This window comes from Bufo bufo, chromosome 9 (assembly GCF_905171765.1).
Source record: "Bufo bufo chromosome 9, aBufBuf1.1, whole genome shotgun sequence".
Classification (NCBI taxonomy): Eukaryota; Metazoa; Chordata; class Amphibia; order Anura; family Bufonidae; genus Bufo; species Bufo bufo.
Window position 1 is genome coordinate 104,403,542 of NC_053397.1, and position 288,358 is coordinate 104,691,899.

Here is a 288,358-nt window from a genome sequence, read left to right on the forward strand (position 1 = left end):
ACTTGAATAACTCCATGCGATATTCGTGAGCCACTGAATACTTGTTACAGTGACCCTCGAAGATATCACATGAAGTAAACGGATCTACACTGGGATCATATTTTGGGATCTCCTTGCAGATCCGTAACAGGAAGTTTATCCTTTCCATACTGGAATGGTTAGGATAAAAATCTTCCTGTCTTTCCGGACGCGTTGGCGGATTGGAAGTGGTAAATGGCCAACCACTTTCCTCTCTCCAATCGTTGCCCTGTTCCTGGGATCGGTTGCTACTATTCTCCCTGGGTGTGTGGGTGAAATGTATCGTCCGTTCCACCCGTCCCCTAGTGTCTACTGTATCGGATGTTTGATCCGTGGAAGATCTTGGCGCTGTCGCCGCTATCTCCCCCTGTGCCATTTCCGAAACACAAACCTGTTTCGTGGGCACCATACTGTTAGCACCAGGCCGTGACAGATTCGAGATGACCTGCTGCAAATCCGCAATGGTTTGCGTTTTTGCAGTCAGGTCCTCTCGAAGTTGAACAATCATGTTATCCATAGATACCGTATTGTTCCTGAACTGGTTTATCTCAGTGTACAGTCTGAGCAGTTCCTTATCCATGTCAGAGTAGAAACTCTCCTTGTCCGAGAGTCTAGACTCTAACACGCAAATTTCCCTGCCCCTCTCGACCGTACACTGGGATTTCTCTTGTAGTTGTGTTTGTAATGTGTGTAACTGTTTAATGTTCTCAACACAACAATTGCAGTGGAAGTTTGCAGTGTTGGAAACTTCCTCTGCCTTTGACGTGCTGTTAAGTGTTTCCAGATGTTCCGGCTTCCAAATGATATCCTCAAAGGTGTGAACCAATTTGGCTAACATTTGGAGCCGTTTTTTGGTTTTTTTAAACATGCTGCGATTAATGCAGAGTTTGTCATGAGCGTATGCCTGGTCCAATAAGGTGGACCATAGCAGCTCAGTGGATTTGTACGTGGTGGGGATGATGGGGTTGTATGTGCTATGTTTGCTGAGGTGTTGCAGTGTGGCGAAGTTCATACTTACTTTTTGACGAGAGGCCATCTTCATTGGTGTCGTTGTTGGTTGTGCTGTTTTGCTGCGTGGAGGAGGTCCTTCAATATTCGGAACGCCTTCTCCCGACCAGCCAGACGACTTCTGTTCGACTTCAATGACGATGGTTCTCTCTTCAGTGGTGTAGGTGATGACTTCTCCCCAGTGGGCGTGTAAGGGAATCAGAAAATATTAATACGGAAAAATCAGAAAATATTATAGATTCTCTGCTGTAGAGATTGCTCTGTGTCTGGTTCTGATTGAACAAACCGCTTTACCTGTACGAACTATCAGGCAATGGACGCTCAGAATCCACTGACCGCGTCCCTCCTGTCTGACTAGTTTACAGCGTAAGCGATTCTCCTCACCAAACCAAAACCCAGAAAACAAACTCTTAGCAGTGGGCCTGGCTCGCCAATGTAAAGGGGGAATATTAATCACCAATATTTATGTAAATATCGGTAATTAATATTCATAAATAGGAGGAGTCAGCTATTGATAACTCCGCCTATTTATGCCTTTATATAACAATAACAATATTTTCACTATGCCTTACACTGATCACTACACTAGCTGCATGCGCCTTACTAACTATTGCCAATAACTACACGTTACACAGATAGATACAAATATAACAGTATTTATTAACAATACACTGCGCAATACACTAACAATACAGCACTAATTATACAGTACTCAACTACACTACACGTTCCCAATTCCACCCATAAACTAACTATACGATACACACATTCAATATTAACAGCCCACCCACCTAGTACTATAAACTGTCCCTATGGGGTAGACGAAGGTTGACGGTGGTCTTACACGGGTGTAAGCCGACCTCAAAGCATTAAAGGGTTATTAGGGGTATATAGGATTACCAGGGGAGGATAGGGTTACCAGGGGAGTATACCCGGGGAGTATAGGGTTACCAGGGGAGTATAGGATTACCAGGGGAGTATAGGATTACCAGGGGAGGATAGGATTACCAGGGGAGGATAGGATTACCAGGGGAGGTTAGGATTACCAGGGGAGGTTAGGATTACCAGGGGAGGATAGGGTTACCAGGGGAGGATAGGGTTACCAGGGGAGTATAGTAGTGGGGTATATATATAGTAGTAGTGGGATATATATATACAGTGGTAGGGGGTATATAGGGAGAGAGTGTCGTAATAGGGGGGTATATAGTGGTGAGAGTGGTATGGTGTATATAGGGAGAGAGAGTAGTGGGGTATATAGTGGGGTATATATAGTAATAGGGGGGTATATAGTGGTGAGAGTGGTAGGGGGTATATAGCGAGTGGTATGGTGTATATAGGGAGAGAGAGTAGTGGGGTATATAGTGGGGTATATATAGTAATAGGGGGGTATATAGTGGTGAGAGTGGTAGGGGGTATATAGGGAGAGAGAGTAGTGGGGTATATTGCAGGGGGGTCCGGAGGGGAATGCAGGGGGGTCCGGAGGGTATATGGATACTTAGGATTGATGCTCGTTGGTCCAGGGGTCGCTCGTTCGTCTAAGGGGGATCTCCTTCAGCGGCGGGGGGGCGGCACGGCTCTTCTACCCCAGTGCTGGGTCCGTGGGATATTTATATCCCACGGCCCGCACTGCCGCACCGCCCACAGGGTGGCGCGCGCGCGCACGCGCGCACACCACTATTGGAGACACGTGGGCCGGCGCAGTGAGATGATGTCACTGCGCCGGCCCGTGCGTCTCCTGAACGAGCGCATCGGGGCTGCGCTTTCATACCAACAGGCGGGGGAAGCCTTTGATCTCCCGCCTGTGGTATTTAGCATTCCGGCCAGCGAGATGTTAATTTCGCTGCCGGAATGCGCATAATAGAAGAAGGGGAGAAACCTCCTCTCCTTCTATCATGCATAATTGTCTCCAGCGGCGCTGGTGACAATTATATCAAAGGGCTCAGATTCTGTGGAATCTGAGTCCTTTGAAGTTATCAGGATGACCAGACCTTAGTCTGGTCATTCTGATACAATCAACCAGATTGCATCTGTGTGAATGCTTGGGGGACATTCACACCGATGCATCTGGTTTCAGATGTATGGAGGGGGGGGGGGATATCATATAATATATATCTATATATGTGTATGGATGCATGGGGCACATCCATACACATGTATACACCAACATAGGGGACAAATACACACACATCAGGGGGCATAAGGGGCCCAGTTATATACATGTATACATATCCTAATATGTATACACATGTATACAAGGGGCCACTGCCCTATACATATTATAAAGGGGGATTATGGAAATACATATACATATATATATATAGAAAAGGGGGCCACAGTATATATGCTAAGGGTGCATATATTTCCCACAGGGGCCACCATGAGTCCCTGTGGGCACCCATGGGCAAACGCGCACAGATGCTTGGCACATCTGTGCACATCATCCCAGGATGCGGTAGTACATGTATGCATATATACCATACATGGCCGCACGTGATTGCATGCATGTATGGGTATATATGCATACGTCTCAACCCTTCCTCAACATGGGTCATGTAAGTTTTGCAAATATATCAACAAGAGTAAATCCTTCACTGGAAGTACATCTAACAAAACTTACTACATCAGACCGTTCATCAACTGCAAATCAGCAGGGGTGATATATTTACTGACGTGCATCTGTGGCATTAAATATATCAGTAAAACGATACGCAAATTTAGGTGGTGCATTGGGTAACATATCTCTGATATCACCAAATTGAATGATACCCCGATTGCCCGCCATGTCGCGGACTTTCATGATGCCAGGGTGGCTTCTGTCAAATATCAGGGCATTGAATTGATAAAGATGTCACCTAGAGGAGGGGATGTCGATCGTACCCTGTTACAAAGGGAGTCCCAGTGGATTTTCAGATTAAATGAGAAACCCACTGGTCTTAACGATGCCATCTCGTATACTTCCTTTATATAACACTTTGTCATCTTGCTTTGAGCTACTCGTTTTAGTCATAGGTATGGCCCCCAATTATGTGCTTGACATTTTATGCCATCCCTTTTGTCACTTATGTATACTGATGTTTCTCTCCAACAGATGCATGTTGTTTTTTTGCTAATCACTAGCGTCACTGGTTCTACCATTGTGTTATTTAATATGTTAATTCCAGTGTTTCATGGCAGCCAGTATATTCCCCTCTATAGATTTACAGCGCTGTTGCGTTTCCCCAAGGCATACCTCGTTTCCCCTGCTGATCAGCTGACCGGCGTTGTCAAAGCCGTGCCTCCCATCGGGTTCGCTGATTCAGCAGAGGCATGCCTGCGGGGTGGGGTGTCTGCCCTTTAAATCACACCACATGGGTACCGTGGTTCACACCAGAGCCACACAACATGCCAGCTCTCAACCTAGAGAGTGTGCGGCTTAGGCAGGCTTTAGCGGTTGGTGCTTTAGTTCATGCTCCTGAGGAAGTGCGCCCACATATGCACAGAAACGCGTCGAGCCTCTTACAGTAGTCACTGGGGCCAGTTTTCCGCAGCTGTCTGGCTGTGAATGAGCCATATCAGTATTGTGAGTAGAGTGTATTTTACTGTCCCCAGCGTAGCACTCACTACTAACTGTTCTCAGTGGATGGCAAAGTGGCCATCCTCTGGGTTACCTTGGAACATCCAGTTGTCAGACTCTGATGTAGCCCAGCACTGGATACTGTGCCTTGATTCAGGGGTATTATCTCATTGGGCGCTTTATATAGTGGCACAATATACAGTAGTCGCCACTTACTTGCCTCATGTGATTTATACCCCTGTTTTTTTGGGTCTATATCAATTAGAGGACTGTGGTCACCTGACTGGAACTCAAATTAATGGTATTTAGCGCTACACTATTGCTACACCCATCCAGCCTGTGTGAGGCACACGTTTCCTCTATTTAACCCTTCAGTCAGCCTAATTCACACCATGTTTTTAGGTCACACATCCTTTTTGTATGTTTTTAACATATATCATTAATAAAACTTTATTATTTTGATTTTTCAACATCCTTTAAATTATTTGCTTTTTGCAACAGGTATATCACACCAGTTGCAATTAGTTATTCCAATAGCGTTTGTCCCTCTATATAGCTGCAGTATCGCATACAAATGCACTATAATATACTTTCTATGTTAAAAAGTATATTATATATATATCACACGCCTCAGTATATCACACCTATCGATAGCACACTTATATCAGTCCTTAACCCCTTAACGCAAACCACCGTGCATGAACGGCGGGGGGGATGCATTGCCAGAATGCATTCCGCCAGACATGCACAGAGTGCTGATCGGGCGGGCACCGGAGCGGTGAACGCCCTATCAGTGCAGGGGTCCGGCAGTCCCTGGTAGTCAGGCCCCTGCTGTATCCGCTGGCATCGCTGTAAAAGACGATGCCGGTGGATTTACCCCTTCTGTGCCACGGTCCGCGCTGACTGTGACATGGAAGTTGTTTCTGGCGGGTGAGTGAGCGCATCGAGTCCCCGCGCTGCTGTGGCGGGGACCCGATGCATGACAAGGCAGCCCGATGCCGTACAGAGGCTGCCCAATGCACAGCATCGGGACCTGCCTTCTACGGGTGCTGAGGAGATCCAGCCTCGGGCTGGGTCTCCTAGGCAACCTGTTAGTGTATGACTCAGTGTCATACACTAGCAGGCAATGCATTTCAATACAGATGTATTGTAATGCATTGCAGAGGGGATCAGACCCCCAAAAGTTGAAGTCCCAGAGTGGGACCGAAATAAAGTTTTAAAAAAAAGTTTTAAAAAGTGCTTTGAATAAAAAAAATTTGTTTCAAGTTAAAAAAAGAAAAAAACACCCCTTTCCCCTGATTTGATAATAAAAATAGAAAAAGAAAAGAAAAAATGCACATATTAGGTATCGCTGCATCCGTAACGACCGGCTCAATAAATATATCACACGATCCACCCTGTCCGATAGACACCATAAAAAATTAAAATTTAAAACTGTGTAAAAAAAAAAGAAGCAATTTTTGTCACCTTACATCACTAAGGCTACTTTCACACTAGCGTTCGGGGCTCCGCTTGTGAGTTCTGTTTGAAGGGGCTCACAAGCGGCCCCGAACGGATCCGTCCAGCCCTAATGCATTCTGAATGGATGCGGATCCGCTCAGAATGCATCAGTCTGGCTCCGTTTGTCCTCCGCTCCGCTCAGCAGGCGGACACCTGAACGCAGCTTGCAGCGTTCAGGTGTCCGCCTGGCCGTGCGGAGGCAAACGGATCCGTCCAGACTTACAATGGAAGTCAATGGGGACGGATCTGTTTGAAGTTGACACAGTATGGCTCAATTTTTAAACGGATCCGTCTCCCATTGACTTTCAATGTAAAGTCAAAACGGTTCTGTTTGCATTATCATGAACAAAAAAAAAAAAAAAAAAAAAATATTTTTTTTTAATTTTTTTTTGTTCATGGTAATGCAAACGGATCCGTTCTGAACGGATCTAAACGTTTGCATTAAAGGTGCGAATCCGTCTGGGCACATACAAGACCGATCCGACCTAAACGCAGGTGTGAAAGTAGCCTAAAAGTGCAACACCAAGCGACCAAAAAGGCGTATGCCCCCAAAAATAGTACCAATCTAACGTTCACTTCATCCCTTCAAAAAATGAGCCCCTACATAGGACAATTGCCCAAAAATAAAAAAAAGATGGCTCTGACTATGGAGACACTAAAACATGATTGTTTTGGTTTAAAAAATGCTTTTATTGTGTTAAATGTAAAAAAAATATATATATATGCATATTACCTTTCGCCGTGTCCATAACAACCTGCTCTATAACAATATCACATGACCTAACCCCTCAGGTGAACACCGTAAAAAAAAAAAAAAAAAGGTGTTCAAAAAAGTCATTTTTTTGTCACCTTACATTACAAAAAGTGTAATAGCAAGCGATCAAAAAGTCATATGCACCCCCAAATTGTACCAGTCATCTCATCCCGCAAAAATTATACCCTACCTAAGAGAATCGCCCAAAAAATGAAAAAACTATGGCTCTCAGACTATGGTGACCCTAAAACATGATTTTTTTTTGTTTCAAAAATGATATTAGTGTATAAAACTTAAATAAATAAAAAAAAATGTATAAATATTAGGTATCTCCGCATCTGTAACAACCTTCTCTATAAAAATATCACATGATTTAACCCCTCTGGTGAACACCGTAAAAAAAAAAATTACGAACGATGTCAAAAAGCCATTTTGTCACCTTACATCACAAAAAGTGTAATAGCAAGCGATCAAAAAGTCATATGCACCCCAAAATTGTACCAATCAAACTGTCATCTCATACTGAAAAAAATGACACCCTACATAAGACAGTCGCCCAAAAAATAAAAAAATCATGGCTTTCAGAATATGGAGACACTAAAAAATTATTTTTTTCAAAAATGCTTTATTATGTAAAACTGATACAAACAACCAAATTTGGTATTGTTGCGTCCATAACAACCTGCTTTATAAAAATAGCTCATGATCTAACCATGTGGCTCTCCTGAGGTGGATATCCCTAATATGATGGGTATGTGATAATACTATGTACTACTGCAAGGTTTAAGTTATTAGTGGTGTGATTGTTTATAGATTTGATATACATTACTCCAGTCTTGGCTCTTAATATATTGTTCCCCAACATATATACTTGGGTTATTTTGGTAGTCTTATTGTTATGCTATTGGTGGCCACTTTTTGACATGGAGATATAACTGATAATAGGCACTTGCACTTTAGTCCTGCTGGGTGTTTCATAAGTGTATATATGCATACATGTCAATTGTGGACATAGGTGTATGTACAGTATTGGGCTAGTTTATATGACTTTTTTATCATTTATGTTTTTTCCTCCACATGTATACCTTGTAATACCTCCTCAGGTGTAGTCCACTTTTTTATCTGATGTATCATGTTCTCTACCAGGAACGCTCAGAGGAGGTGACCGCCTGCCCTGCATCATCGATGGTTTGAAGAATCTCCCTGCACTACAGCAGCATCGAGCAGCCATCCATCGGGACAGGTATTAGTTATTATTTTCTACGTTACACTTTTCTCTATCCCAGCGCTGGTACCGCAATTATCTTTATACACATATGCATGTTTTTTTGGATCCGGGCAGCCGTCATCCTCCAGGTATCTAGCAGCGGCTCTGTGTACTAATTGTTCACAGAGACAGGAAAGTGATTTATTGATAGCGCAGGAACAACCACTTTATTCACAAAGTATATATATATATATATACACTGAACAAAAATATAAATGCAACACTTTCGGTTTTGCTCCCATTTTGCATGAGCTGAACTCAAAGGTCTGAAACATTTCCTACATACATAAAAGACCCATTACTCTCAAATATTGTTCACAAATCTGTCGAAATCTGTGTTAGTGAGCACTTCTCTTTTGCCGAGATAATCCATCCCACCTCACAGGTTTGGCATATCATGGTGCTGATTAGACAGCATGAATATTGTACAGGTGTGCCTTAGACTGCCCACAATAAAAGACCACTCTGAAATGCTTCCAGGAATTGTGTACAGATCCTTGCAATATGGGGCCGTGCATTATCATGCTGCAACATGAAGTGATGGTCGTGGGTGAATAGCACAATGGGACTCAGGATCTTGTCACGGTATCTCTGTGCATTCAAAATGCCATCAAAATACACCTGTGTTCGTTGTCCATAACATAAGCCTGCCCATACCAAAACCCCACCGCTCCCATGGGTCACTCGATCCACAACGTTGATGTCAGCAAACAGCTCACCCACACGGCGCCACACAGGCTGTCTGCCATCTGCCCTGAACAGTGAAAAGCGGGACTCATCCGTGAACAGAACGCCTCTCCAATGTGCCAGACACCATTTAATGTGAGCATTTGCCCACTCAAGTCGGTTGCGACGACGAAACTGCAGTCAGGTCCAGACCCCGACAAGCATGCAGATGAGCTTCCGAGAGACGGTTTCTGACAGCTTGTGCAGAAATTCTTTGGTTATGCAAACTGATTGTGGCTGCAGCTGTCCGGATGGCTGGTCTCAGACGATCATGGAGGTGAACATGCTGAATGTGTAGGTCCTGGGCTGGTGTGGTTACATGTGCTCTGCTGTTGTGAGGCCGGTTGGATGTACTGCCAAATTCTCTGAAACACCTTTGGAGACGGCTTATGGTAGAGAAATGAAAAATCATTGCACGGGCAACAGCTCTCGTAGACATTCCTGCAGTCAGCATGCTAATTGCACGCTCCCTCAAAGGTAACGACATCTGTGGCATTGTGCTGTGTGATCAAACTGCAGATTTCAGAGTGGTCTTTTATTGTGGGTAGTCTAATGCACACCTGTGCCATAATGATGCTGTCTAATCAGCACCTTGATATGCCACACCTGTGAGGTAGGATGAATTATCTTGGCAAAGGAGAAGTGATCACTAACACAGATTTAGACAGATTTGTGAACAATATTTGAGAGTAATGGGTCTTTTGTTTATGTAGAAAATGCTTCAGATCTTTGAGTTCAGTTCATGCAAAATGTGAGAAAAACCGAAAGTGTTGTGTTTATATTTTTGTTCAGTGTATTTTGATGTTAAACCTGTTTAGTCTCAGTTCATTTTCTGTATAGGTGTATTTATGTACACTGAGTGGGTTTTTTACTTTAGGGTCTTATCTTACATAGGGCCTAAGTACAGTATGTAGCGGAGAGCGGATATTCCACAGCGAATCTCCACTTAAGATCCCAGTGAGGTTCAGGAACAAGTATTATAAATCCATAGAGTAGTAATTCCAGCAGGCAAAATAGTCCAATAATAATCCAACAGCAATCCCAATGACTGGACGACACACAGCATCAGGAGCAGAACTAACTTTATTTAGACACAGCACACCTACTTTGAACTCCCCAACAGCCTCATTTGCATACAATAGGGCACATAGAAGATTATGGTACAAGGAAGGGTGGGGCCAGACAATAGCAAGGGCTGATGGGAGATGGAGGAGGGACAGAAAAGCAATGCATTTAACATAGTAAACATTGCAGTTTACAATACATAGCAATACAATTAACCGAATGCCGTTTTACAGGAATTAAACAGGACAGGCTAAATACAATCTGCTACACTGCTCCCCCTTGCCTACAAGCCGGCATACACAGTCTGATCCAGCACGGATCGGCTTGGGGATGTCCGGGGTTGCTCACGGATAATTTCTCCAAATCAGTTTGTCTCGACAACCCGTCAGCGTTTCCATTTTGTTTGCCCGGGCGGTACTGAATATTAAAGTCAAAAGGCTGCAGCGCCAAACTCCAGCGCAGCAGCCAGGCATTGTCCCCAGCCACCCGGTTCAGCCATACTAACGGGTTGTGATCCGTGAGCAGGGAAAAAGCCTGTCCATATAAATACGGCTGTAACTTCTTTAGGGCCCACACCACAGCCAGGCATTCCTTCTCGATGGCGGCGTAGCTTACTTCTCTGGGTAATAGTTTGCGACTGATGTAAGCCACGGGATGTTCTCCGCCATCGGCCCCAACTTAGCTCAGCACTGCCCCCAATTCAAACATAGAAGCGTCTGTGTGAACAAGAAAACGTTTAGTTGGATTGGGAGCTGCCAAGACAGGGCAATTAATAAGTGCATTTTTCAGATGTTGGAAGGCCTGCTCACACTCCGGGGTCCAGGTTACTTGGCGGGGAAGGTTCTTACGGGTCAGGTCAGTAAGGGGTTTGGCCAGGGCGCTATAATTGTGGACAAACTTTCTGTAATATCCTGCTGTCCCTAGAAATGCCAACACCTGAGTCTTAGTCCTAGGGGTAGGCCATTGGGCTACAGCCTCTACTTTGGCTGGTTCTGGCTTCTGTTTCCCACAACCCACTCGATGGCCCAGGTACTGTACCTTGGCCATTCCTATACTGCATTTGGCCAGTTTCAACGTCAAACCGGCCTCCCTAATCCTGTCTAGAACCGCTCCTATATGGGTCAAGTGCTCCTGCCAGGTATTGCTAAAAATTGCAATATCGTCGAGGTAGGCACAGGTGTAGTCCTGGAACCCATCTAGAAGTCGGTCCACCATCCGCTGGAACGTAGCCGGAGCGTTTTTCATCCCAAATGGCATAACCTTAAAGTGGTATAGGCCGAATGGGGTGACAAAGGCTGACTTAGGGATGGGGTCCGGAGCCAGGGGTATCTGCCAGTACCCCTTACACAGATCAATAGTAGTGAGGTATTGGCCTCTGGCCATCCGGTCTAGCAGTTCATCTATCCTGGGCATCGGATAAGCGTCTGATACAGTTTTTTCATTCAACCTCCGGTAGTCTACACAGAAGCGGGTCGTACCATCCCACTTCGGTACGAGGACTACCAGAGATGCCCAGGGGCTGTCTGAGGGCTCAATCACCCCCAGCTGGAGCATCTCGTCGATCTCCTTACGCATATTCTCTCGCACCGCTTCAGGGATGCGGTACGGGGTCTGGTTTCTACTCTGTGAGTGGCCAGAGGAGTGTACCCAGGCACATTGGAGAAAGTCTCCTGCTTCTCTCTTAGCAGCTGTTGTACCTCGGTACGTTCCTGTGGGCTCAGCCGGTCCCCCAGTACCACTTCTCCTAAATCCCCAGACAGCTGACCTTCCCCCAGTAGATCCGGCAGGGGAAGACTGTCAAACTCTTCAGAGCTGGGTGCACAAATAGCGGTCACCTCCTCTGAGCGTTCCTGGTAGGGCTTCATCATGTTCACATGGAGCATGCGTCGCCCTCCGGTCCCTGCGCAGGGGCCAATTATATAAGTGGTGTCACATCTCTGTTCCACCACTTTATAAGGGCCTTGCCAGGCGGCCTGTAACTTATGTCGGACAGGTTTCAAAATTAAAACTTTCTGCCCAACCTGGAAGTCTGAGCCGCCCGGAGGTTTTCCTTTACCGTCTTGGTTAGAGCTTCCAAGCGATCTCGGAGCGCCAACACATATGGTACAATGGGGGTGCCGTCTGCGCTCCTGTCTCCCTCCCAATGCTCCCTAATTAAGTCCAGTGGTCCCCTTACTCTCCTCCCGAACAACAATTCGAATGGGGAGAATCCTGTGGATTCCTGCGGCACCTCCCGGTAAGCAAAGAGGAGGTGAGGCAGGAATCGTTCCCAGTCTCGGTGGGTCTCAGCAAAGGTTCGGAGCATTTGTTTTAAGGTGCCATTGAATCGCTCGCAGAGCCCATTGGTCTGAGGATGGTAGGGGGCACTGATTATAGGTCTGATTTTGCTGGGTGCTGGGTGACCTGTGCAGTGAATTGAGTACCCTGATCCGAGATGATCTCCCTGGGTAACCCCATCCGGGAGAAAATCTGCATCAGGGCCTCTGCCACGGTTTCTGCGTGGATGTTTGTCAAGGCTACGGCCTCTGGGTAGCGGGTGGCGTAATCCACCACCGTCAAAATATACCTCTTGCCAGAGGGGCTAGGTTTCCGGAGGGGACCTGCTATATCTACGGCTATTATATGGAACGGTTCCTCTATTATAGGTAGCGGGTGTAACTTTGCTTTCCGCCGGTACCCCCTCTTCCCTACTCTCTGGCACGTATCGCAGGTGCTGCAATATTTGCATACTTCCTGGCTAATTCCTGGCCAAAAGAAACTTTGGGTCAGCCGATATCTAGTACGACTGACCCCCAAATGTCCGGATAACGGAATATCGTGCGCTATCCGGAGCAGTTCGGCTCGGTACCTCTGTGGTACAACTAGCTGTCTCATAATGATCGGGTCTGACCCAGCTACCTGCTTGTCTGACTCCCTGTACAATAGCTGCCTATCCCATACAAATCTTTCCCCCTCCGCCCCCGGTTGGTCAGAGGTGACTTTGTCTCTATATACCTGTAGAGTAGGGTCAGTGATCACCTCTGCCGCAAATTCGTCAGGAGGGGCCCAAGGGACACAGTCTAGGGAAGGGAAAGGTTGTCTTACCTGGACCTCCGGCAGTGTGTTGTAGCCCTGGGTGCGGGCCTGTTGCCTGGTGACCACTGGATGTGCTTCCTCAGTGGTTGTGGTTTGCGGCTCAAACGCAGATGTGAGCTTTCCCAGGTCATTTCCCAGTATCACCTCTGCGGGTAATTGGGGCATCAACCCCACCTCCACAGTCCCTGACCCCGCACCCCAATGCAAATGAACCCTTGCTGTATTCAGCCGATATATGGCTCCCCCAGCAACCCTGACAGCCACAGTCCTATTGGTTTTAGCTTTGTCCGCGACCAAGTGGCTTTGGACCAAGGTTATGGTTGCTCCCAAATCTCTGAGTCCCTGCATAGGTTTCCCCTCCAGGTATACTGTTTGCCTGTGGTGCTGCCGATTATCCGCCTGTGCTTGTAGTGGGTTGGCTTCGTGGAGTACTTCCCACTGTTCTATAGTGGTGACTGGAACTGCAGAGCCATAAGCGGTGGGTGTCTCCTCCTGATAGTGGTGTGCTGCTGCTCTCGGTGTCACAGCCAGACAGTTGAGAAGCTCTGACAGGAGCCTTTCAGATCCTCCTCCTTGAATTTCTTTGTTTTGGTTTAGTTCCTCATCTCGTTAGTCTATCTCAGCTGTCATGCTGTTGGACTGATTGCTGCCCTTTAAGTTCCTCCCCAGAATGCAGTAGTGTGCGGCTTATACAACTTCCTGGAGTGTGTGTGCATGCTGTTCCTTGTTCCCAGTCCACAGTCCCCAGTCGTCTGCAAGATAAGTTCTGTTTATGTATTTATGATTTTCTGTTTTCTGGATCCAGGTGACCCTGACTCCCTCCGTGTCTGTGTAGGGAGCTGGTGGTCGTGTCCCCTCACTATTGTAGGGTCTTCAGGTGTAAGATAGTCGAGGTACGTGGATATGCGCCCATCCACCTTTGGGGTGGTCGCATAGGCTGAGCAATAAGGGAGAGCGGCAGGTCTCTTGCAGGGGTCTCCCCTTTTGTTCCTTAGTTGTGGATCCAGTGAGTCATTGTTAATATTATTGTCTTGTTTCCTGTACACCATCCGTGACATTATAAGCCGCCAAAACCGTCTCAAGCATGGATCCGGTTTCACTTTTGGCTGAGCGCTTCCAGGGTCTTTCATTGGAGGTAGCTGATCTCCGTAAGACTTTTTCTCAGTTTCAAGTGACCGGTTCAGCTTCGTTCATGGAGTTTGTTCTGAGCATAAGATCTCGCTCCCGGATACGTTCTCCGGGGGTAGTGAGAATTTTGTGCGTTTTAGAGAGGCTTGCAAACTCCATTTTCGCCTTCTTCCCCATTCCTCTGGTGATGAAAAACGGAGGGTGGGGATCATTATATCGCTGCTCAGGGGTAACGCTCAATCCTGGGCCTTTTCGCTGCCGGAGGGGGCACGGCCCCTCCGTTCAGTGGATGAATTCTTTTTAGCCCTGGGTCAGATATATGATGATCCGGATCGTATTGCTCTGGCTGAGTCTAGACTACGTCTGTTATGCCAGGGTAAACAATCCGCAGAGATATACTGCTCAGAATTTCGGAGATGGGCAGCTGATACTGGTTGGAATGATGCTGCACTCCGAAGTCAATTTTGCCATGGTCTTTCAGAGGGATTGAAAGATGCATTTGCCTTTCATGAGAGACCTACCTCCTTGGATTCTGCTATGTCTCAGGCCGTTCGTATTGACAGGCGTCTTAGAGAGAGAGGAGAGATCTCTCCTTCCTGTCATACTCAGTCCCGGGACAGTGCAGCGGTCTCTTTCTGTGCGCAGGGGTCTCAGTCGCTGTCAGCCCCTTCTGAGCAGGAGCCCATGCAGCTGGGGTTGATTGCCTCTGACAATAGAAGATTCAGCCCGTATGGGAGGGTTTGTTTTTGTTGTGGAGGTATAAATCATTTGGCAAATGTTTGTCCCTCTAGGAGATTGAGGCAGTTTTCTGGGAGTAATAAAGAAATAAAAAGGAAAAAATCTTTTAAAAATGTTCCGTCTGTTACTATTGGCAGGGTTGAGGCGGAAATTGAAGGTTTTCCGTTTGCTTGTAGTTCCCGTTTTGTCCTGCCTGCTAGGGTGGCGCTAGAGAGCAAAAGCATTTTTTGTGAGATTTTTGTGGATAGTGGAGCAGCTGTCAATCTCATTGATAATCAATTTGCAATAACTCATGGTTTCCAGGTATGCACTTTGGGAAAGGATATTCCTGTTTTTGCTATTGATTCCGCTCCACTTTCTCAGAAATCATTAAAGGGCATAGTTCACAATATCCGTTTAATTGTCAGTGATGCTCATGTTGAGGATGTGTCATGTTTCATCCCTAGCGGTTTGCCTACTCCTCTAGTGTTGGGGCTACCCTGGCTCACTAAACATAACCCCACCATTGATTGGCAAGCGAGGCAAATAAATGGTTGGAGTGACTTTTGCAGAGAGAATTGCCTCATGACATCTGTTTCTGAGGTTTCTACTAAGACTGTACCACCTTTCCTCTTTGAATTTTCGGATGTCTTCTCTGAGAGTGGAGTTCAGGATTTGCCCCCGCACAGGGAGTACGATTGCCCTATTAATCTCATCCCAGGCGCCAAGCTGCCTAAATCTCGTTTATACAATCTTTCCCAACCTGAGAGGGTCGCTATGCGTGCTTATATCTCTGAGAGTCTGAGAAAAGGACACATACGACCCTCGAAGTCACCTGTTGCCGCTGGTTTTTTCTTTGTTAAGAAAAAAGATGGTTCTTTAAGACCTTGTCTGGATTTCAGGGAGCTGAACAGTATCACTATTCGTGACCCTTATCCGCTTCCTCTGATCCCGGACCTGTTTAACCAGGTTGTTAGGGCTAAAGTCTTTTTCAAATTAGACCAAAGAGGGGCATACAACCTGGTCAGGGTCAGAGAAGGAGACGAATGGAAGACGGCTTTCAATACCCCTGAGGGCCATTTTGAGAATTTGGTTATGCCTTTTGGTTTGATGAATGCCCCAGCCATTTTTCAGCATTTCGTGAACAGCATTTTTTATCATTTAATGGGAAAATTTGTATTAGTGTATTTGGATGACATTTTGATTTTTTTCTCCTGATTTCAAGACTCATAAGGAACATTTACGTCAGGTCTTGCTCATCCTGCGGGAGAATAAATTATACGCGAAACTGGAAAAATGTGTGTTTGCGGTTCCAGAAATTCAATTTCTGGGGTTTCTTGTCTCCGCTTCTGGTTTTCGCATGGACCCCGAGAAGGTCCGCGCTGTGCTTGAGTGGGAGCTTCCTGAGAATCAGAAGGCGCTGATGCGTTTTTTGGGCTTTGCCAATTATTACAGGAAATTTATTTTGAATTATTCCTCTGTTGTTAAACCACTCACTGATATGACCAGAAAGGGGGTAGATTTTTCTTCCTGGTCGGTAGAGGCGCGTAAGGCCTTTTCTAATATCAAGGAGAGTTTTGCTTCCGCTCCCATCCTGGTACAACCTGATATTTCGTTACCCTTCATAGTTGAGGTTGATGCTTCTGAGGTAGGGGTGGGTGCGGTCTTGTCTCAGGGTTCCTCTCCTGCCAAATGGCAACCGTGTGCCTTTTTCTCAAAGAAACTCTCCTCCGCAGAGAGAAATTATGATGTGGGAAATAGGGAATTGTTGGCCATCAAGTTGGCTTTTGAAGAATGGCGCCATTGGCTAGAGGGAGCCAGACACCCTATTACTGTGTTTACTGACCATAAAAATCTGGCCTACTTGGAGTCAGCCAAGCGTCTGAACCCGAGACAGGCCAGATGGTCTTTGTTCTTTTCAAGGTTTAATTTTGTTGTCACGTTCCGCCCTGGGGTTAAGAATGTGAAGGCAGATGCCCTGTCACGTTGTTTTCGGGAATTTTGAAGACCCGGGTCCCATTTTGGCTGAAGGTGTGGTGGTCTCTGCTCTTTTTCCTGAATTGGAGGCAGAGGTGCAGGCAGCCCAGTCAGAGGCTCCTGATCTTTGTCCTCCTGGGAGGTTGTTTGTGCCTCTCGTTTTGAGACACAAGATTTTTAAGGAACACCACGATACGGTCCTTGCTGGGCACCCGGGGGCAAGAGCCACACTGGATCTCATCGCTCGGAGATTCTGGTGGCCTGCGCTTCGTAAGTCGGTTGAGGGTTTTGTGGCAGCTTGCGAGACTTGCGCTCGTGCCAAAGTCCCTCATTCACGGCCATCAGGTCCTCTCCTTCCCTTACCCATTCCTTCCCGTCCTTGGACACATCTGTCCATGGACTTCATAACGGACTTGCCTCGTTCCTCGGGGAAGACTGTGATTCTGGTGGTGGTGGACCGTTTTAGAAAAATGGTGCATTTCATCCCTTTTCCTGGTTTGCCCAATGCTAAGACGCTGGCGCAGGCATTTATTGACCACATTGTCAAATTGCATGGTATTCCTTCAGACATAGTCTCTGATAGGGGCACGCAGTTTGTTTCCAGATTCTAGAAGGCTTTCTGTTCTCGCTTGGGGGTTCGGTTGTCATTCTCTTCTGCTTTCCACCCGCAGTCGAATGGCCAGACAGAACGCGTCAATCAGAATCTGGAGACATATCTGCGCTGTTTTGTGGCGGAGAATCAGGAGGATTGGTGTTCTTTTTTGTCCCTTGCTGAGTTTGCTTTAAATAACCGTCGTCAGGAGTCCTCTGATAAGTCACCATTTTTTGGTGCATATGGGTTTCATCCGCAGTTTGGGACTTTCTCGGGAGAGGGGTCTTCTGGTTTACCTGATGAGGACAGATTCTCCTCGTCTTTGTCATCTATTTGGCAAAAGATTCAGGATAATCTAAAGAGCATGAGTGAGAGATATAAGCGTGTGGCAGATAAGAGACGTGTGCCTGGTCCGGACCTGAATGTTGGTGATCTGGTGTGGTTGTCTACCAAGAATATCAGATTGAAGGTTCCCTCCTGGAAGTTGGGTCCTAGGTTTATTGGGCCTTACAAGATCCTGTCTGTCATCAATCCTGTTGCCTACCGTCTTGATCTTCCTCAGACTTGGAAGATCCATAATGTTTTTCATAAGTCCTTATTGAAACCTTATGTTCAACCTATTGTGCCCTCGCTTTTGCCTCCTCCTCCGATTGTGGTTGATGGAAATCTTGAATTTCAGGTCTCTAGGATTGTGGATTCTCGTCTTGTCCGCGGTTCCCTCCAGTACCTCGTTCATTGGGAGGGTTATGGTCCTGAGGAGAGGATGTGGGTCCCAGTGACGGACATTAAGGCCTCTCGTCTCATCAGGGCTTTCCATAGGTCCCATCCTGAGAAGGTGGGCTCTGAGTGTCCGGAGTCCACTCGTAGAGGGAGGGGTACTGTCACAGCCAGACAGTTGAGAAGCTCTGACAGGAGCCTTTCAGATCCTCCTCCTTGAATTTCTTTGTTTTGGTTTAGTTCCTCATCTCGTTAGTCTATCTCAGCTGTCATACTGTTGGACTGATTGCTGCCCTTTAAGTTCCTCCCCAGAATGCAGTAGTGTGCGGCTTATACAACTTCCTGGAGTGTGTGTGCATGCTGTTCCTTGTTCCCAGTCCACAGTCGTCTGCAAGATAAGTTCTGTTTATGTATTTATGATTTTCTGTTTTCTGGATCCAGGTGACCCTGACTCCCTCCGTGTCTGTGTAGGGAGCCGGTGGTCGTGTCCCCTCACTATTGTAGGGTCTTCAGGTGTAAGATAGTCGAGGTACGTGGATATGCGCCCATCCACCTTTGGGGTGGTCGCATAGGCTGAGCAATAAGGGAGAGCGGCAGGTCTCTTGCAGGGGTCTCCCCTTTTGTTCCTTAGTTGTGGATCCAGTGAGTCATTGTTTATATTATTGTCTTGTTTCCTGTACACCATCCGTGACACTCGGTGGTGGTGGTGGTCCTGGTCGGATCCAGGTGGATCAGTCTCTAAGCTGTGGGCATTCCAGCTTGTAGTGTCCCCACCTCTGGCACTGGTGACATTGCACAGAGGAGGGTGGGCGAAACCTCGGTTGAGCTGCTGTAGGAGATGGTGGGGGTAGTGGTCTCAGTAGTGTGTTGGTGCTAGCTGAAAATTGGTTTCCCCCTAGAGGTCGCACAGCTGGTTTAACACCCACAAGCTTGTGCTGCCTGCGGGCATCCATATAGTCATCGGCCTTTTTAGCTGCTTCTGTGATAGACGTGGGCTTACGGTCTCTCACCCATTCCTGCAGGTCTGCGGGTATCCCATCATAGAACTGTTCTAGTAGCAGCATTTGTAATAGGTCCTCCATGGACCGTGCCTGGTTCGCCTGTACCCATCCGAGGGCTGCCCTTTGTAAACAGCAAGCCCATTCTGCATGCGAGTCTTTTTCTGCCTTTTTCAATTCCCTGAACCGTCTCTGGTGTCATAGCATATCGGGCCAGGATAACCTCTTTGACACGGCTGTAATTCCTAATTTCTGTATCTGGTATCGTATGGTAGGCTTCAGCTGCCCTCCCAGTTAACCGTCCTGCTAAGATGGTACCCAATCTTCCATATGTATTTTATGTAACGTGCATAGTCTTTCAAAGTCTTGGAGGAATGCATCTATATCTTCCTCCGCTTCTACATACATTTTAAATGCCTGGTATGGAATTTTTGGCTTACCCTCTTGCACCATAGACACTGCTGGGCTTGGTGTTTGTGGTCTCCTTTGCCGCGTTATAAATTCTTAAACCTCTGTCATTGTCTTGGAGATAATTTCCACTGGTGGATTCTCCCCATAAAATGACAATCTGAATTGGAGCTGCCTTTGGAACTCTGCTTGCTCTGTTCCGTCTGTCTCGTCCCTCTGTGCAGTGACTGAATCATCCTCTGTTCGGATTTCTGCCATTATTTCAGAGATAAGTGTTGCCTTTGTTTTGTTGCTGGCTAAAATACCTCTTGCTTCCAGAAGATCTTTAAGTGTGGATCGTTTTAAAGTGGAGTAATCAATCTCCATTAATCCTTGTTCCTCTGTGAGTCTGGATCCCAGCGCTGCCAATCAATGTAACGGAGAGCGGATATTCCACAGCGAATCTCCACTTAAGATCCCAGAGAGGCACAGGAACAAGTATTATAAATCCATAGAGTAGTAATTCCAGCAGGCAAAATAGTCCAATAATGATCCAACAGCAATCCCAATGACTGGACGACACACAGCATCAGGAGCAGAACTAACTTTATTTAGACACAGCACACCTACTTTAAAGGGAACCTGTCACCGGGATTTTGTTTATAGAGCTGAGGACATGGGTTGCTAGATGGCCGCTAGCACATCCGCTATACCCAGTCCCCATAGCTCTGTGTGCTTTTATTGTGTAAAAAAAACTGATTTGATACATATGTTTTACAGGAATTAAACAGGACAGGCTAAATACAATCCGATACACAGTATTTGTAGGTATATGCGAACTTTGTATCTTGTAACCTGTGTATATTAATTTGCCTTAGTTTTAGTTGCATCTCTTGTGCTGCAAAGGAAGAATTTACTTTTGATGCCTCAGCTTCTGAGAGCAGCCATTTCTTTTATTGAGGACTTGCTAGAGTGGCATGCTTGTGACCTCATCCTCAGGGCCGGGCCGACACAGAGGCTGGGGAGGCTCCAGCCTCAGGGCGCAGGCCAGCTCCCCAGCCTCTGGGCGGCCGTCGCTACTGCTGCCGTGAATGCCGGGCTGCCGGCCGCGCTGCCTGGAGGACGGAGGGAGTAGTGAGCACTGCACTGACTTACGTGCTCCCTCCCCGCTCCGCCTCCTGGCTCGGCTGCTCCGCTGCTCTGGTCTCTGCTGTCTGCTCAGTCGACACTTACTGGCTGCGTACAGCGCGCGCACTTTGACCTGACGCACTGTACGCAGTCAGGTCACATGTGCGCGGCGCCCTCTGGAGACCAGGAGCAGCGCAGGCCGGGCAGCAGCAGCTGGGCAGCATTGCCCATTGGCATGTTATAACCTGGCACCATCAGCTGGGCAGCATTGCCCACTCTGTAATCTGAAAAAGTGATGACTATCATCAGGCTGGCATTGGCATGTTATAACCTGGCACCATCAGCTGGGCAGCATTGCCCACTCTGTAATCTGAGAAAGTGATGACTATCATCAGGCTGGCATTGGCATGTTATAACCTGGCACCATCAGCTGGGCAGCATTGCCCACTCTGTAATCTGAGAAAGTGATGACTGTCATCAGGCTGGCATTGGCATGATATAACCTGGCACCATCAGCTGGGCAGCATTGCCCACTCTGTAATCTGAGAAAGTGATGACTGTCAACAGGCTGGCAATGGCATGTCATAACCTGGCACCATCAGCTGGGCAGCATTGCCCACTCTGTAATCTGAGAAAGTGATGACTGTCGTCAGGCTGGCATTGGCATGTTATAACCTGGCACCATCAGCTCGGCAGCATTGCCCACTCTGTAATCTGAGAAAGTGATGACTGTCATCAGGCTGGCAATGGCATGTCATAACCTGGCACCATCAGCTGGGCAGCATTGCCCACTCTGTAATCTGAGAAAGTGATGACTGTCATCAGGCTGGCATTGGCATGTTATAACCTGGCACCATCAGCTGGGCAGCATTGCCCACTCTGTAATCTGAGAAAGTGATGACAGTCATCAGGCTGGCATTGGCATGTTATAACCTGGCACCATCAGCTGGGCAGCATTGCCCACTCTGTAATCTGAGAAAGTGATGACTGTCATCAGGCTGGCATTGGCATGTTATAACCTGGCACCATCAGCTGGGCAGCATTGCCCACTCTGTAATCTGAGAAAGTGATGACAGTCATCAGGCTGGCATTGGCATGTTATAACCTGGCACCATCAGCTGGGCAGCATTGCCCACTCTGTAATCTGAGAAAGTGATGGCTCTAAATATAATGCTGGGAATGGATGCCATCATTACAGTAACTGTATGCTCTGACTGTGTATTACTTCTCAGTGCACTGCCCAGTTTATTCTCAGTGCTGCTTCCTTTGACATTGGCATATGGCTAGGATATGTTGGCGCCGGCCACTCATACTACACTGTCATCAGGCTGGCATGTTATAACCTGGCACCATCAGCTGGGCAGCATTGTCCACTCTGTAATCTGAGAAAGTGATGGCTCTAAATAATTTAGAGCCATCACTTTCTCAGATTACAGAGTGGGCAATGCTGCCCAGCTGATGGTGCCAGGTTATAACATGCCAATGCCAGTCTGATGACAGTGTAGTACACTGTCATCAGGCTGGTATTGGCATGTTATAACCTGGCACCATCAGCATGGCAGCATTGCCCACTCTGTAATCTGAGAAAGTGATTGCTCTAAATATAATGCTGGGAATGGATGCCATCATTACAGTAACTGTATGCTCTGTAACTGTGTATTACTTCTCAGTGCCCAGTTTATTCTCAGTGCTGCTTCCTTTGACATTGGCATATGGCTAGGATATGTCGGCCATGACTGTGATAAGACAATCATTTACAAAAAAAGGTGATTTACAGTGTAAATCTGTGGTCGTCGATGACGCTTGCCTGACTGGCTGAGTACAGCGCGCACTTTGACCTAACGCGCTGTACGCAGTCAGGTCACATGTGCGCCCTCTGGAGACCAGGAGCAGCGCGGGCAGCAGCAGGCAGCAGCACAGCACTGTGTCACGACCCAGCCCAGGCCCCAGCAGGGATAGAGCAGTGTTATCCACAGATCCCCCCATAACAGTGTGTCATCCACATATTCCCTTATAACAGTGTGTCATCCACAGATTCCCTCATAACAGTGTGTCATCCACAGGTCCCCCATAACAGTGTGTGTCATCCACATGCAGCACGCCAGACCTGCAGGGTATAGCGACAGTGAGGTCACGGTATAGGCAATCGAGGGTTACTCACTTTTCTGAGGAGAACCCTGGGCAGGCATGCGGCAGTGAATGGAGAGGCAGACACTAGTTCCTCTGGGGCACACTCTGTAGATAGGGACCAGGCCTGATGGTGTGTGAGGTGCCCTGGATGTTGTAGGTGTTTTGAGTGCCTTAGGTAAGGTCCCTTTAAGATTCGTGACGCCAGTGCCTGTAACGGGGGCACACCGATTTGTAGGAGGATTAAGTAGAGTACGCAGTTGGTAAACCAAACGTTGCTTTACTTGGTGGAACAGTCCAACTTTTTACATACAGTTGCAGTGGTATATAATGCAGTCCTTTATCATACAAAATGCACAGCAGGTTTACTTCACAGCAGGTTTCAATCTTGCAAGATACTTGGAGGGCAAACAGTTAATGCTTTGCAGTGCAATGCTGCTCTATCCCCACAGCTATTCTAGCTGGCTGGATCCCAAGGCCTGGATGCCTAAGTGCTGGCTTAAATCCTTGGTATAAAAATCCTTCCTCCAGTATTGGCACTTGCTTAAGGTAACAATACCTTCTTTTCCTAGCTGTCTTCAGTGCTGGCTTTTAAAGGTGGCTGCAGGTTTCTCCCAGGAGGTGCTCTCCTACTACTGGGGTATCTCATCTGTGTTATCCTTAGCCTCAGGAGCTTAAGGTTGAATAAGTGACTCCTCTAGTCCTCTGAAATACACTAACTCTCCCCTGTCTGGGCCTACCTATATATACTTAGCGCTCTCTAGCTCCCTCTAACGTCTAGGAGGCTAAACTACACCCTAACAGGCCTGACACCCAGATAACACAGGGAAATGCATAATTCAACATTACAGTAATGCAAAAGACAATGTTAACCTTGTGTAGCGCCCACCTTTACCTAGTGGGACACTACATACCCCCACGCTATGACGTTGCCCGTCCTCGGCAGAACATGGAGGGGTCCGCCCATCTGGAAGCGGCAGCCTGAAAGACAAATGAAGAACATGCATACACAGCAATCACCACATTAACAATATAAAAAATGACAAACAGTGTCACTGAAAGGAGTGGTGAAAAGGGGCGTCGTTCTCTGCTCTCAGGATAATGTAAGGGAACAGGGGCGCTGACCTGGTGCAGCGTATCAATAATACCAGGATTAGTCCATAATAAGCAAATTGTCCATAATGAACACTAGTAGTCCATAGAAACATGTAAAACGTCAAATAACAATTCTTGGAGGCTCAAAGCATATAAATGAGTCCGTACCCAGGTTCCTTTCTTATTTATAGCAAGTGTTTCAAAGACAGCAGTGGCGAAGGTATAGGATCACAGAGGTTTTGCATACAGTGGAGTCCATCTCTGGGCACGTTTCTTTAAAGTAGCAATATCTCAGAGGCTCATGTGCATTTGAGTCTATCCCTGGGCGCATTTCCTTGGACTTAGGTTCAGTGGCGACTCTAGGAACAATATATAGGGGGGGCACAAAGATACCACAGTCAAAAATGGGGGGGCAAAAACAAAATAAGTATATATAAATAAGATTACAAAATACGAGAGAATTGCGGTATGCAGGGATACATTTATAATAAAACAATTTACTTACAAAAGAAGCTATTCAGTCGTCTGCTGTGCCGTCCTCTGCTTGCTTCTGCGGATTCTTTCCCCTTCTTTCTGTCTCTCGTCAGTGCGCAGGCGTTCTGTTATGGTGGATCTGTGGAAGACACACTGTTATGGGGGCATCTGTGGATGACACTTATTATGCCTCTCATTAGCCCCCATATGCCTCTCATCATTAGCCCCCATATGCCTCTCATCATTAGCCCCCATTTGCCTCTCATTAGCCCCCATATGCCTCTCATCATTAGCCCCCATATGCCTCATCATTAGCCCCCATATGCCTCATCATTAGCCCCCATATGCCTCATCATTAGCCCCCATATGCCTCATCATTAGCCCCCATATGCCTCATCATTAGCCCCTATATGCTGCCTCTCATCATTAGCCCCCATATGCTGCCTCTCATCATTAGCCCCCATATGCCTCATCATTAGCCCCATATGCCTCTCATCATTAGCCCCCATATGCCTCATCATTAGCCCCATATGCCTCTCATCATTAGCCCCCATATGCCTCATCATTAGCCCCATATGCCTCTCATCATTAGCCCCCATATTCCTCTCATCATTAGCCCCCATATGCCTCTCATCATTAGCCCCCATATGCCTCTCATCATTAGCCCCCATATGCCTCTCATCATTAGCCCCCATATGCCTCTCATCATTAGCCCCCATATGCCTCATCATTAGCCCCCATATGCCTCTCATCATTAGCCCCCATATGCCTCATCATTAGCCCCCATATGCCTCATCATTAGCCCCCATATGCCTCTCATCATTAGCCCCCATTTGCCTCTCATCATTAGCCCCCATATGCCTCTCATCATTAGCCCCCATATGCCTCATCATTAGCCCCCCTATGCCTCTCATCATTAGCCCCCATTTGCCTCTCATCATTAGCCCCCATATGCCTCTCATCATTAGCCCCCATATGCCTCTCATCATTAGCCCCCAGATGCCTCTCATTAGCCCCCATATGCCTCATCATTAGCCCCCATATGCCTCATCATTAGCCCCCATATGCCTCATCATTAGCCCCATATGCCTCTCATCATTAGCCCCCATATGCCTCATCATTAGCCCCCATATGCCTCATCATTAGCCCCCATATGCCTCTCATCATCAGCCCCCATATGCTGCCTCTCATCATTAGCCCCCATATGCCTCTCATCATTAGCCCCCATATGCCTCTCATCATTAGCCCCCATATGCCTCATCATTAGCCCCCATATGCCTCTCATCATTAGCCCCCATATGCCTCTCATCATTAGCCCCCATATGCCTCTCATCATTAGCCCCCATTTGCCTCTCATCATTAGCCCCCATATGCCTCTCATCATTAGCCCCCATATGCCTCTCATCATTAGCCCCCATATGCCTCTCATCATTAGCCCCCATATGCTTCTTATCATTAGCCCCCTTATGCCCCCAGCAGCCACATTATATATATAAAAAAACACTTACCTCTCCTGCTCCTGGACGCCGCCTGCCTCTCCTCAGTCGACTGTGCTCTGAACTGGCACGCACAGCGTGAGGTCACAGAGCGCCCTCACGCTGTGCGCAGCCCTGCACAGCCGACAGCCGAGGACCAGGAAGTGGTAAGTACAGAGCGTTCACCACTTCCTGGTCCCTCGGTTCTAATGAGCGCTTCCATAATGGAAGCGCTTAGTAGTATTCACCTGGGGGAATCAGCGGGGGGGCAACCGGGGGGGCTAAGAACAACATAGGGGGGGGCGATTGCCCCCCCTCGCCCCCCCCCTAGCGACGCCACTACTTAGGTTGCATAATAAAAGTCACAGCACAATAAAATAATCCACATTATTCACAATGGCGTATAAAAATAAGTGCTGCAAGATCCCTTAATCAACCTGAAAAGGGGGTTAAAAAGGGTTAGAGGTGCAAACAAAAATGAGCACAACTTGGCTTGCAGAATACTTGAGGCAGGCAGGAGGTCCTGTAAACAATATGATGTCCAGCAGTATTGATCCCTTTAAAACAGGGGTGGGGAACCTCCGGCCCGAGGGCCGTATGCGGCCCACGGTATCATTTCATGTGGCCCCCGGCCCCCTGCCAGAACATAATGTGAAAATGCTTATGACCCCTTCCATTATGGAAGCGGTCATTAGCATACGGGAGGCACAGGAAGGTGAGAACAGCACTGCACTGGCTGTCCTCACCTTCCCTGGTCTTCTTTCAGCCCCACACTGTGTCCTGACACATCCAGTGTCAGGACGCAGTGCACGTAGACGTGCACTATGACCTGACGCTGTGCGGTGTGAGGTGACAATATAGTGCGGCAGGAAGAAGAACAGGGAGGGTAAGTGAATCTGCCAAGAGGCAGCGCCGTACGGAGCTGGAGAGGTAAGTTTATTTGTTTATCTTAAATACAGTATCTGATCTGATGTCTGATTGGGGCTGATCTGAGGCTAAAGGAGGGTGGGGAGGGTCTGATGGGGGTCTGATCTGAGGCTTGGGAGGGTCTGATCTGAGGCTGGGGGTGTCTGATCTGAGGCTGGGGTTTGATAGGGGTCTGATCTGAGACTAGGGGGCTGATGGGGGCTGATCTGAGGCTGGGGAGGGTCTGATGGGGGCTGATCTGAGGCTAGGGAGGGTATTATGAAGGTCTGATCTGAGGCTGGGGGGTCTTATAGGGGCTGATCTGACCCTGGGGGGTCTGATGGGGGCTGATCTGAGGCTGGGCGTCTGATCCGGGTCTGGTCTGAGGCTGGGGGTCTGATGGGAGTCTGATCTGAAGCTAGGAAGGGTCTGATTGGGGTCTAATCTGAGGCTTAGAGGTCTGATGGGAGTCTGATCTGAGGCTGATGTAGGCCTGGGGGGTCTGATAGGAGGCTGATTTCAGGCTGATGGAGGTGGGGGCAGATATTTTGCTGAGAAAGGGACAAAGGCAGGGACAGTTGCGAAGAAAGAGGCAGGGAGAGTAAAAGCTGGGTGAACCCCTCTCTGGACCCCCTGGGTTTAGCTTCCTGCCATTAATGTCAAATAAGTAACATTCTGAACTTAAAAATTAGACTGCTATGTGTGGTCAATATGGCGCCTGTATTGTATGTAATATACTGTATATATATAGTGCAGGCGCTATTTTGTGCTGCAAAAATACAGCCCTCTAGATTATTTTAATTGAAGTGCAATTTCTGTAACTTATCCCTAAGTCAATTATATGTTTGACCAAATACAGCAGTAAAAATTTTTTATTGAGAATTTTGTATGGCCCCCGAATGATGTTACAAATATCCAAATGGCCCTTGGCAGCAAAATGGTTCCCCACCGCTGCTTTAAAACATAACTTTTACTGATCAATTTATAAAATAATACCACCGTAGTGGTTCACCAGTGAACAATGATAGGACGAACAACAATAATCAAAAATACAAAATGCTTCTGGGAGCCCGCCGTGGATACACCTATGAAGTGGTGAGTAAACACAAGGCAGCTAGGGGGAGCAGTGGGTGAAACTATACTATCCCTACGCTCACCCTGGCTAAGACCTCAGCCCAGGGACGTCCCCTGATGGTGGAGACTCCCTGTCCTCGTTCCTGGGCTGACTGCTCTGCGTTTACCCTCCTCTCCAACAATAACAAAATATGCTCCCCAGAAAGCTGACGGGTGTAGTTATGCGTCCCTGGTACCTACATACCCTCAGGGACACCGATAGATAAAGACCAGATCAATTTGCAGGTGATTTGGATAAATATCACCTATATAAGTGAGGGACCAAGCACAGGGGCATCATAACGGTGCGTTCCCAGGCTGGTTTACTCACCACTTCATAGGTGTATCCACGGCGGGCTCCCAGAAGCATTTTGTATTTTTGATTATTGTTGTTTCTCCTATCATTGTTCACTGGTGAACCACTACGATGGTATTATTTTATAAATTGATCAGTAAAAGTTATGTTTTAAAGGGATCAATACTGCTGGACATTATACTGATTTTGTGATCCTTCTTCATTGATTCATATTGATTTAGCTGGACATTTTTTTTTTTACCTGTAAACAATATGGCCTTGCTGCACTTGGTATATCAGTGGGCGACACTACCACTGAGCCGTGGGTAACTGGCAGCAGCAACAGAGGACCAAAACAAAGAACTCCTGTCCTGGAAGGGTTAAATCCTCAGCAATAAGGTCCCTTGGCAAATCAGGAAAACAAATCAATGGCCTAGCAGGCCAATTCACAGGGGCATGTCATATCCACTTGGCATCACAGTGGTGCTCAATGGCTCTGCTTGCAGATGGGGCCTGTAGTAAGCGTCAACAGGTGGATGTGCCCACAACACAGTATTGGGGGGCAGCTGCAGCATGAAAGGACCCCCAATTGGTATGGGCCCCATAGGCCTAGGGGTGATCACAGTTGGGGACCGCATCGGTCCAGGCGTAACAATCGTGGGCTGCATTGGCCTAGGTACCGCTGTTGTAAGCGGTTCTGTGGGTTCAGCAATAACCGACTCTACGCGGCGGGATACAGTGTAAGAGGGTCTCCTTGGGGGCCTCAACGCAGCCGCAGACACAGCAGGTGGCCGGCTGGTAGGGACAGGTACTCTCACCTCAGACCCGGAGACGTCCGAGTCCTTAAGTCCACTTTCCTTCTGGTTAGGTGGAGTCTGGATCCTGGCGGAGGCAATCTGGCGCAGCTCACATAACTGCTTCTCCAGCCGCACGATCTAGTCGTCCAGGCTTTCGGATTCGGGATCGCTGTCCTCCGATGTCGCCGCCGGCACTTGTAAAGTAGAGGACGCATCCTGCGCAGCCGCTGCAGATTCAGGTGAGGCGTCCGCTCTCTTTCCTTTTCGGATGTTGTCCAGGGCAGCATGTAATCTTTCCACATCTTCTAATTCTCGGATGGTCTTTTCTCTGCGAGGCAGCTCAGGTGAGGGCCACGGACTCGCCCATTTTTCCAACACGCTCGATCCTTCTCTGGAGAGCGACAGGGCGGCACACATTAATTCAGTCAAGACCTCCCACTGCTCCGGGAGGCCGCCCCCCGGGTACCCCAACATGGGGAGGCGGAGTCTATTTCAGCAGACATGTAAATTTCCAGACAGGGCGGTGGCGCGGACATATAGCCTTTCCCGCACTTTTCGGCAGAAGGCGCCAATTTTTACCGCCAATTTAGTATGAAGATGACGCAGCAAATAAATCCAGTCAGGTTAAGCGGTCATCTTTGAGCAAAATCTCTGTCGATTCACTGACAGCAAGCAGTGGCTTTACAACAGCAAAACAGTCCATAAAAACACAGTTTCACACCGCAAATTAGCACAGTTCTTTGGCCCAGCAATTTTTCAATAAAGCAATAGGGCTTAGTCACTTTAAGGCATATAATAGCACACAGTTTTTATATCCGCAATGGCGCAGGAATGATCGTATCCTGTTCGTGACGCCAATTTATGCAGCATGCCAGACCTGCAGGGTATAGCAACAGTGAGGTCACGGTATGGGCAATCGAGGGTTACTCACTTTTCTGAGGAGAACCCTGGGCAGGCATGCGGCAGTGAATGGAGAGGCAGACACTAGTTCCTCTGGGGCACACTCTGTAGATAGGGACCAGGCCTGATGGTGTGTGGGGTGCCCTGGATGTTGTAGGTGTTTTGAGTGCCTTAGGTAAGGTCCCTTTAAGATTCGTGACGCCAGTGCCTGTAACGGGGGCACACCGATTTGTAGGAGGATTAAGTAGAGTACGCAGTTGGTAAACCAAACGTTGCTTTACTTGGTGGAACAGTCCAACTTTTTACATACAGTTGCAGTGGTATATAATGCAGTCCTTTATCATACAAAATGCACAGCAGGTTTACTTCACAGCAGGTTTCAATCTTGCAAGATACTTGGAGGGCAAACAGTTAATGCTTTGCAGTGCAATGCTGCTCTATCCCCACAGCTATTCTAGCTGGCTGGATCCCAAGGCCTGGATGCCTAAGTGCTGGCTTAAATCCTTGGTATAAAAATCCTTCCTCCAGTATTGGCACTTGCTTAAGGTTACAATACCTTCTTTTCCTAGCTGTCTTCAGTGCTGGCTTTTAAAGGTGGCTGCAGGTTTCTCCCAGGAGGTGCTCTCCTACTACTGGGGTATCTCATCTGTGTTATCCTTAGCCTCAGGAGCTTCAGGTTGAATAAGTGACTCCTCTAGTCCTCTGGAATACACTAACTCTCCCCTGTCTGGGCCTACCTATATATACTTAGGGCTCTCTAGCTCCCTCTAACGTCTAGGAGGCTAAACTACACCCTAACAGGCCTGACACCCAGATAACACAGTTAAATGCATAATTCAACATTACAGTAATGCAAAAGACAATGTTAACCTTGTGTAGCGCCCACCTTTACCTAGTGGGACACTACACACAGATCCCTCATAACAGTGTCTCATTCACAGACCCCCCATTAGTTCAAAACCCACCCAAAGCATCTTTTGGTTAAAAAAAATGTTTTTTCTTATTTTCCTCTTCAAAAACCTAGGTGCGTCTTATGGGCAGGTGCGTCATACAGGGCGAAAAATACAGTAATATTATTTCCTGTTAGATTCTATGCGGCCAGCGACGCAGACTCTGCCAGGTCCGCATTTGCACCGGCCGCTGCCGTTGTGCTGGTATAATTACGCAATGCTATGGGGCTGGTATGTAATTTCTTCCAGGGCTGGTTTTCATCCCCAGTCTGGCCCTGCACGGAGCCGCCTATCTTTGGGAGCACTCGGGCTCCCAATGCCTTCCACAGCGACAGATTCTTAAGGGGGTGACAGCACTAGAACCAGGAGACGCTATAAGTAGGGATGAGCGAACCCGAACTGTATATTTTGGGGTGTCCGTGACACGGACCCGAACCCGAACATTTTCGTAAAAGTCCGGGTTCGGTGTTCGGCGCTTTCTTGGCGCTTTTTGAAAGGCTGCAAAGCAGCCAATCAACAAGCGTCATACTACTTGCCCCAAGAGGCCATCACAGCCATGCCTACTATTGGCATGTGATTGGCCAGTGAAGCATGTTACCCAGCCTCTATTTAAGCTGGAGTCACGTAGCGCCACACGTCACTCTGCTCTGATCAGTGTAGGGAGAGGATGCAGCTGCTGCTGTTAGGGCGAGATTAGGCAGGGATTAATTTACTGAAGTGATCGATATACAGCTGTGTATCATACAACCTCTGCTATTCAATTGCTCACTGTTTTAAGGCTGCCCAGAGTGTTTTTCAGTCACTTTTTTCTGGGGTGATCGGCGGCCATTTTGTGTCTTGTGGTGCACCAGCACAAGCTGCCACCAAGTCCATTTTTAACCATCAATAGTGTGTTGTTTTTTTTGCTATATCCTACATCAGGGGCTTGGCTGTGCTTGCTATTTTATTGAGGGGTAAAATATAATTGCCAAAATAGCAGTACCCTAAATCTGGTGTTTCAGCTGTGGCTAGCCAATTGTAATACTGTCTGCTGTCTGCCGAAGCACAGTTTTTGTTCTGGGTTGAATACAATTCCCAACTTAGCAATTCCCTAAATTAGTGGTTTCTGCTCTATCAGGCCAAGTTTAAATCTATCCATAAAAGGGTATATTAGATTGAAGGTGCGGATAGGGTCATCCTCAATAACTTCACATGCTACCGTGCATTTCCAAGTCTAATTCTGTCCGTAAAAGGGATACCTGTCATCCAGCGCCTAAATACTAGGCCTACAATTTATATTCAGCTAAATCTGTTGTTACTGCTGTGGCTGGTCAATCTATTTAGTGTCTGCCAAAGCACAGTTTTTGTTCTGGGTTGAAATACAATTCCCAACTTAGCAATTCCCTAAATTAGTGGTTTCTGCTCTATCAGGTCAAGTTTAAATTGATCCATAAACGGGTATATTAGATTGAAGGTGCGGATAGGGTCATCCTCAATAACTTCACATGCTACCGTGCATTTCCAAGTCTAATTCTGTCCGTAAAAGGGATACCTGTCATCCAGCGCCTAAATACTAGGCCTACAATTTATATTCAGCTAAATCTGTCATTACTGCTGTGCCTGTATTAGTGTAATACGTACCGTATTACACTAATACAGGCACAGCAGTAACGACAGATTTAGCTAAATAAATAGCCAGATAGTGTTAGGTGACTGTAAAAAAAGGCCTGAATTTGAATTCAATACATTGGGCCAAATAATTTTTTTCTTATTGTGGTGAACGGTAACAATGAGGAAAACATCTAGTAAGGGACGCGGACGCGGACATGGTCGTGGTGGTGTTAGTGGACCCTCTGGTGCTGGGAGAGGACGTTGAATAAGGAGCTTCAGGTTGAATAAGTGACTCCTCTAGTCCTCTGGAATACACTAACTCTCCCCTGTCTGGGCCTACCTATATATACTTAGGGCTCTCTAGCTCCCTCTAACGTCTAGGAGGCTAAACTACACCCTAACAGGCCTGACACCCAGATAACACAGTTAAATGCATAATTCAACATTACAGTAATGCAAAAGACAATGTTAACCTTGTGTAGCGCCCACCTTTACCTAGTGGGACACTACACACAGATCCCTCATAACAGTGTCTCATTCACAGACCCCCCCATTAGTTCAAAACCCACCCAAAGCATCTTTTGGTTAAAAAAAATGTTTTTTCTTATTTTCCTCTTCAAAAACCTAGGTGCGTCTTATGGGCAGGTGCGTCATACAGGGCGAAAAATACAGTAATATTATTTCCTGTTAGATTCTATGCGGCCAGCGACGCAGACTCTGCCAGGTCCGCATTTGCACCGGCCGCTGCCGTTGTGCTGGTATAATTACGCAATGCTATGGGGCTGGTATGTAATTTCTTCCAGGGCTGGTTTTCATCCCCAGTCTGGCCCTGCACGGAGCCGCCTATCTTTGGGAGCACTCGGGCTCCCAATGCCTTCCACAGCGACAGATTCTTAAGGGGGTGACAGCACTAGAACCAGGAGACGCTATAAGTAAGGATGAGCGAACCCGAACTGTATATTTTGGGGTGTCCGTGACACGGACCCGAACCCGAACATTTTCGTAAAAGTCCGGGTTCGGTGTTCGGCGCTTTCTTGGCGCTTTTTGAAAGGCTGCAAAGCAGCCAATCAACAAGCGTCATACTACTTGCCCCAAGAGGCCATCACAGCCATGCCTACTATTGGCATGTGATTGGCCAGTGAAGCATGTTACCCAGCCTCTATTTAAGCTGGAGTCACGTAGCGCCACACGTCACTCTGCTCTGATCAGTGTAGGGAGAGGATGCAGCTGCTGCTGTTAGGGCGAGATTAGGCAGGGATTAATTTACTGAAGTGATCGATATACAGCTGTGTATCATACAACCTCTGCTATTCAATTGCTCACTGTTTTAAGGCTGCCCAGAGTGTTTTTCAGTCACTTTTTTCTGGGGTGATCGGCGGCCATTTTGTGTCTTGTGGTGCACCAGCACAAGCTGCCACCAAGTCCATTTTTAACCATCAATAGTGTGTTGTTTTTTTTGCTATATCCTACATCAGGGGCTTGGCTGTGCTTGCTATTTTATTGAGGGGTAAAATATAATTGCCAAAATAGCAGTACCCTAAATCTGGTGTTTCAGCTGTGGCTAGCCAATTGTAATACTGTCTGCTGTCTGCCGAAGCACAGTTTTTGTTCTGGGTTGAATACAATTCCCAACTTAGCAATTCCCTAAATTAGTGGTTTCTGCTCTATCAGGCCAAGTTTAAATCTATCCATAAAAGGGTATATTAGATTGAAGGTGCGGATAGGGTCATCCTCAATAACTTCACATGCTACCGTGCATTTCCAAGTCTAATTCTGTCCGTAAAAGGGATACCTGTCATCCAGCGCCTAAATACTAGGCCTACAATTTATATTCAGCTAAATCTGTTGTTACTGCTGTGGCTGGTCAATCTATTTAGTGTCTGCCAAAGCACAGTTTTTGTTCTGGGTTGAAATACAATTCCCAACTTAGCAATTCCCTAAATTAGTGGTTTCTGCTCTATCAGGTCAAGTTTAAATTGATCCATAAACGGGTATATTAGATTGAAGGTGCGGATAGGGTCATCCTCAATAACTTCACATGCTACCGTGCATTTCCAAGTCTAATTCTGTCCGTAAAAGGGATACCTGTCATCCAGCGCCTAAATACTAGGCCTACAATTTATATTCAGCTAAATCTGTCATTACTGCTGTGCCTGTATTAGTGTAATACGTACCGTATTACACTAATACAGGCACAGCAGTAACGACAGATTTAGCTGAATATAAATTGTAGGCCTGAATTTGAATTCAATACATTGGGCCAAATAATTTTTTTCTTATTGTGGTGAACGGTAACAATGAGGAAAACATCTAGTAAGGGACGCGGACGCGGACATGGTCGTGGTGGTGTTAGTGGACCCTCTGGTGCTGGGAGAGGACGTTGAATAAGGAGCTTCAGGTTGAATAAGTGACTCCTCTAGTCCTCTGGAATACACTAACTCTCCCCTGTCTGGGCCTACCTATATATACTTAGGGCTCTCTAGCTCCCTCTAACGTCTAGGAGGCTAAACTACACCCTAACAGGCCTGACACCCAGATAACACAGTTAAATGCATAATTCAACATTACAGTAATGCAAAAGACAATGTTAACCTTGTGTAGCGCCCACCTTTACCTAGTGGGACACTACACACAGATCCCTCATAACAGTGTCTCATTCACAGACCCCCCATTAGTTCAAAACCCACCCAAAGCATCTTTTGGTTAAAAAAAATGTTTTTTCTTATTTTCCTCTTCAAAAACCTAGGTGCGTCTTATGGGCAGGTGCGTCATACAGGGCGAAAAATACAGTAATATTATTTCCTGTTAGATTCTATGCGGCCAGCGACGCAGACTCTGCCAGGTCCGCATTTGCACCGGCCGCTGCCGTTGTGCTGGTATAATTACGCAATGCTATGGGGCTGGTATGTAATTTCTTCCAGGGCTGGTTTTCATCCCCAGTCTGGCCCTGCACGGAGCCGCCTATCTTTGGGAGCACTCGGGCTCCCAATGCCTTCCACAGCGACAGATTCTTAAGGGGGTGACAGCACTAGAACCAGGAGACGCTATAAGTAGGGATGAGCGAACCCGAACTGTATATTTTGGGGTGTCCGTGACACGGACCCGAACCCGAACATTTTCGTAAAAGTCCGGGTTCGGTGTTCGGCGCTTTCTTGGCGCTTTTTGAAAGGCTGCAAAGCAGCCAATCAACAAGCGTCATACTACTTGCCCCAAGAGGCCATCACAGCCATGCCTACTATTGGCATGTGATTGGCCAGTGAAGCATGTTACCCAGCCTCTATTTAAGCTGGAGTCACGTAGCGCCACACGTCACTCTGCTCTGATCAGTGTAGGGAGAGGATGCAGCTGCTGCTGTTAGGGCGAGATTAGGCAGGGATTAATTTACTGAAGTGATCGATATACAGCTGTGTATCATACAACCTCTGCTATTCAATTGCTCACTGTTTTAAGGCTGCCCAGAGTGTTTTTCAGTCACTTTTTTCTGGGGTGATCGGCGGCCATTTTGTGTCTTGTGGTGCACCAGCACAAGCTGCCACCAAGTCCATTTTTAACCATCAATAGTGTGTTGTTTTTTTTGCTATATCCTACATCAGGGGCTTGGCTGTGCTTGCTATTTTATTGAGGGGTAAAATATAATTGCCAAAATAGCAGTACCCTAAATCTGGTGTTTCAGCTGTGGCTAGCCAATTGTAATACTGTCTGCTGTCTGCCGAAGCACAGTTTTTGTTCTGGGTTGAATACAATTCCCAACTTAGCAATTCCCTAAATTAGTGGTTTCTGCTCTATCAGGCCAAGTTTAAATCTATCCATAAAAGGGTATATTAGATTGAAGGTGCGGATAGGGTCATCCTCAATAACTTCACATGCTACCGTGCATTTCCAAGTCTAATTCTGTCCGTAAAAGGGATACCTGTCATCCAGCGCCTAAATACTAGGCCTACAATTTATATTCAGCTAAATCTGTTGTTACTGCTGTGGCTGGTCAATCTATTTAGTGTCTGCCAAAGCACAGTTTTTGTTCTGGGTTGAAATACAATTCCCAACTTAGCAATTCCCTAAATTAGTGGTTTCTGCTCTATCAGGTCAAGTTTAAATTGATCCATAAACGGGTATATTAGATTGAAGGTGCGGATAGGGTCATCCTCAATAACTTCACATGCTACCGTGCATTTCCAAGTCTAATTCTGTCCGTAAAAGGGATACCTGTCATCCAGCGCCTAAATACTAGGCCTACAATTTATATTCAGCTAAATCTGTCATTACTGCTGTGCCTGTATTAGTGTAATACGTACCGTATTACACTAATACAGGCACAGCAGTAACGACAGATTTAGCTAAATAAATAGCCAGATAGTGTTAGGTGACTGTAAAAAAAGGCCTGAATTTGAATTCAATACATTGGGCCAAATAATTTTTTTCTTATTGTGGTGAACGGTAACAATGAGGAAAACATCTAGTAAGGGACGCGGACGCGGACATGGTCGTGGTGGTGTTAGTGGACCCTCTGGTGCTGGGAGAGGACGTGGCCGTTCTGCCACAGCCACACGTCCTAGTGAACCAACTACCTCAGGTCCCAGTAGCCACCAGAATTTACAGCGATATTTGGTGGGGCCCAATGCCGTTCTAAGGATGGTAAGGCCTGAGCAGGTACAGGCATTAGTCAATTGGGTGGCCGACAGTGGATCCAGCACGTTCACATTATCTCCCACCCAGTCTTCTGCAGAAAGCGCACAGATGGCGCCTGAAAACCAAGCCCATTAGTCTGTCACATCACCCCCATGCATATCAGGGAAACTGTCTGAGCCTCAAGTTATGCAGCAGTCTCTTATGCTGTTTGAAGACTCTGCTGCCAGGGTTTCCCAAGGGCATCCACCTAGCCCTTCCCCAGGGGTGGAAGAGATAAAATGCACTAACGCACAACCACTTATGTTTCCTGATGAGGACATGGGAATACCACCTCAGCACGTCTCTGATGATGACGAAACACAGGTGCCAACTGCTGCGTCTTTCTGCAGTGTGCAGACTGAACAGGAGGTCAGGGAGGAAGACTGGGTGGAAGACGATGCAGGGGACGATGAGGTCCTAGACCCCACATGGAATGAAGGTCGTGCCCCTGACTTTCAGAATTCGGAGGAAGAGGCAGTGGTGAGACCGAGACAACAGCGTAGCAAAAGAGGGAGCAGTGGGCAAAAGCAGAACACCCGCCGCCAAGAGAGTCCGTCTGCTACTGGCCACCTCCATCTGGGACCGAGCACCCCAAAGGCAGCTTCAAGGAGTTCCCTGGCGTGGCAGTTCTTCAAACAATGTGCTGACGACAAGACCCGAGTGGTTTGCACGCTGTGCCATCAGAGCCTGAAGCGAGGCATTAACGTTCTGAACCTTAGCACAACCTGCATGACCAGGCACCTGCATGCAAAGCATGAACTGCAGTGGAGTAAACACCTTAAAAACAAGGAACTCACTCAGGCTCCCCCTGCTACTAGGGATGAGCGAACCCGAACTGTATAGTTCGGGTTCGTACCGAATTTTGGGGTGTCCGTGACACGGATCCGAACCCGAACATTTTCGTAAAAGTCCGGGTTCGGGTTCGGTGTTCGGCGCTTTCTTGGCGCTTTTTGAAAGGCTGCAAAGCAGCCAATCAACAAGCGTCATACTACTTGCCCCAAGAGGCCATCACAGCCTTGCCTACTATTGGCATGGCTGTGATTGGCCAGTGCAGCATGTGACCCAGCCTCTATATAAGCTTGGGTCACGTTGCGCTGCACGTCACTCTGCTGATTCAAGCATAGGGAGAGGTTGCAGCTGCGACGTTAAGGCGAGATTAGGCAGATTAACTCCTCCAAAAGACTTCATTCTGTGATCGATCTGCAGCTGTGGATCATTGAAGTGAAAATACCGACTTGCTCACTTTTTTGAGGCTGCCCAGAGCGTTTTTAGATCACTTTTTTTCTGGGGTGATCGGCGGCCATTTTGTGACTTATGGTGCGCCAGCACAAGCTATCACCAAGTGTATTTAACCATCAATAGTGTGGTTATTTTGTGCTATATCCTACATCAGCTGCAGGCTGAGCCTATGTCACCGAAGTGCATTTAACCATCAACAGTCTGGTTATTTTTTGGCCATATACTACATCAGCTGCAGGCTGAGCCTGTGTCACCGAAGTGCATTTAACCATCAACAGTCTGGTTATTTTTTGGCCATATACTACATCTGGTGCAGGCTGAGCCTGTGTCACCCAAGTGCATTAAACCATCAATAGTGTGGTTATTTTTTGGCCATATACTACATCAGGGGCAAGTTGAGCCTGTCACCCAGCGCCTAAAAAATAGACCTGACATTTCTATTCAACCAAATCTGTACTGTTTTAGCTGGTCAAGTTATTTGTAGTAACCGTAAAAGCAGACTTTTTGTTCTGGGTTCAAAAACTATTCCCAAATTTGCCATTCTCAAAATAACTAGTTTCTGGTATATGAGGCCTACTTGAAATCTATCCCAAAAAGGATATCTTACATTGAAGGTGCTGATAGTGTCATTCAGAAAAACCTAAGACACACGCTACCGTGCTGATAGAAGTCTGATTCTGTGATTAAACCTATACCTGTCACATAGCGCAAAAAAAAAAACAGGCCTGACATTTCTATTCAACCAAATCTGTACTGTTTTAGCTGGTCAAGTTATTTGTAGTGACCGTAAAAGCAGACTTTTTGTTCTGGGTTGAAAAACTATTCCCAAATTTGCCATTCTCAAAATAACTAGTTTCTGATATATGAGGCCTACTTGAAATCTATCCCAAAAAGGATATCTTACATTGAAGGTACTGATAGTGTCATTCAGAAAAACCTAAGACACACGCTACCGTGCAGATAGAAGTCTGATTCTGTGATTAAACCTATACCTGTCACACAGCGCAAAAAAAAACAGGCCTGACATTTCTATTCAACCAAATCTGTACTGTTTTAGCTGGTCAAGTTATTTGTAGTGACCGTAAAAGCAGACTTTTTGTTCTGGGTTGAAAAACTATTCCCAAATTTGCCATTCTCAAAATAACTAGTTTCTGGTATATGAGGCCTACTTGAAATCTATCCCAAAAAGGATATCTTACATTGAAGGTGCTGATAGTGTCATTCAGAAAAACCTAAGACACACGCTACCGTGCAGATAGAAGTCTGATTCTGTGATTAAACCTATACCTGTCACACAGCGCAAAAAAAAACAGGCCTGACATTTCTATTCAACCAAATCTGTACTGTTTTAGCTGGTCAAGTTATTTGTAGTGACCGTAAAAGCAGACTTTTTGTTCTGGGTTGAAAAACTATTCCCAAATTTGCCATTCTCAAAAATAACTAGTTTCTGGTATATAAGGCCTACTTGAAATCTATCCCAAAAAGGATATCTTACATTGAAGGTGCTGATAGTGTCATTCAGAAAAACCTAAGACACACGCTACCGTGCAGATAGAAGTCTAATTCTGTGATTAAACCTATACCTGTCACATAGCGCAAACAAAAAACAGGCCTGACATTTCTATTCAACCAAATCTGTACTGTTTTAGCTGGTCAAGTTATTTGTAGTGACCGTAAAAGCAGACTTTTTGTTCAGGGTTGAAAAACTATTCCCAAATTTGCCATTCTCAAAAAAAACTAGTTTCTGGTATATGAGGCCTACTTGAAATCCATCCCAAAAAGGATATCTTACATTGAAGGTGCTGATAGTGTCATTCAGAAAAACCTAAGACACACGCTAGCGTGCAGATAGAAGTCTAATTCTGTGATTAAACCTATACCTGTCACATAGCGCAAAAAAAAAACAGGCCTGACATTTCTATTCAACCAAATCTGTACTGTTTTAGCTGGTCAAGTTATTTGTAGTGACCGTAAAAGCACATTTTTTGTTCTGGGTTGAAAAACTATTTCCAAATTTGCCATTCTCAAAATTGTGGTGAACGGGAACAATGAGGAAAACATCTAATAAGGGACGCGGACGTGGACATGGTCGTGGTGGTGTTAGTGGACCCTCTGGTGCTGGGAGAGGACGTGGCCGTTCTGCCACAGCCACACGTCCTAGTGAACCAACTACCTCAGGTCCCAGTAGCCAGCAGAATTTACAGTGATATTTGGTGGGGCCCAATGCCGTTCTAAGGATGGTAAGGCCTGAGCAGGTACAGGCATTAGTCAATTGGGTGGCCGACAGTGGATCCAGCACGTTCACATTATCTCCCACCCAGTCTTCTGCAGAAAGCGCACAGATGGCGCATGAAAACCAAGCCCATCGGTCTGTCACATCACCCCCATGCATATCAGGGAAACTGTCTGAGCCTCAAGTTATGCAGCAGTCTCTTATGCTGTTTGAAGACTCTGCTGCCAGGGTTTCCCAAGGGCATCCACCTAGCCCTTCCCCAGGGGTGGAAGAGATAGAATGCACTAACGCACAACCACTTATATTTCCTGATGATGAGGACATGGGAATACCACCTCAGCACATCTCTGATGATGACGAAACACAGGTGCCAACTGCTGCGTCTTTCTGCAGTGTGCAGACTGAACAGGAGGTCAGGGATCAAGACTGGGTGGAAGACGATGCAGGGGACGATGAGGTCCTAGACCCCACATGGAATGAAGGTCGTGCCACTGACTTTCACAGTTCGGAGGAAGAGGCAGTGGTGAGACCGAGCCAACAGCGTAGCAAAAGAGGGAGCAGTGGGCAAAATCAGAACACCCGCCGCCAAGAGACTAAGCCTGCTACTGACCGCCGCCATCTGGGACCGAGCACCCCAAAGGCAGCTTCAAGGAGTTCCCTGGCATGGCACTTCTTCAAACAATGTGCTGACGACAAGACCCGAGTGGTTTGCACGCTGTGCCATCAGAGCCTGAAGCGAGGCATTAACGTTCTGAACCTTAGCACAACCTGCATGACCAGGCACCTGCATGCAAAGCATGAACTGCAGTGGAGTAAACACCTTAAAAACAAGTAAGTCACTCAGGCTCCCCCTGCTACCTCTTCTGTTGCTGCCGCCTCGGCCTCTTCTGCTGCTGCTGCCGCCACCTCGGCCTCTTCCTCCGCCTCTGGAGGAACGTTGGCACCTGCCGCCCAGCAAACATGGGATGTACCACCAACACCACCACCTGCGTCACCAAGCATCTCAACCATGTCACACGGCAGCGTTCAGCTCTCCATCTCACAAACATTTGAGAGAAAGCGTAAATTCCCACCTAGCCACCCTCGATCCCTGGCCCTGAATGCCAGCATTTCTAAACTACTGGCCTATGAAATGCTGTCATTTAGGCTGGTGGACACAGACAGCTTCAAACAGCTCATGTCGCTTGCTGTCCCACAGTATGTTGTTCCCAGCCGGCACTACTTCTCCAAGAGAGCCGTGCCTTCCCTGCACAACCAAGTGTCCGATAAAATCAAGTGTGCACTGCGCAACGCCATCTGTGGCAAGGTCCACCTAACCACAGATACGTGGACCAGTAAGCACGGCCAGGGACGCTATATCTCCCTAACTGCACACTGGGTAAATGTAGTGGCGGCTGGGCCCCAGGCGGAGAGCTGTTTGGCGCACGTCCTTCCGCCGCCAAGGATCGCAGGGCAACATTCTTTGCCTCCTGTCTCCTCCTCCTCCTACTCAGCTTCCTCCTCCTCTTCTTCCACCTGCTTATCCAGTCAGCCACACACCTTCACCACCAACTTCAGCACAGCCCGGGGTAAACGTCAGCAGGCCGTTCTGAAACTCATATGTTTGGAGGACAGGCCCCACACCGCACAGGAGTTGTGGGGGGGTATAGAACAACAGATCGACGAGTGGTTGCTGCCGGTGAGCCTCAAGCCCGGCCTGGTGGTGTGCGATAATGGGCGAAATCTCGTTGCAGCTCTGGGACTAGCCGGTTTGACGCACATCCCTTGCCTGGCGCATGTGCTGAATTTGGTGGTGCAGAAGTTCATTCGCAACTACCCCGACATGTCAGAGCTGCTGCATAAAGTGCGGGCCGTCTGTTCGCGCTTCCGGCGTTCACACCCTGCCGTTGCTCGCCTGTCTGCGCTACAGCGTAACTTCGGCTTTCCCGCTCACCGCCTCATATGCGACGTACCCACCAGGTGGAACTTCACCTTGCATATGCTGGACAGACTGTGCGAGCAGCAGCAGGCCATAGTGGAGTTTCAGCTGCAGCACGCACGGGTCAGTCGCACTGCGGATCAGCCCCACTTCACCACCAATGACTGGGCCTCCATGCGAGACCTGTGTGCCCTGTTGCGCTGTTTCGAGTACTCCACCAACATGGCCAGTGGCGATGACGCCATTATCAGCGTTACAATACCACTTCTATGTCTCCTTGAGAAAACACTTAGGGCGATGATGGAAGAGGAGGTGGCCCAGGAGGAAGAGGAGGAAGAGGGGTCATTTTTAGCACTTTCAGGCCAGTCTCTTCGAAGTGACTCAGAGGGAGGTTTTTTGCAACACCAGAGGCCAGGTACAAATGTGGCCAGACAGGGCCCACTACTGGAGGACGAGGAGGACGAGGATGAGGAGGAGGTGGAGGAGGATGAGGATGAAGCATGTTCACAGCGGGGTGGCACCCAAAGCAGCTCGAGCCCATCACTGGTGCGTGGCTGGGGGGAAACACAGGACGATGACGATACGCCTCCCACAGAGGACAGCTTGTCCTTACCTCTGGGCAGCCTGGCACACATGAGCGACTACATGCTGCAGTGCCAACGACAGCAGAGTTGCCCACATTTTAACGTGTGCGGACTACTGGGTTGCCACCCTGCTGGATCCCCGGTACAAAGACAATGTGCCCACCTTACTTCCTACACTGGAGCGTGATAGGAAGATGCGCGAGTACAAGCGCACGTTGGTAGACACGCTACTGAGAGCATTCCCAAATGTCACAGGGGAACCAGTGGAAGCCCAAGGCGAAGGCAGAGGAGGAACAAGAGGTCGCCAACGCAGCTGTGTCACGGCCAGCTCCTCTGAGGGCAGGGTTAGCATGGCAGAGATGTGGAAAAGTTTTGTCACCACGCCACAGCTAACTGCACCACCACCTGATACGGAACGTGTTAGCAGGAGGCAACATTTCACTAACATGGTGGAACAGTACCTGTGCACACCCCTCCACGTACTGACTGATGGTTCGGCCTCATTCAACTTCTGGGTCTCCAAATTGTCCACGTGGCAAGAGCTAGCCTTTTATGCCTTGGAGGTGCTGGCCTGCCCGGCGGCCAGCGTTTTGTCTGAACGTGTATTCAGCACAGCAGGGGGCGTCATTACAGACAAACGCAGCCGCCTGTCTACAGCCAATGTGGACAAGCTGACGTTCATAAAAATGAACCAGGCATGGATCCCACAGGACCTGTCCATCCCTTGTGCAGATTGGATATTAACTACCTCCCCTTCAATACTATTTTTAATTTCATTTTACCATTATATTGCGGGGCAACCCAAAGTTGAATGAACCTCTCCTCTGTCTGGGTGCCGGGGCCTAAATGTGTGACAGTGGCCTGTTCCAGTGGTGGGTGACGTAAAGCCTGATTCTCTGCTATGACATGAAGACTTATTCTGTGCTGACATGAAGCCAGATTCTCTGTTACGCGACCTCTCTCCTCTGCCTGGGTGCCTGGGCCTAAATATGTGACAGTGGCCTGTTCCAGTGGTGGGTGACGTGAAGCCAGATTCTCTGCTATGACATGAAGACAGATTCTGTGCTGACATAAGGCCAGATTCTCTGTTACGGGACCTCTCTCCTCTGCCTGGGTGCCTGGGCCTAAATGTGTGACAGTGGCCTGTTTCAGTGGTGGGTGACGTGAAGCCTGATTCTCTGCTATGACATGAAGACAGATTCTGTGCTGACATAAGGCCAGATTCTCTGTTACGGGACCTCTCTCCTCTGCCTGGGTGCCTGGGCCTAAATATGTGACAGTGGCCTGTTCCAGTGGTGGGTGACGTGAAGCCTGATTCTCTGCAATGACATGCAGACAGATTCTGCGCTGACATAAGGCCAGATTCTCTGTTACGGGACCTCTCTCCTCTGCCTGGGTGACTGGGCCTAAATGTGTGACAGTGGCCTGTTCCAGTGGTGGGTGACGTGAAGCCTGATTCTCTGCTATGACATGAAGACAGATTCTGCGCTGACATAAGGCCAGATTCTATGTTATGGGACCTCTCTCCTCTGCCTGGGTGCCTGGGCCTAAATGTGTGACAGTGGCCTGTTCCAGTGGTGGGTGACGTGAAGCCTGATTCTCTGCTATGACATGAAGACAGATTATGCGCTGACATAAGGCCAGATTCTCTGTTACGGGACCTCTCTCCTCTGTCTGTGTGCCTGGGCCTAAATATGTGACAGTGGCCTGTTCCAGTGGTGGGTGACGTGAAGCCTGATTCTCTGCTATGACATGAAGACAGATTCTGTGCTGACATAAGGCCAGATTCTCTGTTACGGGACCTCTCTCCTCTGCCTGGGTGACTGGGCCTAAATGTGTGACAGTGGCCTGTTCCAGTGGTGGGTGACGTGAAGCCTGATTCTCTGCTATGACATGAAGACAGATTCTGCGCTGACATAAGGCCAGATTCTATGTTATGGGACCTCTCTCCTCTGCCTGGGTGCCTGTGCCTAAATGTGTGACAGTGGCCTGTTCCAGTGGTGGGTGACGTGAAACCTGATTCTCTGCTATGACATGAAGACAGATTATGCGCTGACATAAGGCCAGATTCTCTGTTACGGGACCTCTCTCCTCTGCCTGGGTGCCTGGGCCTAAATATGTGACAGTGGCCTGTTCCAGTGGTGGGTGACGTGAAGCCTGATTCTCTGCTATGACATGAAGACAGATTCTGCGCTGACATAAGGCCAGATTCTCTGTTACGGGACCTCTCTCCTCTGCCTGGGTGCCTGGGCCTAAATGTGTGACAATGGCTTGTTCCAGTGGTGGCTGACGTGAAGCCTGATTCTCTGCTATGACATGAAGACAGATTCTGCGCTGACATAAGGCCAGATTCTCTGTTACGGGACCTCTCTCCTCTGCCTGGGTGCCTGGACCTAAATATGTGACAGTGGCCTGTTCCAGTGGTGGGTGACGTGAAGCCTGATTCTCTGCTATGACATGAAGACAGATTCTGCGCTGACATAAGGCCAGATTCTCTGTTACGGGACCTCTCTCCTCTGCCTGGGTGCCTGGGCCTAAATGTGTGACAGTGGCCTGTTCCAGTGGTGGGTGACGTGAAGCCTGATTCTCTGCTATGACATGAAGACAGATTCTGTGCTGACATAAGGCCAGATTCTCTGTTACGGGTCCTCTCTCCTCTGCCTGGGTGCCTAAGCCTAAATATGTGACAGTGGCCTGTTCCAGTGGTGGGTGACGTGAAGCCTGATTCTCTGCTATGACATGAAGACAGATTCTGCGCTGACATAAGGCCAGATTCTCTGTTACGGGACCTCTCTCCTCTGCCTGGGTGCCTGGGCCTAAATATGTGACAGTGGCCTGTTCCAGTGGTGGGTGACGTGAAGCCTGATTCTCTGCTATGACATGAAGACAGATTCTGTGCTGACATAAGGCCAGATTCTCTGTTACAGGACCTCTCTCCTCTGCCTGGGTGCCTGGGCCTAAATGTGTGACAGTGGCCTGTTCCAGTGGTGGGTGACGTGAAGCCTGATTCTCTGCAATGACATCCAGACAGATTCTGCGCTGACATAAGGCCAGATTCTCTGTTATGGGACCTCTCTCCTCTGCCTGGGTGCCTGGGCCTAAATATGTGACAGTGGCCTGTTCCAGTGGTGGGTGACGTGAAGCCTGATTCTCTGCTATGACATGAAGACAGATTCTGCGCTGACATAAGGCCAGAATCTCTGTTACGGGACCTCTCTCCTCTGCCTGGGTGCCTGGGCCTAAATGTGTGACAGTGGCCTGTTCCAGTGGTGGGTGACGTGAAGCCTGATTCTCTGCTATGACATGAAGACAGATTATGCGCTGACATAAGGCCAGATTCTCTGTTACGGGACCTCTCTCCTCTGCCTGGGTGCCTGGGCCTAAATGTGTGACAGTGGCCTGTTCCAGTGGTGGGTGACGTGAAGCCTGATTCTCTGCAATGACATGCAGACAGATTCTGCGCTGACATAAGGCCAGATTCTCTGTTACGGGACCTCTCTCCTCTGCCTGGGTGCCTGGGCCTAAATATGTGACAGTGGCCTGTTCCAGTGGTGGGTGACGTGAAGCCTGATTCTCTGCTATGACATGAAGACAGATTCTGCGCTGACATAAGGCCAGATTCTCTGTTACGGGACCTCTCTCCTCTGCCTGGGTGCCTGGGCCTAAATATGTGACAGTGGCCTGTTCCAGTGGTGGGTGACGTGAAGCCTGATTCTCTGCTATGACATGAAGACAGATTCTGTGCTGACATAAGGCCAGATTCTCTGTTACGGGACCTCTCTCCTCTGCCTGGGTGCCTGGGCCTAAATATGTGACAGTGGCCTGTTCCAGTGGTGGGTGACGTGAAGCCTGATTCTCTGCAATGACATGCAGACAGATTCTGCGCTGACATAAGGCCAGATTCTCTGTTACGGGACCTCTCTCCTCTGCCTGGGTGCCTGGGCCTAAATGTGTGACAGTGGCTTGTTCCAGTGGTGGGTGACGTGAAGCCTGATTCTCTGCTATGACATGAAGACAGATTCTGCGCTGACATAAGGCCAGATTCTCTGTTACGGGACCTCTCTCCTCTGCCTGGGTGCCTGGGCCTAAATGTGTGACAGTGGCCTGTTCCAGTGGTGGGTGACGTGAAGCCTGATTCTCTGCTATGACATGAACACAGATTATGCGCTGACATAAGGCCAGATTCTCTGTTACGGGACCTCTCTCCTCTGCCTGGGTGCCTGGGCCTAAATGTGTGACAGTGGCCTGTTCCAGTGGTGGGTGACGTGAAGCCTGATTCTCTGCTATGACATGAAGACAGATTCTGTGCTGACATAAGGCCAGATTCTCTGTTACGGGACCTCTCTCCTCTGCCTGGGTGCCTAGGCCTAAATATGTGACAGTGGCCTGTTCCAGTGGTGGGTGACGTGAAGCCTGATTCTCTGCTATGACGACATTAAGACAGATTCTGTGCTGACATAAGGCCAGATTCTCTGTTACAGGACCTCTCTCCTCTGTCTGGGTGCCGAGGCCTAAATGTGTGACAGTGGCCTGTTCCAGTGGTGGGTGACGTGAAGCTTGATTCTCTGCTATGACATAAAGACAGATTCTGCGCTGACATAAGGCCAGATTCTCTGTTACGGGACCGCTCTCCTCTGTCTGGGTGCCGGGGCCTAAATGTGTGACAGTGGCCTGTTCCAGTGGTGGGTGACGTGAAGCCTGATTCTCTGCTATGACATGAAGACTGATTCTGCGCTGACATGAAGCCAGATTCTCTGCTATGGCATGAAGAGACTGATTCTCTGCTGACATGAAGCCAGATTCTTTGCTATGGCATGAAGAGACTGATTCTCTGCTGACGTGAAGCCAGATTCTCTGCTTTGGGACCTCTGTCCAATTGATATTGGTTCATTTTTATTTTTTTAATTTTAATTTTAATTCATTTCCCTATCCACATTTGTTTGCAGGGGATTTACCTACATGTTGCTGCCTTTTGCAGCCCTCTAGCTCTTTCCTGGGCTGTTTTACAGCCTTTTTAGTGCCCAAAAGTTCGGGTCCCCATTGACTTCAATGGGGTTCGGGTTCGGGACGAAGTTTGGGTCGGGTTCGGATCCCGAACCCGAACATTTCCGGGAAGTTCGGCCGAACTTCTCGAACCCGAACATCCAGGTGTTCGCTCAACTCTAGTTTTAAAGTTATCAGCACTTAAAGTGACACTGGTCAGATTTGCAAAAAATGGTCAAGTCCTTTAAGGTGAAATAGGGCTGAGTCCTTAAGGGGTTAATTCAACAGCAGACTTTACCACCTCACCACCTCAACTTTCATATGAATGGGTTTAGTGAAAATCCTTCATTTTGCAACCAAAATCCCGAATGTGCATTCCACCATCCTTTAAGCCCTGGTCAAGCTTTAGTTGAATGTGCACTTTTTAAAATTTAATCCGTGGCTGAAATATGGTTTCAGAAGATTTCCACACATTTGGAAGGCCTCATCAGCAACCAACACAAACGGCATGGGTGGGGCATCTGTACCTGGCAGTGGTTGAGGCGGAGGAAAAAAAAATTGTCTGTTATATAGACTGCGGCCCATATAAGAATTTTAAAAAAACATTGAATCGGTGCGTCCATAGGCCCCTACGTCGACGGCAGTGGCGTAGCTAGAAATGACTGGGCCCCACAGCAAATTTTTGAATGGGGCCCCCCTCCTCCAGTAATTTTTTCGCAACCCCTTCCTTTCATGCCGCCCCCATTCCTGTGGCTAGTAAAGATCGTTCTTTCAGACCAGGCCCGGCTGCTGTTCCTTCCGTTTTCTACACTGTCTACACTGTCACTGTATATAATTTCATTGTGTAATACTGTTGAGGGGGCCCTGACAAAATCTTTTAGTCCTCCTCCTCCTGGATGGGCCCCTTCTGGGTCAGGGGCCCCAAAGCAGCCGCTTCCCCTGCTTCCCCTATAGTTACGCCCCTGGTCGACAGCAACAAAACTATATTGGGCATCAGCGATGGCCATTAGGTTGATAGAGAAAAATTTCTTGTAGTTGAAAAACTCGGATCCGATGCCTTGGGGCTCGATAATCCTAATATGTTTCCCGTCTACTGCACCGATGCAGTTGGAAAACTGACAAACCTCCCAATTTCTGTCTCAATTTTGGCGAGTTGGATGTGGGATAAATTCATCATGCAGTTGTTCCCACAAAACACGGCATGTCTCCTTCACAATAATGAAAACTGTTATATCACAAGCCGAAAATTGAAAATGGAGTGATGTGAACCTTTTGCCAGTTGCCAGAAATCTAAAAAAAAATAATAAATATATAGGGTAAATACTAGTAAAATACTTTTCAAAAAAATACAATACAAGGTACATCAATTGTACGCAATTCTTTGGGACCTTATGGCCATTCATTTGTCCTGCTGTAATTTTCTCAACCAAACAAATTTTTGGGAAAATGCAATGATAGAACGGACTCTCCATGGCGAACAATATTGCTCACAGTGCTTTCAACATCGGTAATGGCCAATATATGGGTAAAATAGTGACCATACAAGATGTTGAAGTCACAGTTAACAATACTAATGCAGAGCCTTATTGGAATGCGCAATTCTGCACTTTGTACAGTGATGCTTGAAAAAATTAGATTTCGGTTCTGAAAGATTTATGGTATCACCTTAAAACCATAAAAATCAACCTTAAAAACATTATACTAAAAATAAAGTTAACAATATATAATAATATTTTTTATTTATTTACCTTATGGTCAGCATTAGTTGTTCTGCTGGGGAAACACTGCGGCGGAAAGTGGTGTCCTGTCTTTGGATGTGAGGTGACACCTGTTCTAAGAGATCATTAAAACTTTCGTAAGTAATTAAAAAACTTTTCTGGATAATCCCTCAAGTCAGGAAACAGAGTTTCAAAAGCTCCCCTTCTTATTCTTGCAGAGGTTATTGCATGCACCCAATAGCGACGCTAACGACGCAGTTTGGCTCTAAGACGTCTTCTCCAGCGGGAAACAAGGATTAGAGCCTGAAATCCAAAACGAATATGGTCCGGCATCATCTTTGCAATCTTCAGAGGGAGTATCTGAGGGGTAAGTGACCTTCGCTTGTCTTTTATAGCCACTGTACTATTTGCATAAGTAATTGAATCTTTTTGATCTTTGAAAATTTGAATACCAGATCCGTCTTTCCGTTTGAAACCGGATGATTACGGATGCGACTGATCCGGTATTTCGACTGATCCGGCAGACTGATCCGGCAAAAACGGTGTATGAAAATATGTACCGTAACATGCATTTTGCCGGATCTGGCAGGCAGTTCCAGCGATGGAACTGCTTGCTGGATCACTCTGCCGCAAGTGTGAAAGTAGCCATAGAAGTTTAGAAGCAAATCTTGAAATTTATTAGAAAATTTCCAAACCCCACTTTTTAAGGACCAGTTCAGGTCTGAAGTCACTTTGTGAGGCTTACATAATAGAAACCACCCTTGAATAAAAACTACATCCCTCAAGGTATTCAAAACAGATTTTACAAACTTTGGTAACCCTTTAGGTGTTCCACAAGAATTAAAGTAAAATGTAGATAGAATTTCACTTTTTGGCAGATTTTCCATTTTAATCCATTTTTTCCAGAACAAAGCAAGGATTAACAGCCAAACAAAACTCAATATTTATTGCCCTGATTCTGTAGTTTACAGAAACACCCCATATGTGGTCGTAAACTGCTGTATAAGCACATGGCAGCGCGCAGAAGGAAAGGAACGCCATATGATTTTTGGAATGCAGATTTCACTAGTTATAATTTTAAGTTGCCATGTCACATTTGAAGACCCCCTGATGCACCCCTAGAGTAGAGGCTCCAAAAAAGTGACCCCATTTTGGAAACTACAGGATAAGGTGGCAGTTTTATTGGTACTATTTTAGGATACATATGATTTTTGGTTGATCTATATTACACTTTTTGTGAAGCAAGGTAACAAAAAATAGCTTTTTTGGCATTGTTTTTATTTTTTGTTATTTACAATGTTCATCTGACAGATTAGATCATGTGGTATTTTTTATAGAGCAGGTTGCTACGGACACGACCATACCAAATATGCCAACTTTTTTTGGTTGTTTGTTTCAGTTTTACATAAAGCGTTTTTTAGTGTCTCCATATTCTGAAACCCATATTTTTTTTTATTTTTTGGCGACTGTCTTATATAGGGGCTCATTTTTTTGGTGTGAGATGACGGTTTGATTGGTACTATTTTAGGTTTTAGGATTTTTTTTGTGATGTTAGGTGAAAAAAAAAGGCTTTTTAAACAAAAAAATGTTTTAGGCCTCTTTCAGACGACAGTATGGCTTTTTCAGTGTTTTGCAGTCTGTTTTTCACGGATCTATTGTTCCGTTTTTTGTTTCCATTGTGTCTCCGTTGTGTTTCCGTTTCCGTTCCGTATGTCAGCAAAAACCTACCCGTATGGTTTCAATATACGATCCGTTTTTTACGGATCCAAAATGGAAGAAAAAAAAATTGACATTATCATTTTGGACACATCCCTTTTTTCACTACCCCTATTTAACTTGGTCATGTGATAGTTGTGACTCCGTTTTATGCAGCTACTTGCAGCATTGAGAGCGTACTTGGAATCCTGTGTTTGGCAAACATTGGTTTCTGGCTACAATTTTCTGTTGCATCATGGCTGAGGAGGAACTGGTTCTCTTTTGCTGGCTGATTTCTCAGAAACACGGACATCAGCCTACTATGGTGCACGTGGAACCGAGGAGGAGGCATTGGGTTCATCCAATTCTCTGTCAGCGGAGCAGGAAGGGTCATTTCCACACGATGTACATGGATCTGCAACAGCATCCTGAGAAATTCATGGGTCGTATGTCTGTGAACAGCTTTGACTTGTTGTTAGCGTCTCTACGCCATGGCCTCACATACCAGGACACAAATATGAGGCGCTACATTTCTCCGGAGGAACCGCTCGTCACGTTGAGGTATATACTGTATATTTAGCATTATTTATATATTTATGTGATAGTGTAGATGCAATGTGATAATGTGCATATAACGATAAATGTAAAATGTGGGGCGTTAGTAGTTACAGTATATGTGTGTTGCATTACGTTTTTTTTATTGTGTCTTTCAGATTTTTGGCAACTGGGAATTTATTTTCATCTCTGCATTATGAGTTCCTGCTGGGAGTCTCAACGATTTCTCGGATAGTTAGTTAAACCAGTGATTTGATTTGGCAACGACTCCGGGAAGCGGTGATGCCAGAGCCCAAGGCGGAGGATTGGATCCGAATTGCTGAGGGTTTTTTATGTTAATGCATATTTTCCTAACTGTATTGGGGCACTGGATGGCAAACACATACGTGTTAAGAAGCCGCCTCACTCAGGGTCCCGGTATTTCAATTATAAACAGTATTTTTCTGTCGTCCTTATGTCCTTGGCTGACAGTACTTACAAGTTTATAATTGTGTTTATAATTGATATTGGGGCCTATGGGAGCACTGCAGATGCGCGCATTTTCAGTACTTCTAGAATATGTGAGAGACTTCGAGCCAACCAGCTTGCCCTCCCAGAGCCCAGATTGCTGCCAGGTTCTGCGGGACCACTGGCTCCATTTGTTATTGTGGCTGATGAAGGCTTTTCTTTGACACCACATGTCATGCGCAGGGCTGGCCTTAGGTGTTCAAGCGCCCTGTGCGAGCTAATCTTGTGGCATCCCCCCCCCCCCCCCCCCCGTTCACCTAAACATACACAATAATGCAGATAATTTAAGTGCAAGTGAAAACAAGTACAATCATACCCAGTGTCACCCATAGCCATTCTCCTGCCCCCCTTAATCATACCCTGTCACCTTTACCCAGTCCCCTGCCCTTCTTAATCATACCCAGTGTCACCCTTACCCAGTCCCCTGCCCCCTCAATTAGACTCTGCCCCCCTTAATCATACCCAGTGTCACCCATAGCCAGTCCCCTGCCCCCCTTAATCATACCCTGTCACTTTTACCCAGTCCCCTGCCCCCCTTAATCATACCCAGTGTCAACCAAAGCCAGTCCCCTGCCCCTTAGTCAAACTCAGTGTCACCGTTATCCAGTCCCCTGCCCCCTTAATCATACCCAGTGTCTGTCCCCCTTATCCAGTCCCCTGCCCCCCTTAATTAGACCCTGCCCCCATTTAATGAAAGATATTTTGTAAAAAAAAAAGAAAAAAAAAACAATAAGAACAGGTACTCACTATTTGAAGTCTTCTGCTCCCTCCCTGTCTGCAGAGCACCGTCCGCCGCCCTCACACATTGAGCGGATCCTTCAGCTGCTCTCTGTGAAGGCGCAGCACTTGGACGCTGCACCTGCGCCCCTAAGCTCCTCCTCCACGCTCCGGAACCTGACCTGGCAGCTGCAGCGGCTCAGCTCGCCAGGCTCGCCTCACACAATCTCGGGCTGGCCTGCTGTAAGAGACCGACTACGAGCTGTGTCGGCCGCCGGGCGCCCCTGTTGCCATGGCGCCCTCTGCGGCCGCACAGCTCGCACACCCCAAAGGCCGGCCCTGGTCATGCGGCCCTTCCCCAAACGCAACCTGGATGACAGCAGACATATATTTAACTATCTAGTAGAGCCTGTCGGTATATTGAATGTGCGTTTGGAATACTCTCACACAAGTGGAGAGTATTACTGTCATCCATACAGATGTCGCCGTACAATGCCACCCTGGTTATTAAAGCATGTGTGATCCTGCATAACTTTGTCAGGATTCATGATGCTCCGTCAGAAATTGATGATGTTGCACTTGGTACTTCTTCTTCATCTGGAGGGTTGGACAAGACCCTACATGGACGACCTGGAACAGCAGGGTTTGCAGTTCGGGCCCTCTATGAGTAATATTTTTCAAGTTCTGAGGGTGCATTGCCATGGCAGATAGACGTAGTTCATGGCAGACTATGAAGTGTCTGGACTTAGTATTTGTTGTATTCTAGTGATTTTTAAAAAAAAAAAATTTGCGGGGGGGGGTTATATGTAGATAGTGTAGGGACTCACAAGACAAAGAGGACCCTTGACGTGGGCTTGTGGGCTGGGGTTAAAATGTAGCCCTATAAAAAATAAATATCTATGTTGTCAATCATGTTCAATGATAACATGTTAGTGATGATATAATTTAGTTTTTGGACTACAATACCCTCTAATACCTCTTAAATAAGTAATGTAATAGGTTTGTAGATGAATGTGAGCATGAGGCGCACATGTGCGGCACGCTCCCATTCAACTTCTATGGAAGAAGAGGGGATTAGCGCTTGGTGGTGGACGGTGCCCAGGAATTCTGGGTTCCTCCAGCCACAGCGCTCCCCGCTCCATTCTCGATATAGGTGCGGGTCCTATCAGACAATGGGGGCATATCCTTGCAATATTCCCCCGTTGTCTAAGGCCTCTTTCACACTTGCGTTGTTGGGATCCGGCATGCACTTCCGTTGCCGGAGGTGCCTGCCGGATCCGTAACAACGCAAGTGTACTGAAAGCATTTGAAGACGGAACCGTCTTCCAAATGCTTTCAGTGTTACTATGGCACCCAGGACGCTATTAAAGTCCTGGTTGCCATAGTAGGAGCGGGGAGCAGGGGAGCGGTATACTTACAGTCCGTGCGGCTCCCCGGGCGCTCCAGAATGACGTCAGAGCGCCCCATGCGCATGGATGACGTGATCCATGTGATCACGTGATCCATGCGCTTGGGGCGCCCTGACGTCACTCTGGAGCGCCCGGGGAGCCGCACGGACGGTAAGTATGCTGCTCCCCTGCTCCCCGCTACACTTACCATGGCTGTCAGGACTTTAGCGTCCCGGCAGCCATGGTAACTATTCAGAAAAAGCTAAACGTCGGGTCCGGCAATGCGCCGAAACGACGTTTAGCTTAAGGCCGGATCCGGATCAATGCCTTTCAATGGGCATTGATCCCGGATCCGGCCTTGCGGCAAGTCTTCAGGATTTTTGGCCGGAGCAAAAAGCGCAGCATGCTGCGGTATTTTCTCCGGCCAAAAAACGTTCCGTACCGGAACTGAAGACATCCTGATGCATCCTGAACGGATTACTCTCCATTCAGAATGCATTAGGATAATCCTGATCAGTATTCTTCCGGCATAGAGTCCCGACGACGGAACTCTATGCCGGAAGACAATAACGCAAGTGTGAAAGAGCCCTAAGATGGGAATACCCCTTTAATGCATTACTTTGTAGGATGTTCTAAATCCTACTAAAATCAAAGCCGGAAGCTAGGTTTTATTTTCTTGTAGAGTATAAATTATAAACATTTAAAAAAAAGTATACTCACGTCCTCACATCCAGTACTGGTCTCAAGAAGTTGAGTTGGCGGATGTATATATATGGCTTCTTCTGGCGGCCACCCTCGCCACTATGTCCTATTGCCCGCATGCGTTCCTGCTGGTACTGATCTCGGCAGGACTGCCAGCGGGTCTTCACATGTTGGACTGTAGAAATATGACATAACAACCTTTCAATAGGATTATATACATACACAATGATAACTGCACATGGAAAACCCCCCAAAAAATAAACAATATTAGCAATGATTTTGATTATAAAGGGCTTAACGCAAAAGTCAGTAGCTACCATTTTTTAAGTATAGGACATTAATAAAAATACTTTTTATAATATATGTTGTTTCAATATATTTCGCAATAATCTTGTTACCGACATTTTTACATAATGTCATACAGTTATTGTCTCCATGTTTAAAATAAAACCATACAATCCATCTACAGTGACCACGCTTGCACAGTACGGGTACATTAGCTGATTTATCCAAGCTATTGTGTTCCCAGCCAAATGATAGGGTGGCACGTTTTCACAATACTATCCAAGCATGTGCACTACTGATGGATAGCAGGGTTGTTGTAACCATGGAAACGTGACAGGAATTTAAATGTTTATCGTTTACATACAGGAACAAAATATATGCAGATATACTGCTGTTTAGAATCTACAACTCAAAGCATGTCCAGACATAATGAAGCTACCTGCCTACAGCAGGGCATGATGGAAATTATACCATCACTACAGCAGGACATACTACAGTGGTCAAGGCTGCTGTCATGAATCAGTAAGTGACCAGTAATAAGCCTTTAAAATCCATACAGAAAAAAAGGTTGCTTTATTTAAAAAACGGTGATTGAATCAATCATTTATATGTACTTTTTATGGTGCATTAAAATATATCTTTTGTCCACAAAAAAATATTCAAAATACCGCATACAAGGATGGTGCTAAAAACATTGTTAAAATTAATACATACTATTTAAAAGGAATACACATATGCATGGGTTAGCTTACCTAATTTGCGGTGTTTTGCGGAATTGGCCTTCTCCCACTCTCGGGCCAGCATCTCCTGTGTCACCTCATCCCAGCCACACTCCTTAAATGTTTTGTCGTGGTAGCTATCCGAGCGTGTGTCCCATAGCTGGAGACGCTCTTGGATCAAAGAGATAAGTTTCTCCACATTCATCTTCTTGGTTTGCAGCCAAGCCAGACAGGTTGGAACTGGTTTCAGCACCTGCCCATGTGCTCAGCCAAAGTTTGGCAACAAGAAACACATGGGAAATACACTGCGTGCAGAATTATTAGGCAAATGAGTACTTTGACCACATCATCCTCTTTATGCATGTTGTCTTACTCCAAGCTGTATAGGCTCGAAAGCCTACTACCAATTAAGCATATTAGGTGATGTGCATCTCTGTAATGAGAAGGGGTGTGGTCTAATGACATCAACACCCTATATTAGGTGTGCATAATTATTAGGCAACCTCCTTTCCTTTGGCAAAATGGGTCAAAAGAAGGACTTGACAGGCTCAGAAAAGTCAAAAATAGTGAGATATATTGCAGAGGGATGCAGCACTCTTAAAATTGCAAAGCTTCTGAAGCGTGATCATCGAACAATCAAGCGTTTCATTCAAAATAGTCAACAGGGTCGCAAGAAGCGTGTGGAAAAACCAAGGCGCAAAATAACTGCCCATGAACTGAGAAAAGTCAAGCGTGCAGCTGCCAAGATGCCACTTGCCACCAGTTTGGCCATATTTCAGAGCTGCAACATCACTGGAGTGCCCAAAAGCACAAGGTGTGCAATACTCAGAGACATGGCCAAGGTAAGAAAGGCTGAAAGACGACCACCACTGAACAAGACACACAAGCTGAAACGTCAAGACTGGGCCAAGAAATATCTCAAGACTGATTTTTCTAAGGTTTTATGGACTGATGAAATGAGAGTGAGTCTTGATGGGCCAGATGGATGGGCCCGTGGCTGGATTGGTAAAGGGCAGAGAGCTCCAGTCCGACTCAGACGCCAGCAAGGTGGAGGTGGAGTACTGGTTTGGGCTGGTATAATCAAAGATGAGCTTGTGGGGCCTTTTCGGGTTGAGGATGGAGTCAAGCTCAACTCCCAGTCCTACTGCCAATTTCTGGAAGACACCTTCTACAGGAAGAAGTCTGCATCCTTCAAGAAAAACATGATTTTCATGCAGGACAATGCTCCATCACACGCGTCCAAGTACTCCACAGCGTGGCTGGCAAGAAAGGGTATAAAAGAAGAAAATCTAATGACATGGCCTCCTTGTTCACCTGATCTGAACCCCATTGAGAACCTGTGGTCCATCATCAAATGTGAGATTTACAAGGAGGGAAAACAGTACACCTCTCTGAACAGTGTCTGTGATGCTGTGGTTGCTGCTGCACGCAATGTTGATGGTGAACAGATCAAAACACTGACAGAATCCATGGATGGCAGGCTTTTGAGTGTCCTTGCAAAGAAAGGTGGCTATATTGGTCACTGATTTGTTTTTGTTTTGTTTTTGAATGTCAGAAATGTATATTTGTGAATGTTGAGATGTTATATTGGTTTCACTGGTAAAAATAAATAATTGAAATGGGTATATATTTGTTTTTTGTTAAGTTGCCTAATAATTATGCACAGTAATAGTCACCTGCACACACAGATATCCCCCTAAAATAGCTAAAACTAAAAACAAACTAAAAACTACTTCCAAAAATATTCAGCTTTGATATTAATGAGTTTTTTGGGTTCATTGAGAACATGGTTGTTGTTCAATAATAAAATTAATCCTCAAAAATACAACTTGCCTAATAATTCTGCACTCCCTGTAGTTAAGAAGTTGAACCGGCACTCAGAACAATTGGAGATCACGTGGAATAGTGTAAAATGAATTTATTATTGTCATAAAATATATATCTCTACGTCAAACATGTATACATTAAATAAAATAAAATTCACCAGAGATTATAAAAATATATAAAAATATATAAAAAAGGGAGTATGGATATATCCAAGACCTGAATTTTGCAATAATATGAAAACGTCGTATCCAAGGTTCGCTATGTCAAAAAAGCTGCATCCGTTTCCTCCCCATGGGGATGGTTCTCGTGGATCACAGCTAATGTGGTAGAGCGAGATCCTACCTTGGATGACGTATACACCGATGTATTTTAAATTGCGATACTCATTATACTAGCAGGTGATATACATAGTATAAATTCAACACGTTCAAATCCCATGAAGAAACACATGGGCACAGTAGGCTGGGCCTAGCATTTGTAAATGATGGATCCACAAAAAATGGATGACATACGGATGCGTTCCGTATGCATTCGGGTTTTTTTGCGGACCCATTGACTTGAATGGAGCCACGGAACGTGATTTGCGGCCAAATATAGGACATGTTCTATCTTTGCACGGAACGGAAATACAGAAACGGAATGCATAATGAGTACATTCCGTTTTTTTTGCTATTTTTTGGGCGATTGTCTTAGGTAGGGTCTCATTTTTTGCAGGATGAGATTATGTTTGATTGGTATGATTTTGGGGTGCGTATGACTTTTTGATAGCATGGTATTAAACTTTTTGTGCTGTAAGGTTACAAAAATTTTTTTTTTTGACACCGTTTGTTTTTATATATATTTTTTTTACGGTGTTCATCTGAGGGGTTAGGTCATGTGATATTTTTTATAGAGCAGGTCGTTACGGACGTGGCAATACCTAAATAAATGTAAAAAAGTATACATATTAAGTTGTACACAATAATATAATTTTTGAAACAAAAATAAATAAATCATGTTTTAGTGTCTCCCTAGTCTGAGAGCCATAGTTTTTTAATTTTTTGGGCGATTGTCTTAGGTAGGGTATCATTTTTGCGGAATGAGATGACGGTTTGATTGCCACTATTTTTGGGTGCATATGACTTTTTGATCTCTTGCTATTACACTTTTTGTGATGTAAGGTGACAAAAAATGCCTTTTTGACAACATTTGTTTTTATTAGATTTTTTTTACGGTGTTCACCTGAGGGGTTAGGTCATGTGATATTTTTATAGAGCAGGTTGTTACGGACGTGGCAATACCTAATATGTATACTTTTTAAAATTTATTTAAGTTGTACACAATAATATCATTTAAAAAAAAGAAAAAATCATGTTTTAGTGTCTCCATAGTCTGAGCCAAAGTTTTTTTATTTTTTGGGCAATTGTCTTAGGGAGGATATCAATTTTGCAGGATGAGATGATGGTTTGATTAGCACTATTTTGGGGTGCATATGACTTTTTGATCGCTTGCTATTATACTTTTTGTGATGTAAGGTGACCAAAAATTGCTTTTTACGGTGTTCACCTCAGGGGTTAGGTCATGTGATATTTTTATAGAGCCGGTCGATACGGATGCGGTGATACCTAATATGTCTACTTTTCTTTTTTCCCTATTTTTTACAATTCTTTTTTACTTTATTTTGGGAAAAGGTCACTTTTTTTTGGTAAAACTTTATTTTTTTAACTTCTTTTTTCATTTTATTTTTTGTCCCACTCTGGGACTTCAACTTTTGGGGGTCTGATCCCTTTTACAATGCATTACAATACTTATGTATTGGTTGTAAGTGTATTACACACTGTAATACACTTACAGCTTCCTGCCCGTGAGATCTCACAGGCTGCCACGGAAGGCAGCCACGATGCGTAAGGAAGGCATCGGGCTGCCTTAACTGCCATCGGGTCCCCGTTGCAGCAGCGCAGGGACCCGATAGCCACCCCGCACCTGGCAGGATCCCGTACGTGCCGCGGTCAGCGCTGACCGCGGCAGTGCGAGGGTTAATGCGCCAGCATCTGTGCTTTCACCGCTGCTGCACACAGCAGGGGTCCGGCTATCAGTGACTGCCAGACCCCTGCCGCTGAGCGGGAAGTCGCAGCTCCTGCACCCACCCGATCAGCCTGCCTTACATATAAGGCGCTGGTCCTTAAGTCACGTCCACCAGCACCATACATGTACGGCATGGGTCCTTAACCACCTCCGGACCGCCTAACGCAGGATCGCGTTCCGGAGGTGGCAGCCCTGCGCACAGTCACGCATATACGCGTCATCTCGCGAGACGCGAGACTTCCTGTGAACGCGCGCACACAGGCGCGCGCGCTCACAGGAACGGAAGGTAAGAGAGTTGATCTCCAGCCTGCCAGCGGCGATCGTTCGCTGGCAGGCTGGAGATGTGTTTTTTTTAACCCCTAACAGGTATATTAGACGCTGTTTTGATAACAGCGTCTAATATACCTGCTACCTGGTCCTCTGGTGGTCCCCTTTGTTTGGATCGACCACCAGAGGACACAGGTAGCTCAGTAAAGTAGCACCAAGCACCACTACACTACACTACACCCCCCCCCCCCGTCACTTATTAACCCCTTATTAGCCCCTGATCACCCCTAATCACCCCTGATCACCCCATATAGACTCCCTGATCACCCCCCTGTCATTGATTACCCCCCTGTCATTGATCAACCCCCTGTAAAGCTCCATTCAGACGTCCGCATGATTTTTACGGATCCACTGATAGATGGATCGGATCCGCAAAACGCATCCGGACGTCTGAATGAAGCCTTACAGGGGCATGATCAATGACTGTGGTGATCACCCCATATAGACTCCCTGATCACCCCCCTGTCATTGATTACCCCCCTGTAAAGCTCCATTCAGACGTCCGCATGATTTTTACGGATCCACTGATAGATGGATCGGATCCGCAAAACGCATCCGGACGTCTGAATGAAGCCTTACAGGGGCATGATCAATGACTGTGGTGATCACCCCATATAGACTCCCTGATCACCCCCCTGTAAAGCTCCATTCAGATGTCCGCATGATTTTTACGGATGCACTGATAGATGGATCTGATCCGCAAAACGCATCCGGACGTCTGAATGAAGCCTTACAGGGGCATGATCAATGACTGTGGTGATCACCCCATATAGACTCCCTGATCACCCCCCTGTCATTGATCACCCCCCTGTAAAGCTCCATTCAGATGTCCGCATGATTTTTACGGATGCACTGATAGATGGATCGGATCCGCAAAACGCATACGGACGTCTGAATGAAGCCTTACAGGGGCGTGATCAATGACTGTGGTTATCACCCCATATAGACTCCCTGATCACCCCCCTGTCATTGATCACCCACCTGTCATTGATCACCCCCCTGTAAAGCTCCATTCAGACGTCCGCATGATTTTTACGGATGCACTGATAGATGGATCGGATCCGCAAAACGCATCCGGACGTCTGAATGAAGCCTTACAGGGGCATGATCAATGACTGTGGTGATCACCCCATATAGACTCCCTGATCACCCCCCTGTCATTGATTACCCCCCTGTCATTGATTACCCCCCTGTCATTGATTACCCCCCTGTAAAGCTCCATTCAGATGTCCGCATGATTTTTACGGATGCACTGATAGATGGATCGGATCCGCAAAACGCATCCGGACGTCTGAATGAAGCCTTACACGGGCGTGATCAATGACTGTGGTTATCACCCCATATAGACTCCCTGATCACCCCCCTGTCATTGATCACCCCCCTGTCATTGATCAACCCCCCTGTCATTGATCAACCCCCCTGTCATTGATCAACCCCCCTGTCATTGATCACCCCCCTGTAAGGCTCCATTCAGATTTTTTTGTTGGCCCAAGTTAGCGGAATTTTTTTTTTTTTTTCTTACAAAGTCTCATATTCCACTAACTTGTGTCAAAAAATAAAATCTCACATGAACTCACCATACCCCTCACGGAATCCAAATGCGTAAAATTTTTTAGACATTTATATTCCAGACTTCTTCTCACGCTTTAGGGCCCCTAGAATGCCAGGGCAGTATAAATACCCCACATGTGACCCCATTTCGGAAAGAAGACACCCCCAGGTATTCCGTGAGGGGCATATTGAGTCCATGAAAGATTGAAATTTTTGTCCCAAGTTAGCGGAACGGGAGACTTTGTGAGAAAAAAATTAAAAATATCAATTTCCGCTAACTTGTGCCAAAAAAAAAAAAATTCTATGAACTCGCCATGCCCCTCATTGAATACCTTGGGGTGTCTTCTTTCCAAAATGGGGTCACATGTGGGGTATTTATACTGCCCTGGCATTCTAGGGGCCCCAAAGCGTGAGAAGAAGTCTGGTATCCAAATGTCTAAAAATGCCCTCCTAAAAGGAATTTGGGCACCTTTGCGCATCTAGGCTGCAAAAAAGTGTCACACATCTGGTATCGCCGTACTCAGGAGAAGTTGGGGAATGTGTTTTGGGGTGTCATTTTACATATACCCATGCTGGGTGAGAGAAATATCTTGGTCAAATGCCAACTTTGTATAAAAAAATGGGAAAAGTTGTCTTTTGCCAAGATATTTTTCTCACCCAGCATGGGTATATGTAAAATGACACCCCAAAACACATTCCCCAACTTCTCCTGAATACGGCGATACCACATGTGTGACACTTTTTTGCAGCCTAGGTGGGCAAAGGGGCCCATATTCCAAAGAGCACCTTTAGGATTTCACAGGTCATTTACCTACTTACCACACATTAGGGCCCCTGGAAAATGCCAGGGCAGTATAACTACCCCACAAGTGACCCCATTTTGGAAATAAGACACCCCAAGGTATTCCGTGAGGGGCATGGCGAGTTCCTAGAATTTTTTATTTTTTGTCACAAGTTAGTGGAAAATGCTTATTTTTTTTTTTTATTTTTTTTTCATACAAAGTCTCATATTCCACTAACTTGTGACAAAAAATAAAAAGTTCCATGAACTCACTATGCCCATCAGCGAATACCTTGGGGTCTCTTCTTTCCAAAATGGGGTCACTTGTGGGGTAGTTATACTGCCCTGGCATTCTAGGGGCCCAAATGTGTGGTAAGGAGTTTGAAATCAAATTCTGTAAAAAATGACCTGTGAAATCCGAAAGGTGCTCTTTTGAATATGGGCCCCTTTGCCCACCTAGGCTGCAAAAAAGTGTCACACATCTGGTATCTCCGTAATCGGGAGAAGTTGGGGAATGTGTTTTGGGGTGTCATTTTACATATACCCATGCTGGGTGAGAGAAATATCTTGGCAAAAGACAACTTTTCCCATTTTTTTATACAAAGTTGGCATTTGACCAAGATATTTATCTCACCCAGCATGGGTATATGTAAAAAGACACCCCAAAACACATTCCTCAACTTCTCCTGAATACAGAGATACCAGATGTGTGACACTTTTTTGCAGCCTAGGTGGGCAAAGGGGCCCACATTCCAAAGAGCACCTTTCGGATTTCACAGGTCATTTACCTACTTACCACACATTTGGGCCCCTAGAATGCCAGGGAAGTATAACTACCCCACAAGTGACCCCATTTTGGAAAGAAGAGACCCCAAGGTATTCGCTGATGGGCATAGTGAGTTCATGGAAGTTTTTATTTTTTGTCACAAGTTTGTGGAATATGAGACTTTGTATGAAAAAAAAAAAAAAAAAAAAAATCATCATTTTCCACTAACTTGTGACAAAAAATAAAAAATTCTAGGAACTCGCCATGCCCCTCACGGAATACCTTGGGGTGTCTTCTTTCCAAAATGGGGTCACTTGTGGGGTAGTTATACTGCCCTGGTATTCTAGGGGCCCAAATGTGTGGTAAGGAGTTTGAAATCAAATTCAGGAAAAAATGAGGAGTGAAATCCGAAAGGTGCTCTTTGGAATATGGGCCCCTTTGCCCACCTAGGCTGCAAAAAAGTGTCACACATCTGGTATCCCTGTACTCAGGAGAAGTTGAGGAATGTGTTTTGGGGTGTCTTTTTACATATACCCATGCTGGGTGAGATAAATATCTTGGTCAAATGACAACTTTGTATAAAAAAATGGGAAAAGTTGTCTTTTGCCAAGATATTTCTCTCACCCAGCATGGGTATATATAAAATGACACCCCAAAACACATTCCCCACCTTCTCCTGAGTACGGAGATACCAGATGTGTGACACTTTTTTGCAGCCTAGGTGGGCAAAGGGGCCCATATTCCAAAGAGCACCTTTCGGATTTCACAGGTCATTTTTTACAGAATTTGATTTCAAACTCCTTACCACACATTTGGGCCCCTAGAATGCCAGGGCAGTATAACTACCCCACAAGTGACCCCATTTTGGAAAGAAGAGACCCCAAGGTATTCGCTGATGGGCATAGTGAGTTCATAGAACTTTTTATTTTTTGTCACAAGTTAGTGGAATATGAGACTTTGTAAGAAAAAAAAAAAAAAAAAATCATCATTTTCCGCTAACTTGTGACAAAAAATAAAAAGTTCTATGAACTCACTATGCCCATCAGCGAATACCTTAGGGTGTGTACTTTCAGAAATGGGGTCATTTGTGGGGTGTTTGTACTGTCTGGGCATTGTAGAACCTCAGGAAACATGACAGGTGCTCAGAAAGTCAGAGCTGCTTCAAAAAGCGGAAATTCACATTTTTGTACCATAGTTTGTAAACGCAATAACTTTTACCCAAACCATTTTTTTTTACCCAAACATTTTTGTTTTATCAAAGACATGTAGAACTATAAATTTAGAGCAAAATTTCTATATGGATGTCGTTTTTTTTTGCAAAATTTTACAACTGAAAGTGAAAAATGTCATTTTGTTGCAAAAAAATCGTTAAATTTCGATTAATAACAAAAAAGTAAAAATGTCAGCAGCAATGAAATACCACCAAATGAAAGCTCTATTAGTGAGAAGAAAAGGAGGTAAAATTCATTTGGGTGGTAAGTTGCATGACCGAGCAATAAACGGTGAAAGTAGTGTAGGTCAGAAGTGTAAAAAGTGGCCTGGTCTTTCAGGGTGTTTAAGCCATGGGGGCTGAGGTGGTTAAGGGGTTTATGGTTCTTAAAAAAAAATAATTATCTGTATCAAGGCTCAGCCCTGTGTAATTACAGCTTAAAGGGGTTGTCCCATGAAAAATATTCTACAGTTTTTAAACCAGCTCCTGGATCTGAATACTTAATGTACTTGTATAGCGCCACCTGCTGTTTGTTTTTTCTTATTATTTCTTTGTCCGGCTCACTGAGAAGGCCGCATATGCTCAGTTTCATCTTTCAACTGCCTCTTGAGCTGTAAAAGGGAGAGAGATGCAGCAGAATGGACACACGCCCTTAGCTGCAGCAGAAAAGACACTTCCCATGGCCTGTCAGCTTGATATACCGTAAATCTAGCAGAACAATGAATGTGGAGATCTCTGGATCCATGAGAGGTACATGGCTGGTTCCAACTTTGTTAGAAAATAAATATGTGTATCACAAAACCACAACTGAAAGACAATACATTTAAAAAGTGCCTGTATTTATACCCTTTTAACCCGTATAAATAACAGTATGTTTAGTATGAACATAAAAATGGTATTGCAGTCATAGTCATATATTGTCATAGACACAGGTGTGTTTATTTTGCTGTAAACTCTCCCAACACTGGATCAGTTCACTGGGCTCAAATTGGTGAGAAGTGACTATTTGGTTGTACAGGCAATGAGAATATGAAACTTTCCAGTGGTTGAAATCAGAATCCTTAGGTGGGGGTACAGGTGAAATCCCCAGTTTGTCTAGACAAACCCCAACAAATACATCTTCTAAGTGAAGCAATTTGATAGTTGCAGACACTTTCAAAATCTTCTCTGCCAGGTCTCCAGAGAACACATAGCCAGTTCCTGAGCAAAACACAGGATATTGTTCACCTGGGTACAGTGTCGGTGACATGTACCATTTACTCTTTGTATCACGATTGGGCAAATAGCCTTTCATTAAATAACCTGTGAAGTAGTTTCTGCGAGGTGGTTGATCGGGTAGTAGCAGTTTAGTGATTAAATACTCTGTATTAACAAACATGTCACTATCTGTCTTCATTACATAAGGAATTTGTGGACAGTATGTTGCTACCCATTTCAAGCCCATCAAGGTTTTCAGCACTAGGTTGCTGTAGGTGTCCTTATAATCCTGCTGTATGATGTCATGATACTTTTGACTTTCATCCACAAGCGATTGTTCTGTTTCATTAGCAGATGCAGTATCTTTCCCTATTAAGAATAATCTCAGGGTTCGAACACCAGGAATAAGGTCTACCTTTCCCCATGTTTGCCTGATGGCTTGACGAGCTTCACTCTGCCATGTTTGTACTGCTATTAGCAGAACAAGAAAAGGACGGTTCTCCTGGCATTTATTGGGTTCATTAATAATATACTTGAAGTGGTACATGCCAGGAAACATATTGGCAGGTTCTAAAGCCTGTTCTGATATTTCAAGGGTCTCTCCTTGTCCTGAATCTTTTTTTTCACCTTTCAGGTAACGATTATCAAACCTCTTTGGAAGCCACCTATAATTGTTCACAGTCAACATGATGAAAAAGAATGCCACAATCATAAATCCTGTCACAGTGTAATAGAACACTAAGCGTATAATGTTCAGCTTCATCCATGAACAGCAGAAGTATTGTTTTCTCAGAAACATGATGGAATTGTCAAGTATTTCTTTCCAGTTTCACAGCAATATCTTTATGTTTGGAAACCCATACTGTAAATCAAAAAGAAAAAGAAAAGTTGAGTATTAAATATGCAGATAATTTCCAGATAGCTTTTACCTGCATGCAAAATATGTTTTTCCCATTAGGCTTTAAGTATTTTTAAATATTGCAAGATGACAAAACACATCCATTCTATTGAACATTGCATTTCTACAGCTATAGGCACATCTTCAATCTCATGAGCAAGGTCTGGCAATGTCAAGGAGCCTGGGCAATTAAACACATTGTAATAATGATTATTATTTACCAAAGACCACTACCTTTCTGAACTGGTTAAGGACCCAACTAGAGGAACAGCCATACTGGACTTAGTACTAACCAATAGACCTGATAGAAGAACAGATGTGCAAGAGACACCTGGGAAATAGTGACTATAAAATAATAACCTTCCAATTGTCATTCAAAAGAGTGTTTCTTCAGGGAAGCACAAAAATACCAAACTTCTAAAAAGCAAAATTTAGCCAACTAAGAGAGGCCATTGTCCTAACCAACTGGGACAAAGTCCTCTCAAATAAAAATACAGCCACAAAATTCAAATCTAATTGGGAGAGGTACATACTTTATGGGAATAAAAGAGTAAGGAACAAGAAAAAAAACTATGTGAATAAATAGAACTATAAAGAAAGCAATAAATGACAAAAAGAAAACATTTAAATCACTAAAACAGGAGGGTAGCAAGGAAGCACTGAAAAACTATAAGGAAAAAAATTAAATATGTAAAAGACAAATAAAAGCAGCCAAACTAGAGACTGAGAGATTCATTGCCAAAGAGAGTAAAACTAACCTTACAATGTTCTTCAATTATATAAATGGTAAAAAGTATAAATCTGAAGGTTTTGGCCCTTCAAAGAGTGATGAGAGGGGAATCGCAGAAAGCAATGAGGTGAAAGCAAAGCTATAAAAAAAAAAATCTCCACTGCATTAACTGAGGAAAATAAACTGTCAGATGAAATGCAGAATGTAAAAGTAAGTTTCCCATTAAAAATGGCCAGTCTATCCCAGGAATAAGTGCAGCTACGTCTTAAAAAGATTAAAATAGACAAATTGCAGGAATCAGATGGCATATGCCCCCATATCCTCGGAGAATTAAGTAATGTCATAGGCAGACCCTTATTTCTGATATTTAAGGACTTTATATTGGCAGGGAGTGTTCCACAGGATTGGCGCATAGCAAATGTGGTGCCAATATACAAAAAGGGGTCAAAAACAGAGCCTGGAAACTATAGATTGGTAAGTTTAGCAAATAATGCCGAATCAGCATGGCTTCATGAGGGATCGGTCATGTCAAACTTATTTAATCAGTTTGTATGAGGAGGTAAGTTCTAGACTTGACGAGTCAATACATGTCATATATCTTGACTTCTCCATTTAATACTGTAACACATAAAAGGTTAGAATATAAAATGAGAATGCTTTGACTGGGGGAAAATGTCTGTATGTGGGTAAGTAACTGGCTCAGTGATAAAACAAAGAGTGGTTATTAACTGTACATACTCAGATTGGGTCACTGTCACTAGTGGGGTACCACAGGGGTCAGAATTGGGCCCTATTCTCTTCAATATATTTATTAATGATGTTGTAGAAGGCTTGCACAATAAAATATAAATTTTTGCAGTTGACACTAAATTGTGTAAAGTAATTAACATGGAAGAGGGACAGTATACTGCTACAGATGGATCTGGATAGATTGGAGGCTTGGGCAGAGAAGTGGCAGATGAGGTTGAACAATGACAAATGTAAGGTTATCCACATAGAAAGGAATAATGCAAGTCACCTGTACATACTAAATGGTGTGAGACAGGTCTCACACAGGGTAGAGGCAAGGAAGGGGTGGATAGTGCGGTCCACACCCCTATTCCACCACAGGTGAGACCAGCTGGAAGTAATCAGGCTGGAATAAAGCACCTCCCAGGGTGTCAGCAAGGGGGGAGTGTGTTGCCTGTGAAAAGATGCCTGGAGGCTCTGTGTGGTCCAAGCCAGGAGGTCTGATAGACCACTATTCCCCAAGAGACACTGGACTGGAGACAGTGGGCGTACTGTGCTCTGTACAGCCAGGAGGCTGTGGGGCATTGGCTGAGAAAGCCACATGTGTTCACAGGGTGTGAACAGGGACTTAGGTGAGTCAGGAATATTATGTTTAGTTAGAGCCTGGATGGGCGAGTGTTTATTATTTTTGTCATGTTGCTTGTGCTGGTGTATCACAATAAATGAACTGTTTGGACCTGAAACCTGGTGTCCTGAAGCCGTACCTGTGAGGATGATCCCCTGAAAGAAAGCTACCCCTCACAATTGGTGGAGGATGCGGGCATGTGGGCACCAGGGCCATGTCTGTGCAAAATGGCATGACAACAGGTTGCTAAGGGCACCAGCAAGCATTGTCCGTACGGAGTGCTGTGGAAAATTTTTGGCCAAGATGGCGACCTGGGTGAAAGATGATCAGGTGTGGCGGAAAGTTCTCATACCGGAGGTGATGTCCTTTGGGGGAAGTACCTACTTAACTAAGACTTAACTTTTAATTCCTATTAATTAATATTGCTGGTGTAAATAACTAATAAGGTTAAAAATTTCAGTAATCACTGGCCTTTATATGTCACATAGGCCAAATTGTCAGGACTGTCACCTGACTAGGTTAATAAGGTTAGTGCACACTTGTGCCTCCAGGCTGCGCGCTGCCTGTGTATTAGATATGCACTGTGCAATTCATTTCCCTTATAACAATAGGCTACAGTGATTTACTGCCATAAAACTTAGAGCTTCACGCTGCCCCCCGACATGTTTCGCCGTATCACGGCGTCTTCAGGGGTTAACTCTGCCCTAACCCCTGAAGACGCCGTGATACGGCGAAACATGTCGGGGGGCAGCGTGAAGCTCTAAGTTTTATGGCAGTAAATCACTGTAGCCTATTGTTATAAGGGAAATGAATTGCACAGTGCATATCTAATACACAGGCAGCGCGCAGTCTGGAGGCACAAGTGTGCACTAACCTTATTAACCTAGTCAGGTGACAGTCCTGACAATTTGGCCTATGTGACATATAAAGGCCAGTGATTACTGAAATTTTTAACCTTATTAGTTATTTACACCAGCAATATTAATTAATAGGAATTAAAAGTTAAGTCTTAGTTAAGTAGGTAGGTGCAGGAAAATTGGTGGTAATTTAGTCCATATGGACATCAGTAGTAGTGTATGTTGGTTAACACACCATATCCCTGCTCTTAAAGGGGAAGTACAGAAATTGTACTTTGGGGGAAGTGGCCCGGTTTGGCGGAAAACCGAGGCCACCAAGAAAGTAATGAAGCAACTGGTGCAGGAAACAAATTCCTTGTTGAGGAAGCCGGGTGCTGCGCTTGGAGAGGCTGCTCTGAACTTGCCTGAGAGTGGAGTGCTAGAGGAAGAAATGTATGCCATTGCCAAGGGCAACCAATGGGAAGAGAGCGAGATGGAGAGCGGTGCAACTTTCAGGAGTTCTGGTATTCCCTGCCAGTGGGTACAGAGTCCTAAAGTGTGCGGCTGGAGTGACCGTCCGGAAAGAGACTGGAGTCGAGGTGTTTCCGATTGCAACGACTGCACTGAGGAGCCTGTGTGTGTTCAGGTGACCGGGAACCAAGGGCTGGAGGTTCCCAACATCCCGGAGTAGGAAGATGACTGCTGTGGAGACGTGCGTACAACACTGGGGAGCGCCAAACCTGTGGCAGCTGTGGGTAAGAGCGTTCCAGTTGTTTCTTTTACAACAGTTAAAGTGACAGGGAGCAGGGCTCTGGAGGTTGGGCATGTTGCTGACCAGTGCCCTAATGCCTCAGAAGCCCTGTGCTGTGGTATGAGCCAGCAGCAGTTGGTATCTGCCGAGCCAGTCGGTGTAAAAACACTCGGACTAGAGACTGCTACACAAATGTGTGACCTTGTGGAGAAGGGCAGTCCAGTCCAGGCGTTGTTGGACGCAGGGAGCCAGGTGATCCTAGTACCTGCCAGCCGGGTGGCTGAGAACTATGTGCGGGACTTTCATGGAGTTAGCATGAACTGTCCGGTGGCTCTCCCTGAGTGATGCAGTTTCACGTATACCTAATGTGTTATTGGGCCGTGATATCGTTTTGTTGCTATGGGGTAAGGTAGACACTTCTGCAGATAGTGACAAAACTCCTGCAGAACCTGTACCTGTCCCTTTAAGTGAAGATCTAAGGGAGCTGCACTTTGACCTCCATGGGGAAAGAATATTGACCATTGAAAACAATGGTGCTAGTAAAGAGCAAAGTGATGGTGACAAGAGTGCGGAAATGCATAATGAAAATATGATGTCATATGAAATATGTGGTGACAGTGATATACCTTTTCAGTTGCAGGTTGTGGTCAGGGGAGAAGCGCCCCCTGGTGGTAAAAATGTAAATGATAATGAAGCTTTATTTTCTGCATCTGCTATTTTTCATGAAGATCTATATGACTTGAAGAAATGCATATAAGTAGTGTGGAGCAAAGCACAGATCCAGCTCAGTGTTTGAAGGTGCAGTAAAATATGATAGGGCTAGAGGGTGTACCGCACGGTCCAGAGGTGGTTATGCAGTCTCCACAATGTTTGTTGGTTACTAAGGAAGTGTCCCAGGTGGTGATTAGCTCATCGGTGCTCCTAGAGGTCAGAATTAATAATGACACGAGCAGTATAGGTGACGTATGTGCTGTGACCAATAGCAACTCAGAGAGTGAAGCTACCATGTCAAGGTCCTGCGAAACAAAGGTGGTTACTAGTAGAGACCAGACAGTTATATCTGACGAGATGAGAATTAAGTCTGGTGATGTCAGCCTAGTGTCTGAGGCCCATGTCCAGGCAGTTGTAGATGACCTGACATGACAGTACAGCTGCAAACAGGAGGATGATCTCTCTCTCTCCTCACGCTCCCTAGAAACGCTAGAGAAGGGACTAGCTGTCTTCACAGAGCATCTGAAGAAGGCTTCAGAAAGGGCAAAGGAGGAGAGCCAGAAAGAGAATGGTGATACTCCTACATCTGCTGCAGCAGAGCCGAGCGAGGAGCAGCTGGAACCGGAGGCCCAAAAGCAGGGCACTTCCCACAAGCTTGTGCAAAAAGCTGAAAATAAACTGTTGAAAAACATGGAGTTGATGGTTCAGCGCCTGGAGAAAAAGGGTGTGAGATACGAAAAGTTTGAGAAAACCAAGAACAAACTTCTGCGAGAATTGGATGATCTGATGGTGGACCTGGACCACCAGAAGCAAATTATGTCTAACCTAGCAAAGAAGTTTGACTGGCTTCTGGCTGAAAAGAAATACATCTCGGCTCGATATGCTTGGGAAAAGGAGACCAAGGCCCTCTCCTTGGCTAGAGCCCTTGAAGAAGCGCTTGAGGAGCATGCTGAATTTGAGAGGCTGAACAAGCAACTTCCATGGAAGAGTTAGATATCTCGTGAGCTCAAAGGATGACGTCGGAAAAAACGTCTATGAGTTGGAGAAGTCTAAGTTAGAGCCTATTAGGAATGGGTCTGGAGATGGTGGCACTGCGGTGCTGGCTGTGGCAGAGAAGATGGAAGATGCTTCTGCTGAACCAGTTGATTGGGCTGATGTGGATGCCGAAGACCACAGACACGTGGTAGAGTGTAGCCCAGGCCTGGAAGACGTCCCCTCTGCCTACAAGGCCTTCCAAATAGCCAGCAGCCTGCTGGGGAAGAAGTACGAGGAGGTGAACGATCAGTTTTTGGATCTGGGCTATTACGATGGGCTGTCTCTCCTGACTCCTCCCCAAAAGGAGAACAGTGTCCTGGGTGAGCCTCTGGAGAAAATGCTAGAAGACGAGGAGTCTGCTGAAGACCCCGGTGCCTCCTGCTTCAATGAGAAAGAGGGGGAGGAGTTAAGAGGGCAAGTGTATGGTGCCATATCCAAGAAGGATGAGAAGGAGGTCAAAGAGACTGGAGACTCCAAAAAGACTAAGGCTGAAGAAGTTAAGGCCAATGTGTTGGCTGACGTGAAGTCCCCAGGTGCTGCAGAGACCAAAGTTAAGACAAAGGGAGCGGCAGCCGAAGTGGAAAAAGCCACTAAAGAAGCAGAGGTCTCTGAAACTGCCACCGTAGCTGGGGAAACTACTGCTGGAAAGAAGAAGTGACCCAGATGCACGTAAAAGAGGCGAGCAGGGGCAGGCATGCTCTGCTGAAGGAGCTCCGCAAAGCAAAGGAGGAAGTGTCTGGACATGACCATGACTGGGAACAGTTCAGTCGAGAGCTGCAGCAGTCCAAGAAAGGACATGAGGCGCATATGCGGAAGCCAAAGGATCTAAAAAGAGAGAGGGATCAAAATGTACGAGAGCGCATCATTATCACCCGGGAAAGAGTAGAGGAAGAGTATCTGGCCATGAGATGGGCACATGAGGTCTTTAGGCAATTTATATTGGGCAAGATGTTAGTTTTGGTGATAAACCAAACTCTGCTGGCGTGGGTCTGGCAGAACAAAGGGAAGGTTGTAGGCCAGGCGGATGCCCTCTCACTAGCCTCCTGTGGTTATGTAGGTGTTCACCCTCACGGGCTTGAACACAGAGGGGGATTATGTGAGACAGTGACAGGTCTCACACAGGGTAGAGGCAAGGAAGGGGTGGATAGAGCAGTCCACACCCCTATTCCACCACAGGTGAGACCAGCTGGAAGTAATCAGGCTGGCATAAAGCACCTCCCAGGGTGTTGCCTGTGGACAGAGGCCTGGAGGCTCTGTGTGGCCTAAGCCAGGAGGGCTGAGAGACCACAATTCCCCAAGAGACACTGGACTGTAGACAGTGGGCGTACTGTGCTCTGTACACCAAGGAGGCTGCAGGACATTGGCTGAGAAAGCCGCATGTGTTCACAGGGTGTGAACAGGGACTTAGGTGAGTCAGGAATATTATGTTTAGTTAGAGCCTGAACGGGCGAGTGTTTATTATTTTTGTCATGTTGCTTGTGCTGGTGTATCCCAATAAATGAACTGTTTGGACCTGAAACCTGGTGTCCTGAAGCCGTACCTGTGAGGATGATCCCCTGAAAGAAAGCTACCCCTCACAATGGTAAAACACTGGGTAACAATGATATGGAAAAGGACCTAGGAATTTTAGTGAACAGCAAACTAAGCTTTAAAAACCAGTGTCAGGCAGCTGCTGCCAAGGCCAATAAGATAATGGGTTGCACAAAAGGGAGAACATAGTCCTACCACTTTACAAATCACTAGTCAGACCACACATGGAGTACTGTGTACAGTTCTGGGCTCCTGTGAACAAGGCAGACATAGCAGAGCTAGAGAGGGTACAGAGGAGGGCAACTAAATTAATAACTGGAATGGGGGGACTATAGTACCCTGAAAGATTATCAACATTAGAGTTATTCACTTTAGAAAAAAGACAACTGAGGGGAGATCTAATTACTATGTATAAATATATCATCTATTTATACCCAGGACTGTGACTGTGACAAGGGGACATCCTCTGCGTCTGGAGGAAAGAAGGTTTGTACACAAACATAGAAAAGGATTCTTTACAGTAAGAGCAGTGAGACTATGGAACTCTCTGCCTGAGGAGGTGGAGATGGTGAGTTCACTAAAAGAGTTCAAGAGGGGCCTGGATGTATTTCTGGAGCGCAATAATATTACAGGATATAGCTACTAGAGAGGGGTCATTGATCCAGGGAGTTATTCTGATTGCCTGATTGGAGTCGGGAAGGAATTTTTTCCCCCTTAAGTGGGGAACTTGCCTTCTACCTGAGAGTTGTTTTTTTTTTGCCATCCTCTGGATCAACTTGCAGGATAACAGGCCGAACTGGATGGACAAATGTATTTTTTCGGCCTTATATACTATGTTACTATAGTCTATATATTTAATGTTTGCATCTATTGTGTAAGTACATTATTTTCTGTGATTTTTCTTTTGAAGAAACAGAAAATCAAAAGTTCATGGTTTATGGATCAAAATAACAAGAGAAAACAATAAATAAACCTTATAACAATATAAAAATCAGTTTTATCTAATATGAATTGTGGTTAATTAATATGTATACATGTCACACACATGTACCTCCTGCTTGATTTAGCATTTGCATGCTGAATTAATATTTGGAACGCAAATAATAAGATACTCATCTATGACAATGTACACAAAGTAATCAAACTCCTGGTTAAGGGCTCATGCACACGACCGTATGTATTTTGAGGTCCACAAAAAACGGATCTGCAAAAAATAAGGATGACGTACGTATTCTGCGTAACGCAACAGCTTGCCCCTAATAAAACAGTACTATCCTTATTCATGATGCGGACAATAAAAGGACATGTTCTATTTTTTTGCGGAACGGATATACAGACATAAGGAAACGGAATGCACACAGAGCAACTTCCGTTTTTTTTGCAGACACATTGAAATGAATGGTTCCAGATACAGTCCACAAAAAAAACAAAAAACGGAACTGACATGGAAAGAAAATATGTTCATGTGTATGAACCCTAAGGCCCCTTGCAGACGAGCGTGTCCGGACTAGGTCCGGATGAGTTGCGTCTGCGATCAGGGAAAATTGTGCGAGTAGGTACGCAATTGTAGTCAGTTTTGACTGCGATTGCGTTCTGATGTTCAGTTTTATCGCGCGGGTGCAATGCGTTTTGCACCCGCGTGATAAAAAACTGACTGTGGTACCCAGACCCGAACCCGGACTTCTTCACTGAAGTTTGGGTTTGGGTTAGGTGTTCTGTATATTTTATTATTTTCCCTTATAACATGGTTATAAGGGAAAATAATAGCATTCTTAATACAGAATGCTTACTAAAATGTGGATTTAGGGGTTAATAAAAAATTAACTCACCTCATCCTGTTGTTTGCGCAGCCGGCATCTTTTTCTTTCAGGACCTGCCATTATTATCTGTATTAAGAATGCTATTATTTTCCCTTATAACAACTGTGAGAAGGCACAAGGGGCCATAATAGATGATAGATACGTGTCACCGAGGTGCCTGGCCTCAGTGAAATGAACCGGTAATGTTTTGTCAGTAACCCTAGGTTACTGACAGTTGCTAGAAGTAGTTTCGCTGCTAGCTGCAGCTGATCCGGGCCGGGTTTCATTGGAGTAGTCAAAGAGCAGGGTGGGATGACTACTCCCACGTATCCAGGCCAGGTGTTGGCTGGCCTATTTAAAGGGAGTCTGTCACCAGCATTTCACTTTTTTAACCCTTCCCACAGCTCCCTAGCCGGCTTACAGTTAATAAAAACGTTACCTCTGGCATCAATCCTGGACTTATAGAACCCTCAAAAACGATCTTTATAAGATATGCAAATGAGGGCTCGCAAGTGCCCAGGGGCGGCGTTACTCTCTTAGGTGCCCTGCTTGCTCAGCCTTCTCATTGCGTCCCCCGCCCCTTCCTACCCTCTGCCCGCCCATCCTTTCCCTCTGACCGCCTTTGTACTAACTTGTTATGCTGCCGATATCCCGCGCCGGCGCACTCATTCCTTTGGCCGGCGCATGCACACTGCGATGCCCATTCCTTGTACGGCATCACAGTAACTATTGCGCATGCGCCGGCTAACGACGCGAAAATCACTGCTCATGTGCACAGCCCCATTGAAGTGAATGGGTCCAGATTCAGTGCAGGTGCAATGCGTTCACCTCACGCATTGCACCCGCGCGGAATTCTCGCCCATGTGAAAGGGGTCTTAGTCTTTTTCTCCTAGCCTTCTTAATTCCGAGCGGATATTCCGCACGGGTGCAATGCGTGATGCGAACGGAACGAACGGCATCAGTTGTGCGTTGTGTGAAAATCGCAGCATGTTCTATATTCTGTGCTTTTCACGCAATGCTGGCCCCACAGAAGTGAATGGAGCTGCGTTAAAATCGCATCACATCCGCAAGCAAGTTTTTCATGGATGGTTGCTAAGAGATGTTGTTTGTATACATTCAGTTTTTTATCACGCGCGTGCAAAATGCATCAAAACGCATTGCACCCGCGCAATAAAAACTGAACAACTGAACGGGAAATAGCGCATTTTTCACTGAACGAATTCGCAACGCATCCGGACCTAATCCAGACATGCTCGTCTGCAAGGGGCCTAAGTGATAAAATGCAAACATAGCTTTGCTGACATTAGCCCCTTCCGGACCAAGTTACATGTGTCACTTTATGTGGAAATAATTTTGGAACGCTTTTACTTATCGAAGCCCATACTGAGAACATTTTCTCCTGACACATTGTACTTCATGACAGTGGTAAATTTAAGTCAATATATTTCACCTGAGGAAATTTCAATTTCTCTGCTTTTTAGACAGATAGTGATACCTCATACAATAGCTATTACGTTACATTTCCCATATGTCTACTTTATGTTGGCATCATCTTATAAATGTCATTTTATTTTTTGGATGTTAGATGGAGTACAATTTTAGATGCACTTTTTAAAATCTTTAAGAAAATTTCCAAAACCCGCTTTTTAAAGAACCAGTTCAGTTATGAAGTCAATTTGTTAGGTTTACTTAATAGAAACCACACATAAATGAACCCATTTTAGAAACTACACCCCTTAAATTATTCAAATATGATTTAATAAACTTTGTTAACTCTTTAGATGTTCCAAAAAAATTAATGAAAATTAAAGAGAAATTTAAAATTTTCTTTTTGCATATTTCCCGTTTTAATCCATTAAGGCTTTAACGGTTAACAGCAAAACAAACTCAATATTTATTACCCTGATTCTGCAGTTTACAGAAACAGCCCATACAGCGGATATAAAGGTCTACACAACCCTGTTAAAATGTCAGGTTTCTGTGATATAAAAAATGAGACAAAGATAAATCATTTCAGAACTTTTTCCACCTTTAATGTGACCTATAAACTGTACAACTCAATTGAAAAACAAACTGAAATCTTTTAGGTAGAGGGAAGGAAAAAATATAAAAATAAAATAATATGGTTGCATAAGTGTGCACACCCTTAAACGAATACTTTGTTGAAGCACATTTTGTTTTTATTACAGCACTTTTGGGGTATGAGTCTATCAGCATAGCACATTTTGACTTGGCAAGATTTGCCCACTCTTCTTTGCAAAAACACTCCAAATCTGTCAGATTGCAAGGGCATCTCCTGTGCACAGTCCTCTTCAGATCACCTCACAGATTTTCAATCGGATTCAGGTCTGGGCTCTGGCTGGGCCATTCCAAAACTTTAATCTTCTTCTGGTGAAGCCATTCCTTTGTTGATTTGGATGTATGCTTTGGGTCGTTGTCATGCTGAAAGATGAAGTTCCTCTTCATGTTCAGCTTTCTAGCAGAAGCCTGAAGGTTTTGTGCCAATATTGACTGGTATTTGGAACTGTTCATAATTCTCTCTAGCTTAACTAAGGCCCCAGCTCCAGCTGAAGAAAAACTCCCCTAAACATGATGCTGCCACCACCATGCTTCACTGTGGGTATGGTATTTTTGTGGTAATGTGCAGTGTTGTTTTTGCGCCAAACATATCTTTTGGAATTATGGCCAAAAAGTTCAACCTTGGTTTCATCAGACCAGAACACCTTTTCCCACATGCTTTTGGGAGATTTCAGATGTGTTTTTGCAAAATGTAGCCTGGCTTGGATGTTTTTCTTTGTAAGAAAAGTCTTTCGTCTTGCCACTCTACCCCATAGCCCAGACATATGAAGAATACAGGAGATTGTTGTCACATGTACCACACAGCCAGTACATGCCAGATATTCCTTCAGCTCCTTTAATGTTGCTGTAGGCCGCTTGTTAGCCTCCGAGACCAGTTTTCTTCTCGTCTTTTCATTAATTTTGGAGGGACGTCCAGTTCTTGGTAATGTCACTGTTGTGCCATATTTTCTCCACTTGATGATGACTTCACTGTGTTCCATGGTATATCTAATGCCTTGGAAATTCCTTTGTACCCTTCTCCTGACTGATACCTTTTAACAATTAGATCATTCTGATGCTTTGGAAGCCCTCTGTGGACCATGGCTTTTGCTGTAGGATGCGACTAAGAAAATTTCAGGAAAGACCAACTAGAGCAGCTGAACTTTATTTGGGTGCCTGGGGGCAGGGTCTGACAGGCTTCCATACATGACGGAGGCCTTTGCAGAGACCATTGCAAAGGTCATCTGCTTCATGTCACCACAGCGCGGGGGGCTGATGGAGAGGCAGAGGGAGCCCCGTGCTTCTAGGATCCTCTTATATGCCATGCTCAGCATTGATCGTGGCATATAAGGGGTTAATCCACCAGTGTTTATAGCAATGCAGGCGGATACAGTCCCAGCCTGCCCCTGCAATGATCAGGCACACACAGCTCCTGTGCCCTCCTGATCATCATGACGTACAAGTACGTCAGTTTGCGGGAAGTCACTTTGCATTGTGATGTACTAGTATGTTATATGTCACCAAGGGGTTAAAGGCTATGTACACCTTTGGGTCAATTTTTTTTATTATTATTGCATTGTACTTATTTTGAGCTAAAATTATTTTTTCTCTGCGCCTCTTCATACCTTCAGTGGATCCACCACCAGCTATGGGCCTTTATTAAGACCAGCGTCTAAAAGGCCAGTAGTAATAAATGTGCCCCATAGATCGCACATCCACATGCCATGCATAGATATGCTACTTAGCATAGTTTGTAAGCATCTACATTGATGCACTTAGTATACGTTTTGATCAAAATGTGTAGGCCCACTCACCACAGCAAGGTGGCCTCTTATGAGTAGGTCCCTACTAGTGTTGAGCAAAGCGAAGCAATCAAAGCAGAATTCGGTCTGAAGTTTAGGAAAACTTGTTGCCTTGAACCAAATCCAAAATTTCTCACACTTTGTGGTAACAAATCAGGTTTTCCTAAAATGTCGGCTGCAGTGTTACATAGCAAAACTTAGTGTACAGGAGACAAGCCCAGGAACTCAAGGTCACCCAATCAGTTTTATTAATTTATTTCTACATTTACTTATTCCTATATCAGCCATAAACTAGGATATGTTATTCAATACCAATATGGTGTAAGCCGTTAGTAATGGCCTTGCGGTTCGCCCGGCAGTCGATTTGCGGTGAACTTTGCGCGCTCGCGATCCAACATGCGAACATATGGCGATGTCCGCGCTCGCCATATCCTTTTGCATTGCGCCGAACTTTGACCCATGACACATCCATCAGGTGGGACAGGACAGCCAATTGAGATGTTTCAGCACATGGACACCCCCCCAACCCTATAACAGAACCCGATCTGGCAGCCATTTTACATTATGTGCTTTGCCAGTGTAGGGAGAGGTTGCATTTTGGAGCAGGGACAGGCTGTTAGGAACTTAGGGACACTAAACACTAGCTAATAGGGCCACAAAAGTAATTATAAGGACTGGTAACGTTGTGCTATCGATAGGTGTGATACACAGAGGGTTGTGATATACTTATAATATACTTTATAACATAGAATGTATATTATAGTGCATATGTATGCTTCCAGAAAATACTGATTGAGGGCTGCGATCTATCAGCTTCCACAAAATAGTGATTGAGGTTTTCCATATACCTGCGCTCACAAAATGACTGCTTGAGGGTGATATACCAGCTTCAACAACTAACATCTGATTGAGGCCTACCATAAATCAGCTTCCACAAAATAGTGATAGAGGTTTTCCATATACCTGCGTCCACAAAATTACTGCTTGAGGGTGATATACCAGCTTCAACTAACAACTGATAGAGGCCTGCCATATATCAGCTTCCATAAATACTGCTCTTCTATAGGGACTTTGGCACAGGGTCATTTTGAAAATGACAGGCAGAGGAAGAGGCAGGCCATTCCGCAGGGGTGGTAGGGGTCGGGCCGGTGCACCAGGCCGGAGCCTAAGTGGCTCACTCAGCCTTCCGCTTCTGCACCCTCCTCATCCTCTGTATCTGCACCCTCCTCACTCTCTGCTGTGTGCACCCACAAAAACACCACCACCACCACCATAGCCCCTCCACTCGAGTCAGAGTAATTATTTCCCCATCCATTCCCATACCTTACCAATGTGCAGCCATTCTTGGCATTGGATGAGGAAGAGGAGGTAGCAACGGCCGCCACTCAGCGGTCTGACGACAGTACCCAGATCAGGCCAAGGAGGGTGGTCCCCGCTTTTGCTGCCTACTCTGAGATCTCTAATGCTAGTGGTGGTGAAGGTGACAATGATGACGTGTCGATGGACGTCATGTGGGTGCTCACAAGAGAGGAAGAGGAGGGGAGTTCAGAGGGAGAGATGGAGCAGCAGATAGGGAGGAGAAGGTGGAGAAGCAGGCAGAACTCGCAGTGCACAGGAGGCAAAAAGCAGACTGTAAATGCATCTGGAGCGAGCCATCCACCATGCAAGGTCACATCTTTCACTCCCAGGATGCCGGCACATGGCTCCGCAGTGTGGGCTTTTTTTAACGTGTCAGCTGCTGACAATAGTGTTGCCATCTGCAGCCTGTGCTGTCAACACATAAGTCGCGGTAAGCCCAACACTCACCTAGGGACGACCGCATTAAGAAAGCACCTGGCCTCCCATCACTGAGCCCAGTGGGAGCAATGCCGTCAGAACCCACAAAGCCACACTCCCGGCACTCAATGTCCTGCCTCTTCTCCTTCTCCTCTCTCCTCCCATTTGTCCTCCACTCCACCTTCCACCATGCCGTCGTTGCGTTCATCTGGCACAAGGCAGGCTTCCATGGCCCAAATGTTCGAGCGTAAAAAAATAATGACGCAGGATAATCCTCTTGCCCAACGGCTGACCGATGGCTTGTCGGAACTGCTAGCCCGCCAACTACTGCCATATAAATTGGTGGACTCGGAGGCCTTTAGAAAATGTTTGGCCATTGGCACACAGCAATGGAAGGTCCCCAGAAGGAAATATTTCTCCCAGAAGTACATCCCTGAAATATATGGCCATGTTCAGCGGCAAGTTAATATCTCTGGCACACAGTGTCTGTGCCAAGATACATCTGACCACAGACACATGGTCTAGCAAACACGGGCAGTGAAGGTACATAACTTTTACTGCCCACTGGGTGAACCTTCTGACGGCCATATAGCATGTAACCAGTGGCACCTGTGTGGATTTGGTGTTACCGCAATGGATTGCATGCAGGCTGGCCTCTTTTTCTCCTCCTCCTACTCCATCCTCCGTCTCCTCCTCGGCTGACTCCTCTTTTTCCACTGCTACTGCCTCTTCCGCTGCACCCCCCAAGCTCCCCAGAACCTATTTGATGTGCCAGGTGAGACGTTGCCATGCTGTGCCTGGAAGCCAAGAGCCACACCGGTCCTGCATTGCTTTCAGCTCTGCGGTCACAGGCCGATCAGTGGCTAACCCCGCTCAATTTGATAGTTGCCAAAGTGGTGTGCGACAACTGTGCCAATCTGCTGAGCGTGCTGAAATAGGACAAAATGACACACGTGCCGTTCATGGCACATGTACTGAACTTAGTCGTGCAGCGATTCGTTGCCAAATACCCCGGGGTTCAGGACATCTTGCGGCAGGCCAGGAAAATCTCTGGCCATTTTAGAAGATCTTATACGGTCATGGCTCGCCTTGCTGACGTTCAGCGGCGACACCACTTGCCCGTCAGACGTCTGATTTGTGACTGCCGGACGCGCTGGAACTCCACCTTGTATATGCTTGATAGGCTGCTCCAGCAGAAACGTGCCATTAATGACTACCTGTACGAACTCTGTGGCAGGACAGGTTCTTGGGAGCTTGGTTTCTTTTCACCGCGCCAGTGGGTGCTCATGCGCGATGCATGCAGACTTCTGCGGCCATTTGATGAGATCACCAAACTGGTCAGTCGCAGCCAGGGCGCCATCAGTGACATCATACCTTACGCCTTCTTTCTGTAGCATGCATTGCGTCCTGTCATTGATCAAGCCATCGAGGAGCAGGAGCTGGAAGATGAGGAAGTTACAATGCTAAATGAATTCCCGGGGGGGGGGGGCTACTCTATCTGAGACAAGTCAGCAGGAGTCTGAAGAAAAGTCAGAGGAGGATGGTGGCTGGGGGGAGGAGGAGGAGCAAGAAGAGCAAGCTTTAAACTTTTTGGGGATCCCTGGTGTTCTCCATGGCTGGGGGGAGGAGACAGAGGACAACATTCTCCAGGGCGATGAGCAGGAGCCAGGGCGTTCCACCGCTTCCAATTTAGTGCAAATGGTGGCCTTCAAGCTCCAGTGTTTGAAGACGGATCCCCGTATAAAAAGCATAAAGGTCAAGGACTTGTACTGGGTGGCAACGTACTTAGACCCCCATTACAAACACAAAATGGCGGACATGTTACCAGCATCACAGAGGGCTGTCAGAATACAGCATTTCCAGGCCTTGCTGCAAGAGATGCTGCATTCTGCTGTTGCGGGCACTGGCAGAGGAATTTCCACCCACAGCGAAACAGGTGCGGGTACCAATCCTACCGTGCCTGCAAAAGGAGGGCGGTTTGAAGATGTGTTGGTCACTTTGGATAGGAGATCATTCTTGCAGCCAACTCATTGACAGCCGCCCTCCGTATCCAGCCTCAGGGAACGCCTAGACCAACAGGTGTCCGACTACATCGGGTTAAGGGTCCATTTACATGTCCGCAAAATGGGTCCGCATCCATTCCGCAATTTTGCGGAACAGGAGCAGACCTATTTATTTTCAATGGGGTCCGAATGTGCTTTCCGCATTCGCATTTGCGGATCCGCACTTCCGGATCCGCACTTCCATTCCGCCAAAAAATTAAACATGTCGTATTCTTGTCCGCAATTGCAGACAAGAAAAGGCATTTTCTATGAGAGTGCCGGCGATGAGTGCTCTGCAAAATGCGGAACGCACATTGCCGGTGTCAGTGTTTTGTGGATCCGCAAAATAAATACGGACGTGTAAATGGACCCTAACGGCCGTTGTGGACGCTCTAAGAAGTGAGGAATCCCTTGACTACTGGGTGTGCAGGCTTGACCTATGGCCAGAGCTGGCACAATTTGCCATGGAACTCTTGGCTTGTCCCTCGTCGAGTGTCCTGTCCGAAAGGACGTTCAGCGCAGCAGGGGGGATCGTGACCGATAAGCGCACTCGCCTAGTAGCTCACGACAGTGTGGACTACCTCATATTTTTTTTAAATGAATGAGGCATGGATCTCGGAGGAATTCAACACCTGTGATGACCACGTGTAATTGAATTTCCTCATGCCAGCCCACACATCTCTGCAACCACCCAGAACAAAAAATGGTCCTTGCCTTATGTATATACAGTGGAATAAAAGGCCTTTTATGTCAGGTGAATGCCTAATTTCACCTGACAAAAACGTGGAGTGCTGCACATTTGTATACAGGGTGGGTCATTTATATGGATACACCTTAATAAAATGGGAATGGTTGGTGATATTAACTTCCTGTTTGTGGCACATTAGTATATGTGAGGGGGGAAACTTTTCACGATGTGTGGTGACCATGGTGGCCATTTTGAAGTCGGACATTTTGAATCCAACTTTTGTTTTTTCAATAGGAAGAGGGTCATGTGACACATCAAACTTATTGGGAATTTCACAAGAAAAACAATGGTGTGCTTGGTTTTAACGTAACTTTATTCTTTCATGAGTTATTTACAAGTTTGTGACCACTTATAAAATGTGTTCAATGTGCTGCCCATTGTGTTGGATTGTCAATGCAACCCTCTTCTCCCACTCTTCACACACTGATAGCAACACCGCAGGAGAAATGCTAGCACAGGCTTCCAATATCCGTAGTTTCAGGTGCTGCATCTGAAGGCAATTGTCTATGCTGTGAAGATACGAGATGTGCAGCACCTGAAACTACGGATACTGGAAGCCTGTGCTGGCATTTCTCCTGCGGTGTTGCTATCAGTGTGTGAAGAGTGGGAGAAGAGGGTTGCATTGACAATCCAACACAATGGGCAGCACATTGAACACATTTTATAAGTGGTCAGAAACTTGTAAATAACTCATGAAAGAATAAAGTTACGTTAAAACCAAGCACATCATTGTTTTTCTTGTGAAATTCCCAATAAGTTTGATGTGTCACATGACCCTCTTCCTATTAAAAAACAAAAGTTGGATTCAAAATGGCCGACTTCAAAATGGCCGCCATGGTCACCACCCATCTTGAAAAGTTTCCCCCCTCACATATACTAATGTGCCACAAACAGGAAGTTAATATCACCAACCATTCCCATTTTATTAAGGTGTATCCATATAAATGGCCCACCCTGTACATCAAATCGATAGGAAATAAAAAATTTCTAGGCTCTAGCAGGGCACATTTTGGAGAGTTTTCCTTTTAAGATGCATAAAAATGGCCCCTGATTAAAATACATATTTTTTTGTGGGAATTTTTGCCAATGATCCCCCTCTGGTATATCACTGTCCATGTTGTGGGACTATTTGTGTACTTCTAGTAAGTGTTTGCTGGCTGCAAATATGACCTAAAGGTTTTTCAGGTTCACCTGCCATTAAAGTGAATGGGGCCCGTCGCGAACGCGCGGTTAGCGAACATTTGAATCGTCCCGGACGATGTTCGTCCATCACTATACGCCGTTATTACTCCACTGCCAGCATGCCAACCAATGTCACCTAGACCTGGGGGGCCAGGTCTTAATGATGACTATCCTTATCTTTTGCTAGCTTTACCTCTTCCAAATCATCCTTCAAAGTCTTCATGTCCTAGAAAAGCCTGCTAGATGCAGGGAGAGGAGGAGCTAGATTTTGCTGATGACATATTCTCATCGATATTAGATGATATGGAAAAGGAGGAAAATCTCCCACCTGTAGGGCAGGAGTTGGGGTTGAAAAGTGGTTATGCCAGATCTGATTAATATTCTGTGTTTACTGACAAATACCCTGCAGGAGATTGTAGGTCAGAACAGCAATAATATTAATATTGTGCCCCCATCTAACCAGCCAAACTCCATGCCTGCAACAGCCCCTGTTTAATGTGCATTAAAGGTGCCACGCGGCCATTAACAATACAGTGCAGTCTTCATTAGGCCATACCCTACAGTAAAGTGGCCTGGCTATACCGGATTTATAACGATTCTTGACAAATTAATTTGGAACAAATCTAATTTCTTGGCGAACTTTCGGCAAAGGAAAAACTAGCCCTCACCCAATACCATCGCCAGAATAATTTTAAAAAGTCAGAAAATGGCGACATAAAAACATGTTTTTTGGTCAACTCGCCCCTAAAAATCATAATACCCAGTAATTATAAAGTATGCACTCTAAAATTGTATCAATAAAACGTCAGCTCATCCCGCTAAAAACTAGTCCTCACACAATACAATCGCCAGAATAATAAAACAAAGTAAGAAAATGGCGACAGAAACATGATTGTTATGTTCAAAAATGCTTTTATTGTGTAAAACTGAAAAATCATACACATTTGGTATTGACGTGTCCTAAATGGCCTGCTCTATAAAAATATCACATGATCTACACCATCAGGTGAACCATGTAAAACAAAATAAAAGCTGTACCTGAACAGCCATTTTTTGGTCACCACACCTTGAAAAAATATATCAAGGGATTAAAAAATCTTATGTATCCCAAAATAGTACCAATGCAAAAGATCAACTCCTCTCGCAAAAACGGGAGACAAGAGCATTGCCTGAAAAATAAAAAATATAGCTCTAAGAAAATGGTTTTTCAAAATGCTTTGTGTAAAAGTAGCCAAACTTAAAACAATCCTATATAAAATTAGTATTCCTGTAATCATACTGACCAGTAGAATAAAGGTAACTTGTCATTCTTCACAAACAATACATGCCGCAATAACAAAATCCTACTTCCTAAAAAGTAAAATAAAAAGCATATGGCTCTGAGAAAATAGTGGAACTGGTACCTAATAGGCTGTTTGACCATGCAAAATGAAAATTGCAATTTTCCACAGATATGGTTCTTCAGTGCCCAATACAGATCATGATGTAGCAGCGCTAGCAATCACAGTAGAATTGCGTAAGAGCATAGCGATATCCTGTTTCATTAGCTAACGAAGTGCGTAAAAAGAGTAGTGAGAAAATTCAGGGTGCAATTTGGGTTTGTAAACAGCAGATGGCGCATGGAACTGCAGTTTCATACGGTAGTATTTGTACGTAATGAAGCTTAATAATCCCTGTACTGATTAATTCCACAAACAGTGTGAGTGGTTTCTGTTTTCATACAGACTATTTGCAGCACTGTAATTGTGCTTGTAGTCAGAAAGAAGCAAAGCTGTGTAGTGTATCTCCCTGAGAGGTTGTCAGTCCACGGTATACCGCAGTGTAACTACTGATTGGTCAGTTATTGTCCTGCTCCATGCTCATATTATTTAAAACATAATATTTATTACTTTCTTTAAGAACATCAGACTGTTCAAAAAAAAAAAAACAGTAGTTTAAAAGATGAAATTGGCCCTATGATGTAATAAAGAGAGATACTTTATATATCCCTATCTCGGTATGTTTGCTTTTATTTATTCAACTAGAGGTTATATAATATGGGAGATTTCATTGTGGCAATATTAATTCTTATTGTATTAGCTTGTTGCTCTTACAAAACCTAAGGCAACAGATGTACAGTAGCAATTAATTTGCTATTTTGCCACAGCACAATTGCCATGCATATAGAGATGGCCTTGCGGTTCGCCCGGCGGTCGTTTAGCGGCGAACTTTGCGTGTTCGCGATTCGCCGAACATGCGAACATATTCTTTTACATTGTGAAGAACTTTGACCCATGACACATCCATCAGGTGGTACAGCCAATTGAGACGTTTCAGCACATAGACATACCCCCTACCTTATAAATAAACCTGATCTGGCCGCCATTTTACATTCAGTGTTTTGCCAGTGCAGGGAGAGGTTGCTGTGTGGAGCAGGGACAGACTGTTAGGGACACCAAACACTAGCTAATAGGGCCACAAAAGTCCTTTTAAGCACTAGTATAGGTGTGCTATCGATAGGTGTGACTTACTGAGGGGTGCGATATACTTATAATATACTTTTATAATGAGTCAAAAACACATAGATCTATATAGTGATCACCTGGAAGTCAGGGGCCTAGGGGCTAGGGGCTTACTAGGGCCATTTTTATATAGGGTAAGGTTCCGGACGAGGTCGCTCTTATCAGGGCAGGTGGTCTGTGGTTAGGCTATCAGGGCCTGAATAGCACCCCCCTGTAGGGCAATATCAGGGACAGTTCTTTGTCCACCCTGTCCTTCAATACCACATCATTATCTAGCCCAGGGATGGATGTTTTTTGCTTTCCCTCCAGGATTCATGGATGTGCACTGAAACCCCCCGGATTGTGGTAGGACATATGGTTTCTGATTTGGTGCCGCCGAGCACTTGTTATTGCCTACCACATCTATGCTTTTTGCTTTATTTCATTTTGAGGGATATCTTTTCCATTTACACGTCCGCAAAATGGATCCGCATCCGTTCTGCAATTTTCAATAGGGCCGGAATGTGCTTTCCGCATCCGCATTTGCGGATCCACACTTCCGCATCCGTGCTTCACTTTCCGCAAAAAATAGAACGCACATGGCCGGTGTCCGTGTTTTGCAGATCCGCAAAACACTTACGGACGTGTGAATGGACCCTCATAGTAATATTATTAAAGGTTACGTTTTATCTTTATGTATATTCTAATGGATTGCCTTCCTTGTACAATGTTATAATATACTTTCTATGTTAGAAAGTATATTATAGTGCATTTGTATTGTGCGGCAGTTGTGTGCGGTTCTGCTGCGATACTGCAGGTATATAGAGGGACAAGCGTTATTAGAACAAATCATTTCTACTGGTGTGATATACCAGTCGCCCCCCCAAAAAACTGATTGAAGCGGGGTGTTATATACCAATATACTTTCTTTATAGTGCATTTGGGTACTGTATAGTGCATTTGCGCATGCGCGTACGCGGAAATTATATTGCTGATATTTCGCATTGAAAAAAATAGGATGAATGGAGATCGCAAATTCGAATAATACAGCCAGGTCCATAAATATTGGGACATCGACACAATTCTAACATTTTTGGCTCTATACACCACCACAATGTATTTGAAATGAAACGAACAAGATGTGCTTTAACTGCAGACTGTCAGCTTTAATTTGAGGGTATTTACATCCAAATCAGGTGAACGGTGTAGGAATTACAACAGTTTGCATATGTGCCTCCCACTTGTTAAGGGACCAAAAGTAATGGGACAGAATAATAATCATAAATCAAACTTTCACTTTTTAATACTTGGTTGCAAATCCTTTGCAGTCAATTACAGCCTGAAGTCTGGAACGCATAGACATCACCAGACGCTGGGTTTCATCCCTGGTGATGCTCTGCCAGGCCTCTACTGCAACTGTCTTCAGTTCCTGCTTGTTCTTGGGGCATTTTCCCTCCAGTTTTGTCTTCAGCAAGTGAAATGCATGCTCAATCACATTCAGCTCAGGTGATTGACTTGGCCATTGCATAACATTCCACTTCTTTCCCTTAAAAAAACTTTTTGGTTGCTTTTGCAGTATGCTTTAGGTCATTGTCCATCTGCACTGTGAAGCGCTTTCCAATAAGTTCTGAAGCATTTGGCTGAATATGAGCAGATAATATTGCCCGAAACACTTCAGAATTCATCCTGCTGCTTTTGTCAGCAGTCACATCATCAATAAATACAAGATAACCAATTCCATTGGCAGCCATACATGCCCATGCCATGACACTACCACCACCATGCTTCACTGATGAGGTGGTATGCTTAGGATCATGAGCAGTTCCTTTCCTTCTCCATACTCTTCTTTTCCCATCACTCTGGTACAAGTTGATCTTGGTCTCATCTGTCCATAGGATGTTGTTCCAGAACTGTGAAGGCTTTTTTGATGTCATTTGGCAAACTCTAATCTCGCCTTCCTGTTTTTGAGGCTCACCAATTGTTTACATCTTGTGGTGATCCCTCTGTATTCACTCTGGTGAAGTCTTCTCTTAATTGTTGACTTTGACACACATACACCTACCTCCTGCAGAGTGTTCTTGATCTGGCCAACTGTTGTGAAGGGTGTTTTCTTCAACAGGGAAAGAATTCTTCGGTCATCCACCACAGTTGTTTTCCATGGTCTTCCGGGTCTTTTGGTGTTGCTGAGCTCACCGGTGCGTTCCTTCTTTTTAAGTATGTTCCAAACAGTTGTTTTGGCCAGGCCTAATGTTTTTGCTATCTCTCTGACTGGTTTGTTTTGTTTTTTCAGCCTAATGATGGCTTGCTTCACTGATAGTGACAGCTCTTTGTATCTCATCTTGAGAGTTGACAGCAACAGATTCCAAATGCAAATAGCACACTTGAAATTAACTCTGGACCTATTATCTACTCATTGTAATTGGGATAATGAGGGAATAACACACACCTGGCCATGGAACAGCTGAGAAGCTAATTGTCCCATTACTTTTGGTTCCTTAACAAGTGGGAGGCACATATGCAAACTGTTGTAATTCCTACACCATTCGCCTGATTTGGATGTAAATACCCTTAAATTAAAGCTGACAGTCTGCAGTTAAAGTACATCTTGTTCGTTTCATTTCAAATCCATTGTGGTGGTGTATAGAGCCAAAAATGTTAGAATTGTGTCCATGTCCCAATATTTATGGACCTGACTGTACATCTGGTATGTCACTGTCCATCTTGTGGGACTATTTGTGCACTTCTAGTAATTATTTCTTGGCTGCAAATATGAGCTGAAGGTTTTTCAGGTTCGCCTGCCATTAAAATGAATGGGACCCACCACGAACTTGCGGTTCGCGAACATTTGATCGTGTTCACGCGATCGCATTCGCGAACCGTCCCGGCAGATGTTCGTCCATCACTACATGCATACTCTTATAAACAGCAATTGGGTTTTTAACTAGTGATAGCCATTATACCTTTCCCTATGCTATTATTCCTAAACTGATAGCAACTATGTATATATTACCATTGCTATTATCTCCCTTTCTATCAGTTATCACTATAGCACACTGCTGTGCAGGGTGCCTGCAGAACACCCCGTCACTACTTCTGTGTTAGCATAAGACCATATTACTTTTAAAAAAACATCAAAGACACAGCTCCACCAACATGTTTCACCACAAACGCGGCGTCCTCAGGGGTAATGGAGCTATTGCAAACACGAGCGCTTGTGCTTGTTCCGATTTGAATATTAAAGGCAGGTTTACCTTCTGTATTATCCAATACACCCCACCATGTATAATGGTAGTAACAAAGTGAATAGGCTTTTGGTATAAAGGGTTTAGCTACATGGTGATCTTGTTTGAGAGACAACTATCACAGTGTAGCGGTGCTAGCAAAGAAATAAAGAGTTGCAGCCCAACTTGCACGTCTGCTGAGAAAAAAATCTAGGAGTGTTGTATTTTTTGTAATTCTGCATTTGCGGCACATATGCGAGTCACACTATGACCCCATTGATTTCTATTCTAGCAGAGCTACATTGTGATCCCTCTGTGATTCTTGGGCACAGCATCACAAGACCAAGATCACTAGTAGCCCTAATATTCATCCACTCGTGTGGAACAAAAATCCACGTGGAAATGGACATGTAATGCAAATTTTACATCCACAGCAGGTCAATTCTTTCTGTGGATTTCCCTCTTTGCACTAAATAGGGTGAAATCCACAGCAAATACATGTAGAATCCATGTGGCTGTACCTCAGAGGGGTGAATTTTTTCATGCATAGCCAATTTTTTCAACCGATTTTAACATTTTCACTGGCTATCATTTACATTTAGTAAATATTAGAAATAATGGTGGAGATTTGTGAACAGAATTTGCAAGTCTAGAAAAATTGGCATAAATCATTAGGCACAGGACACACTTTACGGCCACCATATTGCCTGCATACGGTATACATTTTGTAAATTTACGACCTATTGTACTAATCATTCCATTTATTTAAATGGTAAAACCTGTACTTAAAGGGTGTATAATGTATAGTACATCTTATAGTACTGTACATGGCTATCTCCTTAGTCTCAATATTGCCTATACAAGTGTCAGACGTCTATACAGGTAATTTTACTCTCATTTTTACACATTAGACTTTCTTTGGTCCGGAGCCTGTGAGGTCTGTTTGTTCCCTGCTGCCCGCACTATTAACCCTGGCATGGGCGGTAAGAACTGAAGAGCCTTCAAAGTTGAGCTCCAGATCACAGTGGAAGCCTGGCACTGACTGAAGTCAAGCTCCCGCTGTAACGGCCAGTATCAGGGTTAACGCTAATGCCAGCCTCTTATCTTCTACATGCTGCAGCCCATAACAACTACAGCATCTAGGCACCTACTGTAGAATGATAGGGCTTCCTGTAGTCATTGGCCATGGTAACAAGGGGCCTAGTGAAGGCACCCAGGACTGACATGGCTGTATGTGCATCAGACACAGCCTAACAGACGGTATGTCACTGGTACAGTGATAGGCTATAATGCAGTGGTATACAAGGTATACCAGTGCAACATAAAAACAATGTCGGCTAGTGACAGTATAAAACAAAATTTAAAGGTTAATAAAGTTTATTTAGTTCACCATTAAAAAATCTACTTCTTTGCTACATCCGGTGAACTATCAGATTGGCTGGATGAACAAGGGCTGTGAAATCTAATTGGTCGAGGATTTGATAATAGGGGGGAGGTTGGTGGGGAGGGCAGATAGGAGGAGATGTGCAGGTTATACCATCTTGCATATCAAAGGGGGTGGGGAGAGGTTAAATGTCTGTGTCTCGGGGGCGGGGTCCCCAGAAATGAACTTGTCTGGCAGTGACCTAGATAAAAAATAACTGGATACAACAAATAGAAGACTAGTATGGAACTTGAGGGGACTCGCCGAAAGAACAAAATGAGCTATTGTGAATGATATTATCAAAATATATCTTCCTGCAATAGTAGAGTTAATAGAAACACACTTTAGCAAGATACCGTGACATGTAAGCAGAAAAGATGGGCACAATACGAGTTCCATTCTTGCTTGTCTTCCTATTCTCGCGGTGTAAGTGTGTATATTCACAGAAATGTGGAATTTGAGCTCATAAATCAAAAGATTGATAATGAGGGAAGATACTTTTTTTTTTTTTTTTTGTATTGCCGTTGGTGTGGAGTAGTCTGTGTACTTGCCTTTATGTATATACCTCCCCCTTCTCAGCTGATGTTATGTCCTGCCTTGTAGATTTTACGCATAAGAGGGGAAAATGTCCAATATTGGTAATAGGTGATTTTAATAATGTCATGAACCAGGAGAAGGATAGGAGGTAAATTGATTTAGAGGTAAGAACAAAGGAAAAAAGGGGAGAGACAAATTTTATATCGGATCTGTCAGGAATTGGCGCTAACTGATATCTGGAGATGTTTATACGGTGAGAAAAAAGCTTATTCGTGTTTTAGTCGCTCGTTCTCAGCTATGTCTAGAATAGATTTAGCATTGGCTAGCCCCGGTTTTCTTCACCGGGTTGCACGTATGAGATATGAAGCTCAGAGTATCTCTGACCACACCCCTATACAGTTAATATGCAAAAAGATTAATGCTGTTATAACCCCCAAAAAGGTTAGTTTAAATCCCCACTGGTTCAATCTAATTCAGGATCATGACAAAATTAAGGAAGAAATAAAATAATTTTGGCAGATTAATTTTAATTCTACTCATATATTCTGCATCTGGGACACCCTAAAAGCTTTTATGCATGGTCTTCTATGGTATAGGATTAAAAATATTAAATCATGTTTATAGAAAAAGAAAAGCGATTGAAAGAAAGGGTTACAGTACTACAAACTGTGTCCGGCAGTTCTCCGGACTGCATGGGGGAAAAAAACGCGCTTGGGTCGGCAGTCGAAGAATATAGTGTACATTTACAGGAGAAAGCCCAGCAGAAGTCCTTATTTATTGGGCAGAAAAACTTTTGTGAAAGGGGGAAACCAGGATGGCTTTTGGCTTCCGTCATACAGAATCAAAGACCGTCCTCACAAATTAATCTTATTAGGTTAAGAAATGGAGTGCTCTCCTCTGACTGGGAAAATATTTGACAAGAATTTGTTGCCTATTTTACCTCTCTGTATCAGACTGGGAGACAGAAGGAGCAGGATATAGATTCTTTTTTAGCTAAATTAACACTAACATCTTTATCTAAAGAGGATAGCGATATGTTAAACCTCCCTATACAAATAGGTGAATTACAGAGGCCCTGAATACGATAAGTGGAAATTCATCTCCGGGTTCAGGTGGTTTTCCATTCGAACTGTATAGGAGATATAGCGATGTGCTGCTCCCCTGTCTCCTGCAGGTACAGGAGAGGGCATGGGAGGAGGGTGAACTACCTCCATCACTGGCCGAGGCTATCATTACATTGATATTGAAGGATAAGGACGAATGCGAGATTAGCTCGTATCGTCCTATTTCACTGCTCAATACAGACTATAAAATATATACTAAGATATTAGCTAATAGATTTAAAAAGATCATTGATAAAATCGTTCATACTGATCAATCCGGTTTCATTCCTAAAAGACAGGCCCAACAAAATATTCGAAGAACGATACTTAATATACAGCTGGGAAGGGGGGAGGACCACTCCATCCTGTCTATTGACGCTGAAAAGCATTCGACAGGGTGGAGTGGGAGTTCCTATGGTACACCATGGACAGAATGAACTTGGGGTCTAAATTTATCAGTTGGGTGAAATTGCTCTACTCTTCCCCAATGGCAAGAATAAAAATTAATGGAGTATGCACCGATCAGATTACTCTGTCCCGAGGAACTAGACAGGGGTGTCCCCTTTCTCCTCTTTTATTTGCTATTTTCTTAGAACCATTGGCATGTAGGATAAGGGATGATAATCAGGTGCAGGGATTTGGTGGACTGGGTACACAAGATAAAATAAGCCTTTATGTGGACAATGTATTAATCTTTTTACAAGAAGGTTATAAGGTGCTCCCATATGTAATGCAACTTATTAATCAATTTGGGAGTATCTCAGGGTATGAGGTGAACTGGACAAAATCCATCTTACTACCGTTGTTTCGACCCCCTGAGATAGAAGTCGGGGTTCGGCTCCTCTCCCCAGATCAGTCGTTTGAATACCTGGGAATTAAAATTAGTGCACGGGTTCAAGACTACTGTAAGTTAAAAATTGTACCATTAATCACTAGGGTTAAAAATAAAGTGAGGGCATGGCAAAAGCTTCCCCTCAGTCAAATGGACAGGATAGCTTTAATAAAGATGGTTCTTCTTCCACAAATTCTGTATAAAGCCTCAGCTTGTCCTATTTGGATTGATTAAATGTTTTTTAGGCAAATTGAAGTTGTGTTAAACCATTTGATCTGGGAAAGGAAAAGAGTTAGGATAAAGCAGAAATATCTCTGGCTTCCAGAAGGTGACGGAGGATTGTCCATCCCATACCTTCAGGGATACTACCTAGCAGCCCAAATTCAGTGGCTTATGAATGATACTAGTAAAATTTTACAATATTTTATAAAAGACTTTCGGGGCCCTCAGCGTGACATCTTTAGTATTCTTGAGGCAGGATATTTGGCTAGACGAGGGGAAAAATTTATAATTAGTAGGGGAATGCACATAGTATGGAAAAAAATAAAAGATATATTAGGGATTACGCAGACTCTCCCTTTCACACCACTTTGGTATAATAATAAACTACAGGAATTTTTCACTATGGAAGACCAAAGATATTGGATAAACCTAAAGATAATAAATGTGTCACAAATAGTTTCCACTGGAAATATAAGAGGTATTGGGGAATTGATTCCCCTAGATAAACACGGGATGTTAGCAAATTTTAGATATGCGCAACTTAAACATGCGTTTTTACACACACAGTATCAGTAATATTTTATTGTGGATTTACATGAATTCACAGATTTTTGTTTCTGTTATAGAGCAAACAAGGTTTCTATCTCCAGGTATATAAAAAAATTATAAATGGATTAAATATTGTATGTAGGTTTAACAGTGAAGTGAAATGGGGTCAAGATATTAGGGTGGCACTAAATTGGAAAGAAATTTACAAAAATATAAAACAATTGTCCCTTTCTAATGATCATAGGTTAATTCAATTTAAAATTTTACATCGGTTGTATTATACTCCCGTTACCCTAGCTAAGATATATAAAAACTCAAAATATAGCTGCTGGAAGTGTAAGACAGAACGGGCAGATTTTATACATATGATTTGGACATGTCCACGGATCACACTTTTTTGGAGTAGAGTGCTTGAGGAAATCTCTAGTAGATCGGCCACTAGACCTACTATCGACGTTTCATTCGCGTTACTGGGTTCTACCCCACAGTCTGGGGAAATAACCGGCAAAATAACAAATTCTAGCTTAAAACTCTTCTTCTGGCCAGAGTAGTTATAGTGCAGAAATTGGGGTCAGAGTCCCAGCCGGACTTTGAGGAATGGAAAAATCTGGTTACGAGTGTAAAAAGATTTGAAGAAATTATAGGACAGAGCTTGCTGAAGAAAAAAGGAATAGGAACAAAACTTGGTCATTCTGGCTATAGCCAGGATAGGGTCCCTGGAAAAACGTTCGGGAACTAGGATTTATCGCTGCTGACTAATGCTAAGTGGATATACTTCAGGACAAATGGGAGGCTAGTGTCCCCCGGCTCCTCCGGGTGGTCCCCGAGACACAAGGACATTAAGGGTGGTTGGTGTGGGCGGGTGAGAGGGACGTTCCAGGGCGGGTAGGGGTGACTCATTGGTTGCAAGTGATGCGGGCTCTTTGATGTGTGGTATTGTGAACAGTGCTGGAAGGTGTGTTGTCCCACTTCAGGTACCTCAGATGGGTGAGACAGATAAAATCCAGAGAGTGGCAGTAGTCTCAGCAAAGCATAGTTTGCTGAGACATTTCTGTATACATTTTCTGGGCTGGATTTTACTTGGACTGGTGGCTAGGCAGGGGCGTAACTAGAAGTGACTGGGCCCCACAGCAAATATTTGTAAGGGCCCCCCAGCGCGCTTCGCACCTCCCTCCTCCTGTGTAAACCCCACTCCTTTGGCACAGTGTAGCGGTATATTGTGTGGCACAGTGTAGAGGTATACTGTATATTGTGTGGCACAGTGTAGAGGTATACTGTATATTGTGTGGCACAGTGTACCGGTATACTGTATATTGTGTGGCACAGTATAGAGGTATACTGTATATTGTGTGGCACAGTGTAGAGGTATACTGTATATTGTGTGGCACAGTGTAGCGGTATACTGTATATTGTGTGGCACAGTGTAGAGGTATACTGTATATTGTGGAGCACAGTGTAGCGGTATACTGTATATTGTGTGGCACAGTGGATGCTATATGTGTTTAACAAACATATTTTATATGAAAACTTAGTTACTTGACCCTTGGGGATCTCGGACACCACTTCAACACTTGGCCGGGGGCTCGGCGGAGCTGATGTGCTTTATCCTAATGAGAGATTTCATAATAAGGATTTGGAGAAGGGGCAGAGGGATAGCAGAGCAGGGAGAGGCTGGTGCTGCTACTAGGGGGTCATACCATGGGAGAGTAATAAAGCCCATAATAATGCCCCCCCCCCCCCCCCCGTAGTAATAATTCTCCTTATAATGTGACAGTGCAAAAATACCCCCTTGTAATGCCCCCAGTTGAGCTAATGTCCCCATAGTGCCCCCATAATGTCCCAGTATAAAATACCCCTATATAGTGCCCCCAGTAAATTCCCCCATAGTGCTCCTCTCCCCCTTCCTGCTAGTGCCCCCCATAATGTACCAGTATAAAATGCCCCATATATAGTGCCCCAGTAGATGCCCCTCAGTATCCGGCCTCTGATAGGCTGCCGGCCTAGTGTCCCCCATAATGCCCCCCAATAATGTGCCAGTAAGTGTTCCCATAGATGCCCCCCCATCATGTGCCAATATAAAGTGCCTCTCTCCTCCCCCCCACATGTCCCAGTATCATAGTGCCAAACCCCCCCATGTGCCAATATCAAGTGCCTCTCTCTTCCCCCCCCATGTCCCAGTATCATAGTGCCATTCCCCCCCCCCAAAAAGTGCAGTATCAAGTGCCTCTCCCTCCCATGTGCCAGTATCATAGTGCCAAACCCACCCATGTGCCAGTATCAAGTGCCAACCCCCCCACATGCCAGTATCAAGTGCCTCTCTCCTCCCCCCCCCATGTCCCAGTATCATAGTGCCATCTCCCCCCCCCCCATGTGCCAGTATCAGGTGCCAACCACCCTCCCCCAGGTGTCAGTATAAAGTGCCTCTCTCCCCCCCATGTGCCAGTATCAGGTGCCAGTATCAGGTGCCAACCCCCCTCCCCCCCCCCCAGGTGCCAGTATCAGGTGCCTCTCTCCCCCCATGTCCCAGTATCATAGTGCCATCTCCCCCCCACAAAAAAAAGTGCCAGTATCAAGTGCCTCTCTCCCTCCTCCCCCCATGTGCCAGTATCAGGTGCCTCTCTCCTCCCCCCCCCATGTGCCAGTATCAGGTGCCTCTCTCCTCCCCCCCCCCCATGTGCCAGTATCAGGTGCCTCTCTCCTCCCCCCCATGTGCCAGTATCAGGTGCCAACCCCCCCTCCCCCCCCAGGTGCCAGTATCAGGTGCCAACCCCCCTTCCCCATGTGCCAGTATCAAGTGCCTCCCGCTCCCCCCATGGCAGTAACAGTCGGGTATTAAAGAAAAATAATAAACACTTCTACTTACCTCCATGTCAGCGATGCGATGCAGCCTCTTCCTCTGTCCCGCCCTGTATGTCCATATATGGAGTCAGTGCTTGTATTTCAGAAAAGTTTCTGCTGGGATTCAAACCCACAACCTTCTGTATCAGAGGCAAAGCACCTAACCACAAGACCATAAGAGCTGCCTTGCTGCTGACTGAAAAAATATGAGACTTCTACTGTAATAGCTGGCTAAGTGTACATCTATACACATGACAGCTGCTCATATATAGAGATATAGCAGAGCTGAGTATTTTTTCAATCAGTTGCAATGCAGCCTTTATGGCTGTGAGGATAAATGCTTTGCCTCTGATACACTGATACATTGGAGGTTGTGGATTCGAATCCCAGACACATCAGGAGACTTTAGGAGACAGTAAGATTAGATCACATTAGCGAGGGGGCGTGGTCAGCCGCTGCTGCTGTAAAGGGGCCCTGAACATTAAGACAAGAATCGATATTTAACTAACTTGAAAATAAACTGTCACACATGCTGCCGGGGCGCCCCCTTGGCAGCCCGGGCCCCGAAGCAGCTGCTTCCCCGGTAGTTACGCCATTGTGGCTAGGCTTGGTAGAGGGAATTCCCAGTCCACACCCGTCCAGTACAGGTTTTCCTTTCTACCTGAGGTGATCGCAGGTGAGGCCTGCTGTAATGAGGAGGAGGGGCCACAAGGCTTTGAATAGCCTGAGGTTTGGAGGACCTAGCGACGCCTAGAGAACGAGGGTTGCACGCCCAGCATCTGGAGGACTACTGGGCCACACTCCCCCAAAAGGTACTGGAGTTGCCACAGCCTGGAGGCTGCAGTATTGATGTTGGCTGAGGAAAGCCGCATATAATGTCCATGTGTGAACTGTGCTCTGAGTAAGGTAGGGACTTATTTTGTTTAGGTAGTGCCTAGACGGGCAGGAGTTTATTTGTGTTTAAGTGTTGGCGGTGCGGGAACCTCATCCCACCCAGTGATGTATAACTGGACTATGCTTTGTAAGAAGACCGTGAAAACAGACAATCCCTTACAGATGTTAGAATCAAAAATGTATATATCACACTGAATAGTTTGATACTGTGTAAGAATATTTCTATTTTTGTACTAAATTGCATGCAAGTATGCCCCTGGAATGTAAAAATGTACTTTATATAATGAAAAAAAAGTTTAATTAAAAAACTTTTTGGAGTAAAGGTGCTAAAATACACACTTGCACGATATCGCACTGCGTTTGCTGCAACCTATACAATAAAGATAACAATATAGATAACATGTTATTTAAACCACCCTGCAAAAATTTTAAATAAAAAATAAAAATTATGTAAAAAAACAGTATTGCTGTGTGCAGACACTGTATTTAATTGTATCATAGTACCATAGTCATCCAGTGTCCGCATAGGGAAACCATGCTCCCGCACAGAATGTATTTTTCGCTCCATATCACAAAGCCCTACAATACAGAGTTATCATATGGCCACGTGCCTGAGGAATTTGAGCTGCAGTGCCTGATCGATATAAAATAATATTTTATATAACTATTGTAGAGGATGCCAAGGTTGGGTCCTCAGTGACAGATATATATCGCCACTATTTGGGTTGTGGTGCCTTTAAGAAAGCACTTCCTGGGATCCGGTACCCACAGTGTTAACTCGCTCTCCTAATAAGAGGAAAAGGAAGTGAGGCCGAGTTCACACGAACGTGTGTGATCCGTGGCCGTATTGCGGGCCGCAATACATGGCCACAGTTCCATGTGAATTCCGCATCACGGATGCGGACCCATTCACTTCAATGGGTCCGCAAATCCGGAATCGCGGAACGGCCGCACGGGACGGGACCCCTCGGAAGCACTACGGTGTGCCTCCGTGGGGTTACGTCCCGTACTTCCGTTCCGCTAAAAGATAGAACAAGTCCTATCTTTTAGCGGAACGGCCGAATCGCGGACCCATTAAAGTGAATGGGTCCGCGATCCGATGCGGCTGACCTACGGCCGGCGATCGTGCATTGCGGCCCGCTATTTGCGGGCCACAGCACAGGCACGGGTCACACACGTTCGTGTGAACTCGGCCTGAGTGAGACTGGGTGGTGGAGTGGACACACTGCTGTGGGTGGCAGTACTGTGGCAGAGCTGGAATCTGAGGACACGTGGAAAGCTTTGCAGGAAAGCTGACTGAAAACTACCACGGACTAAAAAGAACCCAGGGTAAAAATCTTTATTTTCAACTGACTGTTCTACTGTTTATGTTATGCTGAACTAAGCAGACTTTAAGTTGGGTTTGACCTTGGCTGCTGGAAGCTGTACCTATTTTCGGTTTGTTTGGAAAATAAACATCTGTTTTCTTTAACCCTGGGCTGGCTCATGCACCTGGTTTATTGGAGCGATCTTCCCCCGTATTATAATTGGTGTCGGATGCGGGCAAGGCATTAAAAGTGACATTTAAAGAGACAGTACCCTGTTTGGCATGTCTTGGGTGAAATCTCTGCAAGCTGCAGGGAAAGACATGGAGGAGGTTATGAAAGCCCTGCTGCAAGCCACTGCAACTCAGCAGCAAGCTTCGGTGGTCCAGCAGCAGGCCACAGTAGAGGCAACCCGCTGCCATGAGGAAGCAATAGTGGTGCAGCAAGAGACAAACTGTGTGCTGATTGCTCAGCTTACGGCACATCAGGAAGCTACACAAGCTCAGGTAGCTGTGTTAAAGGAGGCTGTACAACAGTTGGCTCAAGGACAAGTGCAAGAAAATAATGCCCCTGGGCCCCAAGTTGCTGTAAGAGCCAGCCACCTATTACAAAAACTGACATCCGATAATGACGTCGAGGCCTTCCTATTGACTTTCGAGAGAGTAGCAGAAAGGGATGGGTGGCCTCAGGACCAATGGGCCAGCATCATCGCGCCCTTTCTTACGGGTGACCGTCAGCAGGCCTATTTTGACCTGCCAGTCGAACTCGTTAAAACCTATGAACAGCTAAAGGTGGAGATCCTGGCTCGACTGGGGGTAACTACGGCTGTACGGGCCCAAGGAGTGCACCCCTGGGGTTAACAGGCTGGCCATCCACCAAGAGCCCAAATGCATGACCTGGTGCAGCTAGTAAAAAAGTGGCTGCAGCCTGAGAAATTGACGGGCCCTAAAAATTGTGGAACGGGTGGCCATGGACCGGTACCTGCGATCGCTGCCGCATGACCTGCAGTGCTGGGTAAGCCATGGGGACCCTGTGACGGCAAATCAGTTGGTGGAACTGGTAGAGCAGTACACCGTAGTGGAGGACTTGCTTGGACCCGCCAGGCACCGGGAAACCACGTCGAGGGCAGTACGACCAGTTACCGCACCAAGGAGGGGAGCCATCCCAGATTCTGGACCAGATGTCCCTACAACAGTACCCTCCGAACCGCGGAGGCTAACCACTGTAAGAAGGATGGGGGACATACAGTGTTGGCGTTGAAGAGCCTATGGCCATACCTGGACCGATGCCCTCTTCAGGACGAGCCCATGGAATGTGGGACAGAACATAGTCTCCCTGTACGCACAGCGAGCATGCGTCACACATCTTGACCTAACTGACGATCAATTTGAGTGTGAAATTTGGGTGAACCATCTCCCGGCCAAAGCCCTCTTGGACTCCGGCCGCATTATGACGCTAGTTCACGCCAGAATGATCGGAAGACTCAACCCCGTAAGTAAGACTCTTCGAGTTGTTTGTATTTATGGGGACACTAGGGAATACCCCTTAATACCAGTGACTGTTGCCCATGGCTGTACTTCCGTGACCCAGGAAGTTGGGATAGTGAACAGCCTGATCCATGATGTTATTGTGGGGCGAGACTGTCCGATATTTCTAGACATGTGGAAACAAGCACAAAGTGGGTTCCCTGAACAGTCAAAGAGACTAAAGACTTTGATCTCTGATGGGTCAAATCAAGAGGGTAGTGCCCAGGACACTTCTTCCCAATACGGACATGCCTAGTGGCAGTAAGAATGGTAATGGTAACATTTATGATGGGGTAATGTTCAGGATGTGCATGATTTAGGGTCCAGAGCTGAGCTGACCACTGAGGGGGGGAAGGCTCCCTGTTGCAAGTGATGTTGTGGGAGGATGAGGAGGAACTCTCCCCACCACGGACCCCAGTCGAGGAGGACGAGGGGGAGACCTCACCTGAACCAACGTACCCAGACCTGAATGTACCGAAGGGTGCGTTTGGCTTCGCCCAGTTACAGGACCCCTCCTTAACACATGCTAGAGAGCAGGTGGTGGTTATTAACGGAGTCTCACAGGTTCCCAGGGCAAAACTCAGGTTCCCTCATTTTGCGCTAAACGGGGACTTGCTGTACCAAGTGATGGAAATCTGAGGGTAAATTATTGAATAGCTACTGGTGCCCACTCGTATCGGAGACAGCTCCTTGATTTGGCGCATAATGATGCATTAGGAGGACACCTGGGAGCAGAGAAGACGGAGGCCAGGATAACAGACAGGTTCTACTGGCCTGGGGTAAAGGCAGAGGTGAAGAGGTATTGTGCGTCCTGCCCTACGTGCCAGCTAACAGCCCCAGTGTCACACTATCGGAACCCCCTGGTACCTTTGCCCATAATCGAGGTACCGTTTGAGCGGATTGCCATGGACCTGGTGGGACAGTTGGTAAAATCAGCACGGGGACATCAGCATATACTAGTTGTGGTAGATTAGGCAACCAGGTACCCAGAGGCGTCCCATTAAGCAACACCTCCTCTAAGGCCATAGCTCGGGAATTGTTTCAGATGTTCTCCCGCACGGGGCTGCCCAAGGAGATCCTGACAGACCAAGGCACCCCGTTTATGTCAAAGGTCATGGCGGACCTCTGCAAGCTGTTTCAGATCCGACGGTTGCAGACGTCCATCTATCACCCACAGACGGGTGGCCTTGTAGAGCGGTTCAACAAAACATTAAAGCTCATGTTAAAAAGAGTAGTCCAGAAGGACGGAAAAGATTGGGACATGTTGCTACCAGCCTTGTTGTTCCCGATACGGGAGGTCCAGCACGCCTCCACGGGATTCTCACCATTTGAACTCCTGTATGGGCGGAGACCCCGTGGACTTCTGGATTTGGTGAAGGAAACCTGGGAAGGTGAGTCCTCACCGCACCAGACCCTGGTAGAACACATCTTCCAAATGAGAGAGAGTGGCTAAGGTGATGCCGCTGGTTAAGGAACATCTCCAGATGGCCCAGGATGCCCAGAGGCGGGTATATAACCGGTCAGCCAAATTAAGGCAGTTTTCAATAGGAGACCAAGGATCAGTTCTGATTCCCACTGTGGAAAGAAAGTTCTTAGCCAGGTGGCAGGGTCCATTTGAGGTGGTAGAAAGGGTAGGTGAGGTGAATTATAAGGTACACCAGCCTGGGAAGAGGAAACCCTACAAGATCTACCACGTAAACCTGTTGAAATCCTGGAAAGATCGGGAGCATGTGACCGCTATGGCAAGGGTCATGGTAGAGGACCCTGTAGGAGCCGACCAGGTATTTGTGGCTGACACCCTGTCAAAGTCCCAAAGGCAACAAGCAAAGGAATTTCTTCAGGGAAACAGAGATAAATTCTCAGGTTTGCCAGGGCTCACCAATGTCATTGTCGCAGAGCCCAATGTGATAATCCGGCTGAAGCCATACTGAGTTCAAGAGGCCCAGAGGAAAGCGGTATCTGAAGAAGTAAAAAGAATGCTTGAGCTGGATGTCATTGAAGAATCGCAGAGTGAATGGTCGAGTCCGATTGTGTTGGTACCGAAACCCAACGGCACACTGCAATTCTGCAATGACTTCAGAAAACAAAATGAGGTTTAGAAGTTTGATGCCTACCCGATGCCCCGGGTAGACTAATTAATCGAGAGATTAGGACCTGCCTGATATATTACTACGCTGGATCTCATGAAAGGGTACTGGCAAATTCCTCTCACCCGGGAAGCCAGGGAAAAGACTGCATTGTCCACTCCAGGGGGCCAGTGGCAATACAAAAGGATGCCCTTCGGCTTACACTCTGCCCCTGCCACGTTTCAAAGAGCTATGGACAAGATATTGCGGCCCCATGGACGGTACGCATCAGTATACCTGGATGACATTGTCATTTTCAGTACCGATTGGGAATCCCATCTCCCTCGGGTCCAGGCAGTTCTAGACTCTTTGAAAGGGGCAGGGTTTACAGTGAACCTGGAAAAGTCTGCCATTGGGATGGAGGAAGCAAAGTACCTGAGATACACCGTAGGCAGAGGGCTAGTAAAGCCGCAGGGATCTGTTCTGGGACCCATATTGTTTAATATCTTTATCAGCGAAATTGCAGAAGGCCTCGATGGTAAGGTGTGTCTTTTTGCTGATGACACAAAGATTTGTAACAGGGTTGATGTTCCTGGAGGGATACACCAAATGGAAAAGGATTTAGGAAAGCTAGAGGAATGGTCAAAAATCTGGCAACTAAAAGTTAATGTTGATAAGTGCAAGATATTGCACCTGGGGCGTAAAAACCCAACAGCAGAATGTACAATCAGTGATACAGTCCTAACCTGAGTATATGAGGAAAGGGATTTAGGGGTCATTATTTCAGAAGACTTAAAGGTAGGCAGACAATGTCATAGAGCAGCAGGAAATGCTAGCAGAATGCTTGGGTGTATAGGGAGAGGCATTACCAGTAGAAAGAGGGAGGTGCTCATGCCGCTCTACAGAGCACTAGTGAGACCTCATTTGGAGTATTGTGCGCAGTACTGGAGACCATATCTCCAGAAGGATATTGATACTTTGGAGACAGTTCAGAGAAGAGCTACGAAACTAGTAGATGGATTGCAGGATAAAACTTACCAGGTATTAGATGGCACATTGTTCAATAGCCAAAGGTCTATGTCTGGTGCGGATAATGTTACACTGTACCTCTTTGACGGCAGAAGGCTTACGATCTCTTACGAGGCTTACGATGGGCCTTCTGCCGTGAAAGGGATTGTTAAGCTTCATTACTGTACGTACTTTAGGTTAACATTGTCATCTACTGGCCTTGTCGTGTATTGCTGTTACAGTTGTTTCATTCGGAGGGAAAGAGGAGAAGTCGTGATTCGTTAGTGACGCTATGCGAAAACAGTGATCACTAGCGCTGCTACATCTGTATGTTGCGCCCAGATCATGCTATCTGAGTTTTACACCACACTACTTGAATTCAAAGGCTGGTTCTACTGGGCACTAAAATGTCATATCTGCGGCAAGCAATTTTCATTTTGCACAGTTACATGCTCATTTATTTCTGCACAATACCCATGGTGTCAAAATTCTCACTGATAAATAAGTTGAGGGGTGCAGTTTCCAAAATGGGGTGACTTATTGGGGGTTTTCGCTGTATGGGTTCCTCAGGGTCTCTGCAAATATGATGCAGCACCCTAAAACCATTTCAGAAAAATCCATGCTCCAAATGTCAAATTGTGCTCTTTCTGTTCTGAGCCCTAACATGTTCCCATGCGGCAGCTTACGTCCACGTTTATTGTATTTCTGTAACCAGTAGAACCTGCCTATGAATTTAAAGGGAACCTGTCACCATGAAAATGTGAAATAATCTGCAGGCAGCATGTTATAAAGCAGGAGGAGCTGAGCACACTGATAAAAAGTTTTATGGGAAAAGATTAGGTAAAATTTACATTTTATACATTTAAATTCCTGCTCGTCCTGGGCTTTGAAGTCAAGAAGGCAGTCCTTTCAGTGATTGATATCCTTCCCTCTGACTATGTATACAGAGATAGCTGTTAATCACTAATAGGACTGCCTTGACTTCAAAGCCCAAAATGAGCACAGATATAAATGTATAAAGGACAAGCTATACAGAATCTTTTCCCATAAAACTATATATCAATCTGCTCAGCTTCTCTTGCTCTATAACATGCTGCCATCAGCTCACAAACCATGTTCAACGTGACAGGTTCTCTTTAAATAGTGTGGTGTAAAACTCAGCATGATCTGGGCACAACATATTTGGCACTCAAAATGGTTTGACTTAATTATTTCACCCAACAGACACTACAGTTGTCAGCACAAGCAGTGTAAATCACCACATTGGGCTCAAAATGCACATGGTACTCTTATCCTCTTAACCCTCTCATACATTCAGGCAAAAACATAGGGCCACTTGTAGAACATATCTAAAACCAGGAAGAATGACATAATAATAAAAGGGCTGGATTTTCACACTGGTGCAAGCTCGACACAAAACTGGGCACTAAAATGGCATATCTGTATAAAAATTGCAATTTTCACTCATTCATTTTTGCAAAACACCGGTAGAGTGAGGGGTGTGGTTTCTAAAATGGGGTCACTTCTTTCTTTTTATTTAACATTGGAGCCCCTGCAGTTGGTGTCCAGTGCTGTAAGAATCTACAGGCCAAAAATGCACTCTCTATTTTGAGCCCTGCAGTATGCCCAAACAGCAGTTTACAACCATTGAGGCAGTATTGCTGAACTCAAGAAAATTTATGTAACATTTTGGGTGCTTTTTCACCTATTACCACTTGTGAAAATGAAACATTAGAGGCTAAAACTACATATAGCTAAAATAAATTTTTCATGTGCCAATCTTAAAAAATTATAAAAAGCATTTGTGGGGTCAAGCCATTCACTATACTATACCCCTATGTGAATTCCTTAAAAAGTTTATTTTCCAAAATGGTATGTTTTTGGGGTTTTACACTATACTGATAGCTGAGGGGCCCTGCAAATCTGACATTGCACCTGAGAATTATTCCAGCAAAATCTACCCTCCAAGAGCCAAATGGTGCTCCTTCCCTTCTGAGCCATACGGTATGCATATACAGCTGTTTATGACCACACAAGTTTATGTATTCACGAGAAAATGGGTAACCAATTTTGCTTGCGAGGGTGTACTTTTCAAAATGAGGTTACTTGTTGGGGGGGGGTTCTACTTAACACATACCTCAGGGTCTATTCAAATGAGACATGGAGCTAAAAAATAATTCCAAAAAAATCTGCCCTCAAAACGCCAAATGGCACTCCTTCCCTTCTGAACTCTGGTGTGTGCCGATACAGCAGTTTACAACATTATAAAGGCTGTTGCCATATTTAGGGAAAAAAAACATTTAATAAATTGTGGAGTGCTTTTTCTCTTGTTACTGCTTGTAAAAATGAAAAAACTGGGGCTAAAGCAAATGTTATTGAAAGATGAAATTTTTCATTTTCACAGCTAAGTGTCTCTAAATTGTATGAAATGCCTGTTGGGTCAGAGTGTTCACTGCACCCCTGAAAAAAATTCTTGAGGGGTGTAGTTTCCAAAATATGGGTCTCCTTTGGGGTGTTTCTACTGTAGATGAACCTCTAGCAAAATCTGACCTCCAAAAAACAATCCAGCAAAATCTGATCTCCAAAATCCATATGGCACTCTTTCCCTTCTGAGACCTGTGGCGTACAAATAAAGTAGTTTATGACCACATGTGGGGTGTTTCTGAAAACTGGGTTAGGGTAATACATATAGAGTTTTGGCTGGTAATCCTTGGTGTATTATAGGGAAAATTTGCAATAAAAAGTGAATTTTTAAAATTTCTTCTCCTTTTTGCTTTCATTTCTGTAGAACACCTGAAGGGTTAACAAAGTTTCTAACATTCGTTTGGAATAATTTGAGTTTACTTTCTAAAATGAGTTATTTATGGGTGGTTACTATTATGTAAGCCCATTAAAGTCACTTCAGACCTGATTTGGTCCTTAAAAAAAGTTTGGGAAATTTGCTTGAAAATCTGAAAAACTGCTTCCTAAATGATAAGCTTTCTAATATCTTTGAAAAAAATAAAATGACATTTTCAAAATCATGCTAACATAAAGTAGACATATGGTGAATATCAATTAATAACTATTTTGTGAACTATCACTATCTGCCTTAAAGGGGGTTATCCAAGAGTATAAAAATGTCCCCCATATGCCGGGCCCCTCACAATGAATATACTTACCCCTCTCCCCGTGCCGCTTCTGGCCCCCGCACCGCCGCTTTAGCTTCTCCCCATAAGTGGATGAACACATCCGGTGTCAGGGGGAACAGCCAATGGCAGACTGGGACAGGGACGAGTCTCCCTAGTGTCACCCGCGATGCTAGGGAGGCTCGTCCCCGTCTGCCATTGGCTGATCTCCCCCGACACTGGATGTTTTCATCCGCACACCGGGAGAAGCTGCAGCAGAGGTGCAGGGACCAGGAGCGGCGTAGGGAGTGGGGTAAGTATATTCATTGTGAGGGGCCCGGCATTTGGGGGACATTTTTATACTCTTGGATAACCCCTTTAAAAGTAGAGAAATAAGAATTTAGAAAATTGAGAATTTTTCCACATTTTCTGTAAACTTTGGATTTTTTTTATAAAGGTAAAACATATCAACCCAAAATTAACACTATCATAAAATAGTGTGTCGCGAGAAAACAATCTCCGAATCGGATGGATAAGTAAAAGCATTCAAAAGCTATTATCACATAAAGTGACATGTCAGATTTACAAGATTACACTTGGTTCTTAAGTTGTGTGTTGAAGGGGTTATAATAATATGCCATCCAAAACAGAACTACATAAAGAGAGCTCCTCAGTGTTTCACATTTGGTCAGCATGATGCTTCTTGATTCTTTGTCTTATTTTATTCTACATGGCATCTAAGGTTGTTCGACAAATTTGTTCGACAAATTAATCTGAAGCTTTTGTGATTTGCTTCAGATGAATTACATAAAATCGGTGCACAGAGCCATTTTGCTGTTAATATTGGTGGAGAAAAACCATGGCGGATCACATGACAGTGGGCGACAGTGGGTGGGTCTTTCCCTGACTGAATCAGGCAGACAGACAGCCTGGATCAGCCAATCAGCCACTCAGGGGTGCAGTAGGCAGGGAGATGCCTATGCTGAACCAGAAGGGCCATAGTGTGTGTTCATCAGCTGCCCTCAAAGGACCATGTGTGGCAGTGTATGCCAAAAAATGATTACAGAGTATACAAAGTCACAAGCAACTATCATAGTGTTATAGGGACACTATAGGGACAATATAAGGAAAGAATAGAAAGGTATAATTGTGTAGATTTTAGGGAATTTGATCAGGGAAAGCTTGAATAGCATCCTGTTGCAAATGCTGAGCAACTGCACATTTTTCGGTGCATTATATGCATCTGTTATTAACCACACTGCATTATAGCAAAAGCATTTTACGGTAATAGCACAATTTTTATACCAGTGATATTAAATGCAGCGTTCAGATATTTCACTGACAACACTGCATTGTTATATTGGTAGTAGCAGATGCATTACTGCATCACACCTCGTGTTTGATAGTACAAAAATTTTGCTGAATCAGCTATTAAACGCATACATAGTTCAAAGACATTTCAACTCAAACACTGCAGTATTCCAAAAGTAAATGGTCAATTACAGCATGCAGTGTGCTTGTAGAAGGGGAGAAACATTTAATTGCAGCTCTGTCTTTAAATTACAGTAAACACACTTCAAATTTTACTAGTACCGTTCAATATTCTGTGTGTACCAAATCAGTGACTTTTCACTAAAACCGTGACCTTTTATTTATAGGAAACCAGTGACTTTCCATTTATAGGAATCCCAAGCTGTAGCACCCAATTCAGTATTGTCAACATGATGGAGCAATTTTTTTCACCCAGGACTATGGCCTTTCTCCGGTGCATACCATGTTCCCAGACCCAATGAACTTCTGGGCAGGCAAACTGTAACAATAGGACATACTAGCCCAATATGCTTTCTCTGTTCTCTCTTGCTCAGCCTCCAGTGTCATTTCAGAGAAGGTTTTCAGCATGCCTAGGGATACTGTGACACCTAAACGGACAAAGTTGTCCTCCTCCAGTGTACAATACATTACATTTGTCAAAATGAACAAGGTATGGATCCATGAGGATCTTTCCCCCCAGCGGAGCCAATGAATAGATCTGTCCTTGTTGACATCCCATCATGCCACTGCCACTACCTGCTTAACATCATATTCTTCAAAAACAGAGGCACAAAGTGACTGTGAAAACAGAAAGACAGCGCAACATAGGGTAAATACATGCCAAAAAGAGAGGATCTCCGAATAGGAGGCTCACCTTGTAGAGTTGTGCTAGGTATAGGGACAACTCTATTGTAGACTTATACAGACTATAATCCAAATGCCAGGTATGCTGCTGCAGGTAAGGTGCCTTTGTGCGAGAGGCCCAATCTCTCAAAAGATGCAATACAGTGCAGAGGATTAACTGCTTGGCGCAATGAAACCAGCATCAAACGGATAATAGATGGATCTTCTTTATTAAAAGTACATCAGCATAAAAGGAACAACACGTTGTGGGGAAACTCCAGTCCCCTTTATTAGGTTAAGACTTACTACCCCATCATAATCTCATATTCTGGACAGTATGGCTGCTGCTACCATTATGCCACAGCCTGCTTGCCTACCATTATGTCTGACTGTAGTGCCCTGGAGCGGGGTTACTGTGAAGTCTGGACATTTGCCTATTTCCCCTATGCAAAGTACTAAACTTCTTTCTTTATTTCACATAAAAGGGTTAACTTACACTGTTTAATACTGTGTAATGACATTTTATATGTATGTTGTGATATATATCCCGTTACCGTATTTTTCGCCGTATAAGACGCACTTTTTTCCCCCCAAAAGTGGGGGGGAAATAGCAGTGCGTCTTATACGGCGAATGCTGCTTATTTGTCACGGCTGAGGATGGGGGAAATCCTCAGCCGTGTGAAACCTGATGGTGTTAGGCCTACTCGGCCAGGAGAACAGGATAGGGAGCAGGTCACCTCCTAACAGCGTCCCTACCCTGACCCTAACTCCTAACTGCATGGGCCGACCTTAAAGGTAGGAGGACCCATGCGCAGGAACCTCGGATCCCTAACTCACCCTCCGTCCGGTCCCTGCGCTAGGAGTCAGGGTAAGACGACCCACTCCTCCTAGGCACGGAGGAGCAGGAGTCTCAACGGCCAAGCTGTTGGGAAAATGGGGAAACACAAACAGTCCTATGGATATGGCAGGTAATGTGAACTAGTTCCACTTACCTGCCACAGCCTTGCTGACTGGATCCCTGTGCAGGCAAGCTGAAGTCCAGACACCATTCAATGAACCCAGCAAACACACAACCACACACAGGAACCCAGATCCATAGCTGCACAAATACATAACAGGAACAAATCAACTGATCATCACATAACATAGTGTATCACAATTTATGATCACAAGGGTGGCCCACACTGGCAGATGGAAATGTGACCAGGAGAGTTCCTCCAGCTTACAAGGCTGGAGTACCCCTCAGACGTCTGTCTAAACTGAGGCTTTATAGCCCATGCAGCCACACCCACAAACGGACACACCCAGTGCACACACACTAGGAAGGAGATTAACCCTTCCAACACCAGGGAAGGGAAAACACCACTTAAAGGGGACGTGCACACAATAACATAAAAAGGAAGTGCACACATACACACAACACACAAAACCGCATGCACAACATAGCGAGCTGCAATGGCACAGCTCCGACTGCTACGCTGCCACATCCATACTGTTGCCAGCGGCAACCACAGGTGAGGCAAATACCACAGCCCTCACCTGTGATTGAAGACCAAAGAAAACCGCTGACAACCGCATGCGGTTCAGGAGTCACGGTCATAGCCATGGCCGTGACATTATTTTGCCGAGTTTTCAATGATACACCCGCCGCGATGCCGTGCGGCGGGTGTATCAGCTGTGAGGAAGGCGGGACTGGGGGCTGGCATCTGCTTTTATAATGACAGCGGGCCCGTGCAGTGACTGTATTCTACTACACGGGCCCCGCTCACTGTATATTATTGTATCTCTAATAGTAAATTGTTATGCATATAATCGCATAATGAGCGCTGTGTATTACTTACAACTACAGTACAAGCGCTCGCCGCTCGGTAGGTAGCAGAGAGGAGGGAGGAGGCAGGCCGGGAGGACGGGCGCTGGCAGTGTGAGTCATACGTCACGCGCCTGCGCCGCCTACTTTATGAATGAAGCAGGCGCGTGACGTATGACTCACACTGCCAGCGCCCGTCCTCCCAGCCTGCCTCCTCCCTCCTCTCTGCTACCTACCAAGCGGCGAGCGCTTGTACTGTAGTTGTAAGTAATACACAGCGCTCATTATGCGATTATATGCATAACAATTTACTATTAGAGATACAATAATATACAGTGAGCGGGGCCCGTGTAGTAGAATACAGTCACTGCACGGGCCCCGCTGTCATTATAAAAGCAGATCCCAGCCCCCAGCCCGTGTATTGAGGGTCATTCACTACAGGGACACTTATGGAGGGGATCTGTGGATGACACAGCATAAGATGCTATATATGTGTCATCCACAGATCCCCCCCATAAGTGTCCCCCACAGATCCCTCATAAGTGTCCCCCACAGATCCCTCATAAGTGTCCCCCACAGATCCCCCATAAGTGTCCCCCACAGATCCCCCATAAGTGTCCCCCACAGATCCCCCATAAGTGTCCCCCACAGATCCCCCATAAGTGTCCCCCACAGATCCCCTATAAGTGTCCCCCACAGATCCCCCATAAGTGCGTCTTATGTGCCGGTGCGTCTTATAGGGCGAAAAATACGGTAATATGCACTGCATTTGTGAGGCTTTGTGGAAAGGGTTAATGAATACTGGGAGACTTTTGGGACTCTGAATAAGAAACTGGTAATTTTCCACAGCTGCCATAGGGTTTAAAGAAGAGCATGTTTTGGAGGGAAAAGACAGACTTGTTTACTACTAAAACCAGACAGACTGAACTTTTGACGGTCTGGTTTTAGCTATGTTGTTATGTCTGGAAGCTTGTTTTTGTCTGGAAAAACTGCTGTGTCATTGCCTTTGAGTATCATTAAAGCTGTAATGTAAGTCTATGAAACACAGAAGTGGTAACTTTTAAATTGTTTGTGCTAAGTTTATCCACTCCACCCCTCCCACTAGAAGGTTCCAGCCTAGCTAGAAACTGTAGATAAGGAGAGCAGTCAGAGACTCTAGTGTTCTGCAGTTAGGGACCAATGCTTGGAGGGAAAGACTCTGTCAGGCTGCACGAGCGACCAGAAGAAGACGCTGAGATGTGGATACACTGCCACAGACCCTGGATCACCAGCCTTTGACCAGGGTACCAGCCTTCTGAAGAGAGAGAGGGGCAGTTAGCTCAGGCCTTTCCTCAGCATCTAATCCTTCTGTGAGGGAGGAGATTGGAGAAGCCAACCCTATGCCTCGCCTGTATTGTTTTGCACCTGAATTCCTCCAGTAAAGAAGCACACTGGTTAACTGGAGACCCTGACTCTCTGGACTTATTTACCATTGGGGTGCACCACGCCTTACTATCCCTTCCAGAGAGCAGCAATATGCGGTGGCACCTCAACTGTGTCTGGGGGACCCAGCATAGCGTTGAGGCCACCCCAAACCCAGCCACTGCACAGTACTATATGGCTCTCTGCTGCTAATCCCCTACTGCCACTTCCATTACCCCTACACAGCTGTCACTGCTAATATTACTACCCCTAAATGCGCTTTCATCTACTGCCTTGTCTGTTCCATGCTTTGCAGCCACATGCCACTAATAACCTTTCCTTTCCACATCCATACTGCATAGTTGCTGCTCCCAATTAAAAGGGAGAATTTTTCCAGGCTTGTTCAGAACAAGTGAATCTTTCTTCTGACAAATTAACACATATGCATAGATAAATACGGCATAATTTTTAAACACTTGAGCAGAACACTTTCTCCTGAAAATTAACACTTGTGCGTCTATGAATGCAAGAATTTAAGAAAGATTTGAGAACCGCACTCTACTGTGTAACGTTCAGGTGCCAACCAAGGGCTATAAGCAGCCAATATATATAAAAGTAAAGTTGAGGCACACAATATTCACGATTTGCGAATAGGGAATTTATTCATTTGCATGTAATGCTATCATCCATTGGCCCAATCTGTTTCAGATTATGAATATTTGGATGCATCCAGCACCCCAGATTACCCACATCCATCTGAACAGATAAAACCGCAGATGAAGGTCCTGCGCGACTGAAACGTACGGTTTATGCAAATATTCATAATCTGAAACAGATTGGGCCAATGGATGATAGCATTACATGCAAATTAATAAATTCCCTATTCGCAAATCGTGAAAATTGTGTGCCTCAACTTTACTTTTATATGAATGCAAGAAAGCATATTGCTCCTGTTAACTCATAATATTTGGACGCTTTGGTTGCAGAAAAAGACACTGTTTCTTATGACGTGTGTGTGTGTGTGTGTATAAACAGGGTCAGTGATCTGAGGCATAATTTTTGGACACTTGGTCCCAACAAGCCACATTTTTTCCCCATAACACTGTGTGTTGAAACACCCTCTGCCCCCAATAATAGTGCAGTGTGCTTTTAAACATGCTGCTTATTAACACCGTCAACCAAGTTTACCAACAGCTATATATGTCAGTGTCACTGTGACATTATTTGCTATTGCTGTCATTGCGTTCAAAAGATTAAAGGGACAGAGAAGAGAGAAAGAAATGTACAAAGAAATAGATCTGAATCCTAGAAGACTATAATGTGTAATAAATACCAATTTTCAGGGCAATAGGATCAAATTCAATTTGTGACAAATCTATTTGGGTTCGAACCAAACATAAAAAAAAAAAAAATTCATGAGACCTCATATCATACCTCCAATCTTCATCAGACCTGAGATCGGACCCCTCAACCTTCATTAGACCTCAGATCAGACCCCCATATCAGACTCCAATATCACACTCCCATATCAGACCTCAGATCAGTCCCCCAAATCAGACCCAGAATCAGACTTTAGATCAAACCCCTATACCAGACCTCAGATCAGACCTCCATATCAGACCCCAATATCATACCCCCATATCAGACATCAGATCACTCAGCACACCAGCCACTCTTCCTGTATTCACCATTCCCTGATATCCTCCAGGTCTGACCTGCACTGTGACCTGACGTCGCACGTATTAGGTCCTGACGCTGTGAGCAGTCAGGACATTGCAGCACAAGCCAGGAGAAGAAAACTGAGAGGTTAGTACAGTCAGCGCTAGCAGTGCTACACTCACAGCTCCTCGCACCTCCTGCATACTGGTAACCTGTAATAACTGTAGATAGGGACATACGTGGACAGTGAGTCCCTGAGATAGAACTGATGGGGTATGAGTAACTTCATTTTGTCCTTTCAGCAACGTGTATTACATTTGGTCAGAGCACTTACAAAATCTCCCTTCTCCCTTCCCCCTTTTGGAATGTGAGAAACTTCTTGTGCTGTTTCAGGATATCCATACATTCCTTAGTTTGCAAGTTTGAACAGCCTTCTAACCATATAAGGTCATCTGGCTTAAGTGTCTGCTAGCCTATGTGTATATACCTGATTGGTCAAATGCTGTTACTATGAGTCATCTATTATGTTAATGCAGAGCTCATATGTGATCATACCATAGGTCGAATACTAATGCTAACATATGATTGGATGTCAAGGAAGCTCAACCCCCTCTATTATAACTGTTTGCCAACTGTGAAATAAACCAGAATGGATTGGAACTAGACATGTGTTCAGTGTTTATCTGATTCATTCTCCCGGTACCGGAATAGACTTAATTCAAGCTGATCACCAAAATCATGTGTCAGGGACACGTTAGGCAAGAGAGTATATTGCCCAACAAGAACCTAGCCAACTTTCCCTACTTACTTGCAGTATAAGCCCTAGGCGGCAGAACCACTGCTGGAGGAAAGTCCAGTACCAAAATGTGAGACAGAGGGAGGTCAGGAAACAAGCCAAGGTCAGAAACACGGGATATCAAGAAGCAATCAGGAATAGGGAACCTGGAACAACACTGGTGAGCCGAGTAGGGCTATCACTGGCAATGGTTACATGACAATAGGGGATTTAAAAAGAGAGCCAGGACCCCAGACCAGAACCTGATTGGTCCGGTGACCCAATTCTCCCAAAAGGTAATTAGGCAGCTGGGCAGTCATTTGACCCACTGCCTGTCTCGCCTAGTGCACGTATATTGCGGGGAGGAAGCAGAGCATTGCGTCCTGTAACTAAGGAGGGGAGCGGGGCTCAGCAGCGAGTTTCCCCCAGCGTGTGCCGTACCCCCCCCCAAATGCTGACTTAGGCCTCTCACCCAGTTAAGCCGGTACTCTCTGCACTGCACTGAAAAGGAGCAATCACTCCGAAACAGCTGTCTGCAGATGAGGTGCTGCATTATTTATTATCCAAGTCATGTCTCAAGCCTATTTTAAAGGGTTGAACATTGACTTATAGCAGGGGTGCACAACCTTTTTTTTGTCTGAGGGCCGCATTGTCACATCGCTCTATTTCAAGGGGCCGCAATGTGCACAGGCCGATGTAAAGTGACTGGGGAGGAATGATCGCTATCACAGTCATTCCTCCTTCATTTAGTTACATTGACTATCAGTAGCACATCCCTGATCACACAGAGAGATGTGCGGCACGATTATACCGCCAGTTATCATGAGTGAGTGTCCCTATGAAGACGTGTTTCCAGTAATTGAAGTAATGGAAGTCCGGGCCAGCAATACCATATTGTGGCACATTATACCGCCCACAGTTCATCACACAATACTTCCCCAGAAGCACAAAATACATCCCCAAAAACTCTCACTGGCTGGCTGTGAGGTGGGCCCAGGCGGCCCCCTGGGAAATTTCCCTGTGAGAGTTATGGCTAATCCACCCCTGGCTTAAAGGCATTTCCCAGTAAAAATGAATATTTAACAAGTTCTTGCAGCATGGCCCCTGAAACCGAAGAGTTATACTTACCTGCTCCCGACGCTGAATACACCTGTCAGTGCAAGGCCATGGTCACATTTACCTCTGCAGCCAATCACTGGCTTCAGCGGTGATGTGGCCACAAGCAGCGTGCCACTGCTGCAGCCAGTCATTGACTGGAGCGGTGTATGTGACCATGGTCAAGCACGGACAGGTGTAAAAGTGCAGGAACCGGAAGATGGGGGCAGGGCGGCATGGAGCAGGGAGGCAGCAGGAGCAGGGCGTCATGGAGCAGGTAAGTATGCATCTTCTGGTTTAGGGGCCACGCTGCAGGAACTTGTTCATAAATCAGTGATTTTCCTCACTGCAGTGGCTGTGCTCCCTGGTTATTACCGCCTCCTGCCAGTTACAGGCGCCCTGCAATAACCAGTAAGCACTTTCTCTTACTAGTGGGGAAAGCTCTTATTGGTTAACACTTTAATAACCAGGCCTGAAAAGACACTGGTGCCTGGTGGTTCGAACTGTGTTAGGACTACCAAAATAATTTTTGCAACAATTTTCCACTTGACAGATAGGGCCTTATAATTAATTTTTTTGTTTTAGGCTACTTTCACACTAGCGTTTTTCTTTTCCGGCACTGAGTTCCGTCCTAGGGGCTCAAATCCGGAAAATAACTGATCAGTTTTATCCCCATACATTCTGAATGGAGAGCAATCCGTTCAGGCTGCATCAGGATGTCTTCAGTTCAGTCTTTTTGACTGATCAGGCTTTTCAGAAAACCGTAGCATGTTGTATTTTTACCTCCGGCCAAAAATCCGGAACACTTTGACTGAACGCCGGATCCGGCCTTTTTCCCATTGACTTGCATTAACGTCGGATCCGGCGCCGTGTGTTCCGTCAAACCGGATCCGGCTTTTGCATGTTAAATCCGAAAAATGTGAAAAAAAAGTTAAAGTTTTTCATTGTGATCAAAATCCTGATCAGGATTCAAATGTAATCAGTTTTCACACGTTTTTCCGGATCCGGCGGGCAGTTCCGGTGACTGAATTGAACGCCGGATTCAAACAACGCTAGTGAGAAAGTAGCCTTATTTGGGGAAAACTGCACAAAACATTTTTAAAGTTTTTTATTTTTTTCAAACTATAGCTCCTTATTATTTAAATATGCAAACTGACACCAAAATAAATTATAATAATTATTCCCTATTTTGTGTTGGTCGTTTTGTTATTTTTATATGTATAGTTAGTTTCACATGAATGGGGCGATAATGGCAACGGTTTTGGTTGGTGTGGGTGTTTTTTCTTTTATGTATTTTATTATTTTTTATCTTTTTCAACTTAATTTTTTTATATATTTATGCTACAAATGATATTCCCCAAGAGGTCATAAAAAGAACTTTGGGGGACACTGACACTTTTTGTGAATTTTTCACTCTTTCCTTTTTTAGTTATTACTTTTATTTGTATTTTAATAATATTTTATTGTATTCTTTTTTTATAATTGATTTATTACTTATTATTTAAATATATTTTTGCCACATAATATCTCCCCCAAGAGGTCATAAAAAGACTTTTTGGGGGCAATGAACACTTTACTATTTTTTTTTCTTTTTCTTTTTTTCTTTTATTTGTATTTTATAATTTTTATTTTATTTATTTATTCTATTTTTTTATATATATATTTTTGCCACATAATGACAAGGGATCATAAAAAGACTGTTATGGGGCAGTGAACACTCTTTTACTTAGCAATTTTTCCTTTTATTTTTTTCCTTTTATTTGTATTTATAATTTTTTTTATAATTTTCAATTTTTTTGCCACATCATATTTTATTTTTTATTTTATTTGTGATTTATTATATTTTTAAATTTTTTTAACTTTTTTAATATATTTTTGGATAATGATCCATCGTGCGGCGCTGAGGTTGTTCACCCCTGACTTATAGAATCTGGTGGCATTAGAGCCAGAACTTGCTAAGAGCTCATTTGCATCCCTTTCCTTCCAGAATTCCTTAGGGGCATGCCTGGCTGTTACAGCTGCTGTGCCTGTGCGATCTGTGCCCCTTAGGCTGAGTTCACACTTCAGTTAACCTTATTATTTAACTTTATTGAAAGGGGAAATGATCCACCTGAAGAACTGCTCAAAGCGAAAATCAAAACGAGCCTGAAAGCAAAGAAAAATCAAAGGAAAATGATAAATGAGATGGACCTACCAGCCCGCCCTCTTACACGCCCACTCCATGCCCACTTTTTTCTGGACTGGCATGAGCGGCGTATAAGGGTCAAAAGTCTCAGATTTTGCGGCCAATCTGTGACAGATATACGCCAAAAAGTGGTGTATATCTAATCATAATTGACCCCCCATGTTCCTATGGAGCCCTGTCACAGGCAGACTTTACTTAGATACTAATGTGTGGCACCCTCTTGTCACTGAGGAGGACAGAGACTGCCGCACACTGCATCAGGCTCCCTCGATCCTTGCTGCGCACTCCCGGTCTTTGACCTCCCAGATGCTGTGGTCACAATTGACCATGGCATCTGAGCAGTTTAATGTGTGTGTCAACGTTCTCATTGATTGCCTAATTTGGTCTCGGGTGCCTGCTGTATAAAACAGCAGACAGCCGGTGGCTATGGCGCCCGCTGCACTTGCGTATACCCGACCGCTGATGTTAATTTATGTGAGGTGGTCAGGAAAGTGTTAAAGGGGTTGTTCCAGTTAAATGATTACTTTAACAGGAGCAGTAAATATGCTAAAATAACTAAAAAAAGTTATATTCCTTGCTTTTTCACCCTGCTGCTTCCTGCATTGTGCTGCAGTCCTCTCTGCCACTGTTTGTTTTCCTGGCCACAGTGGTGCTGTCCCACATACAACACGTCACCGCTGCAGCCAATCAGCAGCTTCATTAGTCACAAGCCGTAACTGCTTGGGCCAGGAATTGGCTGCACGGTGAAAACGTGTGTACGGAACATTGCCACTCCAGCCAGGAAGATGACGACAGCATTGCAGGGCCCGAACTGGATGGGGCAGTGGAGAAAATTGGTAAGTATAACTTTATTGTTTTATCACATTTACTGCCCTTAGAAAAGAATTCATTTAACTTGCACAACCCCTGTAACCCAGTGGTGTACCTCCAATGGAGGCAGACAATGCAGCTGCTATGGCGCCCCCTGGGGAGGAGGGCCCCTCCAATGGACAAAAGGCCCAGACACATAATTACATTCAGTACAGGGTCTCGCCCAGAGTCCCTGTCATCAGTGCAGTCCGAAGTCTCAGAAATGTCCTGCACCATCTAGTGCAGAGAGAATAGTGCAGTTCCCAATATTGGGAAGGTGCAGCTCCCAGGACATCATCACAGGTCCTTCAACCCCCTACAGCACGTGGAACAACTGCAAGAAAAGCTCTCTATTGAGTCTAGAATAGGGTGGGAAAAATAGGTTGTCTTTTTCTCTTCATGTGTCCCCCAGTCCCTTTTTTATTCACATATAGTACCGCATGCCTCATTGATTCTCACACCTCAAAAATGACACATTATACAATATAACTGAGAAGTAACTCATACCTCACTCGTATATAGTACTGCAAACAACTAAAACCCCAATACCTCATGTACCTCACACAGTGACCATAATGTATAACTGACCAAATATATACATATACTGTATCTGTACTCACTGCACGTACTATACCTCATATATCAGTATACTGATGTGTATACTATATACCTGTACACACTGCATCTATTATACCTCATACCTCTTACATCAGTACACTGCTGTATATACTTGTACACACTGCATCTATTATACCTCATGCCTCTCACATCAGTACACTGCTGTATGTACTATATATCTGTACACACTGCATTTACTATACCTCATACCCCACATATCTGTACACTGCTGTATATACTATATACCTGTACACACTACATCTATTATACTTCATAACTCACATATCAGAAGCCTTCAGCTGCCAAATGCACATGCAATAGGTCAGCCAGGTTTATATGTACAAATCTGCTGACAGATGCCCTTTAAAGATGTACACGAACTCTGGATGTTGGGAGGAGGTTAGGCTACTTTCACATCTGTGTTTTTGCTGGATCCATCATGGGTTCAGGAAAAATGCATCCAGTATATAATACAACCGTCTGCATCAGTTCAGAACTGATCCGTTTGTATTATATCCCAAATGAACAAGACAGATCCGTCACTAAAACCATTGTAAGTCAATGGGCACCTGATCCGTTTTTTTTTGTGTCAAAAAAAACAGATTCATCACTATTGACTTACATTGTGTTTCATGAAAAGATCCATCTTGATTAGTCTCCCATGACTCACTCAAAAACGCTGCTTGCAATGAAACAGAACGGAATGCATTCTGGCGGAAAGGAAAACTCTGAAGTGAAAGTATTAAGGACAACCCCTGTATAAACACTAGGCTGTTAAACCCGTCAGTGAACTACCTGGGCCCTTTTACTTCAGATATACTTATAGAATACTTACAGAATACTTTAGTCAACATCAGGGAAAGCTTCACTACACAGTCCCCACAGACCCTCTACACAACTGCTCGGTCCTCTTCTCCCAAAACCCGCTTCTCCACCATTACAGAAGAAAAACTCTCCACTCTACTCTCCAAATCTCATCTGACCACCTGTGCACCTGACCCAATCCCATCCCACCTCATCCCTAACCTCACCACAGTATTTATCCCAACCCTAACTCATCTCTTCAACCTATCACTAAACTCTGGTGTTTTCCCCCCTGCTTTTAAACATGCTACCATTACACCCATCCTCAAAAAGCCTTCACTTGACCCATCTTCCTTGTCCAGTTATCGCCCCATATCAATTCTTCCGTATGCCTCAAAGATACTTGAACAACATGTCCATTCAGAACTGTCCTCCCACCTCTCCTCCTGCTCCCTCTTTGACCGCCTACAATCTGGCTTCCGACCCCACCACTCGACCGAGACTGCCCTTACCAAAGTCACCAATGACCTACTGACAGCCAAAACCAAGAACAATACTCTGTCCTTCTTCTCCTTGACCTGTCCTCTGCCTTTGACACTGTTGACCACTCCCTTCTGTTGCAAACTCTCTCATCTCTTGGCCTCACCGACCTGGCCCTCTTCTGGATCACATCATACCTCAAAGACCGGACGTTTAGAGTCTCCCACTCTCGCACCACCTCCTCGTCTCATTCCCTCTCTGTTGGTGTCCCACAAGGCTTTGTCCTAGGACCCCTGCTCTTCTCTATCTACACTTTTGGCCTGGGACAGCTCATAGAGTCCCATGGCTTTCAGTATCACTCCTATGCTGACGACACACAAATCTACCTCTCTGGTCCAGACATCACCACCTTACTATCAAGAATCCCACAATGTCTATCTTCTATATCATCCTTATTCGCCTCTCGCTTTCTAAAACTTAACATGGATAAGACAGAATTTATAATCTTTCCCCCATCTTGTTCAACCCCCTCAACAGACCTATCTATCATGATCAATGGCTGCACACTCTCCCCGGTCAACAAAGTCCGCTGCCTTGGAGTGATCTTGGATTCTGCACTTTCCTTCCGACCGCAAATCCAAGCTCTTTCCACCACCTGCCGCCTCCAACTCAAAAACATCTCCCGCATCCGTGCTTTCCTTAACTTTGAATCTGCGAAAATTCTTGTACATGCCCTCATTATCTCCCGCCTAGACTACTGCAACATTCTCTTCTGTGGCCTTCCATCTAGCACTCTCGCACCCCTCCAATCTATCCTCAACTCTGCTGCCCAACTAATCCACCTCTCACCCTATTACTCCTCTGCCTCTCCCCTCTGCCAATCCCTTCACTGGCTCCCCATTGCCCAGCGAATTCACTTCAAAGTACTAACAAATACATACAAGGCCGTCCATAACCTGTCCCCTCCGTACATCTCTGAGCTACTTTCCCGATACATCCCCACACGCACTCTCCGATCCTCACAAGACCTCCTTCTCTCCTCTTCCCACAATCGACTCCAAGATTTCTCCCTGCATCCCCCATACTCTGGAACTCGCTACCCCAACATATCAGACTCTCACCTACATTGGAATCCTTCAAAAGAAACCTGAAAACCCATCTCTTCAGACAAGCCTACAACCAGTGACCCTGCTGCCTCTATACTGCCATGACCAACTTAACTCGCACCTACTGTGTCCTTCTCTCATACCATGTAGATTGTAAGCCCTCACGGGCAGGGCCCTCTCTCTTTCTGTACCAGTTTGTAACTTGTCTTGTTTATGATTAGTGCAATTGTCTGTATTATGTATGTGCACCGCTTATCATATGTACAGCGCTATGGAATGAATGGCGCTTTAATAATAAATGAATAATGTAGTGCATTAGTTGTTGTACAGTATAATAACCATGTGCTCGAGAAGACAAAAAGGCCTTATCCTCATTAGGCTTAAAGGGGTTCTCCAGGAATTAAGAAAATTGTAATACTTAAATATTACTTTATTATAAATCTATTCCCCAAATACCTTTCATTAGTTATAATGGTTTATTTTCTCTAGGGAGCAATCATTAGGATAAATAAATTGGCTGCCATTCTATTAGCACACATAAAACCTGTCCTAATCACATAGCAGGACAAGTTCCTTCACAACACTGAGCTAAAGACCTGCCTCAGCTTAATCTACTTGTCAGGTACTGTATAATGATTCTGAATACAGCTGATAAGAACTTGAGGGATCAGTATTGGGCCCTATTCTCCTCAATATATTTATTAATTATCCTGTAGAAGGCTTGCACAGTAAAATAAAAAAAATTGCAGATGACACTAAACTATGCACAGTAATTAACAAGGAAGAGGACAGGATACTGCTACAGAGAGATCTGAATAGATTGGAGGCTTGGGCAGAAAAGTGGCAGATGAGGTCTAACACTGACAAATGTAAGGTTATACACATGGGAAGGAAAAATACATGTCACCAGTAAATACTAAATGGTAAAACACTGGGTAACAGACATGGAAAAGGAATTTTAGTGAACAGCAAACTAAGGCCTAGTTCACACTAACTTTTTTTTGCGAGTGTACGGGCCGTTTTTTTGTGTTCTGTATACGGAACCATTCATTTCAATGGTTCTGCATTAAAAACGGAATGTGTTCCGTAAGCATTCCGTTTCCGTATTTCCGTTTTTCCGTTCCGTTGAAAGATAGAACATGTCCTATTATTGCCCGCAAATCACGTTCCTTGGCTCCATTCAAGTCAATGGGTCCGCCAAAAAAACGGAACACATATGGAAATGCATCCGTATGTCTTCCGTATCCGTTCCGTTTTTGCGGAACCATCTATTGAAAATGTTATCCCCAGCCCAATTTTTTCTATGTAATTACTGTATACTGTATATGCCATACGGAAAAACGGAACAGAAACGGAAACCCAACGGAAACAGAAAACGAAACAACGGACCGCAAAAAACTATAAAATACATACGTTCATGTGAACTAGGCCTAAACTGTAGAAACCAGGAAGGGTTGGATAGGAAACAGCAAAAGTGCAAAGGAGTGCTACTCCCAAGATAAAATAGGAGCGCATTCACACTTGAAGGTGCCACTCCCTCAAGCATACACTACATAGACAAAAAAATCACAGGAAAAAAAAAAGTTAAAAACATCCTGCACGGTATGATATATAAATGTGCAGGATTTTGCCCTTCCTATCCAATAGAGCGCCTTGATTAGGTGGTACATATAGGTGTGCTTGCTCCTCCTTCCATTGGTTGCTTGATGCACATGGAGGTGACTAGGAGCAGCACACCATATGTGCGGCGTCTGCGCTCCTGAACATAGAAGCCCAACGGCTTAGGTAAGCGTAGGACCCGCCTAACCTGAGACCACCTTGGCGCTTGGTAGGCGGGCACAGATGTGTTTTGATCAAAATATATTGGCTAAGTGTCTCAGATTTTATCATATCAGAGTGAGAACTTTGTCCATATATAATACTTGCACCTACTTTACGAAGTGCTGTAGGAAGGTGCAGGGGTCCATCATTGACGGAAGGTACGTGTCACCGAGGTTTCTGGCCTCGTGAGATAGGAACCGGTAGCTTAGTGTGTTAGCAGCAGCTAGGCTGGCTGACACTGTGTTTTTTACTTACTGTGGCTGTAAAGCCGAACCGGACCGGTTCTTATTGGGAGCAGCCAAAGAGCAGGGTGGGTGGCTGTTCCCCACGTTCCAGGCCAGGTTTTGGGCTGGGAATTAAAACCCAGACAGCAGTCACAGCTGTGTGTGGATTACCCTGCATTTTCATAGTGGAGCTGTGAAGCACTGTGGTCTTGGGTTCCAACCAGTTGGTAGCGTGCTGGAGAGCCGCACACTGAAAATCAGGCGCCCTAAAGCCTGCTGTGGACGGCTGTGGATTGGCATGGACAAAACAGTCCACCAGGTGACACGTTTGTGCTGTGGACTTTATGTGGTGTGAATTAACACCAGGACTCTGCACAGTGTTGTTTTTGCTTTACTGCTTTTTGTGTGAATAAACACTGAACTTTTGCTTCACTACTGTGTTCTTGCCTCTTTACCGCATCCGCTTACCCTGCCTACCAGAGCAAATCCCTACAACTGGTGGAGGATGCGGGCACACGCAGTGAGGCTGGCATAAACGCCAAAATATTTTTGTTTTCTGGTACAGCTGGATGTCCTGGATTAAACCAGCTAAATTTAAACCTGTGTCACGTGACAAAATGGAGGCTGTAATAAAAGCTCTCGTGGAGGCTAATCAACACCAGCAAGAAAAAAAACAGCTGCTGTTACAGCACGTGATGGCTTTACAGATGGTAGGAGTGTCCATGATGTCCGGAAAGCGGTCCGTGCGGCGATCCCCAAGATGACACCATCAGATGACGTCAAAACTTATCTGGCGATGTATGAGAAGGTGGCCACAAGAGAGAATCTACAACAAGATCAGTGGGCTGAGGTCCTCGCTCCGTTCCTGACATCCCATTCCCAGCGGGTGTATTTCGACTTGCCGGACAACCAAGCGGCCGACTACCAGAGAGTCAAGGGTGAGATTCTGCCAAGACTGGGGGTGAATGTGCTGGTCCTGGCCCAGCGAGTGCATCAGTGGGGGTTCAACCCAGCTGAGCCCATGAGACCCCAGTATTATAACCTGCTCAACCTTTTGCAAAAGTGACTAAAGCCTGACGTGCTGAGCCCCACTGCTATGCTGGACCGGTTGTCAGCAAATATGTTCTAGAGGGCTCTGCCACCCCCTCTCCAGCAATGGATTGGCCAGGTCTCTCCAGGTAATGCGCTTGAGATTGTCGACTTGGTGGAGCGCTATGAGGCGACGAGGAACTTGCAGGGGGGTTCTTTTGGGAGGGGGGCAGTCAAATCCCGTAACTCTCCACCCTGGATCCGGCGACTGGTGCCTACCAAACCCGCCCGGGATGTAACCCCTGTGGACCCCACTCCAATAATCTGCTGGCAGTGACAGGAGCCTGGCCATGTTCGAGCTGACTGTCCACATCAGGGGGAACCCATGGACACGAACTATGGCTTCCGTCAATCATTGTATGCCAGGAAACTATGTGCAGTGGGTACTCCAGAGTCTCTGAACCACCTGTGCCAGGTGGAGGTGGGAGACACTCCAGCGGAGGCTCTGTTGGACTCAGGGAGTCTGGTGACCCTGGTAAGGGCTTCCCTGGTACGCTTCGCTGAGTATACCGGCCGTAAGGTCGGAGTCATGTGTATACATGGGGACTTAAAAGACTACCCTACTGCTATGATGACTCTGTCCACGGTTTCCGGCAGGTGGACCCACGAGGTGGCTGTCACAACCAACCTACATTATGAAATTATAATAGGGAGAGATTTCCCGGCACTGTGGCCGGTTATGAGAGTGAATGATACCCATGAGACAGGGGTAACCCTAGCAGAGTGGCCCGGCTCAGCGGGGAGACCAGAACCCTGGGAACTTGAGTTCGAAGGGCCAGCGGTAGGGGTGACCGCCACTTCAGTGGAAGAGGGGGAAACAACCCCACTAAGTGTAATGGTGGGATACATGGAGGACTTGCCGCCGGGGCCTGAGCTGGCAGACCTCAATATCTCCGGGGATAATTTTGGTACTGCACAACACCAGGATCCAACCTTATCCCGAGCCTGGGAAAATGTACTAATAATAGATGGTGAACCACAACAACCAGGGGCAGAGTCAGTGTTCCCCAGTTTTGTGGTTCATCAGGATATGTTGTATCGGGTAAATCAGCTGTGAGGTGAATCCATTGAACAGTTGGTGGTGCCCCAGGCTTATCGCAAACTCGTGTTAGTTAGCCCACCAGCATGTTCTCGGGGGTCATCTGGGAATGCAGAAAACACAGTACCGGACACTACAACGGTTTTACTGGCCCAGTGTGTTTAAAGAGGTGGACGAGTTCTGTAAGTCTTGCCCGACCTGCCAGGCAACTAGCCCCCAGCACCTTTTTCGCAGTCCCTTGGTACCTCTCCTGATCATCGAGGTAACGTTTGAGCGAATCACTATGGACCTAGTAGGCCCAGTACCGAAGTCCGCTAGAGGACACCAACACATCTTGGTTGTCCTTCAGTACGCCACTCGGTACCCGGAGGAAGTGCCACTGCGACATACATCGGTGAAACTTATAGCTAAGGAGCTAATGGAGATGTTCTCACTAGTGGGGCTTCCAAAAGAGGTTCTGACTGACCAGGGGACCCCTTTTATGTCCAAGGTCATGAGGGAACTCTGTAAGTTGCTGCATATTAAACAGTTACGGACGTCCGTGTACCATCAACAAACGGACGGTCTGGTGGAAAGGTTTAATTAAACTCTAAAAACCATGTTAAAAAGGGTGGTGTCCAAAGATGGGAAGGATTGGGACCTTCTTCTGCCCTATCTCATGTTTGCAGTGCGAGAGGTGCCCCAGGCCTCTACTGGGTTCTCGCCCTTCAAATTGCTATATGGCAGACATCCTCGTGGCTTGTTGGACGTAGCCAAAGAGGCGTGGGAACAACAGCCCACTCCGCATAAAAGCGTCCTTGAATATGTTACCAAGATGCAACAGCGAATAGAGACCGTTTTGCCTCTTGTCAGGGAGCATATGGAGGCCGCTCAGCGAGGCCAGAGTCAGATCTATAATCGGCAGGCTCTGGTCCGGATCTTTAACCCGGGAGATCGGGTTTTGGTTCTGGTGCCGACCGTGGACAGTTAGTTCCAGGGGCCCCACTAGGTACGGGAAAAATTTGGAGAGGTAAATTACAAGGTGCACTAGCCGGGGAGGCGAAAGCCGGAGCATGATTACCATGTCAATTTACTGAAACCTTGGAAAGATAGGGAAACCTATACGGAAGACAGCCCGCGGGTTTTCTAGGGGATAAGGTTCCGGCTCCTCTGTCTGATGCAAGGGAAGCGGTTGCCACAATAAAAATTGCTGACAGCCTCTCCTCTAAACAGGCTCAGGAGACCAGAGAGATCGTTAGTCGGAACACGGATGTTTTCTCGGACCTCCCTGGACGCACTTCTGTAATCCAACATGACATTGTCACTGAGCCTCAGGCAAAAGTCTGGTTAAAGCCATACCGTGTGCCCGATGCTCGGCCAAAAGCCACCTCGGAGGAAGTGAAGCTCATGCTGCGGCTAGACGTCATTGAGGAATATAAAAGTGAGTTGGCCAGTCCTATAGTCTTAATTCCTCAGCCAGATGGGACGTTACGATTTTGTAACAATTTTAGGAAGTTGAACGAAATATCTAAATTCGATGCATATCCCATGCCTCGGGTAGATGATCTAATTGAGAAGTTAGGCCGAGCCAGGTATTTTTCTGCTTTGGACCTGACCAAAGGGTACTGGCAGGTACTCTTGACGGCGGCTGCCAAAGAGAAAACTGCCTTCATCACACCAGAGGGGCTGTACCAATATAAGGTATTACCCTTTGGCCTGCATGGCGCCCCCGCCACGTTTCAACGTCTAATAGATATTGTACTTCGTCCACATCGGCGGTACGCCTCGGCTTACCTGGATGATATTATCATTCACAGTACCGACTGGGAAAGTCACCTGCCCAAAGTACAGGCCGTAGTGGACTCCCTTCGAAAGGCTGAGAGGTTAGTACAGTCAGCGCTAGCAGTGCTACACTCACAGCTCCTCGCACCTCCTGCATACTGGTAACCTGTAATAACTGTAGATAGGGACATACGTGGACAGTGAGTCCCTGAGATAGAACTGATGGGGTATGAGTAACTTCATTTTGTCCTTTCAGCAACGTGTATTACATTTGGTCAGAGCACTTACAAAATCTCCCTTCTCCCTTCCCCCTTTTGGAATGTGAGAAACTTCTTGTGCTGTTTCAGGATATCCATACATTCCTTAGTTTGCAAGTTTGAACAGCCTTCTAACCATATAAGGTCATCTGGCTTAAGTGTCTGCTAGCCTATGTGTATATACCTGATTGGTCAAATGCTGTTACTATGAGTCATCTATTATGTTAATGCAGAGCTCATATGTGATCATACCATAGGTCGAATACTAATGCTAACATATGATTGGATGTCAAGGAAGCTCAACCCCCTCTATTATAACTGTTTGCCAACTGTGAAATAAACCAGAATGGATTGGAACTAGACATGTGTTCAGTGTTTATCTGATTCATTCTCCCGGTACCGGAATAGACTTAATTCAAGCTGATCACCAAAATCATGTGTCAGGGACACGTTAGGCAAGAGAGTATATTGCCCAACAAGAACCTAGCCAACTTTCCCTACTTACTTGCAGTATAAGCCCTAGGCGGCAGAACCACTGCTGGAGGAAAGTCCAGTACCAAAATGTGAGACAGAGGGAGGTCAGGAAACAAGCCAAGGTCAGAAACACGGGATATCAAGAAGCAATCAGGAATAGGGAACCTGGAACAACACTGGTGAGCCGAGTAGGGCTATCACTGGCAATGGTTACATGACAATAGGGGATTTAAAAAGAGAGCCAGGACCCCAGACCAGAACCTGATTGGTCCGGTGACCCAATTCTCCCAAAAGGTAATTAGGCAGCTGGGCAGTCATTTGACCCACTGCCTGTCTCGCCTAGTGCACGTATATTGCGGGGAGGAAGCAGAGCATTGCGTCCTGTAACTAAGGAGGGGAGCGGGGCTCAGCAGCGAGTTTCCCCCAGCGTGTGCCGTACCCCCCCCCAAATGCTGACTTAGGCCTCTCACCCAGTTAAGCCGGTACTCTCTGCACTGCACTGAAAAGGAGCAATCACTCCGAAACAGCTGTCTGCAGATGAGGTGCTGCATTATTTATTATCCAAGTCATGTCTCAAGCCTATTTTAAAGGGTTGAACATTGACTTATAGCAGGGGTGCACAACCTTTTTTTTGTCTGAGGGCCGCATTGTCACATCGCTCTATTTCAAGGGGCCGCAATGTGCACAGGCCGATGTAAAGTGACTGGGGAGGAATGATCGCTATCACAGTCATTCCTCCTTCATTTAGTTACATTGACTATCAGTAGCACATCCCTGATCACACAGAGAGATGTGCGGCACGATTATACCGCCAGTTATCATGAGTGAGTGTCCCTATGAAGACGTGTTTCCAGTAATTGAAGTAATGGAAGTCCGGGCCAGCAATACCATATTGTGGCACATTATACCGCCCACAGTTCATCACACAATACTTCCCCAGAAGCACAAAATACATCCCCAAAAACTCTCACTGGCTGGCTGTGAGGTGGGCCCAGGCGGCCCCCTGGGAAATTTCCCTGTGAGAGTTATGGCTAATCCACCCCTGGCTTAAAGGCATTTCCCAGTAAAAATGAATATTTAACAAGTTCTTGCAGCATGGCCCCTGAAACCGAAGAGTTATACTTACCTGCTCCCGACGCTGAATACACCTGTCAGTGCAAGGCCATGGTCACATTTACCTCTGCAGCCAATCACTGGCTTCAGCGGTGATGTGGCCACAAGCAGCGTGCCACTGCTGCAGCCAGTCATTGACTGGAGCGGTGTATGTGACCATGGTCAAGCACGGACAGGTGTAAAAGTGCAGGAACCGGAAGATGGGGGCAGGGCGGCATGGAGCAGGGAGGCAGCAGGAGCAGGGCGTCATGGAGCAGGTAAGTATGCATCTTCTGGTTTAGGGGCCACGCTGCAGGAACTTGTTCATAAATCAGTGATTTTCCTCACTGCAGTGGCTGTGCTCCCTGGTTATTACCGCCTCCTGCCAGTTACAGGCGCCCTGCAATAACCAGTAAGCACTTTCTCTTACTAGTGGGGAAAGCTCTTATTGGTTAACACTTTAATAACCAGGCCTGAAAAGACACTGGTGCCTGGTGGTTCGAACTGTGTTAGGACTACCAAAATAATTTTTGCAACAATTTTCCACTTGACAGATAGGGCCTTATAATTAATTTTTTTGTTTTAGGCTACTTTCACACTAGCGTTTTTCTTTTCCGGCACTGAGTTCCGTCCTAGGGGCTCAAATCCGGAAAATAACTGATCAGTTTTATCCCCATACATTCTGAATGGAGAGCAATCCGTTCAGGCTGCATCAGGATGTCTTCAGTTCAGTCTTTTTGACTGATCAGGCTTTTCAGAAAACCGTAGCATGTTGTATTTTTACCTCCGGCCAAAAATCCGGAACACTTTGACTGAACGCCGGATCCGGCCTTTTTCCCATTGACTTGCATTAACGTCGGATCCGGCGCCGTGTGTTCCGTCAAACCGGATCCGGCTTTTGCATGTTAAATCCGAAAAATGTGAAAAAAAAGTTAAAGTTTTTCATTGTGATCAAAATCCTGATCAGGATTCAAATGTAATCAGTTTTCACACGTTTTTCCGGATCCGGCGGGCAGTTCCGGTGACTGAATTGAACGCCGGATTCAAACAACGCTAGTGAGAAAGTAGCCTTATTTGGGGAAAACTGCACAAAACATTTTTAAAGTTTTTTATTTTTTTCAAACTATAGCTCCTTATTATTTAAATATGCAAACTGACACCAAAATAAATTATAATAATTATTCCCTATTTTGTGTTGGTCGTTTTGTTATTTTTATATGTATAGTTAGTTTCACATGAATGGGGCGATAATGGCAACGGTTTTGGTTGGTGTGGGTGTTTTTTCTTTTATGTATTTTATTATTTTTTATCTTTTTCAACTTAATTTTTTTATATATTTATGCTACAAATGATATTCCCCAAGAGGTCATAAAAAGAACTTTGGGGGACACTGACACTTTTTGTGAATTTTTCACTCTTTCCTTTTTTAGTTATTACTTTTATTTGTATTTTAATAATATTTTATTGTATTCTTTTTTTATAATTGATTTATTACTTATTATTTAAATATATTTTTGCCACATAATATCTCCCCCAAGAGGTCATAAAAAGACTTTTTGGGGGCAATGAACACTTTACTATTTTTTTTTCTTTTTCTTTTTTTCTTTTATTTGTATTTTATAATTTTTATTTTATTTATTTATTCTATTTTTTTATATATATATTTTTGCCACATAATGACAAGGGATCATAAAAAGACTGTTATGGGGCAGTGAACACTCTTTTACTTAGCAATTTTTCCTTTTATTTTTTTCCTTTTATTTGTATTTATAATTTTTTTTATAATTTTCAATTTTTTTGCCACATCATATTTTATTTTTTATTTTATTTGTGATTTATTATATTTTTAAATTTTTTTAACTTTTTTAATATATTTTTGGATAATGATCCATCGTGCGGCGCTGAGGTTGTTCACCCCTGACTTATAGAATCTGGTGGCATTAGAGCCAGAACTTGCTAAGAGCTCATTTGCATCCCTTTCCTTCCAGAATTCCTTAGGGGCATGCCTGGCTGTTACAGCTGCTGTGCCTGTGCGATCTGTGCCCCTTAGGCTGAGTTCACACTTCAGTTAACCTTATTATTTAACTTTATTGAAAGGGGAAATGATCCACCTGAAGAACTGCTCAAAGCGAAAATCAAAACGAGCCTGAAAGCAAAGAAAAATCAAAGGAAAATGATAAATGAGATGGACCTACCAGCCCGCCCTCTTACACGCCCACTCCATGCCCACTTTTTTCTGGACTGGCATGAGCGGCGTATAAGGGTCAAAAGTCTCAGATTTTGCGGCCAATCTGTGACAGATATACGCCAAAAAGTGGTGTATATCTAATCATAATTGACCCCCCATGTTCCTATGGAGCCCTGTCACAGGCAGACTTTACTTAGATACTAATGTGTGGCACCCTCTTGTCACTGAGGAGGACAGAGACTGCCGCACACTGCATCAGGCTCCCTCGATCCTTGCTGCGCACTCCCGGTCTTTGACCTCCCAGATGCTGTGGTCACAATTGACCATGGCATCTGAGCAGTTTAATGTGTGTGTCAACGTTCTCATTGATTGCCTAATTTGGTCTCGGGTGCCTGCTGTATAAAACAGCAGACAGCCGGTGGCTATGGCGCCCGCTGCACTTGCGTATACCCGACCGCTGATGTTAATTTATGTGAGGTGGTCAGGAAAGTGTTAAAGGGGTTGTTCCAGTTAAATGATTACTTTAACAGGAGCAGTAAATATGCTAAAATAACTAAAAAAAGTTATATTCCTTGCTTTTTCACCCTGCTGCTTCCTGCATTGTGCTGCAGTCCTCTCTGCCACTGTTTGTTTTCCTGGCCACAGTGGTGCTGTCCCACATACAACACGTCACCGCTGCAGCCAATCAGCAGCTTCATTAGTCACAAGCCGTAACTGCTTGGGCCAGGAATTGGCTGCACGGTGAAAACGTGTGTACGGAACATTGCCACTCCAGCCAGGAAGATGACGACAGCATTGCAGGGCCCGAACTGGATGGGGCAGTGGAGAAAATTGGTAAGTATAACTTTATTGTTTTATCACATTTACTGCCCTTAGAAAAGAATTCATTTAACTTGCACAACCCCTGTAACCCAGTGGTGTACCTCCAATGGAGGCAGACAATGCAGCTGCTATGGCGCCCCCTGGGGAGGAGGGCCCCTCCAATGGACAAAAGGCCCAGACACATAATTACATTCAGTACAGGGTCTCGCCCAGAGTCCCTGTCATCAGTGCAGTCCGAAGTCTCAGAAATGTCCTGCACCATCTAGTGCAGAGAGAATAGTGCAGTTCCCAATATTGGGAAGGTGCAGCTCCCAGGACATCATCACAGGTCCTTCAACCCCCTACAGCACGTGGAACAACTGCAAGAAAAGCTCTCTATTGAGTCTAGAATAGGGTGGGAAAAATAGGTTGTCTTTTTCTCTTCATGTGTCCCCCAGTCCCTTTTTTATTCACATATAGTACCGCATGCCTCATTGATTCTCACACCTCAAAAATGACACATTATACAATATAACTGAGAAGTAACTCATACCTCACTCGTATATAGTACTGCAAACAACTAAAACCCCAATACCTCATGTACCTCACACAGTGACCATAATGTATAACTGACCAAATATATACATATACTGTATCTGTACTCACTGCACGTACTATACCTCATATATCAGTATACTGATGTGTATACTATATACCTGTACACACTGCATCTATTATACCTCATACCTCTTACATCAGTACACTGCTGTATATACTTGTACACACTGCATCTATTATACCTCATGCCTCTCACATCAGTACACTGCTGTATGTACTATATATCTGTACACACTGCATTTACTATACCTCATACCCCACATATCTGTACACTGCTGTATATACTATATACCTGTACACACTACATCTATTATACTTCATAACTCACATATCAGAAGCCTTCAGCTGCCAAATGCACATGCAATAGGTCAGCCAGGTTTATATGTACAAATCTGCTGACAGATGCCCTTTAAAGATGTACACGAACTCTGGATGTTGGGAGGAGGTTAGGCTACTTTCACATCTGTGTTTTTGCTGGATCCATCATGGGTTCAGGAAAAATGCATCCAGTATATAATACAACCGTCTGCATCAGTTCAGAACTGATCCGTTTGTATTATATCCCAAATGAACAAGACAGATCCGTCACTAAAACCATTGTAAGTCAATGGGCACCTGATCCGTTTTTTTTTGTGTCAAAAAAAACAGATTCATCACTATTGACTTACATTGTGTTTCATGAAAAGATCCATCTTGATTAGTCTCCCATGACTCACTCAAAAACGCTGCTTGCAATGAAACAGAACGGAATGCATTCTGGCGGAAAGGAAAACTCTGAAGTGAAAGTATTAAGGACAACCCCTGTATAAACACTAGGCTGTTAAACCCGTCAGTGAACTACCTGGGCCCTTTTACTTCAGATATACTTATAGAATACTTACAGAATACTTTAGTCAACATCAGGGAAAGCTTCACTACACAGTCCCCACAGACCCTCTACACAACTGCTCGGTCCTCTTCTCCCAAAACCCGCTTCTCCACCATTACAGAAGAAAAACTCTCCACTCTACTCTCCAAATCTCATCTGACCACCTGTGCACCTGACCCAATCCCATCCCACCTCATCCCTAACCTCACCACAGTATTTATCCCAACCCTAACTCATCTCTTCAACCTATCACTAAACTCTGGTGTTTTCCCCCCTGCTTTTAAACATGCTACCATTACACCCATCCTCAAAAAGCCTTCACTTGACCCATCTTCCTTGTCCAGTTATCGCCCCATATCAATTCTTCCGTATGCCTCAAAGATACTTGAACAACATGTCCATTCAGAACTGTCCTCCCACCTCTCCTCCTGCTCCCTCTTTGACCGCCTACAATCTGGCTTCCGACCCCACCACTCGACCGAGACTGCCCTTACCAAAGTCACCAATGACCTACTGACAGCCAAAACCAAGAACAATACTCTGTCCTTCTTCTCCTTGACCTGTCCTCTGCCTTTGACACTGTTGACCACTCCCTTCTGTTGCAAACTCTCTCATCTCTTGGCCTCACCGACCTGGCCCTCTTCTGGATCACATCATACCTCAAAGACCGGACGTTTAGAGTCTCCCACTCTCGCACCACCTCCTCGTCTCATTCCCTCTCTGTTGGTGTCCCACAAGGCTTTGTCCTAGGACCCCTGCTCTTCTCTATCTACACTTTTGGCCTGGGACAGCTCATAGAGTCCCATGGCTTTCAGTATCACTCCTATGCTGACGACACACAAATCTACCTCTCTGGTCCAGACATCACCACCTTACTATCAAGAATCCCACAATGTCTATCTTCTATATCATCCTTATTCGCCTCTCGCTTTCTAAAACTTAACATGGATAAGACAGAATTTATAATCTTTCCCCCATCTTGTTCAACCCCCTCAACAGACCTATCTATCATGATCAATGGCTGCACACTCTCCCCGGTCAACAAAGTCCGCTGCCTTGGAGTGATCTTGGATTCTGCACTTTCCTTCCGACCGCAAATCCAAGCTCTTTCCACCACCTGCCGCCTCCAACTCAAAAACATCTCCCGCATCCGTGCTTTCCTTAACTTTGAATCTGCGAAAATTCTTGTACATGCCCTCATTATCTCCCGCCTAGACTACTGCAACATTCTCTTCTGTGGCCTTCCATCTAGCACTCTCGCACCCCTCCAATCTATCCTCAACTCTGCTGCCCAACTAATCCACCTCTCACCCTATTACTCCTCTGCCTCTCCCCTCTGCCAATCCCTTCACTGGCTCCCCATTGCCCAGCGAATTCACTTCAAAGTACTAACAAATACATACAAGGCCGTCCATAACCTGTCCCCTCCGTACATCTCTGAGCTACTTTCCCGATACATCCCCACACGCACTCTCCGATCCTCACAAGACCTCCTTCTCTCCTCTTCCCACAATCGACTCCAAGATTTCTCCCTGCATCCCCCATACTCTGGAACTCGCTACCCCAACATATCAGACTCTCACCTACATTGGAATCCTTCAAAAGAAACCTGAAAACCCATCTCTTCAGACAAGCCTACAACCAGTGACCCTGCTGCCTCTATACTGCCATGACCAACTTAACTCGCACCTACTGTGTCCTTCTCTCATACCATGTAGATTGTAAGCCCTCACGGGCAGGGCCCTCTCTCTTTCTGTACCAGTTTGTAACTTGTCTTGTTTATGATTAGTGCAATTGTCTGTATTATGTATGTGCACCGCTTATCATATGTACAGCGCTATGGAATGAATGGCGCTTTAATAATAAATGAATAATGTAGTGCATTAGTTGTTGTACAGTATAATAACCATGTGCTCGAGAAGACAAAAAGGCCTTATCCTCATTAGGCTTAAAGGGGTTCTCCAGGAATTAAGAAAATTGTAATACTTAAATATTACTTTATTATAAATCTATTCCCCAAATACCTTTCATTAGTTATAATGGTTTATTTTCTCTAGGGAGCAATCATTAGGATAAATAAATTGGCTGCCATTCTATTAGCACACATAAAACCTGTCCTAATCACATAGCAGGACAAGTTCCTTCACAACACTGAGCTAAAGACCTGCCTCAGCTTAATCTACTTGTCAGGTACTGTATAATGATTCTGAATACAGCTGATAAGAACTTGAGGGATCAGTATTGGGCCCTATTCTCCTCAATATATTTATTAATTATCCTGTAGAAGGCTTGCACAGTAAAATAAAAAAAATTGCAGATGACACTAAACTATGCACAGTAATTAACAAGGAAGAGGACAGGATACTGCTACAGAGAGATCTGAATAGATTGGAGGCTTGGGCAGAAAAGTGGCAGATGAGGTCTAACACTGACAAATGTAAGGTTATACACATGGGAAGGAAAAATACATGTCACCAGTAAATACTAAATGGTAAAACACTGGGTAACAGACATGGAAAAGGAATTTTAGTGAACAGCAAACTAAGGCCTAGTTCACACTAACTTTTTTTTGCGAGTGTACGGGCCGTTTTTTTGTGTTCTGTATACGGAACCATTCATTTCAATGGTTCTGCATTAAAAACGGAATGTGTTCCGTAAGCATTCCGTTTCCGTATTTCCGTTTTTCCGTTCCGTTGAAAGATAGAACATGTCCTATTATTGCCCGCAAATCACGTTCCTTGGCTCCATTCAAGTCAATGGGTCCGCCAAAAAAACGGAACACATATGGAAATGCATCCGTATGTCTTCCGTATCCGTTCCGTTTTTGCGGAACCATCTATTGAAAATGTTATCCCCAGCCCAATTTTTTCTATGTAATTACTGTATACTGTATATGCCATACGGAAAAACGGAACAGAAACGGAAACCCAACGGAAACAGAAAACGAAACAACGGACCGCAAAAAACTATAAAATACATACGTTCATGTGAACTAGGCCTAAACTGTAGAAACCAGGAAGGGTTGGATAGGAAACAGCAAAAGTGCAAAGGAGTGCTACTCCCAAGATAAAATAGGAGCGCATTCACACTTGAAGGTGCCACTCCCTCAAGCATACACTACATAGACAAAAAAATCACAGGAAAAAAAAAAGTTAAAAACATCCTGCACGGTATGATATATAAATGTGCAGGATTTTGCCCTTCCTATCCAATAGAGCGCCTTGATTAGGTGGTACATATAGGTGTGCTTGCTCCTCCTTCCATTGGTTGCTTGATGCACATGGAGGTGACTAGGAGCAGCACACCATATGTGCGGCGTCTGCGCTCCTGAACATAGAAGCCCAACGGCTTAGGTAAGCGTAGGACCCGCCTAACCTGAGACCACCTTGGCGCTTGGTAGGCGGGCACAGATGTGTTTTGATCAAAATATATTGGCTAAGTGTCTCAGATTTTATCATATCAGAGTGAGAACTTTGTCCATATATAATACTTGCACCTACTTTACGAAGTGCTGTAGGAAGGTGCAGGGGTCCATCATTGACGGAAGGTACGTGTCACCGAGGTTTCTGGCCTCGTGAGATAGGAACCGGTAGCTTAGTGTGTTAGCAGCAGCTAGGCTGGCTGACACTGTGTTTTTTACTTACTGTGGCTGTAAAGCCGAACCGGACCGGTTCTTATTGGGAGCAGCCAAAGAGCAGGGTGGGTGGCTGTTCCCCACGTTCCAGGCCAGGTTTTGGGCTGGGAATTAAAACCCAGACAGCAGTCACAGCTGTGTGTGGATTACCCTGCATTTTCATAGTGGAGCTGTGAAGCACTGTGGTCTTGGGTTCCAACCAGTTGGTAGCGTGCTGGAGAGCCGCACACTGAAAATCAGGCGCCCTAAAGCCTGCTGTGGACGGCTGTGGATTGGCATGGACAAAACAGTCCACCAGGTGACACGTTTGTGCTGTGGACTTTATGTGGTGTGAATTAACACCAGGACTCTGCACAGTGTTGTTTTTGCTTTACTGCTTTTTGTGTGAATAAACACTGAACTTTTGCTTCACTACTGTGTTCTTGCCTCTTTACCGCATCCGCTTACCCTGCCTACCAGAGCAAATCCTACAACTGGTGGAGGATGCGGGCACACGCAGTGAGGCTGGCATAAACGCCAAAATATTTTTGTTTTCTGGTACAGCTGGATGTCCTGGATTAAACCAGCTAAATTTAAACCTGTGTCACGTGACAAAATGGAGGCTGTAATAAAAGCTCTCGTGGAGGCTAATCAACACCAGCAAGAAAAAAAACAGCTGCTGTTACAGCACGTGATGGCTTTACAGATGGTAGGAGTGTCCATGATGTCCGGAAAGCGGTCCGTGCGGCGATCCCCAAGATGACACCATCAGATGACGTCAAAACTTATCTGGCGATGTATGAGAAGGTGGCCACAAGAGAGAATCTACAACAAGATCAGTGGGCTGAGGTCCTCGCTCCGTTCCTGACATCCCATTCCCAGCGGGTGTATTTCGACTTGCCGGACAACCAAGCGGCCGACTACCAGAGAGTCAAGGGTGAGATTCTGCCAAGACTGGGGGTGAATGTGCTGGTCCTGGCCCAGCGAGTGCATCAGTGGGGGTTCAACCCAGCTGAGCCCATGAGACCCCAGTATTATAACCTGCTCAACCTTTTGCAAAAGTGACTAAAGCCTGACGTGCTGAGCCCCACTGCTATGCTGGACCGGTTGTCAGCAAATATGTTCTAGAGGGCTCTGCCACCCCCTCTCCAGCAATGGATTGGCCAGGTCTCTCCAGGTAATGCGCTTGAGATTGTCGACTTGGTGGAGCGCTATGAGGCGACGAGGAACTTGCAGGGGGGTTCTTTTGGGAGGGGGGCAGTCAAATCCCGTAACTCTCCACCCTGGATCCGGCGACTGGTGCCTACCAAACCCGCCCGGGATGTAACCCCTGTGGACCCCACTCCAATAATCTGCTGGCAGTGACAGGAGCCTGGCCATGTTCGAGCTGACTGTCCACATCAGGGGGAACCCATGGACACGAACTATGGCTTCCGTCAATCATTGTATGCCAGGAAACTATGTGCAGTGGGTACTCCAGAGTCTCTGAACCACCTGTGCCAGGTGGAGGTGGGAGACACTCCAGCGGAGGCTCTGTTGGACTCAGGGAGTCTGGTGACCCTGGTAAGGGCTTCCCTGGTACGCTTCGCTGAGTATACCGGCCGTAAGGTCGGAGTCATGTGTATACATGGGGACTTAAAAGACTACCCTACTGCTATGATGACTCTGTCCACGGTTTCCGGCAGGTGGACCCACGAGGTGGCTGTCACAACCAACCTACATTATGAAATTATAATAGGGAGAGATTTCCCGGCACTGTGGCCGGTTATGAGAGTGAATGATACCCATGAGACAGGGGTAACCCTAGCAGAGTGGCCCGGCTCAGCGGGGAGACCAGAACCCTGGGAACTTGAGTTCGAAGGGCCAGCGGTAGGGGTGACCGCCACTTCAGTGGAAGAGGGGGAAACAACCCCACTAAGTGTAATGGTGGGATACATGGAGGACTTGCCGCCGGGGCCTGAGCTGGCAGACCTCAATATCTCCGGGGATAATTTTGGTACTGCACAACACCAGGATCCAACCTTATCCCGAGCCTGGGAAAATGTACTAATAATAGATGGTGAACCACAACAACCAGGGGCAGAGTCAGTGTTCCCCAGTTTTGTGGTTCATCAGGATATGTTGTATCGGGTAAATCAGCTGTGAGGTGAATCCATTGAACAGTTGGTGGTGCCCCAGGCTTATCGCAAACTCGTGTTAGTTAGCCCACCAGCATGTTCTCGGGGGTCATCTGGGAATGCAGAAAACACAGTACCGGACACTACAACGGTTTTACTGGCCCAGTGTGTTTAAAGAGGTGGACGAGTTCTGTAAGTCTTGCCCGACCTGCCAGGCAACTAGCCCCCAGCACCTTTTTCGCAGTCCCTTGGTACCTCTCCTGATCATCGAGGTAACGTTTGAGCGAATCACTATGGACCTAGTAGGCCCAGTACCGAAGTCCGCTAGAGGACACCAACACATCTTGGTTGTCCTTCAGTACGCCACTCGGTACCCGGAGGAAGTGCCACTGCGACATACATCGGTGAAACTTATAGCTAAGGAGCTAATGGAGATGTTCTCACTAGTGGGGCTTCCAAAAGAGGTTCTGACTGACCAGGGGACCCCTTTTATGTCCAAGGTCATGAGGGAACTCTGTAAGTTGCTGCATATTAAACAGTTACGGACGTCCGTGTACCATCAACAAACGGACGGTCTGGTGGAAAGGTTTAATTAAACTCTAAAAACCATGTTAAAAAGGGTGGTGTCCAAAGATGGGAAGGATTGGGACCTTCTTCTGCCCTATCTCATGTTTGCAGTGCGAGAGGTGCCCCAGGCCTCTACTGGGTTCTCGCCCTTCAAATTGCTATATGGCAGACATCCTCGTGGCTTGTTGGACGTAGCCAAAGAGGCGTGGGAACAACAGCCCACTCCGCATAAAAGCGTCCTTGAATATGTTACCAAGATGCAACAGCGAATAGAGACCGTTTTGCCTCTTGTCAGGGAGCATATGGAGGCCGCTCAGCGAGGCCAGAGTCAGATCTATAATCGGCAGGCTCTGGTCCGGATCTTTAACCCGGGAGATCGGGTTTTGGTTCTGGTGCCGACCGTGGACAGTTAGTTCCAGGGGCCCCACTAGGTACGGGAAAAATTTGGAGAGGTAAATTACAAGGTGCACTAGCCGGGGAGGCGAAAGCCGGAGCATGATTACCATGTCAATTTACTGAAACCTTGGAAAGATAGGGAAACCTATACGGAAGACAGCCCGCGGGTTTTCTAGGGGATAAGGTTCCGGCTCCTCTGTCTGATGCAAGGGAAGCGGTTGCCACAATAAAAATTGCTGACAGCCTCTCCTCTAAACAGGCTCAGGAGACCAGAGAGATCGTTAGTCGGAACACGGATGTTTTCTCGGACCTCCCTGGACGCACTTCTGTAATCCAACATGACATTGTCACTGAGCCTCAGGCAAAAGTCTGGTTAAAGCCATACCGTGTGCCCGATGCTCGGCCAAAAGCCACCTCGGAGGAAGTGAAGCTCATGCTGCGGCTAGACGTCATTGAGGAATATAAAAGTGAGTTGGCCAGTCCTATAGTCTTAATTCCTCAGCCAGATGGGACGTTACGATTTTGTAACAATTTTAGGAAGTTGAACGAAATATCTAAATTCGATGCATATCCCATGCCTCGGGTAGATGATCTAATTGAGAAGTTAGGCCGAGCCAGGTATTTTTCTGCTTTGGACCTGACCAAAGGGTACTGGCAGGTACTCTTGACGGCGGCTGCCAAAGAGAAAACTGCCTTCATCACACCAGAGGGGCTGTACCAATATAAGGTATTACCCTTTGGCCTGCATGGCGCCCCCGCCACGTTTCAACGTCTAATAGATATTGTACTTCGTCCACATCGGCGGTACGCCTCGGCTTACCTGGATGATATTATCATTCACAGTACCGACTGGGAAAGTCACCTGCCCAAAGTACAGGCCGTAGTGGACTCCCTTCGAAAGGCGGGGACTAACAGCTAACCCAAAGAAATATGCGATAGGGCATTGGGCGCGGAGTCATCAAACCCCAAGTAAACAGAATAGAGGCGATACGGAATTGGCCCGACCTGCTACCTCTAGACAAGTAAAGTCGTTCCTGGGAATGGTGGGCTATTATATGAGGTTTATCCCCCATTTTGCCACTTTAGCGGCTCCGTTGACAGCTCTTAAAGGGACGGAAGTCCGTGATATTCCGCTGGAATGACCAGGCGGAAAAGGCTTTCTCCGCTTTGAAGTCGGCCCTGTCGGTCCCCGGTTTTGGTGACACCCGACTTCAAGAGGGAATTTGTGGTACAGACCGATGCCTCTGAAGTAGGCCTCGGTGTGGTACTGTCTCAGGAAGTCAATGGGGAGGAGCATCCCGTTGTCTTCCTCAGCCGTAAGCTCACTCCAGCGGAGAACCGGTACAGTATAGTGGAGAGAGAGTGCCTGGCCATCAAGTGGGCACTCGAGTCTCTCCGCTATTATCTGTTGGGGAGGAAGTTCCCTCTGGAGAGCGACCACTCCCCTTTCAAGTGGATGAGCCAGGCCAAAGAGAGGAATGCTCGGGTCACCAGGTAGTTCTTGTCTCCACAAAACTTTAAGTTTACAGTAGAACACAGGGCAGGCCGGTTACAGCGAAATGCGGATGCCCTGTCCCAAGTACACTGTCTGGCATGTGTTCACCCCCTCAGGATTGAACAAAGGGGGGAGGTATGTAGGAAGGTGCAGGGGTCCATCATTGACGGAAGGTATGTGTCACCGAGGTTCCTGGCCTCGGTGAGATAGGAACCGGTAGTTTAGTGTGTCAGCAGCAGCTAGGCTGGCTGACTGTGTTTTTTACTTACTGTGGCTGTAAAGCTGATCCGGGCCGGATCTTATTGGGAGCAGCAAAAGAGCAGGGTGGGTGGCTGTTCCCCACGTTCCAGGCCAGGTTTTGGGCTGGGAATTAAAACCCAGACAGCAGTCACAGCTGTGTGTGGATTACCCTGCATTTTCATAGTAGAGCTGTGAAGCACTGTGGTCTTGGGTTCCAACCAGTTGGTAGCGCGCTGGAGAGCCGCACGCTGAAAATCAGGCGCCCTAAAGCCTGCTGTGGACGGCTGTGGATTGCCATGGACAAAACAGTCCGCCAGCTGACACGTTTGTGCTGTGAACTTTATGTGGTGTGAATTAACACCAGGACTCTGCACAGTGTTGTTTTTGCTTTATTGCTGTTTGTGTGAATAAACACTGAACTTTTGCTTTAGGCCTCCTGCACACGACCGTTGTGTGCACCCGTGGCCGTTGTGCCGTTTTCCGTTTTTTTCCGCGGACCCATTGACTTTCAATGGGTCCGTGGAAAAATCGGAAAATGCACCGTTTTGCAGCCGAGACCGTGATCCGTGTATCCTGTCCGTCAAAAAAATATGACCTGTCCTATTTTTTTGACTGACAACGGTTCACAGACCCATTCAAGTCAATGGGTCCGTGAAAGAACACGGATGCGCACAAGATTGGCATCCGTGGCCGTAGGTTAGTTTTTATACAGACGGATCCGAAGATCCGTCTGCATAAAAGCTTTTTCAGAGCTGAGTTTTCACTTCGTGAAAACTCAGAACCGACAGTATATTCTAATGCAGAGGCGTTCCCATGGTGATGGGGACGCTTCAGGTTAGAATATACTAAAAGAACTGTGTACATGACTGCCCCATGCTGCCTGGCAGGTGCTGCCAGGTAGCAGGGGGCAGCGCCCCCCCCTGTAGTTAACACATTGGTGGCCAGTGCGGCCGCCCCCCCCCTCCCTCCCCTGTAGTTAACTCATTGGTGGCCAGTGGGCCCCCCTCCCTCCCCTGTAGTTAACTCATTGGTGGCCAGTGGGCCCCCCTCCCTCCCCTGTAGTTAACACATTGGTGGCCAGTGCAGCCGGCCCCCCCCATCCACTGTAGTTAACTCATTGGTGGCCAGTGGGCCCCCCTCCCTCCCCTGTAGTTAACTCATTGGTGGCCAGTGGGCCCCCCTCCCTCCCCTGTAGTTAACTCGTTGGTGGCCAGTGGGCCTTCTCCCCTCCCTCCCCCTCCTAATTAAAATCTCCCCCCTATCATTGGTGGCAGCGGAGTGTACCGATCGGAGTCCCAGTTTAATCGCTGGGGCTCCGATCGGTAACCATGGCAACCAGGACGCTACTGCAGTCCCGGTTGCCATGGTTACTTAGCAATTTGTAGAACCATTATACTTACCTGCGAGCTGCGATGTCTGCGATGTCTGCATCCGGCCGGGAGCTCCTCCTACTGGTAAGTGACATGACCTGTCACTTACCAGTAGGAGGAGCTCCCGGCCGGACGCAGACATCGCAGCTCGCAGGTAAGTATAATGGTTCTACAAATTGCTAAGTAACCATGGCAACCGGGACTGCAGTAGCGTCCTGGTTGCCATAGTTACCGATCGGAGCCCCAGCGATTAAACTGGGACTCCGATCGGTACACTCCGCTGCCACCAATGATAGGGGGAGATTTTAATTAGGAGGGGGAGGGAGGGGAGAAGGCCCACTGGCCACCAACGAGTTAACTACAGGGGAGGGAGGGGGGGGCCCACTGGCCACCAATGAGTTAACTACAGGCGAGGGGGGGCCCACTGGCCACCAATGAGTTAACTACAGGGGAGGGGGGGGCGGCCGCACTGGCCACCAATGAGTTAACTACAGGGGGGGGGCGGCCACACTGGCCACCAATGTGTTAACTACAGGGGGGGGGGGGCTGCCCCCTGCTGCCTGGCAGCACCTGCCAGGCAGCAGGGGGCAGTCATGTACACAGTTCTTTTAGTATATTCTAACCTGAAGCGTCCCCATCACCATGGGAACGCCTCTGTGTTAGAATATACTGTCATATAATTAGTTTGGCGACTAAACATACCAGAACGGTTCACTAAGCAAATAAATGTCGCTAAAATGTAACTTTTATTAGGTATGTATTAAAATAATTGGGGAAAAAATCTCATAAAATATAGATTGTCCAATCCCACTTATTCCTAAGGAATAATTCACTGGGGGGGGGGGGGAAGCAGGCACCGCTATCCCCCTGGGGACAAGGTTGATGTTGGGGAGGAGGAATATATGAACAGTTCAGAGGGCAAAACTAAAAAAGGGTGACCAATAATTCCTCACCGCATTGTGTATATCATTACACTGTTGCCTAATATGTGCACTTGGACCTCAGTTTATCGCTGATCCTATTCACATTTAGTCAGTGAACAATGTCCTCTCATACATTCATTCACTCATGCACTCTTCATTCAACGCGTTTCTGAGGCTTCTCATAAACATCAGCCTATTCATCAGGAGCGCTAGTTGTGGCAACAGACAGACCAACATAGAAAGATACTGCACGCCATTAGTATTGCGCGTACAGCACATAGAGACATAGCCTTGCGGCACTGGGACAGCCGTAGCGTGGCCGCTCCATGTGCCTGTTTATGAAGACCAATTCCCTCCCCCTCTGGGCTGTGCAGGCATCGCGGGATCCTATCCGCGTGGGGGAGTGTCATGTTCGGCACTCCCCTGCCCCACCTCTTCATCGCTGGAGCGCCAGAGGGTAGGTAAGTAATTGAAGTGACTAAAGGCGCCTCATACTTAGTTCAGTGGCGATGTGCCCCCCCCCCCTCCTCCCTAAGGCAGCTGTAGAATTATCAGTGGGCTCTGTGCATATATCCAACTCATAAAACTGTAGCAGCTGATCAATACTCCTGTGGATACAGAGGGACAAAATTATTTAAGTAATCAGGGTTAGCATTAAAGGAGATGTCAATCATTGACAAGGTCGGGAGAAATATAGCGTGGTGTGTGTGTGTCAACACCTTATCAAGGGGGATCCATTGACACATTCACAGCAGGCAAGGAGAACACCAATCTGATAAAGTATAAGGATGTCAAAAAGATGGATACATGACTACTATACTTTATATGTGTTGCAAATGGCGAGATATAAATGTATTCATACTGAGGCCTCATCCATATATCAAGGCGGTCCTATTCTGCACGGGACCACTCAGAACAGGGCCCGCTTCATTAAATAAAACAGGCATAGGATATAAATTCAAGGAGCCCCAGTGGCTTCACCCTTTGGAGGGTGAACGTCCACTGGGCCTCCTTATGCAGGAGGAGATTATCAATATCCCCCTCTCTGGGATACGCTCTGTCTTCTATGCCCTGAAAAATGATGCAATTTGCCATGTCCTGATGACATGAGGCCACATGCTGGGCTACAGGAGTGTCAGCTTTATTTTCAATGTCGCATAAATGCTCGCCTATCCGTCGTCTGAAGTCTCGCTTTGTTTTTCCTACGTATTGTAGGCTGCATGTGCATGTTGCAACATACACGACTCCAATAGTTTTACAGTTTATAAAGGATCTGATCTTGTAGGTTCTCTTATTGACACTGCTGGTGATGGTGTTCCCCTTTTTAATCTCCTTACACGCCACACACCCGCTGCACTTGAATGTCCCAGACGGTTTTTAAGACAGCCATGTGGAAGGTACTGGAGTAGAGAAGGCACTATGCACTAACTTATCCCTGAGGTTGCCCCTACATCGATAAGTAATAAGGGGTGTAAGGGATCGTCTCTTTTCAGGGGGTCACACTCACAGATATCTTCGCAGACACTATTATAATGTCCAAATTCTTGCTTTATTTCAGACACTTTAGCAAAGCACAGGTTACGAAGTCGCAGCTTCAACTTTATCACGTGTGACATCCACACAAAATAACAAACCCTTGCCCGGCTAGGCTCTAACTAAACACAAGTGTATCCCTGACTCACCTAGAGAGCCCTGTTCACACATGGAACACAAATGCGGCTTTCCTCAGCCATTCAGTCCAGCAACCTCCAGGCTGTGACACTTTAACACCTTTTGGGGGATTGTGGCCCAGTAGTCCGCCCGACTCTGGCCTCGTGATCCTTGTTTCACAGGCGTCACCGCGTCCCCCAAAGTTCAGGCTATCGCCTAGCCTCGTGGCCCCTCAGCCCACCCGGCTGAGACCACTCACACAGAGCCTCACCAGGACTCTGCTTCACAAGACACTCCAGAGTGAGACACACACAAGATCCAGTAGCAGGATTAAATAGGATCCCTAGACATGAGCATGCCTCAAGTCCCGGACTGGAACCTGGGGAAACAACACCTCAATGTTCACATTGCCACAGGGGATATTCCCCAACAAGATGGCCTATGTCAGGGTCTGATCTCAAGATACCCCAGTGGTATTTCAAAACTGTACATATTTCTTCATGTGCCTCAAAGGTACCAATGATCAGCTTCACACCCCCTATCATGTGGGATGGAGCTGTAGAGGGCCTCCATATCAAGACTGGCCAGTAGCACACCCTCCTCACAATAGATATCATTTAGGCATCTTAAAACGTCCATGGAGTCCCTCACGTATGAGGGCAGACTCACAACAAATGGACGTAAGATCTCATCCACATAAGTACTGATCCTCTCCGTTAAGCTACCCACACCAGATACAATTGGTCTGCCCTTAAGAGGTGTGACTCCTTTATGAATTTTGGGCAGACTATAGAACATCGGTGTTATCGGATGTTCAGGTAGAAAATACGAATGCTCATTTTTACTAATCAGCTTCTCATTTCTAGCTTGACCCAGGATTCTTGCCAAGTTGTTCTTAAGATCCTGACACAGGTTTTTGTCTACCCTCACATAACACTTGTTGTCATTGTGGATACGCAGGCACATGTCCCTGTAGGCCTCAACCACTAAAATCACCACATTGCCCCCTTTGTCAGAGGGTTTAATGATGATGCTTTTATCATCGGTCAGGGAATTTAAGGCCTCATTTTCAGCTGGAGTCAGATTTTTCCTTTTCCACCCCTGTATACTTAGAGATCGCAGTTTTTCAGTTACCCAGAGGGGGGGATATTGATAATCTCCTCCTGCGTAAGGAGGCCCAGTGGACGTTCACCCTCCAAAAGGTGAAACCACTGGGGCTCAATGAATTTATATCCTATGCCTGTTTTATTTAATGATGCGGGCCCTGTTCTGAGTGGTCCTGTGCAGAATAGGACCACCTTGATATATGGATGAGACCTCAGTATGAATACATTTATATCTCGCCATTTGCGACACATATAAAGTATAGTAGTCATGCATCCATCTTTTTGCCATTCTTATACTTTATCAGATTGGTGTTCTCCTTGCTTGCTGTGAATGTGTCAATGGATCCCCCTTGATAAGGTGTTGACACACACACCACGCTATATTTCTCCCGACCTTGTCAATGATTGACTGTCACGATAGGGAGTGGGGGAAACCCCCCACTGTGCGGTGTCAAAGGGTAAAAGGGGATCAGCCTGGCCAAAAGGAGTAATAAGGGAGCAGGTCACCTCCTACAGCGTCCCTAATCCTCTCCCTGACTCCTCACCGTATGAGCGGACCCCGATGGTAGGACGACTCATACTCAGGATTCCTAGAGACCCTAAGTCTCCCTGGTAATCCCTCACCAAGGAGCAGGGAAGAGATGACTTGTTCATCCCAGTAATGGAGGAACAGGAGTCTCTATCTGAGGCCAGGCTGCAAGGAGAGGGGAACACATACAGCATAAGGAGATGGCAGGTAAGCGAAACCAATAACACACTTACCTGCCACAGACACACTGACTGGAACCCGTGCACTAGTGCTGCTATCCACACCAACATTAAAGGACACAGCACACACCACAAACCACACAGGAACCCAGGATACCCATAGCTGCAATAACATGAGACAGGGGAACGTCTAGTAAACATGCTTGACACCAAACCCCACCAGACATGTAACACCAAACTAGACATACAAACACCCTGAACATAACCCACTCCATACAAATAAGCACAGGAAGGGAAGGAGACACCGGGATAACATTGATGACCACAAGGGTGGCCCTCACTGGACAGATGGAACACCCTGGACTGGAGCAGAGCTCCAGCACCAACCACAGCTGAAGTACAACTGACTCCAGCCAGGAAACCACAGAAGGTATAAGCCAAGTGACCACACCCAGTCAGGGAGTTAACCCTTACAGCACCAGACAGAGGGAGGCTACAAATTAAAGGGGAAGCGCACACACAAGCATACCAAACACCGGCAACAGCATGCGTGACAACCATGTCACGGCAATCACCCAGAAGGCCAAGACACTGCCACCGCATGCTCTCACAGCAACACGTTGCCGCGGGCAACCGCAAGTGTGGCAACAGTGTCACAGCATACACCATAGGCCGTGACATTGACATCTCCTTTAATGCTAACCCTGATTACTTATATAATTTTGTCCCTGCATATATCTGTGGTGCTAGTACTCTGTATCCACAGGAGTATTGGTCAGGTGCTACGGTTTAATGAGTTGGATATTTGCACAGAGCCCCCTGGTAATTCTCCAGCTGCCTTGGGGGAGGGGGGGGTGCATCACCACTTAATTAAGTATGAGCTGCCTTTAGTCACTTCAATTACTTACCTACCCTCTGGCGCTCCAGTGATGAAAAGGCGAGGCGGGGAGTGCCGAACATGACACTCCCCCACGCTGATAGGATCCCGCGATGCCAGCACAGCCCAGAGGGGGCGGGAATTGGTCTTCATAAACAGGCACATGGAGCGGCCGCGCTACGTCTCTATGTGCTGTACGTGCGATACTAATGGCGTGCAGTATCTTTCTATGTTGGTCTGTCTGTTGCCACAACTAGCGCTCCTGATGAAGAGGCTGATGTTTATGAGAAGCCTCAGAAACGCGTCGAATGAAGAGTGCATGAGTGAATGAATGTATGAGAGGACATTGTTCACTGACTAAATGTGAATAGGATCAGTGATAAACTGAGGTCCAGGTGCACATATTAGGCAACAGTGTAATGATATACACAATGTGGTGAGGAATTATTGGTCACCCTTTTTTAGTTTTGCCCTCTGAACTGTTCATATATTCCTCCTCCCCCACATCAACCTTGTCCCCAGGGGGATAGCGGTGCCTGCATGTTGGCTGGCTGCCCCCCCACCGGTGAAATATCCCTTAGGAATAAGTGGGATTGGACAATCTATATTTTATGAGATTTTTCCCCCAATTATTTTAATACATACCTAATAAAAGTTACATTTTAGCGACATTTAAAAGTAAACCTTGCTGTAATCTTACTGACCTAGAGAACAAATTATCATGATATTTATGCTGAAAAATGAACACCGCAAAATTTATAATGTAAAGATTCAGTGGCAATATTGCTGTTTTCCCTATCCCCCTCTAGAAAGAGTTAAAAAGATTTCATAATCTTGCTCTTTCACTTGCACTCCAGCCAAGCAGCTCCCTACTTCCTGCTTCTGATCACAGCGGTGGCTGTAACCCCTGGCAACGAGCCATAAACAAAGCTGATAGAAAAAGCATCATTCTCGGACAAGGTAAATAGTATTCCAATAGGTAAGTGCATTTTGGACATTATATATCATATGAGACCACATAGTTTTGATAGGACAACCTCTTTAACCACTTGCCTACCGCTGCACGATTTTCTATGTCATTGTGGTAGGTTCTTATCTGTAACCCGACATATAAAAGCGCCGGGCTACATCGCGATCTGCTGGCGGCCTGTGCCGCCGCAGATCACTGTGAAAGCGCTGTCATTAGACAGCTGCGGTCACAGGGAGAAGTCCGGAAGTCAGCTGGAGCGGTCTGGCTGTAATACACGCTTGTTGCTCTATGCTACAAGCGTGTATTACATTGAAGAAGCTGTAAGGCAAGCAGGGAGCGCTTTTTCCTATGCAAGAGCGCCACCTGCTCGCTTTAAAATGAATTGTCAGCCTGCAGGCAGGGAATTAACCTCTTCGTGCATGACTGTGGCAGAAAGGAGTTAATTCACTTTTAAAAAAAAAAGTAAATAAATAATAAAAACGAAAAAAAAAAAATTAAAATACATTTTTTTTTAAAGATATAGCAATAGTTACTAGTATTAGCAATAGTAACTAGAAAAGCTACAATTTCTGGGGAAATTGTGTGAAGTGTTCTTGCCTCCACCAGTAGCTTACAACTGGAGTGGGGGTTGGGGTGGTTGCACCTAAGGGTCGGAGTGGGTGCACCTAAGGGTTGGGGTGGTTGCACCTAAAAGTCGGGGTGGGTGCACCTAATCGTTGGGGTAGTCCGTGGGGGGGGGGGGGTCACCTGGTGGTCTAAGTTTAATGGCTGAAATTTGATTGGCTATTTTAGGCTCCGCCCACTTTTTCAAATTTGAATCCCAGTCACCCATTGACCAACTGTTCCAAGTTTAGTGACTTTGCCATTGAGCCTCTAAGAGCAGCGGCAGTTTTCCCATTAAAACATATGGCTGAAATTTGATTGGCCGTTGTAGACTCCGCCCACTTTTAAACATTTAAATTCTAGTCACCTATTAACCGAATATATTAAGTTTAACAACCCTGCCATTAACATTGTTGAAATGGCAGCAATTAAAAATGTTCTCATTGAAGTCAATAGGGAAAATCTGATTGGTTGTTTGTAGCTCCGCCCACTTTTTAATGTCCCCAAAATGTGACAGAAATTTTGAGGTTGACCCCATGACTAAGTGACCCAAGTTTGGTCAGTTTAACTCTGAAGCTGTATGAGTGACAAACGTTTGCATTTTTCCAATAAAACTCTATGGGAGAAAAAAAGAGGTTTTCGGGGGCCCGCCCCAGGGGCCCGGTGGTGGGATCGGTTAACAAAGCACAAGCAAGATACTCGGGTATGTGCCGACCAAGAGTGCAAAGTTCGGTATTTATACTCCTAAATCTGTGGGAGGAGGAGCAATTTGAACATCTCATTATAGTCAATGGGGAGAATTTGATTGGTTCTGTGTGGCCCCGCCCACATTTTAGGGTCTCCGAAATGTTCTAACAAATTGCGCGTTGACCCCATGACTAAGTGACCCAAGTTTGGTGACTTTAGTTTCAAATCTGTGCGACTGGGAGCGATTTGAAAATTTTCCCTGTCAAAGTCAATGGGAAAAAACGTGGATTTTGGGGGCCCGTCCCAGGGGCCCGGAAGGTGGGATCGGTTAACAAAGCACAAGTAAGGTACTAGGGTGGGTGCCGACCAAGACTGCAAAGTTTGGAATTTGTACTCCTAAAAATGTGGGAGGAGCAGCAATTTGAACGTCTCATTACAGTCAATGGGGAGATTTTGATTGGTTCTGTGTGGCCCCGCCCACTTTTTGGGGTCCCCGAAATGTGCCCAAAATTTTCGGGTTGACCCCATGACTAAGTGACCCAAGTTTGGTGACTTTAGCATCAAAGCCTGACAAGTGGGAGCGATTTGAAAATTGACCCTGTCAAAGTCTATGGGAAAAAAGGGGGCTTCCGGGGCCCGCCACGGGGGCCCCGGGGGTGGGATCACTCCACAAAGTAATAGCAATCCGATCGGGAACAATCTGCACGTTTTGGTAAATTTTTGTCTATGTAGTGTAAAAACTGTGGGAGGAGTTAGGGTGGCAAATTTGGCTATAATAAGAATAATAATATATATGTGAGATAACAATAAGTGGTCTTGCTATGCAAGAACACTTAACTAGAAAAGGTACAATTTCTGGGGAAATTGTGTGAAGTGTTCTTGCCTCCACCAGTAGCTTACAACTGGAGTGGGCGGAGTAACTGGGTGGAGTGGCTTGAGTAACTGTTGTGTGGTTGGATTGGCTGGAGTAACTGTAGAAAGGTTGGACTGGGCAGAGTAACTTTATGGAGTGGGCAGAGTAACTGTGTGGAGTGTTTGGACTTGCACCTAAGGGTCGGGGTGGGTGCACCTTAGGGTCGGGGTGGTTGCACCTAAAAGTCAGGGTGGGTGCACCTAATCGTTGGGGTGGTTGCACCTGAGGGTCGGAGTGGGTGCACCTAAGGGTCGGGGTGGTTGCACCTAAATTCAGGGTGGTTGCACCTAAGGGTCGGGGTGGGTGAACCTAATCGTTGGGGTGGTTGCACCTAAGGGTCGGAGTGGGTGCACCTAAGGGTCGGGGTGGTTGCACCTAAAAGTCGGGGTGGGTGCACCTAATCGTTGGGGTGGTTACACCTAAGGGTCGGAGTGGGTGCACCTAAGGGTCGGGGTGGTTGCACCTAAAAGTTGGGGTGGGTGCACCTAATCGTTGGGGTGGTTGCACCTAAGGGTCGGAGTGGGTGTTTCCAAGTTTAGTGACTTTGCCATTGACCCTCGAAGAGCAGCAGCAGTTTTAAATTTTCCCATTAAAACATATGGCTGAAATTTGATTGGCCGTTGTAGACTCCGCCCACTTTTAAACATTTGAATTCTAGTCACCTATTAACCGAATATATTAAGTTTAACAACCCTGCCATTAACAATGTTGAAATGGCAGCAATTTAAAATTTTCTCATTGAAGTCAATAGGGAAAATCTGATTGGTTGTTTGTAGCTCCGCCCACTTTTTAATGTCCCCAAAATGTGACAGAAATTTTGAGGTTGACCCCATGACTAAGTGACCCAAGTTTGATCAGTTTCACTCCGAAGCTGTATGAGTGACAAACGTTTGCATTTTTCCAATAAAACTCTATGGGAGAAAAAAAGAGTTTTTTTCGGGGGCCCGCCCCAGGGGCCCGGAGGGTGGGATCGGTTAACAAAGCACAAGCAAGATACTCGGGTGTTTTCCAACCAAGAGTGCAAAGTTTGGTATTTATACTCCTAAATCTGTGGGAGGAGTAGCAATTTGAACTTCTCATTATAGTCAATGGGGAGAATTTGATTGGTTCTGTGTGGCCCCGCCCACATTTTAGGGTCTCCGAAATGTTCTAACAAATTGCGTGTTGACCCCATGACTATGTGACCCAAGTTTGGTGACTTTAGTTTCAAATCTGTGCGACTGGGAGCGATTTGAAAATTTTCCCTGTCAAAGTCAATGGGAAAAACGTGGATTTTGGGGGCCCGTCCCAGGGGCCCGGAGGGTGGGATCGGTTAACAAAGCACAAGCAAGGTACTCGGGTGGGTGCCGACCAAGACTGCAAAGTTTGGAATTTGTACTCCTAAAAATGTGGGAGGAGTAGCAATTTGAACATCTCATTACAGTCAATGGGGAGATTTTGATTGGTTTTGTGTGGCCCCGCCCACATTTTGGGGTCCCCGAAATGTGCCAAAATTTTTTGGGTTGACCCCATGACTAAGTGACCCAAGTTTGGTGACTTTAGCGTCAAAGCCTGGCGAGTGGGAGCGATTTGAAAATGTACCCTGTCCAAGTCTATGGGAAAAAAGGGGGCTTCCAGGGCCCGCCACGGGGGCCCCGGGGGTGGGATCGCTCCACAAAGTAATAGCAATCCGATCGGGAACAATCTGCACGTTTTGGTAAATTTTTGTCTATGTAGTGTAAAAACTGTGGGAGCAGTTAGGGTGGCAAATTTGGCTATAATAAGAATAACTAGAAAAGCTACAATTTCTGGGGAAATTGTGTGAAGTGTTCTTGCCTCCACCAGTAGCTTACAACTGGAGTGGGCGGAGTAACTGGGTAACCTAATCGTTGTGGTGGTTGCACCTAAGGGTCGGAGTGGGTGCACCTAAGGGTCGGGGTGGTTGCACCTAAAAGTCGGGGTGGGTGCACCTAATCGTTGGGGTGGTTGCACCTAAGGGTGGGAGTGGGTGCACCTAAGGGTCGGGGTGGTTGCACCTAAAAGTCGGGGTGGGTGCACCTAAGGGTCGGTGTGGGTGCACCTAATCGTTGGGGTGGTTGCACCTAAGGGTCGGAGTGGGTGCACCTAAGGGCTAGGGCAGGTGCACCTAAGGGCTAGGGCGGGTCACCTGGTAGTCCGGGGGGGGGGGGGTCACCTGGTGGTCTAAGTTAAATGGCTGAAATTTGATTGGCTATTTTAGGCTCCGCCCACTTTTTAAAATTTGAATCCCAGTCACCCATTGACCAACTGTTCCAAGTTTAGTGACTTTGCCATTGACCCTCTAAGAGCAGCGGCAGTTTTAAATTTTCCCATTAAAACATATGGCTGAAATTTGATTGGCCGTTGTAGACTCCGCCCACTTTTAAACATTTGAATTCTAGTCACCTATTAACCGAATATATTATATTTAACAACCCTGCCATTAACATTGTTGAAATGGCAGCAATTAAAAATTTTCTCATTGAAGTCAATAGGGAAAATCTGATTGGTTGTTTGTAGCTCCGCCCCCTTTTTAATGTCCCCAAAATGTGACAGAAATTTTGAGGTTGACCCCATGACTAAGTGACCCAAGTTTGGTGACTTTAATTTCAAATCTGTGCGACTGGGAGCGATTTGAAAATTTTCCCTGTCAAAGTCAATGGGAAAAACGTGGATTTTGGGGGCCCGCCCCAGGGGCCCGGAGGGTGGGTTCGGTTAACAAAGCACAAGTAAGGTACTCGGGTGGGTGCCGACCAAGTCTGCAAAGTTTGGAATTTGTACTCCTAAAAATGTGGGAGGAGTAGCAATTTAAACGTCTCATTACAGTCAATGGGGAGATTTTGATTGGTTCTGTGTGGCCCCGCCCACTTTTCGGGGTCCCCGAAATGTGCCAAAAATTTTCGGGTTGACCCCATGACTAAGTGACCCAAGTTTGGTGACTTTAACGTCAAAGCCTGGCGAGTGGGAGCGATTTGAAAATTTACCCTGTCAAAGTCTATGGGAAAAAAGGGGGCTTCCGGGGCCCGCCACGGGGGCCCCGGGGGTGGGATCGCTCCACAAAGTAATAGCAATCCGATCGGGAACAATCTGCACGTTTTGGTAAATTTTTGTCTATGTAGTGTAAAAACTGTGGGAGGAGTTAGGGTGGCAAATTTGGCTATAATAAGAATAAGAATAATAAGAATAATATATATGAGAGATAACATTAAGTGGTCTTGCTATGCAAGAACACTTAATAAGAATAACTAGAAAAGGTACAATTTCTGGGGAAATTGTGTGAAGTGTTCTTGCCTCCTTGGTTGGGGTGGGGGCACCTAATGACTAGGGTGAGTGCACCTAAAGGTCGGGGTGGGTGCAGCTAAGGGCTAGGGCGGGTGCACCTAAGGGCTAGGGCGGGGGCACCCAAGAGTCACCTGGTAGTCCGGGGGGGGGTCACCTAGTGGTCTAAGTTAAATGGCTGAAATTTGATTGGCTATTTTAGGCTCCGCCCACTTTTTCAAATTTGAATCCCAGTCACCCATTGACCAACTGTTCCAAGTTTAGTGACTTTGCCATTGACCCTCTAAGAGCAGCGGCAGTTTTAAATTTTCCCATTAAAACATATGGCTGAAATTTGATTGGCCGTTGTAGACTCCACCCACTTTTAAACATTTTAATTCTAGTCACCTATTAACCGAATATATTAAGTTTAACAACCCTGCCATTAACATTGTTGAAATGGCAGCAATTAAAAATTTTCTCATTGAAGTCAATAGGGAAAATCTGATTGGTTGTTTGTAGCTCCGCCCACTTTTTAATGTCCCCAAAATGTGACAGAAATTTTGAGGTTGACCCCATGACTAAGTGACCCAAGTTTGGTCAGTTTAACTCCGAAGCTGTATGAGTGACAAACGTTTGCATTTTTCCAATAAAACTCTATGGGAGAAAAAAATAGGTTTTCGGGGGCCCGCCCCAGGGGCCCGGAGGGTGGGATCGGTTAACAAAGCACAAGCAAGATACTCGGGTATGTGCCGACCAAGAGTGCAAAGTTCGGTATTTATACTCCTAAATCTGTGGGAGGAGTAGAAATTTGAATGTCTCATTATAATTAATGGGGAGAATTTGATTGGTTCTGTGTGGCCCCGCCCACATTTTAGGGTCTCCGAAATGTTCTAACAAATTGCGCGTTGACCCCATGACTAAGTGACCCAAGTTTGGTGACTTTAGTTTCAAATCTGTGCGACTGGGAGCGATTTGAAAATTTTCCCTGTCAAAGTCAATAGGAAAAACGTGGATTTTGGGGGCCCGTCCCAGGGGCCCGGAGGGTGGGACCGGTTAACAAAGCACAAGTAAGGCACTAGGGTGGGTGCCAACCAAGTCTGCAAAGTTTGGAATTTGTACTCCTAAAAATGTGGGAGGAGTAGCAATTTGAACGTCTCATTACAGTCAATGGGGAGATTTTCATTGGTTCTGTGTGGCCCCGCCCACTTTTCGGGGTCCCCGAAATGTGCCAAAAATTTTCGGGTTGATCCCATGACTAAGTGACCCAAGTTTGGTGACTTTAGCGTGAAAGCCTGGCGAGTGGGAGCGATTTGAAAATTTTCCCTGTCAAAGTCTATGGGAAAAAAGGGGGCTTCCGGGGCCCGCCACGGGGGCCCCGGGGGTGGGATCGTTCCACAAAGTAATAGCAATCCGATCGGGTACAATCTGCACGTTTTGGTAATTTTTTGTCTATGTAGTGTAAAAACTGTGGGAGGAGTTAGGGTGGCAAAATTAGCTATAAGAAGAAGAATAATAACTAGAAAAGGTACAATTTCTGGGGAAATTGTGTGAAGTGTTCTTGCCTCCACCAGTAGCTTACAACTGGAGTGGGCAGATTAACTGGGTAACCTAATCGTTGGGGTGGTTGCACCTAAGGGTCGGAGTGGGTGCACCTAAGGGTCGGGGTGGTTGCACCTAAAAGTCGGGGTGGTTGCACCTAAGGGTCGGGGTGGGTGCACCTAATCGTTGGGTTGGTTGCACCTAAGGGTCGGGGTGGTTGCACCTAAAAGTCGGGGTGGGTGCACCTAATCGTTGGGGTGGTTGCACCTAAGGGTCGGAGTGGGTGCACCTAAGGGTCGGGGTGGTTGCACCTAAAAGTCGGGGTGGGTGCACCTAAGGGTCGGGGTGGGAGCGATTGGCTATTTTAGGCTCCGCCTACTTTTAAAAATTTGAATCCCAGTCACCCATTGATCAACTGTTCCAAGTTTAGTGACTTTGCCATTGACCCTCTAAGAGCAGCGGCAGTTTTAAATTTTCCCATTAAAACATATGGCTGAAATTTGATTGGCCGTTGTAGACTCCGCCCACTTTTAAACATTTGAATTCTAGTCACCTATTAACCGAATATATTAAGTTTAACAACCCTGCCATTAACATTGTTGAAATGGCAGCAATTAAACATTTTCTCATTGAAGTCAATAGGGAAAATCTGATTGGTTGTTTGTAGCACCGCCCACTTTTTAATGTCCCCAAAATGTGACAGAAATTTTGAGGTTGACCCCATGACTAAGTGACCCAAGTTTGGTCAGTTTCACTCCGAAGCTGTATGAGTGACAAACGTTTGCATTTTTCCAATAAAACTCTATGGGAGAAAAAAAGAGGTTTTCGGGGGCCCGCCCCAGGGGCCCGGAGGGTGGGATCGGTTAACAAAGCACTAGCAAGATACTCGGGTATGTGCCGACCAAGAGTGCAAAGTTCGGTATTTATACTCCTAAATCTGTGGGAGGAGTAGTAATTTGAACATCTCATTATAGTCAATGGGGAGAATTTGATTGGTTCTGTGTGGCCCCGCCCACATTTTAGGGTCTCCGAAATGTTCTAACAAATTGCGCGTTGACCCCATGACTATGTGACCCAAGTTTGGTGACTTTAGTTTCAAATCTGTGCGACTGGGAGCGATTTGAAAATTTTCCCTGTCAAAGTCAATGGGAAAAACGTGGATTTTGGGGCCCCGTCCCAGGGGCCCGGAGGGTGGGATCGGTTAACAAAGCACAAGCAAGGTACTCGGGTGGGTGCCGACCAAGACTGCAAAGTTTGGAATTTGTACTCCTAAAAATGTGGGAGGAGTAGCAATTTGAACGTCTCATTACAGTCAATGGGGAGATTTTGATTGGTTCTGTGTGGCCCCGCCCACTTTTTGGGGTCCCCGAAATGTGCCAAAAATTTTCGGGTTGACCCCCTGACTAAGTGACCCAAGTTTGGTGACTTTAGCGTCAAAGCCTGGCGAGTGGGAGCGATTTGAAAATGTACCCTGTCAAAGTCTATGGGAAAAAAGGGGGCTTCCGGGGCCCGCCACGGGGGCCCCGGGGGTGGGATCGCTCCACAAAGTAATAGCAATCCGATCGGGAACAATCTGCACGTTTTGGTAAATTTTTGTCTAAGTAGTGTAAAAACTGTGGGAGGAGTTAGGGTGGCAAATTTGGCTATAATAAGAATAATAATATATATGTGAGATAACATTAAGTGGTCTTGCTATGCAAGAACACTTAATTAGACTACGTACATACCCATACAAACATCCCGCCCCTTTTTCGTTCATAAAAAATAAAATAAAAAATATATATTTATTATATTTATATATATTTATTAGCTTTAGCAATAGTATAGTGGAATTTGTGTAAGATATGCAAACATACACACATTTGTTTATTTTTAAAATCAATTTTTTTTTAGCTATATTTTGTATAGCAGGGTTTTTTTTTCTGCGTAAAATATACAAATGCACGCAAAAATAAAAAAAATAAAAAACTTAAATACCTTAGACAAATAACATTAAAAAAGTCACTTTGAAGGGGCTTGTAACGTTTTGGAGCTGTACAACAGTTTCTATAGAACCAGAAATAGAAAAATAGGCCGCCAAAATCCAAAATGCGCTCCTGTGTTTTGAAGTCTTGTGGCGGGCCCAGCCAGTAGATAAATTACATAAATAGCGTCCATTTTCAGCGTACAAGCGTACGGGAATAGTTTTAGATATGTTTTGTCTTTAAATCTTTTGTAATAGTTAGAAAAAAAATGATAATTCATCATTTTCACATCATCTAATGGCACAAAAGAAAGGTGTCCCGTGAAAAAATAATATTAAATGCATGTAGGCTGGCTCAGAAATTAATCAGTTATTTGCAGTTAGATAGACCTATTGCTACAACAGAAAAACTGGCCTGGTAAGGAAGGGGGATAAACACTCTGGTAATGAAGCGGTTAATAAAAGTTAACCAGTAAGTTGTGTGTACCCCAAAATTGGTTTCCAAGATTTTGATACTAATAACCTATCCTGAGGATAGATTTTCAGTATCTGATCAGTGGGGTCCAACACCCAGGACCCCTGGCGATCAGCTGTTTGAGAAGGCGGCGGTGCTCCTGCATAGTGGCTGCGAATTGAAGTGAATGGGGCTGAGCACAATACCATGCACAGACACTATACAATGTATGACACTGTGCTTGGTAAACTGTGAAAAGACGGTGGCATTCACAGGAGCAGGGCCGGTTTTAGTCAAACCGGCACTCTGGCCACCAATGATAATACAATAGAGGGAGGGAGGGGGGGGGGGGGGGGGGGCCGGGGGAGGCCGCACACTGGCCACCAATGATATTACAATAGAGGGAGGGGGGGCCAGGGGGGGCCGCACTGGCCACCCATGAAATTAAAACTGGGGAGGGAGGGGGGTCTGCCCCCTGCTGCCTGGCAGCCCCTGATCTCTTATAGGGGGCTATGATATGCACAATTAACCCCTCAGGTGCAGCACCTGAGGGGTTAATTGTGCGGATCACAGCCCCCTGTAAGAGATCGGGTGCTGCAAGGCAGCAGGGGGCAGAAGTCATGTACACAGTTCGTAGTATATTCTAACTAGAAGCGTCCCCATTACCATGTGAACGCCTCTGTGTTAGAATATACTGTCGGATATGAGTTTTCACTTCAAAACTCATCTCTGAAAAAGCTTTTATGCAGACGGATCTTCGGATCCGTCTGTATGAAAGTAACCTACGGCCACGGATCACGGATGCGGATGCCAATCTTGTGTGCATCCGTGTTCTTTCACGGACCCATTGACTTGAATGGGTCCGTGAACCGTTGTCAGTCTAAAAAATAGGACAGGTCATATTTTTTTGACGGACAGGAAACACGGATCACGGATGCGACTGCAAAGCGGTGCATTTTCCGATTTTTCCACGGACCCATTGAAAGAAAAAAAAAACGGCACAACGGCCACGGATGCACACAACGGTCATGTGCATGAGGCCTAAGGGCTCATGCAGACGGCCGTTGCTCGTCTTCAATATATGGGCACCGACTGTGTGCTCACCATATCACGGATGCGGACCCATTCACCGGAATGGGTCCTCAATCCAGAAGCAGAAGTGTGGAAAGGAGGCACGGAACCCCATGGAAGCACTACGGAGATTTCTCTCCATGCCTCCGCACCACAAAAAAATAGAACATGTTCTATTTTTTTGCGGTGCGGACGGATCACGGACCCATTCAAGTTGAATAGGTCTGGATCCGTCTGTGGCAACCGCATGGATGGTGCCCGTGCATTGGGGACTTAATATTGTGGCCCCCAACGCACGGAACGGCCAGCATGTGCATGAGCCCTAAGTGTGCTTCCCTTAGCAAGTTTGCCCAGGAGACTTGCTGAACTCTCTTAAATAATCAGAAAACACCTGAAAATAGTCACTGTTACCAGTGCTCTGTATATAGAGACAGCGGGGACATGGAGATAATTTGTTTTCTGCATTCTAAGTAAAAAGTAAATAACGAATAGAAAGAAATATGAAAATAAAATAAAAAATGCAAGTAAAAATGAAAAAAAGTGGATTTCTTTATTCACCCAAACACTTAATGAGAGTTGGGTGAATAAAGGAATCCACTTTCTTCCATAATTTTAAATAGACGGAAAGATAGATTCATAGATAGATAGATAGATAGATAGATAGATACATAGATAGATAGATAGATAGAAGAATTAAAGATAAAGATATATGGGTAGATAAAGGATGCAGAAATAAATGATATTTGTGAGATAGACAAGCATTAGATACATTATAAATATTACATTATATTTAGACAACTGTGTTCCAGGCAGCAAATAGTTAATGTAAACCAGCTACAGTGGGGAGGGGGGGGGGGGGGGGGGGGGGATGGTGCAGAGGACAGGTCCTGTATATTCTCTGCAGGTTGTCTTCCCTCATGTTAGTCCAGGGTCTGGACTGTCCAGCTTTACCTATCAGGTTATGTCTGCCAACAAGCAGCCCTTGTCATTTATTGCACCACAGAGATGAGAGAGGGGCCAGCAGCACAAATGTCAGGTCATAGGAGGGGTGACATTCTGAACTCACCAGCACCCAGCTCCTCACTACAGTATAAGGACCCTGCGGGCTACAGTGGGCGGGAGACCAGGGACCAGCGCTCCTTGCTCTGCTGTCTGTGCTCTTCTCAGGTGCGCCAACCAGCTCTTTTCCACATGTGTCTGGGCAGCTCAGCAGGGGTCCCCATTTAGGGATGGGGGCCCTGGGCAACTGCCCTGTTTGACCCCCCTAACTCCAGCCCTGCACAGGAGCACCAGTTCCTTATCAAAGGAAGACCCCCACCGATAGGTCACAGTATCAAAATCTCAGAAAACCCCTTTAACCACTTAAGGACCACAGGTTTATACCCCCATAAAGACCAGGCCCTTTTTTACAAATCGGCAATCCACAACTTTAGCGGTTTATTGCTCGGTCATGCAACTTACCACCCAAATGAATTTTACCTCCTTTTCTTCTCACTAATAGAGCTTTCATTTGGTGGTATTTCATTGCTGCTGACATTTTTACTTTTTTTGTTATTAATCAAAATTTAACGATTTTTTTGCAAAAAAAATGACATTTTTCACTTTCAGTTGTAAAATTTTGCAAAAAAAACGAGATCCATATATAAATTTTGCTCTAAATTTATTGTTCTACATGTCTTTGATAAAAAAAAATGTTTGGGTAAAAAAAAAATGGTTTGGGTAAAAGTTATAGCGTTTACAAACTATGGTTCAAAAATGTGAATTTCCGCTTTTTGAAGCAGCTCTGACTTTCTGAGCACCTGTCATGTTTCCTGAGGTTCTACAATGGCCAGACAGTACAAACACCCCACAAATGACCCCATTTCGGAAAGTAGACACCCTAAGGTATTCGCTGATGGGCATAGTGAGTTCATAGAACTTTTTATTTTTTGTCACAAGTTAGCGGAAAATGATGATTTTTTTTTTTTTTTTTTTTCTTACAAAGTCTCATATTCCACTAACTTGTGACAAAAAATATAAAGTTCTATGAACTCACTATGCCCATCACGAAATACCTTGGGGTCTCTTCTTTCCAAAATGGGGTCACTTGTGGGGTAGTTCTACTGCCCTGGCATTCTAGGAGCCCAAATGTGTGGTAAGGAGTTTGAAATCAAATTCTGTAAAAAATGACCAGTGAAATCCGAAAGGTGCTCTTTGGAATATGGGCCCCTTTGCCCACCTAGGCTGCAAAAAAGTGTCACACATCTGGTATCTCTGTATTCAGGAGAAGTTGAGGAATGTGTTTTGGGGTGTCTTTTTACATATACCCATGCTGGGTGAGATAAATATCTTGGTCAAATGCCAACTTTGTATAAAAAAATGGGAAAAGTTGTCATTTGCCAAGATATTTCTCTCACCCAGCATGGGTATATGTAAAATGACACCCCAAAACACATTCCCCAACTTCTCCTGAGTACGGAGATACCAGATGTGTGACACTTTTTTGCAGCCTAGGTGGGCAAAGGGGCCCACATTCCAAAGAGCACCTTTCGGATTTCACTGGTTATTTTTTACAGAATTTGATTTCAAACTCCTTACCACACATTTGGGCCCCTAGAATGCCAGGGCAGTATAACTACCCCACAAGTCACCCCATTTTGGAAAGAAGAGACCCCAAGGTATTCGCTGATGGGCATAGTGAGTTCATGGAATTTTTTATTTTTTGTCACAAGTTAGTGGAATATGAGACTTTGTATGAAAAAAAAAAAAAAAAAATCATCATTTTCCACTAACTTGTGACAAAAAATAAAAAATTCTAGGAACTCGCCATGCCCCTCACGGAATACCTTGGGGTGTCTTCTTTCCAAAATGGGGTCACTTGTGGGGTAGTTATACTGCCCTGGCATTTTCCAGGGGCCCTAATGTGTGGTAAGTAGGTAAATGACCTGTGAAATCCGAAAGGTGCTCTTTGGAATATGGGCCCCTTTGCCCACCTAGGCTGCAAAAAAGTGTCACACATCTGGTATCTCCGTACTCAGGAGAAGTTGGGGAATGTGTTTTGGGGTGTCATTTTACATATACCCATGCTGGGTGAGAGAAATATCTTGGCAAAAGACAACTTTTCCCATTTTTTTATACAAAGTTGCATTTTACCAAGATATTTATCTCACCCAGCATGGGTATATGTAAAAAGACACCCCAAAACACATTCCTCAACTTCTCCTGAATACAGAGATACCAGATGTGTGACACTTTTTTGCAGCCTAGGTGGGCAAAGGGGCCCATATTCCAAAGAGCACCTTTCGGATTTCACTGGTCATTTTTTACAGAATTTGATTTCAAACTCCTTACCACATATTTGGGCCCCTAGAATGCCAGGGCAGTAGAACTACCCCACAAGTGACCCCATTTTGGAAAGAAGAGACCCCAAGGTATTCGCTGATGGGCATAGTGAGTTCATGGAAGTTTTTATTTTTTGTCACAAGTTAGTGGAATATGAGACTTTGTATGAAAAAAAAATAATAAAAAAAATCATCATTTTCCACTAACTTGTGACAAAAAATAAAAAATTCTAGGAACTCGCCATGCCCCTCACGGAATACCTTGGGGTGTCTTCTTTCCAAAATGGGGTCACTTGTGGGGTAGTTATACTGCCCTGGCATTTTCCAGGTGCCCTAATGTGTGGTAAGTAGGTAAATGACCTGTGAAATCCGAAAGGTGCTCTTTGGAATATGGGCCCCTTTGCCCACCTAGGCTGCAAAAAAGTGTCACACATGTGGTATCTCCGTACTCGGGAGAAGTTGGGGAATGTGTTTTGGGGTGTCATTTTACATATACCCATGCTGGGTGAGAGAAATATCTTGGCAAAAGACAACTTTTCCCATTTTTTTATACAAAGTTGGCATTTGACCAAGATATTTCTCTCACCCAGCATGGGTATATGTAAAATGACACCCCAAAACACATTCCCCAACTTCTCCTGAGTACGGCGATACCAGATGTGTGACACTTTTTTGCAGCCTAGATGCGCAAAGGTGCCCAAATTCCTTTTAGGAGGGCATTTTTAGACATTTGGATACCAGACTTCTTCTCACGCTTTGGGGCCCCTAGAATGCCAGGGCAGTATAAATACCCCACATGTGACCCCATTTTGGAAAGAAGACACCCCAAGGTATTCAATGAGGGGCATGGCGAGTTCATAGAAATTTTGTTTTTTGGCACAAGTTAGCGGAAATTGATATTTTTTATTTTTTTCTCACAAAGTCTCCATTTCCGCTAACTTGGGACAAAAATTTCAATCTTTCATGGAATCAATATGCCCCTCACGGAATACCTGGGGGTGTCTTCTTTCCGAAATGGGGGTCACATATGGGGTATTTATACTGCCCTGGCATTCTAGGGGCCCTAAAGCGTGAGAAGAAGTCTGGAATATAAATGTCTAAAAAATTTTACGCATTTGGATTCCGTGAGGGGTATGGTGAGTTCATGTGAGATTTTATTTTTTGACACAAGTTAGTGGAATATGAGACTTTGTAAGAAAAAAAAAAAAAAATTCTGCTAACTTGGGCCAAAAAAATGTCTGAATGGAGCCTTACAGAGGGGTGATCAATGACAGGGGGGTGATCAATGACAGGGGGGTGATCAGGGAGTCTATATGGGGTGATCACCCCCCTGTCATTGATCACCCCCCTATAAGGCTCCATTCAGATGTCCGTATGTGTTTTGCGGATCCGATCCATGTATCCGTGGATCCGTAAAAATCATACAGACATCTGAATGCAGCCTGACAGGGGGGGTGATCAATGACAGGGGGGTGATCAGGGAGTCTATATGGGGTGATCACCCCCCCTGGAAGGCTCCAGGGAGACGCCTGTATGTGTTTTGCGGATCCGATCCATCTATCAGTGGATCCGTAAAAATCATGCGGACGTCTGAATGGAGCTTTACAGGGGGGTGATCAATGACAGGGGGGTAATCAATGACAGGGGGGTGATCAGGGAGTCTATATGGGGTGATCACCACAGTCATTGATCACGCCCCTGTAAGGCTCTATTCAGACGTCCGTGTGCGTTTTGCGGATCCGATCCATCTATCAGTTGATCCGTAAAAATCATACGGACATCTGAATGCAGCCTGACAGGGGGGGGTGATCAATGACAGGGGGGTGATCAGGGAGTCTATATGGGGTGATCACCCCCCCTGGAAGGCTCCAGGGAGACGCCTGTATGTGTTTTGCAGATCCGATCCATCTATCAGTGGATCCGTAAAAATCATGCGGACATCTGAATGGAGCTTTACAGGGGGTTGATCAATGACAGGGGGGGTGATCAATGACAGGGGGGTGATCAGGGAGTCTATATGGGGTGATCACCACAGTCATTGATCACGCCCCTGTAAGGCTCCATTCAGACGTCCGTATGCGTTTTGCGGATCCGATCCATCTATCAGTGGATCCGTAAAAATCATGCGGACATCTGAATGGAGCTTTACAGGTGTGTGATCAATGACAGGGGGGGTAATCAATGACAGGGGAGTGATCAGGGAGTCTATATGGGGTGATCAGGGGTGATCAGGGGCTAATAAGGGGTTAATAAGTGACGGGGGGGGTGTAGTGTAGTGTAGTGGTGCTTGGTGCTACTTTACTGAGCTACCTGTGTCCTCTGGTGGTCGATCCAAACAAAGGGGACCACCAGAGGACCAGGTAGCAGGTATATTAGACGCTGTTATCAAAACAGCGTCTAATATACCTGTTAGGGGTTAAAAAAAAACACATCTCCAGCCTGCCAGCGAACGATCGCCGCTGGCAGGCTGGAGATCAACTCTCTTACCTTCCGTTCCTGTGAGCGCGCGCGCCTGTGTGCGCGCGTTCACAGGAAATCTCGGCTCACGCGAGATGACGCCTATTGGCGTTAGTGTGACCTGGGAGCGCCGCAGAAATGACGCCTTTCGGCGTTAGCGTGACGGTAAGTGGTTAAAAACTACAACTTGTCCCGCAAAAAACAAGCCCTCATACGCTGACAGAAAAATTACAAAAAATAGCTCGTCATGGTGCCTGAGGTAATGTATAGAGAGCACTGCTGCTGTGAGCCCGCTCCATACGCGGTGGGTGCCGGCTGTATAATACAACAGGCACTCGGCCACAATGGTGGGGAATGGTGATCATGCCAAACCCCGTCATTTAACCCCTCAGACACATCATTCAACACCGATCACGGCTTCTGTGAGGTAAGGCTCCCTAAGCCTTTCGATTGGCGCTCCCGCAGTGAAATCGCAGAGGCTCTGATCAGGTACCATGGCAGCCTGGACACTTCTGAAGCTTCCCAATGCTGCCATGGTAAACTCCCTGATAAGCTGTGCATGAAACACAGCTCAGCAGGGAGCGCATCAGAAAGCCATTCATCCTAATAGATCTCTATTAAAGTAAATGGGACAAGGGATCAAAAGATCCCAGCTTCTAGCCCCCTAAGGGGCAATTCAATTATTTTAACTTGAAGTAATCGCATTGCGATTTCAACTTAGACCTGGTTTACTATGGTTGGCTTGGTAAAATTAGCGAAGATGATGAATATGACGAATGTATTCCTCAAAACGAAGATAACGAAGTATTCTCCATCTTCGTTTTAGCTCCATATTCGTCAACTTCGCTAATTCTAGCAATCAAATAGGAAAGTTGACTATAGAGACAGCTGTGTTTAATTCGCTATGCAATTATATTACTTAGCTTTTTTTTTAATAAATAGAATAATTATAATAATTATCAAGTATTATAATTATTAAATTTATTTTAAAAAAAAGCTAAGTAATATAATCGCATAGCGAATTACACACAGCTGTCTCTATAGTCAACTTTCCTATTTGATTGCTAGAATTAGCGAAGTTGACGAATATGGAGCTAAAACGAAGATGGAGAATACTTCGTTATCTTAGTTTTGAGGAATATGACGAATACATTTGTCATATTCGTCATCTTTGCTAATTCTAGATATCAAACCAATAGGAAAGTTACCTTAAGTTAAAATCGCAATACGCGATTATTTAAATCGCATATTAATCGCGATAACTAGAATAATGACGAATATTCGATTTCGACAAATATGAGACGAATATTCAAGCGAATATTCGCGAATTTCGTCGAAATCGAATATGGCACCTCCCGCTCATCACTAGTCAGAACACATAAGAAAAGCTCTATTGTTAAGTATCAGATTGGCCTGCCAGCAATGAAGGTTAGTTACACAAGGTAAATCACAAATCATTATTTCCTTTTTTTTTTTCAGAAAAGAAAACTGACATGCACTGAATTCAATGCAAAACAAAATCCATGAAATTTACCCCTTCCCGCCATCCGCCATACAAGTACAGCGGATGTTGGTTCTTTAAAAATGGCGCCTGCTCAGAAGCTGAAACCCCGAGGCAGTGTGCATGATTGGCGAGAACGTCGACCACTGACTTTTAACCCCTCACATGCCATGACCAATTGCAACTACGGCATCTAAGTGGTGAAATACTGAGAGTGTTGCGCTCCCAGGGCCTGAATGGTTCTTTACACTGAGATCAAGGGAGCCATTTGGCTTTTTGAAGGCTCAGAAGCCTGTCACAGCGATGCTCCTTATGAACACAGTGAATCTCCCATAGGCTGCAATGTTAAATCATTGCAGTGTATGGGAGAAGCAACCAGACAATCACATGTTAAAGTCCCCTAGGGGGTTAAAAAAAAGTGCAATAAAAAAGTTTTTTTTTAAATATATAAAGAAAAACAAATCGCCACACTTTTCCCATTTGAAAAATAAACAATAAAAATAATAAACATCATTAGCATTGCCACATCCGAAAACGCCCAAATTATTAAAATACAGTGGGCCCTCCCTCAAGTTACATTTTTAATTGGTTCCAGGACGACCACTGTATGTTGAGTAGCCGGTTCCAAAACCCCAAAATGTCATCCAAGATAAGAGAAAATTAAGATTTAATGAAAATAAGCAGAAAACAAAGACAGATAAAACAAGTCCTTACAAATCACAGTCAGGAATAGCTGAAAACCAGCAACTAATCTAGTCTAGTTTCAACTTACGATGGCCCAGAAAAGACCATTGTATGTTAAAAACATTGTATCCTGAGGCCATTGTATCCTGAGGGATCACTGTATTAAAATATTTATCCGTCACAGAAAAAGACATCAAAATGGCTGATTATATGTTTTTTTTTTTTCTTTGCTTCGCCTCCCAAAAAACTGATTAAAAAAGTAATCAAAAAGGGGGGGCGGAGCTAGCGTCTGAGCCGGATGGCTGTGTGAAGTGCGGCTCTGCAACTAACGATTCCTACTGAAGCCTAAATACCCAGCTAATTAAGCCCAGAATGGTCAAGATCGGGGGACCGAGACCTGCTGATGCCCCAGAACCGACCAGATCGACTTCTCAAACGGGCGGAATGGAGAAATTTATAAAAAAAGCGGCACAAACCTATGCAGCCAGGGACTCCAAAATGGCGCCGGAACCTCCGTGCACACCGAAAAACAAGCAGCGGGCTGAGTGTACAGCCGAGAAGGTGAGAGACGAATCCCCTGAAGCAGATGCACTGTCGCTCTCTAGATCCTTCCTAAAGAAAGCTTTATCTGAAGCCCTGGAACCACTCAAGTCTGACCTTAATTCTATTAAAGAGGATGTGAGACATATAGGGAGAAGAGTGGAAGCGCTGGAAGAAGCAAATACTGCCCTTACTGCTCACCAGATCGCGACTTCAGAAAATCTAAGTGTTCACCAAAAACACCTTAACACCCTCTATATGCAGCTTGAAGACCAAGAGAATAGGGGCAGGAGAAATAACCTCCGCTTCAGAGGAGTTCCAGAATCAATAGGCCCAGATGAAATCTCTGAAACAGTGATGCAGATCTGCTTGAATCTCCTGGGCCCTGACTCCACACATGAAGTGATTATAGAACGTATTCACAGAGCACTACGCCCCAAGCCTCAACCCACGGATCCCCCCAGAGACATAATCTGCAAATTTTTGCACTTTCCCGTCAAGGAAGCTATTCTAAAAGGCGCAAGAAGCACCCCCCAAGTTTTGTGGGATGACAACCCTATCTCAATATACCAAGACTTGGCCCAATCTACGCTGAAAAAGCGCAAATCCTTAAAACCACTCACTGACCTGCTGAGAAACAAAAAAGTCATGTACAGATGGTTATTCCCGTTTGGGTTATCCTTCTTTCACAATGGGCGCAGAATATCTATTCAATCCTACACAGATTTGGATAAAGCGTACGACATCCTGCAAATTGTGCCACTTCCCATTGAAAACTGGGAACTTGTCCGAGATGCTTCTGATATACCCATTCTGTCTTCAGATGGACCATGGGAAACCCCTCGCACCCAAAGGTCACGCAAGATAAGAAGAAACCGCCAATCTTCTTCTTCTAAGCGACTGACACTCACAGAGGACTGATTGACCCACCTCAGGTTTATCCTTCCAGCTTTTGACTGAGAATAAGATGCCTTATCTGATTTGTATGTTGTTAGTCTCCCTACAGTTGTTATTTTACAAAGGTCATTCAGGCAGACCAATAAGAGAAACTAGTCTGTTTTACTACATTTGTAGCTGGAATTTAAACCCATAAAATTTTTTCCCCTTAAAGAGGAATCGTCATATTTGCATTTTACTGAAAAGTAATGCAATACCCCCCCCCCCCCCCCCCCCGCCTCTAGTACTTGCCTGCTTTTACTTCTTAGTAACATGCTGGTGCTATTTTCTGTTATGTTTTTGTTTAATTTGTTATGTTGTTAATCTTCTTTTGTCCTTTGATAGGTCTCAAGAATTCTCTAAAACGTACAGCCCATATATTGATGTACATCTTCTGTCCGGTGAAAACTCCTACCTATGGTGGAGCCATCGCTTACCTCGAGGTGGTACCCTCCCTCCACTCCGGTTGGTCGTTCATACACACTTGACACCCCTATTTTTAGTCGTGTCCACTATCTATAATTTTTACAAAAATGTCAGACTTAAGAGTAGTAACTTATAATGTTAAGGGGTTGAGGTCCCCATCAAAGAGATGCCAGATCTTCTCCCTTTTAAATAAAGAAAGGTGTTCCCTAGTTTTCCTTCAGGAAACACACTTTAAACATGGAAGTTACCCTAACCTTTCTTTTTCTAAATTTCCTACCTGGTACCACTGTGGGGCTGGGGGTGCCGCCTCGAGGGGAGTCAGTATTGGCTTCCATAGAAACATGCCCTTCCACTACAACTCACATATACAGGATCCAGAGGGCAGGTTCCTCATACTCAAAGGCCTGATAGGAAGCTCATTGTATACTTTGGTGAATGTATATGCTCCAAATACGGAACAAGTCCCTTGGCTCTCCACGTTAATAGACTTAATAGAAATCCATAGAGAAGGCATACTGATATTGGCTGGTGATTTTAATTTAGCCTTCAATCCGCTACTAGACACCACTTCCAAAAAATCAGCTATTTCCCAAAAAGCCCTTAACTCCCTCCAAACCAAACTCGCAAATCTTGGAGCAACAGATATCTGGCGCTGTCTTAACCCCATGAGTTTAGACTACTCTTTCTACTCTTCCTCCAACAGATCTTATTGTAGGATAGATTATATCCTTATTTCAAAAGAACATCTTCAGTTCTGTTCACTCGCCAAGATTGGAGATATAACTCTATCTGATCACTCGCCTGTATTTTGTGATATACACCCCCCCAATAGATCTAGTAAAAAATCCAATTGGCGACTCAATGAATCCTTATTAGGAAATGAGAAACATACAACCCAAATTTCCTCCTTCTTAGAAGAATATTTCTCTATTAACAACACTAATGATATTTCTCCTCAAATATTATGGGATGCCCATAAGGCCTTTATAAGGGGCAGACTAATTAGCCTATGCTCTTTCCTTAAAAAACAATCTGAAAAGAAACTTTCCACCCTATTATCTAAAATACATACTCTGGAAAAAGCACATAAACAATCTCTGTTAGCCCAACAACTCTCAGAACTCACCTCCCTCAGGACAGAACTAAAGAACTTTCTTAATGAGAAATCTGCCAAATATTATTTATCCGCACAACAAAAAGTCTTTGCACATGGAAATAAAGCATCTAAGTTTGCAATGCAGAGAATTAAACAGAGAAAGACTTCCCGTTACATACAAAGCATTAGATCGCCTCAAAACACTCTCCTGTTTAAAGCAAAAGATATTGCAGACCAATTTAAGAAGTTCTACGAGTCTCTGTATAACCTCCCCAACACTACACTCCCAGATCCCACGTTAGACAGAGAAGCCAACATTAGTGCCTTCTTATCTTCCCTTAAACTACCATCACTATCTACACCCCAAAAAGAATCCCTGTCCAAACCTTTTACCATCCCGGAATTAATAGCAGCCATTAATTCGACGCCCAAAGGAAAATGCCCAGGTCCAGATGGATTACCCATAACCTATTACTCAACCTTTAAAGAAATTCTCCTACCCTTTCTGCTCCCAATCTATAATCAGGCCTTAGACAAACATCCCCTTACCACAGATATGACAAAAGCCATTATCACAGTTATCCCTAAACAAGGCAAAGATCCCACCCTATGTTCGAACTTTCGCCCTATTTCCCTCTTAAATGTGGACCTCAAACTACTTTCTAAAATGCTAGCCACTAGACTGCAGAGCCTCTTGCCTCAATTGATCCATCCAGACCAGGTGGGCTTTGTCAGAGGTAGGGAAGGCAAAGACAATACCACTAAAATACTCAATGCCCTATATTATGCCTCCCATAGATCTTCCCCCTTAGTTTTGCTTGGCACAGACGCCGAAAAGGCATTCGATAGAGTGGACTGGACTTACATATCTCTGACCCTATCGAAATTTCAAATACCAGTACCATTCATTAATGCTATTTTCTCCATGTATACCCACTCTTCGGCGTCTGTGTCAGTCAACGATACACTATCCTCTAGCTTTCCCATCAGTAATGGAACAAGACAGGGATGCCCACTCTCCCCCCTCCTCTTTGTCCTGGTGATGGAAACCCTATTACAGTCCCTCAGACAAGCCCCTGATATTAAGGGCTTACAGATTTGCGGCTATGACTTTAAGCTAGCCGCATTTGCAGATGATCTGTTAATAATCACCACCAACCCTCTTAAATCGATACCTGTGATTTTGTCCAACCTCACTTATTTCGGCTCTTTGTCAAACTTTAAAATTAACGCAACTAAATCCCAGATAATCCACATGGGCCTATCCCCACACACCCTCACATCTCTCCAAAATAAATCCCCCTTTAATTGGAACACCCAACATTTGACCTATCTAGGAGTAAAATTATCTCCGTGCCTTGGAGAATTATTTAAACTCAACTACAAACCTCTCTTAGCTTCTATGATCACTCAATTAGATTCCCTTAATTTTCCTTATTTGTCCTGGTTTGGGAGAAAAAACATCCTTATGTCCCTGGTAATACCTAGACTTACATATTTGATGCAAGTACTTCCCATTGAAATCCCCAAATCCTATTTTTCCTCCCTCAACAAAACTATACGTAAATTTATATGGCAGGGGAAAAAGCCTCGTATCTCTTTTGAAACTTTAACAAAACCAAGATCCAGGGGTGGTATCGGGCTCCCTGACCCAGAATTATATATGAAGGCTATTCAACTCGCAAGAGTAGTAGATTGGATCAGAAGCCCCTCCCATAAATTGTGGTTAGTTTTGGAAAACTCTTTCTTACCTTCCCCTATTCGAGCCCTCATTTTGGCCAACAGACCCCCCCCGGCCCTCAGCACTATACCGAATCCCTTGATTAGGAACACGTTAAAGGTCTGGAGGTGGTTCTCGGCCAACATGGGGGCTTTGACCCTCCCTTCTCCTTTCATCTCTATAAAAGATCTAATTACCCTAGCCCCCAAAGAATTAAGAGACAGTTGTCCTTCGGCTCTTGAAAAAATAGAGATTGAGGTTTCAAAACTGTTTAATGAAGACGGAGGTATCCTTTCAGATCAGGACATATGTGACCTTCTCAAGGTTACAATTAAAAACCCTTTTCTTTTAAGCTTTATTAGAAAGGAATCACTCCTTATAGCTAAAGAAACCTCTCCCGCTCAAGACCTCCTCTGGTTTGACAAGATGATTGGAACGTCTATATATCCTCCCAAAACCATATCTAGTATTTACAAACAACTCAAATCCCCTCCCTCTGCTGTTAAACCTGCTGCGATTGGGCTCTGGGAAAAGGACTTACAACGTAAATTGTCTCCCTCTGAAATATTAAAGATCTTGATAACCCCACATAAGATATCCAGATGTATTCTTATACAAGAGAATAGATGTAAAATAGTGATGCGCTGGTACAAGACCCCAGATAAGACCTGCCTCTATAATCCACATTACACTGACACCTGTTGGAGATGCTGTAGAGAGAGGGGCTCTTTCTTCCACGTTTGGTGGTCGTGCGAGCTAATCCAGCCTTGGTGGTGTGAGATTGTAAAACTTAGCAATCAGATATGCCAAACCTCCTTCCCTTGCACCCCCGAGATTTCATTACTCAGCCTAGATATTGGAAAGACCAAGTCACGTAAAACAACACTTTTCTCTTTCATGATAGTGGCCGCCAGATTACTAATACCTAAACTCTGGTTGTCAACAGATGTCCCTAATCTAGAACACTGGAGTAATAGAGTTGACCAAATTTACCGCTTAGAAGAAATTTCCCATTGGGAACTACGTACTAGACATGTCTTTCTCCAAATTTGGACCCCTTGGAGAGAATATAGAAAATTTACTTATATACTGCAATCTAAACCACGTTACTTGGTCTCCATATAATTAATGTATCAGTCCTATGTCATAGATACAGCTCCTGACTTACAGTCATTTAAATGTCGATACTCTTCACCACAGAGACATATACACAATGCACGTATGTGGAGAATTCTTGAATATTGTTCTACCTATCTTATTAGGACCTTTAAGGTCCTTTCTATGATTTACTTTACTTTCATTGATGTATTTGATTGGTCTATTTTATTTCTGCAAAGACTGAAATGTCTAATTATCTGGTCTAACGAGATTGAACATCTGTGAATATATGTCCGATTTATCTGACCATTGCTATGTATGTTTGTTACAAGAAAAACAATAAAAATTGTTAATATAAAAAAAAAAAAAAAGTAATCAAAAAGTCAATGGTATCAATAAAAAACTACAGATCATCCCGCAAAAATTAGCCCTCAGACTGCTACATAGACATATAAAGCAGTTTATGGGGGTCAGAATATGGTATGGCAAAGAAAAGATTACTCTTTCCATAGTTTTTTTTAAGTATTGGAAAGTGCTAAAGGCTTTTCAGCCCCTCGGGCAGATTTGAAGTCTTAATTGACCTGCAATGTACAAGTGAGGTCTCATCTGTCAGATCATCCAAGATGAACCTGTACCCTTTTGGGGCATTAATACTCTTTTGGGGCATTAAACTACATAACAGTCCCAGTTTTCAGTGCTGCCAGATGCCCCCCAGCAGCCCAGCCCCTGCACCCACTGCTCCAAATACATGTGTTGCTCATCAGCTACTTGAATCAGGCATTGGACTGGTTCTGGTTCTATCTCCTTAGGGTGGACTTCTTGCTCATGGCCATCTCTGCGAACAAGTATGGCTCATCTCCCCAAATGGATCCAGCAGACACCAAGATATTTTCCCCACAGCAATTCTGCCCATTTCCGCCAAAATGTAACGTGTTTGATGGTGTGGTTAGAAACATAACAGAAATTGTGGCAGTAAATTTAATCTTTTTCAAAACTGGAACAGCAGCAACAATTTGGCCTTTTCAGGAAATTGCATAGTCTTAGGTAAAATAGGTTTTTCTCCTGAGTACAGGCACATTGCCATGAATAATTTGTTGCTAAAGCAATGGCGGCACAAATTTTTCAATAGGTCTCCATCTGCATGAGAATCAGCTCCTGGTTCTTGGGGCAATCTGTCAGTCAGCTTCTAAGACTAAGCAAGCTTAGTCCTTCAAACTGCACTCTACTGAGTGAGATTCTACTGTCTTTGGTAGCACAAAAGCAGTCAAGGTCAGCTAGTCAATGTGCCAATACCCTGCTCCCTACCAACTACGGCGGGCAACTCTGACCAATCTAAAGGATCCCTTTAGAGCACAACTAATGCAATGAACTCCCAACGCTGGCAACTGCGGTGGCCATCAAGGTCTTCATAATCAAGAATGGTACCTGGTGCCAAAATTCCCCAACACAAAACTGAATGGGTACAGCCAAGTAATAACTGGTGACCCACCAGACCCAACAACACAACATACATAAAATCACACAATGGTAAAACAAAGTGTAACAGAGCAAGAACAGGAGACCCATGTTTAAGTCCTTGAAGACCAAGCCAGTTTTCACCTTAAAGTGAAACTGTCTTTTTTTGGAATGTATAGGGGCAGTGATAATGACCATTTTTGCATTATTCTTTAACCTTTTCCTGACAAGTACTGTACAGCGCTGGCTGGGACTTTAAAGATGGTGCATGTAACACCGATCGAGGACTTTTCAGTAGTGTATGAGAGAAGAAATCTAATTATTGCTTGTTATAGTTTCCTGTGGAAAAAAATAAAGAAATGTTTTTAAACGAAAAATATTTATATAAAAATTCTAATCAGTCTCCCACCTTTCCCCAAAATGAAAAAAAAAAATGTAAATAATAAAAAATACACATAATGGGCAATGCCACATGCCAAAACGCTGTAATATTAAAATATAAAAATGTGTATGTCATAGAGTAAATGGCAAAACGGAAAGTCAAAATGGCCGATTTGCCATTTTTTGGTCGCTTCGCCTCCCACAAAAAATGTAATAAAAAGTGATGAAAAAGTCATACACACCCCCAAATGGTATCAATGAAAAGTACGTATCAACCCACACAGCTCTGTACACTAAACTACAAAAAGTTATAAGGATCAGAATACGACGATGAAATGAAAATAATAATTTCTACCAATTTTTTTTTTTTTTGTATTAAAACACAAGAAAAACTATACATACATGATATCGCCATAATCGTACTGACCTGGTGAATTAAAGCAACAGGTCAATTTTACTATATAGGGAACGTGTAAAAACAAAAATGTTTATTATCACTGTCCCTACACATTACAAAAAAAATTACAGCTACACTTTAAGGACCAAGAATAATTTAGCAACATGTTACTTTATGTAAAACAGATAAAGAGAGGTGACGCACTGGATTCAAAGCAGATTATGGTAGAGGTGCTCTCAGTAAAAAGGAATCACCCTTCCTTTGATAAAATGTGCAAATGAAAAAAGATACTGGGCACTCTCTAGAATAAAAGGAACCTCACAATTTATTATCAATAGGACATATAAACATATAGACAATTCATTTAATACCATTAAAACACCATAACATAAAATCCGGATAAATATAATAAAATATGAAATATAAAACTAAATTCCTATTAATCTAAAAAATATTTAGGAATAAGACCGCCTCTGATTATTCGGGGATAAAACGTCTTTTAAATAAATGTTCCTCCAACTTTGAGTTTGGGTATACTGTAGAAATATTCTTTAGGGTATTGATAGCCCAAATATAACTTCTCCTCCGCAAATGAAATGAAATCTCAGATTTTCAATACAGTGATTTAGTTATGCGGCGTCCCGCTTTACTCACTGTTCAGTTGAAATGCTTTATTCCGCTGCTGTGCCGATACTTTGAGTTCAGGGATATCACATATGAGTTTCGTTCCCCTCTCTGTCTCGTAGGCGCCGCTCTATCAGTAGAAGAGCCGGCGCTCGATGGTTAATGCAGGCTCCTTTTTTCTGCGCTGGACTTGATTTGTAGATGAGGGTGTGATACTCCTCAGAGAAATCCTTTTAGAGTGCGCATAAGGTCTGCAGTGAGACACAGTAGATCCGGGTATCTATGATACTTTAGCACGGAAAGTCAATGTCCATCAGGGGGGATCCTAGCACCAAACGCGTTTCGGGGTCTGTTATCACCCCTTCCTCAGTGGTAATGAGTCCCCCTTCTAAGCTTCTTTATATAGTCTTAGATAATGACACAACTATCATCTGCTGTGTAATTGGACTTGTTTCACAAGACCTGGTGTGGATTTTGGAAACGCCTCATTTTCAACAGTTTCTTTTATTCTCTATACTAAATTTGTATATACTTCTTTTTATCCTTCAGCTATATCCCAATATAGGCAGTACGAAATGTAGAAAAACAAATTAAGTTGGCATTAAGCAAATATCAATTTTTATCACTACATTCAGTGTGATTTGTCGCCATTTCTATAATATCTTATCTGCAACAAAACGCAATCTCTCCCGCGGTATTCATGCGGTTTTCTTCCGACTTATTCATATCACCAAAATTTACTAGCATCCAATAAAATTTAGAATTAAACACTTGCACAAGCATCAATATAAATATACATAAATAAATATATGACTAATTATTTTTATACATTTTTTCAAAAAATCTTTTTAATTTCTACAAAGTTTTTACGTAGGGTGTGGGCGAGTTCGTGGCTAAGCAGAGTATACATGAATAGTGTCGGATACGACACTATTCATGTATACTCTGCTTAGCCACGAACTCGCCCACACCCTACGTAAAAACTTTGTAGAAATTAAAAAGATTTTTTGAAAAAATGTATAAAAATAATTAGTCATATATTTATTTATGTATATTTATATTGATGCTTGTGCAAGTGTTTAATTCTAAATTTTATTGGATGCTAGTAAATTTTGGTGATATGAATAAGTCGGAAGAAAACCGCATGAATACCGCGGGAGAGATTACGTTTTGTTGCAGATAAGATATTATAGAAATGGCGACAAATCACACTGAATGTAGTGATAAAAATTGATATTTGCTTAATGCCAACTTAATTTGTTTTTCTACATTTCGTACTGCCTATATTGGGATATAGCTGAAGGATAAAAAGAAGTATATACAAATTTAGTATAGAGAATAAAAGAAACTGTTGAAAATGAGGCGTTTCCAAAATCCACACCAGGTCTTGTGAAACAAGTCCAATTACACAGCAGATGATAGTTGTGTCATTATCTAAGACTATATAAAGAAGCTTAGAAGGGGGACTCATTACCACTGAGGAAGGGGTGATAACAGACCCCGAAACGCGTTTGGTGCTAGGATCCCCCCTGATGGACATTGACTTTCCGTGCTAAAGTATCATAGATACCCGGATCTACTGTGTCTCACTGCAGACCTTATGCGCACTCTAAAAGGATTTCTCTGAGGAGTATCACACCCTCATCTACAAATCAAGTCCAGCGCAGAAAAAAGGAGCCTGCATTAACCATCGAGCGCCGGCTCTTCTACTGATAGAGCGGCGCCTACGAGACAGAGAGGGGAACGAAACTCATATGTGATATCCCTGAACTCAAAGTACCGGCACAGCAGCGGAATAAAGCATTTCAACTGAACAGTGAGTAAAGCGGGACGCCGCATAACTAAATCACTGTATTGAAAATCTGAGATTTCATTTCATTTGCGGAGGAGAAGTTATATTTGGGCTATCAATACACTAAAGAATATTTCTACAGTATACCCAAACTCAAAGTTGGAGGAACATTTATTTAAAAGACGTTTTATCCCCGAATAATCAGAGGCGGTCTTATTCCTAAATATTTTTTAGATTAATAGGAATTTAGTTTTATATTTCATATTTTATTATATTTATCCGGATTTTATGTTATGGTGTTTTAATGGTATTAAATGAATTGTCTATATGTTTATATGTCCTATTGATAATAAATTGTGAGGTTCCTTTTATTCTAGAGAGTGCCCAGTATCTTTTTTCATGTTACTTTATGTGGTAATAACTTTGGAATATTTTTACTTATCCAATTGATTCTGAGAATCTTTACTTATGACACACAGTACCTCATGTCAGTGGTAAATTTGAGTTGATATGTTTTAGCTTTATTTAGGGCACATGAAACGCATCGAGCAGGATCCTAGAGTGGGCTAGATAGGACTTAGCTTAGGAGCGGTTAGAGACGTGGCTCCCCACGTGCATCGAGCTGTGTGTAGTGAATCAGACATAGAGCCGACGCGCTGTTAATTGAAGGGGGCACGTTTGAGTGCATCCAGTGTTCCTTGCATAGTCAGGGAATGCAACAAATGTTGCTAAACGAACCCCTGACATCTATAGATATATATTTTTACACAGGGCAGTTTTGGATACATTTGCAATAGCAGCGTAATTGGCAAATAACATAGTGGCCAACTTCTCTGCAATACAAGTGAAACTTGAAAAATTTGAATATCGTGCAAAGTTCATTTATTTCAGTAATACAACTTAAAAGGTGAAACTAATATATGAGATAGACTCATTACATGCAAAACGAGATATTTCAAGCCTTTATTTGTTATAATTTGGATGATTATGGCTTACAGCTTATGAAACCCCAAAGTCGCAATCTCAGGTCCCCTTTGCTCAGGGGGTATGGATTAGTTAGCTGACTAGAGTGTGACACTTTGAGCCTAAAATATTGAACCTTTTCACAATATTCTAATATTATGTTGCATTAATGCAATTCCTTTTAATTTGTATTACTGAAATAAATGAATGTTTGCACGATATTCTAATTTTTCGAGTTTCACCTGTAGTAGCTTGATTGGTGTACAGTATACTGGCTAAACTGCCTCTTTCTGTTACCATGTTTATTAAAGTCTGATGTTTCTAGACTAATAGGTAGGTATACACCATACGAGTGGGTCTGGTAATTTGGTATATGTGCAAACCTTTATTCAGCACACCATGATCGGACTTTCCACTGTCTGTGTTTATCTGAACATAAAGAGTGACGCCTTTTTATTTTTATTTACAAGAACAATGAAGATGTTTTGTTTTCTTTTTAACCATCTAAACTAGACAGTGAGACTATATATAGATGTTGGATCCGCAAGTAGAGGTATCCTCATCAATGAGCATTTTTTCATTCAAAGATATATACAATATTTTATCTAACGGCACAACAGCCCCCCTTGTCCGCTTGACAAATAACAATTTCATCTAACTGCTTTAACTCTTCAAGGGCCTGTCTCTCACCGTGTGATAAATGATTGGGAAATGGTTGATTACCCTCTACTAACTCCTGAAAGTGGTCAAGGGAGGGAGACGCAGATTGTACTGGATAAAATCCAGGATTACGTGTAATAAACGCTTTACATTGATAAATATCATAACTAGCAGAATGCTGCTGATCAGATATATACAAATGTATATATATGCAAATATATACTTTCATTGTTATTACTTCTTTTTCAGGATGACAGCTGCTTACTAACACCTATTTTACATGTATGGCCTGCACATTTTAAAAGGAATATGTCACCTATATTTTTTTTCTGCCCGTTAAAGCAAAAAAGTAACACATAATGTTTTTCTATTCTGTTTTCATTTTCTGATTTGTAGATTTCAGGAAACTTATGGGGTCAGGCATCTTTCCTGAGCTATTCTTAACAGTATTTAGAGATATGCTTTACAGCAGCCACCATGGGCTATAGACAAGAATTTGGAGGGGACCTCATTGATTCTATGGAACAGTTTTCTAGACATGCTGTGTGATCTATGTAGATGTCACAGTGCAAGGAGAGAATGGACAATAACCTGTTGTGTGTAGTGGGATCCTGTGTTACCTACACTCCTGAACATTCAAATTGTAACACCAAAAAGGAAAAGGTTTGGAGTTATGGAACTCACAGGATTAATATACATGTTAATGATATGGAAATGCTAAAAAAAAAATGGACACAAAAACATCCTGATTTCACAGAGCCACAGGGCTGGCTGGAGTTTACTGAGGGGCAGAGTTTGGCGCGAGTGAGGCAAGGGAACTTGGGCACTTTCAGCAAACTCTCCACCCCTATGCACTTGCGATGGCTCATTAGCATATCATAAAAACTACTTTTTGGGCGATTTGGATGATCTGAAAAATGAAACAAAGGTACCATCTGTGTCATGTCTTTGTGTCCCACTGAACTATGTGATCGGTTTAAAACCGGTCAGGTTGGTGACAGACTCCCTTTAACATAAAAACATCTGGGACAATTTTTTAATTATCTCAATTTAATTATTTTGGGCTCCCGGCCTTCCCGCTGCCAAAACTTTTTTTATTTTTCCATTCACATTTTTTTTTGCGAGACAATTTGTATTTTTTAATGGCACCATTTACTTTTGCATACAATATATTGGGAAGCTGGAAAAAATTCTAATCGGGTGGAAATGGGAAAAAAATGCAATTCCACTACAGTTTTATAGGTTTTAATACTTAAAAAAATAATAAAAACATTTGAATTAGTTTTTTTACATCTCTGTATTCTAATCTCCATAACCTTTTTACTTTTATGTCTACAGAGCTTTATTCGAGCTCATTTTTAACATGGCCATCTGTACTTTTCATTGATATCATTTTGGAATGTTTATGATCAGTTTTTTTTCAATTTTTCGGGAGAGGTGTAGTGATAAAAAAAAATGCAAATTGGTCAGTTTTTTTTTTTTTTGTCTGTGTTTTAGTTTAATAACTTTGGTGTTTTGGGCTGCGGCGATGCCTATGATCTTTATTTTGCTATTGTTTTTTTATTATGGGGAAAGAGGCAGAAATATGAATTTTTATTTATTTATTTTTACTTTTTTAACCCTGCCTTTCCCCAGGGATCTTGAACATGCAGTGTTTAGATCGCATCTTTCAGCGAGCGATTAAAAATATCACATGATCTACCCTACCAGCAGTTTATGACCACATATGAGGTGTTGTTGTGTTCAGGAATAAATGGGTAACACATTGTGGAGTTCTTTTTCTCCTATAGCCCCTTAAAAATAGAAAATCTGGGCCTAAAACAATATTTTCTTGTTTCATGCTCATAGCCAAGTGTTTGACCCAATAGGCATTTCATAGAACTTTTACAAAGTTCTCACTATACCCCTTGAAAACTTCATTGGGGGGTTCAGTTTCCAAAATGGGGTCCCTTTTTGGTGTTTTTTACTATAGCAGTACCTCAGGGTGTCTTCAAATGCAACACAGTGCCGAAAACCATTCCAGTAAAATCTGCCCTGCAAAAAGCATATGGCGCTCCTTCCCTTCTTAGTCCTGAGGCGTGCCCATACAGAAGTTTACAACCACATATGGGGTGTTGCCATATTTAGTAGAAATTGCATAACAAATTGTAGGGTCATGTTACCCCTTGTGAAAAAAAAAAATCTGGGGCTAAACATTTCATTAAAAAAATTAAATTTGGGCCTATTTTGTGGATGATAATACCAAATACTTAGATAACCTGCCACTTTTATGGGCAACCTCTAAGGCGGTCCTCAGAGGTCATATCATCAACTACATACGCCTGAAATGCAAAAACGCTGAAAAATTCTCCTCCCTACACAGAGATCTACTCAAAGCTTAACAGTCATATATACATTCCCCTTCCTCTTATACCAAACGAGTATATGAAGAAACCAAACAGGTACTAGAATCATTTGTCCAAAGCCCGGCAGTTTGGCTGACACGGCTGGATCAAAATAGATACTACAGAGAAGCAAACAGTCCCAAAACCGTACTAAACATGTACCGTACATATCCACTCCCTGTACGACCCTGCCTCTACAAGTACAACCACTGAGACAGGGAAGATTAGGGATATATTTCACTCGTACTATGAGGATCTTTACAGGGCTGCCCCAACAGATCCGGACAAGAGAGCCTCCTTTCTCGATTCTCTTCACCTTTCCACTCTTACTGAGGACCAGAGGACAGACCTAGACGCAGCTATCATGGAAACTGAGGTGCAAAATGTGATCTTTTTCTTGCCCAATAACAAGGCCCCAGGTCCTGACAGGCTCAATAACAAGGCCCCAGATCCTGACAGGCTCTGTAATGAATATTACAAAATGCTCAACCCTGAAATCATCCCTATACTGACTCAGCTGTATAATGCAATATGTACACAACATGCTATAGTACTTGTTTCTAGACTCCAGGACAATACTGATTCCCAAGCCCAACAAGGATGGGTCACAGCCACAATCTTATAGACCCATATCCCTTTTGAATAGTGATTACAAATTCTTGGTGAAAATTCTTTCTAACAGACTACACAACATTCTCCCCAGAATCATACACCCCTCCCAGAGAGGATTAATTAAATCTAGACAATCTGTCAAAAACATCAGGGCAGCCATAGCTGCTACCCTTGAGACAAGATAATAATGCCCCCCCACCCTACTACTAAGTCTAGATGCCGAAAAGGCTACAACACCCCCTATCTAGACATTTTTAGGGGTACCAGGCTGGGATACCCTCCTTCCCCTCTGCTTTTTAATATCTCTTTAGATCCCCTTCTACATTATCTACAACTACTCAACACCTCTCTGCAAGACGACCATCTTCCAGTCGCCCTGGCCGCATTTGCCAATGATATACTGTTAATTGTTAAACACCTAGAAACCACACTCCCACAAACACTACAAGGCCTTATAGATATCGGTCAGCTTTCGGGTTACACCCTTAACCTGGATAAATCCGAAGCTCTGCTCATTAAAGGGCCCACAAGACCAAGATGGACTGCTCCTTTCCCCTTTCAATGGCGCTCGCTCTCTATATCATACCTGGGGGTACAGATCACCAAATCACCTGGTAAGCTATATAATGCAAATATTGCACCCTATGTATGTAGGACACACTAGCAGGCTGGTCGTACATGGCGTGGGCATACCTTCTTAAGATGGTAGAATTTCTCCGCCTGCTATATCTTCAACATTCCCTACCAGTATATTTACGCCCCAGACATGAGAAGAAAATTAACTGCTTATACCGCAAATTTATCTGGCATGGTTGTTGCCCCAGGATACCTTATATTATTTTACAAAAATCTAAGCTGAACAGGGGGGTTGAACTTTCCCAACATCAAGGCTTATAATAACGCAGCTCTGATGAGAAAAGCAATAGACTGGATACATCATACATCCATGTTCTCAAACGGGTGTCAGGAACAGGCCTTTATACCCAGACTGGCTCTGACCAATTTACTCCATACCAAATATGGTGAGATTCCTGTGCGGGCCAGAGAGAACATCCTACTGATGTGGACCTGCCGGGCTTGGCAAAAGATGAGGCTTCTCAAAAACTTATACCCTCATTGCTCATTACAAATGACTCTCCTGACAAACCCACGTTTCCAAGCAGGGTCACCCCATAGGGATTTCTATGACTGACATAAGGGAGAACTAACTCTGATTAGTCACTTGGTGGACCACACCACACACAACATTCTACCATTTGAAGATCTTAAATCTAAATACCCCAACATTTGTTTTAATTTCTTTCCCTATTTACAAGCTAACAGCTATCTCTAGAAATTACTGCCCAACTTAAAGGGAACATGTCAGTCACCTCTACTATGCTACCCTCACTGAGCATTTCTAAATGTTCATTGTGTTACCCTAAACATATAAATTGCACTATTCATTTCATTTGCAGGCAAATTCAATAACTATTATGCATTTTTGTACTTCCCGCCTTTTATGCAATTTAACATAAAGAGTCATATCTTTCTTGTGTGACCAGAGAAGAGTCATATTTTCAAGCTCTGACTCATCTCAGGTTAATTTGCATATGTATCAAATCGTTTTTTTTACACAATAAAAGCACACAGAGCTATGGGGACTGGATATTGCGGATGTGCTAGCGGCCATCTAGCAACTCATGTCCTCAGCTCTATACCCAAAATCCAGGTGACAGGTTCCCTTTAACCACCCAAGAATGGAGCCCAGCTCTAAAGGCTTCCCTCAAACATAACCCTACCATAAGGGGACATACCACTAGCTACTATAAATTTCTACACACCCCTCTGGACTATGGTATGGGTGAATGGGCAATAGCTAAATGGCTCAAGGACATCCCGCAGTTAACGATGTCCACCCTATATTAGGCTCTGTAACGCAATCTTCATTATTTGCCATCCAGCCACTACAGGGAGATGACCCTACAGATTTATCACCGGGCATATATCTCTCCAGTTCGGAGCCCGTAGGGGCATCTTTGAATCTGACAACTGCTTCCGGTGTAAAGAGACAGGAGCAGACATTTTCCATTGTTTGTGGCTGTGCCCGGTGATACAATCTTTCTGGCATAAAATCTACATGTTTACCACCACCCATTTGAAATCAGCAGCACCTCTGAATCCTGTATAGGCCATCTTTGGATACATTGACCCGACTAATACACGGTGCACCCCTGGTAGTAGGAAATTGTTATGTCTGATAGCAGCAGCAGGAATCAAGACTATCCTCCACACGTGGATTGACCCCACACCCCCACTGTTTAAGTTATTTCTTGAGAAAGTCTTCTTCATAATGAAGATGGACTGGGTAGAGGCGTACAGCATACATATTAGGACATCCTCAGACATCATCCACAACTCCCTCCTCCGTCAGGCAAAACTCCATCAGTCCTCCTCCTTCAGACTAAACTCCCTCCTTCGTCAGCCAAAACTCCATCAGTCCGCCTCCCTCAGACCAAACTCCCTCCTCTGTCAGGCTAAACTCCCTCTCAGTCAGCCTAAACCCCCTCCTCCTTCAAACGTCAGCCAAAACTTCCTCCTCCTTCAGACGTCAGCCAAAAATCCCTCTCCCCTAACTCAAAACTCCCTCGTCAGTCAAAAAATACCTCCTCCATCAGCCCTCAGCCCAAACTCCATCAGCCGTCAGGGGTCAGACATCAGGTGTCAGCCCTCAGCCTAAATTCCATCAGCCGTAGTAATAGAATGTAAAATACGGTATGTTTACAGCAAGCGCTGGCACCACAGACCATTATCTTCACACATTATATATATATATTATGGACACTAATACAGGCACCAGTACTGGATACAAGTTTCCTTGGTGTATAATGGAGGCACGCCGTGTTCAGCCGCTGACATACAAGGGCTTCTCTCCAGCACACATTACATCAGCAGCCGTTAGAGACTGCTTCGCCTACAAGTGAATGAGATTCCTTTCCTAACAGCAGATGACTCCATAGTTCAGGGGTTAGAGCGCTGGTCTTGTAAACCAGGGGTCACGAGTTCAAATCTCCCTGGCACATTCACAATTTTTTTTGTCTGTTGCTGCCTTCCTGGAAAAATGGATTCAAATGGAAAATCTGCTAAAAAAAATTAAAAATTTCACCTCCATTTCCTTTAATTCTTGTGAAATACGTAATGGGTTAACAAAGTTTGTAAAATCAGAATAGTTTCAGGGCTGTAGGTTCTAAAATGGTCATTTATGGGTGTTTTCTACGTAAGCCTCACTAGCAGTCTTCGTTACTGAATTGGTCCTTAAAAAGTGGGTTTTGGAATTTTTTTTAACAATTTTAAAAATTGCTTCTAAAATTCTAAGCCTTCTAACGTCCTAAAAAACTAAAATGACATTTACAAAATGATAGCAACATAAAGTAGACAATAATTAATAACTATTTTGTGAGGTATCACTATCTGTCTTAAAGGCAGAGAAATATAAATTTTGAAAATAGCTAATCTTTTAATTTTCAGTAAATTTGGGATTTTGTTATTTATTAGTAAAGATAAAGCATATTAACTCAAATTTACCCCTAACATGAAGTTTGATGTGTCATGAGAAAACAATCTCAGAATTGCTTGGATAAGAAAGTATTCCAAAGTGACATAGATTTGCAAAATTTGACTGTGTGGGGATGGTGAAAAATGACTGTGTCCTGAAGGGGTTAATACATCTGCTAAAATGTGAGTGTATTCCAGCCAACTTTCATGTATAATAGGATTAATAGGTAACAGTTTGTAGCCAGCTCACCCTCCCTTGAGCTCCCATAGACCAGCATCTCAGAATCTGAAAAACAGTGAAAAAGCTCAAAACGCGTAGACTTTCTGTGGATCTTTATGCATCCACTTGTTGTTTGTGGATTTTCTAGAAAAAAGCCCTGATTTATGTATTCTGAGAGGCTGGACTATTTTCGTCTATTATAGAATTAATGTGGAAATTTCAGCGACCAATTCTACGTTGCACACATCTGAATGGGGTTATTTATCCAGCAGGGATTTTTACACATATCCTATCATGTGTGAAGGGATCCTATGGCAAGAACCATTTCTGTGTCACTCTACCAGTAATGTCCAGCAGTGACAAGTCACACTTTAGTATTCGGTCCATCGTGTTGTGCCCCTGCTGTCGGTGGCATTAGTCAGAGCCCCTCTGAAGACAGGTACTGGAGAATGCTGCCCTGCCTCCATCCATCACATGCAGGCATGGAAGGGGTTACTCACCGTCGGTGGGACGTGCTGTCAGCTTCACCCCATGCCCACCACTGCCAGCTATTTACTTTAGTTGTAGAAGTGTACCTGCAATGCCGAGCCCGTCCCTTCTATGGAATGCCGCCCCCTGGCAGTGCCACTTACCTCCGCTGCCTTCCTGCGGTCTCTGCCCTCCGCTGCAGACCTCACCCCTTCTCCTGACCACTCCCGGCACCTTCACTGTAGGCGTGTGCTGTGCAGCTGAGTACAGCAGTCCTACAGACAGATATTACCGCATGAATGCTCTCTAGAAGCAGTATAGACTGACACCACGGAGAAGTCAGAGGGGACCAGTATGTTCTCACAGGCTGCATGCCCACTGCTCTGAGGGGGCACACTAGCTGTGCACTGGTCCTCTGTCAGCTTTGTAGTGGGCTCAGCTCACCCCTTAATAAAAGGTGGACAACTCATTTAAAGGGTTTCTGTCACCCCACAAAACTCATTTTTTTTTTTTTTGGATAGTTAGATTCCTTATAGCGCGATATAGGAGAATATAATAGTCTTACTTACTTTCATGCGGCCGATTCTTTATAAAACGAAGTTTTATAATATGTAAATGAGGTCTCTACCAGCAAGTAGGGCGTCTACTTGCTGGTAGCCGCAGCAGCAATCCGCCCCCTCGCCGTGTTGATTGACAGGGCCAGCCGTGATCTCCTTCTCCGGCCGGCCCTGTCAGTATTTCAAAAATCGCGCGCCTCTGGTCATTCGGCGCAGGCGCTCTGAGATGAGGAGGCTCGTCTCCTCAGCACTCCCTCAGTGCGCCTGCGCCGATGACATCTTCTCTTTCGGTGATGTCATCGGCGCAGGCGCACTGAGGGAGTGCTGAGGAGACGAGCCTCCTCATCTCAGAGCGCCTGCGCCGAATGACCAGAGGCGCGCGATTTTTGAAATACTGACAGGGCCGGCCGGAGGAGGAGATCACGGCTGGCCCTGTCAATCAACACGGCGAGGGGGCGGATTGCTGCTGCGGCTACCAGCAAGTAGACGCCCTACTTGCTGGTAGAGCCCTCATTTACATATTATAAAACTTTGTTTTCTAAAGAATCGGCCGCATGAAAGTAAGTAAGACTATTATATTCTCCTATATCGCGCGATAAGGAATCTAACTATCCAAAAAAAAAAAAAAAGAGTTTTGTGGGGTGACAGAAACCCTTTAACCACCTCCGGACCGCTGTACGCACAGACGCGTCCTGGAGGTGGTTGATTCATTCCGAGTGGACGCATATACGCGTCATCTCGCGAGACGCGAGATTTCCTGTGAACGCGCGCACACAGGCGCGCGCGCTCACAGGAACGGAAGGTAAGAGAGTTGATCTCCAGCCTGCCAGCGGCGATCGTTCGCTGGCAGGCTGGAGATGTGTTTTTTTTAACCCCTAACAGGTATATTAGACGCTGTTTTGATAACAGCGTCTAATATACCTGCTACCTGGTCCTCTGGTGGTCCCCTTTGTTTGGATCGACCACCAGAGGACACAGGTAGCTCAGTAAAGTAGCACCAAGCACCACTACACTACACTACACCCCCCCCCGTCACTTATTAACCCCTTATTAGCCCCTGATCACCCCATATAGACTCCCTGATCACCCCATATAGACTCCCTGATCACCCCCCTGTCATTGATTACCCCCCTGTCATTGATCAACCCCCTGTAAAGCTCCATTCAGATGTCCGCATGATTTTTACGGATCCACTGATAGATGGATCGGATCCGCAAAACGCATCCGGACGTCTGAATGAAGCCTTACAGGGGCATGATCAATGACTGTGGTTATCACCCCATATAGACTCCCTGATCACCCCCCTGTCATTGATCACCCCCCCTGTCATTGATTACCCCCCTGTAAAGCTCCATTCAGACGTCCGCATGATTTTTACAGATCCACTGATAGATGGATCGGATCCGCAAAACGCATCCGGACGTCTGAATGAAGCCTTACAGGGGCATGATCAATGACTGTGGTGATCACCCCATATAGACTCCCTGATCACCCCCCTGTAAAGCTCCATTCAGATGTCCGCATGATTTTTACGGATCCACTGATAGATGGATCGGATCCGCAAAACGCATCCGGACGTCTGAATGAAGCCTTACAGGGGCATGATCAATGACTGTGGTGATCACCCCATATAGACTCCCTGATCACCCCCCTGTCATTGATCACCCCCCTGTCATTGATTACCCCCCTGTAAAGCTCCATTCAGACGTCCGCATGATTTTTACGGATCCACTGATAGATGGATCGGATCCGCAAAACGCATCCGGACGTCTGAATGAAGCCTTACAGGGGCATGATCAATGACTGTGGTGATCACCCCATATAGACTCCCTGATCACCCCCCTGTAAAGCTCCATTCAGATGTCCGCATGATTTTTACGGATCCACTGATAGATGGATCGGATCCGCAAAACGCATCCGGACGTCTGAATGAAGCCTTACAGGGGCATGATCAATGACTGTGGTGATCACCCCATATAGACTCCCTGATCACCCCCCTGTCATTGATTACCCCCCTGTAAAGCTCCATTCAGACGTCCGCATGATTTTTACGGATCCACTGATAGATGGATCGGATCCGCAAAACGCATACGGACGTCTGAATGAAGCCTTACACGGGCGTGATCAATGACTGTGGTTATCACCCCATATACAGGGAGTGCAGAATTATTAGGCAAGTTGTATTTTTGAGGATTAATTTTATTATTGAACAACAACCATGTTCTCAATGAACCCAAAAAACTCATTAATATCAAAGCTGAATATTTTTGGAAGTAGTTTTTAGTTCGTTTTTAGTTTTAGCTATTTTAGGGGGATATCTGTGTGTGCAGGTGACTATTACTGTGCATAATTATTAGGCAACTTAACGAAAAACAAATATATACCCATTTCAATTATTTATTTTTACCAGTGAAACCAATATAACATCTCAACATTCACAAATATACATTTCTGACATTCAAAAACAAAACAAAAACAAATCAGTGACCAATATAGCCACCTTTCTTTGCAAGGACACTCAAAAGCCTGCCATCCATGGATTCTGCCAGTGTTTTGATCTGTTCACCATCAACATTGCGTGCAGCAGCAACCACAGCCTCCCAGACACTGTTCAGAGAGGTGTACTGTTTTCCCTCCTTGTAAATCTCACATTTGATGATGGACCACAGGTTCTCAATGGGGTTCAGATCAGGTGAACAAGGAGGTCATGTCATTAGATTTTCTTCTTTTATACCCTTTCTTGCCAGCCACGCTGTGGAGTACTTGGATGCGTGTGATGGAGCATTGTCCTGCATGAAAATCATGTTTTTCTTGAAGGATGCAGACTTCTTCCTGTACCACTGCTTGAAGAAGGTGTCTTCCAGAAACTGGCAGTAGGACTGGGAGTTGAGCTTGACTCCATCCTCAACCCGAAAAGGCCCCACAAGCTCATCTTTGATGATACCAGCCCAAACCAGTACTCCACCTCCACCTTGCTGGCGTCTGAGTCGGACTGGATCTCTCTGCCCTTTACCAATCCAGCCACGGGCCCATCCATCTGGCCCATCAAGACTCACTCTCATTTCATCAGTCCATAAAACCTTAGAAAAATCAGTCTTGACGTTTCAGCTTGTGTGTCTTGTTCAGTGGTGGTCGTCTTTCAGCCTTTCTGACCTTGGCCATGTCTCTGAGTATTGCACACCTTGTGCTTTTGGGCACTCCAGTGATGTTGCAGCTCTGAAATATGGCCAAACTGGTGGCAAGTGGCATCTTGGCAGCTGCACGCTTGACTTTTCTCAGTTCATGGGCAGTTATTTTGCGCCTTGGTTTTTCCACACGCTTCTTGCGACCCTGTTGACTATTTTGAATGAAACGCTTGATTGTTCAATGATCACGCTTCAGAAGCTTTGCAATTTTAAGAGTGCTGCATCCCTCTGCAAGATATCTCACTATTTTTGACTTTTCTGAGCCTGTCAAGTCCTTCTTTTGACCCATTTTGCCAAAGGAAAGGAAGTTGCCTAATAATTATGCACACCTAATATAGGGTGTTGATGTCATTAGACCACACCCCTTCTCATTACAGAGATGCACATCACCTAATATGCTTAATTGGTAGTAGGCTTTCGAGCCTATACAGCTTGGAGTAAGATAACATGCATAAAGAGGATGATGTGGTCAAAATACTCATTTGCCTAATAATTCTGCACGCAGTGTAGACTCCCTGATTACCCCCCTGTCATTGATCACCCCCCTGTCATTGATCACCCCCCTGTCATTGATCACCCCCCTGTCATTGATCACCACCCCTGTCATTGATCACCCCCCCTGTCATTGATCACCCCCCCTGTCATTGATCACCCCCCCTGTCATTGATCACCCCCCCTGTCATTGATCACCCCCCCTGTCATTGATCACCCCCCCTGTCATTGATCACCCCCCCTGTCATTGATCACCCCCCCTGTCATTGATCACCCCCCTGTCATTGATCACCCCCCTGTCATTGATCAACCCCCCTGTCATTGATCACCCCCCTGTCATTGATCACCCCCCTGTCATTGATCACCCCCCTGTAAGGCTCCATTCAGACATTTTTTTGGCCCAAGTTAGCGGAATTTTTTTTTTTTTTTCTTACAAAGTCTCATATTCCACTAACTTGTGACAAAAAATTAAATCTCACATGAACTCCCCATACCCCTCACGGAATCCAAATGCGTAAAATTTTTTAGACATTTATATTCCAGACTTCTTCTCACGCTTTAGGGCCCCTAGAATGCCAGGGCAGTATAAATACCCCACATGTGACCCCATTTCGGAAAGAAGACACCCCCAGGTATTTCGTGAGGGGCATATTGAGTCCATGAAAGATTGAAATTTTTGTCCCAAGTTAGCGGAACGGGAGACTTTGTGAGAAAAAAATAAAAAATATCAATTTCCGCTAACTTGTGCCAAAAAAAAAAAATTTCTATGAACTCGCCATGCCCCTCATTGAATACCTTGGGGTGTCTTCTTTCCAAAATGGGGTCACATGTGGGGTATTTATACTGCCCTGGCATTCTAGGGGCCCCAAAGCGTGAGAAGAAGTCTGGTATCCAAATGTCTAAAAATGCCCTCCTAAAAGGAATTTGGGCCCCTTTGCGCATCTAGGCTGCAAAAAAGTGTCACACATCTGGTATCGCCGTACTCAGGAGAAGTTGGGGAATGTGTTTTGGGGTGTCATTTTACATATACCCATGCTGGGTGAGATAAATATCTTGGTCAAATGCCAACTTTGTATAAAAAAATGGGAAAAGTTGTCTTTTGCCAAGATATTTCTCTCACCCAGCATGGGTATATGTAAAAAGACACCCCAAAACACATTCCCCAACTTCTCCCGAGTACGGAGATACCAGATGTGTGACACTTTTTTGCAGCCTAGGTGGGCAAAGGGGCCCATATTCCAAAGAGCACCTTTCGGATTTCACTGGTCATTTACCTACTTACCACACATTTGGGCCCCTGGAAAATGCCAGGGCAGTATAACTACCCCACAAGTGACCCCATTTTGGAAAGAAGACACCCCAAGGTATTCTGTGAGGGGCATGGCGAGTTCCTAGAATTTTTTATTTTTTGTCACAAGTTAGTGGAAAATGATGATTTTTTTTTTTTTTTTTTCATACAAAGTCTCATATTCCACTAACTTGTGACAAAAAATAAAAACTTCCATGAACTCACTATGCCCATCAGTGAATACCTTGGGGTCTATTCTTTCCAAAATGGGGTCACTTGTGGGGTAGGTATAATGCCCTGGTATTTTAGGGGCCCAAATGTGTGGTAAGGAGTTTGAAATCAAATTCTGTAAAAAATGACGAGTGAAATCCGAAAGGTGCTCTTTGGAATATGGGCCCCTTTGCCCACCTAGGCTGCAAAAAAGTGTCACACATCTGGTATCTCCGTACTCAGGAGAAGGTGGAGAATGTGTTTTGGGGTGTCATTTTACATATACCCATGCTGGGTGAGATAAATATCTTGGTCAAATGCCAACTTTGTATAAAAAAATGGGAAAAGTTGTCTTTTGCCAAGATATTTCTCTCACCCAGCATGGGTATATGTAAAAAGACACCCCAAAACACATTCCCCAACTTCTCCTGAGTACGGAGATACCACATGTGTGGCACTTTTTTGCAGCCTAGGTGGGCAAAGGGGCCCATATTCCAAAGAGCACCTTTTGGATTTCACTGGTCATTTACCTACTTACCACACATTAGGGCCCCTGGAAAATGCCAGGGCAGTATAACTACCCCACAAGTGACCCCATTTTGGAAAGAAGACACCCCAAGGTATTCCGTGAGGGGCATGGCGAGTTCCTAGAATTTTTTATTTTTTGTCACAAGTTAGTGGAAAATGATGATTTTTTTTTTTTTTTTTTTTTTTCATACAAAGTCTCATATTCCACTAACTTGTGACAAAAAATAAAAACTTCCATGAACTCACTATGCCCATCAGCGAATACCTTGGGGTCTCTTCTTTCCAAAATGGGGTCACTTGTGGGGTAGTTATACTGCCCTGGCATTCTAGGGGCCCAAATGTGTGGTAAGGAGTTTGAAATCAAATTCTGTAAAAAATGACGAGTGAAATCCGAAAGGTGCTCTTTGGAATATGGGCCCCTTTGCCCACCTAGGCTGCAAAAAAGTGTCACACATCTGGTATCTCCGTACTCAGGAGAAGGTGGGGAATGTGTTTTGGGGTGTCTTTTTACATATACCCATGCTGGGTGAGAGAAATATCTTGGCAAAAGACAACTTTTCCCATTTTTTTATACAAAGTTGGCATTTGACCAAGATATTTATCTCACCCAGCATGGGTATATGTAAAATGACACCCCAAAACACATTCCCCAACTTCTACTGAATACGGAGATACCAGATGTGTGACACTTTTTTGCAGCCTAGGTGGGCAAAGGGGCCCACATTCCAAAGAGCACCTTTCGGATTTCACTCGTCATTTTTTACAGAATTTGATTTCAAACTCCTTACCACACATTTGGGCCCCTAGAATGCCAGGGCAGTATAACTACCCCACAAGTGACCCCATTTTGGAAAGAAGAGACCCCAAGGTATTTCGTGATGGGCATAGTGAGTTCATGGAAGTTTTTATTTTTTGTCACAAGTTAGTGGAATATGAGACTTTGTAAGAAAAAAAAAAAAAAAAATCATCATTTTCCGCTAACTTGTGACAAAAAATAGAAAGTTCTATGAACTCACTATGCCCATCAGCGAATACCTTAGGGTGTGTACTTTCCGAAATGGGGTCATTTGTGGGGTGTTTGTACTGTCTGGGCATTGTAGAACCTCAGGAAACATGACAGGTGCTCAGAAAGTCAGAGCTGCTTCAAAAAGCGGAAATTCACATTTTTGTACCATAGTTTGTAAACGCTATAACTTTTACCCAAACCATTTTTTTTTTACCCAAACATTTTTTTTTATCAAAGACATGTAGAACAATAAATTTAGAGCAAAATTTATATATGGATGTCGTTTTTTTTGCAAAATTTTACAACTGAAAGTGAAAAATGTCATTTTTTTGCAAAAAAATCGTTAAATTTCGATTAATAACAAAAAAAGTAAAAATGTCAGCAGCAATGAAATACCACCAAATGAAAGCTCTATTAGTGAGAAGAAAAGGAGGTAAAATTCATTTGGGTGGTAAGTTGCATGACCGAGCAATAAATGGTGAAAGTAGTGTAGGTCAGAAGTGTAAAAAGTGGCCTGGTCTTTCAGGGTGTTTAAGCACTGGGGGCTGAGGTGGTTAAAGAGGACCTTTCACCGATTCTTACCCTATGAACTAACTATACAGACATGTGGAGCGGCGCCTGGGGATCTCTCTGCACTTACTATTATCCCCGGGCGCCGCTCCGTTCTCCTGCTATGTCCTCCGGTATCTCCGTTCCCTAAGTTATGGTAGGCGGAGTCTGCCCTAGCGCTGGCCAATCGCATTGCAGAGCTCACAGCCTGGGAGAAAATAACCTCCCAGGCTGTGAGCTCTGCGCTGCGATTGGCCAGCGCTAGGGCAGACTCCGCCTACCATAACTTAGGGACTGGTATCTCCGCCTACTATAACTTAGTGAGCGGAGATACCGGAGGGCATAACGGGAGAACGGAGCGGCGCCCGGGGATAATAGTAAGTGCAGTGAGATCCCCGGGCGCCGCTCTACATGTCTGTATAGTTAGTTCATAGGGTAAGAATTGGTGAAAGGTCCTCTTTAAGTGCTTGAGGAGGCCGAAGACCTCTTTGCCACATAAGAGAACACCAGTATTATAAATGGCGAGGACTTTATTTCAGACTTTGTTTTAGGGCTAAGGGATTTATCCCTTAATTAATATTGATGACCGCTCTGCAAAATAAATAATAAATATCAGTTCGGCGGGGTTCTGACAACCGGGATCCCCGCCAATCAGCTGTTAGAAGAGCCTGGATGCTCCATGAACGCCTCTTCCTAGGCCAGGGATGTCACCGTACATTGGTCCACTACCAGGCACTGCCACTATACTGTGTACGGCACTTTAAAGGAATGGCACATATCCAAAATACTTTTAGGAGTTCATTTTAAAGGAAATCTGTCAACAGTTTCATACTGTCCAATCTGAGGACAAATAAAATTGGTGACAATGACCCTGAGTAAAATGCCGGGTCGCTTTCTTGAATTTACCCAATCGTTTGCTAAAACCTGTATTGAGCAGCCCAAGCGTGAGCCAAGCACTGGAGTCCGCTCAATACGACAGCAATAAAACTGACGACAGGTTCCCTTTAAAAAGCTGTAGGAAAATATCTCAGGAAGACACATGTGTGTTTCAAACCAAAGGAAAGGTTTTAATAATAAATGATAGCACCTAAAGGACAACCTGAAGGCAATGGGACTTCCTGCAGCCCTGTAGAACATTTTAAGACCATTGTGGGTACGCCGCCATGCTGCAGTGAAAACCATGCGGCCCTGCAAGGTGCAGTAGCCTACAGCACCGCCATTACAGGAATTGTCCCGTTTCCTAAACTGATGACCTATCCTCAGGATAGGTAATCAATATCAGATTGCCGGGGGTCCGACTCCTGGCACCCCTGCTGGTCAGCTTTGTGAAGAGAAGGCAGCTCTCCTGCGGGTACTGTTTAACCACCTCCGGACCGCTGTACGCACAGACGCGTCCTGGAGGTGGTTGATTCATTCCTCCTGGACGCGCCGGCGCGTCCTCTCGCGAGACGCGAGATTTCCTGTGAACGCGCGCACACAGGCGCGCGCGCTCACAGGAACGGAAGGTAAGAGAGTTGATCTCCAGCCTGCCAGCGGCGATCGTTCGCTGGCAGGCTGGAGATGTGTTTTTTTTAACCCCTAACAGGTATATTAGACGCTGTTTTGATAACAGCGTCTAATATACCTGCTACCTGGTCCTCTGGTGGTCCCATTTGTTTGGATCGACCACCAGAGGACACAGGTAGCTCAGTAAAGTCCCACCAAGCACCACTACACTACACTACACCCCCCCCCCCGTCACTTATTAACCCCTTATTAGCCCCTGATCACCCCTAATCACCCCTGATCACCCCATATAGACTCCCTGATCACCCCCCTGTCATTGATTACCCCCCTGTCATTGATCAACCCCCTGTAAAGCTCCATTCAGATGTCCGCATGATTTTTACGGATCCACTGATAGATGGATCGGATCCGCAAAACGCATCCGGACGTCTGAATGAAGCCTTACAGGGGCATGATCAATGACTGTGGTTATCACCCCATATAGACTCCCTGATCACCCCCCTGTCATTGATCACCCCCCTGTCATTGATTACCCCCCTGTAAAGCTCCATTCAGACGTCCGCATGATTTTTACGGATCCACTGATAGATGGATCGGATCCGCAAAACGCATCCGGACGTCTGAATGAAGCCTTACAGGGGCATGATCAATGACTGTGGTTATCACCCCATATAGACTCCCTGATCACCCCCCTGTCATTGATTACCCCCCTGTAAAGCTCCATTCAGACGTCCGCATGATTTTTACGGATCCACTGATAGATGGATCGGATCCGCAAAACGCATCCGGACGTCTGAATGAAGCCTTACAGGGGCATGATCAATGACTGTGGTGATCACCCCATATAGACTCCCTGATCACCCCCCTGTCATTGATTACCCCCCTGTAAAGCTCCATTCAGACGTCCGCATGATTTTTACGGATCCACTGATAGATGGATCGGATCCGCAAAACGCATACGGACGTCTGAATGAAGCCTTACACGGGCGTGATCAATGACTGTGGTTATCACCCCATATAGACTCCCTGATTACCCCCCTGTCATTGATCACCCCCCTGTCATTGATTACCCCCCTGTAAAGCTCCATTCAGACGTCCGCATGATTTTTACGGATCCACTGATAGATGGATCGGATCCGCAAAACGCATCCGGACGTCTGAATGAAGCCTTACAGGGGCATGATCAATGACTGTGGTTATCACCCCATATAGACTCCCTGATCACCCCCCTGTCATTGATCACCCCCCTGTCATTGATCACCCCCCTGTCATTGATCACCCCCCTGTCATTGATCACCACCCCTGTCATTGATCACCACCCCTGTCATTGATCACCCCCCCTGTCATTGATCACCCCCCTTTCATTGATCACCCCCCTGTCATTGATCACCCCCCCTGTCAATGATCACCCCCCTGTCATTGATCAACCCCCTGTCATTGATCAACCCCCCTGTCATTGATCACCCCCCTGTCATTGATCACCCCCCTGTAAGGCTCCATTCAGACATTTTTTTGGCCCAAGTTAGTGGAATTAATTTTTTTTTTTCTTACAAAGTCTCATATTCCACTAACTTGTGACAAAAAATTAAATCTCACATGAACTCACCATACCCCTCACGGAATCCAAATGCGTAAAATTTTTTAGACATTTATATTCCAGACTTCTTCTCACGCTTTAGGGCCCCTAGAATGCCAGGGCAGTATAACTACCCCACAAGTGACCCCATTTTGGAAAGAAGACACCCCAAGGTATTCCGTGAGGGGCATGGCGAGTTCCTAGAATTTTTTATTTTTTGTCACAAGTTAGTGGAAAATGATGATTTTTTTTTTTTTTTTCTTTCATACAAAGTCTCATATTCCACTAACTTGTGACAAAAAAGACAACTTTTCCCATTTTTTTATACAAAGTTGGCATTTGACCAAGATATTTATCTCACCCAGCATGGGTATATGTAAAATGACACCCCAAAACACATTCCCCAACTTCTACTGAATACGGGGATACCAGATGTGTGACACTTTTTTGCAGCCTAGGTGGGCAAAGGGGCCCACATTCCAAAGAGCACCTTTCGGATTTCACTGGTCAGTTTTTACAGAATTTGATTTCAAACTCCTTACCACACATTTGGGCCCCTAGAATGCCAGGGCAGTATAACTACCCCACAAGTGACCCCATTTTGGAAAGAAGAGACCCCAAGGTATTTCGTGATGGGCATAGTGAGTTCATGGAAGTTTTTATTTTTTGTCACAAGTTAGTGGAATATGAGACTTTGTAAGAAAAAAAAAAAAAAATCATCATTTTCCGCTAACTTGTGACAAAAAATAAAAAGTTCTATGAACTCACTATGCCCATCAGCGAATACCTTAGGGTGTGTACTTTCCGAAATGGGGTCATTTGTGGGGTGTTTGTACTGTCTGGGCATTGTAGAACCTCAGGAAACATGACAGGTGCTCAGAAAGTCAGAGCTGCTTCAAAAAGCGGAAATTCACATTTTTGTACCATAGTTTGTAAACGCTATAACTTTTACCCAAACCATTTTTTTTTTACCCAAACATTTTTTTTTTATCAAAGACATGTAGAACAATAAATTTAGAGCAAAATTTATATATGGATGTCATTTTTTTTGCAAAATTTTACAACTGAAAGTGAAAAATGTCATTTTTTTGCAAAAAAATCGTTAAATTTCGATTAATAACAAAAAATGTAAAAATGTCAGCAGCAATGAAATACCACCAAATGAAAGCTCTATTAGTGAGAAGAAAAGGAGGTAAAATTCATTTGGGTGGTAAGTTGCATGACCGAGCAATAAACGGTGAAAGTAGTGTAGGTCAGAAGTGTAAAAAGTGGCCTGGTCTTTCAGGGTGTTTAAGCACTGGGGGCTGAGGTGGTTAAACAGAGCTGTTTAGTTCTGCTAACGGCACCAGAGCTGATCGGTGCCGATCAAGGTGTCAAACCTCCACTAATCTGAGATTCATGGCCTATCCCGAGGATAGGCCATCTATGTTGAAATTTTGCAATACCCCTTTAATTATGGGATAATTGCATATATATTGCCTCTGCTTTTTTTTCATTGGTTGGGAAGAGAAGTGGGTTGGGAAGGGGGGGGGGGCATAATGGAAGGGGATATTGCTAAAATTGGCTTGAATATACAATTCTTTTTTTTTTTAACTGAGCTTTCAAATAAAAAATAAAAAAAAACATGGAGTACTTGCATAATGATCTCTCCAGCATGTCATCAATACAGATCACTGTGTCTCCCTCAAAGTATAGGACGGTGATGCTGGTGACTACTGGAACAAGAAAATCCAATATTGCCGCCTACTTACTGCACAGCTTGTTGATAAGCAACAAACTGTAAATATTTCAATGTAGCTAAATAGGCAAAGTGCTTAGGAAAATGACTCATTGAAGACGCTAATGAATAATTACAGTGGGAATTAGTGCCTCCAAAGCTTTCTTTAACCTTTCTTTAAATGTGCTCGATGTTCTATGCCCCATTGGCATGCATTTATCAGTTATAATGAGAGTTCTCACAATAGCGTAGAGTTAATGATTTCATATTAAGACGGCACAATCCTGCCCATGTGGATAAATCCAGTAATCACTGCTCTCGGGTACAGCATGTTCAGAAGCAGGTTAATATTATATATTTCATACGTTCATGTAGAGACCTGTATGCATCACGTGTGTGCATTCTGCAGAAGAGACAAAATGTACACACAGTGAAAGAGAATGTCACAATAAGTAGTGACTGACACAATGGGCCAGATCTAGTAACTCAACTTTTGAGTAAAATTTTAAAAAGATGTCCCTAATGCCCTAATAATAGTTTTTCTAATATACTTTATTAATGGATTTTGTATTTTTATTATAGTTTCCCCTCCCTAAAGCGCACCATTCCTTGTGCGCTTAAAATTGACATTTCTGTACACCGCTGCTCAGCGGAGTACGGACTGTAGACACTGTGAATGGGGCCGCAGCAGCAGTGCGTACAGGCAGGAGCGTACATATTATGAATGGGGCCGCAGCAGCAGTGCATACGGGCAGGAGTGCACATTTTTTGTGCCAAGTGGTGTTTCTCATCCAGCCTTGCCACTTCCCTGAAAAAAGGTGACAGGGACTGTGGTCCCTCCATATTTATCATCTTCTACGCCAGCTTTCTAGCATAGAAGAACACTAAACTCTATGCCAGCCAGGGGCAGGAGTAGGTGTCAGGATAGGCGCACGGACTGCTGGGTGCCACGCCCTGGGTTTCCTTGACAATCCATAAAAATAGGCAATTTTTTCATGTGTCCATGAAAAAAAACAGATGTGTCTGTGATTTATTGGGGGTTGGTGGCCCATAACTACATTATTTTGGTGGTAATTATCATGATTTTACAGCTTACAGTAGATGCTGGTAATAAGTTCTTATAAGTATATTGAGCTGTAGACATGTATAATCACTATCATTTATTATGGTTTTCTCATTTGCCCGTTGTAAGAAAAACAGATTTTTAGGAATTTATAGGAAAATAATGTAAGCCATATATTGTATAGGTATCCTGTATGTATGTAAGGTTTTCAGCAACTTTCTGTTAAATCGTGCCTATACTTGTCCTCTCAAAGCCAGTATGAATAGGTACTGTCTATCTGGACAAAGGACCATTAACACATCAAAGGCAGCAAACCGTTGTCAACTGCCTAAAGAATGTGTGACAGTTGTCCAGTAGGTGGTACAGTGGCTAGTGGGGCAGGAAAATGCTGGGCATTCCAGCTACTTCTATCAATCTTCAACAGTTAACCAGATATTGCTAAAAAAAAAAACATAGGGAACAACCAATCAGATGTGTCAAGGCAATATTCTAGAAGATTCTAGAACTGGCTGTTGATCATATAAAAGGCCAGGATGTGAGACCAAACAAACAGGAGGGAGAGAAGAAGAAAGATAGGAGGAAGAGTAAGGAGAGATGGAAGAAAAGGAGAGGCAGAAGAGACAAGAGAACACAGATGAAAAGAGAAGTGCCAGAGAAACCTGGAGGGGCTAAAGGAAAGAAAAAACCTGGAGAGTAGAGATGTCGCAAACATAAAATTTTCCGTTCGCGAACGGCGAACGCTAATTTTCGCAAATGTACGCGAACAGGCGAACCGCCATTGACTTCAATGGGCAGGCGAATTTTAAAACCCACAGGGACTCTTTCTGGCCACAATAGTGATGGAAAAGTTGTTTCAAGGGGACTAACACCTGGACTGTGGCATGCCGGAGGGGGATCCATGGCAAAACTCCCACGGAAAATTACGTAGTTGACGCAGAGTCGGGTTTTAATCTATAAAGGGCATAAATCACCTAACATTCCTAAATTGTTTGGAATAACGTGCTTTAAAACATCAGGTATGATGTTGTATCGATCAGGTAGTGTAACGGTTACGCCCGCTTCACAGTGACAGACCAAACTCCCTGTTTAACGCACCGCAAACAACCGCAAACTCCCCATTTGCACAAGGTCGGATACCAAGCTAGCCATGTCCCGTTCCTTGTCCTCACTGATGTCATTGAAGGTCTCTTCCTCCACCCAGCCATGTACAACACCAAGGGTCCCCGAAAGGTGAAAATAAGCCCCCTGGGATGCCTGCTGCGTTTGGTCTTCCACCTCCTCAAAGCCACCTTCCTCCTCTGACTCCTCTTCTTCAGACTCCTCTCTCTGTGTTGCCTCTCTCTGCATTATTATAAGGTGTGTTAAGTAGTACTATTCCTATCAGTTTAATCCCTGTTACGTCCCCTATCAGGGGACGTGTATATGGAATCGATTTTAGGAACCGGGAGATGGAAAAAGTTGCTTGGTCGGTCATCCTACTTCAAATTTGGGGCACTGCGCGTGCAATCTAATGTGACACCAGATAGGAGTGGTGTGTTAAGTAGTACTATTCTTATCAGTTTAATCCCTGTTACGTCCCCTATCAGGGGACGTGTATGGAATAGATTTTAGACAACCGCAAAGAGTTGTCAATAGTTGACAGACTCATGACATAAATTTTATACCTCTATGCGTCAATCTTGGTGTAGTTATGACTGTGCTCGTGCGCACGTTTGGGAGATTGCAGGCGATGGGGGGTTTTCAAAGCCTATGGTCGTGCTGAGGTAGTTCAGTGACAGTTAAGTGACCCAGAAAACAATGATTCTGCAGTGTGGGCCCATTGTTGGCCTAGTAGGCTTTAATGATCACCTTAGATGATCACAAAGAAAATGTAATGTTTTTTCTATGCAAAATTATCCAGCTGATCGCTTTTAGTCTGTTCACAATGAAGCAACGACCTTATCATCTGGGGTGTGCCAACATTGCCATTGCCAACACACTCATAGAGGTGGTCGCTTCATGGTGATACGCAAGCCTCTTCACCACCACAAGGTAAAGATCACGAAGGGGAATTGACACATGTATGTGCCTTTTTTTTTTTTGGGTTTTTGAAGCCACAGTGCAGCACCAGAGGCCAGAAAAATTAGGCATGTACACATGCCTCAAAAATTAGGTATTGTTGCAGCGGCCAGAAAAATAGATGTTTGTTTCCCAGGCAGAAAGTGCCCTAAAACATTGCAGCTTGAACCCTAGTTGGTGGCGGATAAGTCACGCAAGTCATTCAGAGATAAAATACAGCAGCGTGTGGACCATTTTTAGCCCAAGGCAGCTCATCTCATCAGGCCTTTTTTAAGCCAAATGTATCGCCCACTGTCAGTCCCTTCGGGATCCATCCCTCATTCATCTTAATAAAGGTGAGGTAATCTAGACTTTTTTGACCTAGGCGACTTCTCTTCTCAGTGACAATACCTCCTGCTGCACTGAAGGTCCTTTCTTACAGGACACTTGAAGCGGGGCAGGCCAGAAGTTCTATCGCAAATTGGGATAGCTCAGGCCACAGGTCAAGCCTGCACACCCAGTAGTCAAGGGGTTCATCGCTCCTCAGAGTGTCGATATCTGCAGTTAAGGCGAGGTAGTCTGCTACCTGTCGGTCGAGTCGTTCTCTGAGGGTGGACCCCGAAGGGCTGTGGCGATGCGTAGGACTTAAAAAGCTCTGCATGTCCTCCATCAACAACACGTCTGTAAAGCGTCCTGTTCTTGCCGGCCTGGTTGTGGGAGGAGGAGGATTACTTTCACCTCTTCTCCTGTTAGATTCCCGTTGTGCTGTGATATCACCCTTATACGCTGTGTAAAGCATACTTTTTAATTTGTTTTGGAACTGCTGCATCCTTTCCGACTTGCGGTAATTCGGTAACATTTCAGGCACTTTCTGCTTATACCGGGGGTCTAGTACCGTGGCCACCCAGTACAGGTCGTTCTCTTTCAGCCTTTTTATACGAGGGTCCCTCAACAGGCACGACAGCATGAAAGACCCCATTTGCACAAGGTTGGATGCCGAGCTACTCATGTCCCGTTTCTCGTCCTCAGTGATCTCACTGAAGGTATGTTCTTCCCCCCAGCCACGTACAACACCACGGGTACCGGAGGAGGAGGATGCCTGTTGTGGTTGGTCTTCCTCCTCCTCCTCAAAGCCACATTCCTCCTCTGACTCCTCTTCCTTACAATCCTCTTCCAGCGTTGCCGCAGGTCCAGCAAGCAATTCTGATAAGGCTGTTTCTGATGGTGATGGTGACCACAACTCTTCCTCTTCACACTCATCTACGGCCTGATCCAGCACTCTTCGCAGGGCACGCTCCAGGAAGAAAACAAATGGTATGATGTCGCTGATGGTGCCTTCGGTGCGCCTGACTAGGTTTGTCACCTCCTCAAAAGGACGCATGAGCCTACAGGCATTGCGCATGAGCGTCCAGTAACGTGGCAAAAAAATTCCCAGCTCCGCAGAGGCTGTCCTAGCACCCCGGTCATACAAATACTCGTTGACGGCTTTTTCTTGTTGGAGCAGGCGGTCGAACATTAGGAGTGTTGAATTCCAATGTGTCGGTCTGTCGCAAATCAAGCGCCTCACTGGCATGTTGTTTCGCCGCTGGATATCTGAAAAGTGCGCCAAGGCCGTGTAGGAACGCCTGAAATGGCCACACACCTTCCTGGCCTGCGTCATGACGTCCTGTAAGCCTGGGTACTTATGCACAATGCGTTGTAGGATCAGATTACAGACATGTACCATGCACGGCACATGTGTCAACTTGCCCAAATTTAATGCCGCCAACAAATTGCTTCCGTTGTCACACACCACTTTGCCGTTCTCCAGTTGGTGCAGAGTCAGCCACTGATCCACCCGTGCGTTCAGGGCGGACAGGAGTGCTGGTCCGGTGTGACTCTCTGCTTTCAGGCAAGTCAACCCCAAGACGGCGTGACACTGCTATATCCGGGATGTGGAATAGCCCCTGGGGAGCTGGGGGGGTGCAGTTGATGTGGAGCAAGACGCAGCAGCAGAAGAGGACTCAGCCGAGGAGGTTATGGAAGAGGATGGAGTAGGAGGAGTAGAGGAGGTGGCAGCAGGCCTGCCTGCAAGTCGTGGCGGTGTCACCAACTCCTCTGTAGAGCCACGCATTCCATGCTTGGCAGCCGTCAGCAGGTTTACCCAATGCGCAGTGTAGGTGATATACCTGCCCTGACCGTGCTTTGCAGACCAGGTATCAGTGGTCAGATGGACCCTTGCCCCAACACTGTGTGCCAGACATGCCATTACTTATTTTTGCACAATCGAGTACAGGTTGGGGATTGCCTTTTGTGCAAAGAAATTTAGGCCGGGTACCTTCCACTGCGGTGTCCCAATAGCTACAAATTTTTTGAACGCCTCAGACTCCACCAGCTTGTATGGTAAAAGCTGGCGGGCTAAGAGTTCAGACAAACCAGCTGTCAGACGCCGGGCAAGGGGGTGACTTTGTGACATTGGCTTCTTACGCTCAAACATGTCCTTGACAGACACCTGACTGTGGGCAGATGAGAAGGAACTGCTCAAGGCGAGAGGCGGAGTGGCTAATGGTTGAGAGGGGGCAAGGACGACAGCAGTGGTTGACGTGGCTGAAGATGCTGGACCAGGAGGAGGATGGCGGCTTTGAGTTTGTGTGCTGCTTGTACTCATGTGTTGATCCCATAGGCGTTTGTGATGTGCGATCATGTGCCTTCGCAAAGCAGTTGTACCTAGGTGGGTGTTGGACTTCCCACGACTCAGTTTCTTTTGGCACAGGTTGCAAATGGCATCGCTGCTGTCAGAGGCAGACACACAAAAAAAATGCCACACTGCTGAGCTCTGCAATGACGGCATTCTGGTGGTGGCAACAGCATGCGTTGATTGGCGTGCTGTCTGGCTGACCCCGGGTGCCGATACATGCTGTCTGATTGTGCCACTAGCTCCTTGCGACGACCTCCCCCTGCTTCCAACTCGTCTCCTCCTCCTCTCTGTCTCCCCATCTGAACTTTCCCCCTGTTCTTCTTCTCTTCGAGCGGGCACCCACGTGACATCCACGGACACATAGTCATCATCAACCGCTTCACTTGTATCTGACAACTCAGCAAACGAAGCAGCAGCGGGTACAACATCATCATCATCACCACACCGTACGTCCATGTGTGTAATGCTGCCTGACTGAGACATATTCCTGTTATCTACATCCTCTGGCAATAATGGTTGCGCATCACTCATTTCTTCCAACTGATGTGTATATAACTCCTCTGACAGATCAAGTGAAGCAGCTGTGGTGCTAGTGTTGGTGGTGGTGGCAGGCCGGCGAGTGGTAACTTGAAAGGTGCCCGAAGCTGAGCTGGAGGAGGATGGTACGTCAAGGTTCTGAGCGGAAGCTGTAGAAGATTAGGTGTCCTGTGTTAGCCAGTCAACTATGTCCTCAGAACTTTGAGTTCAGGGTACTTGGCCTCTGAACACTGGGCATTATTCTAGGGTGGCCTGCCTCTGCGGGGTGGCCTGCCTCTGCCTGTCATTTTTTTTAGATTAGTTAAGTTGTACTATGCGTGCAAGCTACTGTGACACCAGAAATGAGTTGCGCTGAAGTGACACTATGCACTTTCAGCTGGGCCTTAAACACACAAACACGTGTGTGCAACTGACTGCTATTTATCCACAGTCAAAATTGTTGTTTTTATTTAAATGTAAACTATAGTAATAGGCGAGCACACTGCATTTGGCATGTGTATAAAATTTAATTAAATCACACAATAGTAATACACGTGTATATCCTGAGAAAATAAAACAATGATAAAATATTTAAAATATAATAAAATCTAATAGAAAACCATGTATAGGGTATATACTTCAAAAGCTATAAAGTCCAGCTAAGTCCACAAGATATTGCAATGGCTGTTCAAATAGTTCACAATACGCACAGTATTGAACTCCAATTGTTGGTGGTATTAGTTGCGATCCCTTGGGGATACGTCCATATATATATGTATATGGGTATATGTCCCAAATAGTTACTGTGCAAATATTTAGGGACTCAAATATTCCTGAAGTAGTTTGGGAAATCCGTTTTATAGTTTGAATGCTCCAATAGACATTAATGAATCAAGGCCTCATGTATCTGTGGCTTGTAATTTCATCTTGAACGCTCTTACCTTCCTCGACGTATCTAGCAAGGATCCGGCGACGCAGGTGTTTTCTGGCGTCTCACTCCTTGCCTCTCTAGCCGGCTTACCCGAAATATCACGGGAGTTTGGACGAGACTTGCAACTTGGTCCGTGCTTGTAACTCTTCCGGCTTGATACAGAGGGAGGAATCTTTAGGGTCCTTGACTCTTTAGTGCCGATATTAGTTCAACTGTCCTTGCAATTCAATTTTCATAGCGTGGCCACGCTTATGACTGCGGAGGTACTGTTCACAGGTATCTGATTTCGTTTGGAGTGAGCCACCATCTTTGATTTTCACATTTATTTAAATGTAATCGAATGTGACACCAAAAATGAATGGCGCTGAAGTGACACTATGGACTTTTAGCTGGGCCTTAAAGAGGGCCTTTCACTAGAATAAAACATCTAAACTAACTATACAGACATGGAGAGCGGCACCCAGGCGCCGCTCCGTTTTCCCGTTATAGCCTCCGGTATCTTCATAGTTAGGCTCCACCCAGGGGAACCTGCCGGCGTCTCATTCTCCCATGCTGTAGCGCTGGCCAATCGCAGCGCTCAGCTCATAGCCTGAGAGAAAAAAAAGCCTCTCAGGCTATGAGCTGAGCGCCCAGGAGCCTTTTTTGTTCAGCCCCCATGCCTCATTTGATCAGCCCCCATGCCTCATTTGATCAGCCCCCATGCCTCATTTGATCAGTCCCCATGCCTCATATCAGCCCCCATGGCTCTTTTGATCAGCCCCAGCCTCATATCAGCACCAATGCCTCAGTTGGATCAGTTCCCATCCTCATATAAACCCCATGCCTCTTTTGATCAGCCCCCAGGCTCATATCAGCCCCCATGCCACTTTTGTTCAGCCCCCAGCCTCAGATGACATAAAATAAAAAAAACACTTACCTCTTCTCCGGACGCCACTGCTCCTCACCTCCAGTGCGATATTCTTCCTCCTGCCGCGGTTGACCCAGCGTGCACAGCGTGAAGTCACAGAGCGCCCTCACTCTGTGCGCAGCCACAGCACAGCTGACAGCTGAGGACCAGGAAGCAGTGAGTACAGAGCCTTCACCGCTTCCAGGTCCTCCAGTACTAATGAGAGCTTCCATAAAGGAAGCGCTTATTAGTATTCACCCCATAACACACTGGGATATTTTCCCCCACTTTGGGGGAATAAAGTGCGTCTTATGGGGCGAAAAATACGGTATTTGTTTAGTTATCAAATGGTCTTGGAAGTATCTTTATTTTGTAGTCTAATTAATTGTAAATATTATTGTGTAATAGTCTTTCCGTTATGTGATATTTATTTATTTTTGTTCTTTTATACTTCCATATATACTCATCAATAATAATACTTGGAATATCAATATTTTCACACTGTATGATATATACATATTTTATAGTTTCACTCTTGTGTCTCATTTATTACACCCAACTTAAAGAATCAGACCCAGAAAGAGGGTATATTATATATAATATACAAACCGGATACCAAAAAAGTTAGGACACTACAAATCGTGAATAAAAACTGAATGCAATGATGTGGAGGTGCCAACTTCTAATATTTTATTCAGAATAGAACATAAATCACGGAACAAAAGTTTAAACTGAGAAAATGTACCATTTTAAGGGAAAAATATGTTGAATCAGAATTTCATGGTGTCAACAAATCCCCAAAAAGTTGGGACAAGGCCATTTTCACCACTGTGTGGCATCTCCCCTTCTTCTTACAACACTCAACAGACGTCTGGGGACCGAGGAGACCAGTTTCTCAAGTTTAGAAATAGGAATGCTCTCCCATTCTTGTCTAATACAGGCCTCTAACTGTTCAATCGTCTTGGGCCTTCTTTGTTGCACCTTCCTCTTTATGATGCGCCAAATGTTCTCTATAGGTGAAAGATCTGGACTGCAGACTGGCCATTTCAGTACCCGGATCCTTCTCCTACGCAGCCATGATGTTGTGATTGATGCAGAATGTGGTCTGGCATTATCTTGTTGAAAAATGCAGGGTCTTCCCTGAAAGAGATGACGTCTGGATGGGAGCATATGTTGTTCTAGAACCTGAATATATTTTTCTGCATTGATGGTGCCTTTCCAGACATGCAAGCTGGTAGGCGGGCTTAGATGTGTTTTGATCAAAATATATTGACTAAGTGTCTCAGATATTATGTATAATGTTTGCATCTACTTTATTAAGTGCATTATTATCTTATTTCTGTGGTTTTCTTCAATAATATGGCCAGGGACATCCGCACATTTGTATATCATATCGTGCAGGATGTTTTTATCTTAGTGTTTTCTGTGGATTTTTTTGTCTATGTAGTATTTGCTTGAGGGAGTGGCACCTTCAAGTGTGAATGCGCACCTATTTTATCTTGGGAGTAGCATTCCTCTGCACTTTTGCCCTTCCTATCCAATAGAGCGCCTTGATTAGGTGGTACATATGGGTGTGTTGGCTCCTCCTCCCATTGGTTGCTTGATGCACATGGAGGTGACTAGGAGCAGCACACCATATGTGCGGCGTCTGCGCTCCTGAACATAGAAGCCCAATGGCTTAGGTAGGTTTAGCGTAGGACCCGCCTGACCTGAGACCACCTTGGCGCTTGGTAGGCGGGCTTAGATGTGTTTTGATCAAAATATATTGACTAAGTGTCTCAGATAATATCAGAGTGAGGACTTTGTCCATGTATAATGTTTGCATCTACTTTATTAAGTGCATTATTATCTTATTTCTGTGGTTTTCTTCAATAATATGGCCAGGGACATCCGCACATTTGTATATCATATCGTGCAGGATGTTTTTATCTTACTGTTTTCTGTGGATTTTTTTTTCAACAGCCTCAATAGTGTCACTGGGCATGCGCCGAGCCCAGTGACGTAATCAGAGCGCTGTTGCCTCAGGAGCCGTAGGAATGGACAGGCGCAGGCAGTCGGCGATACTGCGGCTGCGCAAGATTTCAGGGGCAAGAAAGGAGGACGCAAGGACCGTGGGGTGAATAAATTACATGACAGCGGAGAGGGCGGCGCCGTTTGGCTTGGATGTGAGAGTAAATTTATTTATGAGGAGGTGCACTGGGCACTGCAGGGAGGCGTTACTGGGCACTAGAGGAGAGGAATAACGCCCCTGTGGGCACCTTGAAGGTTAATTAGCATATCTGAAAAATCACTTTTTTATCAAAATGAAAACTTGAATAAAAGAAAGAAGACCCATGCTGGAATGAAGGTACTTTATTGAACATTGCTATGTTAACAGTTTAATATGCTCAAACTAGGTGACAGATTCCCTTTAACCCCATTGAGAATCTTTGGGATGTGCTGGAGAAGGCTTTGCACAGCAGTAAGACTCTACCATCATCAATGCAAGATCTTGGTGAAAAATGAATGCAAGACTGGATGAAAATAAATATTGTGACATTGCAGAAGCTTATCGAAACAATGCACAGCGAATGTGTGCCATAATCAAAGCTAAAGGCGATACAACAAAATATTAGAGTGTGTGACCTTTTTTTCCCCCCTCGCCTATGACAGCATCCATGGATAGCATCCGCCCCTCTCTTCAGGACAGGAAACACGAAGCACAGCTTCTTTAAAAGGGAAGTACTACCCCCATCATGCAAATTCTATTTCCTGTCCCAAGGGACAGGGTGGATGCACAGCACGCTAAAAGGATTGAGCTGCGGGAGCCCCTGGTGATTACCCGTGGGAGGAGGGCCTACCCGAGCGGCATAAGTCTTCTCTGGAAGCCGCTGCTGAAGCCTGGATCTCTGGACTCCCCCTCGCTCCGGTCACTCCCCCGTCGGGGTTGCTTTGGTGTCCCCTGCACGGCGAACCTCTGCGGCCGTGCCGTAAGTTCGGCTGCGATTCGGCGTTCGCGCGAGGTGCGGCGTCGTCACTTCCGGGTGAGCGGGTCGGCGCTGACGTCATTGGTCAGCGCCGAATCCTAAGCTTCCGGTATGTGCAGTGGGAAGGGGCGTGCCTAAGGCCGGAAGGGGGGGGTGCCGGTACGCGCCCGGCAAAGTTTAAATCCAGCCAGCTCTCGCTGCAGGCTGGTGTTGGGGCCTGCAGTGATCTCCATGGAGGGAAGCCAAGGGCAGAAAATGGAGCCCACACAGCGCGATGAACCCACTGAAACCACCAACGAATCTCTGGTACCAGTGGGGGTAAGAGGGGTGAATACCCTGCGATCTTCATATATTACATTTAACCTGTTGGGAGTTTTTTATTCTGTGTGCCTAGACTTCCAAAGAGAGAAGGGTGTCAAGATCCAAGGAGAAGGGCTGCGCAGTTTGTAAGAGAAGGCTACCGTCCGGTTGGGGTAAACCTGCCTGCCAGGCCTGCGTGGGCAAATTATTGGAGGATGAGGCCCCTTCTCTCTTATCAAGCCTAAAACAAATTATCAAGGACGAGGTCAAGGAATCAGTGAGAGACTCCTTGAGTAACCTGCTTGAAAATCGCCCCAGCACTTCTGCTGCTGCCTCCATTCCCCTTTCAAGCGATCAAGAGTGGTTATCAGGGTTAGAGGAGGAGGGAGAGCTACCGTCCTCGGATCACTCCCAGGATGAGCAAATGGCGGGGAGACCTCTGTTCCTATCAGAAAACATTAACTCCCTAGTCAGGATCGTCAGGGCGACCATGGGACTTGATGATCAATCGGAACCTCAGTCTATAAGGGATACTATGTTTGAGGGCCTGGGTCCTAGGAAGTTAAAGTGTTTTGATGTTCACGAGAATATAACTTCTGTAATTAAAAATGAATGGAGTAGGCCAGACAGAAAGTTTTTTGTACCATCTGCCCTAAAGCGGAAGTATCCCTTTGAAGATACGGCTTCAGCGGTTTGGGATAGAGCTCCAAAACTGGACGCCCCAGTAGCAAAAATCTCTAAAAAGGCAGCCCTTCCGTTCGAAGATTCAGGAACACTTAAGGATCCGATGGACAGAAGGGCCGAGGTGTATTTGAAAAAGAATTGGGAATCGACGGTGGGCTCATTCAGACCCGCCATAGCCGCCACCTCAGTGGCCAGATCATTAAGAGTCTGGATGAACGAATTGGAGGAGCAGATAAAGAAAGGGGCACCTGTGGAGCAGTTGCTTGCCTCATTTCCAACCCTTTATAGTGCCATCGAATTTCTAGCGGATGCCTCAGTAGATTCTCTGAAGCGATCGGCGAGAGCCGCTGCTCTTTCAAATTCTGCCCTGAGGGCTATTTAGCTTAAGGATTGGAGAGGAGATTTGATTTCTAAAGCAAAGTTATGTGCCATTCCCTGTCAGGGTGAATTCCTCTTTGGGCCAACATTAGATGATTTACTGGAGAAAGCTTCTTACAGAAAAAAGGGGTTTCCTTCTACATATCAGCAGCCCCCTAAGAAACTTTTTCGCTCTCAGACGACCAGATTCAATTTTAAGAGAAGAGAAGCTCCCAGACAGCCTGGTAATGCGGCTAGAAGAAACAAGGGATTTCTTTTTTCAGGTGGAGAGGCCTCAAAAAAGCCTCAACAATGACACCAGATCCCCGGTAGGAGGTCGGCTCTCCCTCTTCGCAGAGCAATGGCAGAGGATCTCGAACAGCCCCTGGATTCTTTCAATTATTTCAGAAGGCTATTGCTTAAACTTCCTGAAAACTCCTCCAGAAAGGTTTGTCTTGACGGACTATCGCTCCAGCCCAGAGAAGCTGGAAGCGTTGCGTCTGGAGATTTCGGATTTGTTAAAGAAGAAGGTCCTGCGGGAGGTTCCAGCTCGAGAGTGGGGGAGGGGCTTTTACTCAACGCTTTTTCTTGTAATAAAGCCAAACGGCACCTACCGTACCATAATAAACCTGAAACTGCTCAACAAATACCTGGTGTACGAGAAATTTCGTATGGAGACCATCAGTTCTATAATTCCAAATCTATTCCCAGGCTGCTGCATGGCAACCCTGGATCTCAGGGACGCTTACTACCATGTACCAATCCATCCCAATCACCAGAAATACTTAAGAGTAGCAGTTCAGTTTCCAGACAGACTCCTACATGTACAGTTTCAGGCCCTGCCGTTTGGGTTATCCCAGGCACCCAGACTTTTCACAAAAATAATAGCGGAAATGATGGCTCATCTGAGAGAGAGGGATTTGGTTGTCATTCCCTATCTAGACGATTTTCTCCTTCTCTCTCAGGAACCAGACCAGTTAATCAGTCAGATTTCCTGGTTCAGGGAGGTTCTAGAAAAACTGGATTGGGAATTAAATCTCCAGAAATACAGTCTTGTGCCAAACCAGTTATGCACCTTTCTGGGGCTACTCCTGGACTCCCAGAAACAAATGTGTTTTCTTCCACCACAAAAAAATATCTCTGCTAGTCTCCAGGGTTCAAGACATTATAGCTCGCCACTCCATCTCCTTAAGAGAAGCGATGTCAGTTCTAGGCCTGATGACGGCCACAATCCCGGGAGTAGAATGGGCCCACTTCCACTCAAGGTCACTACAGTGGCAGATCCTGGAGGTTTGGGACAAGGATCCCCAATCCTTGGATTCTCTCTTTTTTTCTTTCACCTCAAACGTTAAAAGACTTAGAATGGTGGACGGTGCCTTCCAACCTTCAAAAAGGAGTCCCTTGGTCAAGGAAGGATCCCCTAACTCTGACTACAGATGCAAGTCCTTGGGGTTGGGGAGCCCTCACAGATTCACTACTTCTGAAGGGACAATGGAATCAGGAAATAGTCTCCAAGTCTCACAACTTCAAAGAACTTCTAGCTATTCTCATGGCCTTGAAGAGGAGCCTCCACCTCTTAAAAGGCAGAAATATCTTGATCTATTCAGACAACATGACGGCAGTGGCTCACATCAATCGTCAGGGGGTGACCCGATCCCTACACCTGATGTCTCTGACCAAAGAAATTTTCGAGCTGGCAGAAAATTTCCTTCCATTGATCAGGGCAGTACACTTAAAAGGGACGGAGAATGTAACGGTAGACTTTCTGAGCAGACATCGTGTTCGGCAGGGAGAAATGGTCCCTAAATCAGCAGATCTTCAACGACATTGTGGCCCTATGGGGTCACCCGGTGGTAGATCTCTTTGCCACAAGGGAAAACAGAAGAGTGAAGAAATTCTTCTCCCTATCTCCATCGGAGCAGCCCACAGCAGTGGACGCATTGGCCCAATCATGGAGAGTAGGCCTCCTGTACGCCTTCCCTCCTATAAAACTACTCCCGAGAGTACTGAAGAATATTCGGGAGGAGAAGGCTCTAGTAATTACCATAGCCCCCTTTTGGCCCAGGAGGGTCTGGTTTTCCTGGCTAAGGAGGATGTCGGTGGCAGATCCCTGGGTGCTTCCTGTCTTCCCGGGGCTACTAGTGCAGGGTCCAGTACTTCATCCACAATTAGAGAGCCTGCACTTGACAGCCTGGCTGTTGAAAGGCAAATCCTAGAAATGAAGGGTCTTTCGGGGGAGGTAATAAACACCCTTTTGTCCAGCAGAAAGGCTGTTACTTCAAAAATTTATTTAAGGGTTTGGAGGGCCTTCCTTAGGTTTGCAAATAAGCCTGTTAATGTCCTAGAACTCCCGGAATTACCAGTAGTTCTTAGCTTTCTCCAGGAGGGTTGGAATAAAGAACTTAGACCTAGTACTTTGAAGGTCCATATCTCTGCCTTAAGCGCTCTCTTTGAGTATAAATTAGCAGACCACCCCTGGATAAAAAGATTTGTCATTGCGATTTCTAAACTTGCACCAGACCAGAAGTCCAGGGTTCCTCCCTGGGATTTAAATCTAGTTTTGTCTGCCTTAACTGGGGATCCCTTTGAGCCCATTGAAGATATCCCAATAAAAATCTTAACCTATAAATTGTCTTTTTTGCTAGCTATTACATCTGCTAGAAGAGTGAGCGAGATATCGGCCTTCTCAATTGAAAGGCCGTATCTTAGCATTCTAGAGGATAGGGTTATTTTATCTCCTGACCCTGCCTTCCTTCCAAAGGTTTTGTCATCTTTTCACCGATCACAGGATGTAGTTTTACCTTCCTTTTGCCCTTCACAAAAAAATCTGAAGGAAAGGGAATTCCATTGCCTTGATGTTAGGAGGTGCCTAATTTGGTACCTTTCTGCCACTCAGGACTGGAGGTCGTCCTCTAAGCTTGTGGTTTCCAGATATATTAAACAGGCCATTTACCTTGCATATTCCTCTAAAGGGGTTTCTCCTCCTGCCGGGTTTGGAGCACACTCAGCTAGAGCGGTGTCAACATCCTGGGCAGAAAGAGCTTCTGCTTCTATTGACCAGATTTGCAGAGCTGCTACTTGGAGTTCTTCACATACCTTTTTTAAGCACTATAGACTGCAGCTTCCTTCACAGGAGGGTTTAGGGTTTGGGCGTAAAGTCCTCCAAGCAGTTGTCCAACCCTAGATGATCTCGCCTAGATATCCATGGGTGCTGTCATAGGCGAGGGGGGAAATATGAGTTTACACTTACCGGTAATCGTTTTTCCTTGAGCCTATGACAGCACCCGCCTAGGACCCTCCCGAAAAAAAGAAAAAAAAAGTGTTTGATGTATTATAGATATATTGTGTCCTGTGGTGTAGTCTTTTCTGTTTTCTTGGTTCTTGGAATAGGACTGGCAAGATGGGGGTAGTACTTCCCTTTTAAAGAGGCTGTGCTTCCTGTTTCCTGTCCTGAAGAGAGGGGCGGATGCTATCCATGGGTGCTGTCATAGGCTCAAGGAAAAACGATTACCGGTAAGTGTAATCACATATTTTTGTGCCAACTTTTTTTTGGGACAGGCAGTGTATATTTATATATATATATATATATATATATATATTGCTCAAAAAAATAAAGGGAACACAAAAATAACACATCCTAGATCTGAGTTAATTAAATATTCTTCTGAAATACTTTGTTCTTTACATAGTTGAATGTGCTGACAACAAAATCACACAAAAATAAAAAAATGGAAATCAAATTTTTCAACCCATGGAGGTCTGGATTTGGAGTCACACTCAAAATTAAAGTGGAAAAACACACTACAGACTGATCCAACTTTAATGTAATGTCCTTAAAACAAGTTAAAATGAGGCTCAGTAGTGTGTGTGGCCTCCACGTGCCTGTATGACCTCCCTACAACGCCTGTGCATGCTCCTGATGAGGTGGCGGACAGTCTCCTGAGGGATTTCCTCCCAGACCTGAACTAAAGCATCTGCCAACTCCTGGACAGTCTGTGGTGCAACGTGACGTTGGTGGATAGAGCGAGACATGATGTCCCAGATGTGCTCAATTGGATTCAGGTCTGGGGAACGGGCGGGCCAGTCCATAGCATCAATGCCTTCGTCTTGCAGGAACTGCTGACACACTCCAGCCACATGAGGTCTAGCATCATCTTGCATTAGGAGGAACCCAGGGCCAACCGCACCAGCATATGGTCTCACAAGGGGTCTGAGGATCTCATCTCGGTACCTAATGGCAGTCAGGCTACCTCTGGCGAGCACATGGAGGGCTGTGCGGCCCTCCAAAGAAATGCCACCCCACACCATTACTGACCCAATGCCAAACCGGTCATGCTGGAGGATGTTGCAGGCAGCAGAACGTTCTCCACGCCGTCTCCAGACTCTGTCACGTCTGTCACATGTGCTCAGTGTGAACCTGCTTTCATCTGTGAAGAGCACAGGGCGCCAGTGGCGAATTTGCCAATCTTGGTGTTCTCTGGCAAATGCCAAACGTCGTGCACGGTGTTGGGCTGTAAGCACAACCCCCACCTGTGGACGTCGGGCCCTCATATCACCCTCATGGAGTCTGTTTCTGACCGTTTGAGCAGACACATGCACATTTGTGACCTGCTGGAGGTCATTTTGCAGGGCTCTGGCAGTGCTCCTCCTGTTCCTCCTTGCACAAAGGCGGAGGTAGCGGTCCTGCTGCTGGGTTGTTGCCCTCCTACGGCCTCCTCCATGTCTCCTGATGTACTGGCCTGTCTCCTGGTAGCGCCTCCATGCTCTGGACACTACGCTGACAGACACAGCAAACCTTCTTGCCACAGCTCGCATTGATGTGCCATCCTGGATAAGCTGCACTACCTGAGCCACTTGTGTGGGTTGTAGACTCCGTCTCATGCTACCACTAGAGTGAAAGCACCGCCAGCATTCAAAAGTGACCAAAACATCAACCAGGAAGCAAAGGAACTGAGAAGCTGCCTGTGGTCACCACCTGCAGAACCACTCCTTTATTGGGGGTGTCTTGCTAATTGCCTATAATTTCCACCTGTTGTCTATCCCATTTGCACAACAGCATGTGAAATTGATTGTCACTCATTGTTGCTTCCTAAGTGGACAGTTTGATTTCACAGAAGTGTGATTGACTTGGAGTTACATTGTGTTGTTTAAGTGTTCCCTTTATTTTTTTGAGCAGTGTATATATATATATAAAGAAGGACGTATATATGTATGTATGTACAGTACAGACCAAAAGTTTGGACACACCTTCTCATTCAAAGAGTTTTCTTTATTTTCATGACTATGAAGGCATCAAAACTATGAATTAACACATGTGGAATTATATACATAACAAACAAGTGTGAAACAACAGAAAATATGTCATATTCTAGGTTCTTCAAAGTAGCCACCTTTTGCTTTGATTACTGCTTTGCACACTCTTGGCATTCTCTTGATGAGCTTCAAGAGGTAGTCCCCTGAAATGGTCTTCCAACAGTCTTGAAGGAGTTCCCAGAGATGCTTAGCACTTGTTGGCCCTTTTGCCTTCACTCTGCGGTCCAGCTCACCCCAAAACATCTCGATTGGGTTCAGGTCCGGTGACTGTGGAGGCCAGGTAATCTGGCGCAGCACCCCATCACTCTCCTTCATGATCAAATAGCCCTTACTTTCAACGTTTTCCCAATTTTTCGGCTGACTGACTGACCTTCATTTCTTAAAGTAATGATGGCCACTCGTTTTTCTTTACTTAGCTGCTTTTTTCTTGCCATAATACAAATTCTAACAGTCTATTCAGTAGGACTATCAGCTGTATATCCACCTGACTTCTCCTCAACGCAACTGATGGTTCCAACCCCATTTATAAGGCAAGAAATCCTACTTATTAAACCTGACAGGGCACACCTGTGAAGTGAAAACCATTTCAGGGGACTACCTCTTGAAGCTCATCAAGAGAATGCCAAGAGTGTGCAAAGCAGTAATCAAAGCAAAAGGTGGCTACTTTGAAGAACCTAGAATATGACATATTTTCAGTTGTTACACACTTGGTTGTTATGTATATAATTCCACATGTGTGGATGCCATAGTTTTGATGCCTTCAGTGTGAATCTACAATTTTCATAGTCATGAAAATAAAGAAAACTCTTTGAATGAGAAGGTGTGTCCAAACTTTTGGTCTGTACTGTATGTTCCGGGATCACTCAAAAACGCAACCATCGATTTCAACGAAACTTGGTATACACATCCCTTGCTACCTGGAAAGAAATCTTGTGGGGATCACAGCTCTCTAGGACATACCATTCCTGAGATATTCCCAAAAAATGATCTGCATTAGCCAATAAAAGCCGGCAAGTTTCTTTTTTTCTACTTCTATAATACATAGTAATACCTACAAAAATAGTTATTACTTTACATTCCCCATATCTCTACTTCATGTTTAAATCATTTTAGGAATGCCATTTTAGTTTTTGGGGACATTACAAAGCTTAGAAGTTTAAAAGCAAATCTTAAAAATTTTCTGAAATTTAAAAAAAACTAAAATTTTAGGGACCAGTTCAGGTCTGAAGTCACTTTGTGAGGCTTACATAATAGAAACCACCCAAAAATGACCCCATTCTAGAAAATACACCCCTCAAGGTATTCAAAACTGATTTTACAAACGTTTTTAACCCTTTAGGTGTTCCACAAGAGTTAATGGCAAATTTTCCATTTTAATCCTTTTTTTTCCAGTAACAAAGCAAGGGTTAACAGCCAAACAAAATTATATGTTTATTCCCCCGATTCTTTAGTTTGCAGAAACACCCCATATGTGGCCGTAATCTATTGTACGGGCACACAGTAGGGCGTAGAGGGAAAGGTGCGCCGTGTGGTTTTTAAAAAGGCAGTTTTGCTGGACTGGTTTATTTACACCATGTCCCATTTGAATCCGCCCCTGATGCACCCCTAGAGTAGAAACTCTGTTGGGACTATTTTTAGGGTACATATGATTTTTGGTTGCTCTATAATACATTTTTGTGAGGCAAGGGTACCAAAAATAGAAATTCAGAAATCTTCGGGGCTTCAAATGGGACAAGGTGCCAAAAAAAAAAAGGCCATCAAAATCTGCCTTCCAGAAATCATATGGCGTTCCTTTCCTTCTGCGCCCTGCCGTTTGGTCATACAGCAGTTTACAACCACATATGGGGTGTTTTTGTAAACTGCAGAATCAGGGTAATAAATATTACTTTTTGTTTGGCTTTGTTACTGGAAAAAAAAATATTAAAATAAAAAAATTTGCCCAAAAATTGCTGTTTTGGCACCGTTTTTATAAAAAAATTTTGACCGTGTTCATCTGAGAGGTTAGGTCATGGGGTATTTTTATAGAGCAGATTCTTACGGACACGGCGATACCTAATATGTCTACTTTTTAAAATTTATTTATGTTTTACAGTCAGTTTTTTTTTGTTTTTAGCCGATTATCTTAGGTAGGGGCTCATTTTTTTGCGGGATGAGAGGACGGTTTTATTTGCACTATTTTGGGGAGCATATGACTTTTTGATCGCTTGCTATTACAATTTTTGTGATGTATGGTGACAAAAAAAATACATTTTTTTGCACCGTTTTTATTTTATTTTTTTGACCGTGTTCATCGAGGGGTTAGGTCATGGGGTATTTTTATAGAGCTGATTTTTACAGACGTGGCGATACCTAATATGTCAAATTTATATTTATTTTAGTTTTACTAAATAATATTTTTGAAAAAAAAAGTATTAGTTTTAGTGTCTCAAGTCTGAGAACCATAGTTTTCTTATCCGATTGTCAGTGACTAAATTGGGGAAGGGGAATATAAATTTAGAACTCCATGGAAGTGTGGTACTCTCTGAAGCAACTGTCAATGCAGAGGCCCGGATGATCGGGGCACAAGTCACACTGAGTAGTGGTGTCCTTCCGTATCCCCCTCCTGTGACACACTCTGCACCTTTTTTGGTTCCGTCCCTTCCCTTCTTTCCAGTATGGGGGACCACACCTGGAAAGTGTTGGCCAGGGACGATCCGGGCGCCTCCAGTTCGGGAAGGTACCCCGGCCTGCTCTTTCCCAGTCAGAAAAGATCAGGGCCTTGAGGACTGCCTCATAGAACTGAAGGAATTTTCCCTGTGTTGCCAGGGCTCTGGGACAGCACAAAAGAGTTGTACAAGGCAACCTGCACCAAGTAGACCGCAACTTTTTTGTACAATGCCCGGGTTTTGCGCATGGCGTTATATGGCTTGAGGACTTGATCCGAGAGATCAACTCCTCCCATATGCCGATTGTAGTCGACGATACAATCGGGCTTGAGGACCGTTGCCGCGGTACCTCGCACAGGGACAGGGGTGATGCCGTTACTGTGGACAGTACAAGGACATCCCTCTTGTCCTTATATCTGACCAGCAACAGGTTTCCACTGGTAAGGGCATGGGTCGCACCCCTGGGGATAGGTACCTGGAGGGGGTAGGTAGGGAGGCCGCGTAGATTTTTCCACACTGTCCCAAAAGCGGACGTGGATCTGGCGGCGAGGGACTGGAACAAGGGGATACTAGTATAAAAGTTATCCACGTACAGGTGGTAACCCTCATCTAGCAGTGGGTGCATAAGGTCCCACGCAAGTTTCCCCCTAACACCCAGAGTGGGGGCACATTCTAGGAGTTGAATATGGGAATCTCGCCCCTCGTATACACACGAAACTTGTAAGTGTACCCTGAGGTACTCTCACAAAGTTTGTACAGCTTCACGCCATACCTCGCCCGCTTTGAGGGAACATACTGGCGGAAAACGAGTCTCCCCTTGAAAGCAATGAGAGACTCATCAACCGCGACCTCCCTTCCAGGTACATAGGCCTGCACAAATTTGGCCCCAAAGCGATCGATGACCGGCCGGATTTTGTACAGGCGGTCATAGGCAGGATCACCCTGGGGGGAACATGCTGCATTATCTGCATAATGTAGGCATTTCCGGATGGCCTCAAACCGGGTGTGTGTCATGGCCGCACTGTAAAGTGGGGTCTGGTAGAGGACGACCCCACTCCAGTAATGCCTGATACTAGGTTTTTTGACTAGGCCCATGTGCAGCACAAGGCCCCAAAACGTCCTCATCTTGGCTGCACTGACCGGAGTCCAGCCACCGGCCCTAGCCAAAAAGGAGCCCGGGTGTTGAGCAACGAACTGTTGGGCGTACAGATTCGTTTGCTCCACCATCAGATTTACAAAGTGGTCACTGAAAAAAATACAAAAATAGTCATATTAGTAAAGCCCACTGTGGAAATCTGGATTCCTGGTTGGCCTACAAAACAGGAATCATGGGCTCAAAATGCTCTGGGGTACACCAGACAAGTTAACCGGCAGGGGGCTCAGGTGGACTGATCTGGTGGGCCGGAAAACTACTACGAGCCCCAGAGCTGCTCGTACTAGTGTGGGCCACAGGGTCCCTAGCATGGCGGTCCCCTTACTCTGCCTGGCGGCGTCTCTGCTGCCTTGGGGGCTCATCATCATCGCTAGATGATGAGGACGAGGATGACAGAAGGAAAGTGGGGTCATCCTTGTCCTCACTGGGGCTCGGAGGCAAGCTGGGCGTATGCCTCTTCGGCCGAGAACATCCGGCGGGCCATAAGGGAGTGTATGTGTGTGTGTGTGTGCGTGTGTTAAACTTTATTTGGTGTGCGTGTGTGTGGGGGCACGGGTGTTCACGAACTTACCCTAAACCTAACCCCCAGGGTGCACCCAGTTCCGATCACCGCCCGCCGCGCGTACGCCCTATGTCCGGAACTGGTTAAGAGGGCAGGCCGCTGTGGAGGTCACTGTTAAAGGGGCTGGCACTGTGGAGGTCACTGTTAAGGAGGCAGTGGCCACTATTAAAGGGGCAGGCCGCTGTGGGGGTCAGTGTTAAAGAGTCGGGCACTGTGACGTTCACTGTTAAGGTGGCAGGGGCCCCTGGTAAAAAGGCAGCTGCTATGGAGGTCACTGTTAAAGGGGCGGGCACTGTGGAGGTTTCTGTTAAGGGGGCGGGCCCCTGAGGAGATCACTGTCAAGGGAGTGGGGTGCTGTGAAACTCACTGTTAAAGGGGCGGGCTGCTGTGAAGGTCAAAGTTAAGGGGATGGGCTGCTATGGAGGTCCCATTTTAAGAAGGCTGGGCACTGTGGGAGGGGTCAGTGTTAAGGAGTGTGGGGGCTGTGGAGTTAACTGTTATGGGGGATACTATCGATATCTTTTAACGACACACACAAACATTAAGTGAAATAGATGAAATATACTCGTGCAAAGCCGGGTCCTTCTGCTATTCTATATATATATATAAAGAAAAAAGTATGTATGTATATATGTATGTTCCGCGATCACTCAAAAACGCAACCATTGTTTTGAACAAAACTTGGTATACACATCCCTTGTTACCTGGGAAGAAATCTTGTGGGGGTCACAGCACTCTAGCATCTATCGTTCCTGAGATATTTCCCCAAAAAATGCAAATATGGCACATCACATGACCTACATTAGCCAATAGAAGCCTGCAGGTCTTTCTCTTCATATCCCAACTGCCATACACACAGTCATATGTCCCTTATCAGCCAATAGAAGCTCGCGCTAGTCTCCACATACACACAGATTTACACCCTTTTTCCATAACAACCCAGCCATTTTTCTTCACTGATGCAGGTTAGCTTTAAAGTTGCAGGGAGCAGTGGATGACACTGTTAAGGGAGCGAAGTGCTGTGTAGGTGACAGTTCAGGGGGCAGGTAGGGTGGCCATTCAGACCACCCTCAAAACACGGACTTAAAAACCTCGCCCCCATCTCCCGCTAAGCCACGCCCCAATGTGGTTAGGTCACGCCCCCTCCCACCGCAGCTGACAGGGATTAAAAAATGAAGGTAAAAATCTACTGTCAGCTGCAGGGGTTGGAGGGACGGTGACTTTCTCCCTGCAGCTCACGCTCAGACAGAACAGTGCTGCTGTCTGAGAGTGAGCTGTACAAAAGGACATCCCTGCATGAGATATTCCCAAAAAATGCATTAGCCAATAGAAGCCTGGTCACATGAAACTTATCAGCCAATAGAAGCTCACAGGCCCTTAGTCTCCACATATACACAGTTTTAGACCAGGTTTCCATAACAACCAAGCCATTTTTTTTCACTGCTGTAGGTCAGCTTTAAAGGGGCAGGGCACTGTGGATGACACTGTTAAGGGAGCGAAGTGCTGTGGAGGTCACAGTTCAGGGCCACCTTCAAAAGACGGACTTAAAAATCTCGCCCCCAGGTCCCACTAAGCCCACTCCCCCTCCCACTCCGCATTCGACGGGGATTGAAAAAATGAAGGTAAAAATCAACTTCTGTCAGCTGCAGGGGTGGGAAGGAGGGTGACTTTCTCCCTGCAGCTCACGCTCAGACAGCACAGTGCTGCTGTCTGAGACTGAGCTGTTCAAAAGAACATCCCTGTGCCCGTCCAGGCCCTGCGCCGGACGGACAGTCTGAAAGCCAGACTGTCCGGCCTAAAACCGAAACTCTGGCCATCCTAGGGACAGGCTGCTGTAGAGGTCACAGTTAAGGGGACAGTCCACTATGGAGGTCAGTGTTAAGGGGCAGATTGCTATAAAGGCTACTGTTAAGGGGACGGGGTGTTGTGAAAATCACTGTTAAGGAGATAGGGTACTGTGGAGGTCACTAATGAAGGGGCGGCCGCTGTGGAGGTCAATGTTAAAGGGGCAGGCTGCTGTGGAGGTCACTGCTAAGGGGGCGAGATGCTGTCCAGGTCACTGTTAACCACCTCCGGACCGCCTAACGCACGGATGCGTCCGGAAGGTGGTTGATTCATTCCTCCTGGACGCATCCGTGCGTCATCTCGCGAGACGCGAGATTTCGGTCAGAGCCGGCCCGTGCATGCGCATCGCGGGCCGGCAAAAGTTAAAGTACAAGTTCGTCACCAGCCTGCCAGCAACGATCATTTGCTGGCAGGCTGGCGATTTTCAAAAAAACTAATCACAAGCCGTATAACAGATCATATTAGTAAATATGATCTGTTATACGGCTTGTCTGCTCCTCTGCTGGTCCTTTTCATCGGTTGGATCCAGCAGAGGAGCAGAGATCACAGTGAGTAGCACCAACAGTACACTTTAGCCCCAGATCACCCCCCTGCACCCCAATTAACCCTTTGATCACCCCTTTGATCGCCCCTGTCAATCACTAGTGAAAGGAAAAAAGTGATCAGTGTAAACTGTCACTTTTTTTTTTCACTGGTATTGACTGTTAGGTTTTAGGGATAGTTTAGGCCCCCTGGTTAGGTAGTTTAGGGATCAGTTAGCGCCCAGCCCACCGCAGTCACTTATTCGCTGTTTAGCATATCGCTAATCAGCATTTGTACTTTTATAGTATCTGTAAGTGATCAAAACTGATCACGGTCAGATCTATAATAGTATTAGTGTCACCTTAGCTCGCCCTCCACCCAAAACGCTGTGTTTGCCCGATCAGGCCTGATCGGTCGCCCACACGTGCGTTCACCCATGCCCGCCCCACCGCAGTGACAAAAAATATATATTTTTTGATCATTGCACATTCACTTTACACGCGCTGCGGCGATAAAAAAAAATCAGTTTTGATATTTTTTATCAACCGCAGCGGCCTCCAGTACTTCGCTAGCCTCCCATTTGTAAGACAGGCTTGCTTTTTTTCTTGGGTAGTCTCAGGGAATACCCCTAAATTTAGTTGCCCAAATGTCAAACAGGGGGTATTCTTCTGAAGAGGCCGACAGGATTCTGACCCAGTCGGATGAGGAATGGTAACCCTCATCTGATGAATCAAGCGGGTCAGAATATGAACCTGTAGAAAGCAGTGGCTCTCTGACCCAAAGTTCGGACGAGGAGGCTGAGGTCCCTGATAGCACCAGGCGTACCCGGCCCCGTGTCGCTAGACCACAGGTTGCGCAGGATCCGCTTCAAGAGCAGCAGAGTGGGGCTGGCGCTGCCGGATCACGTGGTGAGGCATACACCAGCAGCGCAGCCCTTCCTGGACCTAGTACCAGCACTGCCGTACAACATGGTGAAGTAGCGAGCACCAGAAGGGCAGTTGAAGCTGGTACGGTGGCACGTGCAGTAGTTACCCCGTCGCAGCCACCGCACAGACAGGCCCGTAGAGCCCCTAGAATCCCTGAGGTGCTGGCAAACCCTGATTGGCAGTCACCAACTTCAGCCGCACCATTAGTTCCCCCTTTCACCGCCCAGTCTGGAGTTCGGGATGAGACGGCTCAGATCGGTTCGGCCCTGGGATTTTTTGAGCTGTTCTTGACTGCGGAGCTCTTAGACTTAGTTGTGGCAGAAACAAATCGGTATGCCACACAATTTATAACCGTCAACCCGGGAAGCTTTTATGCCCAGCCTTTCCGGTGGAAACCAGTCCAAGTTTCCGAAATTAAATTTTTTATGGGCCTTCTCCTCAACATGGGTCTAACTAAAAAGCATGAATTGCGGTCATATTGGTCCATGAACCCAATTCATCACATGCCCATGTTCTCTGCTGCTATGTCCAGGACACGATTTGAGACCATCCTGCGTTTCCTGCATTTTAGCGACAACACCACCTCCCGTCCCAGACGCCACCCAGCTTTTGACCGGCTCCACAAAATTCGGCCCCTCATAGACCATTTCAACCAGAAATTTGCAGATTTGTATACCCCAGAGCAAAACATCTGCATAGACGAGTCCCTAATACATTTTACCGGGTGCCTTGGCTTCAAACAATACATCCCAAGCAAGCGTGCCCGGTATGGGGTCAAATTGTATCATCTCTGTGAAAGGGCCACAGGCTATACCCACAAATTTTGTGTCTATGAGGGAAAAGATCAGACCCTGGAGCCGGTCGGTTACCCTGACTACCTGGGGAGCAGTGGGAAGACAGTCTGGGACTTGGTGTCACCCTTATTCGGCAAGGGGTACCATCTTTATGTGGACAATTTATACACAAGTGTGGCCCTCTTTAGGCATTTGTTTCTAGAACAGATTTGCGCCTGTGGCACCGTGCGACCTAGTCGCCGGGGCTTCCCCCAATGGCTCGTTACCACCCGTCTTGCAAGGGGGGAGAGGGCTGCCTTGTGTAACGAAGAACTGCTCGCGGTGAAATGGAGAGACAAGCGTGACGTTTACATGCTCTCCTCCATTCACGCAGACACGACAATCCAAATTGAGCGAGCAACCCGTGTCATTGAAAAGCCCCTCTCAGTCCACGACTATAATGCGCTCATGGGAGGGGTGGACTTCAATGACCAGATGTTGTCTCCGTATTTAGTGTCCCGCAGAACCAGACGCTGGTATAAGAAGGTGTCTGTATATTTGATTCAATTGGCTCTGTATAATAGTTTTGTTCTCTACAGTAAGGCTGAGAGAACACGATCCTTCCTAAAATTCCAGGAAGAGATCATCGAGAACCTCCTGTATCCAGAAGGTTCCGTGGCCCCATCCACCAGTGTAGTTAGCCGTCTACACGAGCGACATTTCCCCAATGTCGTTGCCGGTACCTCAACCCAACCGTCACCCCGAAAAAGATGTTGTGTCTGTAGCAGGAGTAGAATAAGGCGTGACACCCGCTATTTATGTACTGACTGTCCTGACCACCCTGCCCTATGCTTAGGGGAGTGTTTCCGGAAGTACCACACACAGGTACACCTAGCATAGGGATCACATCTCACCAGGACAGGCACACAGGGCTATTAGGGCCCATTCACTCACAGCTGCTGCAAACGTCTCCTTTCGGGGGGCGTGGCCGGATGCCGGGAGGAGAGGACGCTTAGAGCTTGAGCTCCGTCCGTGGATCCCCACACAGCGGCCTAAAGCGACAAAAAAAACAAGCAATTAGTTCAAAACTTACCTGTCTCGCGACGGTACTTGCTCCCATAGCTCGGCTGATGATGACGAGGGGGAAGAAGAAGGGAACGCAGCCACAGAAAATGACTGCGTTCTTCCACCCTGCTCCAGGCTCGATCCAAGATGGCGCCGGCTCCCGCCACACAGAGGGAGAGCTCCGTGTCTCTCCGGCAGCGACACCCGACCAGCGCTCCTCAGGGACTCCATCTTCAGCAAGCTCCAGTCCTTCAGCTTCACAGGAGCCTAAAAAACAAAAAAGGGTGAGTGAACATCATACATCTATTCCTCCCCTTGATACTTACCCTCCTTCACCAGGCATAGATCCTGGTCTCACTGTCAATGCAATGCAGGACATGCTGGCAGATTTAAAAAGATCCATTCATGGAGATTTCAAAGAGACAATCTCGGTCATCCATGCTGATATAGTAGCCATAGGAGAAAGAACTGCGCATCTAGAAGAAAAAATGGAGGAATTTGTCACAGCACACAATTCGCTAGTTGATAATCACAACGTGGTTGAGGATGATATAGCAGCCATTAAGCTCAAAATTGCGGATCTGGAAGACCGCTCCAGAAGAAACAACATAAGATTTAGAAATATTCCTGAAAACGTCTCAGACTCTCAGCTGCAAGAATTTATTTCTGATCTTATTATATCATATCTTCCAGATACCCTTGAGTCAGAGCTAATCATTGACCGGGTACACCGGGTTCCTAAACCAAAAGCTCTCCCTGCCTCTGTTCCCAGGGACGTCCTTGCTAGGATCCATTTTTACCACTTGAAAGATTCCCTGATGAGGGAAGCTCAAAAAAAGAAAAAAGATATTCCTGAGAGATTCAGTACTGTACTCCTATTCACAGATTTATCCCCAGCGACACTAAGCAGGAGACGGGAATTTCAAATTTACACCAGAGCGCTAAGAGATAACAATATCCCCTACAAATGGGGTTTTCCTGTCAAACTTATTGTGAGACACCAAAACTCTTCACATGTCCTAACTTCTCCTCAAGAAGCATCAGAAGCTTTTTCCAAATGGAACATTATTCTACCACAAGAGGGCACCAAAGACAAAGATAAAGACAAAGCTACGACTGCCTCTCCTAATAAACCTCCTGCTGATAAGAGTCATCTCAACTTAACTCCAGAATGGACAAGAGTTGGAAGAATCCCACCATGACTTCAATCCGGGACAGTAAATATAACTACCTTTGCTTCTGATTAAATTGCTATGTTTTTTCAAGCCTTGCGGGGATCCACACCCTGCTGTTCTATTTTACAGAACACTTTTTCCATCTAGGTGTTCACTTTCCCTAATCCATTGTTCACTTTACGCCTCTTATACTAAGTGATAGACATCACTAATTTTACGGTCACTGTTGGACCCTTAATATGTTATTGTTATTTATTATTTATGTTATGTTTTACATTTTAACTTATTATTTTTTAAGGTTACATACAGGGGGTCTATTTTCAGCTCATAACAAATATGAAAACAAGGATTTATTTCCACGGTCCCCTCACTCACCAAATGGTAACATTGGGGTACTTTGTTTTTTTTTTTTTCACCTGTTCACTTTGTCTCTTTTTCACAATTTTCTCAGGATTCTGAAGTCTACAGGGTTACTTCATCTGAAGACTCAAGATGGCTAACAATGGCATAAAGATCCTATCAACAAATGTTAAAGGTTTGAACAGCCCCTTTAAACGCTCCACATATTGGAACGAAGTGAAAAGACAGAGAGCTGACATTATTTGCATTCAGGAATCTCACCTTAATGAGGAGGATTCCCATAGATTCTGTCACCCCTCTTTCCCACACATCTTTATATCTCCAGCCACAAAAAAAAAGAGAGGTGTGATTATAGGTTTTAAAAACACTATAGCATTCCAGTGTCACAATATCTTATTAGATAATGAGGGTAGATATATTATAATCACCTGTGACATAAACAACTCCAGATACACGATAGTAAATCTATATGCTCCAAACTCTGATCAGATAAATTTTATCAAGCGCACTATTAGAATGGCTCAAGAAGCCAAACAAGGGTCTCTGTTAGTTTGTGGGGACTTTAATATGTGCCCTGACTCATCAATTGACAGGCTCCCAGCTCATCCTCCTTCCAATAATTCCTCTTATCTACAAGATTTTTTATTTCAAGAAGGTCTACATGATATCTGGAGAGTTCACCATGCAAATGAAAAAGATTTTTCTTTTTTTTCACATCCACACAACACATACTCTAGAATTGACCTGTTTGTCTCAGATAAGTGGCTTCTCCAAAAAGTATTGGATGTATCCATTTCTAATATAACATGGTCAGATCATGCATTTATAACCCTTATATTAGATGATATGTACAACAATAGAGTTTATTCCCCTTGGAGACTCAATAACTCACTACTCCAGAATTCGAGTATTCGTATAGATGTGGAAAATTCGCTTAAAGAATACTTTAGGACTAATGACAACAACCTGACTTCAGATACTACACTTTGGAGTGCACACAAGGCGTTCATAAGAGGGATTTTGTTAAAACACGCGGCCATCCAAAAAAGAAATAGAAAGAAAACCTTGGATAAACTATTAACTGATATTAAGTCCCTAGAGGATTCACTTAAATCCTCTCTAGACCCGAAAATTCTTAGCAAGTTAAAAACGGCCAGACACCATCTTTACCTTCACTTACATGAAAGGCATGAATTTCACCTACGTAAAATCAAAGCAGATCATTACTCACAAGGCAACAAAGCTTCAAAAATCCTAGCAAATAGAATAAAAAAAAGAGAAGTCAAAACTAGAATTCCCTTTTTGTATGATTCTCAAGGAAAAAAATTATTCAACCCCAAACAAATAGCAGATGAATTTGCAAAATACTATGCAAAGTTATACAACTTAAGTAGCTCAACAGACACTCTTCAACCCACTTCTGAATACATTAATGAGTTCCTCGAGGGTGTGTCTCTCCCATCATTAACGCCAACTCAAAATCAATCCCTAAATGCTGAAATTACACATTCAGAAATCTCAGAAACAATCCACTCCCTCAAAAATAACAAATCCCCTGGACCAGACGGCCTCACAAATGAGTATTATAAGACTCTTTCGCATATTTTAAACCCTTTCCTAAATAGAACCTTTAACTCAATAGCAACACAAAAGTCAATTCCAAAGGACATGTTAAGTGCACTGATCATAACTTTACCAAAACCTGGTAAACCAGCAGACACTCCAGCTAATTTCAGACCCATATCACTTTTAAATTCTGATATAAAGATTTTTGCGAAAATTCTCGCAAAAAGGTTGTCCAATATATTACCCTCATTAATCTCCAATGACCAGATAGGATTTGTTTCTAACAGGCAATCATCAGATGGCACCAGAAGATTTATAGACTTACTAGATGTGGCACATTATACCCGAACTCCTTCTCTGCTCCTATCCCTGGATGCAGAGAAGGCATTTGACAGAATTCACTGGGATTATATTTACGCAACATTGAAAAAGTTTGGGTTTGGGAACTTCTACTTATCGGCAGTAATGTCTTTATACTCCAATCCAAGCGCCTCTATATATTCGTCTAGTTTTCTGTCCACCCCGTTTAATATTAACAATGGAACCAGGCAGGGATGCCCTATGTCACCCTTGATATTTGCGCTTGCAATGGAACCTTTCGCAGAACACATCAGATCTTCGGCACTTATTAAAGGGATAAAAGTAGGGGAAGTAGACCATCGCATAGGTCTCTTTGCAGACGATGTCTTAATTATTACATCAAACCCAAATATAGCTTTGCCTGCCATTAATAACATCATCTCTAAGTTTGGTAAAGCTTCTTTCTATAAGGTAAATGTAAATAAATCTCAAATTCTGGACTTGGGTTTACCCCCATCTACTAAACGTCTAATTTCCAGATTATATAAATTTTCCTGGGCAAACGAGTCCTTGACATACCTGGGTATTCAACTTGCCTTTCCTACTAACAAACTATTCAAGGTCAATTTTTGGCCCTTATATGATAAAATTAATAATTCCTTGAACAATTTAAGGTTAGAACATATTTCTTGGTTAGGGAGAATAGCTGCTTTGAAAATGGTTATTCTACCCAAAATTATCTATATGTTCCGTAATATTCCTATATCTATTCCCTCTAGTTATATAAACAAGCTCCAATCTCTAATCAATCGCCACATTTGGGGTAAACTCAGACCCAGAGTGAAAGCCCTTATACTTAATAAACCTCTCAAAACAGGAGGTCTTAATGTACCTTCTATTAAGCATTATCATGCCTCTTCTATACTTGACCAACTGAGATATTTACTTAAGGATGATTCTACAAAAAAATGGGTAGCACTAGAAAAAACTATTATGGGTCCCTGCAATATAAACTTGCGCCTTTCTGCTGTAGCGGCTTTTGGTATCAAACATAACTCCCCATTATTAACCCTGACAACAATTCTAAACACCTGGTATTCTGTTGCTAGGATAGATAAATTAATTAATACCTCAATTTTCGCAATGCCCCTGAAGGTTTGTGAACTAGCTATCCCAGACATTAGACTAGACAATTGGGTAAGGCTGGGCATTACTGAAGTCAAACAACTATGGAAGGATGAGGTGTTTGTGGAATTTGCCCATCTTCATAAAAAATTCAATATCCCCAATTCAGATTTCTACAAATACCTAAGGTTAAGACACTTACTGAAATCCTCAAAAATTTTCTCACATGCTACAAACAATCAAACTTTCTCACAATGGATACACATGACCCAAAAATTAGATAAAGGCATTACTAAAGGCTATACCTTACTGAAAGAGTCATGCGCTAATCCCTTACAACATATCCTAGACCTATGGAATCTTGAATTAGGTTCTGACCTATCGGACACAGAGTGGTCTGAAGCCTTCACCTCTGTACCCAAGCTGTCTAAATGCTCTGATCATCTAGAAGGGGCGAGAAAAATTCTCTATAGATGGTATAGAACACCCATATATATTAACAAAATCTTTCCTGATTCATCCCCAGACTGTTGGAGATGCGGTCAAGCGATAGGTAGTTTTTTACATATGTGGTGGGATTGCCCGACTGTTAAAGTCCTATGGTGCTCAATATTTAGTTTTATATCATCATTAGCTTGTTTCCCTATTGAACCTTCATCTAAGATGGCCTTGTTGTCTGTAGGACTGATAGACCTACCCTATCATTTCAGATTCATAGCTAGTCATTTAATTTTCATAACCCGACTAAAAATAGCTGCCTGCTGGAAATCTGGGGACCTCCCCAACATTAATAGGATTTGCAGATCTCTAGATAATAGCTGCTTATATGAAGGTTTATGGGCATCTTCTAACAATTCGAAAATTACATTCCTGAAAAGATGGGAAGTCTGGTTGAACCACAAAAGATGTAATTTGCCGCCTAGTGCCTCCATTAGAATGTAAGATTACTATGGACTTATGATGATTTTCATGACAGCCTTTCCAGTTATCTACTTTTATATTGTCTTTTCTCCAAACCTTCCTGTATATATATGTACCCATACAACTTTTCTACCTACTCAAGCTCAACATTTACAACCGTATGCTGTGAAAAATATTGTATTTTTGTATTAGCTACGTATCTGCCATATTATTACCTATACCAAGATGTATATGTGAATGCTGTCATTTGATATGTAACCTATTGTTATAAAATTTTTCAATAAAAACTATTGTTCAAAAAAAAAAAAAAAAAACGTCTCCTTTCACATGGGACAAAGTGCATAACGCACTTCGCCACATCTTTGGGCGATTTGCGCTTTGCACATTGACCCAGGGGAAGGAGAGGTTTGTTCTATAAAGGTAAAAAAAAAAAACACCAGTAAGCAAAAAGGTTAATGTTCAGTTCAAAAAGTTAAAGTTTATATGTTCTGTTCCAAAGTTAATAAAATTATTGCGTTGCGGCCTTTTTTTTTTTTTTACCTTCCAGGTGGACCAACCGATCGACTAGCTGCAGCACTGATGTGCATTCTGACAGAAGCATTGCGGGTGAGAGAAATATCTTGGCAAAAGACAACTTTTCCCATTTTTTTATACAAAGTTGGTATTTGACCAAGATATTTATCTCACCCAGCATGGGTATATGTAAAATGACACCCCAAAACACATTCCCCAACTTCTCCTGAGTACGGCGATACCACATGTGTGGCACTTTTTTGCAGCCTAGGTGGGCAAAGGGGCCCACATTCCAAAGAGCACCTTTCGGATTTCACCGGTCATTTTTTACACATTTTGATTTCAAACTTCTTACCACACATTTGGGCCCCTAGAATGCCAGGGCAGTATAACTACCCCACAAGTGACCCCATTTTGGAAAGAAGACACCCCAAGGTATTCGCTGATGGGCATAGTGAGTTCATAGAAGTTTTTATTTTTTGTCACAAGTTAGTGGAATATGAGACTTTGTAAGAAAAAAAAAAAATCATCATTTTCCACTAACTTGTGACAAAAAATAAAAAGTTCGATGAACTCACTATGCCCATCAGCGAATACCTTAGGGTGTCTACTTTCCGAAATGGGGTCATTTGTGGGGTGTTTGTACTGTCTGGGCATTGTAGAACCTCAGGAAACATGACAGGTGCTCAGAAAGTCAGAGCTGCTTTAAAAAGCGGAAATTCACATTTTTGTACCATAGTTTGTAAACGCTATAACTTTTACCCAAACCATTTTTTTTTTTTACCCAAACATTTTTTTTTATCAAAGACATGTAGAACAATAAATTTAGAGAAAAATTTATATATGGATGCCGTTTTTCTTGCAAAATTTTACAACTGAAAGTGAAAAATGTCATTATTGGGCTGCTGTGGAGGTCACTGATAAGGCAGCGGGCACTGTGGAAGTCTCTGATAAGGAGACAGGGAACTGTGGAGGGGACGGTTCGCTATAGAGGTCAGTGTTAAGGGGCAGGTTGCTGTAGAGGTCACTCTTATGGGGGATACTGTCAATATCTTTTAATGACATACACAAACATTAAATTAAATAGATAAAATATACCGGGTCCTTCTGCTAGTATATAATAATTTCTTACACCATAAAAAATGTTGCCTGTCTGTGATTTTTGGATAGATTGTCCAGAAAAAATGTGGTTGGCAATCCTGGCCACGCCTCATCAGGCAGCACACCTGGTTATCTTAGTCCAGCGTAAGGCTTCTTTCACACTCGCGTTTGGTGCGGATGCGTCACGGATCTGCACAAACGCATCCGTTCAGATAATACAACCGCATGCATCCGTTCAGAACAGATCCGTTTGTATTATCTTTAACATAGCCAAAACAGATCTGTCTTGAACACCATTGAAAGTCAATAGGAGACGGATCCGTTTTCTATTGTGCCATATTGTGTCAGTGAAAACGGATCCGTCCTCATTGACTTACATTGGAGAAAGAGTCTAAACATCTAATTTCCCTGGAGTTACATGCAGCTACTCTCGCAGAATACCATCGCGCACAACGCATACCGCATGGTTTGCGTGTGAATCTAAGGCTGATTTTGTTCTGTGATAATGTGGACTATTGTACCCACTTTGCTAATATATTAAACAAATGCTCTTTGGACTTAATCACTTTGACCATGGATTATTTATCTAAAGCCATCACGGATTGCAAACAGAGCTTTACATCCATTGAGAATCAGCTGAAGGATTGTTTGCAATTAGAGGAACTACAAACATTAAAAGGCAAAGATTGACAAACAGTGTGCAGATTTGAAAATCCAAATCCAGGCTACTAATAGGGTGAAATACATTCGGGAAGATTATCTAACAAACCGCGTATATCGATGGCAAGACAAGTCAGGTACCGCAATTCAGAATACCAGATGCCCTGGCCGCAGGGCAGGAAATATGTCATCAGACTCTGGGAGTGATTCTACCACTGTCCAGCAGACCTCTTTTTTAGGAAGACGTCGTTGTCCAAGAAGGCCAATACAAGGAGGGCAGACCGCCGACATCATCGAGGAGGCAGACGCTCCGCGACTAACCCGCTCTCAGGTACATCTGACTCGCTTGTTTTAAATCTGTCATCTAAAAATCTGAGCTCGGCACAAATACAAGTATTACAGAAGGGACTGTCTTCCAGCCCGACCGCAACCCTTGATACCTTCGATTTGGATATGGACCTTCAGCCTTTCTTTCGCTCGATGCGGTTGAAAGCCCATTTTTCCAAGAGTGGAGAGTCCTCATCACAGGACATTAATCTCTCTGAGGGGACTGATGATTTGTTATCTTTACAACAATTTGGTTTGCGATTAAAAAGTCACTATATGCCCCCTAAAACCGAACATCCTGTTGAAACTTACATCAATTTAGTTAAAAGGGACATAAAGAAATTATTGTTGCAGTTTAAAGGGGGCCAATTTAATCTACTTTATAACCTCTCTGCATTAGAAAGACAAACTGTTAATCATTTATTGGATGATGACACGCTGATTTTTAAACCTGCTGATAAAGGGGGAGCCCTGGTGGTATTAGATAAGGAGTATTATGTGAGTGAAATTTTAAGTCAGTTATCAGATGGTAACACATCTGAGGTTTTACCGAGGCATCCAGTCTTTGATATAAAACATGAATTACAGACTCTTACAGTATATAGGAAAGCCAGGAGAAAGCCATTATAGATAAGATGTGAGTGATTCAGTCAGCACAACCCTATATGCAGGTGCTCATCGCTATGGCGAAATACATATACAAAGAAAAGTGTGCTTGGCGTGGCTTATTACGCTTTGGCCAAAATGTACACCAATGCCTCATTCAACATCCAGCATAGAGGTAGGACAGAATACTGGTTGCAGAGTGCTATTGCATTTGTGTTCTTTTCTTTATATACTGTATGTATTTCGGCATAGCGATGTGCACCTGTATACAGGGTTGTGCTGACTGAATCACCTACATTTTTTCTTTGTAGTATATATTGGAGGCGTGGCGATCTCCATGCAGTCATGCACACCTGACCAGTCAATCTGTCCTGGAGGCTGGTTTTAAAGTCAGTATAAAACTGAGTCTGCATATATAGCACCTACCAGTAGCCATTTGGCTCCAGGAGAAGTATATAGTGGGCTCAGCATGCATGTTGGTACTTGCATCCCTGGATCCGATGAAAGCTGTAATGGCACCGGACGGGGTTAAAAGCAGAGTGTGCTTGGTGTGCATGCTGCACCTGCGCTCCCTGGACTTTGTGTGGCTGTCATGGCCCATAAACAGGTAGGAGCTAGTGTTAGGGACCACTCCATAGAGGCGACCTTGACGTGGCGAGTGGCTTATTACGCTTTGGCCAAAATGTACACCAATGCCTCATCCAGCATGGAGGCAGGGCAGAATGCTGGTTGCAGAGTGCTATTGCATTTGTGTTCTTTTCATTATAGATAAGAAACTTGGTGAGTTCTTAATAAAACAATATCCTATTACTCCTGTGCTTTATACTTTACCTAAGGTGCACAAGTCTATGGATCGCCCACCTGGGCGACCCATAGTTGCTGCATCTGATTCCATACTTTCTCCACCGGCCATATTACTGGAAAAAGTCTTGACTCCACTCACACAGAAAGCTCCATCTTACCTCAGGGACAGAAGAACTCAGTAAAGTGCACATTGGTGATGGTTGTATCCTAGTGACCTTTGATGTGTGTAGTTTGTACACTTCCATCACGCACACCATGAGCTTATCTGCTGTTAAAGCCCTGTTAGGTAATAGCAAATATTTACAAGGTTAAAAGGATTTTTTTCTTGCCCTCCAGATCATTGTGATGTCCAGTAGTATTGATCCCTTTAAAACATAACTTTTACTTATAATATTATAAAATAAAACCACAGTGGTGGTTCACCAGTGAAAAATAGTGAGACGAACAACAATAATTAAAGATACAAAGTGCTCCTGGGAGCCAGTCGTAGGTACACTGGTTAGGTGGTGAGTAAACACACGGCAGCTAGGGGGAGCAATTGTCCTGGAACGTAATTATTTTATTTTTCAGGACACGTATTATCAACAGCGGTGCAATTTGAACAGGATAACATATACCCTAATTTGGTTTATCAGCCAAATTGCATTTTTTGGAAACGCTTTATTGATGATGTGTTTTGCGTGTGGCGGGATGGCATTGAGACCCTGTTGAGGGGAGTGTTGGATTTAAATATATATGTATATATGCCCTTACATATATGCATATATATTGGCCCTTTTGCATGGGCCAGTCCAGGTTATAGGTGTATACATAGATATGTATGTATGCCCCCTTGTCAGCATACATCTCTATGTATATAATATATTGTAGGTTGGCTTATTGCTGCCCATTCAGACCCCCTGTTTTATATATATGTATATATATTTATGGATGTGCCCCAAGCATCTATAAGTATATATATATACAGTTAAACTGTCCCCAGAAGCTCCCATGTATGCCCCCCCCCCCCCTCTGGAATGTGCCTGCTGGGTGGGGAGAGACCGACAACTGGACAATTATGTCCAGTTTCGGCCTCTTCAAAGGACAGAGGATCAATAAAGATCCTCTGCCCTTTGTCACCATCTCCGGCAGCGCTGGAGATGGTATGCCTAACAGGGACATGGGAACAGAGTTCCCATGCCCCTGTGTGCCGCTCACCTCCGGCGCTGTAATTACAGCGCCAGAGATGTGCGATATCTCCACAGGCGGGAGGATCAAAGGATCCCCCTGCCTGGGAGCGCGGGCTGGCGCAGGGCGGTAAAACGGGCGCGAGCGCTGCAGGGTTTAAATACCCCAGCAGCACTGCGCTCGGACAGTTCGGCCCCCCCCCCCCCCCCCCCCCCCCCCGAAGGTGAGCGCATCCGGTGCTCAGGACGGGACCCCTTGATACAAGAGAGCGCAGGCAGCGATGTGCTGCGCTCTGAAGAGATGACGGCCACCCCCACAGAGAGGAGAGAGAGAGCGCAGTAGTGATGTCCGGATCATGAACGAATCGTTCTTTTGAACCGATTCAGTTCACTGATCCGGAAGAGTCGGTTCCTCTGACTGAGCTGATCCGAATGAAACGGCTCAGTCAGATTAGCATAGAGGCAGCAGCAGGCAGTGTAATAGGAGCCGACAGTGGATGCTAGCCCCGCCCCTCCCCGCCCTCCAACCAATCAGAGGCAACCAGCAGTCCAGCACTGACTCACAGCACAGGGGGAGTCGCAGGGACTCAGAGACTCATTTGATTCTTTGAGTTAAAAGAATCGTGTCACCGAGTCCCTGCCAGGCTCCCTGCTCTGCGGCTCCTTGTCTCCTGACAAGTCCGTGGGTGGGGGTGGTTGTATAGTATTGTATGTAGCAGAGCTGTGTGTGTATAGGGTGCTATAGGGGGGTATAGTATTGCATGTAGCAGAGCTGTGTGTGTATAAGGTGCTATAGGGGGGCTATAGTATTGCATGTAGCAGAGCTGTGTGCTATAGGGGGGGTATAGTATTGCATGTAGCAGAGCTGTGTGTGTATAGGGTGCTATAGTATTGCATGTAGCAGAGCTGTGTGTGTATAGGGTGCTATGGGGGGTATAGTATTGCATGTAGCAGAGCTATGTGTGTATAGGGTGCTATAGGGGGGGTATAGTATTGCATGTAGCAGAGCTGTGTGTGTATAGGGTGCTATAGTATTGCATGTAGCAGAGCTGTGTGTGTATAGGGTGCTATGGGGGGGTATAGTATTGCATGTAGCAGAGCTGTGTGTGTATAGGGTGCTATAGGGGGGGTATAGTATTGCATGTAGCAGAGCTGTGTGTGTATAGGGTGCTATGGGGGGTATAGTATTGCATGTAGCAGAGCTGTGTGTGTATAGGGTGCTTGCAGCAATGTAGCAGAGTAGGAAGCCTGGCAGGGACTCGGTGACACGATTCTTTTAACTAATAAACTCTTAGACAATTATCTAAATCCCTGCAATAACTATACAGTGTAATTACATCAGTCTGCTCCACTGCATTCACTGCAGCAGAGCTGTGTTTGCCAGGAGCGAGTCCCTCCTGACCTTCGGTTCACTTGAGAGCCGACTCAGCAAGTGAACCGAAGATTCGATGAGCTGAGTATGCGCTTTGATCTTCAGTTCACTTGCTTCTGCCGGCTCAGGAAGTGAACCGAAGATCCGATTCATGAATCGGTTCTTTTGAGTGAACTGATTCAAATGAACCGATTCATGAAAAAGATCCGAACTTCCCATCTCTAGAGCGCAGGCGGTACTGAGCCCTGCACATATCTGACCGGGAACAAGAGCTCAGAGGAGAGTTGGAGAGGGCTGAGTAGTTGAGCCCAGAGCAGCCCAGAGGAGGAGAGCAGAAGGACGGAGCAGAAGTTATACAGACTAAGGCTACTTTCACACTAGCGTTCGGAGCGGGTCCGTCTGATGTTTCATCAGACGGATCCGCTCCTATAATGCAGACGTTTGCATCCGTTCAGAACGGATCCGTCTGCATTATAACTTAGAAAAATTTCTAAGTGTGAAAGTAGCCTGAACGGATTCGTCCAGACTTTACATTGAAAGTCAATGGGGGACGGATCCGCTTGAAGATTGAGCCATATGGTGTAATCTTCAAGCGGATCCGTCCCCATTGACTCACATTGTAAGTCTGGACGGATCCGCTTGCCTCCGCACGGCCAGGCGGACACCCGAACGCTGCAAGCAGCGGTCAGGTGTCCGCTCACTGAGCGGAGCGGAGGCTGAACGCTGGCAGACTGATGCATTCTGAGCGGATCCGCCTCCACTGAGAATGCATTAGGGCCAGACGGCTGCGTTCGGGGCCGCTTGTGAGCCCCTTCAAACGGAGCTCATGAGCGGAGCCCCGAACGCAGGTGTGAAAGTAGCCTAAGTATCGCTTTCCCTGTCCTGCCTCCTCCTTAACCCTTGCTGCCCTGAACCCCTAATCCTTTCACCCTGGGATCTCACTGCCCCCTGCCATTAACCCCTTCAGTGCCCAGCAGTCCCCCAGTGGACCCTGTAATCCCAGCAGCATTGCTGATGCCCTTAATCCCTGCCCTGCTGCCCCAGTACACAGTCAGCCTCTGCCCTGCATCTGCTCTGCAAGGCTCTGAAGAGCATTAACCCCTTCAATGCTCTGCTCCCCTGCTCTGCAGAGCATTAACCTCTTCAGTGCTCTGTTCTCTGCAGAGCATTCCCCTGCTCTGCAAACAACCCTTTCAGTGCTCTGCTCCCCTGTCCCTGCAGAGCATTAACCCCTTATAACCCCTGCCATACCAGGAGTTAACCCTCTACTGAGTGACCCCTTGCCCTGCCTTTCCCAGAACCCTGTGTTCCTTGGCCTGCAGGTATTAACCCCTGCAGAGCCACCATTGTGTTTAACCCCTTGTACCCCGTAGGGACAGTGATTAGTCAGGCGGGTGGGTTACTGATATTTGTGTGTATGAATGTATTATTGCAATGTATAGATAGTGTGTGGGGTGGAATTTGGGATTGTGCTGTGTAGAGTAGTTAGGCTTGTATTGTGTTTATTGTAGTACCATTTCTATACTGCGGTGTGTACGTCTATATGTATATATATTCATATCCATTGATCCATGAATATATATAGATATAGCGTATTGCTAGACGTGTATAATTGTATTGTGTAATAAATATTCCTTATTGTTCATAATGCAGTGTATGGTGTTTTTAGTAGTCGCCGCCGTAGTATAGTGATAGTAAGTCGCTCGTAGTGTAGTTCAGTGTAATGTATATGCAATCAGAGATAATCAGTAGTGTTTGTTGTTTATTTAGGTATAAATAGGCGGAGTCATCACTAGACGACGTACGCCTATTTATGAATATTAATTATCGATATTTGCATAAATATTGGTGATAAATATTCCCCTTTAACTGACCCTATTAGATTTCACTGCCTTCATCAATGGAGTACAACCTGAATTGAAATTTATTTTACATTGGGATCATGATAAGATATCCTTTTTAGATACCTGGGTCATTAATGGTGCTGATGGCAAATGTATGACAGATCTCTTTACTAGGAGCACTAACCATAATAGTTTGCTTAGGTGTGAACGTAACCATCCACGGGGCAGAGCCTGACTGCCTACTGAGACAGACGCATGTGAGAGAGCTCCTCTCCTTGTGAACCTGCAAACTGGTAAATTTCGCTACCTAGCCAGATAAAGAATGGGAAAAGTTGGAAGGTGCATTCCCAGAGAGAAGCCAGAACCTCCTAAAGAAGATCTAGGAGTTCAGAACATGGAGAAATTCCTAAAATAAGAAGCCACCGGCCGCAAGCTCTAAACGTCCGTCTGAACATGAGGACTGGGCACATGACACTGAAGGAGCCGACGGTACCTCCTCAGATCAGGACACTGGGGTTCACATAAATAACCCTGCGTCCATCTCGCGCCAGTTCATACAGCAAGCCCTATCGTCAGCATTAGCTCCGGTGCTGCAAGACCTCACCAAAATGAAGAGCGACATTAAGCACATACTGTAGAGCATCGTGTGGAAAAGCTGGATCATACACAAACGGCCATCCTTACCTTCGCCCGTACGCTGGGAGACAATAGCGTTGCCTGCGCTAATTCACTGGACAATGCTTACGCCCTCATAGAGGACCAGGAAAACCGCAGCAGAAGGAAAAATATCCGTCTGCGAGCCCTCCCAGAGCATGTACTCCATGAAGAGTTACCAGAGGCAGCAACCGCCATTTTCCCTGGCCTGTTGGGAGGCGACAGAGCAGCTGAGATTTGCATAGAAGGTATCCACAGGGTGCTCAGACCAAAGCCAAAAGACAACGAACTGCCAAGAGATGTGGTGTGCGGCTTGCTGCCATATGTGGACACAGCTGCGATACTTAAAGCGGCTAGAGAGCATAAAGACCCGCTATACGAAGGGGCCAAGATACTCCTGTTCCAGGCCCTCGCACCCTCAACACTAAGTAAGCAAAGAGCCCTGCGGCCGCTCACAGACCACCTGAGGGCCACTAAAACGCCCTATAAACGGCTCTTTCCCTTCGGCCTCACTTTTTTATCTGGAGGCAAGAGATGCACGATCCGGTCACCTGCGGATTTACCTGCAGCATGGGAACTGCTTCAAACTACCCCGCTTGACATTCCATCATGGCTTCCTTCAGTCGAAATTGGGGTCCCACTACCGGACCTACCGGAAGAACAGAGATGGGTCAAGGCCTTGACGAAGAAGAAATCCATCTACAGAACGTGAGGCCTTAGAACTTGTCCTCTGGGTACAACCTCACTCATGGACAGCAAATCTTGGGGTGTAGTTGCGGTTTTGCTAATCCGCCACTAATTCATCACCCCAATACCACCACACAAGTATATGCTGCACTAAACTGCTCCTATTCTGTTTGTATGTACTGCAGTCGCTTGCGACCTTGCGGTCTGGGGGACTTAGCCTCTAGGCGGGCCCCTGAACTGACAGGTTATTCATCCATTGGCTATGTTGATATAGATACTGTTTTATCAATTATTAACATTTGCCATACTCTGCAGGGAAAATTGGCTGTTTTCCATTGATGACCATCTACCTGCCTTCCCCTCAGGCAATCACCAGGGGTTTAACTGCGCAAGCCCTGGTGCAAGCGCTATTTCTCAGGCTGCCTCGGGCTGTTCGCGCTACGTCTTATTTTGTGGGGTGGCGCGCTCAGCACGAGACACCCGCTTTTTCTGTTGAAAATATGTTCTACAATTCAGATGTTACCGATGTTTATTGTTACACCCTGTTTCCCCGGTCACATGCACATATCTACGCTAAACACAGACTTTAGAGTCATCCTGCGAACACCACAATGTCGTTAATTAAATGTACCACCTTCAATGTAAGGGGATTTAACACCCCACAGAAGCGATCACAGGTTACCCGCCTTCTGAAAAAATCACGCACAGACATCTGCTTCTTCCAAGAACTGCATTTTAAATCAGCTCATATACCTACACTCCAAAAAACATACTTCCAGTATTGGTTCACCAGCGCATTCGATGAAGCTTCTAGGGGCGTTGGTATAGCAAGCAATATCTAAAAGAGTTCCCTTTAAAACCACAAGTACTCACACAGACCCAGAGTGCCGTTATATCTTTGTAAAGGGAACAATAGGCACTCAGGTAGTAACCCTAGCTAGCCTATATAGCCCCAACAGAGGTCAGACGAAATGGATTGTCAGCACCCTAAAAAAGTTTTCCTCTTTTGCTGAAGGTATAAGGTTGATTGGAGGAGACCTTAACCTAACGCTGAACCACATGGTAGATGCTTCTGTCGGCTCCTCTCAGCTGACCCACGCAGCTTTAGGACGTGTTAATGCTTTTCTCTCAGATATCAATCTCATAGACTCATGGAGGTTGCTCCACCCTACTGATCGAGACTACACATTTTTCTTGGCTCCACACAACACTCATAAGAGATTAGATTATATCCTGGTCTTGAGCAGTTGTGCTGATAGGGTGGTGCAATCTATTATTGAGCTTATCACGGTCTCAGACCATGCACCTGTATCAACCTCTCTGCAGTTTCCAACTCTGCCCTTACATACCCAGCAGTGGAGATTGAACGAAACGTTATTGGACAAACAGGAGGACGTCAATGCCCTTAGTCAAAAACTGTCCTGGTTCTTCAAAGATAACACTACAGAGGGCATGCTTCTGACGACCGTGTGAGAAACACAGAAAACAGTCATAAGGGGGGAACATATCGCTCTAGGCAGCAAGGTCAAAAGAGAAAGACAAAAAACCCTAGACTCTCTGCTCAAACAGATTGCTTCGATAGAATCCATACACAAACGATCTAGAGCTCTTGATGCGCAAATTGAACTGACTAACTTGCGTAACCAACTGAAAGACCACCTTAATATCTGCCATGCAAAAGCATATCAGTACTCACAATTCCGCTTCTACTCACACGGAGACAAAGGTACGAAACTGATGTCTTTTCTCATTAAACAGAGGAAAGACTCCATGTACATCCCAGGTATCAACACAAAAGATGGTACCACACTACATAAAACAGCTGACATTGCCAAAAATTTTCAAAAATTCTATCAAGATCTATATGAGCTGTCACGGATGATGTTGAAGATAGCTGGAACTTATAAATAAACATCCGACTGGCTTGATCCCAAATTAAGGAGCATATGGGTGAGCCCTATAAAACCCTAAGAGCTCTCCCTGACTGCTATGCCCATGCAAGGGTCTGAATGGTAGACGATTGCATGCCCACATACCTAAGACTGTGTGACACCTGAAGACCCTATAATAGTGAGGGGACACGACCACCGGCTCCCTGCACTTAATACGGACGGAGTCAGGGTCACCTAGAATCAAGCCAGCAAGGAAACACAAATAAAGAAAAATACTTATCTTAGCAAACAGCAGCAGCAGCCTCCAGCAGTGAACACCTCATCCAGGAAGTAGTATAAACCGCAAAGTGAGGCAGTATGGGAGGGAATATAAAGGGAGACAATTAGTCTAAATAGGTGACACCTGGGAGAAGGAAAGGAGATGACAAAGTGAAACCAAAATAAAGAACATCATGCAAGAGGTAGAGAAGAACGTCTGCCAGACCTTCTCACAGAACTGGCGGTAACATGAGCTCCACGAGGGAACAGGAGGGATAAATGGGTCTAATGATTCAATGATAGATGACTTCCTACACCGCCTAAAGCTCCCCCGACTAGATGATAAAGAAAGTGAAGCATTATTAGCCCCTGCCACTGAGAAAGAGGTGACAAGCATTCTAAATTATATGCCCCTAGGGAAAAGCCCTGGCCCTGATGGCTTCCCAGTAGGATATTTCAAAAAGTTCTCGAAAATTTGAGCCCCCCATCTAACAGCCTGGTGCAATGCACTCCTCACAGGCTCCCAATTGCATAAACAATCCATCGAAGCCACTGTCACGATCCTCCCTAAGCCCGGTAAAGACCCTAAACTATGTGGTAGCTATAGGCCAATTTCACTTTTAAATGTGGACATCAAGGTCTGGGCAAAATTGCTGGCCATTTAGTGCGTTTCTCCCTAAGCTTATCCATCCTGAACAAGCTGGCTTCGTCCCAGGTAGAGAGGGTAGTCATAACTCCTGCAGACTAATATCAACCATACAATTAGCAATAAAGAGACGCCTTCCTCTGGTCCTGTTGGGTATAGATGAGGAGAAGGCCTTTGACCGGGTGAGCTGGAATTTCATGAAGAAGACGTTGCATAAGTTTGGCATCCCCATACAGTTTCAGGAAGCAATCATGACTTTGTATGGTGACCCAAGCGCCCGAATCCGAGTAAATGGCCTCTGTCCCCTCCCTTCCCCATAAGGAATGGGACGCGCCAGAGTTGCCCCTTATCACCTGCCCTTTACATTTTAGTTATGGAAACTTTGCTTCAAGCTATCAGGGACCACCCAAATATCGAAGGAATTAAGACTAAAAACGGCCCTACAGAATACCTTAATGCAGCTTATGCAGATGACCTACTGATTATGGTCTCCAACCCGGTCGAGGCTTTCCCGCATCTGTTATCTCTTTTTGATCAGTATGGAAGGGTCTCTAATTTCAAAGTAAACTATTCAAAATCCAAAGCCATGAATGTTTCAGCCCCACTGAAATTGATCCCCCTCCTCAAGTCCACGACCCCATTTATTTAGCAAACATCCCATCTATCCTATCTGGGCATTAGGATCCCCTCTAAATTAGATAGACTATTTCAGCTGAATTATGCATTATTACTGACAGAAGTTCAACAACAACTCCATACATTACGCATCCCATCCATCTCATGGATGGGCCGGAAAAACCTACTAAAATCATTTATCATGCCTAAGATTCTATAAGTAATGCAGATGCTGCCTGTCTTCCTTCCCTCCTACTTCTTTACCCAACTCAGAAGGTTGTTCAGCATATTTCTATGGGTAGAAAGCAAGCCGTAGATTGGTGCTAAAAAAAAAATCAGGATGGCATGGCCCTCTCAGATGCCCAGATGCCAATACACCTGAAAAGATGGCTACAGGTTCTACTCCCAAACTTCCGCACTCTAGGCAGTGACCTGGAGATTTTCCAACTCACTATGATACAGAGAGATGGATTGTGGGGGCTGAACTCTTCCTCACTACACTCCCAGGTTTTACTCAGAGGCACAGTCTCTGTTATTAGACAACTAAACAAAGACCAGAGCTTACTCCACGCCCCATCCCCAACTATGCCAGCAGACCTCACACCATTCGCAGTCAGACCTAAGGCAGAACACATATCTCCGGCGTGGCACCAACTGCATAAATACAATACAGCTGAATTTCTGGATGGAGCTTCAGGAGATCTTCCTAAGCAACACCCATTAAACTACATCTTAACAGCTAGTAACTTTATGGACTCCATAGTGTACAACTCCATTAGTAAACCAGTAAACCATTGCTGGACAACAAAAAGCATACAGTAGAACTGACATGGTTTGAAAAACTGCTGGACTTAGAGACTCCCCCCCCCCCCCCCCCCACATAAGTTAATTTCAAAGTCATATCTTGCTTTGAACACCTCAAACCCTACAGAGATGCCGCAATACCTAAGAACATGGGCAACCGAATTAGACACAGAGTTTACTGAAACTGACATTCTCCGCATACACGCACATTCCAACGGCTTCTCGCGGTGTGTTAGGGTACAAGAACACTCATATAAAGTACTTACCCAATGGTACCAAACTCCCAAGCAATTGTTTCTGAAGGGGCTCAGCAGCACAGACCAGTGCTGGGGATGTAAGGAAGATTCAGGCACACAGACACATAACTTCTGGTCCTGTCCAAAAATTTGCCCATTCTGGGAGAGAATATCAGACATAATCAACAAGGTAATGAACACTTCCATTCCGCTGTCTCCAGAATTGGTGCTCCTCTGGCTTCCCAAACCCGCCCTGTCTCCTTCTAAAAGAAATTTAGCTACTCACCTAAGGCTACTTATACCTCAGAAATTTAGCTACTCACCTAAGGCTACTTATACCTCAGAGATGGCTCAGCGAAGACCCTCCGACAATCTCACACTGGAAAACTAAGGTTGACCAGATATGCCGATAGGAGGAGCTGGCGAGTTGGGAGACCAGACAGCATCAGATGCACTTAAGGATATGGAGACCATGGTTGTCATTTAGAATACCAGCCCCAGAGTCTATCTAAACTCCAGCTGAAAGGAGTATTAAGATAGTCCTCCGCCCTTAGTTCACCTATTGTCATGCCGGTGACAGGTTTGAGAAGGTCTGAAAGAATATCTGCACATTAGTTATCTGACAGCCTCTTTTGGTTTCACTTTGTCTGTGTGTTGCTGGTATGTCCACACCCCCTGTTCAGGTGTGGATCATGTGACCTTCACCTCCCCCTATTTAGTCTGACTTTACCCATCACTTCTTGCTCTGGATAGCTTCATTTGGTTTTTGGAAGAGCTGGAGTGTGGTTCGTGGTGAAGTCCTGTTCGTTCATCATCCATCAGCCTCAGAAGTTAAGTGTTCCGCTTGTTGTGTTCTCTATTCCCCCCCACCTTTGTTGTTTACTAGGCCTCAGCGAGACGCTGGTTCCTTCACCAGGGAAGGAGCGGGTTATCTCTGCCCGGTCATTACTATTAGGGCAACAGAGGGCCACCAGGGTTTTCTAGGTTCCTGTGTATGGGCATTTCTACCATCGAGAGGTGCCCATACGGATAAGAGTTAGGGCCAGGAGCAGGGTTTTATAGGTGGTGACCCTTTTCCTTCCCTAGCGGTGAGGCCTAGTGTCTTTTCCCTTCCTTCTTGTTGCCCTTTGGTGTTCTCCCCTACAACATCCGTGACATTATCCAGAGCCAATACCGCCATTTTTTGTTCTGATCTGTGCAGCTATGGATGCTATGACTGCACTGGTCAAACAGCTGCAAAATTTGACTTTGAAGGTAGCAGACCTCCGTGCGATGGTTTTGCAGATTCAGAGTCCACAGGCTGCTGGTTCCGGTGGTGGGTTCCAGGCCTGCCCTGAACCGAAGGTAGCTCTCCCGGACAGGTTTTCCGGGGGTAGTGACAATTTCATCCGGTTCAGGGAGTCATGTAAATTATACTTTAGGCTGCGTCCATACTCTTCTGGGGATGAGTGTCAACGGGTGGGTATGATTATTTCATTTCTAAAAGAGGACGCCCAATCTTGGGCTTTTTCTCTGCCGACCGGATCACCGTCCCTCCGGTCGGTAGATGAATTCTTTAGAGCCTTGGGTCTTATCTATGATGACCCGGATCGGATCTCTCAGGCCGAGACCAAGTTACAGGGTTTGCGGCAGGGAGAACGTTCTGCAGAGACCTATTGCTCAGAATTTAGGAGATGGGCTACGGATACAGAGTGGAACGATTCTGCTCTCCATAGCCAATTCTGCCAGGGTCTCTCTGAGAGACTGCAGGACGCATTAGCTTTTCATGAAAATCCTGAGTCATTGGAAGCAGCTATGTCTCTTGCTGTACGTCTTGATAGATGCCTGAGGGAGAGATCTAGAAGTCCTCACCTTCAGGACGTACTGTCCAATAAGGGTACTGCTTCCTTTGACACTTATGGTGAAGAGACACGGGTGGTTGTGCCTTGTGATGAGCCTATGCAGTTAGGAGGAGCTACTCCTGGAACTATTGGCAAAAGCTTGGGTCATGTGAAAGGAGTCTGCTTTTGTTGTGGCAAGAAGGGACATTTGGTGAATATTTATCTGTACTTGCAGCATCAAGGTGTAAACAAAAAGAAAAAAAATGTTTAATCCCCAAATTACTATTGGTAGTATGGGTGGGGAGCAAGAAAACCTACTTTTGTCTTTTACTGGTAGTACCCGTTTTCTCCTGTCTGCCGAGGTGGCGCTAGAGTCCAAAACTGTGAAAATCGAAGCATTTATCGACAGTGGGGCAGGAGTTAACTTGATTGATGGACAGTTTGTACGCATTCACGGGTTGACTACTAATGCATTAGAGAATAGTATTTCTGTCTTTGCAATTGACTCAGCACCTCTCGCCCAAAAATGCCTGTCGCAGGTAGTGAATGACATTCATTTAAGAGTGGGTGATTTAACATAGTACATAGTACATAGTACATAGTTGATCCAGAGGAAGGCAAAAAAAACCTGTGAGGTAGAAGCCAATTTTCCTCACTTTAGGGGAATAAAAAATTCCTTCCCGACTCCAATCAGGCAACCAGAATATCTCCCTGGATCAACGACCCCTCTCTAGTAGCTATAGCCTGTAATATTATTACACTCCAGAAATACATCCAGGCCCCCCTTGAATTCCTTTATTGTACTCACCATCACCACCTCCTCAGGCAGAGAGTTCTATAGTCTCACTGCTCTTACCGTAAAGAATCCTCTTCTATGTTTGTGTACAAACCTTCTTTCCTCCAAACGCAGAGGATGTCCCCTCGTCACAGTCACAGTCCTGGGGATAAATAGATAATGGGATAGATCTCTCTACTGACCCCTGATATATTTATACATAGTAATTAGATCTCCCCTAAGTCGTCTTTTTTCTAACGTGAATAACCCTAATTTTGATAATCTTTCAGGGTACTGTAGTTGCCCCATTCCAGTTATTACTTTAGTTGCCCTCCTCTGGACCCTCTCCAACTCTGCTATGTCTGCCTTGTTCACTGGAGCCCAGAACTGTACACAGTACTCCATGTGTGGTCTGACTAATGATTTGTAAAGTAGTAGGAATATGTTCTCATCACGGGCATCTATGCCCCTTTTGATGCAACCCGTTATCTTATTGGCCTTGGCAGCAGCTGCCTGACACTGGTTTTTGCAGCTTAGGCCTCTTTCACACTTGCGTTGTTGGGATCCGGCATGCACTTCCGTTGCCGGAGGTGCCTGCCGGATCCGGAAAAACGCAAGTGTACTGAAAGCATTTGAAGACGGAACCGTCTTCCAAATGCTTTCAGTGTTACTATGGCACCCAGGACGCTATTAAAGTCCTGGTTGCCATAGTAGGAGCGGGGAGCGGGGGAGCGGTATACTTACAGTCCGTGCGGCTCCCGGGGCGCTCCAGAATGACGTCAGAGCGCCCCATGCGCATGGATGACGTGATCACATGGATCACGTGATCCATGCGCTTGGGGCGCCCTGACGTCACTCTGGAGCGCCCGGGGAGCCGCACGGACGGTGAGTACACTGCTCCCCCGCTCCCCACTACACTTACCATGGCTGTCAGGACTTTAGCGTCCCGGCAGCCATGGTAACCACTCTGAAAAAGCTAAATGTCGGCTCCGGCAATGCGCCGAAACGACGTTTAGCTTAAGGCCGGATCCGGATCAATGCCTTCCAATGGGCATTAATTCCGGATCCGGCCTTGCGGCAAGTGTTCCGGATTTTTGGCCGGAGCAAAAAGCGCAGCATGCTGCGGTATTTTCTCCGGCCAACAAACGTTCCGTACCGGAACTGAAGACATCCTGATGCATCCTGAACGGATTACTCTCCATTCAGAATGCATTAGGATAATCCTGATCAGGATTCTTCCGGCATAGAGCCCCGACGACGGAACTCTATGCCGGAAGACAATAACGCAGGTGTGAAAGAGCCCTTAGTTTGCTGTTTATTAAAATTCCTAGATCCTTTTCCATGTCAGTTTTACCGAGTGTTTTACCATTTAGTATGTACGGGTGACTTGCATTATTCCCTCCCATGTGCATAACTTTACATTTGTCAGTGTTAAACCTCATCTGCCACTTATCTGCCCAAGCCTCCAGTCTATCCAGATCCCTCTGTAGTAGTATACTCTCCTCTTCAGTGTTAATTACTTTACACAGTTTAGTGTCATCTGTGAAAATTGATATTTTACTATGCAAGCCTTCTACAAGATCATGAATAAATATATTGAAGAGAATAGGGCCCAATACTGACCCCTGAGGTACTCCACTAGTGACAGTGACCCAATCTGAGTATGTACCGTTAATAACCCCCCTCTGTTTTCTATCATTGAGCCAGTTACTTACCCACATACAGATGTTTTCTCCCAGTCCGAGCATTCTCATTTTATATACTAACCTTTTAAGTGGTACAGTGTCAAATGCTTTGGAGAAGTCCAGATATACGACATCCATTGATTCGCCGCTGTCAAGTCTAGAACTTACCTCCTCCTAGAAACTGATTAAATTAGTTTGACATGACCGATCCCTCATGAAGCCATGCTGATATGGCGTTATTTGCTTATTTCCGTTAAGATGCTCTAACATAGCATCTCTCAGAAAACCTTCAAACAGTTTACCCACAACAGATTTTAAACTTACCGGCCTATAGTTTCCAGGCTCTGTTTTTGGACCCTTTTTGAATATTGGCACCACATTTGCCATGCGCCAATCCTGTGGGACATTCCCTGTCAGTATAGAGTCCGCAAATATCAGAAATAAGGGTCCGGCTATGACATTACTTAATTCCCTTAGGATACGGGGGTGTATGCCATCCGGTCCTGGCAATTTATCTATTTTAATCTTTTTAAGTCGCTGTTGTACTTCTTCCTGGGTCAGACAGAACACTTTTAATGGGGAATTTATTTCAACATTCAGCATTTCATCTGACAGTTTATTTTCCTCAGTGAATACATTGGAGAAAAAAATATTTAACAGCTTCGCTTTCTCCTCGTCGCTCCCTGCGACTCCCCCCTCATTACTCTTTAAAGGGCCGACACCTTCAAATTTATACTTTTTAACATTTATATAATTGAAGAACATTTTAGGGTTAGTTTTACTCTCTTTGGCAATTAATCTCTCGGTCTCTAGTTTGGCCGCTTTTATTTGTTTTTTACATGTTCTATTTTTTTCCTTATAGTTTTTCAGTGCTTCCGTGCTACCCTCCTGTTTTAGTGTTTTATATGCTTTCTTTTTGTCATTTATTGCTTTCTTTACAGTTCTGTTTATCCACATTGGTTTCTTTTTTTTCCTTAACCTTTTATTCCCATACGGTATGTACCTCTCACAATGAGCTTTTAGGATGTTTTTGAAGATATCCCATTTTGTGGCTGTATTTTTATTTGTGAGGACTTTATCCCATTTAGTTAGGCCTATGGCCTCTCTTAGTTGGCTAAATTTAGATTTTTTGAAGTTTGGTATTTTTGTTCCTCAATGTAGAAACGCTATTTTGAATGATAATTGGAAAGTTATTACTTTATGGTCACTATTTCCCAGGTGTCCCCCAACCTGCACGTCTGTTGTTCTGTCAGGTCTATTGGTTAATACTAAGTCCAGTATGGCCGTCCCTCTAGTCGGGTCCTGAACCAGTTGGGAGAGGTAATTGTCTTTGGTTATTGCCAAGAACCTGTTTCCTTTATGAGATATACAAATTTAAGTTTCCTAGTCTATAACTGGGTAGTTGAAGTCCCCCATAATAACCACCTCATTATGATTTGCCGCCTTGTCTATCTCATTTGCATCAGGAATCTATCTCCTGTTATGTGTTGGAGGGTCTGCCTACTCCGTTGGTGTTGGGCTTACCATGGTTAAGCAAACATAACCCTAACATCGATTGGCAAGCGAGACAGATTCTCGATTGGAGTGATTTTTGCATGGACAACTGTCTTAATGCATCGTTCTCTATGGTTACCACTAAAACTGTACCCTCGTTCATTTCAGAATTTTCTGATGTTTTTTCTGAGTGTGGTAATCAGGAGTTGCCTCCACTCCGGGAGTATGACTGTCCCGTCAATCTTATTCCCGGAGCTAAATTGCCCAAATCTCGGTTGTATAATCTTTCGGAACCCGAAAGAAAGGCTATGCAAGAGTATATCACCGAGAGTTTGGCAAAGGGACATATTAGACCATTCAAGTCCCCAGTGGCTGCTGGATTTTTGTTTGTAAAGAAAAAGGATGGTACCCTGAGACCATGTCTGGACTTCCGTGAGCTCAATCGTATTACCGTCCGTGATCCTTACCCCCTTCCTTTGAATCCGGATTTGTTTAGTCAGATTGTCGGTGCCAAGGTGTTCTGTAAATTGGATCTGAGGGGGGCATATAATCTGGTAAGGATCAAGGAGGGGGATGAGTGGAAGACCGCATTTAATACCCCTGAGGGTCATTTTGAAAACCTGGTCATGCCCTTTGGGTTAACCAATTCTCCTGCGGTTTTTCAACACTTTGTCAATGACATCTTTCATCATCTGGTGGGGAGGTTTGTTGTTGTATACCTTGATGACATACAAATTTATTCACCTAATATGGAGACTCATCAGGATCATGTGAGACAGGTGTTACAGATCCTAAGAGAGAATAAGTTGTATGCTAAGATGGAAAAGTGTGTATTTGCAATTTCTGGGTTACTTGCTCTCATCCTCAGGTTTTCGTATGGATCCCGAGAAGGTCCGTGCCGTGTTGGACTGGGATCGACCCGAAAATCTGAAAGCGCTTATGTGGTTTTTGGGGTTTACCAACTACTACTGTAAATTTATCTTGAACTATTCATCGGTGGTTAAACCTTTAACAGACATGACTAGGAAGAGTGCTGATATCTCTATCTGGTCTGATGCGGCATTACAGGCCTTTTCTGCTGTGAAAGAATGTTTTGCTTCGGCCCCTATTCTGGTGCAACCGGACATGTCTCAGCCATTTATTGTTGAGGTTGACGCGTCTGAGGTTGGGGTAGGAGCAATATTGTCACAGGGTCCTTCACCCAGTAAATGGCGCCAAATGCGTCAGCCAGAAGAAGCGCATTTGGCGCGAAACGGCCGCCGCTGATCAATGCGTGTGTATTGAATTGTCCGCCCCCTGCCTGATGTAGCATTTGAATAATAAAGTTGCTGGTTTTACTCCACACGGGTGAGTGCCGCTATTTCATTTTTCTTCTACATTACCGTGATTAAACTTAAGGTACCTTCTTGGAAGTTTGGACCAAGATTTATTGGTCCATATAAAATCACTGTCATTGTTAACCCTGTAGCCTTCCGTCTTGAACTTCCTCAGGCATTGAAAATCCATAACATATTTCATAAATCGTTGTTAAAGAAATGTGTTAAACATTGCAGCACTATATAAGAAAGAAAAAGACTATCAATAAGGATTCCAGTCCGGATTTTGGATATGAACCACCAGTAAGGTTGATTGACAGGCATCTGCCTATAAAAGAGAAGCATTAAAGCTCACTCCTGATATCCACTGAGGAAGGGGTTGTCCCCGAAACGCGTATGGTCCCAGCAAGTGAGCTTAATCGATTGATGTGCACGCAAAGGATATTCGACTAACAACGACAGGCCTGTCTAGGAATTGCCTCAGCCCAACCAGGATCTCCGGCAAGCATAATCAGCTGACCGGCAAGGAACGCCTCTTCCGTATCACGTGAGACGCCGTGCCGACGCTTGCTTCATCACCACGCGGGACGCCGTGTGAAGGGTGAGGAGGAGCAGGGCAGAGGAGAACGCCGTGAAGCGGGAGGCCGGTAAGAGACGCCGATTACTGGGAGGTGGGCGAGTGGCACATCGAGAGTCTGGTAAGAGACACCCACTTCTAGCTCCAGACAAAATAGTGTATTACATAGCCGTCAGGCTGATACATCTAGCGCAGCTCAATAGAGCAGCATACTTTACTATAAGTAAGGTTGAACTGACTGTATAGTGCTATTGGAACACAACCGGAATAAGATACACAAAGCTGTATGGACTGTTCTTACTACTTGATTATACTACTGCATCTTAAATGAGAACTGCATCATTATGCTATAAACGGAACTAGGATATTGAATAGCATTCCCAGAGAAATATAGTGCTGCAAATCTAAGGACTAACTTTTCTTGACCACAAGGAGGAGTTCTATATATAGTGGATTAATTTTCTATTTTAGCATTTTTATGATTAATTGATGTGTTTTATGTTTGGGTAATATTTTACTATTTTAATTATTTACTTTAGGGCAAACTTATTGTTACAGTGAGGATAATAAATACCTAATTTTATCCAGATTGTGTGTGATCCTGTATGTAGAGAGTGCCCCTCTTATTTTTATACAAATACTCTTTCTAAATGTGTTAAACCTGTTGAACCGTCCTCCTTGCCTCCCGCTCCTGTCATGGTGGATGGCAATTTAGAATTTCATATAAGCAGGATTGTGGACTCCCGAGTTCTCCGGAGATCCCTCCAGTATCTCGTTCATTGGAGAGGGTACGGACCAGAGGAGATGATGTCGGTTCCAGCAACCGATGTTAATGCTAGCCGTCTGGTGAGAGCATTCCACAGAGCTCATCCTGATAAGGTTGGTCCTGGGAGCCCAGAGGTCACCCGTAGAAGGGGGGGGGTACTACTGTCACGCCGGTGACAGGTTTGAGAAGGTCTGAAAGAATATCTGCACATTAGTTATTTGACAGCCTCTTTTGGTTTCACTTTGTCTGTGTGTTGCTGGTATGCCCACACCCCCTGTTCAAGTGGGGATCATGTGACCTTCACCTCCCCCTATTTAGTCTGACTTAACCCCTCACTCCTTGCTCTGGACAGCTTCATTTGGTTTTTGGAAGAGCTGGAGTGTGGTTCGTTAAGTGTTCCGCTTGTTGTGTTTTCTATTCCCCCCACCTCTGTTGTTTACTAGGCCTCAGCGAGACGCTGGTTCCTTCACCAGGGAAGGAGCGGTCATTACTATTAGGGCAACTGAGGGCCACCAGGGTTTTCTAGGTTCCTGTGTATGGGCATTTCTACTATCGAGAGGTGCCCATACGGATAGGAGTTAGGGCCAGGAGCAGGGTTTTATAGGTGGTGACCCTTTTCCTTCCCTAGCGGTGAGGCCTAGTGTCTTTTCCCTTCCTTCTTGTTGCCCTTTGGTGTTCTCCCCTACAACATCCGTGACACCTATCTTGGAAATCAACATAACCTGTAATATACAATAGACTTGTGGTTTTGTTAGCTTTCTCCGCATAAAGTAGCAGTGGATGTTTGCGTGTACAGGAGGGCCTTACTCACTAAGGCCTCTTAATCCCTCTCCCCCCACCCCTGTTTCCCCATCCTCACTTACCCCCCCCCCCCCCCCACTTACCTCTTCCAACTCCCTACTTGCATTAAATTCAGATGTTTTTACATCACAAGTTCTTAACTAAGCACAACAAACTTCCATGATCCAAACTGTGTTATGTGGACACCTTGTGTTAAGATTGATACATGTACTGCTCTATAACATGACATTGACACACCTACACCTACCTCCTGGAGAGCATTCTTGATCTGGACAACTGTTGTGAAGGTTGTTTTCTTCACCAGGGAAAGCTGTTCCATGGCCAGGTATGTGTTATTCCCTCATTATCCCAATTGCAATGAGCAGATAAAAGGTCCAGAGTTCATTTCAAGTGTGCTATTTGTATTTGGAATCTGTTGCTGTCAACTCTCAAGATGAGATCCAAAGAGCTGTCACTATCAGTGAAGCAAGCCATCATTAGGCGGAAAAAAACAAAACAAACCCATCAGAGAGATGGCAAAAACATTAGTTGTGGCCAAAACAACTGTTTGGAACACTCTTAACCACCTCAGCCCCCAGTGCTTAAACACCCTGAAAGACCAGGCCACTTTTTACACTTCTGACCTACACTACTTTCACCGTTTATTGCTCGGTCATGCAACTTACCACCCAAATGAATTTTACCTCCTTTTCTTCTCACTAATAGAGCTTTCATTTGGTGGTATTTCATTGCTGCTGACATTTTTACTTTTTTTGTTATTAATCGAAATTTAACGATTTTTTTTGCAAAAAAATGACATTTTTCACTTTCAGTTGTAAAATTTTTAAAAAAAACGGCATCCATATATAAATTTTGCTCTAAATTTATTGTTCTACATGTCTTTGATAAAAAAAAAATGTTTGGGTAAAAAAAAAATGGTTTGGGTAAAAGTTATAGCGTTTACAAACTATGGTACAAAAATGTGAATTTCCGCTTTTTGAAGCAGCTCTGACTTTCTGAGCACCTGTCATGTTTCCTGAGGTTCTACAATGCCCAGACAGTACAAACACCCCACAAATGACCCCATTTCGGAAAGTACACACCCTAAGGTATTCGCTGATGGGCATAGTGAGTTCATCGAACTTTTTATTTTTTGTCACAAGTTAGCGGAAAATGATGATTTTTTTTTTAATTTTTTTTTTCTTACAAAGTCTCATATTCCACTAACTTGTGACAAAAAATAAAAAGTTCTATGAACTCACTATGCCCATCAGCGAATACCTTGGGGTCTCTTCTTTCCAAAATGGGGTCACTTGTGGGGTAGTTATACTGCCCTGGCATTCTAGGGGCCCAAATGTGTGGTAAGGAGTTTGAAATCAAATTCTGTAAAAAAAATGACCTGTGAAATCCGAAAGGTGCTCTTTGGAATATGGGCCCCTTTGCCCACCTAGGCTGCAAAAAAGTGTCACACATCTGGTATCTCCGTACTCAGGAGAAGGTGGGGAATGTGTTTTTGGGTGTCATTTTACATATACCCATGCTGGGTGAGAGAAATATCTTGGCAAAAGACAACTTTTCCCATTTTTTAATACAAAGTTGGCATTTGACCAAGATATTTATCTCACCCAGCATGGGTATATGTAAAAAGACACCCCAAAACACATTCCCCACCTTCTCCTGAGTACGGAGATACCAGATGTGTGACACTTTTTTGCAGCCTAGGTGGGCAAAGGGGCCCATATTCCAAAGAGCACCTTTCGGATTTCACAGGTCATTTTTTACAGAATTTGATTTCAAACTCCTTACCACACATTTGGGCCCCTAGAATGCCAGGGCAGTATAACTACCCCACAAGTGACCCCATTTTGGGAAGAAGACACCCCAAGGTATTCCGTGAGGGGCATGGCGAGTTCCTAGAATTTTTTATTTTTTGTCACAAGTTAGTGGAAAATGATGATTTTTTTTTTTTTTTTTTTTTTTTTTTTTTTCATACAAAGTCTCATATTCCACTAACTTGTGACAAAAAATAAAAACTTCCATGAACTCACTATGCCCATCAGCGAATACCTTGGGGTCTCTTCTTTCCAAAATGGGGTCACTTGTGGGGTAGTTATACTGCCCTGGCATTCTAGGGGCCCAAATGTGTGGTAAGGAGTTTGAAATCAAATTCTGTAAAAAAAATGACCTGTGAAATCCGAAAGGTGCTCTTTGGAATATGGGCCCCTTTGCCCACCTAGGCTGCAAAAAAGTGTCACACATCTGGTATCTCCGTACTCAGGAGAAGGTGGGGAATGTGTTTTGGGGTGTCATTTTACATATACCCATGCTGGGTGAGAGAAATATCTTGGCAAAAGACAACTTTTCCAATTTTTTTATACAAAGTTGGCATTTGACCAAGATATTTATCTCACCCAGCATGGGTATATGTAAAAAGACACCCCAAAACACATTCCCCACCTTCTCCTGAGTACGGAGATACCAGATGTGTGACACTTTTTTGCAGCCTAGGTGGGCAAAGGGGCCCATATTCCAAAGAGCACCTTTCGGATTTCACAGGTCATTTTTTACAGAATTTGATTTCAAACTCCTTACCACACATTTGGGCCCCTAGAATGCCAGGGCAGTATAACTACCCCACAAGTGACCCCATTTTGGAAAGAAGACACCCCAAGGTATTCCGTGAGGGGCATGGCGAGTTCCTAGAATTTTTTATTTTTTGTCACAAGTTAGTGGAAAATGATGATTTTTTTTTTTTTTTTTTTTTCATACAAAGTCTCATATTCCACTAACTTGTGACAAAAAATAAAAACTTCCATGAACTCACTATGCCCATCAGCGAATACCTTGGGGTCTCTTCTTTCCAAAATGGGGTCACTTGTGGGGTAGTTATACTGCCCTGGCATTCTAGGGGCCCAAATGTGTGGTAAGGAGTTTGAAATCAAATTCTGTAAAAAATGACGAGTGAAATCCGAAAGGTGCTCTTTGGAATATGGGCCCCTTTGCCCACCTAGGCTGCGAAAAAGTGTCACACATCTGGTATCTCCGTACTCGGGAGAAGTTGGGGAATGTGTTTTGAGGTGTCATTTTACATATACCCATGCTGGGTGAGATAAATATCTTGGTCAAATGCCAACTTTGTATAAAAAAATGGGAAAAGTTGTCTTTTGCCAAGATATTTCTCTCACCCAGCATGGGTATATGTAAAATGACACCCCAAAACACATTCCCCAACTTCTACTGAATACGGAGATACCAGATGTGTGACACTTTTTTGCAGGCTAGGTGGGCAAAGGGGCCCATATTCCAAAGAGCACCTTTCGGATTTCACTCGTCATTTTTTACAGAATTTGATTTCAAACTCCTTACCACACATTTGGGCCCCTAGAATGCCAGGGCAGTATAACTACCCCATAAGTGACCCCATTTTGGAAAGAAGAGACCCCAAGGTATTCGCTGATGGGCATAGTGAGTTCATGGAAGTTTTTATTTTTTGTCACAAGTTAGTGAAATATGAGACTTTGTATGAAAAAAAAAAAAAAAAAAATCATCATTTTCCACTAACTTGTGACAAAAAATAAAAAATTCTAGGAACTCGCCATGCCCCTCACGGAATACCTTGGGGTGTCTTCTTTCCAAAATGGGGTCACTTGTGGGGTAGTTATACTGCCCTGGCATTTTCCAGGGGCCCTAATGTGTGGTAAGTAGGTAAATGACCTGTGAAATCCTAAAGGTGCTCTTTGGAATGTGGGCCCCTTTGCCCACCTAGGCTGCAAAAAAGTGTGGTATCGCCGTATTCAGGAGACGTTGGGGAATGTGTTTTGGGGTGTCATTTTACATATACCCATGCTGGGTGAGAGAAATATCTTGGCAAAAGACAACTTTTCCCATTTTTTTATACAAAGTTGGCATTTGACCAAGATATTTATCTCACCCAGCATGGGTATATGTAAAATGACACCCCAAAACACATTCCCCAACTTCTCCTGAGTACGGCGATACCACATGTGTGACACTTTTTTGCAGCCTAGATGCGCAAAGGGGCCCAAATTCATTTTAGGAGGGCATTTTTAGACATTTGGATACCAGACTTCTTCTCACGCTTTGGGGCCTCTAGAATGCCAGGGCAGTATAAATACCCCACATGTGACCCCATTTTGGAAAGAAGACACCCCAAGGTATTCAATGAGGGGCATGGCGAGTTCATAGAAAATTTTTTTTTTGGGCACAAGTTAGCGGAAATTGATATTTTTTATTTTTTTTCTCACAAAGTCTCCCGTTCCGCTAACTTGGGACAAAAATTTCAATCTTTCATGGACTCAATATGCCCCTCACGGAATACCTGGGGGTGTCTTCTTTCCGAAATGGGGTCACATGTGGGGTATTTATACTGCCCTGGCATTCTAGGGGCCCTAAAGCGTGAGAAGAAGTCTGGAATATAAATGTGTAAAAAATTTTACGCATTTGGATTCCGTGAGGGGTATGGTGAGTTCATGTGAGATTAACTTGGGCCAAAAAAATGTCTGAATGGAGCCTTACAGAGGGGTGATCAATGAGAGGGGGGTGATCAATGACAGGGGGGATGATCAATGACAGGGGGGGTGATCAATGACAGGGGGGTGATCAGGGAGTTTATATGGGGTGATAACCACAGTCATTGATCACGCCCGTGTAAGGCTTCATTCAGACGTCCGTATGCGTTTTGCGGATCCGATCCATCTATCAGTGCATCCGTAAAAATCATGCGGACATCTGAATGGAGCTTTACAGGGGGGTAATCAATGACAGGGGTGTAATCAATGACAGGGGGGTGATCAGAGAGTCTATATGGGGTGATAACCACAGTCATTGATCATGCCCCTGTAAGGCTTCATTCAGACGTCCGGATGCGTTTTGCGGATCCGATCCATCTATCAGTGCATCCGTAAAAATCATGCGGACATCTGAATGGAGCTTTACAGGGGGGTAATCAATGACAGGGGTGTAATCAATGACAGGGGGGTGATCAGGGAGTCTATATGGGGTGATAACCACAGTCATTGATCATGCCCCTGTAAGGCTTCATTCAGACGTCCGGATGCGTTTTGCGGATCCGATCCATCTATCAGTGCATCCGTAAAAATCATGCGGACATCTGAATGGAGCTTTACAGGGGGGTAATCAATGACAGGGGTGTAATCAATGACAGGGGGGTGATCAGGGAGTCTATATGGGGTGATAACCACCAGGGTTGGGACAAGGCCATTTGGTGCCCAGGGCGAAGATGGCAAACTGCGCCCCCCCCCCCCCCCCCCGTTTTTAAGAAAGAATCAATGTTGTTTCAAAACAAGAATATACTTAAAGCAATAGAACAAAGGACTGTGGGACTTTGAAAGTCACAGACACTATAAAGTTCCCCCCCATCATCATGTGCCAGTATAAAGTCCCCCCCATCATCATGTGCCAGTTTTGTAATAAGCCCCCCCAATGTGCCAGTAACACTATTGTAAAAAAAAACAAAAAAAAACCACTTATACTTACCTAAGTGTCAGCGATGCGATGCAGCCTCTTCCTGTGTCCCACGCTGTAATGTAAGGCTCAGGCGGCACGATGACGTCATTGCGCCGGCCTCTGATAGGCTGCCGGCCTAGTGCCTGCAGCCAGGGGCGTACATAAAAATCACTGGGCCCCATAGCAGGAATCTAAATTGGGCCCCCATTCCCCTTTAATAGCCCCTCCCTTTGTTCCATGAACTATTCTTGCTGCTGCGTTTTATAATTTATGCCATCAGGGCCGGAATGGGATTACAAAACAGCCCTGGCACACAAAAGAGGTATAATAGATGCAGATGTATATTATATACAGCAGTGTACAGTTATGTGAGGTACGCGGTATAATAGATGCAGTGTGTACAGGTATATAGTATATTCCCTAGTGTTCTGATATGTGAGGTACAGGGTATAATAGATGCAGTGTGTACAGGTATATAGTATATACAGCAGTGTACTGATATGTGAGGTACGGGGTATAATATATGCAGTGTATACAGTATATACAGTAGTGTAATATGTGAGGTACGAGGTATAATAGATGCAGTGTGTACAGGTATATAGTAAATACAGCAGTGTATTGACACCTCGTACCTCACATATCAGTACACTGCTGTATATACTATATATCTGTACACACAGCATCTATTATACCTCATACCTCACATATCAGTGCACTGCGGTATATACTACAGTCATGTGAAAAAATTAGGACACCCTTTGAAAGCATGTGGTTTTTTGTAACATTTTTAATAAATGGTTATTTCATCTCCGTTTCAACAATACAGAGAGATTAAAGTAATCCGACTAAACAAAGAAAACTGAAGAAAAGTCTTTTCAAGATCTTCTGTAAATGTCATTCTACAAAAATGCCTATTCTAACTGAGGAAAAAGATAGGACACCCTTGCCCCTAATAGCGAGTGTTACCTCCTTTGGCTGAAATAACTGCAGTGAGACGGTTCTTGTAGCCATCTACCAGTCTTCGACATCGGTCTGAGGAAATTTTACCCCACTCCTCAATGCAGAACTTTTTCAGCTGTGAGATGTTTGAGGGGTTTCTTGCACGTACAGCCCTTTTCAAGTCACCCCACAGCATCTCAATGGGATTCAAATCTGGACTTTGACTTGGCCATTCCAGGACTCTCCATTTCTTCTTTTTCAGCCAATCTTTGGTTGATTTACTAGTATGTTTTGGGTCATTGTCATGTTGCATGGTCCAGTTCCGCTTCAGCTTTAATTTTCTAACTGATGGTCTCACATGTTCTTCAAGCACCTTCTGATACACAGTAGAATTCATCGTGGATTCTATGATGGTGAGATGACCAGGTCCTGCTGCAGCAAAGCAGCCCCAAACCATGACACTTCCACCTCCATGCTTCACAGTTGGTATGAGGTTCTTTTCTTGGAATGCTGTGTTTGGTTTACGCCAAACATGTCCTCTGCTGTTGTGTCCAAATAATTCAATTTTGGACTCATCTGTCCAAAGAACATTATTCCAGAAGTCCTGGTCTTTGTCAACTTTATCTCTGGCAAATGTCAGTCTGGCCTCGATGTTTCTCTTGGAAAGCAAAGGTTTCCTCCTTGCACACCTCCCATGCAAGTTAAACTTGTACAGTCTCTTTCTGATTGTAGAGGCATGTACTTCTACATCAACAGTAGCCAGAGCCTGCTGTAGTTCTCGAGATGACACTTTAGGGTTTTTGGAGACCTCTTTTAGCATCTTGCGGTCTGCTCTTGGGGTGAACTTGCTGGGGCGACCAGTCCTGGGCATGTTGGCAGTTGTTTTGAAAGCCCTCCACTTGTAGACTATCTTCCGGACAGTGGAATGGCTGATTTCAAAATCTTTTGAGATCTTTTTAAATCCCTTCCCAGACTCATAGGCTGCTACAATCTTTTTTCTGAAGTCCTCTGACAGCTCTTTTGCTCTCACCATGGTGCTCACTCTCACTTCAACAGTCAGGAGCACACCAAACTAAATGTCTGAGGTTTAAATAGGGCAAGCCTCATTCAACATGCAGAGTAACGATCTACTAATTATGTGCACCTGGTGTGATATACCTGTGTGAGATCTGAGCCAATTTAAGAGGGAATACATGTGAGGGTGTCCTATCTTTTTCCTCAGTTAGAATAGGCATTTTTGTAGAATGACATTTACAGAAGAACTGGAAAAGACTTTTCTTCAGTTTTCTTTGTTTAGTTGGATTACTTTAATCTCTCTGTATTGTTGAAACGGAGATGAAATAACCTTTTATTAAAAATGTTACAAAAAACCACATGCTTTCAAAGGGTGTCCTAATTTTTTCACATGACTGTATATATCTGTACATATTGCATGTATAATACTGTGTAATATATGCAGTGTGTGTGCATGTATGTGTGTATATATATATATATATATATACAGAGCAGTGTATTGATGTGACACATAGAAGGTATAATACTGTAGATGCAGTGTTTATAGAAATATGTGGTCAGTTATGCATTATAGTCACTGCGAGGTACATGAGGTAGTGGTAACTGTCTGAAGTAGTATACATGAGTGAGCAATGAGTAAAAACAGGGCATGGAGGGGGGGGGGGGGGGGGTAAATGATGAAAAGTGGAGGACCTCCTCTTACCTCTCCATTCCAGTCTGTATGGATCAATACAGAGCTGCTTGTGAACTTTTAATACTTGCTGTTAGGGGTTGAAGGACCTGTGATGATGTCATCACAGGTCCTGGCAGATGTACCTTTGAAACCTAGGAACTACACCATTTTTGGTGCAGTTCCTTTGCTAGATTCTGCAGGACCTGTGATGTTGAAGATGATGTCATCACAGGTCCTGGCAGATGCACTGTTCTAACCTGGGAACTACACTTTACACTGTGCAGTTCCCTTACAGGACCTGTGATGACATCATCAAAGGTCCTTTAGCTTTAGAAAGGTAAACAGGAGTAATTAGGGGGCGGGGCCTCTCTTCCACTTCGGTGCCTGCCTGCAGCCTATCAGAGGAAAGGGAAGGGACACGCCTCTCCCTCCCCTGCACCTCCGCTGGCACAGACAGTTTACAATGGAGATGAGCGCAATGGAAGCGCTCATCTCCCTGTGCCCGGCGGCGGCTGCTCACTTGGGGGGGGGGGTCATTTTAGTTGGGGGGGCACAGCATGATGTAGGGGGGGCCGTGGCTGGCACTTCACCTGCGCCCCCCTCCTGTCCGCAAATGGTAGCGCCCAGGGCACCCGCTCCTTCGGCCCCTGCCTTGTACCGGCCCTGATAACCACAGTCATTGATCACGCCCCTGTAAGGCTTCATTCAGACGTCCGTATGCGTTTTGCAGATCCGATCCATCTATCAGTGCATCCGTAAAAATCATGCGGACATCTGAATGGAGCTTTACAGGGGGGTAATCAATGACAGGGGGGGTGATCAATGACAGGGGGGTGATCAGGGAGTCTATATGGGGTGATAACCACAGTCATTGATCATGCCCCTGTAAGGCTTCATTCAGACGTCCGGATGCGTTTTGCGGATCCGATCCATCTATCAGTGCATCCGTAAAAATCATGCGGACATCTGAATGGAGCTTTACAGGGGGTTGATCAATGACAGGGGGGTGATCAGGGAGTCTATATGGGGTGATAACCACAGTCATTGATCACGCCCCTGTAAGGCTTCATTCAGACGTCCGGATGCGTTTTGCGGATCCGATCCATCTATCAGTGGATCCGTAAAAATCATGCGGACATCTGAATGGAGCTTTACAGGGGGGTAATCAATGACAGGGGGGGTGATCAATGACAGGGGGGTGATCAGGGAGTCTATATGGGGTGATAACCACAGTCATTGATCACGCCCCTGTAAGGCTTCATTCAGACGTCCGGATGCGTTTTGCGGATCCGATCCATCTATCAGTGGATCCGTAAAAATCATGCGGACATCTGAATGGAGCTTTACAGGGGGGTAATCAATGACAGGGGGGGTGATCAATGACAGGGGGGTGATCAGGGAGTCTATATGGGGTGATAACCACAGTCATTGATCATGCCCCTGTAAGGCTTCATTCAGACGTCCGGATGCGTTTTGCGGATCCGATCCATCTATCAGTGCATCCGTAAAAATCATGCGGACATCTGAATGGAGCTTTACAGGGGGTTGATCAATGACAGGGGGGTGATCAGGGAGTCTATATGGGGTGATAACCACAGTCATTGATCACGCCCCTGTAAGGCTTCATTCAGACGTCCGGATGCGTTTTGCGGATCCGATCCATCTATCAGTGGATCCGTAAAAATCATGCGGACATCTGAATGGAGCTTTACAGGGGGGTAATCAATGACAGGGGGGGTGATCAATGACAGGGGGGTGATCAGGGAGTCTATATGGGGTGATAACCACAGTCATTGATCATGCCCCTGTAAGGCTTCATTCAGACGTCCGGATGCGTTTTGCGGATCCGATCCATCTATCAGTGGATCCGTAAAAATTATGCGGACATCTGAATGGAGCTTTACAGGGGGTTGATCAATGACAGGGGTGTGATCAGGGAGTCTATATGGGGTGATAACCACAGTCATTGATCACGCCCCTGTAAGGCTTCATTCAGACGTCCGGATGCGTTTTGCGGATCCGATCCATCTATCAGTGGATCCGTAAAAATTATGCGGACATCTGAATGGAGCTTTACAGGGGGTTGATCAATGACAGGGGGGTAATCAATGACAGGGGGGTGATCAGGGAGTCTATATGGGGTGATAACCACAGTCATTGATCATGCCCCTGTAAGGCTTCATTCAGACGTCCGGATGCGTTTTGCGGATCCGATCCATCTATCAGTGCATCCGTAAAAATCATGCGGACATCTGAATGGAGCTTTACAGGGGGGTGATCAATGACAGGGGTGTAATCAATGACAGGGGGGTGATCAGGGAGTCTATATGGGGTGATCAGGGGCTAATAAGGGGTTAATAAGTGACGGGGGGGGGGGGTGTAGTGTAGTGTAGTGGTGCTTGGTGGGACTTTACTGAGCTACCTGTGTCCTCTGGTGGTCGATCCAAACAAAGGGGACCACCAGAGGACCAGGTAGCAGGTATATTAGACGCTGTTATCAAAACAGCGTCTAATATACCTGTTAGGGGTTAAAAAAAACACATCTCCAGCCTGCCAGCGAACGATCGCCGCTGGCAGGCTGGAGATCAACTCTCTTACCTTCCGTTCCTGTGAGCGCGCGCGCCTGTGTGCGCGCGTTCACAGGAAATCCCGGCTCACGCGAGATGACGCGTATATGCGTCGCTGAGCGCAGGGCTGCCACCTCCGGAACGCGAATCTGCGTACAGCGGTCCGGAGGTGGTTAAAAAGAAGGAACGCACCGGTGAGCTCAGCAACACCAAAAGACCCTGATGACCACGGAAAACAACTGTGGTGGATGACCGAAGAATTCTTTCCCTGGTGAAGAAAACACCCTTCACACCAGTTGGCCAGATCAAGAACTCTCCAGGAGGTAGGTGTAAGTGTGTCAATGTCAACAATCAAGAGAAAACTTCACCAGAGTGAATACAGAGGGTTCACCACAAGATGTAAACAATTGGTGAGCCTCAAAAACAGGAAGGCCAGATTAGAGTTTGCCAAACGACATCTAAAAAAGCCTTCACAGTTCTGGAACAACATCCTATGGACAGATGAGACCAAGATCAACTTGTACCAGAGTGATGGGAAGAGAAGAGTATGGAGAAGGAAAGGAACTGCTCATGATCCTAAGCATACCACCTCATCAGTGAAGCATGGTGGTGGTAGTGTCATGGCGTGGGCATGTATGGCTGCCAATGGAACTGGTTCTCTTGTATTTATTGATGATGTGACTGCTGACAAAAGCAGCAGGATGAATTCGGAAGTGTTTCGGGCAATATTATCTGCTCATATTCAGCCAAATGCTTCAGAACGCATTGGACGGCGCTTCACAGTGCAGATGGACAATGACCCAAAGCATACTGCAAAAGCAACCTAAGGCCTCTTTCACACATACGAGTATTCCCTGCGGATGCGATGCGTGAGTTGAACGCATTGCACCCGCACTGAATCCTGACCCATTCATTTCTATGGGGCTGTGCACACGAGCGGTGATTTTCACGCATCACTTGTGCGTTGCGTGAAAATCGCAGCATGTTCTATATTCTGCGTTTTTCACGCAACGCAGGCCATGTTATAAGGGAAAATAATACAATCTACAGAACACCGAACCCAAGCCCGAATTTGGGTACCAAACATGAGCGATTTTTCTCACGGGAGTGCAAAACGCATTACAATGTTTTGCACTTGGGCGGAAAAATCGCGCATTTTCCCGCAATGCACCTGCACCTTTTTCCGCAACGCCCGTGTGAAACCAGCCTAAGACTTTTTTAAGGAAAAGCAGTGGAATGTTATGCAATGGCCAAGTCAATCCCCGGACCTGAATCCGATTGAGCATGCATTTCACTTGCTGAAGACAAAACTGAATGGAAAATGCCCCAAGAACAAGCAGGAACTGAAGACAGTTGCAGTAGAGGCCTGGCAGAGCATCACCAGGGATGAAACCCAGCATCTGGCGATGTCTATGCATTCCAGACTTCCGGCTGTAATTGACTGCAAAGGATTTGCAACCAAGTATTAAAAAGGGAAAGTTTGATTTATGATTATTATTCTGTCCCATTACTTTTGGTCCCTTAACAAGTGGGAGGCACATATGCAAACTGTTGTAATTCCTACACCGTTCACCTGATTTGGATGTAAATACCCTCAAATTAAAGCTGACAGTCTGCAGTTTAAGCACATCTTGTTCGTGTCATTTCAAATCAATTGTGGTGGTGTATAGAGCCAAAAATGTTAGAATTCTGTTGATGTCCCAATATTTATGGACCTGACTGTATGTACATATTTCTTTCACTTGTTTTGTTACTAATCTCTGTTTCCCTGGTAACGTGACGCTTAGGTCATGTGACTCAGGGCGGGATATTTAAACCCCTGTTCAATTTGTCTTTTTGTAATCAGCTGTACACTCAATGTTTGACAAAGGCACATGTACATGCCGAAACACGCGTCACTGTATTCATGAGATCATGGTTTGTAGAGTGAAACTAAATCGCACCTCCTCATTCCTATACTATTGACTACTGTATGTAATAAGCAGCATTTCTTATGATAAAACATGGCTATACAGCGGTTATATCAATCATTTGCTGTGCACTATTAAGAGGCATTAGTATACAGTTTGATCAAAGAGCATAGGCCCACTTACCGCGACAAGGCACGGTGGTCGCCGCACGGTGCCGCGCCATGGTTAGAGTAGGTTCCCACTTAAACAAGAGGCAACCTTGTCGCGGTAAGTGGGCCTATGCTCTTTGATCAAACTGTATACTAATTGCCTCTTAATAGTGCACAGCAAATGATTGATAATAGTGCTGTATAGCCATGTTTTATCAAAAGAAATGCTGAAAATTTAAAACAGTTGTTATATCAGAAGCATAGGTATGAGGATGTGCGATTTAGATTTTTCTCTAAATATCAATACTGTATTCATGAGAGACCAATAAAAGAATAGGACATGTTCTATTTTTTTTGCGGGGCTACGGAACGGAGCAACGGATGCGGACAGCACACGGAGTGCTGTCCGCATCTTTGGCAGCCCCATTGAAGTGAATGGGTCCGCACCAGAGCCGCAAAAACTGTGGCTCGGATGCGGACCAGAACAACGGTCGTGTGCATGAGGCCTTAATGTGCAGAAGCAGAAAGCTTTTAGAGTTTGGGAGCTCGCAATTCGTGACTGATGAGGACTTCTAGTTCATAGCACTTTTAGCACACTAATAAACTGTAAGTTACATGAAATAACTCCTTGGTCACACACCAATGACATACCACTGAAAGCGTTGTGTCTGTCACTACTTAATGCTGCCTTCAGAAATGACAGATTCCCTTTAAAGTATTGTGTATTAAAAAGTTATATCAGCTTTTCATCATTTTACATTAAAGGGTAACTTGTCATGTTTTCATCAAAAAATCTATTTTAGCATATGTTACTGCTGCAGCAGCATTATGCATAAAGCAATCTTTAGTTTCTTCACATACCACTGTTTTCCTTGAGCTTTTCCCTTAGGCCCCTTTCACACGGGCGAGTTTTCCGCGCAGATGCAATGCGTGAGGTGAACGGACATGCGCACTACTGCCAGGAGTATCGGTCGGCCATATTACAAGAGGTCATTGTGTCCCAACACTGTGTATGCGCATGTCCATGCACACATAGACAGGACAGCGCAACACGGGAATACAAGCCGTGCTATACAACATGTGTTTAAGGGGGCAAGGAGGGACACTGTAGCTCAAGGAGGACACAGAACCCACCATCCATGGGTGAACAGCGGAGACCGCAACACAAGTGTCGCGATCCTCACCCGGATCACCCATAGATCTCCCACAAACCAAACATGTATCAATATGCCGCAGTGTGGACTGACACAAAATATTAAATAAGTTTTCCCTGCCTATGCTGCACCGACTGCAAATACATGGGTAAAGGCAGTGCTTTTATTCATCCTACTACTGGAGTTTTACACCCTATTCGTTTTCACCTTACGTGTAATTCCTGTTACGTGATTTATGTTTTGATCTGTCCATGTAAGTTATTATATGTGGGTGAAACTTCAACTGATCTTAAGACGCGGCTCAACAATCACCGTTTATCCATACGTAAAAAGAGAAAGGACCTCCCTGTTGCCAAACATTTTACAGAATTCAAACATTCTGAAAAAGATCTTAAATGTTGGGCTATTGATCATGTACCCATGCCTAGACGTGGGGGGAACAGGATACGGATTCTTAAAAAGAGAGAGCTTCTTTGGATTTACACTCTCAATAGTTTGAGACCCAATGGGCTTAATGTGGATTACAATCCGGGGATTTATGTTTAGATGAGTAGCTTGCCCTCTTTTATTCTATATGTGATATGCGCCTCTTCTCTTGTGTTACATAGTGTATTTTGAACACTATTAAGCCATTTTTCTAATTTTTTCCTTTTTATTCACAGACAAGAATGATGCTGCTGAATCAAGAGGTGTGACGTACCCGGTGCATATACATTGTATCTACATGTCTCTACTTGTCTACATGAGTGCCCTCATTTTGACTTGTATTTTTGGTTCGGCTAGCTTTTCATCGCATTTATTTATATTTTGTGTCAGTCCACACTGCGGCATATTGATACATGTTTGGTTTGTGGGAGATCTATGGGTGATCCGGGTGAGGATCGCGACACTTGTGTTGCGGTCTCCGCTGTTCACTCATGGATGGTGGGTTCTGTGTCCTCCTTGAGCTACAGTGTCCCTCCTTGCCCCCTTAAACACATGTTGTATAGCACGGCTTGTATTCCCGTGTTGCTCTGTCCTGTCTATGTGTGCATGGACATGCGCATACACAGTGTTGGGACACAATGACCTCTTGTAATATGGCCGACCGATACTCCTGGCAGTAGTGCGCATGTCCGTGCGCGTGTCTCCGCAACTATTGGTGGTGACGTCATGCCGTGACTGGATGCTTCTGGCGTCTGCGCACTGCCTGTTTCCAAACGCCGGATCTATCGGCATGCGACATGTTTGATGCGAGGAATGGCGCTGGGTATGTCAACACTTTCTCTCTTCCTTTGCAGCATCATTATTCTTATTCCTCCCACTGTTGTGTACACCTGCCCCTAATCACTAATTACCTCTCTGTAGGTTATAATATGTACACTATATATTATATTTTTGATGTATCACCACAGCATTTTTTGCCTATGGGTATTACACAAGTATATCTGTATTTGAATATTGTACGCACTTCTGCACTTTAAATTTTAAACCTTATTGTTGATTGATTGTATTATGATGTAATGGGGGTTGGACTATATATACCCCAGCATACACTGTGTTCATTGCTTGAAAAAGGCTCTTGTTTGAGCTGAAACGTTGCCATCTGCATGGGTGATTAAAGACCACTACTTTTTACTTGGAGTGCTGTCCTTTCTTCGTTCTTGTTCATCTGGGGTAAGCAGCAATATCCCTGGACATAGCACCCACACTGCTTGTCTCCAGTGCCGCCACTACTTTCCCTTTTTTATATATATATATATATATATATATATATATATATGTTAGAAAGGTTGGGTGAACGTTCACTGGGGAATGAGCTGCTTACCCCTTGGTATATATATATATAAACGAACAGCACTCCTGGGATCCACAAAAAAGGTTTTTCTTTATTCACCCATGTGATGCAACGTTTCGGCTCTGAACTAGAGCCTTTCTCAAGCTTGAGAAAGGCTCTAGTTCAGAGCCGAAACGTTGTATCACATGGGTGAATAAAGAAAAACCTTTTTTGTGGATCACAGGAGTGCTGTTCGTGTATATATATATATATATATATATATATATATATATATATATATGCAGAAGGACCCGGTTTTGCACGGGTATATTTCATCTATTTCATTTTAGGTTTCTGTGTGTCGTAAAAAGATATTAACAGTTTCCCCCATAACAATGACCTCTACAGTACCCGCCCCTTTAACAATGGTCTCCACAGTGCCTGTTACTTTAAAAGTGACCTCCACAGTGGCCTTCCCTTTAAAATTGACCTCCTCAGTGGACGTCCCTTTAACAGTAACATCCACAGTGCCCGCCCCTTTAGCAGTGACCTCCACAGTGCCCATGCCTTTAACAGTGCCCACCCCTTTTAACAGTGACCTCCACAGTGCCGCCCCTTTAACAGTGACTTCCACAGTGCATACCCCTTTAACAGATACCTCCACAGTGCCTGCCCCTTTAACAGTGACCTCCACAGTACCCGTCCCCTTTAATAGTGTTCTCCATAGTGCCCGCCCCTTTAGTAGTTGAAAGAAGATCCCAGCAGACGTGACTTCAATGCTCAGTAGTGACCGCCTCTTTAACAGTGATATCCATAGTGCCCGTCTTTTTAACAGTTACCTCCACAGTGCCCGCCCCTTTAACAATGACCTCCACAGTGCCTGCCCCTTATCATTGACCACCCCTTTAACAGTGAGCTTCATAGTGGCTGCCCCTTTAACAGTGAACTTCACAGCGCACGCCCCTTTAACAGTGACTTCTACAGCGCCCGCCCCTTTAAAAGTGACCTCCACAGTGCCCGCCCCTTTAACAATGACCTCCATAGTACCCGTGCCTTTAACAATGACCAACCCTTTAACAGTGACCTTCATAGTGGCTGCCCCTCTAACAGTGTACTTCAGAGTGCCCACCCCTTTAACATTGACCTCTACAGTGCCTGCCCCTTTAACAATGGCCTCCACAGTGCCTGCCCTTTAACAGTGATCACCACAGTGCCTGTCCCTTTAAAAGTGGCCTCCACAGTGGCCTCCCCTTTAAAATTCACCTCCTCAGAGGACGCCTCTTTATCAGTAATATCCACAGTGCCCGCCCCTTTAACAGTGACCTCCACAGTACCTGCCTCTTTAACAGTGACCTCCACAGTGCTCGCCCCTTTAGCTGTTTTGGCACCGTTTTTATTTTTTGCTATTTACAACATTCATCTGATAGGTTAGATCATGTGGTATTTTTATAGACCAGGTTGTCACGGACGCAGCGATACCTAATATGTATCCTTTTTTTTATTTATGTAAGTTTTACACAATGATTTCATTTTTGAAACAAAAAAAATCATGTTTTAGTGTTTCTATAGTCTGAGAGCCATAGTTTTTTCAGTTTTTGGTCGATTATCTTGGGTAGGGTATGATTTTTGTGGGATGAGATGACGGTTTGATTGGGGTGCATATGACTTTTTGATCGCTTGCTATTACACTTTTTGTGATGTAAGGTGACAAAAAATTGTTTATTTAGCACAGTTTTTATTTTTTACGGTGTTTATCTGAGGGGTTAGGTCATGTGATATGTTTATAGAGCCGGCCGATACGGGCGCGGCCATACCTAATATGTCTACTTTTTTTTTTTTCCCCTATTCTTTACCAATTTTTTTTTTACTTTGGGGAAAATGACATTTTTGTTTATTTTTACTTGAAACTTTTAAATTTTTTTGGGGGGGGCTTTATTTTTTCAACTTTATTTTTTGTCCCACTTTGGAACTTCAACTTTTGGGGGTCTAATCCTTTACAAGGCATTCCAATACTTCTGTATTGGAATGCATTGGCTGTATGAGTAATACAGTGAGTATTACTCATACAGCTTCCGGCCTGTGAGATCCAGGGGGCTGGATCTCACAGGCTCATCACAGAAAGGCAGCGCCTATGCCTCAGGAAGGCATCGCACTGACTTCCATGACATCGGGTCCCCCCTACAGCCGCATGGGGACCCGATGGCACCGTCGCCGCCGCACCATGTAAGAGCCGCTAACCGCAGGTCTAAATTGACCTGATGTTTGCGGTGATTGCCAGCACGGGGGACCCCCCCCGCTCATTGACCCAAGGTGCCTGCTCAATGATTTGAGCAGGCACCTTGTTCCGATCACCGCAAATACACATGACGTACCAGTGCGTCATGTATCCTTAAGTATCGGGACAACATGCCGTACCGGTACGTCATGTGTCCGGAAGAGGTTAATAGTGACTTTCACAGAGACCACCCATTTAACAGTGACTTTCATAGTGACTGCCCCTTTAACAGTGACTTTCACAGTGACTGCCCCTTTAACAGTGACTTTCACACTGGCCGCCCATTTAACAGTGACTTTCACAGTGACCGCCACTTTTACAGTGACTTTCACAGTTACAGCCTCTTTAACAATGACTTTCACAGTGACCGCCCCTTTAACAGTGTTTTTCACAGTAACCGCCCCTTTATCATTTACTTTCACAGTGACCGCCCCTTTATCAGTGACTTTCACAGTGACCGCCCCTTTATCAGTGACTTTCACAGTGACCGCCCCTTTATCAGTGACTTTCACAGTGACCGCCCCTTTATCAGTGACTTTCAGTGACCGCCACTTTAACAGTGACTTTCACACTGACCGCCCCTTTTACAGTGACTTTCACAGTGACCGCCCCTTTAACAGTGACTTTTACTGTGACCAAATATTTGAAGTCCCTTTTAGAGACCCTCGGGATATAATTTGCAATTCAGATACGGTCTATAGGACCAACAATCTCTTTAGGGTCCCTAACTAATATTCATAAAATCTTATCTTTATTTAATTCATTTAAAACATACACACAACAAGAAACCCATTGTTAAAATTGTCAGGGTCCAGTGAAGTATGAAGTAGGCTGTTTTTTATTTATTACTGGTTGCTGATGGCAACCATATATTTATTCATTAATGCCTATCAGGTGCATTACTTGGGGCATGCTCCAGTCAGAACTATCGTGAGTGTAGTTTATGTCACTCTGCGGGGCAACCTTGACCGGTTAATATATTCAACCTTTATTCTTAGGTTGTTATTTGAAACTTTGTTGGCTCTGTTACTATCTGTCTACCGTGGAGCCCTTATTGTTGAGGCACGTCCACCATATGTATCAGCCTGTCAGAGCAATTGATGTATCTACTTGTGTTAATCCCTTGGATGGGGTTCCAAATTTAGCAACAATTCGCTATCTCCTCAGTTTTGTACTGGTTACCCTGCAGGCTGATATTTAACACAGGGGTGTGCGTCAGTCTCCTGCTATTAACTGCTGTTATTTCCCTCAGTAATACTTGATGTATAATCAGTGTGGAATCTGCCGGTCACTTCGTCCGTCACTACGTACTGCCTGTGACTGTCTATGCCGCTCGTAATGCTCCTTATTCTATTCCTGACCCTGTCTAAAATTAGCGCTACACTAGCCTTCACAAACTGGAGAACCCTCCTTTTTTGGTGGCTTTGTATTTTCCAACACAAGTGGTCTGGGGATCCAGAACAAAATGGACCATGTTACATCAACAAGACCCAAAACGACGTCAGAAATTCCGAACACCCAAGAAACAGCATCATCAGCACCTACACATGGAAGTATAAATATCACAAATGCCACAGTGCAACAGAATCAGGGCCAAATGATGTCAGGACAATCAAACCTCTTTGCCACACCACCTATAGCCCCTCTTTTTTTTAGGACAGAGCAATGTCCAGTTGAGGGACAGGGACAAGTGGGGTTACAATATGAAATAACTGATAAAATAAATTTGGACATCACCCAGATTATAAATCTCTCAGCACTGCCCCTTACAAAGGCACAAATCACACTATTGAAAAAAGGACTCACATTCATGCCAGTACCAAGTTTTGACAAATTTAATTGGATTAAGGATATTAATCTGTTTGCACGTAAGCTAGCACTGCACAAACAATTTGTTAGCATGAGTACAGACATTAGCAAACTTATCCAGAGAGAACAACAAGCTTTGCAGACCTTGGAAAGCCTGCATTTGGAAAGTGAGGGCTTCAGCTCAGAAATTATACCCCCATTGACAGACCTAAAGCCCAGATCAAAATGGACACCCCCCCCCTTTTCAAGGTTCAAAAAAATAGAGGCCTTCGTACACTTGGTATCTCAAGAGAATAATAAGTTAAAAACAAATAAGGACACTATCCCTGAAAATCTCACAGATGAGGAACTAATCGCCTTGGAAGAATTGAGAGCAAACAAGGATAGAATCCTGAAATCAAGTGATAAAGGGGGTAACATAGTGATCCAAGACAGGAATGATTATGAAGGAATGGTGAATAGGCTGTTAATGGATAGGGAAATATATCAGACTTTACAAGAAAATCCAACTAAGAGGTACTTAGAGGACCTCAAAAGAATTCTGAAGACTGCTAGAGATCAATGAATGATATCTAAAGAAGAATTTGATTTTCTGTACAAGAAAAGCCCCACCATCCCTACATTCTAGGCACTACCAAAGGTGCACAAAAAGAAGAACCCAATACCTGGGCGCCCGATAGTGTCAGGGAATGACTCCCTAAGTCAACCAGCCAGTGAGTATGTGGATGAGATACTGAGACCATTTGTCACGTCACTACCCTCACATATAAAGGACACCACCGATGTACTGACCAAAATTAGGGAAATCTCACTATCTCTATCCACATACCTGGCAAGTTTGGACGTGGAGGCTTTGTACAGTAACATTGATCATGAGCTAGGCATAAAAGCTACTAAATACTTTCTGGACACGAAAAGCACTAGTTTCACTAGCACAATGATTTTATTATCCTCTTGTTAAGATTCATTCTCACTCACACTTATTTCCTATGTAACGGTACCTTTTAACAGATGAAAGGTACCGGGATGGGGACTCCTTGTGCACCGACGTTTGCTCATTTATTTTTGGGGTGGTGGGAGGACACTAAAGTTTTTTCAGACACCCTTGCACAATTCACTAGTCACATATTATTTTGGGGGAGGTTCATTGATGATGTTTTGTTATTTTGGGAGGGTGAGAAACAGGAATTTATCAATTTTGTCGACATATTGAATCAAAACGAGATAGGGATGCACTTTACCTTCGAAATTCATCAAAGACAAATCTGCTTTCTGGATCTAGTGATCCAGAAAGGGGTGGATGGGCAGATATAAAATAATGTCGCACTAGAATGAGGTGGGGATCCAACAGAGGTGCTCCCACTGACAGACAACACCCAGTCTGAAAAAGTAGAATAAATATAAAAATGGAAGTGGGGCACTCTCTTAAGTGAAGGGATCTTTATTACACAATGGTATATATATAAAATACAATAAAATTTAATACAGCAGCAGATAAAAACAAAGTATCAGTCCTACAATAATGTTAAAATTTATATTGAATAGTAATCAACATGAATATGGATCCCAAATAAATATATAAATTATTCCATTATTTTTCCACTCTTCAAGTAATAATTCAAATAAATATTCATAGAAATGCTTTCATTGATATTATTGATTTGTTTGTGTGCCTGCAGGCAGGTGAAAGATAATTCCTTAGTTTAACCAGTCTCTTGTAAGCTTCAATCTGTGACTGAGCAGAAAGTTCTCCTGTTGGGAGTGGTAACAAGCTGCAATTCAGTACGTCTGCAACTTTGTATCAACACATGTGCGTATACTGTCCAAAGTTCAAAGCAATGTAGCTAATTAGTGATTGCGGTAAGTATTAGAAAAGCTACTAATGCATACAGCGGCATCCCGCTGTGTTTGATAGAGAAGCGATCGCTATAGGATCAGTGTAATCTTACCCGGCGGTCTTTTGGCTGGACAATGAGCCCTCGACTCGGCACACTTGACTTGTGAGATTCCGCTCTCAAGGGCTGCTGTTCTGGATTTGAATTATGGCGCCAATTGGGTTTGTGTATTCCACGTGTTCTCGGCGTCTCTAGTATCGCAGTTAGTAAATGTAACAAATCCTTTTCGTATGGCAATGTCCAGATCACCGGAGTTACACAGTCCTTTCCTTCTTTAAGGGGGGATTCGCACCAGACGCGTTTCGGGGATTTGAGATATTGACCCCTTCCTCAGTAGTTAACCTCCCCCTTCTGTTATCCCGCTTTTATAGTGGTTAGAGCATGTGTGAAAGACTGGTCTGGAATATCGATTTTTCAAGGATTGGGATCCAAATGTATTACTTTTCTGCTTAAAACTGAACATGTTATTAAATATTATGCTTACAATAAAATAGTGTGAAATGCTTATATATAATTGATCACCAACTTCCCTGGAATCGGTTAATAGAAAAAACGCACCGGTATCGCATGCGGTTTTAGTGCGTCTCCGGTGCGTTTTCTCCAAAAATTCGATATTTCCAAGGATTTTATCTAAAAGGTTCATTTAATAACCTTCTGTGGTAGATCTAAAGCTAAAAATCCTTAAAAACATTTAAAATGTATCAAAAGCTTCAAATGGGCATTATTGCAAACATCGAGATAATCGTGTATGGAGATCTTCATATGTCGAATCTATATGTCTTCTTAATTATAAAATTTCAAAAACGCACCGGTATCGCATGCATTTTTTGAATGCGTTTTCGGTGCGTTTTTTTCTAAAATTGGATTTTTAAGGCCCTTCAACAAGTTTCCTCAAGAGAATTCATATCTAAAACATAAAATCAGCAAAGACACTAACATAAAGAACATTAAAAGCGTTAAAAGCGCACTGAAAGCTGATTTTTTTTCTGATTTTTTCTGATTTTTTATAATTTTTTATCAGCCATTGTGGAGTGATAGGGTGGAGGCCAAATGCAGAGGAAAAACTGGACCAATTTAAAATATAGTCCAGTTAATCGTCGGCAGATGGCGTCCACTCTATAAGAAACCAAATAGTTTGAAATCTGCATTCAATCCTAACGGTTGTAAGGTGTTAAGTTCATAGATTCGTTTTGTTTCTAACCGTGACATTTTTTCTATGTGGTTTCCACCTCTCCAGTCCTTCTGTACCCTATCAATGGCTGTAAATCTCAGCCCCGAAGGGTCTTGGTTATGTACTGTTTTAAAATGAGATGATAACGAATGGGTTTCAAATCCCTTCTTTATATTGCTGATGTGTTCTGCAATGCGCTTTTTAAGTGTTCTCTTAGTTCTCCCTACATATTGGAGCCCACATGGGCATTCAATCACATATATCACATTTTCCGTGCTACAAGTAAGAAATTCATCAATTTTATGGCTATGATTATTTGTGATCGATATAACCTCAGTTGTTTTTTTGGGAAACGAAGTAAGTTTGCAGTTATTGCATCTCCCGCAACGGAAAAAACCTTGAATATTTGCCCAAGATTGGACCGTGGTGGTGCATGTGGTCTTTTTCTGAATATAATTGGGCGGCCGGGTGGGTTAGTTTTATCTTTGTGCACCTTGGGCAAACAATAAAAAAACAAATATATCTTTAACAAATATATCTCCACGCATTCCTGTTGTTTATTGTTTGCCCAAGGTGCACAAAGATAAAACTAACCCACCCGGCCGCCCAATTATATCTGGGATTGGCTCCTTGACGTCAAATTTATCTAAGTATGTAGATGTGACATTACAATCTAGAGTAAAACAAGTTCCCTCATACGTCAAGGATACCACCCAAATTATAAAAATCATAGAATCGTTAGATTTTAAAGATAATTGGATTATGGGTACCCTTGACGTACAATCGCTTTATACTGTAATTAAACACGAACAGGGTAAGAAATCGGTCACATCACAACTGTTATTAGAAGGCACCTTGAACCAAACACAAATAGAGTATGTGGTGGATGCTATAGATTTTATTTTAACACATAATTATTTTAACTTTTTAGAAGATTTTTATATACAGATGCAGGGCACAGCCATGGGCACCAGGTTCGCCCCCAGCTATGCAAATTTATTTATGGCTCAATGGGAATATGAAAATATTCAACCCAAGCTGGGGACGAATCTGGTACTCTGGCAACGATACATCGATGATGTATTCTTTATATGGCAGGAAGAAGGGGACTCCTTAAATCAATTTTTAAATGACATCAATAACAATGAGTGGAATTTGTCCTTTACAGGAAACACCAGCAAAACCTCATTAGAATTTTTAGATTTAAAAATTTCTAATCAAGACGGAAAACTACAATGTACAACTTTTGTTAAACCCACAGCCTGCAACAGTTATATTTTATTTAACAGCTGTCATCTCCCCAATTGGTTAATTAACATTCCACAAGGACAATTGAGGAGAGCAAAACGTAATTGTACACAGGATGAGGAATTTAAAAAAGAAGCCAAAAGTATGACTGATCAATTTCTGGATAAAAAATATCCCATAGAAATTCTAGATGCCGCCCTTAACAAAGTAAAAGAGATGGATAGGCAAGAATTTTTTGTTGAGAAAAAAGTTATGACAATTGAAACTACAGACTCCAGTTTACGTTTAATCTTACCCTTCAATGGAGACTTTGGGAAGGTTCGATCCATTATCCATAAACATTGGCATCTGCTGAAAAAAGATAAAATACTAAATACCATAATACCGTCCAAACCAAAAATTGTATTTACTAAGGCTCCCAATCTAAACATTAAAATAGCCCCTACTATTCAGAAAAAGACCACATGCACCACCACGGTCCAATCTTGGGCAAATATTCAAGGTTTTTTCCGTTGCGGGAGATGCAATAACTGCAAACTTACTTCGTTTCCCAAAAAAACAACTGAGGTTATATCAATCACAAATAATCATAGCCATAAAATTTATGAATTTCTTACTTGTAGCACGGAAAATGTGATATATGTGATTGAATGCCCATGTGGGCTCCAATATGTAGGGAGAACTAAGAGAACACTTAAAAAGCGCATTGCAGAACACATCAGCAATATAAAGAAGGGATTTGAAACCCATTCGTTATCATCTCATTTTAAAACAGTACATAACCAAGACCCTTCGGGGCTGAGATTTACAGCCATTGATAGGGTACAGAAGGACTGGAGAGGTGGAAACCACATAGAAAAAATGTCACGGTTAGAAACAAAACGAATCTATGAACTTAACACCTTACAACCGTTAGGATTGAATGCAGATTTCGAACTATTTGGTTTCTTATAGAGTGGACGCCATCTGCCGACGATTAACTGGACTATATTTTAAATTGGTCCAGTTTTTCCTCTGCATTTGGCCTCCACCCTATCACTCCACAATGGCTGATAAAAAATTATAAAAAATCAGAATAAATCAGCTTTCAGTGCGCTTTTAACGCTTTTAATGTTCTTTATGTTAGTGTCTTTGCTGATTTTATGTTTTAGATATGAATTCTCTTGAGGAAACTTGTTGAAGGGCCTTAAAAATCCAATTTTAGAAAAAAACGCACCGAAAACGCATTCAAAAAACGCATGCGATACAGATGCGTTTTTGAAATTTTATAATTAGGAAGACATATAGATTCGACATATGAAGATCTCCATACACGATTATCTCGATGTTTGCAATAATGCCCATTTGAAGCTTTTGATACATTTTAAATGTTTTTAAGGATTTTTAGCTTTAGATCTACCACAGAAGGTTATTAAATGAACCTTTTAGATAAAATCCTTGGAAATATTGAATTTTTGGAGAAAACGCACCGGAGACGCACTAAAACCGCATGCGATACCGGTGCGTTTTTTCTATTAGCCGATTCCAGGGAAGTTGGTGATCAATTATATATAAGCATTTCACACTATTTTATTGTAAGCATAATATTTAATAACATGTTCAGTTTTAAGCAGAAAAGTAATACATTTGGATCCCAATCCTTGAAAAATCGATATTCCAGACCAGTCTTTCACACATGCTCTAACCACTATAAAAGCGGGATAACAGAAGGGGGAGGTTAACCACTGAGGAAGGGGTCAATATCTCAAATCCCCGAAACGCGTCTGGTGCGAATCCCCCCTTAAAGAAGGAAAGGACTGTGTAACTCCGGTGATCTGGACATTGCCATACGAAAAGGATTTGTTACATTTACTAACTGCGATACTAGAGACGCCGAGAACACGTGGAATACACAAACCCAATTGGCGCCATAATTCAAATCCAGAACAGCAGCCCTTGAGAGCGGAATCTCACAAGTCAAGTGTGCCGAGTCGAGGGCTCATTGTCCAGCCAAAAGACCGCCGGGTAAGATTACACTGATCCTATAGCGATCGCTTCTCTATCAAACACAGCGGGATGCCGCTGTATGCATTAGTAGCTTTTCTAATACTTACCGCAATCACTGAATAGCTACATTGCTTTGAACTTTGGACAGTATACGCACATGTGTTGATACAAAGTTGCAGACGTACTGAATTGCAGCTTGTTACCACTCCCAACAGGAGAACTTTCTGCTCAGTCACAGATTGAAGCTTACAAGAGACTGGTTAAACTAAGGAATTATCTTTCACCTGCCTGCAGGCACACAAACAAATCAATAATATCAATGAAAGCATTTCTATGAATATTTATTTGAATTATTACTTGAAGAGTGGAAAAATAATGGAATAATTTATATATTTATTTGGGATCCATATTCATGTTGATTACTATTTAATATAAATTTTAACATTATTGTAGGACTGATACTTTGTTTTTATCTGCTGCTGTATTAAATTTTATTGTATTTTATATATATACAGGGAGTGCAGAATTATTAGGCAAGTTGTATTTTTGAGGATTAATTTTATTATTGAACAACAACCATGTTCTCAATGAACCCAAAAAACTCATTAATATCAAAGCTGAATATTTTTGGAAGTAGTTTTTAGTTTGTTTTTAGTTTTAGCTATTTTAGGGGGATATCTGTGTGTGCAGGTGACTATTACTGTGCATAATTATTAGGCAACTTAACAAAAAACAAATATATACCCATTTCAATTATTTATTTTTACCAGTGAAACCAATATAACATCTCAACATTCACAAATATACATTTCTGACATTCAAAAACAAAACAAAAACAAATCAGTGACCAATATAGCCACCTTTCTTTGCAAGGACACTCAAAAGCCTGCCATCCATGGATTCTGTCAGTGTTTTGATCTGTTCACCATCAACATTGTGTGCAGCAGCAACCACAGCCTCCCAGACACTGTTCAGAGAGGTGTACTGTTTTCCCTCCTTGTAAATCTCACATTTGATGATGGACCACAGGTTCTCAATGGGGTTCAGATCAGGTGAACAAGGAGGCCATGTCATTAGATTTTCTTCTTTTATACCCTTTCTTGCCAGCCACGCTGTGGAGTACTTGGACGCGTGTGATGGAGCATTGTCCTGCATGAAAATCATGTTTTTCTTGAAGGATGCAGACTTCTTCCTGTACCACTGCTTGAAGAAGGTGTCTTCCAGAAACTTGCAGTAGGACTGGGAGTTGAGCTTGACTCCATCCTCAACCCGAAAAGGCCCCACAAGCTCATCTTTGATGATACCAGCCCAAACCAGTACTCCACCTCCACCTTGCTGGCGTCTGAGTCGGACTGGAGCTCTCTGCCCTTTACCAATCCAGCCACGGGCCCATCCATCTGGCCCATCAAGACTCACTCTCATTTCATCAGTCCATAAAACCTTAGAAAAATCAGTCTTGAGATATTTCTTGGCCCAGTCTTGACATTTCAGCTTGTGTGTCTTGTTCAGTGGTGGTCGTCTTTCAGCCTTTCTTACCTTGGCCATGTCTCTGAGTATTGCACACCTTGTGCTTTTGGGCACTCCAGTGATGTTGCAGCTCTGAAATATGGCCAAACTGGTGGCAAGTGGCATCTTGGCAGCTGCACGCTTGACTTTTCTCAGTTCATGGGCAGTTATTTTGCGCCTTGGTTTTTCCACACGCTTCTTGCGACCCTGTTGACTATTTTGAATGAAACGCTTGATTGTTCGATGATCACGCTTCAGAAGCTTTGCAATTTTAAGAGTGCTGCATCCCTCTGCAAGATATCTCACTATTTTTGACTTTTCTGAGCCTGTCAAGTCCTTTTTTTGACCCATTTTGCCAAAGGAAAGGAAGTTGCCTAATAATTATGCACACCTAATATAGGGTGTTGATGTCATTAGACCACACCCCTTCTCATTACAGAGATGCACATCACCTAATATGCTTAATTGGTAGTAGGCTTTCGAGCCTATACAGCTTGGAGTAAGACAACATGCATAAAGAGGATGATGTGGTCAAAATACTCATTTGCCTAATAATTCTGCACGCAGTGTATATACCATTGTGTAATAAAGATCCCTTCACTTAAGAGAGTGCCCCACTTCCATTTTTATATAAACGGAAATCTACCGTAAGCCAACCTCGACAAACAGCCTTCTCCACTGGACGAGTTGGCAACCAACGGCCTTGAAGAAAGGAATACCTGTGGGGCAGTATTTAAGAGCGAGGAGAAACTGCACCACAGAAGAAACTTTCTAAAAGGAAGAGGATGAGCTCTTCAAATGATTTAGAGTTGGAGTGTAATGACCGACGACACGCACAGGGAGGAAAACAGGGAAAGCCCTGCCCAAGGGAGAGGGAAAGGTGGTGACCCCTAACTCACCTTGCGGCTGGCACCTGACTGCCCTGACGTCCCTAGACGGGTTCCTCACCCGTGCGGCGATCGCGTGCCTAAACCCTGGCTTTCCCTAATATGAGCCTTGGATAGTGAACAGGCCGGTGGGATCGCTAGTCCACACCACTATCACTAAGAGGGAAACACCAGGGAGAGGACAGACAAAACATACAAACACATACACCCAGGTGGGCGACCACAATAAACCAAAAAGGTCCAACAGGGATCTGGAGGGTAGCGTACTGGACCAACTACCAGCGAACGCAGCAACACAGCTCCAGAAGGTCAGAATAGATGTCCAGGCAGGAAGCTCTATCTCTGGCAACCAGAGAAGTGTGAGAGAGAAATATAAGGAGGTCTGGGAGTGCTGGACAAGGAACAGCTGAGGAGAAGGAGCTACGGATCCCTGAGTGAGCCAAAAGGGTTTGCTAAGCAAACCCAGAAAGCTACCATAAGGAAAACAGCCCTATCTTAAATAGAGCGTGCAGCCAACCGCTGCGACTTCCTGACCCCGGGTATAACTGAGTCAGGCGTGGTCCTCGACACCCTCGTGACATGGAGGCTACCCACGAAAATGCCTTAAAAAAGCGTTTAACCGTGCTAAAAGTGCCAACAGGGAGGACTTAATATCTAAAAAATATGGAAAAGATCAGATACAGGAGGAAAAAAGGATAAGATGCATAGGTACCTATGACTGTAACAATCAACAGATAATGGGAATTCTAAAAAAACATTGGAAGGTACTTACCAGTGATGAAGAGCTGAGTACCGTGTTGTCACCGTATCCTAGTGTCACGTATAGAAGGGGACAAAACCTGAAGGACAAGCTCGTCCATAGCTTTCTTCCTAAAAGAGAGACGACAAACACAAATTGGCTAAGATCCAGCATCATAGGTTCCTTTTCGTGTGGAAATTGCAGCTTTTGCAAATATGTACCCAGAGTGAAGAAATTAAAAAATCCAACAGATGGACGTGAGTATACAATAAGAGAATTTTTTAATTGCCGCAGCAGCGGCATCATTTATGTCGCTTCATGCAACTGCCCAAAATTATATGTGGGCAAAACCACACAGGAGTTAAGACGGAGGATATCAGGGCATATTAGTGCCATAAATACAGGCAAAGACATGTCACTCTATAGGCATGTTACATATGCCCACGGTGGGAATCTTGAAGTTCTAAAATTCTGGGGACTGACCAAGATGACTCTGGGACCAAGGAGTGGTAATCTAGATCAGAAACTCTTGCAGGAAGAAGCCAAATGGATACACAAATTACAGACCTTGAGTCCAAGAGGCCTGAATGAAGGCTTTTCTTTTACGGCCTTTATTTAACATAGATATAGGTATATATGGATAAAATAACATACAAATGTAAGAATGTCACAAAAGTAGACAAGAGAAAACGTAACCAGACCCTAATTTATAGGCAAAGTTAGCACATCCCATCCATCCTATTGTAATAATAAAAATAACAAAAATGCAGAAATACAGGTTAGATCTCCAGTGTACTGTTGAGTGCCTGCAGATACTACAGACTACAGAACCAATGTCCGTCTCAGTGAAAATGGTCCTTACAAATAATATAGAGGTAGGAGATATTAAGTGATGATGAGGTACCTTGGTACAGAATTATTCAACTACAAAATGGAATTGGCCAATAACAATACATCCTCCATAGACTGTATACAGCATGCCATGAATAAGTGTCACTAGGGAGTGCCATGAATGGGTGTCATTGAAGTAGTTGGTCTGTTGAAATAGATATGTGGCAATCTAAAAGGTCAAGTGGACTTACAGCAATCCTTGCTGTTTTGTCTGACAGCTCTGGGTGGAAGATATACATATCATCTAACTTATATGCCAAAAAACATAAAATTATGGTGGCAGATATAGAACTACCCATGGAGGTTTATATAGTATCATTTCACAGACCCCTATGAGTGACTCC

The 288,358-nt window shown here is 44.8% G+C and overlaps 1 protein-coding gene across 1 annotated transcript; it reads right to left on the reverse strand.

Annotated features, from left to right (window-relative positions):
* Positions 1–65,453: 65,453 nt before the first annotated feature.
* LOC120979510 (beta-1,3-galactosyltransferase 2-like) lies at positions 65,454–189,392 on the reverse strand. Its single transcript, XM_040408304.1, has 2 exons — positions 189,311–189,392; positions 65,454–66,825 (listed from the first exon to the last, which is right to left on the reverse strand). The coding sequence occupies exon 2, from the start codon at positions 66,760–66,762 to the stop codon at positions 65,677–65,679; it is 1,086 nt and encodes a 361-aa protein (XP_040264238.1). The 5' UTR covers positions 66,763–66,825; positions 189,311–189,392; the 3' UTR covers positions 65,454–65,676.
* Positions 189,393–288,358: the final 98,966 nt, after the last annotated feature.

Excerpts from the sequence above, each read along its gene's own strand:
- LOC120979510 (XM_040408304.1), bottom strand. The coding sequence starts at position 66,762 with ATGTTTCTGAGAAAACAATACTTCTGCTGTTCATGGATGAAGCTGAAC.